The sequence below is a fragment of the Hippocampus guttulatus genome, chromosome 21 (genome assembly GCF_054856545.1).
Source record: "Hippocampus guttulatus isolate MCC_2025c chromosome 21, RoL_Hgut_1.0, whole genome shotgun sequence".
NCBI classification, from domain to species: Eukaryota; Metazoa; Chordata; class Actinopteri; order Syngnathiformes; family Syngnathidae; genus Hippocampus; species Hippocampus guttulatus.
Window position 1 is genome coordinate 9,186,176 of NC_141281.1, and position 244,417 is coordinate 9,430,592.

General features: G+C 46.7%; 19 protein-coding genes and 1 long non-coding RNA gene across 39 annotated transcripts; 6 read left to right on the forward strand and 14 right to left on the reverse strand.

Moving 5' to 3' along the window:
- Positions 1 to 18,871: 18,871 nt before the first annotated feature.
- adgrg2a (adhesion G protein-coupled receptor G2a) lies at positions 18,872 to 31,851 on the reverse strand. Of its 2 annotated transcripts, XM_086101954.1 has the most exons (20): positions 31,063 to 31,851; positions 30,574 to 30,978; positions 29,919 to 29,998; positions 28,884 to 29,209; positions 28,553 to 28,811; positions 26,100 to 27,938; positions 25,754 to 25,863; positions 25,483 to 25,619; positions 25,155 to 25,311; positions 24,935 to 25,087; positions 24,649 to 24,771; positions 24,529 to 24,577; positions 24,355 to 24,458; positions 24,096 to 24,220; positions 23,742 to 24,010; positions 23,568 to 23,667; positions 22,961 to 23,247; positions 22,631 to 22,732; positions 22,428 to 22,547; positions 18,872 to 21,992 (listed from the first exon to the last, which is right to left on the reverse strand). In XM_086101954.1, exons 2-20 carry the CDS (start codon positions 30,591 to 30,593, stop codon positions 21,904 to 21,906), a joined length of 4,449 nt encoding a protein of 1,482 aa, XP_085958080.1. In that variant the 5' UTR covers positions 30,594 to 30,978; positions 31,063 to 31,851; the 3' UTR covers positions 18,872 to 21,903. The 2 variants fall into 2 exon arrangements, with proteins under 2 accessions (XP_085958080.1, XP_085958081.1); XM_086101955.1 differs by having other exon boundaries at positions 24,529 to 24,574; positions 30,574 to 31,851.
- A 133-nt stretch (positions 31,852 to 31,984) lies between these two features.
- ptchd1 (patched domain containing 1) lies at positions 31,985 to 40,301 on the reverse strand. Its single transcript, XM_086101956.1, has 5 exons — positions 39,356 to 40,301; positions 38,742 to 39,286; positions 36,244 to 36,946; positions 34,393 to 35,066; positions 31,985 to 33,958 (listed from the first exon to the last, which is right to left on the reverse strand). Exons 2-5 carry the CDS (start codon positions 39,171 to 39,173, stop codon positions 32,855 to 32,857), a joined length of 2,913 nt encoding a protein of 970 aa, XP_085958082.1. The 5' UTR covers positions 39,174 to 39,286; positions 39,356 to 40,301; the 3' UTR covers positions 31,985 to 32,854.
- A 1,517-nt stretch (positions 40,302 to 41,818) lies between these two features.
- On the reverse strand, positions 41,819 to 53,289 carry phex (phosphate regulating endopeptidase homolog, X-linked). Of its 2 annotated transcripts, XM_086102424.1 has the most exons (23): positions 51,232 to 53,289; positions 51,007 to 51,146; positions 49,156 to 49,212; positions 48,907 to 49,068; positions 48,661 to 48,744; positions 48,301 to 48,527; positions 47,470 to 47,538; positions 47,041 to 47,157; positions 46,874 to 46,957; positions 46,353 to 46,495; positions 46,152 to 46,245; positions 45,946 to 46,074; positions 45,773 to 45,874; positions 45,614 to 45,691; positions 45,421 to 45,524; positions 44,776 to 44,834; positions 44,564 to 44,618; positions 44,350 to 44,417; positions 44,141 to 44,271; positions 43,284 to 43,349; positions 43,116 to 43,220; positions 42,970 to 43,046; positions 41,820 to 42,317 (listed from the first exon to the last, which is right to left on the reverse strand). In XM_086102424.1, exons 2-23 carry the CDS (start codon positions 51,134 to 51,136, stop codon positions 42,215 to 42,217), a joined length of 2,244 nt encoding a protein of 747 aa, XP_085958550.1. In that variant the 5' UTR covers positions 51,137 to 51,146; positions 51,232 to 53,289; the 3' UTR covers positions 41,820 to 42,214. The 2 variants fall into 2 exon arrangements, with proteins under 2 accessions (XP_085958551.1, XP_085958550.1); XM_086102425.1 differs by having other exon boundaries at positions 41,819 to 42,317; positions 48,661 to 48,732; positions 51,007 to 53,289.
- A 375-nt stretch (positions 53,290 to 53,664) lies between these two features.
- mbtps2 (membrane-bound transcription factor peptidase, site 2) lies at positions 53,665 to 59,701 on the reverse strand. Of its 2 annotated transcripts, none has more exons than XM_086102578.1 (11): positions 59,434 to 59,701; positions 58,673 to 58,821; positions 58,380 to 58,518; positions 58,132 to 58,235; positions 57,810 to 57,937; positions 56,912 to 57,030; positions 56,655 to 56,835; positions 56,111 to 56,208; positions 55,831 to 56,026; positions 55,296 to 55,371; positions 53,665 to 55,078 (listed from the first exon to the last, which is right to left on the reverse strand). In XM_086102578.1, the coding sequence occupies exons 1-11, from the start codon at positions 59,506 to 59,508 to the stop codon at positions 54,856 to 54,858; spliced, it is 1,488 nt and encodes a 495-aa protein (XP_085958704.1). In that variant the 5' UTR covers positions 59,509 to 59,701; the 3' UTR covers positions 53,665 to 54,855. The 2 variants fall into 2 exon arrangements, with proteins under 2 accessions (XP_085958704.1, XP_085958703.1); XM_086102577.1 differs by having other exon boundaries at positions 55,831 to 56,029.
- A 482-nt stretch (positions 59,702 to 60,183) lies between these two features.
- smpx (small muscle protein X-linked) lies at positions 60,184 to 65,570 on the forward strand. Its single transcript, XM_086102621.1, has 6 exons — positions 60,184 to 60,276; positions 60,665 to 60,844; positions 62,373 to 62,421; positions 64,213 to 64,299; positions 64,471 to 64,633; positions 65,168 to 65,570. The coding sequence occupies exons 3-5, from the start codon at positions 62,386 to 62,388 to the stop codon at positions 64,624 to 64,626; spliced, it is 279 nt and encodes a 92-aa protein (XP_085958747.1). The 5' UTR covers positions 60,184 to 60,276; positions 60,665 to 60,844; positions 62,373 to 62,385; the 3' UTR covers positions 64,627 to 64,633; positions 65,168 to 65,570.
- Positions 62,962 to 94,124, reverse strand: cnksr2a (connector enhancer of kinase suppressor of Ras 2a). 5 transcript variants are annotated; one of them, XM_086102617.1, is made up of 25 exons: positions 93,753 to 94,124; positions 88,590 to 88,753; positions 88,139 to 88,341; positions 86,181 to 86,268; positions 85,885 to 85,926; positions 85,636 to 85,755; positions 84,670 to 84,729; positions 84,329 to 84,397; positions 83,920 to 84,066; positions 82,986 to 83,098; positions 82,743 to 82,891; positions 82,542 to 82,631; positions 80,899 to 81,122; positions 79,573 to 79,624; positions 78,368 to 78,543; positions 78,218 to 78,291; positions 78,075 to 78,146; positions 77,823 to 77,890; positions 77,144 to 77,241; positions 76,199 to 76,426; positions 75,823 to 75,964; positions 75,463 to 75,690; positions 75,187 to 75,374; positions 64,176 to 64,261; positions 62,962 to 63,235 (listed from the first exon to the last, which is right to left on the reverse strand). In XM_086102617.1, exons 1-24 carry the CDS (start codon positions 93,814 to 93,816, stop codon positions 64,214 to 64,216), a joined length of 2,907 nt encoding a protein of 968 aa, XP_085958743.1. In that variant the 5' UTR covers positions 93,817 to 94,124; the 3' UTR covers positions 62,962 to 63,235; positions 64,176 to 64,213. The 5 variants fall into 5 exon arrangements, with proteins under 5 accessions (XP_085958743.1, XP_085958741.1, XP_085958739.1 ...); XM_086102615.1 differs by having other exon boundaries at positions 62,962 to 64,261; XM_086102613.1 differs by lacking the exons at positions 62,962 to 63,235; positions 64,176 to 64,261 and adding an exon at positions 70,437 to 71,715 and having other exon boundaries at positions 93,753 to 94,116.
- klhl34 (kelch-like family member 34) lies at positions 67,319 to 70,404 on the forward strand. Its single transcript, XM_086102620.1, has one exon. It carries the CDS (start codon positions 67,450 to 67,452, stop codon positions 69,223 to 69,225), a length of 1,776 nt encoding a protein of 591 aa, XP_085958746.1. The 5' UTR covers positions 67,319 to 67,449; the 3' UTR covers positions 69,226 to 70,404.
- A 1,535-nt stretch (positions 94,125 to 95,659) lies between the features above and the next one.
- tlr22 (toll-like receptor 22) lies at positions 95,660 to 99,193 on the forward strand. The gene is made up of 3 exons (XM_086102619.1): positions 95,660 to 98,354; positions 98,430 to 98,547; positions 98,677 to 99,193. The coding sequence occupies exons 1-3, from the start codon at positions 95,864 to 95,866 to the stop codon at positions 98,912 to 98,914; spliced, it is 2,847 nt and encodes a 948-aa protein (XP_085958745.1). The 5' UTR covers positions 95,660 to 95,863; the 3' UTR covers positions 98,915 to 99,193.
- A 1,119-nt stretch (positions 99,194 to 100,312) lies between these two features.
- On the reverse strand, positions 100,313 to 101,347 carry ccl20b (chemokine (C-C motif) ligand 20b). The gene is made up of 4 exons (XM_086102080.1): positions 101,134 to 101,347; positions 100,935 to 101,037; positions 100,745 to 100,819; positions 100,313 to 100,649 (listed from the first exon to the last, which is right to left on the reverse strand). Exons 1-4 carry the CDS (start codon positions 101,204 to 101,206, stop codon positions 100,583 to 100,585), a joined length of 318 nt encoding a protein of 105 aa, XP_085958206.1. The 5' UTR covers positions 101,207 to 101,347; the 3' UTR covers positions 100,313 to 100,582.
- A 2,314-nt stretch (positions 101,348 to 103,661) lies between these two features.
- map3k15 (mitogen-activated protein kinase kinase kinase 15) lies at positions 103,662 to 116,159 on the reverse strand. 2 transcript variants are annotated; one of them, XM_086102143.1, is made up of 30 exons: positions 115,398 to 116,159; positions 114,820 to 114,959; positions 114,673 to 114,696; positions 114,392 to 114,466; positions 113,207 to 113,400; positions 112,909 to 113,077; positions 112,722 to 112,828; positions 112,419 to 112,589; positions 112,130 to 112,242; positions 111,791 to 111,950; positions 111,542 to 111,692; positions 111,361 to 111,468; positions 111,228 to 111,277; positions 110,898 to 110,993; positions 110,746 to 110,833; positions 110,486 to 110,619; positions 109,786 to 109,913; positions 109,586 to 109,716; positions 109,412 to 109,517; positions 108,858 to 109,015; positions 108,588 to 108,771; positions 108,284 to 108,458; positions 107,248 to 107,425; positions 106,981 to 107,166; positions 106,507 to 106,612; positions 106,183 to 106,429; positions 105,048 to 105,160; positions 104,625 to 104,731; positions 104,386 to 104,462; positions 103,662 to 104,300 (listed from the first exon to the last, which is right to left on the reverse strand). In XM_086102143.1, the coding sequence occupies exons 1-30, from the start codon at positions 115,708 to 115,710 to the stop codon at positions 104,207 to 104,209; spliced, it is 4,083 nt and encodes a 1,360-aa protein (XP_085958269.1). In that variant the 5' UTR covers positions 115,711 to 116,159; the 3' UTR covers positions 103,662 to 104,206. The 2 variants fall into 2 exon arrangements, with proteins under 2 accessions (XP_085958269.1, XP_085958268.1); XM_086102142.1 differs by lacking the exon at positions 114,392 to 114,466 and having other exon boundaries at positions 115,398 to 116,151.
- Positions 116,160 to 116,668: 509 nt separating this feature from the next.
- sh3kbp1 (SH3-domain kinase binding protein 1) lies at positions 116,669 to 137,537 on the reverse strand. Of its 3 annotated transcripts, XM_086102149.1 has the most exons (19): positions 137,389 to 137,537; positions 134,287 to 134,416; positions 132,042 to 132,199; positions 127,136 to 127,253; positions 126,564 to 126,670; positions 125,813 to 125,957; positions 125,635 to 125,714; positions 125,387 to 125,476; positions 122,716 to 122,788; positions 122,522 to 122,616; positions 122,344 to 122,439; positions 121,483 to 121,537; positions 121,312 to 121,383; positions 120,892 to 121,018; positions 120,738 to 120,808; positions 120,542 to 120,648; positions 120,350 to 120,469; positions 119,393 to 119,692; positions 116,669 to 118,675 (listed from the first exon to the last, which is right to left on the reverse strand). In XM_086102149.1, the coding sequence occupies exons 2-19, from the start codon at positions 134,288 to 134,290 to the stop codon at positions 118,637 to 118,639; spliced, it is 1,857 nt and encodes a 618-aa protein (XP_085958275.1). In that variant the 5' UTR covers positions 134,291 to 134,416; positions 137,389 to 137,537; the 3' UTR covers positions 116,669 to 118,636. The 3 variants fall into 3 exon arrangements, with proteins under 3 accessions (XP_085958275.1, XP_085958276.1, XP_085958277.1); XM_086102150.1 differs by lacking the exon at positions 121,312 to 121,383; XM_086102151.1 differs by lacking the exons at positions 120,738 to 120,808; positions 120,892 to 121,018; positions 121,312 to 121,383.
- On the forward strand, positions 135,537 to 143,553 carry tfr1b (transferrin receptor 1b). The gene is made up of 19 exons (XM_086102148.1): positions 135,537 to 135,679; positions 136,847 to 136,886; positions 137,360 to 137,564; positions 137,812 to 138,034; positions 138,561 to 138,698; positions 138,777 to 138,861; positions 138,955 to 139,077; positions 139,204 to 139,299; positions 139,376 to 139,515; positions 139,592 to 139,713; positions 139,807 to 139,926; positions 140,045 to 140,130; positions 140,209 to 140,272; positions 140,346 to 140,413; positions 140,507 to 140,574; positions 140,664 to 140,754; positions 140,835 to 141,062; positions 141,160 to 141,309; positions 141,571 to 143,553. Exons 2-19 carry the CDS (start codon positions 136,854 to 136,856, stop codon positions 141,781 to 141,783), a joined length of 2,253 nt encoding a protein of 750 aa, XP_085958274.1. The 5' UTR covers positions 135,537 to 135,679; positions 136,847 to 136,853; the 3' UTR covers positions 141,784 to 143,553.
- Positions 143,554 to 143,799: 246 nt separating this feature from the next.
- On the forward strand, positions 143,800 to 154,231 carry tnk2a (tyrosine kinase, non-receptor, 2a). 3 transcript variants are annotated; one of them, XM_086102147.1, is made up of 20 exons: positions 143,800 to 143,949; positions 145,972 to 146,134; positions 146,212 to 146,282; positions 146,846 to 147,055; positions 147,577 to 147,726; positions 147,865 to 147,960; positions 148,336 to 148,517; positions 148,695 to 148,821; positions 148,930 to 149,076; positions 149,151 to 149,245; positions 149,350 to 149,544; positions 149,987 to 150,078; positions 150,163 to 150,207; positions 150,275 to 150,540; positions 151,562 to 151,768; positions 152,004 to 152,584; positions 153,295 to 153,430; positions 153,504 to 153,599; positions 153,667 to 153,794; positions 154,023 to 154,231. In XM_086102147.1, exons 2-20 carry the CDS (start codon positions 145,972 to 145,974, stop codon positions 154,027 to 154,029), a joined length of 2,994 nt encoding a protein of 997 aa, XP_085958273.1. In that variant the 5' UTR covers positions 143,800 to 143,949; the 3' UTR covers positions 154,030 to 154,231. The 3 variants fall into 3 exon arrangements, with proteins under 3 accessions (XP_085958273.1, XP_085958270.1, XP_085958271.1); XM_086102144.1 differs by lacking the exon at positions 143,800 to 143,949 and adding an exon at positions 145,304 to 145,444; XM_086102145.1 differs by lacking the exon at positions 143,800 to 143,949 and adding an exon at positions 145,304 to 145,444 and having other exon boundaries at positions 150,166 to 150,207.
- Positions 154,232 to 154,804: 573 nt separating this feature from the next.
- Positions 154,805 to 158,460, reverse strand: LOC147187029 (uncharacterized). Of its 2 annotated transcripts, XR_015099030.1 has the most exons (5): positions 158,166 to 158,460; positions 157,163 to 157,303; positions 156,358 to 156,500; positions 155,257 to 155,350; positions 154,805 to 155,163 (listed from the first exon to the last, which is right to left on the reverse strand). It is a non-coding gene; the product is annotated as an uncharacterized LOC147187029 (long non-coding RNA). The 2 variants fall into 2 exon arrangements; XR_015099031.1 differs by lacking the exons at positions 154,805 to 155,163; positions 155,257 to 155,350 and adding an exon at positions 155,612 to 156,150.
- Positions 158,461 to 162,413: 3,953 nt separating this feature from the next.
- Positions 162,414 to 173,279, forward strand: tmtopsb (teleost multiple tissue opsin b). Its single transcript, XM_086101944.1, has 4 exons — positions 162,414 to 162,882; positions 166,249 to 166,577; positions 170,158 to 170,391; positions 172,736 to 173,279. Exons 1-4 carry the CDS (start codon positions 162,489 to 162,491, stop codon positions 173,000 to 173,002), a joined length of 1,224 nt encoding a protein of 407 aa, XP_085958070.1. The 5' UTR covers positions 162,414 to 162,488; the 3' UTR covers positions 173,003 to 173,279.
- Positions 173,280 to 178,721: 5,442 nt separating this feature from the next.
- Positions 178,722 to 184,219, reverse strand: and1 (actinodin1). 3 transcript variants are annotated; one of them, XM_086102273.1, is made up of 7 exons: positions 184,028 to 184,219; positions 183,842 to 183,951; positions 181,816 to 181,860; positions 181,510 to 181,655; positions 180,399 to 180,806; positions 180,072 to 180,314; positions 178,722 to 179,977 (listed from the first exon to the last, which is right to left on the reverse strand). In XM_086102273.1, exons 2-7 carry the CDS (start codon positions 183,924 to 183,926, stop codon positions 179,024 to 179,026), a joined length of 1,881 nt encoding a protein of 626 aa, XP_085958399.1. In that variant the 5' UTR covers positions 183,927 to 183,951; positions 184,028 to 184,219; the 3' UTR covers positions 178,722 to 179,023. The 3 variants fall into 3 exon arrangements, with proteins under 3 accessions (XP_085958399.1, XP_085958397.1, XP_085958398.1); XM_086102271.1 differs by having other exon boundaries at positions 178,722 to 179,992; XM_086102272.1 differs by having other exon boundaries at positions 178,722 to 179,992; positions 183,842 to 184,219.
- Positions 184,220 to 186,422: 2,203 nt separating this feature from the next.
- Positions 186,423 to 188,189, reverse strand: cops9 (COP9 signalosome subunit 9). Its single transcript, XM_086102275.1, has 3 exons — positions 188,006 to 188,189; positions 187,678 to 187,750; positions 186,423 to 186,556 (listed from the first exon to the last, which is right to left on the reverse strand). Exons 1-3 carry the CDS (start codon positions 188,066 to 188,068, stop codon positions 186,519 to 186,521), a joined length of 174 nt encoding a protein of 57 aa, XP_085958401.1. The 5' UTR covers positions 188,069 to 188,189; the 3' UTR covers positions 186,423 to 186,518.
- A 466-nt stretch (positions 188,190 to 188,655) lies between these two features.
- otos (otospiralin) lies at positions 188,656 to 189,899 on the reverse strand. 2 transcript variants are annotated; one of them, XM_086102388.1, is made up of 4 exons: positions 189,758 to 189,899; positions 189,537 to 189,602; positions 189,136 to 189,159; positions 188,656 to 189,025 (listed from the first exon to the last, which is right to left on the reverse strand). In XM_086102388.1, exons 2-4 carry the CDS (start codon positions 189,592 to 189,594, stop codon positions 188,838 to 188,840), a joined length of 270 nt encoding a protein of 89 aa, XP_085958514.1. In that variant the 5' UTR covers positions 189,595 to 189,602; positions 189,758 to 189,899; the 3' UTR covers positions 188,656 to 188,837. The 2 variants fall into 2 exon arrangements, with proteins under 2 accessions (XP_085958514.1, XP_085958515.1); XM_086102389.1 differs by having other exon boundaries at positions 189,537 to 189,598; positions 189,758 to 189,894.
- An 81-nt stretch (positions 189,900 to 189,980) lies between these two features.
- Positions 189,981 to 195,018, reverse strand: apodb (apolipoprotein Db). Its single transcript, XM_086102387.1, has 5 exons — positions 194,930 to 195,018; positions 194,199 to 194,351; positions 194,006 to 194,127; positions 193,693 to 193,778; positions 189,981 to 190,558 (listed from the first exon to the last, which is right to left on the reverse strand). The coding sequence occupies exons 2-5, from the start codon at positions 194,310 to 194,312 to the stop codon at positions 190,326 to 190,328; spliced, it is 555 nt and encodes a 184-aa protein (XP_085958513.1). The 5' UTR covers positions 194,313 to 194,351; positions 194,930 to 195,018; the 3' UTR covers positions 189,981 to 190,325.
- A 379-nt stretch (positions 195,019 to 195,397) lies between these two features.
- Positions 195,398 to 242,003, reverse strand: arhgap21a (Rho GTPase activating protein 21a). 4 transcript variants are annotated; one of them, XM_086101386.1, is made up of 26 exons: positions 241,624 to 242,003; positions 240,714 to 240,891; positions 214,667 to 214,855; positions 212,602 to 212,623; positions 209,668 to 209,760; positions 209,476 to 209,554; positions 209,309 to 209,363; positions 208,426 to 208,449; positions 204,953 to 206,798; positions 204,699 to 204,845; positions 204,464 to 204,566; positions 204,336 to 204,372; positions 204,134 to 204,253; positions 203,246 to 203,545; positions 203,015 to 203,079; positions 202,749 to 202,897; positions 202,101 to 202,243; positions 201,830 to 201,988; positions 201,651 to 201,729; positions 201,481 to 201,554; positions 201,295 to 201,384; positions 201,109 to 201,234; positions 200,978 to 201,019; positions 200,643 to 200,748; positions 198,715 to 198,746; positions 195,398 to 198,258 (listed from the first exon to the last, which is right to left on the reverse strand). In XM_086101386.1, the coding sequence occupies exons 2-26, from the start codon at positions 240,744 to 240,746 to the stop codon at positions 196,822 to 196,824; spliced, it is 5,550 nt and encodes a 1,849-aa protein (XP_085957512.1). In that variant the 5' UTR covers positions 240,747 to 240,891; positions 241,624 to 242,003; the 3' UTR covers positions 195,398 to 196,821. The 4 variants fall into 4 exon arrangements, with proteins under 4 accessions (XP_085957512.1, XP_085957511.1, XP_085957509.1 ...); XM_086101385.1 differs by lacking the exons at positions 240,714 to 240,891; positions 241,624 to 242,003 and adding an exon at positions 219,342 to 220,637; XM_086101383.1 differs by lacking the exons at positions 240,714 to 240,891; positions 241,624 to 242,003 and adding an exon at positions 217,451 to 217,756.
- Between the last annotated feature and the right edge of the window lie 2,414 nt (positions 242,004 to 244,417).

Genomic DNA, 244,417 nt, shown 5'->3' on the forward strand with positions numbered 1-244,417 from the left:
TAACTAATTGTGATAATACGCCAAGTGATGCAGTTAGCTGGCAGGGAGCACACAAGCTAGCTGTAGGTGATCCGAATTTTTAAAGCTTTGATACAGTATACACATATGTATGTATAGGTTTGAATATTTTCCCTTCTTTTGAAATAAACTCCCCAAGAAAGAAAAAATTTTTTTTACCAGCTAACAATTAGCTAACAATTAGCCTGACGAAACAACCACCTCTAGGAATATGACTCACCAGACCGTTACTAAATTATTACCCACAGAAACATCGACGACATGGTATAAATCCTAAAAATATTAACTTTTAAACGTGAAAATAGCCTTTGTCAAAAATATATGCATGGTTAAAATAAAGCAAGCTCGAACCACAAGCTCAAACAATCTTTGGCGATGCTAACAAGCTAACTTGAACAGTTCATTTATCGGTCATAAAATTTGACCCGTCGTGTGTCATCGAAGGATCGGCGAAGGTGACAGGTGTCATCCTCTCGGGAACATCCGCTGCTCTCAAATCTTTCATTTCCATACCGCGCCCGCGTGGAAGCCGATATCTCTTACGCGAACGCACGTTTGGGAAGATTAACTACAGGAATATTCTTTGGCAACTGATAGCGGCGGCGGTGCGGGCCTATCGCGTCACCCAAGGGCCAATAGCGCGGCCATTAATCAGCGGAATCGGAATCGCTGTTCACAGGCAAATCAGCGGCGGGAAAAATTGCAGGAAATCGCCTGAATGCGAAGGAGGATGGCACAACCACAAAATTACTCGATGACAGTCTGAATTTATGTTCCAAGACGTTATTTTTCATGTAACACAATTATTGACATCATTAAATAAATACACACATGCGCCCAGTCTGATGTGAGCCTTATCGAAAATTCCGCCATGGAGGAAAATAAAGCGCAGTTGCATTATCTATGATGGTGGAAAATGGACTCATTATAAAGAAAATAGAAATCTGTACGATGGAGTGGAAGCTGCCAACGATCTTCACTTGGAACGCAGCCCGTTTCTTTTTTTGGGGGGCGGGGGGGGCGCGTGGGAAACATCAATATTTAACAAAAGACACCAATGTCGTTTATGTTCTTGTGGCGTGAACGCATACAGTTGAGAGCGCCGCCATTTGTCAACTCAACATATCGCCCGCCTACAGCTGCCGAGAGCGCACGCACACACACACACACACACACACACACACACACACATTAAGTATGAATGCGTTTGCAATAAATCCAGAAAATTGCCTTCGTCTGTTTGGCGGAAATGGGATCTCCCGTAGTAAGAAGTCAATACAGTGCTACCTTGACTTACAAGTTTAATTTGCTCGCTGTCCAAAATTGTAACTCAATTTACTTACCAAATTTCTCCATTGAAATGAAATAAAATGCAAGGACTCCATTTCATTTTTATTTTTATTTTTTTTTTTGGGACAGCTCTTAAACTTGAAAAACTCATCTGAGTCAAGGCACCACTTTAACTCCAGCAAATGCACATCATGAAGGGGCGCGCACACTACTCAAAAGTCCAAAAGTGCATATTCCTGCACATTATATGAAAATAAATAAAAATACAATCCAGGATCTGATTGTTGGCAAGGATTTTCCTTTGTAATTATCACCACAGGCTACAAGCGCTACTAACAAGACAATAACGCGATAAAACTCCCCCGGTAGGGTGGCTCATATCACCAAAGGATGTATTTATTTTTTTAAATACGTTTCAAGAACAGAAGAAAATAATGAGCAAGATGGGGAGTTATGGCACAGGATACAAAAATTGTGTGGCGGGAAGGGGGGAAAATAAACAAAGCACACAAGCACGGAGTTAATAGCAATCGGCCAGCTAATGTCAATATTAAATGTCATCAAAACAGGCTGAAGGCAAGGAAGAAAGAAGCTGAAATCAGGTCAAATATCAAATATGTATTCGATTAATCTCTGGTCTACTCAGACAAAAATTCAATCCCTGTATATCATTTATGAGCATCGATATGATTTGATCCTGTACTACGGAAACGCGAATGAAGCCTCAGCATCAGATATGGTCGGCTTTGGTATCTCTCAAAAATGTCTTGTATAAAATGTTGAAAAACATCATGGAGGTTTCGTATTTCTCCAGTTTGGAGCCGTCACCTCTCGACGAAAAAAGTCTTCCGTCTTGCCGATTATTAGTCCATGTCAGAACGAGACCCTTATTGATTTTCAGCCACCAAATGCAGACAAATGGCAACATTTGCAGTCATGTCACCCCCCCCCCCCCCCAAAAAACAAAAACAAATTTAGACCTAATAATGATGAATAAGGTGATGCAGGCGGGAATGGAACAGATAGCAGCACACCCCCCCCCCACAAACCTTGATATCTGCTTTAAAAATTTCCTTTTCAGACTCCATAAAAGATGAATAAATTCCGCCTGCGCCGTAAAAACTTTATTTGCACGTCTATTCGTTTACGGGCGCTATAAATATTGCAGATGGAGCTGTTTATCTGCTCGCCGGGGAACGCCGAACAACAAATAACACAACAGGAGCGGTAAACAAGAGGCCAAGGGGGGGGGGGCTATTTCTGAACAGTTCTCTTGATATCCCACCAAGACCACTCAACATGTCCATGAGCACCACCACTGCGTGGGCGACACGGATACGCAATGTACAAATAAGTAAGGACAATGAGAGGTTTTAAAGCTTTCACGACTTGTCTGACAGCCTATTCTCAGGATTGTCCTTTTCGTTCCACAACACCAATACAAAATATGCACGCGAGGTGCAGGTTTTGATGTGAAATCATCCAAAACTTTGGGACATTCTGGCATGAACTTCCTCCCGCTTCGCGCTTATTTACAGTCCACGCGGGGAAAACGACGACTGCAAAATACGACGATATAAAACGAGACATGTCGGATTCCGAAATCTACGACGCCGTAAGTAAACCGGGACTTTGGACCAAAGCTCAGTGCGCTGTTAAGCATTTCCACGAATTCGTTGTCGTCATCACGGCCACAGCATTGGGTACACCTAATCATAATCAGGGCTGATTCTTCCGATAAATCAATACCATTTGAGAAGCCTCGGTTTGCCCAATTTTGTCAAACTTGTGCATCTTGGTGACAGCGTTTGGGGGATTTAGGTGGTCATGAACCAGTGGCGTGCGATGAGGTTCATGGTTGGTGAGGCACTGACTCCTTTAGTGTCACATTTACAAATATATAAAGCACAAAGGGTCGCTTATTCAATTGGCTAAACATTATATTTGCGACATGCAGATATACGGCAAGCAGCACGAGCCAGTTGCATGTATCAACCCAGTTTGTGATGATTGCGCAATGCAATGCAATGCATTCAGAGGTGAGGCTCTGCCTCATCTGCCTCCCCTGTCCCTGTCATGAACATAATGAAACAAAATTTACTCAGTAGCGCCCACTGGATGGATAGAGAAATTAAATCGCCCCTGCCACCAATTTCGCTAACTGACGGACACCATTTTATCCGGCGCTGAGAGGCGAATCGATCGTCATTTCCATAAACTCCTGCGAGGGTGCCGAAGTGATAACCGCGCATGATAAAGTCTCGCAGCGAAATGAGCGCGTCAATCCATACTTGGCGCATTCGGATGGACGGTAATTACCAAAGCACTGCCCTGCACCTGAAGAACTTTCAAGCGGGTGGGGGGGGGGGGGGGGGGGGGAGGCTTTCAAACATCCGTTTGACACTTTCGACCTCCGAAGCAAACATGGAATTACACCTGGATTAAGGTCTGGCATAAAACCAATTATAACATTCAGAATAACACAAGAAATTATTCCAGAAACTTTAGGGCCTGTAATAACACCTGGAATCATTTCAGGAACAATACCTAGAGTTTTAAAAAAAAACGAATAACATTTGACAAAAAAATAATCAGGAAAAAAGTCTGCAATCAATTCAGGAATAATTAGGATATAAATTCAGGACCGGTGCCCAGAAAAAAACACAACATAAGGAATAAAAGACTTGGAATAACACCTGCAATAAAAAAGCAGATTATTTGCAAGCTGCTTTCAAATTGCAAAGACAAACGGATCTTTGATGGACAAAATTATTATTATGCCCTAAAAAGAAGTGATGGGGGCCAAATTGGATTTCGCTGTGATCACATTTGTCGAACTTTGTGGATGAAGGGACCAGTGAAGTTGAAATGGGAGCCATCCTAAAAAGTGAGCGCCAATTAGGATTTTTGCGAGCACGCGGCAGGCCGCAAGGTTGTCAAGGGCTCACGCGGCACAATAAAAGCGAAAAAATAGATATAAGATGGGGAAATATGAAAGAATAAATCAAATAAAAAGACTTTACAAGGACCTCATCTACTGAGAAGTACGTGAAGATAACAGAACAGGGAATACATTACGATGGCAATATTTTTGTGCTACTATTATTTATCTTGCAACAAAATGTGACACTTAATAAACAATGAAATCATATCTGGAAGATCAGGTCCAAAAACTCTCAATTCATGTCGATCACGTTTCATCGTGCCCCACTACTTGTGTAACACTGCCATCTAGTGGCTAACATAAGTCCTGCCACATTATCAGGCCAGCACCTCATCAAAAAAAATATGCCACACATTAAATCGGATGATATAACCAACAAGACTCCATATGCCTACTTTTAATAACACAAATGAAGGCACATACTTCATGATTAAAGAAAATTATTACTATTATTATTTTTTGCATGATGAAATGAAGCCACTAAAGGACCTAAAAAGTTACTGAATAAATTAGGCGCTTGAAAAAGACTCCAGGGTTCAAACGATAATTGTGAGCATGTCGGAGAGCCCCCCCCCCACCACCACCGCCGCCCAAACCTATCATTAAGGTCCTTCAAAGTATTTCCCCAAAATCGATATACCTGAAAATGTAAATTCAATGCGATTGTGATTTGAATCGAATCGGGTGGGGGGGGGGGGGGGTAAATGAATCGTCGCTCTCCTAATGTACACAAAAAAAGGTGGATAAACGTGTCCTCAATTTGGTTGAGGACACGAGTGCAGCTCTGACGTGAGCTGCACTCGTGGCTTTTCTGGCTATCCACCCATATTCTTCAGCTCCCCCCCCCCCCCCCCCCCCCTTGCAGGCTCCCCCTTTTTTCCATCTGCGCTCAAAACAAACACAGCCTCGCGACAGAAAGAGGGGGAAAAAAAAGTTCCCACCTTCCCTGCCTTGGAGCATCTCCGGTAAGCGTTTGTGGCTCCCGCTGTTTGGTTCATGTCGCCAACTTGTCCAAAACACCCGAAACAAGTTCACGAACAAAAGGTGGCAGATGTTCGCCTCCACAAAAGGTCCGCTAGTCTGCAAGTTTTGTTTCGTTTTTTGCTTTTCTTCAGATGAAAACTGGGAATCGGTGTCGGCGTGCGTGGAGCGTCCGAATGAGCCCGCACACGTCGCGCTCGCTCTTCTCGCCGCGAGTGAGCGGTGCGATTGCGCATGCGCAGAGCCTGCCACTGCTGTCAACGCCGGAAAGCCATTTGAGCCGACCTGAGGCTACTAGTTCCTTTAATTGTGCATCTACAAGTGAAGTTTTATCCACTGCTGTCGTGATGTGGGTAAATAAGATGCAGTCGGTTTCAAGCAAGCAATAGTTTATTCTCGACTTGGCTCTAGCAGTCGTCGCACACACGTCTCTCTAGGCTTCCTAAACTAACGACATTACCCCTCGCATCCATACTGCGAGGGCTTTCAAAGTAAAAGCATTCCAGCTATTACCACAACTACTGTTCAACATTTCTCGTCGAATGACTACATCTTACTAGAATAACTCTTAAACCGCCATTCCCCCCCCCCCCCCCCCCCCCCCCCCCCCCCCCCCCCCCCCCCCCCACGAATGAATGACATTTTTGCACACGAGTAGAACGACAAGGGTGGAACCATTTTCAGCTGTATAATCTTTCAGTGCACTAGTAGAACGACTATTTAAAGCTGTCAAGTAATTTTTTTCTTCCACATTTTGTTTGTATAGATTGGGTGCACTGGGAGAATGACTACAGGTTACTCGTGAGGCAAAACTGTGGACTCGTTTACGTTTGTCTCATGCTTGTACTACTAAACGAGCACAAGATGTTACCATCATACAATTTTATCACACTAGGTGTCAAGTGGGACACCGTTTTTTCACCTGATGCAGTTGTCATTGTCATTCTAGAATTGTGTCTACTAGTTACGAGCTCGGTCAGAGAGGCAAATTATTCACACCATCAAAGTCAAGGCAGCACTGATCTGCCGGATCAATAGTTTTCTGACAATGTCAATCTCATGCATAATTTATGATTCGGATCTTCATTTATGCAACGCGTTCTCATAGCTGTGGCGTGCCGGGTGTATTTTTAATACTTGATGCACGACGGAGGTCACATCCAGCGAGCGCCTTCACAAGTAGACCTTGACGGTCGGCGGGTGCCACACCCACACCCGCACATTACTTTTTTTTTAGCTATTTACCAATGTGCACCATTTTCTCACACAGGACGGGATGCCGTTCGAAATAACTCATTAACCCGCTGTGAACGTTTACTTCTGAAAATCAAACTCAAGAAGAAGAAAAAATCGTCTGAGTGATTTTCATCATCTCGGAAAAAGTTGGAAATGTCAAAAGGTAAAATCTATTGGGGGGGCGGGGGGGGCGGGGGGGCAGGCTTCTCATCCTCTGAAGCGTCGACATGACAGAGATTATCTTGATTTTCTAACCTTTTGCTTTACGGCGCCGCGGCACACAGACGCTCGCCGTTGAATGTTAATTTGCTTCTCCCTGCCTGGCTCCGAGCGCATAATAGATTTGTGCATAATAATGCTTGCTGGGGGATAATCTCATTGTGGAGCCCCCCCAGATAGCATCTTCATTTTATCAAAGGAGCCTTCTTTTTTTTTTAACGTATTTATTTTTTATGTATGGGCTTAATAGTGCCTAATAATGCTCGAGATCACAGTGAAGTCATAAATGAAGCCACCCTAAAAATATATTTTATATATACAGTATATTGGGGGGGGGGGGGGATTTTAATCTCGACCTCAAGCAGATAAGGCAAATTTTATACTCCGGTGTATATTTACAAATATTCACTTTTAACTCATTCAGTGCCAGCCAATTCTGGACCAAGTCTACGTTTTTAAACGTCTTTGGGAGTGAATGAGTTCAATGGAGCCAAGTGCAAAGTCAGTCGTCAACCACGGGGACTTTCCAGCCTGTGATTTTGACTTTCAAAAAGCGCACAGATGAGTAAAAGGTCACCTCATAGATTTGGGGATTAGCTGGGCTGCGGGTTGAAATCCCGACCCGCACGTGCTAGCGGCTGCCTTCCCGCCTGGCACGTGCTTCCCGTTATCTTCAATTGTCGTCGCATCAAACAGCTAGCCAACGGCCACGCGGGATTAATGTGCCATCTGCGAAAGGTGTCATTGTTAACCGTATAATGGATGACTCCCGAGAGTTGTAATAATGTCCTGCCAGGAAATCCTCGTTTTTTTTTTTTTAAATGGATCTTTTTCAGCGACGGCTCTGGAAAAGCGAGCTGTATGAAATCCCGCTAAATGAATCTCAGGAAATGCGTTCGTGGGAGTCGAGCGGACGCGGCGGCGATACAGCGCCCCCCGGGCTCGTTTTTATCGTCGTGTATGGAAATGAGACGAATGATTTGAAGATCCTGAGAGGGTGGGGGGGGGGGGGCGACGAGGAAAATGCCATTTGCATGTAACCTCCCGTGTTGGCTGACAGCAGGAGAAACCCCACGCGCTTCCTGCTGCTAGCCGTTGTCACTCACTGCAAAATGATCTATTCATGAAAAATCTTTTACACCATACCACAAGTATATCTTTAAGATATACTTGATGATCAAATAAATATTGCGGGAAAGATCTGGTTGCTTCTAATGAGGCCTCCAACAAAGTAAAACAAACTCGGTCTGGATCCGAACCACATTCAAATTGCACCTACTGCGTATTCTCAAAACTTTTTTGTGACAGTCAATGAATAAAATGAACCATGAAAGTACATTTAAATGAAATACAAGCACCAAAGGGAAAAAAAAAGCTACATTACAAGAACCTACCCTAGCCTCTCTGAATTGAGGAGTTTCATTTTGACAAACGTAGCGCTTTGCCACCTATTTTGTGTCCGCTTGGTGCCAAGGAACTATGTCAAAGTGAGTTCGGGAGCTTCATTTAGGTTCAAGTAGCAGTTCGCCGCCATCTTGTGTCATCTCAGTGGAGGAGTGAATTGAGGAGGTTCTTTTAGACAAAAGTAATAGCCTGCCCTTTTATCGCATCTCAGTGCCAAGGAACTATGTTGAAGTGAGGTGCGGAGCTTCATTTCGACAAACATTGCATTCTGGTGCTATCTTGGGGCATGATGGGATTTTGGAACTCTGTTAAAGTGTGTTGAGGCATTTTATTATTTTGTAGAGTCAAAGTATTTGATTTTGCAGCTGTACCTAATGCTGTGTCCTCCCAGTTTATTGTTCTCCGTCTTCCTTTAATCACCGGGCCCTGTGAGACTTGCCATTTAGTTTGCGCTGAGGTTTAAGCACTCTAAAGCTAATGGTTTGTCATCATGGCAACTGGAAAAACAAGTCCTGGAAATGAAACGCGCTTTTTTGACCCTCGTTGCAAAAAATAAAAAATAAAAAAATAAGACCATCGGAGACAATTTTCTTCCTTCCATGGATTGTTACTTTTCACGAGACAAACAACAACCATATCGGTGTGTATTTCCTCAACGGGTCCGACTTCCAGATGGCCTTCTCGTGATAGTCTTTGCGAGATATTGCCACAAACGAGATGTCAAATTGACGGCCTGACGCCCCTACAAGAGAAAACGTGATGAATCTCTCTGCAGCCTGCCATGCTTTGACGCGTGTCCACAAAGGCAAAGTCTGTCATCTAAGCAATTCAACTGGCGGTTTGCTACTGCTCGTTTTGGGGGCGGCCGGCCTGGTTTTGCGCAGCAAGTGGGAGTTGGGTTCCAGTGGGGGGGGGGTGGAAACACAGCAGGTGGTGGGGAACAATCACATCAAGCGGAATGCAATTAAAGCAGCAAACTATTAATGTGCTATGTACTTTTCATTTCCAATCTCCCCCGAGAAAGTGATATTCTTAGTCTCGGCTCCACTTGAATTTACATACATGTCAGGAAAGGAGGAAAAACAACAAAATTGGCAGAAGGAATGTCAGAAATGGAGGAAGAATTAGAAGTGTTTGCCGGGAAGACAACAGCAGCAATGTGGCTCATTTGCCACAAGATATACATTTTTTGGACATTTATTCGCTAAAAGAATTGACCAAAATACAATTCAGAGTCCACATCTGTCCATGTTATTTTTTTAATCAGAGATAAATAGGCACAGATGTATATTAGATTTTTTTTTTAAATGAGTAATAATTTAATGGAATGCAAATAATTCTTAGCGCGACTATTCAACTCATTGTGTACTTTGGCCACCAGGAGGCAGTACAATACAGTCATGCAGACAAACGGAAGTAAAAGAAGAGTGATTTGCAAAAATGACCAACTTCACTGTTTAAAAACACAAACCAATCAAATTGTTCATGATCTAACAATTGACAACTTGTGAATTACTAAATCATATATTTAATGGCTTTGATCCTAAACTATAAACGTGAAATATATTTTAAACTAAATCCCATATTTATTTTATAAATCCCACTTTTTTTTCCCAAGGCCTAATGTTACATACACAGCATTGTTCATGACGCTGCCAATGAATTTAAGTCCAGCTATCTGCACTATTTGTTATATCGCCAACCAGTGGCCTGGCATGCACAGGACACCCTCAACATTACAGATCCATGTCAACAAAGTCAATTTTTCTCGAGGAAAAAAAAATGTATTCACTCTTCAAGCCACCTTGAACAACCAGAGTGATGACTGAAAAATATTTTATCGAAGAAGGCTGCCACCTTTTGTTTGGAAAGGTCATTGGGACCTTGCAAGAAGAAAAGCATTCAACCAGCTTGCTAACGCAACGCGATGTGTCACAGCGGCAGCTAACGATACGTTCTTTTCCCTCCATTTGATGACAAAGCGCTTCAAAAACACATCCGACATTAATTTTACAGGGCCCTCACAGTGCCCCGAGTGACCTTGCCGGCGTACAGAACGACAAGTAACAAAAGCACCACCTTTCCTCGATCACAGTAGCTTTTTTATCACCCCCCCCAAAAAAAAAAACTTTGGCGGCGCCATCGTCTTTCCTTCTGCATTCACTATGATGTGACAGTGATGAGGGACGCTGTCATCAACAGTAATGGATGACGGTCGCCAACGTACTCCGTTGAATGAGGGGTTAAATTAAAACAGGCACATTTACTGTAGGCGGGGGTCAGCCTCAAGCCATTACCACATAAAAATTTTTAAAAATTAAATTATGGGGTGAATATAATGTACGAAAGAGAAGAGTATCTGATGAGATCTGATCAGAATATTTCGGCTGTATTTAGACCAATTGATTCTTTGATGCTATTTTTGCAGCACCTCAAACGACTTCTTTTTTTTTTTTTTGCTCGCTTTTATTCTGAGTATAGCATTTTTTATTTCAGGGCAAGCCTGTGCCGCATAAGTCGGCAAATGTTCACAGGGGTGTTGATTCTGTAGTTTTGAAAATTCACTTCTAATTGAAATCTACATTAAATTTGGTAGAAGTCACTGCTGTTAGAACCGCAAAAAAAGTGAAAAGAAACTGCAAGTATGCAGTTTTGGTTTCAAGCGGCCGTTGGATTATCAATTTTTGGGCTTTCCTGGGGTCCTTAAAAAGTGAACTTATTCCAGTTCATCTCAGCAACTTGAAATTTGATAGGCGTGTTGATCATGAGTAGACCCACAAAAAGTCAAGAATCCAGGCCCCAAGACTGACAATTTCGACATTTGTAAGTGCTGTTCAAAGACTTGTTTTTACAACTTAATGACACAATTATGGATCGGGCAAAAGGTTTTTTTAGGGCTGGAAGTGCCGTTCGGATTTGGCGGCCAACATTGGTTGGAAAAAAAGAATGAATTAAAAATAAAAATTAAAATTAAAAAAAAGAGGTAATCAACATTCATCAAAATGACTCCAGTGAGCACGCCTTCAAGTGGAAAAATTAATGTCAGGATTTATATGGTGTGAAAATTATCAACAGTATGTATATAGTGTGTGTGTGTGTGTACACTCATGCTGCGGAGCTTCTCCTCAAAGCCACGTGGGGGTTTCTGGTGACCCACTTGGCAGCTCATCTCATCGGACATAGACAAGAATATCAGCGCGGCAAGCCGAGGAAACTCTTCATGTGTGCAAAAACAAGACCGCCGTAATTAATCCGTGTGGCATTTGGTTGATTTGATGATGAGCAAGTGAAGTCAAGCGGTGCAAAGGTGGGACCAAAAAAAAATGAAAATCAAAGCGTCTTCTGTATAAAAAGCTGAGCTGTTTCAGAAATATTCTTGTTCAAGTAACTGCCTGACAACCACATCGGGGAAAAAAAAAAAATAATGCTCTAACTTTGTCCTACTTTCACCCAAAAAAAAGGTCCTTATGAAAAAAGAAGTTCGATAGCACAAATGGCCTTACTCATACCCCCTCCACCGCCAAAACGACTCGCTTTTGTGCTTTTGTGATGCAGTCCCAGGCAAACATGCAAAAAGACAGAGAGGGAAGGAGCAGGGAGGGGGGGTGCAGTTCTGGCAGCCCAGAAAAATGTATCAAATAGAATATATTCATGGGACTGGAAGCCTTCAACAAAGCGGAAAAAACAAAACAAAAAAAAAAAAGAGCACATAAAACCATCTCTTATCTATTAGGACTAAAACAAAACTGCTATCCGCAGAAGTAATGAAGCCAAGTTCAAGAATTCCTCATGAAATCCAAAAAATAATAATAAATAAAGTGTCCAAGTCAAGAAACTTTACTGAAGTAGCACGCGAGATGAATTCAAAGTCGAGCACACCCGCTAATACGCCGCCGCCATCGTTGACATCCTCACCAACAACAACAAGCCACTTCTAATTAGTCCGCTCATCTAATCAGCGGGCTCTCCTAATGAGCCCATCTGGGCTTTGGTGTCGTCTTTCATCGATAATCACCAAGGAAACGCATCTGGATGCCAATTAAGAGCCTGTTGCCAGAACAGAAGCGGGAGCAGCAGCCGTTAGCATCTGTGTTTACTTTTTTTGGTTCATTTGTAAAACGCGCACTTGGTGTCGGGAGGCGACACCTTTTATTGATCGGTGACGGCACAGAGCGCGGGTTTTGTTTCAGTCTATCGGTAAATGGTTTTAAAAAAAAAAATTGGATTCTCACGTAAGGAAACGTTGTTAGGTAGCTAATGTTTGGGTGAAGAGGGGTCTACCGCGTAAAAGGTTGCACGTTTCACGCGGGTTGCCGTTTTCCCCGTTTGACATTTGGCTTTGATGAAGATGACTTTATGAGGAGAATGTCAAGGACCCTCTTCTGGCAGAGTAAGGCTACAAAGACATGTTTCGATCTTTCTGCCATCCAATAAGTCGTTGAGTTGAAAATATCAAGTTTTCTATTTGCATACTTTTGCAAGGATGAATGATAATAAGGATCGGGTGAAAAGGTTTCAATTGGTGCCGTCATGCGGATTCAAATCAACATTTGCTGCCTTCAATTTGAGGGGTCATCGCTGTCCTGCTTGACAAATTTCATATCTCACACAGAAACACACCAAAAAATCCGACAAAAAAAAACGTTTCTCTGCTTTTTCGGTCAGAAACCTGTGTTGTTGGTCAAACAACCCATTCTCTACTGCAGACTACTCAAAAACGGGGGGGGAGGCAGAAGTAAAACGATATTTAGTGACACTTTGGAGATCAGGCCAAAAATATGCGGAACTGAATGTTACTGAAGAAATGAAAAAAAATCTGCAATGCTTCTTTTTACCACAATAGCAAAAGTATTTGGGCAGGAACGGCTTGTTCTTCCACACCAATTTCATCCACGCGAAAGAGAACTTGTTTTCACACAGCTCTTGTTGAGAAATGTGTGACTCTTAACTCAGAGTTTAAAAAAAAAAAAAAAAAAAAAAAAACTATAATGACTGATGCGCAACTTTGACATTGAGACCCGAAAAAAGGGGAAAAAAATAGCATTTCAATGGTCTTTGTGTTCAAGATAATGTAATCGAATCACCGCTTTGTATTAAATATAAAGACGTTTTGGAATCTGGATCTACTGCCTCTAAAGCAGAGGTGGGCAAAGTACGGCCCGCGGGCCGAATCCGGCCCGCCGGTCCTTGTAATCCGGCCCGCCGGTCCTTGTAATCCGGCCCGCCAAAGGTCGGTCCACAATTAAGGTTCGATGTGAATGATTGCATTCATTTCAATTGGACTTGTAATGACAGGCATTTCACCGCCAGGTGGTGCATTGACTTGAAGTTGCAGAACACGGGGGGGGGGGGGGGGGGGATCTTTTCGACCACCTAGGACCTCTGTATCGCTCTACTTCTACTGGTCTGATCACAACCCATCTGCAGAAATGCACAGGCTAAAATAGGTCATCAACAACACTGTCGTCATTTTAAAAAAGTATATTAATACAGTACTTTCATGCTTTTGTTCTGTTGATGTTTGATATGGACTGTCAACAAATGCAGTTTATTTTTTTTTTATGTACCATAGCTCGTGTACCAATGCGGCCCCCGAGCCAAAAAGTTTGCCCACCCCTGCTCTAAAGTCATGCTAATGCTTTTTTTTTTTTTTTTGCTTGGAAGCTGCAGCAGCATTTGAAGACTTCCAACGCATGATTTCAAGCCGTTCGCCCATCAAGAGGACGTTGAAGCTCTTCTTTGCGTCATGCTTCAAATGTGCACTGTTGGGGATGGACTGGCAGAATCTCCCCTCCCCACAAAAAACAACAACAAAAAAAAAAAAGGGCTGCCAGTGGGTGCAGCAGATCCCCATTGAAGTGCAAATGCGTGGCAGGTCAAAGGCGAGAAGAGAAGAAGAGGAGAAGATATTTGCGGATCATATTCTATCTAAGCGACTCAACTTGTATTCTCTTCTATTTTCCTCGGGCTGCAACTGCAGCAGCGATGAGTAAGTCGGTTTCTTGTGAAGGCAAGTTTTTTTTGAAGCTATATAAAGAGCAGTCCGTTATGAGTGGAAGACACAGACAGACACTTTCAATCAAACGTGGCTGATTCGGGGCCCAAATAAAGCACTTCGACCCACTTCCCCTTAATAATAATAATAATAATAGATTTTATTTATAAGCGCCTTTCAAGACACCCAAGGACACTTTACAATAACAAAAAACACAAAACAATACGGGTTGAGCAGCGGCAGCCAAAACGCGCCAGCGTTCACTCAACCCGAAAGTCAGAAAGAAACAAGGGAGGGAGAGGGGGAGAAAAAAAAAACCCACGCTCCCTCAGATTGAAATCTGACATTTATTTGATGCTCTCTTTATTGCAATCTAAAGCAGCCCATCAAAATTTGCTGTCGGGCTGCCGTACAAACTTTTAAATTCTCAATAGGGAGTTCGCGGTATCCATCTGTCTCATGTACGTGATGCTAATCCGTCTTAAAAATGACCCTAAAATTGCCACTGAAATTAAAATGGCAACATTTCCTTGTGCCTGTTCAAACGTGGCTCCTGGAGACTTTTTTTTTTTGTGGGATAATCATGAAAGCCATGCCTACTAAATGGCATGTAGTTGAGTTAAATCTGGTTGCTGGGAGAAGTTTCTTCTAAAGACGCCAGGAAAAATGATGCGAAAATAGACATTCATAGCAATTTGCACCCTCTCTGTGTCCTTTCTGGCATGGATTCTTTAGACTTTTTTTGTGGGTCCATTCATGATCGAATATGCCTACCAAAGTTAATTAAGTTACTTAAGTTACGAGGAGACCTTTCAAGGACCTCTGGGAACGGGCAAAACGAGATTAAATCATGTCTTCAATTTCCGGAGGCTTTTTTTTTTGTGGGTCCTCTCAGGAAAATGATCTCTTTAACTTACGGAGGCTTTTTTTTGTGGGTCTTTTCAGGAAAGACATGCCTACCAAGGTTCATGTTAACTGAAAGCGTCCTCTGAGGCTGGTCTTTGAAGGAGCCCATAAACGCACAAAATAACAGTTAATGTAGACGAGCCAACCAAATTTCAGGTAGCCAAGTTAACTTGGCCTCAGGGGCTGAATTTTCAAAAGACCTAACAAGAGCGCCAAACTCAACGGGTCGATGATTGACAGCTGGAGCCGGTGTTAAAAGCTCACAGTTGGGAATCTATCGCAGGTTCTCTTTGGAGCTTTTGTCCTTTGCCGCGAGCAGCCAAAACGCATCATAGCCTCAAAAAAAAAAAAGAACGCAAAGTTTGACCCACTTTGAGAAGCGCCCATTGTGAGCACCGTCATTTATTTTCCGCCTCGGGGCGAACGCGGCGCGGCGTCCATTTGGCGTCCATGACAAGAGCGCTCCCATGTGAAACCTTAGAGCTCAAAAGGAGATAAGCATGGATTTTGTGAACCCGCTTCATATTCCCGTGCGGGGAAGTGCTCTTCGCTTGCAGCGACAGATTTTTATTTTTATTTTTTTCTTGCTGCCGGTCGGCAGCACCGCATGCTGAGAAGCAAGCAATCGCATCCTCATGTCCAAAAGACATACGAAACCATTTTCACGGCATCCGATCAGATGTGCGCGGACGACATCCGTCGCAGCCTTTCGAGCACCGCTTGATGGCGGCTGTGGCATTAACCGAATATCGCAAAGTAGCGGAATAGCGGGGAGCACCGATGAGAAAATACAATTACTGAGCTTCTATACAACTAAAAATATGTCCAACAGGAAAATAGTTCCGGACTACGAGCTGCTCTGATCATTCAACATGAAGCATCAAAAGCCAAAGAACAAAATTCCTGATCAGCTATTATGAAAGAGTGACGCACAATGAGCAAGATGCTGGCTTATGGGCAAACATTTCAGACAGTACAACTTTATTGTCAAATGCGACAGATGACATTTTTTCCCTCTCAATCAGACAACAGGACTGATCTTTAATCGTCTCATAGAAGAAACCATATTTGGTCAATCGTGTCAAAGCTTACTTCCTGAATGGTGTCATAACAATAACAAGGTCATTTGTTTCGATTGTTTTCCTTCCAGTCTTGCCCTGGGTTATAATATTTGGGGATTCTTTTTTTGCATGAAAGGTAGTTTTTGCTTTTGGTGTTTTAATTTCAATTAATTTTAATTTTTTTTAAGAGCAGGTTTGTTAGTTTTGACTAGTCCCACACCTAAAATGCTTAGCTTTAGTATTAGTTTTTTCATACATTTTATTTCATGGTCGAATACGTGTGTGTGGGGGGGGGGGGGGGGTGTCATTTTGTTAGTTTTTGTGAATGATAATATTGCTCGAGTCTTTGAGGAGTTCAAACAAAAAGACAAACATCTTCCTTAACATTTTGCAGCACATCAAAATCCGAGAGACACAGGCACAACCTTGGAAATTTAAAATTTAGTGAGCGATATCTGCCGGCACGCAGCCCGACCGACTAATCACCCGATTGAGTAATTTCACAGCCCTCACTGCTAAAATTAGAGATGAGCACATCTTATTTTCCAGCATTTTGAAACACAAATCGGGCGCTGACAAAATGGTTTGCTCCTTTCGAAATTGTGTTGTGTTGTGCGCCTTACCTCCATCTCCCGCGGCGCTTGAACGCCACATCTTGCAATGGCGTGTCAATCACACCTGTGTCATTACGTGCGGATGAAGCAGACGCCGGCTGACACTTTTATTGGAGACCAAAAGCCGCAAGGGTAATGGCGATCCACCTTCCCTCCCGCCGGGCATCGCTTGGTGTTGGTAATCCACACCACAGGAGGTGCCAATGTTGTTTCCTGTATGGATCAACGATGGGAAGTCAGCTTGGAAACGTGAGCACCGAAAGCCGCAGTTCCATCAGTTATTATAAAATGAACAGCTATAAAAAATAAAATTTAAAAGTATTTAAGGCGATTGTAACGGTCGACGATTATTTGCAAACTTCCACAATTTCAGCAAGACAAGTTGCTTTGCAAAACCAGTGACATGTAACCAGTGCTCCGACAGTTACCTTGAAAATGTAAATGAGTTACTTTATGGATGACTTGCTTTAACTAGTTATTGTGCCGATTTCTCTAAAGGTAACCAAGTTACATTGAGCTAAGACCAACTGTGCTTAAAAAAAATGACATGCAGTTTTGCCACTTAATGAGATGTGCATTTTTAACAGTGACACTTAAGAATAAAGTGTGTTTTTGTTCAAATTATAATAATGAAGCAGACAACCTTTCTGACTGACCATAATTATTTTTATATTTAGAGAACATGCTAGCTATATCGGCTAATTAAAAATTTGCTCACATCGCCGAATCAGCATTTTACGTGTGCTGGAATCAATTGAGGCCGCATTGATTTTCATCCTCACTAATTCAGTGATGGAGATGGCGATAAATGAGCGAGTGACCCGCCCTGACGGCACTTTATCATCTCAACTCGCCCCAAACAATGTGCTGGCGATCCATATCTGTTTCAACGGGCGTGAAGTCGCAGCTGTTCAGCAATTACTCATCGTCATTTTTCCGCCGCTGATTCGTCACGTCTGGCTTCGGACATATGTTAACGATCCGAAATCCTGCGATCTCAAACATCATTCGAAACATGAAAAGCACCTTCCTCCCATTCCTGAACGCTCACCGCATTTCCCGCCCCCCCCCCCCCACCCCGCTATTGTTGTTGTTTTCTTCTCAGCAAACAGGCAAACAGACAAATGTTTTGTTCTACTTGACAGGAAGCGGGATGGGAAACAAACGCCACACGGGAGCTATTTTTACAAAGTCCAGGTAGTTTGTGGAAGTGCTGTTCTGTTTTGGAGAACAATCGTGTGAAAGAACTGCGGTAAATAAGAGACATTGTTAGGGCCCAAGTATAAAATGTTTTCCTTTGTTGTGAGTAACCCCCAATTTCAATGATTTCCCCAAAAGCACAAACTCGCAAAACTTGGGAGGTGACTTACTTCTGCAACGGTCACAGGCTAGTCCTCACAATCTTGGCTCCACAGCGCCCCCTGGAATTTGGGGGAAAATTAAATTTGGTACTCGTGCACAATGAGTAAATATGTTCCAGCTTTCATTGGCATTGTTTTTTTTTGTTCGCAACTCACCCGAGTGGAGCGGAGCGCCCTCTGGCGGACAATGTGAAGAACTTCCTCCGTCAGTCCGTCAACCGAGCAGACAAAAAGGCTGTAACAGGAATGATGAAATGTTAGCCGGAAACAAAACAGTGTGAAGTGTTCTATTGAAGCGTTGCTTTATTAAAAATATATGCAGTAGCTCTCAAGAATCCCAGTGATACGTGCGACAGGTTGTGTAGCACATCACGATCAATAAAAAAATGTATGTTTGCATTTTTGGTAGGAAACCTATGGACATATGCTGAATAATAGATTATCCGAGTTTCTATAGATTTATCCCTTGGTGTCTGATGCTCAACTTCCTCAATTGCGTAGCGTGAGTATCAAAATATTTTCCTGAATGTGCGGAAGCCTGCACCGAATAGAAAATCAGTTCCCGTTTTTTAATCATAGATCTAGATCGATGGATATGTATGTATAGATATCTACAGATTAGAATTTTAAAATGACAATTTTAATCTTTAATCTATATTGGCAATGTGTTCGTTTCAAATTATGAATATAGAGTGATTCATTGAATTATTTCACACATTTTTGAATAAAATAAATAATGCCATAATCTGGATCTAAATACATTTTACAAATTGACTAGAGATCTACAAAGAAAAAATATTTTAATCCAGATGATTTCATTGTGTGAAGCCACTTGACAAAATACAAATGAGAAAATTGAACACAGTTTTTTTTCAAGGTATAAAAAGTAAATGAGCCCTTTATTTTGAAATTAAAAATAGACATGAAAATATGTAGACTTCTTGAAAAAAAAATCGAAACTTTTAAAAAATGTATCCATCCACAAAGTTATTATTGTACATTACGGTCACACTTTCACACAGTCATTTATATCGAGATTCACTGAGGGCTATTTAAATTTTAAAAAAAAAAACCACAAATGGTTGACTGCAGTCACGTACGCGCCATCAATCTTCCAGCTCACAACGTTTTTGCTCCCCCTTTTCTTTTTTTTTCCTTCCTTCCAGCAACCATCATTTCATTTGCATCTCATTACACTCAAGTGCAAATTGTCGAGGTTACATCGCCGACCTTCGTCTCGCTTTAGTGCAGGCAGTTCTGCAATCGCGCCCGTTTGATCGGCGGCACGCTTGTGATCATCAGCAGAAATCGGGCCGACTCGTGCCACATTTCAAGAATCCTTCACAGGCACTACAATAAATAAAAGGGAAAAAAAATAAAAAGAATAACATTGTGCTCCTTTCCCAACGTTTGCTGACACGCAAAAAGACGACAAATGAAACATGACAACAAGGGACTGAGAGAACTTCAACTCCTAGTACCGCATTTTACTATTTATTCCTTCGCTTTCAGATTTAGCGTAAGGTCCATGTTCCAGTATGCAGACTTTTGAAGAACGCGAGGTGTCAGGAATTCAAAACTTCACTGACCTCTGAGCGACCTTGAGACTTTTGAAGATGTTTCTGTCCAATCAATGGCATTGACTCACCACGACTGGAAAGAAGACTGACCGCAGGACCGTGACCTGTGTCAACTCCACGAACCCACACAGACTGAATGAAGGCAGGGAACTAAAAACACGCAAACTGATGAGACGACGAGGCACACCTGCGCAAGGCATGAGTGACTAGAGGAAGCTGATTGGTTGACACGAGGAGCAGGGCGGGACAAAAACCCTACATGCCATAAAAAAAGGGGATACAGGAAACTAGAACACAACAGTTGCGCATCACCTGCAAACATGCAAATTGGACTTTTTCCTGCTTGCCATCAGATTTTACATCAATCAGCCTGACCCCCGTGTGACCTTGGGCAGGTTAGTGCATCGATTGCCCCAATGGAAAGCTTCGCTTTCATCCGAGCGGGAGACGTCAATAACGTCTCGGACTATTTCTGCACCTTCTGAGTGCTGATTTGCCAGCAACGGGGCCTTGACGAGAGGCCGGGCGGGTGCTTAAAATCCGTCCAAAAATCCAAGCATGAGGATTTCCAATTTGGTGATGATGGGCAACAATACAATGTGCCAAAAAGCATCATGGTGTGTTTGTTTATAGAGCCGCATTGTGCCAAGAGCTCATCAAAACATCCACACATCCCATTTGCATTTCATCTTTTCAAATAGTTCTTTTTTGGATTTTTTTTTTTTTGTTTGTTTTTGGTTTGTTTGTTTTTTTTTGCTTCAATTCAGTGGACATTGTGCTGCTCCTTCTGGTAGGTGTGCCTTGGTCAATTGGGGGCAGTATAATACAGACATAAAAACACATGAAGTGTTTTACAAGTGACTCAGTAAGCCGCAGAAAATAGTAATTTGGCATTCTGTGCAGAGGATAAGGAATATGTGCCTGTGAGTATTGTTGTATTGTTTCTCCATGATTGGCTCGAGAGTTTCGTTCAAAACGTGTCACGGCATTATAACTTCACGTCATTTGCACTCCAAGGTGTAGCTTTTCCAGGATCAAAAAGACAAAGTGAAAGTCACGTCATGTTCCCACACTGCAAAAATCAAGGGCTCACTTTGTCCCTGCTGACTCAGTCAATCAGCGTTTGACTGAGCACTTTGCGTCATTGATCCCATTACTCCCATAGGAGGCTTGACTTTGTATTAACCCTCAAGATTTTTTGAGCTATGAGCCACCATTCAGCCTTTTTTTTTTTTTGCTTTAAATTGCGAGCAAAAACAATTCTGATGCTCGCGTTGGCACTCAGCTGTGTATCCCCAATCCCATTTTAAGTTTACTCTCAAACTACAACATACAGATAATTGCAGATTTATTTTAAACAACCACATAATACGAATTTAAAGCATGCTAGCTTGATGCTAACACATAATGGAAAACACCACAGACGGGCTCGCAAATAGCATTGGTTAGAACCCCTGAAGCAAAGGATATTTAAACACATTGGAGCAACACGTATAACCAGACAGTCTAAAAAGACTCCGAGGCGTGTATTCTTTATCCTCTGTGAAGAATGACTAACAGTCTCCATGTGTGACGGTATTATTGAAATGAAAACAAAAATGAGACAACCCCTTTTTTTTTTTACATTCTATGAATTGTATCATTACTGTATTTTTTTTTTTTAATGAAGTAGAATGTTGTATTGTTTCTGGTAGAAGCTGATGACAAGATTCTTGTTTTACGTGCTGCAGTCAACGAGCCGATCCTCGGAGGTCGTCCAATGAGTTCCAAAAAGAGGACACACAAAGGACAAATGATCCTTTGGAGAAGTCGTGACTCACAAGTCAGATTTCTGACTGTTATTACTGTTACCATGGCAACACCAGATCCTTTGCTGTTGTAATATCTTTTCTTTCTTGTAATCTCGCCGATGGCCTGAAGAGGACCAGTCGTTATTAGCCTCCCGCCGCAGAGTGACAGGCAGGCTACAGTTGTGACACAGCCCTGAGGCGGGCGACGATTGTCCAAAATAATCTCCAATCCTTCACTATTTTCATAAATGCCCCGAACTGAAAATAAATACATTTTAAAAAACGTTTCAATGTAGAGGTTTGAAAACCGTCGTGATGATGACGCTTGAATTCCTGAACTCTCTCGAACCGCTTCGTTGAAAACCGATGAGCGGTCTTACACTGCCACTTAGTGGACATGTCTGGAATGGCAAAAGCGAGGACGCTCAATTACTGCCAGAAGAGAAATACTGACAACTAAATGTACATCGAGACAAGAATCACGAGGAATAAAGTGGAATTTCTTTAAAACGCGACAGTCTGTCTGTGGAGCTCGTTGAGGACCACGTCGCAGCTCGAACCCTCAGACATGCCGCTGTCTGCAAACACTGAACCTGTGGGGACGACAACATGAAAGCCTTTGTGTGAAAATATGTTTCGATTACAGAATAGATTTTTATATTTGTCAATTTACATATATTACAGATTATTGGGAGGAAACCATATTTTGATGAAAAAAAATAAAAACCACACACTTCTTGTGTGTTGAAGTGAGTTAAGCACCTTTATTAAGACAAAAGTAATACTTTGGCATCATCTTGGTGCCAAGTATCTATGTTGAAAGGATTCGAGAGCATCATTTAGATAAAAGTAGTGCTTTAGCACCATTTTCGTGGGATCTTTGTGCTGAAGAGCGACGTGGGAGTGGATTAAGGAACTTTTTGTACACTAAAGTAATGCTTTGCTTTTTTTATTTATTTATTTGCTCCGGCTCTTGTCTTGGATGCCCTACTACACACGTAACAAACGTTTTGCGATTTTCTACGTACTGCCACTGTTGGTGCTGTTGCTGGCGAGCGAGGAGCTCCGAGAGGCCAGCTGGCGAGTCGACACGCCCGACGTCGTCACGGAAAAGTTCCTGTTCTCCCGAGCGGCGGCCCGACCCCATTCTGCAACAATTTTGTGCATTCATTTCCTGTATGTCCATTTGCATTTCTTGATATTTTTCACGTGCTTTCATGCGTCACATCACCTGAGATTTCAGCCAAACGCAGATGCCCGCAACACAGGAATGTTTGCCACTGCCTACGGACGCTCTCCTTGCAGGCACAGTGGAAAATAAAGACAAACAACCCTGGAGAGGAGATTCAAATGGTTTTAAGGACACACTAATAGACAACAGTGGCATGAAGTAACGAGAAACTATGTTGAGCTGGGTGAGGAGCTTCGTTTAGACAAAAGTGGTGCTTTGCACCCATCAGTGTGGCATATTGGTGCCAAGGAACTATGTTAAGGCGGGTGAGGAGCTTCATACGTGTATTTTCACCAGTCTGGGAGTACTTTGAACATTTTCTGTCCTGACCTTGCAGAGAGTTGAAAATGGTGAAGAGGTAGGCAAAGGGCAAGTAGAGCGGCCCCCAGGCAAACAGCGCGAAGCCCCAGGCCAGGCCGAGCAGCGCCACCAGGCCGGCGACGCTGCGCAGGTCGGCCACCACGCCGCGATGAGGCGACTGGTTGTGCGGGTTCTGCTTCTTGATGCGCGACAGCTGCGCCATGACCACGGCGAAGACCAGCAGGCAGGAAGCAAACACCAGCAGGAAGTAGGCCACCACGCCGGCGTAGAAGGCCGCGTCGCTGCGCACCCAGCAGCTGGAAAACACCACGAAAATGAACTCAGAATATCGGAGCGTCTAAAATGTTTCTATTTTGGAATGCTTGTTTGCTTAGGAGGTCGACTACCGTATTGGCCCAAATATAAGACGGTGTTTTTTGCATTGAAATAAGACTGAAAAAGTGCGTCATATGTACTGTAATTATTTTCTGGATAAAAATTAATTTGGTGTTCAAAAAGTCTTTTTTCAAATTTGAGTCTTGAAAAGGAGGGGGTCGTCTTATAATCAGGGCCGTCTTATATTCGGGCCAATACGATACTTTTGGTGTCCAGAATCTTGTCACATCAAGGTACTCACAAGTCCCCGAAGGTGCCGTCCGTGTTCCGTCCATATGTAACCAGACCATAATTGTCTTTGTCTACTGAGATCACCACAACCACGACGACGACTGGAACCCCTGCTGGGCAATGAAAACAAACATGAAAAACATCTTTTGCCCCCCCTCCCGTGAGCCACTCCGAAGTTACCGACCCCAGCCGATGAGCGAGAACTTGAGCATGTATCTGCTGAGGTACGGCGTGAACACCCGCACGATGCTCAGGTACATGTGCAAGGCCTCCAGCCCCGCCCAGGTGAAGGAAGTGAGCAGGAAGTAGTGCAGGAAGAAGGCGGTGCTGATGCAAAGGCCGCGAGCCGGGGACTGCGCCAGCCAGCCGTCCAGCAGGAAGACCAGGTTGAGGAGGAGCAGCGAAAAGCAGAGCTGCACCAGGATCTTGGCCGGAATGTCACGCAGCAATTTCCTGCGCGGTGTGAAGGATAATAAGTACATCGATCTGCGGCCCCCCCCCCCAAAAAAAAGATGGATCCATCATTTCAGAGCCTTACTCAAACGAAAGGTACGTCAACAATGTGGCAGCCAGAAAAATGGCCGAAATGCCGCAGCCAATATAAGTGATGAAGGTGAGGATTTGTGCCTGCTTGCGGTCATTTATCCCGCCTCTGGACAGATCCTGTTTTTAGGACACGTAACACAACCACAACCTTGAAAACGAATTGAAATAATAAATCAACTAACCACTGGAATAATAAAAAGCTGTTTTGTCTGCACCAAAATGACCAACGATGGATCATGTCAAGCACTGACCAGCAGGACGGCAAAGGAAGTGAGGTGGCTGCAGGTGCACGTCGTTCTCCACGACGTGGCGCTCGCCACAGTGCAGCCGGTGGCGCTCCATCCACCTGCGCCGCCTGAAAAGAATCCATACCGTCATTGTGATCAGCGCGCTCGCTAGCGCCCAATCCGTGTCTTGTTGCTCACCGCTCATGGCAAAGTCCCAGAAGGCGCAAACGGCCTCGTAGCTAGCCTGCTAACGACAGATCGGACGAAGTTCAGGAGAAAAGTTCACGTGTTTGGATGGAAACGTTCATGTGCACTCACGTGTATAGGTTGGCTGTTTCGAATGGTGAAACGGATGTTGTCAGTCAGGTTGCTGATTGACATGTTGCTGACGCTCGATGCCAACACTGAAGTGACCACGGTCTGATTGTTCAATGTGTCGTCCTGGAACAAAAAAAATAATAATAATAATAATAATAATACACGCTACTCACAAGAAGGTGAAATTCAAGGATGACCTTGACCTCGTCTAAACCTTTGAATGTTGAAATTCCAAACAGGCGGATTGGATTTCAGTTGACCGTTATGAGCGCAGCGGGGAAAGCACCTGGAACAGGATCGGTTGACTGTAGAACGTGAACTGGACCCTGTCGACTAGCTTCCGCTCGTCACCACTCAAGGCTTCCATGATGGAAGACGGCAGGTACACGGAAGCCATGGCGGAGTCCGGATTCTTGAACCCCCCGCCGCCATCGCTCATCTGTTCAAAAGGCATCATAAAAACCAAGGAAGGTTTTTGGTCTCATCAACGATGACAGTCTCACTACCTGAACGTTCTCGGTGTTGACGATGTTGACAGACATCTCCGGAAAGTCGCTTCCGTTCACTTTCTGGACGGCCAGAACCAGCGAGCCGGACGAGAGGACGGCAGGGGCGTCGCTTAGAAGCAGCTTGAGACCCAAGTCCTCCACCGCTGCAATGATCCTGAAGAGAACACCCGGATGACTTCAACATGAATCTTTGGATTTTATTTGTATTTTTTTTAACCCTTTCAGGCATCCTGTAACCCGATAACATGATAAGCTGTCCACTGTCGTCACCGCTGTCCCTCAAAGTGTTCATTTAAAGGTTTGACTGTAGTCGGGCGGATTGTACCTGTTGGAGGAGGCGTCAAGGGCAAGGGGGTCGCCCTCCATCAGGTTGCTCACAATGCTGACGGCTTTCCTGCCCAAAGCTTGAGACACGACGGGAGCATCCAAAAGCCTCTCTAGCTCCGCCACCAACTCTGCCACCTGCGACAATTAAGAGCGGAGTCATAAGTTTGTTTGACGAGGCGCACATCAAACCCCGTCACGCAGCTCAACTCGACAATAATCCAAACAGGAAGAGGAGTCAGAGTTTTGATTTCATCGGTTTTGAATTTCACCTGGGAGGAGTTGAGCTGAGATGCGTCCCGAGTTTTTTCCAGAAGTTTCTCCGCTTGCTCCTCCAGGTTCTTCTTTGTACCTGAAGACAACGTGGAGGGCGTTCCCAACCCTTGAGGGGAATGATGGTGTTTATTCCATCGGGTTTCTTTGTCCTGTCTCACTGCATGCCAATATTTGTTACGTGAAAATTGAATGTGTTAACTGTTCACCGATATCTGGCAAAAATAATAGCTGAACAAAAGACGAATGATGATTTGAGGAGAGGCAGGAGCAAACGGCGCCCTGCTGACATTCTACCAAAGGCGAGAAGTGTTACGATCCAAGCTATGACGTCGAAATTCTTACCAGGTGAGGAAGACTCCGTCGCGGCGTTCTTACTTTGAAGCGTCTCCGTTGTAGTTGCGGTCATCGTGACAGAGGTTCTTGCGAAACGTTCACGGGAGGCCCCGACTTTTGTACTCGACTCCACTCGGGCTTCAGGACGATCGCGTGTCGAGACTGCGAACGCGTCCTCGTGATTGTTGGTTGTCATGTCATCAATGGCTTCAGCTGCGGCATTTGCGGACGACGGCGTTATGTCATTGGACGTCGTCGGACCGTAAGAGGCGGGATGTTTGTTCATATCGGGAACGGTCGCTTTCGGAGGCGTGTCGGCGATCACGCCGTCCGTTGAATTCGGCGTGGCTGTCTGGACGTTGTGCTTTGCGTAACCGTGGGAAGAGGCGGCGTAACGGTTGCCTGTTACGTCGTCTGGTTGCGCGTCGCCGGGGGTTGTCGCCGTGTACGTCGGGCGACTCGCAGGAGTGCCGTCGTGTAGATCGGCAAGGACGTTGGATGTGTTCCCTGCTGCGCGATTGTCACCCGATGTAAACGCTTTGTCGCGAGTCGTTAAATCGCCGACCGGCCGAGTGGACGATGTCGTTCGGTGGTCTTTTGGCGTGTCTTTGATTAGGGATACCCGCGCATTTATTTGAGTTTCACTGAGGTCAGTTCGGTAAGTCGTTGTCGCGTCGGTTGCCGTGATGTCATCCGCGGCGGTGTCGTCTGGAAACACTTTGTGTGCAGTCACGTCGTCGACTAATGAAGAGAAAGCTGCAGTTAGGTTATATCGCGAGGTGCCTTTGATGAGGGGCGTTATCGCGCTCGCCGTCGTCCCATTGAGCTCCGCCATGCCAGTGGGTGTTGATGCGTCGGCTGCCGTGACATCGTACACCGTGGGGTCTTTCGGAAATGCTTTGTTTGTAGTTGCATCGGCAAGTGATGTCGAGGAAGCTGCAGTTAGGTTGTATCGTGACGTGTCTTTGATGAGAGCCGCTGTTGTACCAACTGGTGGTTCATTGCTCTCGAGTGTAGAGTCGGCAAGCGGTGGTAACAAATCAGGTGTTACGTTGTACTCCGTTTCGGTTGTTTTGTGGTGTGTCGTTACACGATAGCCCGAGGTGGAGACTCGTGCTGTCAGGTTGTGTTGTGACGTGTCGTTGATGAAGGCCGTGATTGCGCCGACTGCGGTTCCATTGTACTCAAGTGTTTTGTTCGCAGAGGGTAGTAAAAAGTTGGATCCCGTTTTGTCATTTGGAAGATGTGTAAAGGTTTTGCGCGCTGTGACGTCAGATGTCGTGGATGGGGTAGTATGGTGGAATCGTGGGGTGTCTTTGATGAGGGGTGTTATTTCACTGACTGCAGTTACATTGTCGTCAAGGGTGTTGCTGGCAGATGGTAGGAATGTGTGAGTTGTTTTGTTGTACATTGTGTCATTTGGAAGACGTGTGAATCCTTTGTAGCGTGCGGTTACATCGTAGTCAGATGTAGAGGGCGCTGTCGTTACGTCGTACCGTGCTGTGTCGTCGATGAGGGGTGCGATTGCGCTTACTGTCGTTACACTGCTCGCAGGTGGAAGTGATGAGTCAGCAATTTTGCGGGCTGATTTTTGGGACCTTTCATGAGGTGTCCGGCTGCTACTCGAGAGGCGACCGGCTAGGATGTGATCAGCGGGCGGGGCTAAATTCAGTGGCAGAGATACGATTTCGTCGTTTGATGTGAAGTCACTGGCGGTGATGGCGGAGGAGACGTTGATGTCCGATGATGTTGTGCTCTCGCTTTTTGAAGATTTTTCCATGCGGTCCCGAGGTGTCACTATGACCGATGCCGGCTGACTTTGACGGGGGCTGTCAGTAAATGCGGAAACTGAAAGCAAAGCAATAGCGAAAATAAATTAATATTTGACATAGCTAACTATTTTGACAGTTTGATCGTGCAACTGTACCAGTGACAGAAAGGGTTATAGCAGGGGTGTCAAACATACGGCCCGCGGGCCAGAACCGGCCCGCAAGGAGGTTCGATCTGGCCCGCAGGATAATTTAAAAGTGAAAAAAATGCATAAAAGACACGGAATGAATATTTTTAATAAGGTGCAATTCGTAGAGTATCCGCTAGATCTGTTTATTAAATTTCAACATTTTCCTAATATTCTTGTGCTTCTTTAGACTAAAACAAAGGAAATACATTATTTTGGTTATTAACAGCAGAGTATGGTATAATTTTAATGGTCTGGCCCACTTTACATTTACCAAGGCCGTATGTGGCCCACAATGTGAAATGAGTTTGACACCCCTGGGTTAGAGGGTTAAGTTAGGTTACAGTTACAGTGCCGGTCATAGACTCGGTGCACTCAGACATTATAAATTACTTCCCAGGTGGAAGGGAGAAAGAGAGTCCAAATTCGGATGTTTGGGCCAAAAACAGCTATGCTTGTCGTTATTGCAGCAGTTGCTCGAAGTAAAAACAAAATTAATATTCACCACAGTGGAGCTGGCGATCCGTCTGTCGAGCCCTGGGGCTGGTCAGGCCCCAGAATCGGGCGTTCCAGCTGATCACGGTGCCATCCTCGCAGGGACCGCGGTGGGCCAGGTCAGCCCACATCCGGAACATGTAGACCTCCACCTGGCCGAGCACTGCGCCGCGCGGCCACTGCCGAGGACGGCAGCCCAGCCACAGGGACCCCGAGGGGGGGATGGCCTGGGCGATGACCGTCCGCTTGGCCACCAGACGTCCATTCAGCTGAAAGCGAAAGATCACCGCATGAACTCGGTGTAACTTTTGCAACCGAGTACAGAATCTCGCACCGATTACCTCCAAGCTGAATGATTTTCCAGGGACATCTCTCCTCAAGCATACAGTGTGCCACCGAGCCAGGGACAGACTAACGGGAAAGTGGTGCCGGACCCCAAGCAGCCACCCGTACACCGCCCCCTCATTCCCTTCCAGGCCCAGATCGGGCATGGGTGCGTGGACCGAGCTGTAGAAGAAGGCCACCCAGGCTCCAGGGGAAAGCACTCGTACGTCCAAGCACACAGTCATCTGGGACAAAAAGGGTGTGAACGTGCTGTCCTGCAGGGTCCAGTGGTCCTTGCAGCCGTTCAGCACCGCCTTGGTGTCCCCCAGGAAGTAACCGAAAGCTTAAGCAGAACATAAAGGGGGTGGGGGGGTGTACAGGTTATTTCACTTCTCTAAAACTAGAGTCCGACCAAAGTGGTTTCGTTGTTTCCTTAGCGCCAGTATGCCACTAGGTGGCACCAAATTACTATTTGTATGTTAGACATGGCTTTGGCCTGAGCACGACAGCAAATAAGCGTATAATAGAGGACAGTTTTTTTTCCTTCAAGCTAAACTTGCCAATTACCAGCGTCATGTTCCGGTATGTTTTTGGTTTCAGTTTTCAACGGGAGCGGTAGGCGTTTCCCTCCAACACCGCACCTGTCATGTGTTATCATCAGTGGACTACATAAGAACTGCTACGCTGACAACCTGCTGTCGGATTATTCACCTTGCTCACGACTCTTGGACAAAGCGTTAATTCTCTCGACATTCGTATCTCGTTTATGCCTTTTTTTTTCCTTTTTTTTTTTATCTGTGCCATGGTTTACTTTGTTTTGCTTCAATAAAGTACCATTTCTCGGAATTGGATTTTATTTGTCTTTTTGTGACAAGCTATTTACTTTATTTCCTTGACTTCTGCAAAGTGCTTTTTGTTCATTCCGTTTTTTCCCCTGGCTCTGTAATTTCATTTGTGGGATCTGCCCATGTTCCGGAACGTAACAATCAGAAATAAAATCTCCAAAAGGTTGGGCACCAGAACCACATTGGCTGGCAATGGGACATTTGTACCTGGGACTGGAGCAGCTCCCAAAAAGGAAAGCCGGAGTACTTGGAGCAAAACATTTGTGCGCCGACCACTCCTCCTCCTCCTGGAAACACATGTGAACAAAAGTAATGGGACACACCTCAAAATCAATTGGTCCCCCCTTGAGCTGAACCGGTTTTCATCTCATAATGTGAGTCGTTGGGGTACATAACCACGCAGTTGGACCTTGGGCGTCACATGACTTACGCATGCCAACTTCCCAGTGGCGGATTGTTGTGTTTCAATCCATTTGTCAATTTGGACTTCCCGTTTTGCGGGCTTCCCCAGAATTCATTTCACACGACGCGAACACTTTGTTCCGCTTCCGCTTGCCGCCTTCGCGGAAGCAGACGTGACGTCGACGTTTTCTCGTCGGGTAAAGTTTTCGGGACCTCGGGGCAGGGTTGCTTCGCGAGCGCATTCAGATTTCCATCACTGGCAGGCTTTTGTTTGGCACGGCATTGTTCTGTTCCGGTTCACACACCGCATATCACATGTCACGCTCTCATAGGCTCGCATTTACAAAATGTCACGTTATGTTTGTTACTAATGAATCGGCCTGATATAAATGTACAACATGATGAGTTTTTACGATCACATTCAAATTATGAGAGATAATTACTGAAAAAAAAAAGTTACCTGCTGCTTTTTGGGTCCATTTTGTACCTTTCCTAGGTCGCCAGACTGGTCTGATCATGCGGCCGTCTGGCCATTGTGCTTCTTCTGTGGTGTGTACTGGGTCGCAACAACAAGCCCGTCTCGCTCGCTCTGCGGCGAGGAGTTTGTGAGCTCGGGGAAAAGACACTCAGCAGGGACACGCCCACGCGGAGGAGGGGTGAGGATGTCTGTGCGTCCGACCCGCCGTGGTCCATCCCTTCATCAGGCTGTGTCATCCGTCCATCTGACTGGCCATTGTGAATCTCGCCACCATTTCCTCCATCCATCCATCCATCCACCCGCATCTTCTGTCTTTGAATCTGTGTTTCAGGTGGTCCCATCTCCCCTTACATGCATCCTTGCTGCATCATTGATTTTTGCTTCCATCTATCGGGACAGCCACCATTCATCACTGAGCGATCGATTCACGCTCATCTTTCCATCGAGCCGGGAAACTTCCACCCGACTGACCTCCCGAGTCCTCTTTAACATGCTCGTCTATCCGTTCATCCAAGCCCTCATCCATCCATCCGTCAATCTGTGCTTGAATCCATCCCTCCCGTTCCTCCGTCTATCTCTCCAGCCATCAATCCGTTCGCCGGGTATGACTGGAGGGCAACAGCTGGTGCTACAGGATGCAGGTCCAGACAGTTCCTGGACAGAGTATTAGCCTTTATTTGATCCGTCTCACTCTGCGCACGTGTGTGTGTGTGTGTGTGTGTGTGTGTGTGTGTGTGTGTGTGTGTGTGCGCCAAAACACAAGAAAGTATGTAGAATATTAGCACTGTCTAAAGTTGTTGACAAAAGAGCAATATTATCCCCGAGGCTCAATAGTGAAATGGATATCGGTGAGAGAAATGTTCCAGAAACACACCAGAACATGAACACACACACACACACACACAGGTGTGTAGCTGCAAATTCAAAGCAGACAAAAACAACCGCACAGGCTCGTTGCAGTGGAGGGAGTGAACAAAAGGAGGCAGCGAAGACCGCCGACTGTTCGGGTGACAGGCGGGCTTTGTTGGGTAGCACTGAGGGAGGAAAGAAAACAAAATCGGATGATTCCACAAGTGCAACAATGTGATCCAACAACACGTGCGCCTGAGTTGGGCTTTTAAAAGGATCTTTTTTTTTTTTTTCATTCGAGTCCGTAAGGTTGTTGTTGTTGTGGTGGCTGTACAGCACAACAACAGCATTCGGAATCAAAACAGAAAAAGAAAAAAAAATCATAAGATGACAACTACGTGAGGATCCTTAAAGTGATTTGTTCACTAATAGGACCTTGATAGAGTAAAGAAAGTGGGGCAAAACATTTTATCTTCTGGAATGAAGCTCCTTTTATTGACCAGGGCATGACGACGGCACGTCAAAACTGCCAAAAACTCGAGCGTGAATTTAATCACCCTGCCTTTATTTCTTCAGCATTTCTGTCCAAATACAGACGATTGCCTCCTTGTGCTGTCACTGCAAAGTACACTAAATGGACAAAAGAATTGGGACAGCGATGGGAAGACTTTGTATCGGGTGGGGTGTGTTTGAATTTTGTGTAAAAATAAAATAAAAATAAAAATATTCAAATGTGGTTTCCGCTAAATGTATTTATTACTTTGTCTCAAATCACATCCGTGCTTTGTGTGCTGGAAACAGAAAAGGAAACCTCAGAAGCAAACAATCATCCAAAACGTCTGGATAAGATGATCAATTAAGAGTCAGTGCTATTATCAATTGGCCGATCGATTAAGAGGGGCGTCCCAGAATTTTTGTCGACTTTGTGTACCGCTCGATTCCATACGGCAAACAGCAGGCAGCAGCCGACTGGACCCAAAAAGCCTGAGCTCGGCTCTTTGCTTGTCTTGGACCAGCCCGTTGCCGTGGAAACGCGACATCCAGCGCTTTGCTTCTTTTCCGCAGTCAAATGTGCATTTGCTTAACCTTTTCCCCTCCGTTTTTTTTTTCACCCCCGCCATTCACGAGCTTCGTCTCTCAGTCAGCGATCCCATTCCCATTCGGCGAGCTCCATGGCAACCCTATGCAGCCCGTTTTGGATGTCGCCCTCCTCCAACACCCCCTTGATTAAAATGATTCGGATCATTATCAGGCTTCTGCAAAGCTCGATAATGATCCGTGACAAGCTTATCACTTGAATCAGGTGAGCTGGAGGAGGGAGGCATCGAAAACAAGCTGGATAGGGACTCTTGAGGGTTGGACGTGAGCACCCCTGCCGTCAAAGTCTCGAAAACGCATTGCCATACCGCCGTGGTCAAACCGTCGTGATTTGGTCGACCACTCGAGTGCTGTCATTCATCTCCACGCACTCCACTTCCTGCCGGGGCCCGTCGCCCGCTTGGGGGCGGTGGGCTCGGCTTTTGGAGGGAGGCAGGAAGGTGAGCAGGGTGGGCAGGAAGGCCAGCGTGTGGAGGGCGGAGCATCCGGCCGTCAGGGCCAGGCAGCGGAAGAGCGTGCGCGTCAGGTTGGAGCGCACCGAGCCCACCGGCGCCAAGGCGGCGCCGTAGCAGAGGAAGGCCTGCAGCGAGGGTACGCCGTGCCTCTCCAGAGCCACCCTCACCCAGCGGGTCCTGCTGTCGCCGCGGCCGGCCGCGAAGCCGCACAGGAGCGGCCCGCTGCAGTCGGCGGCGTGTCCCAACGCCAGGATCAGACACAGCACGGACACGCAGTCCAGCTCCACGCCCCACAGGGTCATGAAGCCCAGGACGCCGAACTGCACCGAGAGCATGGTGAGCCCCAGCCACACGGACACGAGGGGCTCCACCACGGCCAGGGAGGACAGACCCAACAGGAAGAGGACGGCCAGGAGGGAGTGGCGCAAGGGCGAGCTGACGGCGGCGGCGTAGCGATCCAGGTAAACGAAGGACGGGTTGAAGATGAGGAAGCGCACGCGGGAGGTGAGCGACAGGCGGCGTAGCGTGTCCAGCAGCACCGACATCTCCTCGCGTTTGTTCTCCGTGGTCTTGGCCACCAGGAAGATGCGGGACGCCGCCACGTCGGGCTCCTCGCCGGGACCCCGCTCGGCGAAGATGATGTCGTCGGCAAAGTGGGCAAACTGAGGCTCCCGCAGGAATCCGTGGCGGAGGGTGTGGGTGAAATTCTCCCGGGCCGAGCCGGTGGACTGGTTGCGCTCGGACAGGTAGGCCAGGTAGGCCTCCAGCCAACTGATGCGCTGGAAGCCTTTGGCGTACTCCAGCAGGTCGCGTTGCACGGTGGTGTTCCAGTAGGGGGCGCTCTCGTAAATGTAGAAGCCAATAACGGGCGAGTAGGAGCTGAAGAAACGCTGCTGGGCGCGGGTGTACGAAGCCGTGGCCGTGTCCATGGCAACCAGGGAGCTGGGCTCTGAGCCCTGGGCTACCTGTTGACGACACAAAATGAGTTACTGCTGGCTTAGTAACAAACTACGCGTATTTTTCAACTGCATTTCCGTCGATGTCTTTCTTTCCGTCCTTCACGGCGAGCAGAGAGGGGAGGGGTGAGCAGTTACGCATGGAGGAAGAGGGAGGGAGCATGATTGCACTGCAAACATGGATGCATTTTTATTCATTGTCGTGAATTTTTTTTTTAAAAATGATGCCAGGGGGTACAAGTTAGCCCCAAGTACATCAGCTGCCTATTCAAAAAATATCTCAGCAGTTATGAGACAATGTGACTTACCAAGAAGAATTAAAAACAGAAGAATGTATTATATATTCTCTCTCTCTCTCTCTCTCTCACACACACACACACCTGACATCATGGTGAAATGGTCTTCATCAGAAGGAGTAATTTCATGCATACTGGGTGTCTCACCTGCAGGAATCCCATGAGCCCAAAGGAGATGTAGACCAGGTAGAGCAGCACAACAAAGGGCTTGACATAAGTATTGGTGATCCAGTCTCCGTAGCAACGCCTCACACAGCCTAGCAAAAGGTGCGAGTCCTGGGGACAAGGGTCCGAGGTGTGAGGGTGGACGGGAGTGTTCATCAGGTGGTTGTTGGCCGCCCTAGGGTGAATGTAAGTGCGCGTGTGCTCCATGCTGGGCGGGTGGGGGGCGTGTCCGAGGCCATGTGGCGTCCCGGTGGCGGTCTGCGCCTCGTCCTGATAGCGGGTGTACATCAGGCATCTGTACCAGGCCGGCTTAGAGTTCAGCCGGTCCTGTTTGGGCACTCGTCGGCAAAAGCAGCCGTGTCTGTAGCCGGTCTCCAGGTAACCGGTGAAGACCAGGCAGGAGCTGTAGAAGGAGAGCATGTAGGCGTAGCTGACGCTCACAGCTAGCGCGGCGGTGCGGCAAAAGAGGCGCACCGCCTCCATGTTGGTGAGCGGCGAGGCGGCCAAGCCTAAAGTCATCAGGTGGAGCGCGGTGGATCCCGAGAAGCGAAGCATGACGTCCTCGAAGACGCTCGCCACGCGCTCTTTTACGTGCTGGTCCTCGCGCGTGCGTCGCCATGACGACAGCATCTCGAAGGAGCCGAAGAGGCCGTGACCTGGAAAAAAATAAACATTCAAAATGTTACAAAAAATATATAAAAAATGGGCAAAGAGTTCATGATGTGGGAGGGCAGAATGTTTTTTTATTTTTAAATCTGGTCGCTCAACATCACAGGAAATTTCACTGTCAAGGTTTATAAAATTTGGACAATGATACAAGACAATTACAGACCCAAAAATAACAAAGATACTGCACGATCATATTGCAGTAACAGAGCCTGGACGGGTACATCTCTGGTTGCCACGGCGACGGTGATTCAGCAGTGGCACTCACATAAACTCGCACCGCATTTGGGTGACCTCGACATGACAATGCACTTCACACTTTGGATGACAACGAGCAGGCCGACTCTTTGTGGAGGGAATCGTGCAACCGGGAGGAGCTAAGCGGCCTTTGAACATAAAGTTTCTTTCTCGTGTTGTCGCATTTTGCTGTCGTTCCGTCCGGTGAATTGTTTTTACGGTCGGCTGTAAAACGTCAAGTCAGCTGCATAAGCCGAGCAAGTCAAGGTTGCGAGTTGTCACTCATTTCAAATGATGCCCTCCGTACACCGCTGGAGGGAAGCATCAGATGTAGCAGACAGTCAACACGGGCAGTGTGGCAGAAATCAATAAGCGCGCCCACCCCTTGCGGCGGATTTTTTGTTGTTGTCTTTGACAGCATTTTTTGCAGCGTGGAGGTCATGTTTTTTTTTGGGGGGGGGGGGGGGGGGGGTTGTGCTCAGCAATTGGCCGGATGCTGGAAGACTGGAAACAAAGCAATCAGCTTTCGAGTAAATCAACAAAGCGTTGATGAGAGTGCAGAGGGTTGGGTTGCCAGATCTACTGGATATCAACTGAGTTTTACCAAGACTGCACATTTGTTTTTATCATTTTGAATCATTGAAAAAAATAATTCAACTGCGGGGGGTGGAAAGATTTCCATAATCGCAAATCAATTTCCCAATTGAAATGAATGGAGATGCTATTCATCCATTACAGACTTTGCCACCAGGGGCGGTACAATACATACTGCACAAAACAGTCACAGCTCCTCAGTCAACTGCTGTCATAGTCTTCACTGAGGATAAAGAAAATATGCCTGCAAGCATTCTTTTCTTTTCTAGCTACAGACGGTACTGATAATATGCATACATCGGTGAGAATGTCAATGATTAATTATGGTCGACTTACCCAGCATGACGAAAGGAATGCCCAGGTAGGTGGAGTTGTAAGTGGAGCCGCTCAGGTTGAGGATTCCGGCGGCCGTCAGTCCGGCCAGCGTGACGGACAGCAAGGCCAGCATGCCCAACCACGGCTTGGAGCGGACGCAGTCCCGCATGGAGCAGCACAGGACGGCCAGAACTCCGCACAACCCCAAGCTAGCCAACAGGGGGCGCCGCGCCAGCACGGAGGAGAACTGGAAGTCGGTCCTGAGGGACGATGACGTGGCCGGGTAGAGGCCCAGCTGGGGGTGGAGCGCCGCAAACTCCCGCAGCTGGCCGCAGAAGGCCTTTTCCCATTGGCTGGCCACGCCCTCCATGAGCCCGCCGCGCGCCTGCAGGTAGTAGGTGAGCTGGAGCGCCCGAGCCGACCGCACGCCCTCGCCCCGGGGCCCTCGGGCCGCGCCATTGGGGGCCCAGATTTGGACACCGCCCAGCTGATGGCCGATGTAGGCCTGTCGCCCGTCGGCCAGCCGCGTGATGGGATAGCGCAGCACCGGCGCCGAGCGGTTGGCGACCTGGGCCGACTGGATGTCCTCCATGGCGCGGATAATGTCGTCCACGATGCACACGTTCTTGTCATCGGGGAGACACAGGTGCGAGAAGGAGTAGTTGAAGCTGGTGGGGCCGCTCGGGGGCACTGTCACCTGCATGTGGTAGATGAGTCTGTGCAGCTGGCAAGGAAGGAGTGATGCGTTTAGTGGAAATTGGAAACGGCCCTGAGAAAACCCTGCCACCAATCACAGCGCCACGCCCACAAAAAATGTTGACAGGTTGGTGCAGTGACTTTTTATGTAATACAAGTAGGAACTTCACTTGGACAAAACTAGTGCCTTGGCACCATTTTGTGGCCTTTTTGGGGCTGAAGAACTTTGTTAAAGTGAGGTTGAGGAGTTTCCCGTCCATGAAAATAGTAAATGGCTGCCGTCTAGTAGCATCTTCATGACAAGGAACTATGTTGAAATGAGTTGAGGAGCCCCATTTAGACAAAAGTAGTGCTTTGGCACGACCCCGTGGCATCGCGGTGACAAGGAACTAAGCTGAAATTCGTAGAGGAGCTTCACTTTCTACAAAAGCAATAATTTGCTGCCCTATTGTGGTATTTTTGTGAGAAGGAACTGCTTTGAGATGAGTTGATGAGCCTCATGTAGACAAAAGCAGTGCTTTGGCATCATTTCGGTGCCGAGGAAACTATGTTGAAGTGAGTTCTTTCAGGGATTTGCTGGGTATTGGTTCCACAGAAGAAGGAAAAAACTGCAATGAGCATTGGTTGACTTTTTTTTTTTTCCTGAAGTATTCTTTCACACATGTGGGTGCTTGCAAGCATGTTGTCAAGAGGACAACAGTGCCAACATCCACACGGCTACCTAGCAACAAACCAGATGCGAGGCACACTTCACTTTTTTTCTGTTATTCCGCTGTTGCTTTTATAACGACAGTTTTTTTTTTTCATTTCAGGCTTGAAACCTCAAATGCATTTGTTGCCTTTTTACGGTAGGTAAACTGGCTTTTCACACTAGCTTACTTGCCAAACGACACGCGCACCCCAATTAAATAATTGTGGCATATGGCAGTAAATTTGTCCTCCTTTATCGCAGCAAGCGTTTACTTTGGCTGGTTTGGCGTTTTTCCGGCTTTGATTTGTGCTCACCGAGGATCGCAATTTGTCAACACGCAATCACCCGAATGAGAAACGTCCACCGCTGCCAGTGAAATGACAACTACGTTTGTCCCTTTTGTTCCAAAAGTGATTTAAGTTACCGCAGAAGCATCACTTCAATTCAGTCCCGTCTCTGCTCAATTTAAGTAAGTGCTGGCAGGTTTGTTTCGTGCCTCTGATTTAAAAAAAAAAAAAAGTATTGGGATCCAATATAAAGAGCAGAAATGAAAAGAAAAACAGACTGCCTGCACAAGGATGGTAATGCTCTCTTTTTGTCCAACTGTTTTTTGTTTTGTTTTTTAATATCTGCATTCTAATTTCCATTTTGATCTCCATAATTCGATTTAAAACGGAACGGACCATTTCAAAGTTTAAAACGTTTATAGAGTTTATGATGATCATGTAACAGTAATACTCTTTGACCCATTTGCAGGGGTGGGGGGGGGGGGGGTGAAAATTCTTGTACTGGACTTATTTTTGTTATTTCCCTTTTATAATTATGCGTGATAGATTTGATCAATAAATCAAATTTCATGCCGGTGTTACGTTGCGGGTCAAGTGAACCCGATTTAAATCCGCAACCTCATACAGACTTGACAGGTTGAAGTGGATGCTTTTTCAATGTAAAAAATATATATACTGGTATATAAATATAAAAAATTTAAAAAAATTGTTTTGTTCTTTTCACCAAATAATATAAAAATATAAAAGAAAAAATTCAACACATTTTTCACAGAAAAAAAACTTAATGGAGGGTTCGGGAGAGACCTTTGAAATATTGCACCTCGCGCGGTCGCTCCGCTGCTTACCTTGAGCACGGCGTCCAGATTGGGCGGCTCCAGCACGCTGCCCCGCCGGGCGGTGACGATGACGCGGCCGTAGCGGCCGGGCGTCTGCAGGTCCGAATAGAGGGCGTGCTTGGAGTGGTTGATGGGGAAGAGGCTGTCCACCAGGTTGCCCTCGATCTTAGCCAGGCTGTGCTTGGGCGCCAGCAGGCTCTGCACGTCCTCCTCCACGCGGTAGCGGCTGAAGCTGGCGCCCAGCAGCACGGCGAGCAGCACCGGCGTGGAGGCGAAGAACACCGGCTGGCTCGCCACGAAGCGGCCGAGCGCGCGGAAGCCGCCGCTCAGGCCGGCGTGCAACACCTGGCGCAGCATGGCGGCGCGCGGCCGACCAGCCTCCAGCGGCCGCTCCAGCCTCTCCCAACCGGCGGAAAGCCCCGAGGCGGCGCCGAACTGCATCAGGGGCGGCCGGGCGCATCGGTGCACGGCCCGCTTCTCCGCATCTGCGATGAGGGCTGGGGGGTTGTCTCGTGTCGGTTTATTGTCCTCCTCTCATCTGCCATGAAGTCTCTCTTGAAAAATTGGGAGAGTGACAATTAGTGAGACATGTCGCCGTTCAGCCAACCCCCGAGTCGTCCTACCTGATGCTGCAGCGGGCATCCCCGCTCAAAACGCCGCAGACAAGCTGCGTCTTTCGGCGTGTTTGAGCGGATCTTCCCCGCCCCGACGGAACCTGCACCCCCGAAAGCTCAGCCCAGCCCAGCGCGGCTGTTTAGTAGTCTGTGCGTATGCGTGTGCGCGCGCGCGCGCATGGGTTTGTACATGCACCATCCACGCATTACAGGTGTAGAAGGAAAGATTTCAAAATAAGAGCGCCTCGTTGGACGACGGGAAGTGAGACAAAGTGTGAAAAGGAACCAATTAATTTAAAAAAATATATATGAGAACAGGATAAATACAAGCCAACATCACATCATAGTAGAGGAAGTTTCAGTTGCGCCATTTCAAAATAAAAGCCCACAACGAAGCGCTTCAGGCAGACTCAATAAGTGCTGGTAGGTCATTAAAATCAAACATCACAAATTATACACTTTAGTAAAAAAAAACAAAAAAAAAACGCCTGCTTTAAAAAATTATTCTTTTTAAGCGTGAGTGAGGAAAATTCTCAAATTTGTTCTGCTTCAGAAGCATCCAGCAATCTGGCTCTTACTTTGTTCATGAAGGAGTGAGAATTCTCAAATGCGGTGGCCCGATCATCAGTTTGAGTGTTCTGTGCTTTCAAGTAATGACATAAATCGGACTTTTGTTGGTTCGAATCACAATAGCGGAAATTTGAATGATGTAATCAGTCCTGGTAGAAGGCTAAGGGAGGAGTTGGGCGCAAAGTGGACGTCCCTTGTGTTTGTTTACGTTTGAAACCATGATTAAATCAAGGCCCAATTAGCTTTTAATAGGCTTGGGCGAGCCAATGAGTGAGCGAGTGTCTCCCGAGGCAGGAAGTGAGTGCAGAAAAGGAAATGAAAGAGAGTGGGGACATGGCGCCCTCGGGGGATTTTTTTCTGAGAACCAAAGTCATAATTAGTGCGCGGGTCAAAGATTTATAGCAAACGGAATCGTGCGTGCAAGCATTTTTTTTCCTGGGTGACGCGACGTCCATTATTTAGGCCGCACGTCGGTGCTTCCTCATCCCTACGTTTCGGTGCAGCTCGTTCATTAATAAAGAGTCCCCTTTACGCCCCCCCCCCCCACACTCATGTATAATTGATGACATCATCCATCTCTGAACCGCTCCAAACATGCCCGCCATATGTCCACATTCCGACCCAGATATGCAAAAAATGTCCAAACTCATGAAATGAGGAATTTGGCTGAACTGTGACGTGAATGAGGAATGTAAAAAAGAGAAAGCACATCTCGACCGCCATAAAATCCGAAACATTGGAATGATTGTTTTCATATTTTCAGAGGTTGAAGTGGGCCTGAGTATAGATGTGCACATTCATTTTGGTTATGATTGTTTTGAGTTTTGGGACACTAAATGGCGTTCAGCTTTTTTAGAAGACGGTCAATTTTGGTGACGATTAACGACAGTTTGACATTCAGCGACGTTAATTGCGCTTACATTAAGCATTTTAGAGCAGCCCCGTGAACAGTTGCTACATGGCTGCGTATTTGCCAGGTCTCTGTTTACCGAGTGAAGTGACCGTCCATTATTTCTTAACGTCTGAACAAAGAGAGAACGCTCAACTGGCCTGGAAGGAGGCTGCGGAAAGGGCTGGTCGCAGGGAGGATGTGGTCAAAATTTGATTACAGGCCAGAAAAAAAAGCAGACGGGAAAATGTTGCGATTGGAACAGAGAAGACCTAAACGTTGGTGCAGCATAATGTTGCCTTTCCTAACGCTGCAAATCTTATCTTTGAGTTTCGTGAACGCACAGCGGGGAGAGCGCACGTTTACATTTACAAACTTAAACGCTCCCGCTTCACAAATTCAGATAATATGGCGCCCGAGACGGCAACATTTGCTCTCAACACCAATTGCTCAACATCTTATTTACTTCCGCACACCGGGTTCCATGCACCCGCGCCGATTGTTTTTCGAATAAGCGCATATCGCTGTGACGCCCGCCAGGGTTGCCACAGATACAGGTCATTAGCGACGCCACCCCCCTCCCCCCACCCGCCTGCCACTCAAACGATCACATTCAGGATGACCCTGATAAGAGAGACGACACAAGGGAGTTGCCATGGCAACAAGAGTGACATAATGCCTGTGTTTGTGTGTGTAATAAGTGGCCACTAGTTAATAAGTTGATGTCACACACACCCCCCTCCCCCCCGACCCTAATTACTGTAGGGTGAAATAAGCTTCAAAAAGTCCAACATTTGCATGGCAACTGGTCGCTAAGGAGAATTTGTGACTTGGTCGCATCTTGAACGTGAAGACTTCAGGATATTGACGAAATCACTCATGAAACGTGTCTAATCCGCTCATAATCGTCTTCGGTTCGCCATCAAAGGCTGCCGAGCCAGTTGCCATGGCAACATCTGGACGACGGCTTCCGCTGCAACAAAAGTGACTCCCGGCACAACAGTTTTATATATTTAAAAAATAATCATAATAATCACATTTATTTTTGTCATTTCAAAAATAAATAAAAGTAGAATTCATATTTTTAACACTCAATGATTAGTGTCATATATTCTCGGGTAAGTCTCAAGTATAATAAAAGTAAGGCAAGTAAAGATAAGTAAAATATAGGTCGAAAAAAAAAAAACAATCATAATCATAACGGCCGCCAAAATAATAATAAAAATACGTTCAAGTCTGTCGAAGCTTCCGCTTGTACAAACCCAAAGATGTCCGTGAAGAATGCATAAAAGTTGGGGTAGTGGCGGCCACCATCTGGCCCCTCCTCCCCACCAGCTCACCAGGCCTCAGTTGAGGGGGAAGGGGCCGGGGGGGGGGGGGGGGGGGGGAGATCAGGCTGAGGTGAAAGGTCACCACACCCGGCAGGATTGTGCGCCTCTGTTCATCGCCGACGAGTCGGAGCAGCTGAAGGCCTTGCTGAACTCGGGGAAGTTACTCATCGCTCCGATCACCCTGCGGGGGCGGGGGGGAACCCCAAAAATGAAAAATCATTTTCATGTTTGTTGCTTAAAAAATCTCTGCTCTTTTTGTGCTCAGGCCAAAGTAAATAAGGCACAGGAACTACGTTGAAGTGGGTGGAGGAGCTTAATATCGACAAAAGTCATGCTTTGTCAGCATCTTTGAGCAGAGGAACTTGTTGAAGATGGGAGCCTCGTTTGGACCAAAATAGTTGACGTGAGTTCAGGAGTTTCATTTAGACAAACGTTGTACCTGACTGCCATCTTGGTGCAGACGAACTATGTCAAAGTGGGTTAAGGAGCTTCATTTACACAAGAGCACTTCTTTGTCATTGCGGTGGGGAGGCGCAACTATCATGAAATGAGTTGAGGATCTTCATTTCGATAAAAGTAGTGCTTTGCCGTCATCTTGTGCCACCTTTTCTTGCCAAAGAACTTTTGTGCTGTTTCTATAACACTCCAAGATGCCATAGGAGACCCTTAATGTCATATTTGCGTCAATTGCGAAGTGATACATCTCGACGGAGAGACTGACGTCGTCGGACATTTTGCCTGGGTTGTAAATGGACGTTATGGAAAATCTGAGATGGAGTCAACTGGGATAGACTCCGCCTCACTGTAAACCGAGCTCGCGTTCATGTCCTCACCTGTACTTTGGTGGACTGTGCGCACCGCTTTGTACTTGGTCCCTGGCGGCCTCCGTTCTGTACGAGTTGCAGCGGACCTGCGGGCGCACGGAGCGAACGAGTCAGACCCCAAGCGGAGTTTCCAGCTGGAGAGCGCGCGTCCTTACGTGTGAGTAGCTCAGGAAGAAGAGCTGGTTGTTGTCGAGTCCCACGCCGGGTAGAAGAGGCTCCTCCACCCCTCCTCGGCTCTCATCCACCCAGCGCCGGTACGCCTGACGTAGGAAACAACAATCGGACCCGCCTCACCTGTGACGCCGACGCTAACGTGATCATACCTTGAACGCTTGTCTTATTCCACCGTTGTCTGCGATGTTCTCTGCTAGCGTCCTCTTACCACGGACCTGCACAACACACACACACACACACCAGCCATGATCAGCGCAGTTTCTTAGCAATGCTAACGGTTAGCCTGTCTAAGGTATGTTGTATTGTGTGTTAGCATTAAGCTAGCGGACAATTCAAAGGACGCGTCATGTGGTTTGTTTTACCAATGCAACAAGTGTTTCTCATTATTTTCGATTTAGTTTGACAGCAAACTTCAACTGTTATCAGAAATAAAGAGCGTAAATCCTTCTTAAAAAAATAGAAATAGAGCTTGTCTGAGCTTGTTTGATTTAAAAATGTCAATTTTTTTCACTGGTCAAAGGTGCTTTGTCGGCCTTTTGTGGCATAGTGGGGCATGAGAGAAAGTGCACAAAAATATGGAAATAGCTGCAAACTTCGGTTGCACCAAAAATAAAAAATTGTAAATTTGCTAGCCTATGTAATTTATAAAATGACACGAAACAATAGCAACACATTACAGCAAAGATCCTTCCAATGCAGGTGCCAGGTTTGTGCACCTGATTTGTTTTATCCCGTTACAATTCAATTTGATTGTGTTGGGCGTAGTTGCACTTGAAGCCACTAGTCGGCATACTATTGTCTTTCGCACTGTAAAATTGAAAGAAGAATGAAAAAGTCTTTCATGCTCAGTGTCATTTTTGCCAAAGAGATTAGAAAGATGACTGAATTTGTCAAATCTCTTCGATCCTGCATTTTATGCCCACGGAAAGCATTCATTTCATAATACATAACTTTGTGTGTGTTACTTGTGAATTTGTTGACTGCAAAAATTGCAGACGGTTCTTACATTTAATCCCGCCTCCTCCCAGTAGTATTCGTTATACTGCTCCACCATGCACTGAGTCTTGTCTGTGAAAGACGTCACCGACGAGTTGCTCCACCACTGTTCGAGGTTGCCGTCCTTGTCGTACTTCCGCCCTGATCCGGAGACGATGGGAGAGAAGGCGTTAACGACGCCGACACATTGCGGCCATTGGCTCGATTTGCCGCAGGCACCGTTGTTGTCGAAGCCGTGCGTCAGCTCGTGTCCGACGATCACGCCGATGGCGCCGTAGCTCAAAGACCTGCGAGACCACCACAAGAACAAGGTTGGTCACGCTTGCCCCACAGGTGACCTCTAGTGGCCAAGATGTGTTTGGCCAGAGACGAGAAACAAGTTCAATTATTGATACAACGTTAACGCACCCTAAATATGGTCATTTAACCTCACCTTGGATACTCTTTCCCCCAAAAGAAGGGTTTTTGGAGCTCGCCAGCAGGGAACCCTGAGAAGGAAATGGCAATATTTTTCGTCGACTGTCGCCTCTGTCATTACGGAGAGCCAGTTTTGGGTTATGTTAGCATTTCTAGCTCCTGACATAGTTAGCTTCCATCGCTAACAAGCCAGCTTTCCTCTACCATACAAGTTGAAATGAATCTTACTGATCTGGTTGGTGGAGGAGCTGTAGAAGGCGTTGACCGTGGTCGGGTTGGTGAACCACCTGCAGCGTGAAACAAACGCATGAGAACCCCTCGTGTTCCATTTTACTCATCTTTCAGCTTGTACGCGGCCAAAAGGTCTGACCATTATGTTTTGAATGCTCCTTTGCTCATGAGGGAAAAATATCCAATTGTCTCGTGTCCTACATGCTCATTTTTGGATTTATGAAGATCACTTTGTTTCAGATGAAGTTTAAAGGACTCCATCAATCAAAGTGAGTTGAGTTAAATTGCTGTTTTTATTTCAGTGCTATCGATGCCAACTGCAGTTAGCGACTTTTTTTTTTTTTTTAATGGGAACAGGTCGAGAAAAGTATTGGCCAACTCCAGTTTAATTATTAAAATCTAAATTATGTCATTCATTTACACCGTTAAAGTGCACTAAGCCATTAAATGCCCATTTGAGATGAGTACATTAAAAAAAGCTCCCTTGACCGAGTGATAAATGATGTCATCTAGTAAAAACATTAAAAAAATAAAATGAGTCAAGAATGAAGCCCATTTCACCCAAACTGTAAGATTCAATCCAGTAAATGACCAAATCTTGGGAACGTTCATGACAAGCTCCAAAAATGTTTGGCAACTCACTCTGTGCGTGGGACCGTCTTTCGAAGCCAGGCCACGTCAGCCTGAGCGATGAACTTCAGCGTCTGCAGCACATTGCCGTAGTAGTCGTTCTCATTGAAATCCAGCTGAAGGCGGGGAGTCCGGTGATGATTTGTCAATCACGAGAAAAAAAAAAAAAAATAAAAAAGACGGGCTTTTGAGTCGCCCTACCGACCTCCTTCAAGTCGTCGTTGAGGTAGGTGTCGTTGCGAATGAATTCGGGGTAGCCCACTTTGGCCAGGACGGCGTGAGCCTGCGGGGCGGACGGACGTGACTTGAAAACGTTTCAAAGAAAGAATGGAGGAAAATGACGAGAAGGTTTTGGTGTCGGCACCTTTTCGATGGCTCTCGTCTTGGTCGCCTCGTCCATCCAGTCGTTCTCTTTCTGCAACATGTCGATGAAGGCCCGGCGAACGCCGTCAATCAGCTCGTCCATCTAACGGAGAGGACTTTTAAGGTTATACTTTCCAAAAAGTTGCACGCGCGCACACACACACACACACACACCATGTCTTTCTTATCTTCCTGGAAGTAGTTGTCGACAAAGAGGCGGCCCGTGGCGTAGACCAGCGCGTTCTCGATGTAGTTGATGCATTTGTCCCAACGCGGCGTCAGAGAAGTGGTTCCGGTTGTCACCTGCCAAACCGAGGTCAGAATTCTCAGTGTGAGTGTGCCAAGAATGTACGCGTGAGTGCCAGAACAATGCCGCTCACCCTCGCATAGTCAAGGTATCTGTACAGGAAACGGCGGCTGAGGGTGGTGAGCTTGGAAAAAACGGCTCTCCACTGCACGTAGTTAGCCACGGTCCTGCAGGAAGACGGAGATTCATTACGCGGTTACACGTAACCTCATTAGTCACTGTAATTGTTGGTAATGAGGGACAGGAATCCCTGGAGGGGCCTGTGCACGTGTACCTTGGGTCTGTGGCGTTAATGAGCTTAACAAGGTCCCTGAAGTACTGCGGGGCTCGTACGATGACTGGTTCCGAGGACGAGATGATGCGAAATGGGTCGCTGTCGGACTCCACCACCGACTTGACGAAGAACAACCAGTCCAACTGTTGCAGAAAATGTACTTTTTATGAAAAGGTATAAATCATAGGCGTGTCTAGCCCATTTTTGGGGGGCACTCGGGCACCCCTAAAATGGATCCAAGCACCACCAAAATTTGAGAGCTCTTTAGTGAGGTGTTAAACTCTGCAGTGTTTGGTGGTATGTATTATTTAAGAACAAAAACAAAAATTTTGAGCAGAATGACCGTAAATGTCATTTTTAACTTAGTGTCACAATATCGATATCAGTAATATTGGTTTTGCTAATGTCTGTATAGATTCGCTATCCAGGTCATAGTTATCCACAAAGTTAAATTAAGGCGAGTGGAGTGACATTTTTTCTTGTCTCTAGCCAACACAATACAATGAAATAAATGAACATACTTGTGGTAACTGCCGTTGCAGTCGGGACAGCGTGTATCTGTTGTACATGTTCTCGCTCGTGCGGTTCTCGTAGGGAATTATGATCTGCGGGAGCAATAACAAAACATGTCTTTTGTTGTCCCGTGTGGTCCGTGTTTCATGTTTTTGTTTCCAAACGGAGTCTTTACGTGAGCCAGTTTGGTCTCAAAGTCGAGCGCTTTCTCCATCTGGACCCGCGCCGCTTTCTGGGGAGCGCCCAGCATGACGGCCGTGTCCACCATCAAGCTCAGCAAGGCCGCACGGTACTGCGCGCACACGCACAGAAAGCGTCATTACACACATTTTGTTGCAGTGAATTAAAAAACACAAGAGATATTTTTCAAATGCCGCAAACATTTCAAAAAACAAAAGTTTTTGTGAACAGGACAACCCAAGTGAAAAACAAGATGTCGTTGCAAAAGTAGGCACACCCTCTCCTAACCATGTTCGAACCCCTGCTAAATAGGAATCACTGCCACCAATTGAAGTGCTTCTGATTCACCTCAAATAGGAATAATAAAGTTCAGCTGTTCTCGGCAGCCCAAGTAAGACCCTTTTATCTGTGCTGAGATAGTCACCGCCTGTGCAGCAGAGGAGTTGGTGATGTAGTCCTCCCGAGACGGCAGTGACAAGGAGGCCTGATCCAGCTGTGTTAAAAACAACAAAAAAACAAAAACATGAGTTAACGTAAAAAAATAATAATAATAATGCAGCTTGTTTGACAGTGACAGTCCATTCCAATCAGAGATTGCACGCGTGAATACACATGGCTGCTTTTATCATCTGGGGGCAAAGCAACGCTCCCAGACCGCACGTGAGTAACATAAACACAAGTCTAACGTGGTGTGATGAAAATGATTGGAATCATTTTTTCTTGTCAAAAAGCGGCAAAAAAAAAAAAGCAAATATCAAAAGATTTGGTTGTTGACAGCATGTGCATTTTTTTTTTGCATTACTAAAATAAAAATACAGTTGACCCATCCACTACAATAATTTTGGGGGTGTTTGGTGTAAGGAAAATTACTTCAAATTATTTGAAACACTTTTTTTTGTAGGATTTCGGACAATAATTAATCCAAGTAAATGCTTACCACCAAATGTTATGCAATTTTAGTCAAAATATATATATATTTTTTTGTGGCATTTTTGTTAACTTTGTGGCAAAAATAGTTCAGTACTATCTGACTGAGTGACCATGCAATTTCAAAAAAGTGGCACCCAAAAAAATTTTTTTGCACCATAATATGACGATTTTCCACGCCCACCATTTTTGTTTCCTTTTGCCATTTTATTTGTAGCATGGAGCTTGTAAAGACACTTGTGTTGCTGGCAAATAGTCAACTTTTTGTACAGTTGCCAACAAAATGACCGTAAAGTCACACCGGCGCGACACTCAACTGGGCGTCTACCTTGATGCTGTATTTGGAGGAGTTCTTGTCGTCGGGCGAGACGAAGATCCGGATGAGGACGCTCTTGCTGTGCTGGTTCCTCAAGCGGGCCAGCGTCCTCAGGAGGTTCCATTCCTGCTCCGACCAGCGGAAGTCGCCGCCCAGGCCATCGCCCAACACGGGCCAGCGGAAGTCGGGCTGCTGAAGCGTCCTCAGCACGGGCTGCGCGTCCACCTCCTCCAGTAAACCTTTTTTGTGAGTCATGTGACATCAGAAGGAGGTCGAAAATGTGTTGCTGATGCCAATTGGAATAGTTTGGCCTTGGCAGAATTTTTAGGGTCATTGTCGTCATTCAAGTTTCTGCTTTTAAGAGGGACTCACTCTCGTTGATGCAGGAGCGGTAGAGGATCTTGGCCTTGGTCACCGCCTCCAACTCGTCGGGTTCAGCGGGAGCTTCCAGTAAGTCTACGAGACAAAAATTTGGATTTTAACCCTTTCAGGGTCAGCGGTTACTACAGTGGACGGCTTACCGTGTTATCGGGTAACAGGGTGCATGAAAGGGTCAAACATACAGTATTTTTGAGACAGAATTTTTTTTCGTCCCACCGGCGGCTGAACCCTGAGCACCTTTGAGTCGTATGTCCACCTGCTGGCGAAGCCACGGGTAGATCCCGTACGTGGACGAGTCTTCGGGAATGGGATTGTTCTCCAGCCAACCACCGCAGGAGAACGTGTAGAAGTCCTCGCAGGGGTCCACCGATTTGTCCATTTTGCTCAGAATGGCTCCAGCTTGATGGACATTGTAATTCTGTACTTTGAGTTATCTTGCAAGAATAAGGCTGCTCAAAATCTTTTAAATAGTTGTTCTGTTCTCACCTGCCTCAATGCACTCCGGGGTCAGACAGAACTCTTGCTCTTTGCTTCTTTGGGAAACTGAGGGCGAAGAATGCCGGTTAACTCTGCTCTCCAGAAGCTCGAGGACAAGCGCTCCGCAAAATAAAACGGCCCAGAAGACAAGCAGGTGTACTTAATGTCCTGGCCTGTTTTTCTCAAATCCTGCTATCATTTCCTGGCCGAAGGGATTTGACTTCGAGCAGGAAACGCCCCAGCGAAAACCGTCTCTTTGAGCCAGTTTTTCAAGAGAATACGGTTTTGTGTTTCAAAGGCGGTAACCCCCCCCTCCCCCAAAAAAAGAAGATTTGCGTCACAGGATCGCAATGCATCATTTTTGGCCGCTTTCTGACTCCTGCATTTGGCTTCGTTTTGGGATGTTGCAATGTCACGACCTGTGGAATGTCATCCAGCTGTTTTGGAGCTTGCTGGGACTGTACTGCCACCTCCTGGTTAGGAGCAGTAATGCGGAACTTTTCCCAGCATTTCTCGCCCCTAATTGATTGGACTTGACAGTAAGATGCCGCTAATGCAACAACCCGCCAAGTAAGACCGCGGGTGACTTTTTAAAGAGCAAATCCGACAAGCGGAGCGCAGCGTCGTTGACCTTTGACGACCTCGACCGCGAGTGGAGAGGAAGCAGCGAACGCCGGCTCAAAAAACAAGCAAGAAAAAAGAAAAAAAACGTGGAACACTTGGCATTCTTGTGCGCGGTCACACGCATGGCAGGAGACAAGAGGGGTTTGCGATGGCGTGGGCGTCTGATTGCGCCGCATCACCTAATTACACTTCAGCGCCCGCCACAAGAATGCGTGACGGGCAGAGTGCGTGAGCAGAACACCCAAAAGCAAAATGTTGCTAAATATAAGACACAACCGCCAAATTGTTTGAGATGATGTGAATGTTACTCAATCCGCTTGTTGAAAATGTCATCACGGCGGCCCTTGAAGAAAAACTGCAACTTGCCAAGTGGGACTCGCAACAGGATAAACATGAGTTCCATACTTTCTCGGATAAAATTAGACATTTGGTTCCACTCCAGGACTACAAAATATATCATGTTTAGCGGTGGCGTATCGTGACGGAAACCTCGTTTGTCCAAATATGGTCAACAATTTTGCGTTTCCACAATTCGAGCGGTACGAGCGGTCTTGCCCCCACGTCGTCTGTTACTTTGACGCATTGAAAGTGTTGGAAAGCAACTCTAATAACTCTCTTGCACGCTTGAACTGTCGTAATAACATGATGTCGCTTCAAAATTTAAAGTCTGGAGGTTTCTCAGACAGTAATGAGTGTAAACAGTTCGGTTTGGAAGCATGTGAAAAAAAATGGAGGGCCAGAATGATTCCAGTGCAGAAGGAACTAGCCAGCCACCAAGGTACTTCACGGTACAAATTATTACACTACTTTGTCAACTCAATGTTTTATTTGTATTATCCGTCGTGTTTTTTTTTTTTTTTTGAAATAGCCTGGGGTAGATTATGAAACCAGAGGTGCTTGCTTTTGAAACACACTAAAAGCTTTCATCTGTTTGGGGGGGGGGGTCGAGCATGAGCGCAGACTCGAATTCGGATGGTTGGTTCCCCATGTATGTAATGCTTGATTGAGCACATCCAAAAAGCAGTGTTGCATGTTTTTTGGTGTCCCGAAAGGCCTCCCCCTGGGCGAGTAACGCGTCACGCGTTGGCGTTTTGAAACCTTATATCAACCAGAAATAGGCTGATACGAGTGAGGACCTGACTCAGTCTGCATGTACGCTTCTCTGTACAGTTTGGATTCCTCGCAAATTATAATGCAGTATGAAGCCCGGTGTGTGTTGTGTGTGTGTGGACTCACCCACGATGAGTGCAAGCAGCAGAATCCCGCAGAGACACGCACACACAATCAAGGCAGTCCTATAGCGACGGCTGTTGCCCCGCTCGGGTTTGACCCCGGCGCCGCCGCCACCTAAATGCTCCGCTTCCATGATTGACAAGCTCACACATGAATTGGAAAAGAAAGAAAAATATTAGCGAGTGGAAGGGTGAAGTTGGAATGTGACGGTGAGGGGATTGCTCTTACCTTCCAGTTAGGTCAGCTCTACGGTGTCACTCTGCAGCTCCTCCAACTTCTGTCGGCCTTTTCAAGCCGCTCGCTCGCCCCTCCCGGAGTCACTCCTCCCCCCGGTGCGTGTAGTGTGCGTGTGGCAGCTGATGATCACCTCCAGCGGACTCCGACAATAGAAGTAGTTAAACATGGTGGTAGGCAGCAAAGATATCTTTCATTGGATTTTTAAGCATTTTAAATTTTTTCATCTTATAGTATTTGTCCCAATAATTTTTCCAATGTTATTTTTGATATGTTTCCCAGTCACACCTGGACGGGTTTTTTTTATACATTTTTTGCATCTCCTTATTTGTTTCCTTTTTTTGGGGGGTAGTTTTCATTAAAAACGAAAATAAAAATCACCATTTTAAAAATGTTTCATCTTGTATGTTTACATTTTGTCATTTTTGTTTTCCCTTATTTTTCTCTCCAACTTTCCAGTTCTATATTTTTGTATTTTTTCCCCACATTTTATTTTTTCAATATTCCAAATAAAGTATTTTCCTCAATTTTAATTTACTAAATTGTTGGATTTTTTTTTGCTTATATTTTGCCTTTTGTGATTAAATTTCCTACCTAACATTAAATTTTTTTAGATTGCAAATCATTTTAAATTTTCTTCTCCATTTTTCCCATTATTTCCCCGAATGTGTCATTTTTTTAATAAGATATAAAAAAAAAAAATTATTTTTTTGGGGGGAAGGATAGTATTTTCGGGTTTTTTTCCTCATCGCTCAATATTTGGGGTATTTTCTTTCTCAATTATCTGTGTATTTTCTTCAAAATTATCCCGTGACCGCGACCCTTGTGAGGACGAGCGGTTCATTAAATGGATGGATGGTTGGATTATCCCGTGATTGATATTTGCCCTTTCCGTTTTTTTTTTTCCATCCCGCATGACTGGTGGCAATCATCAGATGACACGTTGACTGACTGACAAACGGTAACGCACTGTTTCATTAATCTGATGACGGCGCCTTCGCCGTAACACATTTTACTGCAAGCCAGCGGACCACAAGGCAAAAGGTTCCCATGATTGGTCCACCCGGTACCAGCCCCCCTCCCGCTGCCTCCCCTTCTCCTGAACCCGCCGCTGGGGGAAGAACTGTTTCCACACGTGCTCATTAGGGTTTGGGGCGTCGGCCGCAGTCCTTTTATAGACTTCCTGCTCAGCCAAAAAAGGCCAAGCCGCTGCCGTCGTCATCAAACATGAGCAGGCGCGGCACTCTTGATGTTGTCATCGCTTATCAAGCTCACATGACGGGAGTGAAGGCTTTTTAATGAGTGACTGCTCACAATAGCAGCAAAACACCACCCCTGCCCCCTCAAAAAAAAAGGAAGAGCTCGTGATGGCGAGCAAAATTCCTTCTTAAATCATCAATTACTTTGGATTAGTGGGGGTGTCAAAGTTAAACGTGTATTCAAGTTCATTTGTTGGATTGGCGGTGGGGGTCAGGATAGTATCTTGTTTTGAGAGTTTTAATGTTAAAGTTTTTTTTTTGTAGACTTTTTAAAAATATTTTTCCCTCCATTAAATATAGTTATTCATACTTTTGTTCAACTTTTTTTTCACTTTTGTCAGATTTTGTATGTCCAAACACTAATAATGATTTTTTTAATCACATATTTTTTAATTTTCCATGTAACACTGTAGTATTTCTCATCCATTGTATTATTTTTGCTTTTTTCCCCATTTTGTTTCTTGTCATATTTTCATCTATATAAGCTGATTCATTTCTTTGTATATTATTTCCCATATTTATGTCCAGTAAGATGAATTCGTTTCATTTTTTTTGTTGAGTTGTCTAATACTTTTGACATGATCATGTACAATGTGCGTCATCTTTAGTTAAACGGGTGCTGTCATTGAAGCGCTCTTTTTGTCTAATTTAGTCACATTTTTTTGGTCCACTATTTTTCTATTTTTTTCCCACAGGTGTATTATTCAAATTGGTGTTTTTTTGGGAGACAACCACTCGACCAATTTTAAATTGAATAGATGCAGACGGCAACTCGAAAACAACCAAACGTGTGGTGAAACATTTAGGATGCCAACCTTGAGATTTGGGAAGCTCCATCAACACTTCGTTCGTCTTCTTTGCGCCTTCCTCCTCTTGTACTCGTTTGGCCAAACACTTCGCAGGCGAGAAGAGCAAAAAAACAAAACAAAACAAAAAAAACACACAAGTAAAAAATGCACAAAGATTGGGAGGGAGTCAGCCTTCAAACGTTATTCCAACACAAACACCAGGATCCTTCAGCTGCGGCCCCTCTCACCCCCCCCCTGCTTTTTTTTTTTTAAACCTGTCAACAGGAGGACGCACAAATATTTAGACTTCAATCAATCACACTGAAAGCAGCACCATCAAGTGAAACCCGAGAGCGTCAACGCTGTGCGCACGCATCAACTGGAAAACAATGGCAGCACTTTATTGCAGGTTTTGAACAGCGAAAAACACAGTACACGCAGACTTCAATGAGGGCAGACTTCCGTCAAGGCGTTTTTCAGTTTGTGGAATCAATCCCGGGCCTAAAACTGTTTCCAAATGTGTACTCTGGCAATGACGACCTGAACTGTTGAGATTTTGTGTGTTGGAATGGATTTTTACACGTTTAAAGAAGAGCTGACAATATTTGGTAACACTTGATTCAGTTTGTTGCAATTGACTGTAACTTGACAGATATGTTTATTTTTTGTTGTTTTTGCCCATTAAATCTAATACAGGGGTGGTGTTTGCATTGGCCATCTGGGGCCAGTAGAAGACAGACATATGGATACATTGTCGTGGAGAGTCAGCTCCTCTCTCTGCTTCTCAGTGCGGCATTAATATGAGTTATTCTTCGCAGGAGATAAAGAATATATCCCGCTGAGTGTTGTGACGTTATCTTTCGGTGCGTGTTGCTTAAAAACTAACACCACCGCCACATAGATGCTAACTGTTAGCCCACGTTTCTCGGTCTGGGTTAACATTAAGCTAGCGGAGACGACGTAGTTTGTTTAAAATACGCGACATGGAATGATTTTTCTTTTTTTTTTTGACTGTTGCATTCGGCTGAGAGTGGCAATGAACAACTTTGAGGCCCCCCCCCCACCCACATCCCCAAGAATATTTACAATTCCTATCGATCAAACTGGAGCTTATGGTGAAGTGAATTGAGGCGCCGGCCACCATACAGCACGCGTATGGTGAGCATTCACAAGTCAAATGGGGGGGAGAAAATAATCTTGGCCAATCAGTGGCTTGTGTCTGTGATTTTTCAAGGTGCCATTGCATACCCGAAAGTGTTGACAGGGATTTGTACACAAACAGTCAAATATGATGCAAAACAACCTTCAGTCATAAAGCCAGAATTAACATCCTTGGTGCCGGTTTAAAAAACAAACAAACAAAAAAATACATATATAAATTAGCAGGTCATCCTCATTAAACATGATCGTGAGTTCACATCGTTCAAGCAGATGTAAACAACTTTGAGTGCACTTTTTTTTTGGTCTCAAGTGGATGAGTGACAGCTTAAAAGGCAAACCTGGAGGGCATCCGGGGTAATGCAGTCTCGTCACAGTTTGCCGGTCCAACTGGCACAATTTCAGTTTCTTTGTTACCGCGCCGTCACCATCCACAGACCCAACGCCACGTTGGCAGCCAGCAGGGTGCTGCCGGCCAACAGCAGGAAGAAGCCCAGCAGCTCGCGCTTCTGCCGGTCCGGCACCAGGCCGGTCAGGGTGGCCTCCAGCAAGGCATTGAGCATCCACTGGCCATCCAGAGCGAAGCACGGCACTGAGTTGACCACCGCCAAGGCGCCCGAAAGGGAAAACACGTACCTGGGTGGCAGGGGATGGATAAGGACATACAAGCTCGAAATATTTGAGTTAGAGATTTCGCACTATGGGCTATCGATTTTTATTTTGGGTCAGTAGCTGTCAATCAACTTTCTACCACCCGGGGTATCCTCGTGCCTATTGTTTAAAAAAAAAAAAAAAAAAAAAGAAAAAAAGGTCCAATGGTTTTCGCTCTTGAATGCAACAGAAAAAAGGATACTTGCAGAATGTCTCCAAGAAGACGGGCAGGTCCAAGTGGAGGAAACCAACGCGAGGCACAAAGTTGGTCAGACTCACTGAGGAAGGGAGGGGGGTGGCGGCTGTGGGTTACTTTCTGGTCAGTGTAAAACAAGTCCATTTTGGTGGTTGTTTAAGCTACAGGAGACTTTTCATTTCTCCGTAAATAACACAAGAATATTAATTCATTAAAAAAAAAAGTCGTTACAACAACATGAAGGTTGTTGATGACATTTTTTGTGCAGATCTGGTTGAGCTGGATGATTATTTTCTCACTTTAAAAAAAAAGTGGTATTATGCCAAGTTAGAGCGGTCAAGGTAAAAACGACCTCTTAATTCCGCAGTAAATGAAACAGACATAATAAATCATTATTATTCGTATTTTTTCTTTTTTTAAGAATAGTCGTGAGAACAAGAGCTAGATTATTTATCCGGTTTGCTTGTCATTTACAACATTTGCACAAAAGGCTACTGTGCGGCCAAGGTTAAAAACTGAAATAACACGGGAAACTTCATACCGGCATGCTGGAGATGCGGTGGGTAGCCCACAAACAGCATGTGGGCCTCGGGCGGGTGCGCCACCCGGATGAAGCGGGTCTGGTTCTGCAGGGAGGGAGTCACGCAGACGCCGGGGCCGCCGTCGGCGTCGCAGTCGCGGTCGCTGCGGCACACCTGCGTGCCCGTCACCATTTTGCGCACCGGCATGCAGGCGTACTGCTGACAGAAATGGAGTTCAAAATCCAAACACGACACTGAATTCGAAGGATGTGAATGAAGGGGTGTGAGTGTGCGCGAGACCTCTCTCTCAGAAGTGTGCAGTTTGATGTAAGAGAAGCAAAGGTCCGTCAGGCTATTGTTGCTGCAGCAGTCAATCGTCCCGTCCAGGCGCTTGAATGCTGCAAGAAATCCATTTTGAGGTACAAAAATCATAATTTTTTTAATCTTAAAAACTACAACCTGTGTAAAAATCTAAAAGAATTATGAAATTCAACAAGCCCTGATGATGAAAACAATATGGTTGTTGTTTTGTGTTCGCCTTGGTTGCTCTGAGCCCCACTCTGTCCCACTGTCGCATGGTATTCCCCAGGGTTGAATTTGAGAGCCCCTGCTGTTTTCATTCTATGCTGTCCCTGGGTTCCATTTTAAGAAAGCACAGTATTTCCTCTCACTGTTATGCAGATAGATGACAGTCACATCTATGTCCTGCTAAACAAAAAGGACAAATTCTCCTTTAGGCCACTTTTGTTCTGTCTGGAGGATATAAAAGCCTGGATGGCACCGAAAGTGCTCTTTCAATTAAGTTGAATTGTGTTGAGCAATTTTAGGTGATGAACACACGAACCTCGTCCGTGGGCCCAACTGGGCTGCAGGCTGGCGGCGGGCACGCAGTATCCCGTCTGCGGCACGTAGGCGAGGTGAGACAGGCAGCTGTTCCAGTCCTCCACACCCGAAACGGGACACTCCTCCAGGCCCGTCACAAGATCCCCCACCGAGAGGCCCCTTGGCCCGTCGGCCGCCGAGCCCTGCCGAGCACAAAACGTCCACACTTAAACCCGGTCATGCTAACACTTGGAAAATTGACGGAATTTTTGCACCGACCTGCACCACCTCGGTGACCAGCGCCCCCGCGCCGCTCGAGTAAAACGGGAGCAGGAAAAGCGGCAACAGAAAGAGGAACGCCAACGCCAGCACGCACAACATAAAATTGTGCCACACTCCTGAGGAAAGAAGACAAAAATAACATCTTTTCACTTGTTTATGAGAAGAAAGCAGTAAAACATTTGAGCCCATAAGCCACCTTTGATTTTTTATTTCTGAAAAATAAACAGTTAGGCCAAGTCATTTGTAAATTGCGTAAAATTAAAACAAGAAAACCATTGTCAGCCTTTAAACCATAAAATGCAAACGATTCTTTTGCTCTCGGAAAAAGATGCGTGTTTTGTTTTTAATGTCTCCCCTTTGGGATTCAACACAGCTGCTTACGGGGGAGGGGGTAAAAAAAAAAAAAAAACAGCAAGAGAATTTGGAGCACATGTACAAAGCATTAAAAAGTTGTGGCACTTGACACAACGGGAGTAAATAATAAAGACATCCAGTTGTGACAAGCACGCTGAGTAAACCTCAGCTGAGGCCACAGAGGATAAATAAAAACTCACCCCGGGGAAAAGCTTCACTCGCTGCTCTTTGCTGCCCCCTGGAGGCGTCAATAATAATAAGCCAACAAAGGCCACGTGCAGGATGAATGCTATTTCGATTCATTTCAATTTAAGTGAGTAAATTAAGTTACAGCCGCACATTTTGCAAACCAATTTTAGGGACAACATTTCCAAAACAAGATCAAAAGAGTTTCATTTCGGAGGTTCAGAAATGCTTTTGAGTTGGAGTGGGGAAAGTCGGGTATGATTCACTGCCAACTTTCCTCCATTTCATTTGCTGAATTGAAGGCTGAGGTGATTTGGTGGAAGTGAAATTGAAGCAATCCCGTCCATAAACTCACCGGCACAGAAGATGCGCAACTGCTGGGCGGGCGATACGATGTTGAGGTGCGTGGTGAAGAGGTCCACGAAGGCGCCGGGGTACACCACGAACACGAACATGCCGAAGCCGTTCACACGCACCTGCTCCCTGTGGGCACACGCGCCTCTCTTTCAAATGTGGACGCAAAAATGGAATTGACTTTTTACAAATTTGAGATGCAAAATAAATGGTTGACCCATGAAATGCCAAGAATGTCCTTCAAAGTCCAGTAAATGGTGAATTAGTTGATTACCGGTAGTTGAAGAACTTTAGCTTGTTGGCATGGCAACAGACAAGTGTACCTCAGTGCTGCCACCGCGTGGCCCAGCTCATGTATGACGCCACTGAGCAACAGAGCGAGGAAGAAGTACGCCAGATGACTTGTGGGTAGGTTGACACCAGGGACCTGCAGAATATCATTTTTTTCTTTGAGAGCAAAATTTCAAATGGTAGGGGAAAAGCTTATTTGCAAAGGTCTGTTGAAAGAACCATGTCCTTAATTTATGAATCCCTATTCAAGGATCTATATTCCGGTTCTCAGGATACGTACCACCACCTGCAGGGCCTGCTGGGCTCCGATGCGCGGATTGTCTGTGGTCATCTGAGCAAGGGTCTGCTGAAGCGTCTTCACCAGAAGCACCACCGACGCCAGCATGGCCACTACACCGAACACCAGACCACTGCTGAACCTGGAGGAGATGCGCCCCCCGGTGATGTTTATTTTTATAGCACAAGACCATACAGTTACACACCAGTCCTGTCAGTGGCAGGATTGCACCTCACAAAACGTCTGAGTGCCTCACTTGGCCTCAATGCCTGCTGACTAATCAGCTCGTGACTCACCACAGGTAGAGCGCACGCGGATGAATACGTGCACAGTATGCAAACAGCCGGTTGAAAACGGTCGTCTGCCACCTCACATGGAACGGGGACAGCATCAGACCTCGTCTGGCCAGCCAGGACTCGTAGCCATACCGATGCGTCGGTGACGACTGCAAGACAATTTAACTTTTTAATTGTAACGACATCAGATGAACGAACCCCCTGGGCTCTTCGCTGGCCTCTCGTGTCAACTTTGCGTCCTCTTTTGAACCATTTTTGGCTGTTCATGCAAATATAATGATAATCACACATGCTTGGATTTTTGTCTGATTTTGTCATTTCCAAATTCAGCTGTATACATATATTAATAAATTGTACATTTTGGCTCTGTCTTGGCCACCCTTTTTTATATAATATTGGGATAGTCCAGCCAGAGTGTAACAAATTAAATCACATTTTCAGGTTTCTACACTTAAATCTTGTTCCTTTTTATACCTCTATGATATAAAAATGAGAATCAATTTCGTGTGCAGTTTGAATAAATGAACTTGTATACATGTCAGGGTCTGTTGTTTTTAAGTAAATGAGTTGAATCAGTTCTTCTGCGTTCATGCGAGTACCTATCGACAACTTAATTACCGGCCGTGAGTATTTTTGGTCGAAGCAGCTTGCTTATCCGGTAAGCTCCCGTTGGCGTTTTCTGTTTGAATTTCGAGCTCGTAGTGGCGGCCACGTCGTATTTAAGAGCGCAAATAGAAGTCGTTTTGTTTAGTTTTTTTTACCCGGAGCAGCGTGTCGGCCAGGTAAACGGCGCACCAGCCAGCCAGCACGCACACCAGCAGGGGCACAGGGATCATCGTGCATCGGCAGCTCCGTCCAGACAATTAAACGTACTTCGCCACCTCCATGGCTCTCTCGCCACCCGCCGACCACCGCACTTGCGTCTAACGACAACGAGAAAACCTCCTTAGGTCTCAAAAGTTCTCCATTCTAACCCTGGTGTATTGCTAAGAGTCAGGAGATGAAAACTGAAACACAGTTGGAATACATTTCCGGGTTGCGGCGTTCCTTTTCTTCTTCGGTCAAGATAAGAGTGCAGATGATTAGGTCGCTATTGCCCTCAGGAGTCGAACGGCGGTACTACATACGGAAATGTATTTGATTTTAGCGGAAACAAAATCAATATTTGTTTGTTTTCAATAGTGCACTGTAAATGTTTTCAAAAATAATTAAATGACGATGACATATTTTAATATCCAAGCCGGGGCTGGGGGCATAATATGGCCCATAGATTCAGAAAATGTAATAAATTAATGAATAAAAAATATTAAAAATAAAATGAACCATTACATTATTATTGTAACACATATATTATTATAAAAAATAAAATGTGGCCCTTGAGCACAAAACTTGACCTAGCCCTGATCTCAGGGTGCTTAACAGTATTTTAGTTGCAATATGAATAAATAAACAAATAAAGAAATAAAGTATTCTTTGATGCAAATTCTTCTTGTTTCACACTGGAATTAGAGGAGGAGCTTCGGTGTCTCTCTCAGAGCATGGGAACAGGCAGAAACAGGTCAGGTAGCCGAGGAGGACCTCATAAAGAGCAGAGCAGCAAGGAGGTAAGAGGGCACACACAACATCCACACACCTTCACTTATGCCACCACCGTGGATGACTGCGCCAACGTTATGCATGTGTGTGCGCATGTGAGCCGATACAGAAGTGTGTGTCCATGCAGAACTAGGCCGGTGCCATTTTAAGCTTCAGGGCATCCTAGGTTGTCTTTCAATGGGATCCGAGCTTTAAATCATCATTTTTGTCAATGAAGTCTGGTTTTACCAGAACTGTTTGTACTCTCTGGGGGGGCTCACAAACTTCAATGAAGACATATTCGAATGCAAGCGAGTGGCCCTGTTGGACTATCTGGTCTCCAAGTGTGACCGTGTGTGTGTGTGTGCGTGCAGATGCGAAGCAGGTCCCTTCTGTGTATCACTCTTCTATTTATAGTGAGAACAAATCCCAGATATGAGCGGAATCCTGCCGCCACTTCGAGGCAGGAGGGAAGAGTGAGGAGGTGGAGAGAGAGAGAGAGAAAGTGCGAGAAGGAGGCAGATGGGAAGTGTAAGAGTCCACCCATGTGCGCATAAAGTCAGCCTTCAGTCAATACAACTTTTGTGTCGTCAGCAGGTACGTTGCGTCTAGTTTGTGTTGTCTCGTCTTGGCATCAGTGGCGGTTCTTAGCGGTATTTCTTGGATTGGAAATAAACGTACAAGTCATTTGGGGGACATTAAAAAAAAAAAACATATGAAGGTCATCATGAGGATTATTAAATGTGTACAGTATGTGTGTGTACGTCTGTGTCGTGTCAAGGGCGGCAGAGTGTGCGATGAGTGTGTATTGTTGTGGCACCAAACAGCACCCTGGAAACCCAGCGAGCGAGAGCCTTTCTGCTGCCCCCCCCCCACCCCCAAAAAAGCCACAGCTTGATAAGATAAATAGGGCATGGAAACGTCTACGATTACACGCCAGTTCATGTGTGTGCAGGTGCGGGTTTTACTCTTAAACTAAACACAACAACCCCGTAGCTTTGCCTTAGGCTACTCCAATGTAGCTTAATGCTAACAAACAATGCTAACATCCATAGACCGGCCAACGAAACTATCATATATGTAGCGGTACCCTCAAACCTTGAAACAACTCAAATAGTGGGGCAAAAAAAATAAAAAATTCTCAAAGGCATAGATTCTGTATCCTCTGTGAAGAGCAACTAGCACAATGCACATTGAGCAGAACCAAAAAATGCGGGCAAAACTGATCAATTCAATTCACATTGTATTTGTGTCATGACTAAATGTTTTTACAAAGTCAGCTGAGTAGATCTGAGCTGAGTATTTAACAACTCAAGTTACTCATCTATATTCAATCAAAAGTGGAATGTTCACTTTTGATTGACACATTTGCTTGAGCAGGTGTTCGTACTCTAAAATAGCCTTTTGTATAAACTTCGGGGAAAAAAATACTTTTTAAAATGTGCTGCATGCCTGAGATGAAAAGAACATTTTTAGCAAAACAGTCTATGGACAAAAGTATTTGGACAACTACAGGAAGTTCGCCATTGAGAGTTTGCAGCTGTAACAGCTTCGATTCATCTGGGAAGATTCTCGACCAGATTTTGGAAGCATGTGCGTGTATTCTTCATAACCAAACTCATCCAAGAATTCCTTTTTTTTTTTGGCCCTTTCTTTGTGTACTGGGAACAGAAAAGGAAATTCACAAAAGACTTCCCACATAGCTGAAAACATACAATTGTCCAAAATGTTTTAGTTTTTTTTTTTTTTTTGGTAAGTACACAACTCAGAGCCAAAAAAAGCCTGTGGTGAAATTTCTCATTAGATAATTGTTTGTCTCATTATTTTAGTCCATGTGTTGTATACAGTATGGCCGAATAAATTCAAAGAAAGTGTCCGTAATCCTGACCCGGTGTGCCGAAACTGAGCTCTTTCATTGTGTGGTCTTCCCATCCTCTCATCAATGATGCACACGGCAGTTCCTCTATAGCTGCTGCTGCGTGCGGGGCGGGGTCGCTAGGCAACCGAAATGCTATCCCGGGACGGAGAAAGCTCGCGATAGCAATGCGCAGCCATATCTGCACTGTCACAAAGCCAGAGCTCAATGTATACAGTATATTCTATATTCTCTCTGTGCATCCTACAGGTCAGAGGTGATTATGTCAAAACGTTCGTCCAACGTCAAGGCCCTGCAGGTAAAAAAAAAAAAAAAAGGAGTGTCTGTATGTCCTTTATAATGACAAAAAAAAATATATATATATATATATATATATATATATATCCGGTGCAGTATGTATGTTCTGGAATCACTTGTTGCTAGGCAGATTTCATGCTTCCAAAGTGATTAAAATATTAGACTAATTGAGCACACTCAATCAATCAATCAATTTATCAAATATTTTTTTCGTGGTCACTCCGTTTCATCTCATCACTTGTTGCCAGGCAGATTTCATGTTGGTGTTATATCCTTCTATCAATCTCTGGCTACTCGCATTTGTGATTATTGAAAGCAAATTGGGGCATTGGGCTCCCCTGACCCCCCCCCCCCCACCCCAACACACACACACACCAAATCAAGGACAGGGAGATACGGCAGCAAACAGCAGTATGAAAAAATTAATGAGTTAAGCGTTAAGTAAATCACAAGAAGAAATAAACCAACCCCCCGCACCCCTCAAAAAATTTTAATTAAATACTCAACACAGTGATTGTATTCAAAGAAAACAGTCAGTGTGTTTGCGTTTAAGTCTTTATTGGCGAAGGCAAGAACACATCGACTCGCAAACTGTACATTGAGTTGCAAAGAGGCTTTCAGAGTTTTTAGTGCAACAGCGTTTCTTTGAGGCAGAGCGCGTATGGCAACGTATTATCTCCGAAGAGTTTGGACGGCGCGTGTCGTCACGTCATGTTTGGACGCGTTTGGATGACTGGTGATGGCTTCTCGTCTCGCCTTCCGTCCACTTGTGCTCATTTGCTCGTCTAACCATGAGTGGGCATCTTTTTGCTCTCCTTCCGTTCGTTTTAGTCGTACGGAAAGAACAACGCCACAGTAAATAAACGACACAAATAACGACGACGATGCAAAAGTGTGCGCCGATTATATCAACACTTTTGTCTTGAAGACACAATTTGTGTCCACTGTAGTAACCGCTGTGCCTGAAAGGGTTAAAGGCGACATGATGTAAAATCTCTTCAAAAGTCTCATCTTTTATCAGATGTAGATTTCGAACTGAAGCTCCGCAGTTCACTTCAACAAGACGCCACACACAAAATGGCAGGAAGGCAAAATTTGAATATACGGGGGGGTCGCCCGATCAACTTTTTTAATCGCTTGTAAACAATTATTGGCCGAGTTGACCAAAAAAATGGCATTTGGTGGATTGCTGATGAAGTTCTGCATTCACAAGGGAAATAAAATCAATGCTGTCAGGGCAGCTATTTCGCTAGCTTTTTAAGCTAATTTCAGCAAGACAAGCAACGGGTTGTCAAGTGTATCCTTTTGATCAAATTATTTAGCTAAAAAAAACAACAACACGTGTATGTTTAATTGTACCTCTAAAGGGACATCACAATCGCAAATGAAGTCAAATTCAAGTTATCAAACGTGTTGCCATGAGCAACCCTTAAGGCCCTTCAGCCTTACATTTGACTGCGTTCATCTTTGGTTGCACCCCGGCGGAATGTTAAGCGACGATCGCTAACGACACGTGGAATAAATTGAAGCAAACATGCTGCGGATGGACTTCGGAAGACTTTCTTCCATCCTAACGTGAATCGAGAATAAGAAAAAAAACGTCTGTGAGCCAACCCGCATGTCGCAACACTTTTCACAATGTTACACTGCGCACGCGTTGACGGACGCGCGCAAACGCATCCGAGCCAAATTGGTCCTACTCCTTTTAGGGGTAGGACTGCTGACACACACACGCACACGCACATGCACACACACCTCAGTTTCTTATTGGCTCATTCTTGCTGTCCGTCAGGCTAATCTGAACATCCCGATGGGAGCTCTGCGTCCAGGGGCGGGCCATCCTGTGAGGAGGAGAGAGGAGATGGCAGACACACCTGAGGTCAGGCAATGTATTACATACTCACACACTCATGCACACACACACAAAATATTAGCTCAGTATATTCTGAACTTGGATCTAACTTCCACCGAGGTCAAACAATCCAATTTGGATGCCGCAAACATTCTTCCAGGTGCACAGTAATCTGATTACATTCCTCCGGCACCCCAGGCCCACTCGCCGACGGAACAGCCGAGCGACGCCACGCACACGGCGCAGGAAGAAAAAAAGATTTTGCCCGGCGCCGTCAAATTGCCAGGACCAGCCGTCAACCTGTCGGAGCTCCAGAACGTCAAGAGCGAATTACGATGGGTCACCAAAGAATAACGCAAAGGTCAGCAGCACATTTCTGTAAGAATCAAGTGCAAATGCGAGGGGGGGGGGGGGGGGTACAAAGATAGTTCTCGAGACCATTTCAAATCCACCGTTGAGCAAAACCAATTTCACTGGTGAATCTAAAATCCCAACAGCCTCAGTATGGCATTTTGAAATCTTTTTTGTCAAGTGTCAAAACTGGACAAAAGTGACCGAAAGGGTTTCAATAAAAAGCTAAAAACGGGTTTGTGGTATGCTGTGACGTTCCTTTCCACACGGGAGCAGTGTGGTCTGTTCCACTAGCTTCACGGTGTGCGGCAGGCCAGGCTGAGTCAGGTGCTATTTGTAGCTCAAAAAAAAAAAAAAAAAAGCAAGCATGTCACATGAAAGTGTGTGTTTTGACCCTCTGCTGCAACTAAATAAGGTCAGCCGAGTATTAAGAAAGACTCTGTGACGTAATAAATACGTGAATTGAATTCCACATCAAAAATGAGCATTCATATGTTTGTAAAGGTGTCTTATTATTATTATTATTATTTTTTTTGTCCATTAGAACGAGCTTCCAGGTGGCGAGGAAGGACGACCGACACATCCTGGTTACCGCGGCGGCGGCGCTACAAAACCACAATCGCATCATAACATCAACAAATTTGTTTGACCTGTTGTTGTTGACTTGCTGCTAAACTCGAGCATAATTCATACGCTGCGATCCCAACCGAGAGACCGACGTGATGCGTTACCATCGCGGAGACGGAGCGAGTTAAGCCTAACTCGAGTTTTTGGGTGGGCCTTTTCAGTCTATGAAGATGAACCACAAGAGACACTTTCTTCCTCCGTTCTTAGAAAAATATTCAACGGTCATCAACGTCATATCTTGTAGGTCAGCGTGTTCGACTTTTTTGCATTGTTTTTGTGTTGTTGTCATCCGCGGGGGCAATAAATCATTTTGGTTCAAATGGCAATCTAATTGTATTAATTATCCCAAAGAAGTGGGCGTGGGCCAATCTCAGATTTTGCCGTCGTGCAATTGACTATTTTCCGCGCGATGAGGCGCTTCGGAGTACAAGGCGCACCTTCAATGAATGGCCTATTTTAAAACCGTTTTCATATACAGGACGCACCGCATTATAAGGCGCATAGAATAGAAGCTACCATAGTGGCTGCGGTTGCATTAGGCTTCCACTAGATGGAGCTACACTAAAGGAATACAATACAATACAGCTTTATTTATATAGCGCCTTCACAGCCGCAACAAAGCGCTTGACAGAATATTTCAAATACTACGTCCAAAAAATCTGAATATTCATCCATCAATAAGGCGCATCGGATGATAAGGCGCACGGTCGGCTTTTGAGAAAATCGAATTCTTTTAGGTGCGCCTTATAGTGCGGAAAATACGGTACTTGCTTTGTTGGTTTTCGTTAACGATCATAACCTTGCTCTGAAGCTCGCTCTATCAAATTTTGGATTGAAACACAGTCTTGTTTAATTGATGCCACTTTGAAGGACATCCAATTTTTGGGGGGCTCGAGTTCTTGTTTTCCCACCTCGCTAATGTTATAGCCAGAGTGCGTTACGTATATTTAACTGTGTTCAAAAAGAGTTGGCTTAAGCTCCTCCTTATGCCACAAAATCCACCGTGTTTAAGTACCATCCAAATGTACCTCTCTTATCGGCCCGCTATCCATCATCACTTCACAAGCCACACACACACAAATAGAGAGAGAGGGGGAGCAATGCGGAGCAGCTGTAGCTAAGTTTAGCCTCCATCAGGTCAGGGTGCAATGATAACATCCACATGGGACAATCTGCATTTGTATGGGAACGAAGAAAACGTGACGCTAAGAGGCGCGATGCTTCTTTTCATGTTCCGAGTGGAATGAAAGCACGCACACCCTTGCAGCGTGGGCAGAAGCACGCGGACGCTCATCTCCGAGGGCGGTACGCTAATCGCAGTCAGAGGTAAATGGCAGCGAAGGCTGCGGCGCTTGGACGCGCGCCATGAAACCAAGTCGCTCGCACGCGGGTGACGGCGCCGTGTCTTTCGGCATCAGACGGACGGGAGCGAAAACACACAAACAACTTTCAGAAGCCCGCCCATAAATCAAACGGGCCATAAACACGTTGACACCCGATACAGGGGGATGCAGTCTCCGCACCAAAACAAGCGCACGAGCTTAGCGTCCCTTGTCGTGGCACTCGGGCCATCTTGGCCAACGTTGGCCACCTATGTACAGGTCTTGATGCCTGACTGTTTGGAGCCGAGCAAGAGTCGAAGCGTCAGTTGTTTTCTATTCCTGTCACCATGGCGATGAGAGCTCCTAAGTGCCTCGGCCGCGGCGCCCTTGGACTCAGACGGGCAGCTGTATTTACCAATGAGTTCACCCGTCGGGATTGACACTAAAGCCTGCCAGGCTGCCAATGTGTGTGTGTGTGTGTGTGTGTGGTATTTGGCCGATACTCCCACCCCAGGTGCAGACCAAAGGGCAGCGGACATAAAGTGACGGATCACATTCGGAACATCACAGAGAAACACAGGAGGTTTGGAGGGTCTGTTTTATAGGTGGTACAGCAGGACTGAGTGCGTATGTGTGTGGGTGTGTGGTATTTGGGTCCTACTCCCACCCAAGGCGCAGACTGAAAGGCAGCGAACAAAAAGAGAAGGATCAGATTCAGGACATCACGAATCAGACGGGAGATTGTTGGGAGGGTCCGACTTTGAGGCGGTCATCGGTTGACTTTCTTGTCACTTTTTGGCACGCATGCTGCGGCGACCAGGAAGCCAGAAGAATAACACGGTAGGAATTGACTAGGAATTTACTTTTTTGGGGGAGGATGGATAGCTACTCCATCCTTTACAGCTCGTGCCACAGGACCGAGCTGCTCGCCCGCTTCCAGCGTCTGCGCTCAGCCGGGAGGATGTGCGACGTGGTGCTCGAGACCGAGGGGGTCTCCTTCCCGTGCCACCGGGCCCTCCTGGCCAGTTCCAGCGATTATTTTTGGGCTCTATTCGGGGAAGCTACGACGGAGAGATTAGCGTGCAGCATCAGGCTCCCGGCGCTAACGCCCGTAGGCTTGGATGTCATCTTAGACTTCCTGTACTCCGGTTGGCTCAGGGTATCCGAGAGCACACTTCCTGATGTTTTGGAGGCGGCGAGGTACCTGCAAGTGGACACGGCCGTTGCCATATGCGAACGCTACATCACGGATGAGCTCAGCACGGAGAACTGCTGCTGCTACGCTAACTTAGCAGAGTACCACGCGCTTACTGACGTGTTGGAAGCGGCCAACTACAGTATCGCCGCGGAGATGGCCGCTCTTCTGCAAGAGAGACGGGACGACCTCCTGGGCTTGAACATCCAGTCGCTGATGACGGTGCTGGACGCTGATGAAATTCCAGCGGTAAAGGAGGTGGAGCTCGTCAAGCTGGCACTGGATTGGTTGGGTGAGAACGGGCCTCTCCCGCTGCTGCAATCCAACCAGTTGCTAAGCCGCTTGCGCTTCGGATTGATCGCTCCGGACGATCTTGCGTACCTGAGCCACGCCAGCAAAGCCATGGGCACACCTTTGATCAGGAGCCAGGTGACGAGGGCACTGGAGTACCACAGAACGGGTTCGGCAAGGCCGATCAAGCAGAACAAACAGTCCACGCTCAGGGCGGCCGTTCGTGTAGTACTTGTCGGCGGCAGCTCGAGTCCAGATCATCCGGAGCAGCAGGTGTTGATGTTCAATCCGAAAACCAGGACGTTTGGGTCCCTTACGACCTACCTGCCGCAGAGACTAAGAAACCACTGCGTGTGCTCCTTGGGTGGCTTCCTCTTCGTAGTGGGCGGGGAGGTGGTGAGCAAGGCAGACGGCAAACCGGTCGTCGCGGAAACCTCCAACCAGGTTTGGAGGTACGACCCCCGCTTTGAGTGTTGGCAGCAGGTGGAGTCCATGCTTCAGAAGAGGACCAATTTCACCTGCTGCGCCACCGACGACTCCATCTACGCCATTGGCGGACAACACACAACCGCCGACGGCAACACACCCGCCACGTTGGCTTCCGTGGAGTTTTATGACTTAGAGGCAGGCACTTGGCGGCGGGGACCACCAATGCCCGGACCGCTCCATGGTCACGCGAGCGCCGTGCTCGAACAGAAAATTTACGTGTCAGGTGGTCTCCCGGACAACAGCGTCGTTGACCTGGTCCCGGGCCAGAGCCAAAGCAGAAAGGAAGTTCTGTGCTGGGACGGTGTGAGTAGACTCTGGCAGAAAGTGGCACCCATGTCCATTGGCAGGTTCGGGCATCGCCTGGCAAGTGTCCACGGTTACCTTTACGCTCTACTGGGGATGTACGAGCCCTATTGCGATATCGAGCGCTACGATCCAGGAGCGGACCACTGGACTCGCCTCAGGCCGCTACACCCCGCTTCCTTCAGCTACGGGATGGCGGCGATGCCGAGCGGGAGCATCCTGGTGTTTGGTGGGAGGAAGTGGAGCAACGGGCAGGAGGTGGTCCTGAAGAGCGTGCTGGAGTACGAACCCAAGAAAGACCACTGGAGGGAAATCTGTCAGCTGCCAAGACCCCTGACGGGAACCGAGTGCACGTTACTACCGACGCCTGACTAAAAGACACAACAGTTGGGTCTGTCATGTTTTATGCACATTTTGATGCTAAGATTAGGAGCTAGCTAGCTGAACTAAGCTCCAGTCGGTTTGTCGTCTCAGTCCTGAGTGAAGATACCGTAGCTGGGGATAAACTCTGGAAATTTAGCCTGTTCAGAATTCGACAATGTCGTCCCCATTTGATTAAAAACTCATTCACTCCCAAAGACGTTTTTAAACGTCTCTTCAGACTTGGTCCAGAATTGGCTGGCACTGAATGAGTTAAAGTCAGCAAAGGCCCAACTAAGGAATGTCTAAAAGACTTTCCTGGGCAATTCTCCCCTGACGTGGGGTCTGCTAAAAGAGATTTTTCCTCCCCGAAGTGCTCGGAAGACGTTTATGGTACCTACGATGGTAAATTCTTTCATTCACCACCGAAAAAGACCAGGAAAGAAGTTTTCCATCACAATGTAGGTACCAAGTAAGCTAAAGGCCTCGCTCACTTGGTCTTTTTATCTGTTTTGGTGATCTCTTGAGACGTCATCAGTCTCTTGAGACGTCATCAGTTGCGGCCCAAGTACCGTTCCAAGTCAAAGTACGAATAAACCAAGAACTGGATTACCCAGCTCGAGACGACACAGACGTGTTCAAAAAGTATTTTTGTCTCAGTTGACAAACAGCTAGAAATGTGCACTGCTGCCATCTACAGGACTGGAGAGGAACAGTACAGACCCAAAAGCACAGGCTGACTTTCCATCGCGGGCGGTTTAGTCTTGCAGTGTGAGAGGGTACAACAAATCTAAAAACCGCACAGCGTATCCCCGGCTTAAGATGAGCCGAGGGGAAGCGGGAATGTTTAAGGACGAGGTGAGGACAAGGCGAGGAGATTTAGCAGGGAAACGCCGGCTGAATTTGTAAGCGAAGGTATGGAAGAAAACGAACATGCGATGAGAATTTAGAAGCGATTATTGATTGAACTTCAAGATAGAATTCATATATTTTTTTGACTTTTGGTTTTGATGAAGCTGCAACATGGAGGGGAAAAAAACGCGAAACAACTTTCTGTAATAAATATTCAAATAAACCAGTGCAAATATGAATCGTCCTCTTTCTTTTGCCTTGCAGAAAGGTTTATGCCGTGCTCATTTGACATCAATTTGATGTTGAAGATTCAATTTTTATGATCTTGATATTGACATCAGATGCCCACTGGGCACAACCAAAATAGACGGTCGTCCAAACGACCAAACTTTATTGATCCACCCGCATCGTCCAACAGAACACACACAAATATTTTTTTCTGTCGTCATAATCATATTAATTTCGGCATTAGGTTATCTTGACACTCTTTTAAAAAGAAAAAGACGAAGAAAATCTGGAGCTTTAAAACACAAAACTTTAGAATAAGAATAAATAATCGTGTATGTATTTTCAGCAAGGACATGCTACTACTCACTACGAGCATCGGCGGCATGAAGCGAGAGTCCAAGCTTTTTTTTTTTTTTTTTTGCGGTGCTTCTGTGTGCCATTCAAACCCAAGGCTCGGAACATTCGTAACACCTGAGATTCAATCTCGTCGTCTATCAATATAGAAAGCGTTGGATGGGGCTACAACCACAAATGATAAAAAGAGTGTTCGGGGTGATTATATGACATGAGCATGAGCATCCATGACGGTTCAAATATTACACGTGGTAAGATTGTGTGGGTGTGCCTAATATTCTGGCAGGTGAGATTACAATTTGATTTTTTTTTGGGGGGGGGGGGGGATTACATAACACTGAGGCTATTTATAAATATGCTGTACAAAGAATGTCCAGTAAATACTCCTGCTTTGCATTTTCTTCCCATATTCAACTGGCAAGCAAAAACCAAACAATGAACAAGCATCATTATTTATTTTTTTATCACATAAGATTTTTCATCATTCAATTTTAAGATCTGATCCAAAAATATGACATTGAAAAATGGGCCATAATTTTTTTAATATGAAAGTGATACTTTTTCACGTTTCATTTTTGAGTGCCAATTGAAAACCGACAGAAAAAAAAAAAAAAAGACATCTCAAAGGTGCTCAAAACGAATTCTTCCTGCTCTCCTCTTGCGTCTGAACGACGACATTCAAGTCTGTCAATCACGGGAGGGCCTGCTGCCAGCCTCACGACATCACTTCCTGTGAAGTAAGCACTCCGTGATGGCCACTCCTCTGCTGGATGACCTCACTTCTGTGTGTGTGTGTGTGTGTGTGTGTGTGTGTGTGTGTGTGTGTGTGTGCGTGCATCAGACGTGCGTTTCAATATAGGAGTGTGTGTGGGAGAGCGAGGGGGTCAAGGGCGGCCCCGGGTCGGGCTCGGGCTCGGGCTCGGGTTGGGGCTCGGCCTCGGGCTCGTCGGCCTCGTTTGGCGTCTGCGAGAAGTGCTCCCGATAAGCTCGCTTCCACTCCTGGAACTCTGCGGATGACAGCTGGGGGCGGGCCAAGAGCCTGTCAATCAGCGCTACCTCCCCCTCTCTGTCCTACGCACAAACACAGGCGGGGAGCGGAGAGAACTTTTATTCATGGCTTGGGGGGGGGGGGGGGGGGGGGGCTCCAACGTTGAAAACGCAGACAACACGGAAAGCGAGACAGACAACGTTTGGGGACGTCTGGTTGTGCTGAGTTGCTTCTCCTTACTCCAGTTTTACCGCAGTGCCTTTTTTTTGCAGTTTCCACCGCAACTGAAGCATACTGTGTTAAACGAACAGCTCCCAGCTCTGACCGGATCCACAACAACACGTCGTATTTGGAAGAAGCCCAACACGACGTGGGAAATAACTCACTGGAGCAGACTTCCCCAAACTACAGTGGTGCTTTGACTTACAAGTCCAATGTGTTCCACGAGCATTCTCACACCTCAAATCACTCTCAGTCAAGTTACCACTGTATTCCCTTTTCGCAGGGATGTCAAATAGACTAACATGGAAGCTCAAGCAAAAGCCACAGATTGGGAAGCCACAAGACCGACAAGCAAAGCTCCCGCAAACTGGACAACAACAATCGTCGCTGCCTGGCGACACAAATGCAAATCCGCGAAAGGACAACAGCTCAGCAAGGAGAGGCGGACACACCGAGACGTGAACGTTGCTCACGATAACCTCGACGGACATTTGACGGAGGGTGTTCGTGACACACTGTTCAACGCACGTATGGATTGCGCAATCAGGCTGGTTTCGCCAAAACAGTCTCGTGGAAAAAGGACACGCCGGAACAGCAAATTGAATACGTTGCTTTTAGGGATGCAGTTGAACACTCCCGAAGAGCATATCGATATATTTTAATAAATAAACACGAAAAGAGCGGCTTATCTATTAAATAATAGTGGCGCAGATCTATTTCAATCGTTTTTTCGGGTTCATTGCAAACTGTTGGAAAATGTTCCAGAAATTGTGCAAAGGACTCGTTTGCAATTCTTCATTGTGTATACTCACATTTCGTTTCATTCTAATGAATGAAGCATTTATTTGATGCAAGACATAAAAAAAATGTCCATCCATCCATCCATCCATCCATCTTCTACCGCTTATCCGGGGCCGGGTCGCGGGGGCAACAGCTTTAGCAGGGAAGCCCAGACTTCCCTCTCCCTAGCTACTTCTTCCAGCTCTCCCCGGGGGATCCCGAGGCGTTCCCAGGCCAGCTGGGTGACATAGTCACTCCAGCGTGTCCTGGGTCTTCCTCGGGGTCTCCTCCCGGTGGGACATGCCCGGAACACCTCACCAGGGAGGCGTTCAGGAGGCATCCGAATCAGATGCCCAAGCCACCTCATCTGGCTCCTCTCGATGTGGAGGAGAAGCGGCTCGACTCTGAGCCCCTCCCGGATGACCGAGCTTCTCACCTTATCTCTAAGGGAGAGCCCGGACACCCTGCGGAGAAAACTCATTTCGGCCGCTTGTATCCGGGATCTCGTTCTTTCGGTCACGACCCATAGCTCGTGACCATAGATGAGGGTTGGAACGTAGATCGACCGGTAAATTGAGAGCTTCGCCCTTTGGCTCAGCTCCTTCTTCACCACGACAGACCGATACAACGTCCGCATCACAGCAGACGCTGCACCGATCCGCCTGTCGATCTCTCGCTCCCTCCTGCCCTCACTCGTGAACAAGACCCCAAGATACTTAAACTCCTCCACTTGGGGCAAGATCTCTCCCCCGACCCGGAGGGGGCACTCCACCCTTTTCCGACTGAGGACCATGGTTTCAGATTTGGAGGTGCTGATTTTCATCCCAACCGCTTCACACTCAGCTGCGAAACGCTCCAGTGAGAGTTGGAGAGCCCCGTTTGAAGGAGCCAACAGCACCACATCATCTGCAAAAAGCAGGGATGCAATACTGAGGCCACCAAAACGGACGCCCTCAACGCTTCGGCTGCGCCTAGAAATTCTGTCCATAAAGATTATGAACAGAATCGGCGACAAAGGGCAGCCTTGGCGGAGTCCTACCCTCACTGGAAACGATTCCGACTTACTGCCGGCAATGCGAACCAAACTCTGACATCGGTGGTATAGTGACCGAATAGCCCGTATCAGGGGGTTCGGTACCCCATACCCACGAAGCACCCCCCACAGAACTCCCCGAGGGACACGGTCAAACGCCTTCTCCAAGTCCACAAAACACATGTAGACTGGTTGGGCGAATTCCCACATACCCTCGAGGACCCTGCTAAGGGTGTAGAGCTGGTCCACTGTTCCACGGCCGGGACGAAAACCACACTGCTCCTCCTCAATCTGAGGCTCGACTTCCTGACGGACCCTCCTCTCCAGCACCCCTGAATAGACCTTACCAGGGAGGCTGAGGAGTGTGATCCCTCTGTAGTTGGAACACACCCTCCGGTCCCCCTTTTTAAAAAGAGGGACTACCACCCCGGTCTGCCAATCCAGAGGCACTCTCCCCGTTGACCACGCGATGTTGCAGAGGCGTGTCAACCAGGACAGCCCCACAACATCCAGAGCCTTGAGGAACTCCGGGCGGATCTCATCCACCCCTGGGGCCCTGCCACCGAGGAGCTTTTTAACCACATCGGTGACTTCAACCACAGAGATAGGAGAGCCCACCTCAGGGTCCTCAGACTCTGCTTCCTCCAAGGAAGACGTGTTGGTGGAGTTGAGGAGGTCTTCGAAGTACTCTGCCCACCGGTTCACAACGTCCCGAGTCGAAGTCAGCAGTGCCCCATCCCCACTGTACACAGTGTTAGTGGTGCACTGCTTCCCCCTCCTGAGACGTCGGATGGTGGACCAGAATTTCCTCGAAGCCGTCCGGAAGTCGGCTTCCATGGCCTCACCGAACTCTTCCCACGCTCGGGTTTTTGCCTCGGCGACCACCGAAGCTGCGTTCCGCTTGGCCAGTCGATACCCGTCAGCTGCCTCTGGGGTCCCACAGGCCATAAAGGCTCGATAGGACTCCTTCTTCAGCTTGACGGCATCCCTTACTGCTGGTGTCCACCAGCGAGTACGAGGGTTGCCGCCACGACAGGCACCAACCACCTTACGGCCACAACTCAGATTGGCCGCCTCAACAATAGAGGCACGGAACATGGTCCACTCGGACTCAATGTCCCCCGTCTCCCCCGGAACATGGGAAAATGTGAAAGTGCGCATATAAGCTTTTTTTTTAATATCCACAAAAATGAATTAACTAATTATTTCATGAGAAGTGAATATGAATAAATAGGGAAACCTGAATAAATACATTTCAGCGAACAAATTTAAGGCTAAACCAAAAAAAAAAAAAAAAAAGAACTCTTGATTTTTATTTTTTAATGTCAAAACTTTTTTTTTTTAAATGAAGGACTCTTGAATTTACATTTTAAGTCAAGCGTCCTGTAAAATTTCTTGTACTAAATTAGCCCTTTCGTTTTGATGATTAAAGAAGAGAGCGGGTCATACGCGGGGGCCGATCCTGACCGAAGACATGAGACGCACGTTGTTGCTGATGTGCGGCGCCGCGTGTACCAACCTTCAGCGTGGAGCTCAGGATGCGGAGGCGGTGCAGGCGCTCGTTGAGCTGCGGGTCGGCGGCCCGCCGCAGAAAGGACTGCCTGAACTCGGACTGGCCTTTGGCCTCGCACTCCCGACCGAGGGGAGACACGCCGCCTTGCTCGCACGCGCGGAACAGGTCACCCAGAGACGCCCCCTCGCTGCTACCTTTGGGCATAAACAACATTTATTCAAGAGGTCTGTTTTTTTTTGTTTGTTTTTTTCCACAAGAAGACGCCCCCCCCTTCCTCCTCACTGTTGTGCGTGTGCTGCTCCTCCCTGGCGGGCGGCGCCAGCAGCGTGTGTAGGCTGCTGTCGCGTGGCAGCGTGAAGCTGCGAGGTTTCCCTCCTTGGGTTGCCATAGGAATCAGCCTCTGCATCGTCACGGGCAACGGTACGTTCCTCGACGCCGGAAGCGTGTAGACGGCCCCGGCCGACATGGGCGTCGGGCTGGCCGGGCTCGGGTCGGCGAAGACGGCGTCCTCTGGAAGAAGGAGATCAGACACAAGTTTGAAGGGGGATATTTGATGGGGAAATGCCATAGCTCCGCCCTCTTGAATTATGATAACAATAAACTTCATTTTAAAAAAATAAAATAAAATGGAATGATCGTTACCGAGTGGTCCCGTCTGCAGGTAGTGCAGTCCGGCTTCGGTCAGCGGCGTTTCGATTAAGTCCTGCCAGGAACGTCTCTGAGAGGAGGATGATCGGCCAGGGGAGCCGGTCTCGCTGCTGCCCCCTGCGGGACTGGAGCGGTACTGCGGGAGACAGTATGTGTCAATTTGAATGCGAGTTCAAATTTTGTACCACGACACTTATGAGTGATACGCAGGGTCGAAGATGGATGGATCTTCGTATCTTCAGGCATGGCATTTATGTTATTTTTGACAGCGGCAGAGGAAAAACTGTAAACTTTGACGTAAAGGCGCTGATGCAACCGAGGCTGTTCGCGTCACAGCAGTAAAAATAATGTCAAATGAATGACTTTTTACCCGACGCACCTCCACGGGGTCACATCGGTACGCCACGTCGCTGCTGTTGCTGCCACCCGCCCTCCTGCCGCTGTGCATGGTGCCGCCCCCAAGAGGGCCGGGGTGATACTGCGGCTCGGCGGCCGCAGCGGACGGCTCGCCGCAAAGAAAGTCCTCCTGGGACGAGCGGGAGCGCGACGTCTCGGTGGAGGAGAGTCGCGTCGTTCGGCCTTCCAGGTAAGCGCTCATCTAGAGGAAGGTTGGCAAGATGGCGGCAAAGCACCACTTTTGACTCGCTTTGGGTCAGGGATGGCAATGGCTAGTGATGAAAAAAGCGGAAAGGGGCGTGGCCTGGACGGGGCGACCAATCACAACAAGTAAGACATCATACACGTCCAATCGCAGGGCTGTTTACAATCGGAAGATGGAAAGACTGATCGGGAGAGCTCGTGAAAACTCGACGATAAGGTACCTGACCCCCCCCTAAAATTTTCTCAACGGATTTAGACGATTCACAAAAATGAGCAATTTAAGAAATAAAACGGCGGATTTCCGCGTATTCGCGGAAAATTGCCATCCCTGTTTGGGTGCATAGAACTCGCATCACTTGGATCTCAAATCACCTTTGCCCATTGAAATGGATTGGGATCAAATTAATCCATTTCCACCTCCTAGAAATTAAATCGTATGGCTGTCAATATAGTGTAAACGCTAAGGATAAAGCTACCTGTGACTACTGCGATAGTAAATGTTTATATGCTCATATATGGCTTAAAAAAATATATATTGCGATTCATGCTTGCTCAATGCGGGTCAAGCAGTTCCAACGGGGCAAATTTAGCCCCAAGCTTGTAGCTGAAGGTTAAATGAGCTAACTTTGAAATGTGAACGTGGGTTGCAGAAGAGCAGCCCGGCATATCTTGGCCCACTCGGCCGGTAGCTCGTGTTTGGGCAGTGGTGACTCACCGACGGGGGCCGCGGGTAGGTATCGTACGGAGGAGGGGGGCTGTCCTGTTTGGGGCTGGAGGTGGCGTCATCCTCGTGCTCGCTCTCGCTCCAGTAATCTGCGGGAAAACCTACGCGCATTAGGTTCCGCGGAGCACTGGATCACTTTGCCGCAGGTGGACAACTGCGACTTTAAGGTCACGATTCTTCTGGAATCTTCTTGCAATTGCGCTCTGGTCGAACACTGTTTGACCGTAAGCTATGAGTCCTACGGCATTGAATTAACAATATATTCGGCTTTTTAACCCTTTCAGGGACAGCGGTGACGACAGTGGACAGCTTATCATGCTCTCGGGTGACGGGGGTGCATGAAAGGGTTCATCACACCTGTCAGTCAAATCCCCCAAAAATGAAAAGTGAAGAGATAAGCTTGATGTCTTGTGCTGCCATCTTGTGGCTTCTCTGGTAATTGCAACGATCGCTTTTTGGATGAAAAAAATGATTTCTTGTTGGCATCCGCAATCTTCTTCCCGTGTGCATGTTTTGTCTGCGCTTGGAAGGCATTTTTCTCCTCCCGGTTGCCCTGTTTTACTTTTTTTTTTTTTAATGAATGGAGGGGCCATTCAGAGTCCTCTGCCAGTCATCAGTTGAGCATTCGAGCCTTGGAGGGAACTGCATCGCTTTCTAAATGAAGGCTCACCCTGCTCTTGGCGAATCCTCTCTCGCTCTGCGGAGCCCACGGCAGCCATGTTGAGTCGACTCAGCCACCTGAGGGTCAGAAAGAAAAAAAAAAAAAAGGGGTTCAGGTTGAGCATAGACGTGCACAAACGTCAACAGAGGATGACAAACAGAGACGTGTGATGTTTGAAAACAATGGTTTGGTTTTTCTCAATGGCTCTGCTTTCCCCGCATGATTGACGGGGTACACAATCGACTGGCGTCGGGATTTGACCTGTTCATGTCATCCACGCCATCTGACGCAAAGAAGAAGCTCTTGACCTTGGGGTGGCAAGCTTTGAACGCACTGTGGAGCAGACATAAGCGCAATGAGACACCCGACGCATGCACATTCCTGTCTTTTCATCGCTCACTTACTACTTCTTTCGGCATTCGCTGGCGCGATCGATTTTGAACTCGGGGAGACTGACAAAGCCCTCGGCTTTCTCATCCTGAAACACGAGAGATGACTCCGAATGAGAAGGAGAAGACAGCGAAGCTCAAATGTACCCCGCCGCGCACGGATACCTCTTCGTTGATGTACCAGTACAGGCAGTTGTCCTTCAGAACGAACCAGTACTTCTTCCATTTATGAGAAAAGTAACCTTTGGCATCCCTCTTGCGCCACAGCCAGCCTTCGCAGTCGCCTCGGCCAAGCGCCTTGCAGGAAACGCGGCGGCGGCTCAGGTTGGCTAAACTTCGACCTGGAACAACATGGTGGGGGAAAATGTAGAGATGATCAGTGAAGTTTAAAAAAAAAAAAAAAAAAAATCGACTGAAGTACAGTCACGGAGGACAAATACTGTGTGAGAGTTTGCTGATGGCCTTACTCGTTTTGTTTGTTTTTTTGATTTGTCATAAAACCACCGCACTGCAGTAAGCCAAGGCTCGCAGAAAGGGAAAAAAAAATGTTGCTTTTCTGCCACTGTAAGAGTTGAGAAGCATTTTTCACAGCAGGCTCCTCTTTATGATCTGCAGGGGCCGCAGAGCCAACCTTCCATTTATTTCAAGAGCAGATTGCAATATTTTGTACGGCACAAAGTACACAGGAGGCGCCAAACGCCTTTATGGAGATGATAATGCTCGGTTTTAAGTATTATTTTATGGACGTGTTCGTGATTGTGCTTATGGAAATGCACAAATTAAAAAAAAAAAATTTTTTAAATTTGTGATGCGAACCAGCTTGTAAGCACAGAAAAGAGAGTTTGCAAAACATTTCATTGCCCACTTAGCGGAAGAAGGTTCTGTTGAGTTGACATCATCGTGTTCAGTTGAAAGCTGGACGCGCTACTTTTGGAAACAAACACAGCCTCTGCCGAAATATGCAGATAGAGCTTCGAGCAGATGGCGAAACGAACCAAAACGCTAGCGGGAGCAAAAAAAAAAAAAAAAAAAAAAGCATGTTTAGTGGAAAAAGGGACAGTAATAATGATATTTTATTTCCATGGGGCTTTTCAAAATTACTATACAAGCGATTAAAATCATGAATTAAAACGACGCTTTAAACAGTTCTGAGTAGCTTTGAAGGAAAAAAAAAAATGGAGAAACATGACAAAAATATTTTCGAAACCGTTTACAAAACACAATGTCGTAGTGCAGTTTTGATGGTGTGCCGTGGGGTTTTTGTCGTGTAAAATAAATAAATAAATAAATAAAAATATGTGCCTTGCGCTAATAAATGTGATGTGGAATTTGTTTATGAGGGAACAAGAACAAGCCGCGTCTTGGCTTACCTTTATTCTTCTTCCGGGTCTTTGTCTGCAGCGAGGAGGCCTGTTGATATGTCTGTCAGAGAAAAACAAGAAGAAAAAAAAAAAAGAACAACAGAGACTGAGAGGGCAAAAGAGGCTGTCAGGATGTTGATTATCTCCGTGCCCTTTTTCTTTTTTTTTTTTTGGGGTGACAGGCATCTTGGATCGTGAGCGTGATGGATATCAGACATGCAAAGTTCAGTAACGCGGTTCACGTTTTGCTGTTTCACTGTATCACAAGGAGTGGATCATTTTGGGTTTTTTTTGTGGTGATCATTTTTCCATTTGCAAACCAGGAGGAATTTATTTTCCAGGAAATTGTCTTTAACCCTTTCAGGGGCAGCGACCACTACAGTGGACAGCTTATCAGGTTACAGGGTGCATGAAAGGGTAAAAAAACAAATTTTCATTTGCAACCAATCAAAGAAAGAAAATAGAATGACAATATAATGAAAATATTCACATTGTTTGGAGTCATTCTGGTAGCACGGCCTTGTGATTTTAGCTGAGACGCAAACGTTCCTGAAAAAGTATCCAAAATGTCTTTGAGAGGTGATATGGGTCGGCTAGTGATGGGCAAGTACCGATACTAGGTACCAGTATTGGCTTTATGTCAAGGTATAGAATACTGATGAATGATGCCAATACATGCCACCGATACTTAAGAAAAAAAAAACAAAATCTGACATCGAGTAAGTCTGTCTTGCCACTAAGTTGGTGCTACACCGCAGGCGTTTCACACATCGGTGAATCACCTGCGACATATTTTGCAAAGCCAAATCCGACACCGTTTGACCGCCCCGAGTGCGAGTACGCCCTTAAATCGAAAACAGAACGGCGGGCGACGTCACCGAGCCGCAAATATATCGTTGACTGGAGCTCAGCCATTCGTCGCTCGCCTGGGCTCACGACAAGGGTCCGCCCCCGTCCACTGGCAAGCCATCTGCCATCGCGGCAGCCGCGCATGCAAAAAAAAAAAAAAAAGACTTTTCAAGGAGATGCCGTCAAGACGTATAAGATCACTCTCGGTGACGCGTCAGCGTTTGCAAAGGTCACTTGCTGAAGAGCATGCTTGGGATCGATCCTTTTAAAAAAAAAAAAAAAAAGCCCTGCAAGTGCAAGTACACTGACCCGTAAAAAATACCAACTACTACTTTCCTGTCAGCACTTCATTGCGCTTTTCACTCGAACATTGGCAACAGCCGTTCGTGGCACCTATTATGTGCACATAATTTGCAGATCTCCTTGCTAAGTAAGGATCTGTTTCATTTCACTTGACATCAGGGATTAACGCAGAAAGCCACCTACGTGGTAACTGGAGGCGGAGTCTCTGGGCGGCGACCCTCTCGGATTCGCTTGAAGGATGTAGTGAGAGGGGCTCTGACTGTGGTGGCTCCGCCGTTTGGCGCGCTTGGCCGTGTCGTTGGTCCGCTTGCCCGGACGCGCCGTGTGGGAGGAGTAGTCGTCGGACACGGCCCGCTCCGCCGCGCCGTCGCCGCCAATCAGGCCCACGTACCGCAACAGGGACGCCTCTGTGGAAGCCATACACAGCACACATTGGAGGGCGAAAGTTCTTTTAAAATTTCACGTGGGCCATTTTTATGAGGCTATTCTTGGCCTCAAACATACGATGAGACGTCCGCACCGAAAATGAACGGTCTGCAGGGATAAATGACAGTCCTGTGTGAGATCTTGAAGACTAAATAAACCGATGCCACAGGACTAAATGTGTTTTTTCTTATTTATTTTATTCAAGGTGCCACTGGAGAGGATGTTGGGACTCTCGCTACCTCTCCGATACCTCTCAACCTCCCCCGTGGTGGCCTGGTTGCTAAGCAGCAAGCGGGCGGCCAAGAGAGGCGACGGGAGCTGCTGTCAGCGTTGCCGTGGCAACAGCGTGAGTGATTCACGTGGAGGTCAGAAGGAATAGTCCTTTTTTTTTTTTCAACCCCCCCGCCCCCCGCTCTTTACAGTTCTTCTCATCCCTCTGTCTGCTTGTCCGGATTATATTTTGATCCCATGCAACCAGCCAAGCCTGCCTTTGATTTTCTTTGCCTCTGTGGCAGCCACCTCCTGTCCTCTTTCCCATGTTGTGGCTCACGCTAATCACAGAGCGAATGAGAGAACATCGACCGGGGTGCACTGATCTCCAAAGGCGGGAAGCTTCAAAGTCCTTTGTGACTTCGGTAGAATTTTCGGGTCTTGGAATCTGACGTTTTGGTGACTTTTACTCTCGACAATTGAAATCCGATTTTCTACTCCTTTGTAAAAAAATAATAATACTAATAAGCTTCTTCCTTTTTTTTTTTTGCATGACAAGACCACATAAAAAAAACACACACACACACAAAACGATGTAACTAGAAAAAAATTTATGGAACTTTTTGAAATAGCAGCGACATGGACCAACATATTTTCGCAAAAACCTTTTTAGGCTACTTTATGATTCATACCCAAAGCGTTATCTTGCACCAGTCTACATACCAACAGCATCCGCGTCTTAAAAACAGCAAGAAATCCTGTTGACTTTTGCACACTGCAGAGTCTTCACTTGCAGGAGTTGAATCAATACTTTCACTCAAACCACAGCTTATTATTTTGATGCTACTTTGTATGCAGCGATGGCTGTTTGAAAGTGCTCTATAAATACTGTTGACTTGTTGACTTGACTTAATATTTATAAATATTTTTTCCAAACGACATCGTAACATAGACAACAAGACTAGAATCCAATCGGTGGTAGCATCTACAGGGATAAGCTAGTCATTACAGTGGTTTCAAAACCAGAATTTGACAGACAACATACTTGACGGATATATTCGTCAATGGCAGTCAACTGTTGAATTCCAGTTGCTAAAATGGAAATCCAGATTTCCGAATCTTGTCAGGCCTGTCAGAGGTACGGGAACCTCTGACAGGCCTCCCAAGGAAGCGAGCAAACACTGACTCACCTCTGCGGCTTTCTCGGTGAAGCTTGGCGGGGTCTTCGTAGTCGCCCCCCCAGTTGCACTCCACAGGCATGGAAATGGGCCTGAGCCTGCCTGCAAGCAGCCACACTCCGCAAGTGAGATCGGCGTTGAGCGTTCGCAGCCTTGCGATGGTTTTTGTCCAGTGGCACTGCAATAATCCAAAACTATTCATAAGCCCTTTACCGTATGTCGGCGTGGTGCAGTAAACCGGCTCGTCCTGTTCTCGCCTCTGCGATTCTTGATCCAAGAAAGAGTTGGGCGACTCGGCTCGCTTGGCCACGCCGCCGTGGCCGCGAGACGCCTCCTCTCTTGACAAGGTGACCATCTCGTCTCTGCCGCCGCAGCACCAGAACAAGGTTACAGGAAGGAAAATTGGCTTTTTCATTAAATAATTGCAGTTGGTCTTCAAAGTCACCCTTGACAGACCTTGGTGTGTACGGCTCCATGGGGGGAGGCGGAATGTAAAGGTCCTGGAGGGCGGAGGTCTTGGTGGGGGTGCCCGATGGCGTGGCCGAGCCGCTGGCCGGGCTTCTGGTTGGCTGGGAAATGGGAAAGAAGTCATCGGAAACAGATCGCAAAGGAATGAAAAAGGAATGTTTGGCGGGCCGCTGAGGCACGATGACCAATTTTCATGGACATTTCCAAAAGGGTCAAGGAAAACAGCCTCAAAATTTTGCTCTCCGTTCAGACGTCATACACTTCGGCCTACAGGACTGAAATGGCGCAACGGCTGCCTGCTGATGAACTCATTCAGTACCAGCCAATTCTGGACCAAGTCTGAAAAGACGTTTCGTCTTTGGGAGTGAATGAGTTTTAAACTGTTCATTTTGGGCGCACAAATTCCTTGACTTTAATACACGAACAAAAGCCCCAGTTCAGCTCATCTTTACTGTCTTCTTTTAATGGCTCGTGCCATCGACAGCTTCATGGGTTGGATTTACTGATGCCGTAAAAGCCACGTAAACCACTCTCGGCATGGTGCATATAAGCCCACGAGCAATCAAAGACAAAATAATGAATTTATAACATAAAAGATCTTCTTTTTCAATAGAGCGAACCCTCCTTTGGCGGCGAGTTGTACGTCACGGGCCATATTTCCGAAAAGCAACCGTCTGACAGAGTGCACCGTTGTGTTTGCGAGTTAATTAGGAATTTACATGCATTAATTCATGACAATAGCGGAAATGTCAACGGACGGTGGCTTATCTCTGTAGCCCATTCGGCAAACCAAACCAGCGCTCTGACCTAATTACACACTTTCGCCGAGGCTCATACAGACCCGCGGAGGGGGGGGCCAAAGTGGGGCAACACCTCATTTGGATAAAGTCTATAAAAGGTAGCGAGTGCGTGCGCGTCCTACCTGCAGGGCCAGGGGCTTCCAGCGCATGTTTTTGAGCAGGGCCGGCGCCGAGCTGAGCGTGCTCTGCGGTCGCTTCTTCAGGGTGAGCGATACCACGCCCTTGTCGGCCCGCAGGGAGCCCACCAGGTTGCGGAGCTGCCAGCCCACCTGCGGAAGGCGCGGGGGAGAAACAAGGGGCGGCTTGGCATGAGGCAGAAATTGCGAGTCGTGATGATTGGAGGTGGTGAGACTATCTATAGAACTTCCGTTACGTAACCTGCCCTCAATTTGACGATACACTCGCTGGCTACACCCGCACAAGCTAATGACATTCAATACCAATGTACTGTCCATCTCTGCACAAAATATTTTTTTCCCCACATTCGCTCTCCACTACACACAAGCATAGACGTGCACGGCAGCAACCCACCACAGTCTGGTGATTGACTTGAATGACTTCATCCCCGGCGTGGATCTTCTTGCAGCGGTCGGCCGGTGACTGCGAGCGCCCACCGAGGAGACGCAGAAATACGAAACGTTGTGAGTCGGACAGCGAGCGCATCGATCGCTGCTTGGCGCGAGCGAGAACGTTAACGAACGACCGTGCGCTCTAATGTCATCGCCATGCAACCGAATATGATGTCAGATATTCTTGGAAACAGGTTTACAAACATTCTTCAACGTCTGGCGGGCGGCCAGAGACGCACTTTGGTCTATTCTTTTCTCGGCTGTTCTGTATTTGTTTCATTGATTCATCCAAGAGCTTCTCACCCCTTCCGTCGTCCCCGTGATCACGTGGAGGCCGTCGTAGGTTGACTTGATGTACATTCCCTAGTCATAGGAACACAGCAAATGGACACCAAATGATCCTTTGGTACATCACCCATCCAATTTAACCCTTTCGGGTACGGCGGATACTACAGCTGATCATGTTATCAGGTTTAAGAGGCTGCATGAAAGCGTTAATGAGCTCCAATGCAAGAAGTGTTTCACAAAATTTAACCCTTAGGGCACTGGTGTCAAACTCACGGCCCGGGGGCCAGATCTGGCAAGCCACATCATTTTATGTGGCCCATGAAAGCAAACCAAACATGTCAACTTCCATGATGCTTTTCTAAAATCTCGACCGAAATTTAAAATTCTCATATGTAATTAATTAAATATTATCAACATGTTCTCGTAACCGAACCCCTTAGTACAGTAACTGAAACAATAGTTGAAGAAACAGTTATTATTGGCATATGGTTTCAGTGACCAACGGCCCTCCAAGGGAAACAGCAACTGAAATGTGGCCCACGACAAAAATGAGTTTGACACCCCTTGGCATAGAGCATGTGTCAAACTCAAGGCCCGGGGGCCAGATCTGGCCCACCAGGTCATTTTATGTGTTCCGCAAAAGCAAATCACGTGTGTCAACTAGCTAAGGTCTGTACCAAATTGTCATTTGTAATAAATAACGTTGAGATTTTGTAATCATTTTGTTACCCTGTTTACCCTCACGTGAATAATAATTAAACTATTTTAATCGACTTGACTGATTTCAAAACTAGTAACCTATTCATTTGTTGTGCACACGTAATGTTGTGGTTTCACTGTCACGACGGCCCTCCATGGGAAGACGTAACTCCAATTTGGCCCGCGACTAGAATGAGTTTGACACCCCTGCCTCAGGGCGATAATAAGCCGTCGGAGTGACTGATTGACTCTTGTATTCGATTGATTGTCATTTCTGCTTACCAGGCCTTCGGAGGCTTTGACGTTGGTGAGGTGGACCAGCTCCAGGTGGGCCGACTGAGACACCAGCGGGTCCGACGACACGCACACGATGTGCTCACACACCTCGGATAGAGTCTTGCACTGGAGCAGAGAAGTTAGAGAGAGGTTTGGCACTCGAGCAACAGATGTGGAGTTCATGTTTTCAGCATTTACTCAAATGCGACGCCGGTGCGAACAAGGCGCGGCCCGGGCCGAGACGCGCCGACTCACCACGTGCAGGATTTTATTCTCCGTCTCAAACACCGTACAGTCCTGAGGGGGCACACAAACACAATGTCAGTGACATTACACCTCCATATGCTATCTGCACCTTGATAATATGCGATTTCCACGCCGGGGTCAAAGGTCATCCTAAAAAGAACCTGAGCCCACTACCGCCCATCCGATATTACTCAGGTGGGAATATCTGAGTCCGCCTTTTACCCCGGGAGGGAGAAAAGACCGCAACAAGCTTGAAGTCAGAAAACCAGATGGCGCAAAATATCCACAGTAACAATGACACCAACCTGCTGCACGATGGTGGTGAGCTCCAGGCAGAGCTGGATGACATTATTTCGGGTCACCGAGTAGTCCGCCACCGCGGCGAAAGGAGACCTGCCGAGAAGCAGACGAGGCGCTTCAAAAATGCTTTAATCATGTGCAACGAGGGACGTAAAAGGGAGTTAGCAAAACGCTCCAGGGACAACTGATTAGGTACAGAAAGCAGCATCGTCGCAGTGCGTGATCCACTTGAAATTTTGAGCATTCAACAAGTGAAAGTAAGTGCGGGAGATGGTCAAGTCAATACAAAACAATACCACAGTAGCAAAAAACCTGTGAAACACTCAAATGAGGACAAAGGCACACTTGGCTGCTCTGAAGACCCAGTTTTTCCTCATTGGACCGCAGTCCCACGCACCCCGTCAAGTCTGCGGTGCGCGTGTGCCATGTGGGTCATCGCGATTGAGGTTGTGCGCTAAATATACATGCAGGGCCGACGGCTACGCAGCCTGTTGGAGAAAGCATGGCGCCGCCAAAACTCGGGTTTTTCAAGCAACGGGCCAACACAAGCGGCGCTGAGCGTACATGTCGAAGTTGGAATGGTTTGAATCAGTCCAAAAATTTTGAAACGCAGCGGGAAAAAAAAAGGATCATTTTTGGTTTTATTTTGAAATTTTGACCAAAAATGCAGTGAGAGAAGATGAACAGGTTAAAGTTGGAACAGTTTAAATCAACCAAAAAGCCAACAAAAACATTTTAATTTTTGGCTTTTATTTTGAAATTTTGACCCCAAAAAATAAATAAATAACTGTGTTTTGAAATTTGACCAAATTTTGCATTAGGGATAAACTGAACAGTTTAAAGCTGTCTCCGCCTTCACACCAGAATACACAACACTCGCTTCTCCTTGGATTTCATTCGATTAATTCCCGCTCAGGGTATTTTACGTGAATGGATTAAGTGTCTTCCGTTGCCTTGTTGCTACGGCAACAGTCCTCATTCTCACTCCCTTTATTTAAAAACCCGAAGCACCCAACTTCATTCACTTTGAGCGGATGAGCTATTTCCCCCATTAAACTTGCATTACCATTGACAATTGTCAGCCAGTCGCTCCGTAACACATACGGCCGCAAATCTCTCCCACGCGCTGCGGCGTCACGTTAATAATTCAGAGGCAGGTGCTTGCAAATGCGCACATAAAAAGGAAATCGATGAGGTGTGATATTGCTCACTCCGGCAGATGCGAAAAATGATTTTTTTTGGGTTGTTGTTGTTTTTTGTTTTTTTGGGGGGGAGGGCCAGGTGAACGACGGCAATGACGGCAACACTAGCCCTGGAAATAACGATTGCCCGAATCCGCCTCTTTGGTTGCCTTCAGCCGACGCCTGACTGACCGAGACTTCCAACCCGACATCGGACCAAAGAGTCTGCCGCGCTCCGACTTTAAGGTCGCCTTGGTAATGAAGAGCGGCGAGCTCCGCTGTCGCTTTACGGTTGCATCACTTTTACGTGGGCGGCCGCCTGCGCGTTTGCCTCACTGGGTCGGTGCATGCAGATGTGTGTGTGTAGGACGGGAGGACACGAGTGGGCGTCTGGCATTTGGAGACCTCCGCCCTGTGTGTCTGTTGTTGTGTGGAGGCCTGATGAAATTGAACGACAGTACGAACCGGGAGGAGACGGCAGGGGGCATTAAATCGATTTGAACCTGATGTTGCTGAGCGAGACTGCGATCGGCGGCGACGGAAACAGGGCGACGCTGATTGGACGCACGCGCGTGAAAGGCGAAAAGTCCCCCTCCCTCGCTGTCCGCTACGTCGTGCGCGACGCTATCAAGTTGAAGGCTGTAAGTTTAAAGTGAAAGGCGTGCCGGGGGTAATGGCCTGCACAAGATGGCGTCAAAGCACCTTTCTTTTTCTCCTCTCTATTTGACAACGCCATGACCTGACAAAATGGAATCCCCCTTGGGTTGTGAGGTTGCTCTCACCTGTCCAGCCACGCGAGCAGACTCTTGGCGGCGGTGATGAGGTCAACCACGGAGGTGAGCAGGTCGTTGGGGAGCCGCCGCGACGTCCTGCTCTCCGATTGGCTGCTGCGGCGGCGGCCCGAGATGAAATTCTGCAGGTTTTTGGCCGAGGCGCCCAGCTTGTGGGCCAGCGTTCTCACGCTCTCTGTCTCCAGGCCGGAGTTCTGCGCCCGTGCAGTCCATTTTCACAACATCAAAACCTAAAATATTTTCGTAGGACTGCAAAACTTCATATCGTATCCAAGTATTGAAATTTTGAGTCCCCCAAACACCGTTTTTCTGCAACCCTCATTCCTCCCCATACTGCTAAACGAACGCTGAGCCCATTTTTTTGTTACCGTGACAACTCCTAAAACTGTTTAAAAACCAAATGCCGTCAAGTTTGCCCCCCTGCCCACATTGGACACCTTACCAGTGCACAGAGCAGGTCGACGGCCTCCAGTATGAGCTCCTGATGTCCGATGCGGGACACGCCAAGGTCCTCCAGCTCGGCGTGGCTGATCCTCAGCAGCCTCTCGCCGCACACGCCGCCGCGCTCAAACACACACACGTACTGCTGCAGGCAGTCATCCAAACCTGCAACACACACATTGCGAGGCAATTTAAAAAAATAAATAAATCAAATAACCTTATTTTGTTTTTTGTGCTGCTCTTTCCAATGTGTACAGTAAAAGACAGACGGACGGATGTACCATTAAAACATCCCAAATCCTCCCAGCTCATCAGTACGGCATTAATATCGGTTGCTGAACACAGAGGATAAAGAATATATGACTATTGTTCTACTGTCTTCAGACGTGTTCCAGCTCAGTTTTCTGTTTGTGCCCAGACTGTGCCTTTCTCGATTTATAACAGCGCAATATAAATACTAATCAGCGTTGGAAGGAAGCCAGGGGACTGAAAGACGACGCTGTGGTTGGTCGTATCTAAGGTCAAGCAGCCGTTGTAGCGCTCGAGCGGGGTACGACTTGGTCTCTTGCCAACGCAACATTTTTTCTTGCGTGCGTATGTGCGGTTGCGGCGGGAAATTTTGCTCACAGAGCTGCAGCGCGACACCGCCCGACGGCCGAAACAAACTCCGAGCAAATCATGCCCGGTGGAGGGTAAACACACAGAAACACACGCCTCTGAAGAGGCAAGCACTTGATTTCCCCTGCCGCTGGAAGCCCGAGCTCCACAACAAACTCATCGGTCAGAACGGCTCCAAGCCAGATGCAAACACAAGGAAGCAAAGAGTCAGGAGGAAATTTCCGAAAGCAGCTGTTATATTGCAAACACACACATACACACACACACACACACACACACACCATTGTGGACTAGTACGTCGCCCTCTACAACTACATCTTAAATGAAAGTACAAATACAGTGTTCGCCATTCATCAAATTCCAGACTTAAACGCAATACAGACAGTCCATGTATAAAAAAAAAAAAAAGATTACAGTATTTTTTCAATTTGACTCTTCACTCCTGTTCTGTTCTGACATTTTAGCGCAATCAACAAAACCCTAAATGGAAATCTGACATCTGGTTTAGATTTTTTTTTTCATTGTTTTGAGATTTTCCCAGCAGCCTCCAGAGACCAACAGTTTCATGTTTCTGAGGCAGCCTACTCTTATAAAGCCTGTACAATTTCAAGACAGCCACCATTTTCCTGAATCTAACACAGACGGACAAAACTATTTTTGAAGAAATTATTTGGTTTTTTTGGGGGGGGGGGGCACTGTTATCTATCAAGTGTTTTTTGTCCATCTTTTTGGGTGTCTGTAGCAGATTAATCATATTCCCATTAACTCTTATTAGAATTATAGCTTTGGTTTTCATATGGTTTGTTTTGTGCCAAATTAATCACAAAAACCCAGGTTCCACTATAGTTTTAAAGTCAAAACGGGTCAAATTCAACCTGAGCACGATGAAAGGCTCATGCAAAGTAGCTCGTGCCCCCCCCCCCGACCCCTTCCCCACTCCTCAGCTATTTTTAATGCACTCCCAGCGAGTGTTTTATTGAGTGTTAATAGCACCTCCCAGTAGACGTGAAGCCGATTAAAACAATGTCGTCTCTCACGGGCAGAGTGTTACTCTGCTGCCGAGGGAGGCTCACGAGCAGAAGGAGTAGAAGGGGTGGGGGGCAATATGCACTTTGCGGCCAAGTTTGGCCTCGTAATTACCCTCCGTTATCGCTGGCGGAACGCAGAGGCGCCAACGCCGGCCAATACGGATGAAGGCAATTGTGGGCGGCGTCGCCGAGTGCACGCACGCGCATTTAATATACACTAGCTGCGGGGCAATCACGCTCAAGGTCCGAGGAGAGATTTACTTCTGTGCGTCAGAGCCAGAATGGTGTTCATTCAAAGGCTACAATGAATTCTTATGAGGGCGGGAAATCCAGCCGAAATGCAAGTGCACGTCACATGTCAGTCGCGGCCTTACCTCCTCCTAGCTGGTCTTCATCATTCGAGAAGACTGTGACCACCTTTATGTAATACCACATCTTGCCACACAAAATGCCGGGGCAGCACTGAGCTCCGCTGGAAGAAATGCTGCATAATTAAAACTCATTCGCTCCCAAAGACGTTTTTAAACGTCTTTTCATATTTGGTCCAGAATTGGCTGTGGTACTGAATGAGTTAAGAACGACGCACGGAGCAGGGAGAACGTGTGGCGTTGCCTGCTCTGTTTGTATGGGTTGCTGCCCCGTGTGTGCGTCGCCAGAGATTCGGCGAAATTAAAACGAAGGTGGAATATTTGCGAACGGACCAACAAGAAGCATGCGTGCGTGTGCTGGGGTGCGACTGAAAAATGCATGATTCATTGCTGACTCACGCGCTTGACTCCCACAGATGCACACTTTTCACAAGAGCAGGCCAGCAAAACTCCCACACACGCACATGTAGTCCTCCAGTTCCTACAGTGGACATCTTATCATCTTATCAGGTTGTTGGGTGCATGAATGGGTTAAATCCCTGCTGTCGTTTGAAAAAGATTTTGGATTATTTGGATAAAACTAATCACTGTCCTCTTTGTTCATATGATAATAGAATGAGGAAGAAATAAGCATTCAAAACTGCCTATATTAATAATTTAATGTGCCAAAGACTGTCGGTAAATTCCAGTAACGACCTAGACTAAACTTAGCTCCGCCCCTCACATCAACAAGCCGTGGTTTCTTGACGTACGACGGTTCCAATTTACGGGAAAAAAGGGAGAGCCGCTGTCGTCGACTGAACAGGCCAAACAGTCAACATACAAAATGAAAACACTCGCAAGGAGCATGGAGCCGACGTGAACTGAGCAGCCAACAGGACTGAATCCATCTCCTGACATCACTCACTAGGCCACGCCCCTAAAAAAAAAAAGCACACCGACACATTTGTGCGTTTGGTTTCGACTTCGGCAAACAAGGCTCCGCTTCTGACAAAGTGAAGTTCCGCCCCCTCACTTCAACACAGTTCCTTGGCCACAAAATGGCGCCCGAGCAACATATTTATATTAGAGACTGAAGCGCTAATGTGGACGCTGTTGCCTAATCAACAATAGCTGGACGTTGGCATATGCTCCGGACACACACACACACACACACACACACACACACACACACACACACATATATAGTGTATCATGTTTCCCAGCGTTGCCAGACACAACCGAGAGGCCCAACATGGATTGCGCGCCGATGCCCTTCTGCCGCGTTGTGTTTTGTTGCGTTCGGGGCAGGTGGGCCGCCGTTGCTCTCGTCAGCTGTTGAGCACAGACGCTCTGAGACCAAACAACTCGCCATCCGCCCGCATGCCAAGCGCGAGCGCGCAAACACACACATGCGCAAAGAAGCACACGCCATATGCACATGACCACCCTCGCGGAGAAAGTGACAATGCCGGACACGATTGCTGCCTGCGCGTCACCGAATGAGACATCCTCGACCTGATTTTTATGCAACAAGCCATCAATATTCAATGCGATTGGTCATTTTTATTTATTTATTTTTCATTTTATGTAGGTCAGCGCTTCTGAAAGTGGGATGCCTCCGGGATCCACGAGCCATCACTTGGGGGTTCGTAAAATAATTTGCAACGACTGTAGGATTGATGGATATATTATGTTAAATAGTGCAATACTACAGTACACACATTTTAAAAAATGTAAAATTAAAAAGAAAATGTTAAAAACATTTAGTACTGCCTCTTTTAGCTTCCTCTGACATCCCTGCATGATTTTTTTTTTTAAAGACATTTTTGTGGGTCTAAAGTTGGAATCTGACTTTTTTGCCCTCATTAATCCTTTCAGGGACAGCAGATACGACAGTGGCCAGTTTATCATGTTGTCAGGTGACAGGGTGCCTGAAAGCAAACTTTGACATAATATAATGACTTTAACGTGGAAAATGTTACTTTACTGGGGTAACATTTCAGCTTTTTTTTCTGGAAAAATACAAACTTGTCATTGCCACTTCACAACTTTTTTTTTTTGCTGTTCATGAGATTGAATCATGACTGCATTCTCAACTTAACGATTGAAAATGTTTTGACTTTTGGGAAGCTTCAAATAAAAAATGTTGTTTCTCCCTTTTTGACATAGGGAGCGATTTTGTGGACTATTCTTTGTTTCGTGGCTTATTGCGCTTCAATGACGCGATTTTTGTTGAAAATGTTATTGAGTAAAAAAAAAAAGCAAAAAATGTTTCAAACAAACAAAAAAAAGCTACACTACAAAGCATGTCTGCAACATTGGCCAAAGGCAACTAAAACCAAAGCACGACGAATTCAACTTTGCCTTTCCACTCTCATTGACATTCGTTTCTCTCCTGTCAGCGGCAACAGGTACACATGAGGAGAGTTTCGCAGCGTTCACACGCCTGCGGCTGCGCGCGGCTGACTTATGCACGGCTGCGCGAGCTGTCAAGTGCTGCGAAATGTGACTGAAGCAAGCTTTGTTCTCTCAGGATAGCTGCTACGAAAAAAAAAAAAGTGAAGTCAAGTGTTTTCCTGCCGATCGCTGCTGTCATCGTGACATCATCAATGTAGATGTTGAGAATAACGAGTTTAATTATGCGACCAGCGCTAAGTGGTAACGAATGTTACTGACAGTGATATACAAAGAAAAACGGATTCATTATTAACTCATTCAGTAACAGCCAATTCTAGACCAAGTCTGAAAAGACGTTTAAAAACGTCTTTGGGAGTGAATGAGTTAAGAGACACACCACAGATGAAATATCGTTTAATTTGCGTCGTGAAAGTATCGCATTTACGAGTTCAATGAAACACCGAAACTCGACGATGCACGATCGCTGAGAGTGCGATCTCGATCGATGTGGATTGACAGCGCCGCAAAATGATCCGTTTCTCCGATTTTGCTCCTCATGCGTTTGAATAGAACGACCGGGCTCATTTTAAACTATCGACTCGTGACGACGTCGCCTCCAAATTGCAAAGACAAATATTGTCCGTTTTGTTTGCAGGAGAAAAAAAAAATACCGTGTCACCATCCTCTGTACAGTAAACGAATCGTGACTTGTCTGAAAGATGACGTCAAAGGTGATTTATGCTCCTCCATCGCTCCTGGCCTGTCACGCACCTTTCATCCAGTCCACCACCTGGCTCGCAGTCCACTTGCTGACCGGCTCCATCACCAGCGCCATTGGGTAAACTTTGCGCCTCCTCCGGGGTAACTCCCCTCCCACCTCCTCCGGTCCCGTTAGCGCAGCGGGGTGGCGTTCAGCTGCGGACGTCCGGTGATGCTCCGGTACATTCCTGAGCTGGCTCGCCTGTCACAAGAGTCTCCGCGCAGGCATCGTGGGCTGGTCCTGCTCGGCTCCTGGCAACGGGAGACAGTGAGATGAGGCGCGAGTGTGCGCGTCCTTGCCTCGGCGTGCAAGAGTGGGAGATATAAGTCGAGCACGGGCGCTCGTTCTCTCTCGACTCTCTCTCCTTCTCTCTTTTGAAGCGGCGCACGCGCCCGCGTGGGTTGTTCGGCGCGCACGTCCGTGCATGACTACGAGGCTACGTACCGCGGTGCAGATGGGATGGAGGGAAGATGTCATCCTCCAGAGGTTCTCGGCGTGTGTGGATGAGAGGCAGGGAATCACCACTTTGGTTTCCTTCAGCTAGCTTGCGCGGGGGTTGGGGGTCGACCGTAATGAATCCTCAGCTGACCTCCTCCTCTTTCTTCCCTCATTGCTCGATTTCCTCCCTCCAGGCTGCAGAAGAGAGTTGCTTCGGTGGCTCAACTCCCACCTCCTCCTCCGTCGGGAACTCCCATCACGGTATTTTCAAAGTCCCCTTTAATGCCGGCGTGCGCCACATAATGAGTGATAATCCTAATAAAGATTGACTGCAAATATAATTTGCAACCCCCCCCCCTCGCCTGATTCCCCGTGCCCCACCACCAAAAATGTTTATAAAAATTATGCCATGAGGAGGTGCCAAAGCACTACTTTTGTCCAAATGAAGCTCCTTGCCTGTCTCGCGCAGTTGCTTGGCACCAAGATGTGGTGTGCAAATGTGCAATAAACATATGAATAGGTGTGGAGTCCCACCTGGATTTATACCCCGCCCGTTAATGTTTTGCTCAAAGTCACCGACTGCTCCAAAAGGAAAGTCACTTGCCTTGTTTAGGAAGACATTTGGAGATCAAAAGTATTGGAACATGTTTACATGAACTTTAAGTGAATGTGGGGGATGGGCGGTGGGGGGACAAAAATAATAATAATAAAACAGTCGATTTTAACTTCGGTGTGGTGTGTGGTGTCAGTCGCCGGGGTGATTTGCGAGGGGATTGCGGCTTACTTCACGTGACTTCCTGTTTATTCTTGCTTCTCTTTTCTCCTTAAAACAATCCTTGTTCTCCTGCCACATAAAAAAAGAAAAAAAAAACACGATCCTTTGACGGTTAAAGTGAAGTGGAAGTGGCTGATGAACTTGAAAAGCCTTTTCCCCACACTTAGATTCAAACCAACGCAACAGCGGGACCTGAGTAAATAGTTCAAGGTTCCTGTTTTATTCCCAGTTACTATGGAAACTAAAATTACGTACAACTTCCTCTGTTTATTTTCAGGAATGACTGGCAAGAAAAAATTACAAGATTGCAATACTGTACATTTCCTGTGACTGTTCATTTATTGTACGTATTTTTTTTTACACCCCGAGCTCAGAATAATGGCAAAAAAAGTTGAATATATATAATATATAAATTTGCTCTGTGCTCATGTTCGCAACCATTCAGGCATTTTATGATCAGTCTTCAAAACCAATTTTAAACCAAAACAAATTTTATTCACTCTTCTTGTTATTAAAAGAAAACGCACAAATTTCCATTTTTGGATTTCCTTTCGCTGTTGAAATTGACATTCCGCGGACGGCTGGGTTCAGACCGTCTCCTGTCATGAAAAGTGAAAGTAAACTTGACCGTTCTCGCTTCTCTGCCCATGTGATCCGCTTCCAAGTGAAGAAACGACCCAGTTGCGCGCTCTCACTTCCTCACTCGCACTGCAGCGAGCAGGAATCTCACACGGGCAAACAAAATCTCGCAGCGGATCATTGGTATCAGTCGCAGATAATACTCGCCGGCCTTGTGGTAAGTCTGAAGACCCTCCACGTCTTCCTTCTGAAACTAATCTCAAAATGTCATTGCCTGAGTGAACTTCATTCATACTTTTGGCACAAAGCTCAAGACTGGATTTTTCCGCGATGGATAACGATGGGCTCGGAAATGGACGATTGTGGCGGTTGATCTTTGGTTTTGTTTTTTCTCTGAGCGTGAACTGTTGCGTCGGATACATTCTGAAGGACTGTCGAATCAGCAACGGCAACGCCATTTGCTCGGCCAACAAACTGCGAGCCGTCCCTTGGGGCATCCCGGCATCGGTCAAAACCATTGACTTGGCGGTGAACAAAATAGCCGCCATCCGGGTGGGCGATTTCGTGAATCACGCGGTCCTGGTGCAGCTGGACCTGAAGCGCAACAACATTTCACAGATCGAAAAGGGTGCCTTTGCCGCCCTGCGCTCACTCCAAAAGTTAAATCTGAATAATAACCGTCTGACGCAACTGGGAGATTTTTTTGAAGGTTTGAGCAACCTGACCGAGCTACGACTAACGAGCAATTCCATCACAACTGTGAACCCTTCCTCCTTGAAACCACTGACGAATGTGACCGTCTTGGACTTGTCGTTCAACAAACTGCGGCACCTGACAAAGGTTCACTACGCGATCCAACATCTACCAAATCTGCAGTATCTATTCATCAAAAAAATCGACATCAGCATTTTTCGGTCCTGGGAACTCACCAACATCACGGTGGGCCCGGCGTACCTCGATCTGTCTCAAAACAACATCGACGTCTTTGCTATTAGCGCGGACGTTTTCCAGAACCTCACTTGGCTGAACATCGGTGGCGCGCCGAGAAAGCGAAAGTTGTCCTGTGAGATTGGCGAAGAGGTGGGGCTAAGACGGCTGACCACGCTCGATATCGGCGGGCTTCACTTGGAGCACAGAGACGCCGCGGCGCTTTTTCGTAGCGTCAACTTTTCGCTTAGCACGCTCCGGATGAACGCGATGAAACGCAACCTCCGAGAACTGCTCAACATGTCCTGCACCATCCCGACACTGACTCAGCTGCAACTCAGAGGCAACAGACTTCAGCTGCTCGATTGCACTTTGCTTCGGTTGTGCTCCTCCGTCACAGAGTTGGATTTGGCCAACAATCGCATGCAAAGCATTTTCAGCGACGCCTTCCGAGCCCTACACGGTCTGAAAAGCTTGACTCTCAGCCAGAACAGACTATCGTCGGTCCCGCCCGCCGTTAGGAATCTGACGAGACTTCTCGAACTGGACCTGAGCTTCAACAACATCAGCTCACTCGGTTGCGAAGACTTTGCAGAGCTGCGCAAACTCAGGGTGCTCGGCCTTTATCGGAACTACATATCGACCATCAATTTGTGCGTCTTCAAAGATCTGACCAACCTTCAGGTCCTCAAATTGCAGACCAACCGGATCACGAAACTGAACAGCGTTTTCACGAGATACTTGCCAAATCTCAGGCAGCTGAAACTGGATGAGAATCGAATTACCACCATCGAGAAGGGAGCGTTTGAGGGCTTGCGGTCTCTCCAGAATTTATCAATGCAGAGGAATGAACTCCAAAAGCTTGAAAGCGGTTCTTTCGTCGGCCTGACGATGCTCACCGACATTCTGCTGCCATCCAACCAGATCGAAGAGACCGAGCTCACCGCGGGCGTGTTCAATGATCTTATTAATTTAAGAAGGTTGAATTTATTGGACAATCGCATCAAGTACAGGAGCAGTTCAGCATTGCCCGAGGCGCCGTTCTCCCGCCTTTCTCAACTGGAGACTTTGGCCATGGCGGGGCAACACGGCAGAGGCAGGTCCCAGCTACCTCGCAACTTTCTTCAGGGTTTGAGCAACCTTCTCATTTTTGACATGAGGAACGCCCAAATTGTCTCCTTGCACCAAGATACGTTCAAGCACACGCCTTCCCTTCAGAAGCTTGACATCAGTACAAATGAGCTCACGGATATCTCTCCCAGGATGTTTGATCCCATCCACAACCTCCAAAGCCTCTACATTTCAAGAACCTCTCTCCGGTCGCTAGATTTCCTCAAGGAGGCCAACCTGACCAAATTAGAGTTCCTACAAGCCCGGAGGAACCAGTATTCAGTCATCACCAAGGAACAAATGTCCTCCCTTCCTTCTCTGATGTATTTGGATCTTCAAGGGAACGGTTTCTTATGCGACTGCGACAACTCCTGGTTCCTCCGGTGGATGAACAAAACGCCAACCCAAGTATATGACGCTTATAACTTTGTCTGCAACTACCCCCTGAACCTTAAAGGGATGAAGCTGCTGGACCTTGACATCCAATCCTGCTCTGTAGACGTGGGGTTCATCTACTACATCTCCACCACGTGCGCCATCCTCCTGTTTCAGCTGGCGGCGTTCACCTATCACTTCCTGCGATGGCAGCTGGCTTACGCCTATCACCTCTTGCTGGCTCGACTGTATGAGAGGAAATACAGGAACAGGCAACCAAAGTGTCTATATGACGCCTTTGTCTCTTTCAACACCCACGACGAGGACTGGGTCTACAGGGAGCTGCTGCCCAAACTTGAGGAAGAGCAGGGCTGGAGGTTGTGCCTGCACCACCGAGACTTTGAGCCAGGTGGGGAACGCGTTGTAGTATCACCTTTGCTCCATAGGGTGTCGCTGTTGCGCTAATTTTTAATTCACCCGACAGGGAAACCCATCATGGACAACATCACAGAGGCCATCTATGCCAGCAGAAAAACCATTTGCGTCATCAGTCGCAAATACCTGGAGAGTGAGTGGTGTTCAAGAGAGATTCAGGTGGCCGGGTAAGAACTATGCATTTTTGGGGTTTTTTCCACAAGTACTTCTACTTATGGGCAGAGCGTGAGTACTTTTGCCATCTCTGCTAATAACCGTGACACAGGAAAGATTTTCACATTTCTCTGTCCTGACAGCTTCCGTCTGTTTGATGAGCACAAGGACGTTCTCATCCTGGTCTTCCTGGAGGACATTCCCATCTGGGAGCTGTCTCCTTACTACCGCATGAGGAAGATGGTGAACAAGCGGACCTTCTTGAGCTGGCCCCGGGCGGCCCAGTGCACCGAACTTTTCTGGGAGAAGCTGCGGCAGGCTCTGCAGACCACAGACAACGCAGACGGGGAACTATTACTCCTCACCGTGGAGGACAAATGATGATGATGAACATGATAAGAAGAAGGTAAAGAAGGCGGATGGAGCCCTGGCTTTTCTATTCCCTTAGTCTGGAGTGACATGGCAAGTTCACAAGGCTAATTTTGATATAATACCTAGAAAGAGAGTCTTCATGTCCCTCGACTAAGAAAACGTTTATTAGTATATGGTTTGGTGGAACATTTTGGTGTTCAAACCTACAATGTGCAATTGTTTTTTGTGTTTTGTCAGTTTCACAGTAAACTTGGACCTGGTGTGGAAAAATAAAAAGCTTGATGCAAACAGGCTGTCCCTCTTATTTGGTGAACGATGCGATTGAGAGAGTGAAGACAAAAGAATACTTAAAAAAAATACTACTGTTGTAATTCCAGAGCTCAACAATTGATTACTTGTGCCCAAAATACACAATAATGAAAATATCAAATTAGTTTGTTATAAAATTTACGATTGAGAGAAAAGAAAAAATACAATTAAGTCACCTTATAAAACGGGGGGGGGGGGGGTAACAGACATTCAAATTGGAGTAAAAACATTCTCAGTTCCTCAGATAACTTCTTAGAGAACCACTGTAATTTGTCTTACCAATTATACCAAAGCACAACCAATATTTTACGATCTATGCCGACAATTTCTGAACGAAAACCCAAACCCAAAAGACACGTTGCAGGCCTGTTCTCACGACGTCCAGTAGGTGGCGTCCTCGTCAAAGGAAATGTGTACTCACTACTCACGTTTGAGAAGACACTCACGTTCCGGAATGATGCTGTATTCCAACACGAACGCTCCACATTTTTGAAGTGCAGTCATTTATAATCCAACTTCCTTGGCTATCCAAAGTCCTTGTTCACTCCTCTGACGTAACTCCCAATATGAGCTACTCCAGCTAACAAGCCAGGAACGTGGCGAGCTGTGGCTAAATAGCCGGATATGCTAACCACGTTAGCTAACTAGCCGTTAGCAGCCAATGCGAACGACTACGATCACGCCGACAGATAGAAACACTCCGCAGTCGTTCTTATAGTGTCCCCTTCTTAGCGATATGCCTTCACTTGTGTATTATAAGGCTGTCCTGAACAAACATTCGTCACGTTTTTTGATCATCGCTTTTCAACCTAACACACGTTACCACACGTGCTCTCCCTCTCCAACTGTTTTCCATTCACTCTCGTTGACTCTCTTCTTCGACGGTGAGCCAGGTGCAATGAAAATACATGACTGATGCAAATTTTTCTTTCAAATACAATGAATGTTTTTTTAATACAACACAATCACCTCTATATTTATCCTACCAATATTAATAACTTGGTGAATTTGTTTTTAAACATTAGTCATACCTTCTTCATTTTTTAAACACAGAATAAACTAAATGAATTGTCAACCCAAAATAATCACGACGTTACATGATATTAAAAAGCAAACTCTTTAATAAATAAAACAGGCAACCAAAGCTGCCCAACATGCGATACATTTGAGAACTCAATGGGTCGTGCTTTCACCATCAACCATAAAAAATGAAAATGCGAGAACTTCCCAAAGCGTGTACTGTACATACGTATTTACAATACTACTCTTGGCTGTTTATAAAACAGAGCTTACATTTGTGTTCAAATCAAATCAAAAGTATCGAAGCACAATTGAATGGAGAACAAAACAAAATGCAGTTGTTTGAGTTTATGCTGCTGCTGTGCTGTTAACAGATTGCTGGATGAGGGCCTTTTCGCTCTTCCTCTTGCGCTCGCTACACACACACATACACGTACAAAATAACATTGATTAGACACAGATATGACTTCGAGAAAGACACAAAACCGTCTCATATCGAGTCACACTCACTCGATACACCGCATCACTCGCTGGGTCCAGCTCGCAATGGGGTTGGCGCACAAAAACCTTCCAGGGAGGTGAAAGCTGAAAAAAAAACAGGAGCCAGCATGAGAATGAGCATCCTGGAGGAACTCCGGCTTGTCGGTGAACCCGTCGGCGCGTGTGTGTGTGACTGTTTTGTGCCATGAAATAAACTCACATGACAGCGTTGATGTCACAGAACTTGCCAATGGACTGCAAGCTGTAGTCCAACACCTTTTGGCATGGCAACTTCCGCTTCATGTACCTCAAACAGCAGCTGGCTGCAAAAAACACACACATCGCAACAGGTACGTTGTTGGTAGCTGCTCGAAAAGTCATTTGTGATTTTACAAAAAAAACAACAACAACAACCTCACCTGAATGCGTGCTGGTGGTGAAGGTGGTGAGGATGAGGAGTGCAGTGAGGAGATAAACGGTGCGGCATTCCATGTTTCTTTCTCTGGCAGGTGTCGTCGTTTTTTGTTGCCTTGAGGGATGTTTGGTGGAAATGTGTCAGAGAGCGGCCACCTCGCACCTTTAAATAGGATCGCTCACTTTGCCGGGCTTTCCCACTCCATGGGGAGGAGTGCCGGCGCTTGTGCAATGGCATTTGCAGCCAAGCGGAAACAATGATCATCTTCAGTGAGGTGGGCGGGTGTCAGGACTGTACTTTCTCCTGCGGGGCGGGGGGATGCATGCCAAGATAAACAATGTCTTGATCACCTGACACCTCAATTGGAATCTATTTTTAAACTGCAGACGTCAGAGGCCTAAAACAAAGCGGAAAAAAAACGAAGAAGGCGTAGTCGTGAATCGTAAGTCATACACACATCGGATCAGCATTTGCATTGCTGACAGCGGCATAGCGTTTCCTTGTTGAGGGAGATAAAGCAAAAAAAAAAAAAAAGGAGCGGATTGGATCAGTGTGGCAGAGAATTACATTTTTAGCTTCACCTTTTCTAGTTTAACACGTTTTCATCCAGTTTCGAGATTTGTAAACCGCTCCAGCTCTGTTTTTTTTCTCACTGAATTACTGACGTCCATTGTTTGAAAAGAAAAAAAATCAAATGAAACATTGACGATGTACGTAAATATCGCATTCGACTGTATAACCGAGGCTGCGTTTTGTGGTTCAAAAAATAGTTTTCAAATGAGCAAATCTGAATTTGTTCAACTGTGACGTCTTTACTTCGGGAAAAAAAATACAAGGAGTAACGATTTAATTCAGATTCGGAAGTTGTATTTAATGAAGAAAAAAAAACAGATTATGTTGCTGAGTAACAGGTGAGCAACTTTGAAATATTTTTTTAGGAATGAGAGAATTCAGACGTTGCCCAAAAATATCACCCAAAAAAATGCTCATTGTCAACTTTTTTTTGGCAGTGATTCATGACAGCTGTAGCTCTTGATTGCTCTGGACTCAGTCCAGTAGAAGTGACGCGTGATGACGTAATGAGGAGAGTGGGGCGTCCTGCGCGGGCCCTGCCTCAACTTGTCAACACGATGACGTCTCATGACTCTCACAACTATGTCTTGGTTAATGTTTGAGATTGAATTGAGATGAGAAATGCAGAGGATGGGTCGCTTTAATAGCCGTTTGTAGTCACTCATTCACTCGTGAACCATTTTCAAAATGATGGCAAAATGTAGAATTTCTGTACCTAGTGGTTTGCCATATCTGCCTCACAGTACAGAGTGAGTGGGTTCAAATCCGGGATCGGGCCTTCTTGGGTACTTTGGCTTCCTCACACATTCCACAAATGTGCATGTTAGCTCTGTTAGATTCAAGTACAGTCCTACCAAAAAAAATAAAAAATAAAAATGGCCGAGCATTCACATCTGTGCAATGTGGGTCAGATCTGGATTGAAACTAGGTTTGGGATGACAGCATTTGACTCCATGTAGGCGTTGCACATTCTGCTCAACTCTAACAAAAAATGGAACTGGCTCACCTCTAGAGGATGTAAAAAGTCTACACACCCCCACTTCAAATAATCTTTTTTTTGTGGTACGCCCCAAAAATGTGACCAAAATCATTCAGTGGCAGTATTAGCCAATCACATTCAAACTGATGTTAGATGAGTGTCAGGACACAACAACCTCCGATTAGGCTCAAATCAAGTTCAGCTGTTCTACCAGACAAGTTGACTGGATAAAATCCGGTTTTCCAAAGGACGTCCACCGTGCAAACTGTATACATTAACTCCACGCACGTCAGGGAAATTTGCTCCTTTCATCACCCGCTTGATTTATCAGAGGGAAAGTTTGACGTCTCGTGACGTGAGCCGGAAGCACTTGAGATTGTAAACCCTGCCACCTCGTTTATCTAAATCACTCACTCTAAATCCGCCGTCTGAAGCGTTCTGATAATGCGCACGTGATGGGAAATGGACCAGTTTGAGCAATATCGCGCACGTCATCGGGATTAATGACGACAAAATCCGGTGGTGGGAGGTAACAAGTGTAAATATTTGCGACTCGCAAGGACTTTTTTTTTTTCAACAACTTCAGTCTTTTTCCAATTCTTTTTTTTTGCAAACATTTAAGAACTACTTTTGAAAGAAGATATCCCGGCCTCCGTCATTCACTGAATAATTCCTCTTTTTGCAATTTTGGTGTTCTGGTCAAAGCGAAAATATTTGGATTAGTCTCAAATATTGCTTTGGAATTATGTCGAAGTGAGGGGAGGAGCTTGATTTTGTCAGGCCATAGCCTCGTCTAATTGAAAGAAGTGCTTTGCGCCATCTCTTGCGCCTTTATTTTTTTTAAATCCTAGTAAAAGTTGAATGAGTACTTCTAGTTTTACCAGTCTTTGTTTTTAATCTGTATTTCTACTTTAGTAGAGTGTTCATACTTTTGGTACCTCTGATAAAGATTCACAAAAAGCCCGAAAAGGGAAACCAGGTGCACGCGTCTTTTCCAGGTTTATTGCAAAGCATACAAATAACAACAGAGGCACACAAAAAGAGAACATGGGGGGGGGTTATTGTAGAAGCTGATGGATGACATCGTCTATACGTAAAGAGAAACTCGCAGCAAGTTTGGTCTTGGGTTGAAAACTTTTCATGAATAAAACAGCAGTGGCGTGCTTTAATGGGCGATACATTTTGCAGAAAAGGAAAGTTTCGGTTTTTAAAAAGGTAAGACAAAAGGCGACACGATGTTAGTGCTCAACAATGAAATTCTTTACTAGCTTGACGGTGACTGCGACAAACATCGACGTGAGATGGATAAGCGATTTATTTTGACGACTTTCGATAGATTTGAGCTCAATTGTCGGGTTTCCTTTTTTTCTGTAACAGTGCAGCAAAGCTCATTTTCTTCCGATATATCAATTATTGCATCAACGCAGAGCGGCGTGCCTGCGCCAAAGCGCTTTGGTCAAATTGAGCAGCGAAAAAAAAACTAAAGGGCACAAAGGCACTTTGGGCAATTTTAAGTTGGCGAGCGTCACGCTTCGTCCTCCGAGCGCTCGTCTCCCCTCAGCCTCGCTCGCTCCCGGTGCCTCTGGGTGGCCCGCCAGATTCGGCAGAGGACGCCGCCCCTGAGGATGCAGGAAGAAAGAAGGCGGGGCTTTGGCGAGGAGTTCAATTTTTAATTTTTTTAATGGCCGTGCAAATTCGTTTTACCTGAGTCGGAGACAGCGTAAATCATCTTTGGTGACGTCGTTCAGGACGTCGGTCAGTGTGTATTCTTCAAGCGCAAACTACATGGACAGACAGCATTGTTTAAACGCGTGAACTATGTCGAAGTGATTTGAGGAGTTTCATATTTTTGCGATATCAAAACGTAACCTTTTACCGGGGTGTGAGTTAATCCCATATTGTTACTATTCGCGACAGGGCTCGGTCCCTAACGCTGTTGTCACCTTATCGATAGTGTCTGGGTCCGCCCCCTGTTCCTTCAGCCAATCGGTGAGCTGCTTGTCCGGCTCCTGGTCCGCCGGAATGTGGAAGATGGACGGAGGTGAAATGTCTGCAGAAAACAATCAAATGTCAGTTCAGAGGAGCTTTGTGGATTTTAAAAAACAGAAACGACAGCCCTGCTAATAATTCTAGCCAGTCAATTGGGTTCTTCATTATGTGTTAGCATTAAGCTAGTGGGGGCATCACTCGCAAGAAGTCATTTGCTTGTTTTAAATGCATATAATGTGACTGTGTTTTGTCCCTATCCCCACTAGATTATTCTTGTGTCTTAAATAACAACCTGTCGGGGGTTTTTTTTCTGTATGTGGCCCTTCAAAAAACAAGTTTGGACCATCCTAAGCTAAAGCGAAATGTCGGGCTTTCACCTGGCGGTCTGTGACGGACTCGAACCAGGTCCAGGTCTTGCGTGCGCTGCTGCAGCGTGGCCTTCAGGACCTGTTGGTATTCTCGCTCCTTGTGGAGTAGTTCCTCCAGAAGCCTGTCGGGGGGATGGGGGGGGGGGGGGCAGGAGAGCGCAAAGTCAATCATTGAGGCAGCGACACGACACCAGACTTTGTACAGTGATGACATCTTTTGTCCCACAGCAATGCGTGCGGGTGTGCTCGTGCGGGGGCAGAAGTGGAAAAAGCTTCTGTTCTTATTCAACCAAATTTTACTGAAAGCGCCACCCCCCCCCCCCCCCAAAAAAAAGTAGTATGAAAGTAAAAATGAATTTTAACTCTTCTTTCCAGTACCCGTGTTGATGACTTAGCGCAACAAAAACGACACGTTACGAGCTGTTGGAAGCTCTCAAAACAGACTCGTCATCTCGTGTGTGGGCGCATTCTGACTTTGCACACACACACTCGAGGTGGAATGTTGATGGTGTGTGTCTTACGCAACCTCAAGTGGCAAACGCTCCACCAAGTGACACTCCCTCGGCCTGCGTCACATCAACAAACAAAAGTCGCACTTGCAGGTCTGGAAAGCAATTTCCTACGGGTGCATTTCCACACTAAACTTGTCAAAAAAAAAAAATGTGCATGGAAAACTAAAGCAAAAATCGACATCAAATTTATCATAATTTATATTGTCATGAAATGACGATTAATTTTTTTTTTGCGGGGAATGATATGAAAAGAACTGAGTTATGTTTTTCAAAGCTAGTTGTAAACCATTTTGTTAATTAAAAAAAAAAAAAAGACAATTGCTGTGAGCCTGGAAAAGATGCCTTTATTCTCTAACAACAAAAAATAGGACGATGTTCTGAAGAAATATGACTTTAATACAGAAATAATGTGCCTTTTATTTTCGGGGAAATATATCTTTATTCATGAAAAACTCTTTTTGGTCTTGAAAAAAAAAATAGGAGTCAATTCCTGTAATAATACGACTTCATTCTGAAAAAGAAGCATTTCTTTTATTTTCAGATTAATTGTCAGGAGGAAAAAAAAAGTTTATACCTTTATCCAAAAAATATACTGTATATCATATTCCAAACATGAAAAATACTCCTCGTACCTGCTGGTCTCCTGCTTGAGGCGGCCCAAGTGCGCCCCCATCTGGTGGTGATGCAAGCGTTGGTGCTCGTGGGCGTGGGTCGGGTGCAGCGCGGCCACAGTCGAATGCAGCGCCGGGTCGGCGGGGTTCCCCGGCTCGGTGGCGGCCGGCGCCAAGACGGGACCGAAGTCGGCCTCCTCCTCGTCCACCTCGTCCTCCTTCTCGGCGCCCTCGCACTCCGACGCCGGGCCGAAGTGCGTCTGCAGCTCTGCGGAACGGGAGGAATCAGATCACCTTTCCGAACCGCTCGAATGAAACCGTCCAACGGTCGAAAACTGATCCCACCTGGGATGAGGATGGTGATGGCGGCCTGCACGGCCCTGCGGATGATGTTGTCCATGGCGAACATCCAGTGAGGTTTGATGTGATGATTCCTCAGCACCTTGTTCACCTGACACAAGCAAAAGATATTTTCAGAAAACCGATGGTTGGATTGGCGAGTACTGATGTCAAGACGCGGCCTGGTTTTAATTCACTGCCATTGACTGCTATAGACGTCAAATATCCCTTCCTTGGCGCCAAAGCACCGCTTGTGTGTAATTCACCGCCATTGACTGCTATAGACGTCAAATATCCCTTCCTTGGCGCCAAAGCACAGCTTGTGTGTAATTCACTGCCATTGACTGCTATAGACGTCAAATATCATTTTCTTGGCACAAAAGCACCGCTTGTGCGTAAATTAAGCTCGCGACTCAGTCACGCATTTTCTGTTCGATTCAAGTCAATGGAAGTCACGGCGGCAGACGACGCCGGACTCACCGAGTCTTGGAAGCCGAAGAGCACCAGCTGGATTTGGTTGATGGAGGTGGAGTCAAAGTCCAGGTCCAGCTTGAGTTTGGAGATGGTGGCGGCCATGACGCGCCTCTCCGGGGAATGGATGAAGTCTCGCAGGATGCAGATGATCTGCTTGATGTGCTCCACCGACAGCTGCAGCTCTTCGCTGCCCTGAAGTGAGGACGGACAGAGAGCGACCGTAAAAAAAAAAACTCACGTTGGCGTTTCAGGAAGACGTTTGCGCGCGCGCACCTGGATGTAGTTCTCTTTCAGATTGGAGATGACCTTCTCCTGGTCCTCGTTGAGGACCTTGAACAAAATGGCTCTCCTCTCGCTGTCCTTTTTGAGCAGGAAGAGGCCGCCGTCCCGGTCCTCGGGCGATGGGGGGGCCCCGCTACGGTCCTCCGACACCGAACCCTCGTCTGGAACGCTGCCGCGCACACACACACACACACACACACACACACAAATGAACACCGTTGGCTCGATACAGTTTTTGATTTTTTATTTATTTTTATTTTTTACGTTTGCAGATGCAAGCCTCTCCTGGCTACGGTGTGTGCGCAGCGGAGTCAACACGCACAGACACACACACGTATATGCGAGTATGTGTGTGCGTGTGTGCTAAGCCATCAGCAGCAGCTTGTAAAGTAATCAAGCTTCATTATATCAGGGCTGTAAAAGGTAGCGGTGCATGCTGGGATCACAATAAGGCCACCTGCCACCCAAACACACACACACACACATTCATTCATTCACATTGTTTTGACGTCAGGAACAGGCGCAATGTTATCGCCTCCAAGCTAGGAAGGTTCCGCTGAGTGACATTTATCTCGCTCCGCGTTTCGACCAAACTTGGCGTCGAGGGAACCGCGTCAAAACGAGTTGAGGAGCTTTGTTTAGACAAAAGTAGTGCTTTGGCACCACCGTGCTGCCGAGGGCGCTATGTTGAACCGAGGGGGACAAAGTCATCGTGCAGGATCTTGGTGCCCAGGAACTACGTCGGAGTGAGTTGAGTCATTTCATTTCGACAAAGGTAGTGCTTTGCCGCCACCCGGTGGCATCTATTGGCAGTCGCAAACCCTTTTGCACCTGTTGCATGAATGTCAACAGGTAGATAAACAAAATTGTACCTGCTGCCATCTAGTGGAAGTATCTTAAATTGTTCTACCTTTCACTATATGTCACTAGGATAGATAGAGAGTCTAAAAGTGGATGGCAGAGTGGACGGGAATGTCTGCTTGAGTTCGGAATGGTACTCGCGTGTGCGAATGGAAGCGTAGCACACCTCAGGTAGTTGGAGTTGGGCGGCTTGAGCAGATTCTCCGAGCCGGAGCTTTTCTTTTTCTGGAAAAAGACATCGTGTTTGGAGTCGCAGTCGGGACTCATGGAGCCGTGTTCGCTGCTGCTGCTCCCCGTGGCCTCGCACTGCAGCTGCACCGGCAGCGAAACGTGGATGTAGTCTGGCAAAATGCGGGGGGGGATGGACATTTGAGTAAATGAAAATGCATTGGTGTCCAAAGTGAAATACAACTGAACTGTAAGAATACATTTTTGGATTTATTTAAGCGTGCGCGAAAACGGTGCCGCACCTGACGGCTTGAAAGCGATCTTGCTCTTCTTGCCCTTGGCGTTGTGTCGCACAAACGTGTCCCTCAGCAGGTCGGAGGCCAAGGCCCGCTTGTGAGGATCGGGCTCGAAGCAGCGCAGGATGAACGACTTGGCCTCCAGCGACAAAGACTCCGGGATCTCCGGGTGGATCTTAAACATGCCCACCTGTGTATGTTTCGTGTGGGAGAACGTACGTCAAATCTTTTACGGTCTTCCTTAGAACCCAGAAGGAAGTCAAAGCGGTCGCCGACCTTAAACATGGCGGCTTGCGGCTCGCCCAGCTCGTGGAAGGGAGGTTTCCCGGTGGCCATTTCGATGATGGTACATCCCAGGGACCAGATGTCGGCCGGGGCTCCGTACCCCCGGGGACCCTTATCGATGATCTCAGGGGCCATGTACTGCAAAGTGCCTGCTCGTAGAGACATACAGTTTATCCTCAGGGGGGGGATGCTTTGTCTTCGGCAGATGAGGAATTTCCCAGACAGAGTGACTTTAACATTTGAGAGACGACAGGGGGACAATAAAAGCGAGATGGAGGCGATAAGGACGCGCACGGATACGCCTACTAATGAAAGATCAACACAGTTCTGCCTCTGCTTGATTAGCTAATCTAATTGCACACGCCTCCGACCGACGGAAGATGCCAGATGGTCGCCGAATGTCACCGCGTGAGCGCGCATACTCCAGCACGCCACCTCCAAGCGGTTCCCATAGCTAGCGAGTCACGGAAAATGCTCCGAAACGATGTTCGGCTTTAACCGTCAATCAAATTCCATTCGACTTGCACGCAATTTCCCAAATTTACCCGTGAAGGTCTCGGTGCAAGGGTTGACTCCCGCCAGCCGCTTGGAAGTCCCAAAGTCGGAAATTTTCAGAACGCCGCTATAGGTGTTGACCAGCACGTTGTCACCCTGGCAAAAAAAGCAAAACATGAGTCATGAGTTTAAAAAAAAAAAAAAAAGACTTCTCATCGTCGGACCTTGATGTCCCTGTGGACGATCTGGTTCTCGTGCAGGTAGCGAAGGCCCTCCAGGATCTGCCGGGTGTAGAAGATGATGGTGGCCTCCTTCAGGGGACCCCATTTGGAACGCAGCAATGCTGACAAGCTCCCTGGAGGAGGAACCAGAGGGGGACTTTGATTTTTTGTCTTTTTTTTTTTCTCTTGTGAGACTCACACACCTCCAGGGACTTGCTCCATGAAGATCTTGATGTATCCGTTCTCTGAAACAGAGCCCAAATACTGGACGATGTTCCTGTGCTTGAGGTACTTGTGCAGGGCGATCTCTTCGTGAAGAGGCTGCGAGTACCTGATTGAAAAAAAAGTGCGTTTCTTCATGTTTACTGTTTATCAGCAAATATTTATTTTTTTCCTCAAGAAAAGATCGTAGCTACTTCGAAAGGGACAGAGTGGGAACCAAACCGCCCATCATCGGGTTTGTGGATTGTCTTCGGACAATTTAGCTAAACCGAATAACTAGCCCGCTAGCTAACATCAGCTATGGCGACGTGCTATGCATTTCAAGCGTCAAAAAAATACTACATCTGTGCTAACCCCGTAACAGGTAAAGTATCAAACTCAAAAATGGTCATCGTCAAAGACACAAACCGCGTCGACCGCGAACGGTTCTTCTGCTGACCCAGAAATTGCTGATGCTACATGCTAACGGGAGCATTTCAGCTTCTCCTTTACAAAGATAACAATCGTCAATTTGGATTTTGTGCGGTCTTTTGCCACCGTGGTTAGCGCTAAATTCCAGTTTTGAGGATTTTTGTCCATTAAAAAAAGTCAACTTGAGTCTGCGGTGTTTGTTTCGTAAATCTTTGTTGAAGCTAACTTGTTTGCCGTGACTTGTGAATTGCCGCTTGGCGCATCACCCACCTGCTGTCTCTCTCAGGGATCTCCTTGATGGCAATTCGGACCTGGTTGCTGACGTCCCTCCCGGCGTACACCACCCCGTAGGTGCCTCGACCCAGCACTACCCGGTCGCCCGTCTCGTCGGTGTCGTACTCGTACTGCAGCGGTGCAAACAGCGGAAGACTCAAGTATGCTCCGACTTTGACTTACAAGTATAAATCTAAAAAAATTCAGAAGTCGAGGTACCACCGGACAGTCCAGTCAGTGGAAATCTTCGCACTCACCTCCAGGGTGTCTCCATCTCCTTCGCCCTCCAATTCCACGGCGTTGCCGGTGCCGTCCGATATCATTTCCTTCACCATGGAGCAAAACCTGAGCGGATGTGCATTCGCACGTTAATGCGCAATCTCGCCGAAACACAAAATGGCTACCTTACCTTGCACACTGCTCCTCAGTGGAGAAATAAATCTGGAAGTCGTCTGAGTTGTCGTGGACATAGAGGAAGCAGCAACGTTCGTCAAACTTGCTAATGCTATAGGGAAAAAAGCATAATCAACTCCCACCACGTCGCGGTTGATCATGCTGTCCAATAGAACGTCAAGAAGGAAGTTTTGAGCTGCTCAATGAAGATTTGAACATTTTTGTCACGACTGCAACATCAAAGCTAATTTCTACTCGCCCATCTATGGCATTTCGCATGATCCGTTAGCATGAAAGCTATTACAAATTAGGTTCAAATGTCTTAAGTCTGCGCTTTCATTCATACCTGATGCCTTTGATGGACATGGCGGTGAAATTCCACTCGTGGATGCCTTTCTGCAACACACCAACACAACGGAAGGTCACCGAGGAGAACGAGGAAGCTTTCGCTTTCACTTGGGGGGAAAGACACCACGGACCGTTTCGGCGGGCGACACGTGCCAGATGGAGACGTTCTTCTCTTCCGCTTCGTTGTTGATGGACACGTAGGAGGGCTGGTACACTTTCGTGGGCTCCAGAATCAGGACCTGGAACAGGAAGACGTCGGTGAACAGTTTTGGGATGTCGGATGCAGCAGGATGCGTGTTTTCACGTCCGTACGGGAAAACGTAGCCGGTTGGTGGTTCCCTGCGTGGCCTCCACAATGATGTCCATCCAGAAGTTGAGTCTGTCGCGCTGGGGGGAATGTTCCACCAACTGCTTTTTAAAGCGTTGAATCAGCTGCAGGTTCTGCACCACCGAGCGCAGGTACCTGCCAAGAGGGAAAGCATAAACCGTTGACAAACTAAACCAGGGACAGGTGTTACCATCCAATCCTGGATCGGTTCTTAGAAGGACATCGGATCTTACCAGAGAGGCGGCTTCAGTTTGAAGAGTTTCTCGGCAGCTTGGGTGGCTTTGGGGATGTCGCTAGCTAGCATGCTAACGGTGAAGAACTGACCCACATCCCAGTAGTTGTTCATTTTCTCCAGGGACCCTTTCCGTCCTAACAGACTGTTCAACCTAACACCTGAAAACGACAGCAATACATTTTATTTTAAAAAAAAAAAGGTCTTTTTGAAGACTGATTCGAAGTTGTTACAAGTCCTGGGAATCGTTTGCTTACACCCCAATCAGCGGAGAAAAAAACTGTGTAAAAACTTGAACCTGGTGGCTGGTGATCGGATGTCAAGTCCGAAATCCTCTTACCGATTTTCCTTAGTTCCATGGAGCTCTCGAACTGTTGGCCGGCGACGATGAGGAGAACGGCCAGATTAATACCCGAGTAGAGGGTCGGCTGCAGCTCAAACCCCTTTCTGTACCTGCAACATTTATTTTTAAGGCGGGGGGTGGGGTCTCAACATCAACAGACGTCTCTCGTGGATTCACATTCCTGTTAAAACTCATTCAGTACCAGACAATTCTAGACCAAGTCCGAAAAGACGTTTAAAAACGTCTTTGGGAGTGAATGAGTTAAGGGCTGGAAGTATATTCTCACCACTGTATAGCGTTGTCTCTGTTTTTGGTGTCCTTGCAATCAGAGTCCAGGAAAATGTCCTTGTAGATCCGCCCGCACAGGCAGAACATGTCGGGAGCCGGGTGTTCGCATGACTGCAGGACGTGCAGCATCACGCGCAAAGCCTGCTCCCTGTCACCGGGACTGTTCCTCCTGCAAACATGGCCACATTTGAGACAACCTGGAAAAAAAAGTAATCGGCGGAACGCTTTCGGGGACGGCGGCTACTACAGTGGACGGCTTATCGGGTGACGGGGTGCGCGAAAGGGCGTTCCTCCGCGTCACCTGTTTAATGCGAAGGCGTAGTGGAACTGGATCATGGGCTGTGTTGCCAGGTCGCAAGTCGGCAGCATTTCCAACGTTTGCACCAGTTTGACCATGGCGTCGTAGTCCTGATGAACCAAAGAAACGTGATGCGTCACTCGCGTCTAATTGGTTAGGAATGGTTTCGGTAACACGCGCGCGAGCAGACCTGGATGTCCCTGTAAGAGAAGAGCAAATTCATGACGATGTCCTGCGTGAGGACTTCGGTGTTGTCGATGCGGAGCTTGATGCGGGAGAGCTCCTTGGCCAGCTCCTCGCCTTGGTACTTCTCCCTGGCCTTGCGGATGTCGTTGAGCAAGGTGTCCTTAAAGGAGGCACTGGAAATAGACACGGTGGACACTAAGAACCATCGGCATTGAACGTGCACCGAATAATTGACCATCAATGATTTGAGGACTATTTATCCATTGAGACGTGACATTTTTTTTTTTCTGTTTGAGTCTAACCAGGATGTGACGTGGATATCCTTCAGCAGGCTGGTGAAGCGGTCCATGAGGGGGACGCAGAGGGGCCCCAGGAGGTTGTCCCAACTGGGCTGCATGTACTCGCTGGCCCTCCGCTGGGCGTCGCTCTCGCAGCAGGTGTACTCATGGTTGGGGGTCACGATGTAAGGGATGAAGTAGTAGTTGCCGCTGGATGCCTGGAGGTCGACAGAGACGGTACTTTAACGCGGATAACAATCTACAGCAGGATTTTTTGGGGGGAATATTTTTGTAATAGCCTAAAAAAAATAAATAATGGCAGTGGATGGCAACAATGCACAACGGTGACATTAAAAATAAGAGAAAACAACACGTGAAAAGCCGTCCGCTCTAGTCACCGCTGTCCCTTAAAGGGTTAAAAGGAGACTTGTCCCTTTGTGTTTGTCACCAAACCTTTCCACAGGAAAAAAAAAAAAAAAAAAAAAGGTGAATGCCAGGCAGCTTTGGAGTTTGTAAGCCGCGGCAGAATCAGATGAAGCTCCCCAGCAGGGTCTGGATCCGGATGCCCATGAGTTGTCTCTCAAATGTTAATTTCCTCATCCATCTTTTGTACCAAAACATGCAACAAAATCCATTATACACATACAGACTGCACTCTGTATGTGTGGGCGGGCATGTACAGTGGACCCCCCGCCCAAAAAAAAAAATAGACCCACAAAATCAGAAGACAGACCAGAGTCCCAAACATTTTAGCACCATTCAAGTTCTGAGGGTCTATTGTATAGTAATTAGCATGGCAGGGTGCATGTAGGCGAAGGGGGGTGGGGGTGGGGGGGGGGTAAGGAATAGAATAAGAGTCATGAGTGTGACAGTTGGTCAGCGTCATGCCAACAACACCAAGTGTGAGCATAAACGCTCAAGAAAGAACCAAGTCAAACGTAAGGCAATGCCGTATTCTTGACTGACCGGAACAGGAGCGGACCCGACTATGTTAGAACAAGATCAGGCGACGAGGTTTCTGTGGTTTGTCAGCACACTGGACAGTTAAATATCGCAAGCTCACATTTGGCCTCTCAGCATTTTGCGAGTTGCGCATTTTTTTATTTATTTTTTTGCGCCAAAGAGGCCAATGCAACTTCCTGTTCCTCCTCCGTCACTGTTCCAGAGCACAATCTCCCCGCATGCTTTTGCTGCTCGATTATAACTTACTTTATTGCCAGAGCCTCTGTACTCAGGAGGCAGCTGGACCCAGGGGAAACCCAACCCTGGAAGATGAACTGCCTTCTCCACAAAAAAAACAACAAACACTATTCAGACATGAAAATGGTTTGCTTGAAAGAACAGCCGCGAATATTTCGTGGGATTCTATTTCAAGGAGAGCGCGTGGGTGGTGATTGGGACGGAGCGAAAGCCGCGCACAAAAATAGCCCAAGACGTTGTATGCGCGTGCACGCGAGTGTTGTGTACTGTCAAGTTGCGCGGACACTTACTGTGTTCTTTTGAGCAACCATGTCCTGAAAGCACAACGCAAACATGAGTTTTCAAGGCTTATTCAAAAAGCAAAATAACAGAAAAAAAATGCACAGTTTTGTGTCGAGAGAGAAAAAAAAAAAAGGGGGGGACGCCCGTGGGTTGACCTTGAGCGACTGGGCCGTGTCGGGGTCGGTGTCGTGGTACAAGATGACGTTGTTGGCCATGTCGAAGCTCTCCCTCACGCCCAGGTGGTAGAACAAAGACGGCTGGCGGAAGACATCGCTCATGTCCACCACGGCGATGTCTGCACGGACAAGAAGACATTTTGCAACGCTCCCTAAAAGGACCACGTTTTATTTTATTTTTTACATGAGTTATATTCTTGGAAAGTAACAAAACCTGTTTGTTTGTTTTTTATTTTGTTTTGCTCTGCCCTAGTATTAAGTTATCAAAACAGGTCTTGCATGTATACTTTTGTACTTTGGAGCCTCTACTTGTTTACTTTCACTTCAGTTAGGTCTGCAATCCAATAATTTTCTCCACGCGAGTATCTGGAGGCTGTTTCGTGTGCAGTGTGGGAACTTTTTGCACCTTTGAACACACCTGCGAAAGCCTCATTCAATGTAGAAAGTCAAGAAAAACATTCGCTTGCAACACGTTGCGACTAATAGCCGAACGTCAAACAACAACAACAACAACAACGGGTGAACACATGTCAAGATTCACAAAGCAGATTTGGTACCTGCGTCGTAGAAGCTGTCCAGTACGGATGTCTCCCCAAAATCGAGCCTCCCGAAGGTGACGGTGGTGAGCAGGGCGCTCTCGGCGTCGCACGCCCGCTGCAGACACTGCAGCGCGCCGGATTCCGGGCTGCTGGCCATCACCGCTTTCAGCCCATCGTTCAGTACGTACACCACCCGCAGGGAGCGCTGCTTGGCCGGCGGGCTGGGACTGGACAGCTCGGCCCTCTCCCGGTCCCGTTCCAGCACGCACATGCCGGCCGAGTGCTCGCCCGCCATGCAGTCCGCCGCCTGCGCGTTCTGGCCGGCTTCCATGTCGCCGGGCCGCCTCCTCCTCCTCCTCCTACTCCCCCTTGGCTTCCAGTCAAGAGCGCTTCTTCCCCTCTGGGGCTCCTCCTGCTCCTCACCTGACGAGCACCTGAAATCTCGGGGAGGAGAGGAGCGCGTCTGAGGTTGTCCCTGCGCATCTCCGCCTCATTAAGTCGCATCAGCGGCCCATTATCTCGCACCAAGGGGCCCCAGTTTGCTCCCGGACCGGTTCCGACTAGATCTCCCCTATGAGAAGGAGGTTGCGTGGAAGTGACATGACGACTGAAACGCGCAATTCGGTAGCTTATGAGCACACACTGAGCGCTTTCACTTCTGTTTGGGGAGTAGTGGGAAAGTTCATCACGAATTATGAGCCGGTCATAATGTGAGTCCACATCGCTCGTGCACGCACACTAATAAAAAATTGTCCACACAATTTTTGTCATCGCCACCGATAGAGATGCATAATATTTGGTTCTCGTTATTCGTTTGATGTTCCGTTTTTTGGGTGCGTAGTCCTGCAATTTGGCGTTGGCGCCATCGAGTGGCACTTTGGTGCCAAGCAACTAAGTTGAAGTGAGTTGCAGTTTACCATAAAGACAAAAGTAGTGCTTTGCCGCCGTCTCGGGGCGCGTTAATGCCAAGGAGCTATCTTGAAATGTGGTGAGGAGCTTCAGTGAGACAAAAGTAGGGCTTTGGTGTTGAAAAGCTTCATTTTAGACTCAATGACTTGCCGCCATCTTATGGTATCTTGGCAACTATGTTGATATGAATTGAGAAATGTTTAGCGCTGGCATCATCTTAATACTGCGAACAGCCACTGGGCAACTGTCACCTGTTGCGATGTAGTCGGAAGCATTTTGGTCTTTTGGTTCATTCCTGACATTTTGCAGACAATTTCTCAACTTTGCAGACAAATTTTGTTGTTTCCCCGCATCCAAAATAATTAATGAAACGCATACAGTACATAATAGCATCTTTATTCCACTGAAATATAAAAGAATATATTTATTTATAGATTTTTTTTTTTTATGATCGCTATCTTGGAGAAAGAGAAGACCAAGTCAAGAAAACAATTTGCAGCCACAGTTTTTTTTGGTGTTGTTTTCTTGTAGTTTTGTGTGACAAAAAAAAAAAAAAAAGAAAGTGAAAGAGGAAGGCCACAGTGATGTGTTGCCATAGATTCTGTGCACATACATCGTAAGAGGAGGAAGCAAACAGCCGTGCATGTTAGCACACACAGACACACACCTTCACTGCCTACATTCCCTCTACCCTGTCGCGAACGTTGATTACTGGCTTAAAAAAAAAATAAAAATAAAAAGCGCCAATGTTAACTCGATGCGACCGTACATCTCATCATTTTCAAATACACGTTTTTTTTTTTAATGTGTGCGTCAAGGCGAACTAGATGACATCGTCGTCAAATACACAAATGTGCTCATGCATTAGCGCGCGCACTGGGAGGCAAATTCGATTTAAAGCTACCATTTGTGGCTTTATGTAGGATGGCCTGTACTGTCGCTCGTGTGACATTCGGGCCTCTTTGGCACATCGCTAAATCGGTGACTTGAGCTCGGCCATTGTGTCGCTGTGACCTTTGCGCCTGGCTTCGGCAACTTCTCATCCTTTTGCACCCTTGCCAGTTGAAACTAGTTCAGATCGTGTGTGTGTGTGTGTGTGTGGGGGGGGGGGGGTTCACACACAAATTCATATAGTGCTGCTCACCTGTGTGGGGAGGCAGGCAGCCAAGACAGGGTAAGAGAACGGAGGAACCATTTTGGACCGCCTTCCGCATCTGGCAGAATTGGCTCTGTCGTGATCTTTCTGGCATCCATTAAATACTTGAACTGAGAATATGCAGTCCTCTGGTACTTACTGTTAGTATAATACTGGGAGCATTAAAGATAAAAGGATCAGTGAAAGCCCCCCCCCCCCCCACCCCCTCGGACTTTTCAATTGGTGCCATGACCCGGATTGCAACAACGCAGAATAATAACCACTATATCATCATAGCTGTGGAGTATTATTTTGTCATCCATCTAATGATGTGCAAAAGAGGCTGAATCTAATTGTGCCGGGGGGGGGGGGGGGGCGCCCTCACTCACTATTTCGATGGTCATTACTTTTGTCAATGGAATGTACAGTCCAGTGAACCCCGTTTTTTGTCGTGAGCGCTAAGCTAACCATCAGATCACGGAAACAAACTCGGGCAAGGCTTGTCAAGTCGCATCCAAGTCAAAAATCAAGAATAGGTTTTAGTTTAGCTTCTGTCACAACTTGAGTTCACCAGTCAAGGTTTTTCTATCATTCATTTTAGATTCATCCAAAAAAATGTCACCCAAAATATTGCCCAATTTTTGTGCATAGTGTATCATGTGGACAATAGCCAATTGAAATCTCAGAATTAAAAGTTGGCAAATTAGCATCGGCAACATATAAATGCGAAATAACGATACAAACATCAGTCCTGATTTTAACCGTGTGCTACCAAGTTTGGAGCTAAAATGTGCCGCTTGTAAAACTGTCACGCGCACACGCGCACGCACGCAGAGCTAAGAGGCGGGAAGGCCGCAGCGTGGACGAGCGACGGCGCCACAGCGGTCCGAACCGACCGACCTGCGGGGTTCCAATGTGCCTTCGCCATTCATTTATCGCGAGTACCTCTTGAGTGATGCGTCGCCACGGCAACACAGCAGCCACCCGCCAGTACCGGTGAGCCCGGCAGGCGCCAGGAGAGAAAATAGCAGAGGTGGGGGGGGGGGGGGGCTGTGGTTAGAAATGAACAGAACGGAGTGAAATAAACACAAGGGAAGGCGACGATGCAGGAGAAAAGGGGTGGGGGGGGGGGTCACATTGTTTGAGTCCACGATGCTCGCTGCTGATGGCGATCTTCATGATCATTTGGCACAAACGTTGTTTTGGCCTGGGCTCATTTGGACAAGATCTTCTTGATGTGCTCCACTTCCATCTGTCACGGCAAACACAAATGACATGAGTTCATCTATTATTGACGACACGTATGATGTGAAAGGGTTCCGACATGTTCCTCAAGGCACTATTTTAAACTTTTCGAAGTGTAGTTTATTTACTACCCACCGAAAGGCATGTAGCAGAACGTTTTGTTTCTTTAAATATGTTGATCGCCTCAGACGCCACAAGATGGTGCTAACGCAGTTCCAGTGAACCCCCTTGTTTGCTGTTCAGCACTTTTGAGAAACTCGCCTCCATTTTTCAATACAAATATTACTTTGGCACCCCCTGGTGGAATTTGTTTTTTCTTTTTTTGTCATCAGCATTTCTGATTTGTCCTGGACTGCGCCTCGTGGCACCATCAAAAGCGAATTAGGATAATATTCAGTGACTATGTGAAGTGTTGAAAAATACCTGTTCTGTAAAATTGTTTGTGCAACATGAGTTCATAGTGGTGTCCATGCAAAGCTGCATGGTGTTGGTGTTTTATGATCCTGTCATGTAAGTGCCATTGTACACCACTCAAAACAATTACAAATCTTATTTTGGAAGGGGGTGGGGGGGGGGGGGGGGTTACTGTATTTATTGTAAACCAGCGTAGTTGCCTACTGTTATACTGCAGTTTTATGGTTTGTCTAAATGTGACGTGATCATGGTGCAACTATTAAGAGTCCCCACTGAAAGGCACAGGTACCAAACGAACACCTCATCTCACTTGTAAACTGAGTCGTATCCTCTTCTCCTCATCCAGCGTGCCGGCCAGCTGCTTCATCTCCTGCCTGTGCTGACACTTCAGCAGCTCCACCGTGCTCCGTAGCTCCCGCATCTGCCTCCTCAAGTCCTCAAGCGTGGGCGCCGCCGCGGGTGCCGAGAGCTGCGCCTCCGGAGGGGGGCCGGGACTCACGGGGGGGCACGACGAGGAGGAAGACGGCGAGGCGGGACGATGGCTGGGGCCAGTGGGCGGGTTCAAAGACGAGGACGACTTGGCGGCCGGCTGGGGTTTACTCTCGGGTACCTGGCGTCACAGTTATGTACAGTTTGGCGACCTCCACTGGTTATGAATGGAAGTACCGATTCAAATATTTCAGGGAGCCACTTTTCGATTGCCAATTAACTCATTCGATCCCAGCCATTTTCACTGAAGCAACCCCCTCAATCCCAGCGTTTTACTGGATTTTGACTGATCTTGCAAGGCCCACAGAATATTTGGTTCTAATGCTACATAAACATGGAGCCTACCAAAATAAAGTTCGGACCCTCTTCTTTCAGCAGAAAAAAAATCGTTTCTATCTTTTTCCATTCTTCAGCAATCAGCATTACAAAATGGCTAAGTTTCATGAAAATGGCGATTCCTGGGCAAAAAAAGAGAAAAATAGCTTTTTGTAAAAGCATGCATTTCAAGCATGTGAGGCACCACTGCCACCTACTGGTCACTTTTTTACATGATTTACAATGCAAACGGCTTATTCTCATTCACAGATTGCATCAGACCCTCCTCCTCTCTATGACGCAAAAAAAAAAAAAGACTTAGACGTAAAAGACTTAGACGTACAAGTACGTCCTTGGTAGGAGGGACCTAATTTTGAAAAGACAGACAAGTACGTCTTGTGGAATGAAAGAGTTAAAAATGGGAAGAAGGAATGACACAAGGATTGTGTAGTTTAGTGCTTACTGAAACGACAGGAGCTGCCTTCCTTGCGGAAACCTCCACAGGTCTGGACTGGACCGGTTCTGGGCTCTCCTTGGCTCGCTCTGGTACCGGGTGGTCCACATCGCTGCTGGTCAGTGAGGACTGTGAAGTCAGGAAATCAATCAGTAAATGGTGACATGTACATAAAATCATGAAGAATCATGATGTTCTCACCGATGTGATAATTTGCGAGCGAGGCCGGCGGTCCGTGACTCTTGGCCGCGACGCCGTCGGGTGGCTCAGCTTCTCCGCCGACGGCACCACCGAATCCAGGTCCAGGTCTACACACACACACACACACACACACAGACAAACACACACATCAAAAAGACGCAACAACAGCATGCCGATTGTCCCGCTCCATCCTCACCGGCGTTGTGGGACCTGTCAGGAGCGGATTCAGGTGTCGAAGCCCCCCCATCCGATTTGGGGCTTTCACACCTGAACAGCCAAACCACACATAATATAAACGTTAGGATGGGCTGGGAGGGACACACGAGATGTTCTGAAGAGTGCGTACTGACGCCAGAGCGGGCGGTCTCTCAGGGCGCCTTGGGGGTTGTTGGGAAGTGGAGGAGGAAGTCGACGTCTTTGGAGGGAAAAGTTTCTTGGGGAGGACAGTCGGGAGGGAGGGCTTGAGGATCTCGTCACCTACACGCACACACAAACATGACTCTATTTGTGTTCCACTGGGGGGGGGGGGGGGGGGGGCAGTCCAATTCAGAACAAACGGAAACAGGAAGTTCAGGTAGAAGCACAGGAAGAGAATGAATTCAAGTGAAGCTATAGGAAGAAAAGCTCGTGACTGTTCATATAAATCAGGTATTGTCATTCGGGCAGTAGGCAGGGTGGGGGTGCACCCCGAACTAATTCAGAAAAAAAAGGTGGACAGTTCAGATAGTTAGCAGTTGAAGCGAGAGCAGGCAGGACCAACATGGGGGTACCTCGATCCTGGTCTCGGTGCGGCAGGTGCTCGGGCCGCTCTGGAGGAACTTTCTTGCCGTCTGACTTTTTCTCTAAAGGTCACAGTTTTGTCTCGCCGTCATTTTCTCACGCTCCCACACTCCCTCAGAACCATCAGCATGTAAACCACAGGAGGAAGGACATTTTCTCACCTGCTGTCGTGTGCTTGGCCGACGGTGCGCTGGGAGGCGGGGGCTTCTTTGGTCTCTGCAAAAAAAAAAGATTTAGACTATGTGGACAAAAGTATTGGGACCGCCATCCAAATCATTCAATGGATCAATCAAGGGGTGGGTTGAAAAGTTTATTGTTAATCACTGCAGTGAAACTCCTCTTCAACGAAATCATGTTTGTTGTTGTGAATCTCGTTGCGAGGCAAGAGCAGAGAAAAAGGTTTCGTATAATGGAACAAAGGCGGCCCGGTAGTCCAGTGGTTAGCACGTCGACTTCACAGTGCAGAGGTACCGGGTTCAATTCCAGCTCCGGCCTCCCTGTGTGGAGTTTGCATGTTCTCCCCGGGCCTGCGTGGGTTTTCTCCGGGTACTCCGGTTTCCTCCCACATTCCAAAAACATGCATGGCAGGCTGATTGAACGCTCTAAATTGTCCCTAGGTGTGAATGTGAGCGTGGATGGTTGTTCGTCTCTGTGTGCCCTGCGATTGGCTGGCAACCGATTCAGGGTGTCCCCCGCCTACTGCCCGAAGACAGCTGGGATAGGCTCCAGCACCCCCGCGACCCTAGTGAGGATCAAGCGGTTCGGAAAATGGATGGATGGATAATGGAACAAGGGAGTTTTTCATCGTAGGGGGAGCAGAAAAGTGGAAATGGCTTTAATGCATGACAATTTTTTCACACTAGGTATTTTCGCCCATGTAGGTTTCGTTGTAGAGGAGTTTCACTGTATCAGGGCATTTGGAGCTTATTTGTACGACAGCACCCACTAGTGGTACGCAAAAGAATCACTGCCTATGTACTTGCATACTGTCAGTACATTTCCATTCAACTTTTTGTGATTACCTCTTTCTCGGCTTCCAGCAGTTTGACAAAATTATCTGGGAAGACGCCTTGGCGACCGCCGACCTCGCCCATCCACCAGCCTGTGTCGGCGCATTCCTGCACACAAACACGCTTGGTGAGGTCCAATCGAAAAACTGCCAATATGAACGTATATACACACACACACACACACACACACCTTGGTGATTATGGCGATGATTTCGCCCTCTTTTATCGTCAGCTCGTCTTCGTTCTGCGCCTCGTACGGAAAGAGGACTTTGCACAGCTCTCGGCCTGGAAGCAGATTTCAAAAAACGCGGCGTCAGATTAAAATCTTCGCGGGGGATGAGCGCTTGACGGAAAAAACGGCCGGGTGGATGAGCTCAGGTTGACCTTTTCCTCTGCTGTCAGGGTCACTCTTCATGTTGTCGGGGGCCGGCGAGCTCGCCGTCTTACACTCAGCGACCTGGAAGACAAACGGTCACGTTGCTTGAACTGGGGCGGCACCCTGCTTCGATTATTCACTCGGCATCACCAGGAAGGCCTTAGGGCAGCTCTCCCAGGGCTAAGTTTTGAGAAGATGAGTTTGGCAAAACCATGAGCTGATTGAATGAGTGGATCCCCTCCGCAGTATTTGCGGAAGCAGGGAGGAGGCATCTTCCACATGGAAAACACTCACAGGGCCGCTTCTGTCCCTAACACACACGCGCTGCTCTGTTCGATGCCAGATCTGTGTCTACCCGCCACTGCTCCTCCCTCCAAAGTGTCACCCCACCCTCAGTGTCAAGTCATCTGATTGCTAAGAAGAGCCCAGTGGGTGCAGGAGACTCATTGAGTTTATTCATTCATTCATTCATTCATTACGTCGCCATTTGCTGAAAAACTCACTTCGTCACGCTTTTGTGGTTTTTCTGCAATGCCCTCAGAGATTCCATCAAAGCCCGGTCTGATTCGGAAAGTAGGACAGTAATTGGTGTTAAAGATCTAAAAGTGAACGTGCTCATGTTTTGATCATCTGAACACAGACTGACACTGACTCAGTGACAACCTCACCGCTGACCGTCATGTGCAAATGTTTGTGTGCTGAGTCGTACAGAGAGAGATTGAGTAAAAAGGTGCACACACATCACATTTATCCACACAAACTACAGGCAGCATGAAAAACACTCGCTCTACGTACAAATGCTGATGTAAAAGGAAAAGAAACGGATTTGCGAGGTATACAATCACAAAGTATTTGTACGCGGTTACTTCCCACCACTGGCATTTAGCATCTTCTCTCCAACAGAAGTTGCATTTTGCAGAGGGCTGACGTGGCTTTGGGTGACTCAGCAGAAGCACCAGCGCCACCCCCCCCAGCCCCCGCTAAATCCCTCTGCCTTCAAAGGACCCAACCCCCCACCCCACTCACCGCACCCTTGCAAGCAGTACCGAGATGTCGGCTGGGTCTGTTGCCTCACGAGACAAGCTCATAAAACCACACACGGCGGGAGGGAGGCTTCTCAACATCCTCTGCTTCAAAGTCTCATGTTCCGCGTGTGAATCTGTAAACTGAGTTTGTTAGGTTTGATTAGATGGGCTTACTCCTCTGATAGGCTAAGTAGCTGAATGGACAAGATAGATGGGCTAACTAGCTCGCAAGCGATCACTCCAATTGATGGACAAATAGACATTTTGGTGATTAGCTTGCTAAGCTAACACGTTTTAGCAATATTGTACATAGGTTGCTAGCTTGAGCTAAGTAGCTTACATATATTCTCCTGGATAGACAAGATACCTGAGCGACATTTTGCCATTCGAATTGGGCTCACTGACTTCTCTCAAAAAAATACAGAAATGGCCAAGATTTTGTAAATGAGCTAACTACCTTGAAATTAACTACGGTTGATGGACAGACATTTTAATTAGCTTGCTGAGCTAACTAGCGATAAAGTAAATAAATACATCAATCGACATATGGTCTTGGTCAAAGCAGCAATTTTTACACATATACACTTGTATCAATAATATAGAATCACCCAAAACGTAAAAAACAAATGCATTAGTAAGAAATACCAGCGCCCCCTACTGAGGTTAAGTGGTATAGAATGTGGATGGAAACGATGTACATTGTGTAAAACTGTCGATATGCATAATATGTATTGGATGCATAAAATTGCAGATTGAAAGACGTTTTCAGAAAAACGACAAATTGAAAAGTCTAATTTGATTAATGCCAACATCAGGAAAATGAATTTATGACTAACCCCTGTTCTATTTTCTGAAACAAAGTTAAGAAGAATACAGCACCTCCATCTTTTAAGTTGTTAAAAGCTTGTGTTGGACAGGTTTTAAGCAGCACAGAAGCTTTTTTGGGAGGGAGGAATTCAGAATGTCAAACTGTCAAAACTTCACGTCGGCATCCTTGAAACCACGACGCTCATTTTAGTCACCTCGCATAAAAAAAAAAACAAAAAAAAAAACAGGACAAGAATTAAGAACAGTGAAGGGTGGAGAAAAGGATTCATCATTGATCCTACCTTCCTGTCGGCTCGCAGACAAAGGCAGGCACTTTGCTACACCCGCGCCAGCAGCAGGAGAGTGTGTGACTGTGAGCGGCTGTGAAAAAGAGTTTTGCTTTTTTTTTCCCCCCTCACCTTCCTCTCGCGGCTCTCTCTCCCTCGTCATATCCCTTCAGAGAGTGTGTGTGTGTGTGTGTGTGTATGTGTGGGTGTGAGAGCATAAATACACTTCCTGTGCTGTAAAAGTGATACACAGGAAGAGGAGGAGCCAACACCAGACTTCCTTCACCCAAAACAAAAACAACAAAAGAATCAATTTGACGGTGCACCTTCTTTTGATGGATATTTTAAGAGTTGTATGTTGTGGCAATTTTGGGGCCAAGGCACTTTTTGTTGAAGTGAGTTGAGGAGCTTGGCTTTCTGCTATCTACAAGCAACCGTGAACCCCCCCCCCCCCCCCCTCTACGGGGTCACAGTCACTCTTTAAGTCGGCACTCAACGTCTGGAAATGCGGGTGTACAAGAAGGGGCAGCTCGACAAATACAGTCTGGGAGTTGATTCACCTTGTCGCCCTCAGCGTCGACGTCCATGGAGCGAGGGCGGAGCTTGATGGGCTGGTCTTTGAAGATGTCGCCAAAGCCGAAGCCCCTCACCTACATTGGAGACACAGAAAGCGTCACACCTTCAGCTTTTGCAATGCAGCTACTGGGGGTGTCTTTCAAAAATGTGCTGCATTTTTGAGCCTGTCACTTTTTGGGATCTGTGAATCTATGAGTGGCGAACTACGTGTACACATGGGAACACGGATGACCTTTTTGGGCTGGATTTCAACAGAGCCCCCTTCGGATCGAGTGTCGGCTCCATCGCTCTCACTCCCTGGACTGTTCTTACCTGCACACATACACACACACACAAAAAAAAACAAAAAACTATATCATAAACTATCAAATGGGTTGCCATCCGCGCTGTCTTGATTGGCTGAGTCTCACTGTTGCGGGCGCTGTGCGGCTCCTCCTGCGAGGCGGGAGTGTCGGAGGAGTTCCCGTCGGCCTCAAGCAGGATCTCTTTGGTGAAATTGGAGGGGAACATCCCACTTTTGCCATTCAAGACACCCTCCCACCAGCCCTCCTCCACCTGCACACAGCACAAATACCAAGCGCAGACTTTAAAATACTCTTATGAGGCAATTGGTGCCCTCTAGTGGACATATTTCATCAAAACATTTTTCTGAGGTGAAACTTCAGAGGTTCTCAAATGTTTGGTTTCTTACAGTGACAATTTTTTTTCCAAGGGTCCATTTTAACCTTAACGCCAGTTAAAAATAACTACAGAGTATTCTGTTAAATGTCTGGGAGTTAAATTGTTGCTTATTTTCAGCACAAAAAGTTTTAATGTTACATTAACAAATTCCCTTTTTTTGAGAGAGAAAATGTGTAATGTTAAAAGAATAATGTTTGTTTTCCCCACAAGAACAAAGACCACAAAAATAAAAGAACATTTGGCATTTTCAAATATTTTTTTTATCCGCTCCTTTTTTATTGGCTGGGAGAAAAAAAACAACAAAATACTGAAATGAATTGAGGATCTTAATTTGGATTAAAGTAATGCTTTGCCGCCATCTTGTGGCATACGTGGCCAATTATAAACCGTTTTAAGACTTACATATTTTCGCAAGCGGGGTCAGTGTAATCAGCTTGATTAGAACGCACCACTCGTTCTCCACGACGACTTTTCTCTTACCTCGGCTACAATTTCGATGATGTCGCCTATTTTCAGCTCCAGCTCGTCTTCGTGCTGAGGCGCATAGCTGAAGGCCGCTTTGCACCGCCGCTTACGAATCTGCTCCGCTGCAATGGACATTGCGACACACGTTAAGAACGCGATCCCACTTTGGCTCAGGACGCCCCGTAGACCATTTGCGGTTTAGCCCGATGACATCGACTCCAAAGCGGTGTGCTCATAAAGCTTGGAGACATGTCAGTGCAAGAGGTGGCAAACGTGCTCACACTCGGTACTAGCAGTCGTGCAAAGGAGACTTTGGTCCAGAAGTAAAAATAAAGTACAGACTCAACATTAGGTACATTAGGAACCCCCGCCCCCCGATGTTTACAGTAACTAAATAATTATTTTAAATAAGGCCACGGAACTTTGGAAGCAGACAATTGGCCACCATATCTTTGGTTAACAAACATTTTTCGCTATGGCCTGCTGTTCTCTTTTCGTCCACAAGGTGACATCCTTCTAATGACAAAAGCGATAAGCGTCATATGGATTTGACATCTTTTCACAAGCGGGGTTTATTATGGTCGTACCCTTCTTGGCCGGTCTGGTGCTGGGCTCGGACACGGGACTCGTCCGGCCGTTGGACAGGTCCACTTTAACCGCCGCGCTGGCCTGTCCTCCATCTCGCTTGCCCTCCTTCTTGATCTCCTGAAAGGAAGAAGCGGAGAGACAATCGTGCTTTCGTTAGATAATGATGCAATACTGTCGGCGGTATTCTGGCGCATCACATCCTCAATATCGAGACTTTGAAGTGATTGTTGGCCTGATGATTAAAAAGGCGTTTTAGTCAGATTCGATTTTGACATTCACTTGCTATATGACCGATTGACTTTTTTTTCTCTACACTGTTCAATTTCGATTGAGAAGATGACTAATCTTGCAAATGTACACCTTAATTCTGAAAAATTTGCAACTCTATATTTTTTTGGGACTATAATGTCTTCAATCTGGAAAATATGCTCATTCCCCCCCCCCCCCAGAAAAGAAATCTACTTTTTTCTAAAAAACAAAACAAAAAACATTTCAACAGATTTTTTCCCCTGAGATTGTGATTTTAAGCCAGAAAATATGCAACTTTTTTCTCATAATAATACAACTTAAATAAAAAAAGATATGTTTCAAAACAAAAAACACACACAAAAAAGTTCCCTTGTATTTTCTTGTTGTAACAAAATACATACTGTACATTTTTTTCCTCACATATATACTTTTCTGAATTAATATGGCTCATTGTCATCACATTTCAACAAAAAATATATATCACTTTAATTTCAAAATAGTTGACTTCTCCCAAAATGTAAGACATTTTCTTAAAAACAAAAATAAACACCCCTTTCTCTTTTTTCAGAAAAATTTTGCTTTCACTTTGCAGGTCTTTTTTTTTTCCCCCCATGTGGCCATAAAACACGCCTTACTGCAAAACGGCCTTTAAAGACTAAAATACCACAGTAAAAACCCAAGTACACCGTCATATTCAAACAATATTTTCTAGCATTAAAATTCACACGTTTGCCTGTGCACAGATGCAAACGGAGAACGAACGTGTTGCCTTGCTATCCGCCGCAAAGCCAAAGAAAGGAGCCCGGGATAACAAATATGGCGCAAAGGGAGCGCGGGAAGCGGGACAAGCAGAGAAAGTGAACATGACGGCTCACATGTCCGCTGCCACAACCATGGCGACGCTGTTTCATAAGCAACTAGGCCTGTGGCCAAGACGGCCTAGTCAAGCAGACAAGCCGGTTGAACTGACACACACACACACACACACACACACACACACACACACACACACACACACACACACACACACACACACACACACACACACACACACACACACACACACACACACGGCATAGAAGCCTTAATGAGCCACAAGGTCCAAAAATACCAGTTTCCAAGACAACAGTGACCCCGCTTCATCTTGGTCAAAGGAACACAAACATGGACAAAATGTCAGCACCCGCACTAAAGATTCAAAAAATGGGGAGGAAAAAAATGAATAGTCATCTACGTGATAGGAAACATCAGTTGAATCTCTTATCTAATTCCCCATTGAAATGAATGAAAATGACGTTAATCCATTCCAGTCCTCCATTTTTTGGTCAAGTTTGTTCATAAGAAAGGAAAATAGCATTGTATAGCTTGCACTGTATTTATTTAAAAAAGAAAAAAAGACTATGACGCCATTGAACAAAAAAAAACAAAAAAACAACAACAGTCCCTGAATTGCGACATATTTCTTTCATTTCACTTGCAATAAATTTAATCTTTCACACTTCATAAAAGGAACGTCCAATGTGACTAACGCAAATGACAACCGTCTTCAATGACAAACCCCGAGTTCGAACAAATTGTAATCAGGTGGTTGAACAACGGTAATAAACTATAGCTCACGTGTGCCCCTTCTTACACGACCCGCAGATGGCCTCAACTGACGCCTTCACTGAACGCGCATCATGGCTAACAGTTCGGCCATTTAACGACTGACTCGACACTCTCGTTCGCTGACATCACTCAACAGGGCGGGCCCACTTTTTAAAAGGCACGCGCTGTCAAGTGTGCGTGATGGTCGTGGGTCCCAAAAAAAAAAAAAGCAGGGAGGCGGGAGAACTAGGGAGTCCTGAACAAAATGTATTAACACACACACACACACACACACACAAAAAAACAAAACAAAAAAAAACACTTGCAGGGGTATAATGGAAAAATAAACTAAACCCAAAACACAAACAAAATCCTGAAAAAACAAACAAAGTAAAAAATAAATCAAAACATAAACAGTAACAAAACAACGTCACATCAACACAACAATCTGACAAAGACTAACAGAACCCAGGGAACGAAAAACAAGCAAACTGACGAGACGACAAGGAATACCTGGACATGACCCAAAGGGTTGAGAGAGCCGATTGGTTGACACAAGGGACCCGGATGACAAGAACAGGTGAATTTTTTTTTTTTTTAAACGAGGAAGACAAAAGCACATGAGGGAAACAAAACGCGCACATTCAACATCACAGATACTACAGTGTTCAACGTGAGGATGGTGACCCCAAAATAATACCTGTACCTCACTTGCATATATTTTGGTGTGAACTGAATGATTGGTTAATATATAAATATATTTTTTTTTAATTAAAAATTGGTTGTGACTGTGGATTTCGTCTATGCCGGGGCAATTACTGTAACACCACCGCTATTTGAATAAATTCATGCTTCTGATGATTGATTTCTTGCAAATACAAAAAAGAGTTAAATCATTAAATCATTTAGATGCAAAAGCACTCAAAACAAATCAATAATAGAATACCAGAACATAAGGACACTCTCGTACTCTGAGCTGAGTTCCGTGTTCGCCGCGTTTCGACAAAGTCAACACAAGCGGCAGCCGAGCGGGAAAGTCAACCATCGATTGACTCCGCATGCCTGCACATTCATACAAACACACAGACCACATGCGGGCCCACGCAAAATCCGCAGCGGCCATTTACGGGCCTCCAGCTTCCTCTTCCTTTACGAGGGCTGAGGGACACGTGGTATTTACGTTCAAGTGGAATGGGAAGGTACACGATACATGTGTTCGACATTAGAACTTCCAAAAGATCCCACTTTTTTTTTTTAACTCTTGTCTGTGGGTTCAACGGACCCCTGGGGGAGAAATCGTGAGGCCGTGGCGACTTAAAGGAAAGTCAGATGAAATGAGGAAGAAAGCATGATTCGTCATATCTGAACAGGAAACATCTGCGTGTATTGTGTTGTGTTGCGTTTGCCCCCCCCCCTTTTTTTTTAAACTGACGAAGAACTGAAAAAAAGTTGATCTATTCCAGCCCCCCCCCCCAAAAACCCCCCCAAAGAAAACTAGCGCCTGAATTGATTTATGTGATTGCTTGATGAGTGGGTGTTAGCATGCTAATATTTAAAGTGGCTCTCGCATTCTTCCTTTTTTGTGTGTGTGCGCAGCCCTCGGGAGAAAAAGGTTCGGCACAGCCCTGGTTTAAGTAAAGCGCTCACACTGAGTCGCATCATGTGAGTTTGATTTGCCGGCACATGATCAGTCAGCACATGCTAGCATCCGCAAACTTGTTGCCTCGCGAACTAGCCTTGACTGCATTAAATGGAACCGAAATCTGCAATCTTTCACTCATTCGTGAACTAAATTTGTTGCCAGTTTACAATACAATACAATACATGCAGATTTATATAGTTTAGGGGTTAATGGAGACACTAAACTTCCAAAAATGGACACTGACGATTGTACATTGTAGCATAGTCTAATCTCTTCACTGTTGTGCCGTGAAACGACATGGTAAAAGATTTACAATAAAATGAGGCATGTACGCACTTCTGTGGGATCTTGAAAAATGAAAACTACAGTACTATGAACTGTATACATGGACGCACTGGCTCAGGTCCATGAACAAGTAGACATTGGTAGCGAGTTTGCTTATAAGCTAACGACTTTGAGCTAACTATAACAGATTACGGCGATGAAACATGAAGAACTGACAACTAGCTTGTTAGCTATTCAAGCTAGACCTAGCTCAAGTACTCGAGGTGATAGATGGGATAATTGCTCAGACTGGGTATGGTTAATGGACAAATAGACCCATTGCTAACCTATCACTTAAGCGGAAGAACTGATGACTTGCTAGCTAGCTTACTGAGCTAGAGCCACAGCTTAGCTAACAAACTTGATAAGCTAAGTCTCTTTAGGGGAGGAAATAAAAAACAGCAAAATCAATGTCACATTAAAGGACTCTTAGTAATCTAAATGCTGGGTGATGCAGATTCAAGAACGGGGGAGGCTGTATGTGGCAGGTATGCGGCTTTTCTCTAACATATCAAATATTGGACGATTATCAACATCACTCTCATAACATATTGAATCATATCCTGTTGTTATTGTGTTGCATGCCTTCCTGTGTCTTTTGCAATCCCACTGTGGACATTCTCCCTTTCTCCCGAAGCGCACACATTCAACGGCCGAATGCCACACATTCCCATTAAGTGCAGTCTTGTGACACACCAGTGTGGTATTACCGAGTCCCCACATGCGCACATAGACGCACACACACACGGCCATTGTCCTGCTGGATGACAGTGAATGAGTGCTGTGAGAGCGGCTCAGCACTAATAAAGCACAAAACAAGGCCTAAACGCTGTCGAAATGCATTATTGTGTCATTTTTCACTTCCTGCCAAATCACGCACACGCACAGTCAGATCACCATAATGGTCAAGTGAAGTTGACAAAAGTACCGGAACTTAAATATGAAAGTCAAAATGGATTTTTGCTACCAATTATATATGCTATGCTTTTTGTTATCCAAACAGGTAAAAAAACAAACAAAAAAAAAAACGGTACCTAAAAAAGTATTTGTATTTGTTTACCGGTACTTCCCATTTGGGTGCTACCATCAGCTAGCTTACTCACCCGCACAAAGTTGTCGGGGAACAAGCCCCGGCGCCCCGCCAGCTCACCCTCCCACCATCCTCCGTCGTCTCGCCGTATGTTCACGATGACGTCGCCCACGCTCAGGCTCAACTCGTCGTCCTGCTGGGCCTCATAGTCGAACTCCACCACGGCCTCCACTAAAGGCGGAAAAGAAAGCCGGTGCGAGTCAAGAGTGTGAGCGTGTTGGCGTGTCGAAGTAAAAGGTCAAACATTTGCAGAGAGATGCATCACATTCTTCGGCTTTTGACTCTGCGCTGCTGTTTGGGAGATGTAAAGTGAACCATAATCATCAACATAAAACTTCAAGGCTTTTTTTTTTTTTAAATGCGCCCGCAGCACTGCCACTAAATGAGCCCAGTTTAAAAGTCGCGTCAATAAAAACGAGAGCAGAAGGAGAGTTTCTGTTTTATATGAAAGGACTGGTTATTGACGGGACGTCTCACGTTGGTCGTTGATTGGATTTTTGATGACCTTTGACCCCAGGTCTAGTTTGTATCGCAATGATGGCGGCGGCGATATCGTATGAGATGAGTATTATTCACATTGACAGGGTTCTTTGCTGCAATGTGCCAAGGCCCTTTGATACCAATGACTCGGCGCCTGGTGAGAACTGATGCTAATGTAGCTAACGTTTAAAAGGCGCGATAAAGAGACAAAGAGGCGGTGATAACAAGCGCCTGCAGACCAAACAAAACTCCCACTCGGGCTGCGAAGCGTCACACTTTACACTCGGCAAGGGGGGGGGGGGGGGGGAGAAGCACCGCAGTGTCCCGCGAACAGCTGCGCCCTACCCGGGTTCTAACTCACTCAGACAAGACATGCTGACGTGTGCGCTTGGCGACAGCGCTTGCGTGTTCCCGCCGTTCTGCGGAAGTGGCTCGCGAAAGCCGCGGGAGGGTGGGGGGGGGGGCGTCAAACCCACTCAAAAGCGTGGATCCGACTTCCACAATATTCTCCCACGTAAAGAAGGAACGTATCCGCGCACTCGAAGCTCATCACTCTGCTGTTCATCTCCCGCCGTCTACGTGTGAAAGCGAGCTCTTGCACGACATGAAATGCTTTTCGCACGCTCCCACGCAACTAACATTTTACGTAGGCACAGTCAAGACATGCAAGTCATACCCTTTCACACGTTAACACTTTGGGTCTTACACTCATGGCGCTGTCGAGTGATACCACCGACAAGGGTTCCAAAAGAACCTGTCATAACCCAGCGTCGTGTCAGTTACATTATATCCAATAGTTCAGCGGTAATACTTTTCGAGATCAAAATGGTGTCCGTTTTTTCCCCCTCTAATTTTCAAGGACATCCTCCAACCAACAGTTTAAAATCAACTTGTAATATGTTGACCGTTTTGTCGCTGCGTTTTATATGCCAAACGGAAGTTAGCATGCCACCTGACATCTGACGCAAAAGTGCAGTGTGCGCAGTCCGTTCACAACACAGCCTAAAAAAAGTTTGTAATTGCCTATGGATACACAAGATGGTGACAAAGCAGTTTTCTTGATTAGACATGGCTTTGGACTAAGCCACGAAAACAGAATAACGGAGGATAGGTGAATTTGCAAATCCCCAATAAGTGATGGTTGCCTGTACACACTTTTATCTGTTTTTCAGCTCAGTGTTCAGCCGCGAAGCTAACCACCTAGCTCGGCTTTGTTTGTTTGTTTAAACACATCACAAGGAGCAACATGTTGTCTCTTTCATGTTTTGAAATAAACAAAAAAAGGAAACTGAAAATATCAGAGGCCTCTGCTGCCAGTCCATACGTGTCCTATCGATTGAATAATTGGCGATTTAACGATTGATGACCCGGCCATCAGCCCCTCTATGCACCCTGGGGGACGCACCTAATGTGGAATGTCACAGTCAGCACACACACACACACAAACGAAAGAAGGGATAGTGAGAGTGAATGCAAACGTGTCAACATCTGCAACTCATCATCTCATGAAACCCCTCACGCACATCCACGATCGAGCATGGCGAGATAGGACAAGATAGTACACACACATGCACACATTTGGGCACCCATGACAGAGAGAAGGGGGGGGGGGGGGATTGGGAGCACCCAGCCCATGGACCTGGGCTTTCCGCTCCTGCTCATCCAGATGCACTGGGGGGATATTCTAGAAGACAGCGGGCGAGGAGGAAGGAAGGAAGGAGGGAGGACACAGGAGAGAGGGGAGGACTCCCAAAATGGGGGGGAATGGTGCACCTCACCCATTTATGTCTCCTCGGTGCTCCTCGGGCTTGGTTCGGTACCGTACCAGGCGGTCGTTTCAGGTATCCAACGGCTTTGTAGAGCGCCGAGCCACGCAGCCTCCTCCTCCTCCGCGCTACCAGAGATCCGCTAGAGCGGGTGGAGCGTCACATGAAACCATATTCCTTCCTCTTTTTTTTCCTTCTCCCCCCCACCCCACCCCCGAACACCGACGCACCACAGAAGAGTCAGAGAGCGTGTGGCCGTTTAAAAACGGGAAGCAAGCTGGCTCTTCTGGTGCCTTCGTGTACCCTCGGAAAAAAAACAACCCCCTGTCCCAAAATTGCGCTCTGTGACGCAAGAGGCTGTAAAATGACTTTGGATCACAGCAAGCGTTTCACGCAACTTTTAACGTGATGTGTGAGTTGATATTTTTCAAGATTTTGTTTATTTATCATGTAGCCAAATAAGCTAAATAAGGTAACCGAAATATTCGGAACAGCTCCCATTATGATGTAGTACTTCACTCCAAACTACTGTACAGTCTTGCTCAATATTACAAAGCTTTATTGTTGAATGAATATCTCTCTGACGGTGTCAATCCAACGAGTGACTTTATATGGATCTCATTAAATTGTGCAGGTGTTTCTAAGGCGGTGGAAATCAAGATATTGGTATGAGCTACGATCCACACGTCGCTGTGAGGCAATTGTCGGACTCACTTGGGCTCATTAAGGATTGCGGCATCTCCGATTCCCATGGAAAGCAGCAGCGGAGTGACGACCAAACCTCGCAACTATCCTTAATTCTCGCGATGAATACATTTTGTCAGTTTGAAGGACTCACACTGCTGCACAGTACTGTATATTCATTGTGACATGAAGATAACATTTTTGTTCATTCATTATTCATTTTCCACTCCTTATGTAACGTGCCTTGAAACAACTTGAGTTGGGCATCCGCATATTATAACTGGACAGCCTTTTGTGGCTGTTTGGCTTGTGATTAAACGAAATAATAATACTGTAATAATAATAATATTTATTTATTTTATGTTAACAGTTTTGTAAAGCGCTTTGTTACAGATGCAGCAGTTGTGAAAGCGCTATATAAATCAGGATGTATTGTATGATGATGATGACGATAAGAAAATTAAATTAAAGAAATTTATACAACTTCACAAAGTCCTTAAGTACCAATCAGGATATAGCATAAACCAAGTTAAATTATATTGTAAAGTTTGCAATAATTATATGTTTTCACAGCTTTTCGTTTCGGGCCGAACGAGGTCGTCAGAATATAATCATGACGTACACGGAAGTACTGGTACGGCTTCTGTAAGTAAGGGCAGGACAAGAGGACATATTTCGACAAGGGTTCCTTGGTGACGGTAGAGCGAAAGCTTTGCTCAAGGTGAGAGAAAACGAATTGAGATATGCATATTTTTAATCTATTAATGTATTTTAATACCTTATACGGTAGTGCAGCCTTTGGCGTTCGCATCATTTTCCCTGGGCCGACGGAAAAATGGCAATGTCACGTACATCCGCTCGCAGGCCATGTGCGTGCATGAATACGATTGAAACAAAAACCACATTTATGTTCGATAATTACCGACTTTGACCATTATGCGCAAGCTCCAATTTCATTTTAATTAATTCATTTTTGTTGCTTGGGAACATTTTTTTGTACTAACGCCACACGACATCCCTTCCCTTAATAATTAAAAATGCGAGTAAAAAACGTTTACACCTTTTCGAAACGTGCGTGTTGTGTATGAATATAAAGTTCATGTTTTAGACATAAAGAGGATTTGGTGTTGGCGCGAATGTCACTTCCGTGAAGCGTGGCCGTGTGCGAGGCCAGGGTGATGAAACCATTTCCTTTGCGTTATTTAACGCTCACCTAATGTTGTAAGCGCGTCCTCCTCTTAGTCAAATGCCATCAATTAGAATGCCTCGATCTTTGCGCGTAGATGTACGAATCGTGCTCGCGTCCCAAAAGATGAGCTGGAGTTCAACGGGTGCAATGGTTTTGCAAATGCAGCACTAGCATTTAACGTGTGACACTTTACATATTAGTGTCTGACGAAAAACCAACTGTGTGGCTGCAACGATTGCCTGACTGATTGAGAAATTTCATCCGCACACCAAACGTTTAGAATGGCTAATATGTCTTTGAAGCCATGGCACATCCTTGTGTGCCTTTCTTTATGGCGTATTGAACGGTTTGGAAAAGGCGAAGCACTTCCAAAAACGAATTATGACGGCAAAGTTACAAGCCCGCCCCCCTGCGTGTGGCGCGATACGGGAAACCGGTTTCAATTTTTTTTTGCACCGGCTTTTGCTTTACTACTGAGAGTAAGGAAGTGCAGCGCAAAAGGAGGCGTTAGGTCGTTAATTGTTTAGAATGCAAACACTGCTGCCAAGACTACGTCTGCAAGGAAGCAACTGAAGGTTTAATCTTCGCGTTGACGTCAAAATAAGTGGCTGAGAGGGAGCAGGGGAGGCTCGAAAGTGTGTATTTGTAAGATTAAGTGTCAAATGATTTTCACAAGTGGTTTGTGGTTGTCCGTTTCAGAATCAAAATGGATCGAGTGAAGTCTACGTTTAATAACATGGTAAGTGTTTTTGTCACTTCAACATTTTCTTGACTTGTGGCCATTATTGCAAACCTTGCTGTCGTAGGGAAGAGACGTTCAAACGGGCAGTATTTTTTTCTGCTGAATGAATTGTTTGAATAGAAAATATAGTCTGTTTTGCCCCATAAACCACTTGTTCCGTCTGTTATGTTTTAAAACTGGAAATGTGACTCTTGAACACAGACGTTTACCAACCCCCAAACTACATTGTTGCCCAGAAGCATTTTTTTCCTCCCATGACCAGAAAGGAACATTGATGTAAAGTAACCGGTAGCGTCAGTCACCAAAGTTTCCGGATCACATTGTCGCCGATGTTTTTTTTTTGTTTTCTCGTCAGCGATGATATTACTTCATTTTTGCCCCTAAGGCTAAATCTAAAATGGCTGCCGTTTAAAAAAGAAAAAACACACTTAATTGCCGCCTAACTTGATTATAATTCCTTGTTCCCTCAGATTAAAAGCGTTCAGTACAGCCGGTTCACCTTGCAGCGTGACGAGGAGGCCGACCGGCATGTTGAGATCAAGCTTTCGGACGACGCCTGCGAGCACGCGCAGGCCGACGGCTCCCCCAGCTTCCGCCCGGCCCCTCGCGGCGGCTCCGGCAGCAAGCGCCTCCTCGCCATCCTGGCGCTAGGATTCCTGCTCGCCTTCATCGTGGGTAAGAATACACTTGGGCATTTTTGCGAGCGTCGTGGCATTTGACCTTAAAATTAAATTGCAGATTTTTTTTTTTTCATCCAACATAAGCTGCTATTCATTTTTCAAAGAGATTTTCTTTACAGTGTGAAAATAAAAGTACATACTTACTTTGTAGTGTTTTGACATGTTCTGTTTCATGTTCCGATGTCACACGCGACACGTTGCTGACGAGAGGGTGGGCTTTTTTTTTTTGGTTTTTTTTGCAGGCTACTTTGTTGGGAACCTCACCTCGAAGAAGCCCGACATGGAGCCTGCCAGCTGTTCGACTCAGTCGGCACTGACTGAGGGTGCAGCAGAGCAAGGGAAGCATGAACAGGAACAGGATGACAACGAGATGATAGCGCATGATGAAACCCCAAGCAGCTGGAACGCCATCAGCCAGCTCCTCGACGACAAACTCACCGACCTCGCTTTCGACGAGCGTCTCAAGTAAACCTTTCGCCTGCCTGCCTTACAAAGCACAGTCGCTACTGTAGTTGGGTGGCTTTAGCATTCAGTCACAACTAAAACCAAAATGAACTGCATTTTAAAAAAAAAAAAGTCAAGACTTTCAGTGATGTCTGGCTTTTTTTTTTTTTTACGTTTTCAAAAGACTTTCATATGCCAAGAAATGTGATGTGATCGGAAAACACCACCTCCAAATGGCGAAAAAAAAAATTGTAATAACTCCATGCAAGAAAACGCTTAACCATTTATTTTTTTCCCCCCGCCCTACGAAACGGCGTGTTACGAGCTTCCGCACAACAATTTGATACTTGGAAACACGCGTTCACAGAATGTCAGCAGACAGTCAAGATGACGGATGAAACGAGCAGTGTAAAGAGCAACTGTTGAGTACGACATTCTGTCTGGCCAAACTTGATAGTCTGAATCCTCTTTCCACTTTCCTATCGAACCGAATGAGATCATGTTTGAATGAAGGAGGGGAAATGGCTAAAATGAAATCTCGCCTCAGGACCTTCGATGTGCCGTCACGCTCGGCGGGTAGCGAGGGCGATGTCCAACTGGCGAACATGATCTCCGACGAATTCAAGGCTCTCAACCTGGAGAGCTGGGTGGACGCGCACTACGTTCAGCTGCAGAAACCCGACAGGTTGCTATTTTTAATGCTGCCGTTTTCACCTCCCTGTATATCATTTTGAAGCTCACGATCTTACTTTGTCACGGGCAGCAAGCGTCCCAACGTGGTCACTTTCGGCGCCGACGTCTTCAAGCCGACTGGTTATCTCGCCTACAGCGCCACCGGGAAGGTCGAGGTGAGCGGCGGGCGGGCGGGCAGGCCATTCGCCAAGATTTACGCGAGGATTGTAAATGCCTAAACACGAGTACGTATACTGTCTGTTTGTCAGGGCAAGCTGGTGTACGCCGCCTATGGCCGCCGTGAGGATTTTGACGCGGTGAAGAAGGAAAACGTGGACGTGAAAGGCAGCGTGGTGCTGCTCAAAGCGGGACAACACAGCTTTGCCGAGCAGGTGAAGGGCAACCTTCATATGTTCAATGAATCGATTCTCAAGTTTGGCTTTCGCAATTGAGCTACTGAGATGATTTTTTTTTTTCCCACCATACTAATTTATTGAGATGCACATTCATGTCTTCAGGTGGCTAATGCCGAGGCCCAAGGAGCCGTCGCCGTCCTCATTTACCCCGACGCGAAAGATTTCAGCTACCGCGCCGACACGCCACTTTACGGCCACGTGGGTGCCACTGGCGAGCTATCCGGTTTCACGTTGGGTGTCGCGACTCACTTTGCGTCTGCATCCCTTCGTTCAGGTCCATCTTGGCTCAGGCGACCCCTACACACCGGGGTTCCCCTCCTTGAACCACACCCAGTTCCCGCCCACCCGCTCGTCGGCCCTCCCCAGCATCCCGGCTCAGACCATCACGCTCAACATGGCGAAAACCCTCCAAGAGTAAGCCCAGCAAGTCACTTTGTTGCTTTAGATCAAAGGCGCAAGCCGTATATTGAAACGGTACCTCTTTGTGCAGGCGAATCGGCGGCCCAAAGCAGATGGGCGGTGTGGAGAAGATCAGCGTGGAGGTCAATAACGTGCTGGTCAACACGGAGATCCACAATGTGTTTGGTGTCATCGAAGGATTCATCGATTCCGGTATGCGCACACACCTGTGGTGACCCCCAAAAAAAAAAAAAAAAAAGTTTGGGGTCACATGGAAGTCATGAATTGTGCGTTTGTGTGCGGCAGACGAGTATGTGGTCCTGGGAGCGCAGAGGGACGCGTGGGGTAAAGGCTACGCCCGCGCCGCTGTCGGCTCCTCCGTTCTCATGGAACTGGCCAAGGCCTTTAAAAACTTGGTGGAGAGAGGTAAAGACATTTTTCCTGTTACACGTAACCGTTTTTTTTTTAAAATGGCTGCCAACCGTGGAATTATACCATAGGGACAAATTAGTTTTCTGATTTATGTGGAATGTTCGCATTCCAGATGGTGTCCGGCCCAGGAGAAGCCTGGTGTTTGCGAGCTGGAGTGCCGGAGAATACGGAAGCGTTGGGGCCACGGAATTTTTGGAGGTGAGCGCCAATGGAAAATGCTTTTTGAGAAAATGTTTTCGAACAAACAAAAAAAAAAAAGAATCTGTGTGTTTTCAGGGTTATCTGTCATCCATCGACAGAAAGCTTGTCACTTACATAAGCCTGGATGGGGTGGTCATGGGTACGTATGAAGTGAAAGCGCGCAGAATTAGCGCCGAGGGGTTGGCTGTTAACCGCGCGTGTCGTCTCTCAAGGTCGCGGTGGCTTTGTTGCCTCAGCCAGCCCGCTGCTGTACAACCTGCTGGAAGACACCATGAAACAGGTAACGGCACCACTTCACTCGTCACTAAATGAGACGATATGCACCTCCACGCACGCCATTTAAAAAAAAAAAAAAAAACCATTTCACTCCCAGGTGAAGAGTCCGCTCAATACCGGCACCGTATACGATATGGCAGGAAAGACAAAATGGGAGGCCAACGTGTAAGTTCACACAGCCCCGATGTCCGAAGGTGGGCCGACGATATGAGGGATTGTGCCGTAAGAAACGTTTTTTTTTTTTTTTTTTGTAGCCTGAGGCCCATGTCCATAGACGACCCGGCGTATCCCTTCTTGACCGCTGCTGGCATCCCCTCCATCTCCTTCCATTTCATCACCCCCAAGGTGAGTCGGCAAGACCACGTTTCCATTTTTTTTTTTTTTTTGGACACGATCACATTTTTTTTTTTTTTTCGTGTCCGAAGGCGGAGACTTACATTTACTACGGCACCTCAATGGACAACATGGACCACCTCAACTACAACACGGGCCATCAGACCGGCGAAATGACTGCACGGGCTGCGCAGTTGGCCGGCCGCATGGCCCTCCGCCTGACCCACAACCACCTGCTCAGTTTGGACGTGAGCAGGTACCGCAAGGAACTCTCCAAAGCTGTCAACCTGCTCTACGTTCACGTCCGAGATCTCGTCCAGGTGAGGCCATTTATGTGGTTCTGAATGTGCGCGACCGTTGTCATGGAAACGGCAAGCTGCTTAGAAATGACCTTATCTTTACTTTTGCGTGGTGCAGAGCGGTGAGCTGGCGGGCGTGGACCCCGATTGGCTGAGCAGCGCATTGGGTTCCTTCACGCGAGCGATGGCCAACTTGAACACATTTATCCAGAACACCGACATGACCGAAGAGCGCGGCTGTCGCCGTGCCAACGAGAAGCTCATGAGCGTAAGATGGACCGCCCCCTTTATTTCTTTGAATTGCATTTCGATGCTACAAGATGGCCGTCCGTCAATCGGACACGGCTTGTTGCCCGATTAAATGAATCTCCTTCCCTCACTTCAAAATTGTTCACAAACTACCAGGCGGCGCCAAAGCAAAATTTAAATTAGACTTGGTGTTTGTAACCCCAAAATTCTGTAAGGAAAAAAAAAAAAATCTATCCTCACCTATGGCCATCTTAGGGTGCTCTTTCCCATTCTTTGCCAGGTGGAACGCAACCTCCTCTCGCCGTACGTGTCCCCCGTGGAGACCCCCTTCCGCCACCTCCTGCTTGGCCGGGGCAAGCACACGCTGAGGGCGCTGACTCAGACCACGGACCCCCGGGAGCTCCACACCCAGCTGGCCTTGGCCACCTGGAACCTGAAGATGTGCGCCAACGCCGTGGTCAATGACATCTGGAGAAACGACAATCTAGTTTAGAGCGTGTGCGAGCGGAAAGAGCAGTAAGGGAAAAGCAATTTCAGGGGGGTGGGGGGGGGGGGAATGCACTTCAAAGGCTGTCAATTACAGTTCTCAGTCCTGCCCTTTTCTTTTATCAAGGTATAAGTTCAATTTGACACTCCTAATCAAATGGTCAGAATGAAGGAAACGCTGTTTTGGTGATTAAGTCTACCCCTTAGCAGGCCTTTTTTATGGGGGGGGGGGGGGGGGTCCATATCCCATCCTGATACTTGAAAACCTTGAATGCTACTGACAAACCCCCCACTTTTTTGCCATCCAAACACTGAGAACCTTATTTAACTTTTTTTTTTTTTTATGACATTATCGGAAGCAGTGCCTTCCATAATTATGACGGTTATACTGTCTCATCTGATAGCAGTATCTGCTTGGTGAACTCGAAACTCAACTGTTGGCGCCGAATTGGAGGCAGCCAAGAAGCTTTCAAAAAGTCTGAATTAACTAAAGCGGATACAATTCGAAGAAGAAAAAAAAACATTGAAAAAAAAAGGGGGGGGAATCGAATAGAGCCGCAAACGAATTAAAAAGCAGGAAAAACTCAAATTAATTCAAGTGGACAAAACGCTCTTGCAGATCAAATTTATAAACAAAATAAGGCTTGGTTAAATAAAAAAAAATTAAGATGATCACAGCAAGAAAACCCCTCAAAAAGGTAACATAGGAAGTAAAGCAGACAAAAGTGCTCACTGAGGGGGAAATTGATGAGCAATTTGGGGCTTTTTTGTCCATTTTTGGAGCAGTTGGCGAGTTATCGGGGGCAGTGTCTCCCATAAGCAAATCTATTATCGGGGGCAGTGTCTCCCATAATAACAAGTGACGGTAGTTTTTATCTACCAGTGCATGTGCGTATGTTTGTGTGTGTGCGTGCGCAGTTTGTCTTTTTTTTTTTTACATGTGTATTTATCGGGAGCAGCGCCTCTCATATTTCACTCGAAAGGTGGAACGACTTATCGGGGACAGTGTTTCCCAGAGTTTTATACGTATTTATGACGGTTTTGCTTTGTGGTAGTTATTTCTTTCTCACTGAATTTCCTCTTAGCAAGGAGCAAAATGTCTACTATCTTTCACGCCTGGTGCAAAAATGTTTTTTCTTCTGTATTAGAATTATTGGCTTTTCGCCCATTCTGATTGAGGTGTTGTGCAACAACAATCTTTAAGATGACAAATTAATGTCCAAGTAAGGTTTCCGTCTGGTTCTTTTCTATTACGTGGCAATTTTTGGCCTCTAGATTAACATTGCTGTGTCAACAAATGGATCTGTCCTTTGTGCAGCTCTGGGGGAAATTTGAGACCCTTCCAAAAAATAAAAAAACATGAGTTTTTTTTATTTTTATTTGCAACTCATGTTTAAATGACAACAGTTGACCACGAATGTTACACAAAATAAAATCAGGGGAGCCTTGCAGTGATCGTTTCCCCCTATTGCTATTTAGCAACAGTGCCAGCGATAATGCATAAATGTAAACATATCTCCAGAAAAGAGTATTGTTACACAAGTTCACTTGTTTCATCGGGTCATCAATGTTGTTACACTTGAGAGAGAAAAAATCCAATCATCTTACATCAATTTCTTAGATTTGGGAGGGGGGATTTCTGGCACTTGATTGTGGAAAAAAAGTTTTTCATGGTTTGTCAAAAAGAAAAAATTATCTTGCCTCAACTGAATTAATGTTGGATTCGGGTTTTCTGTCCTCTGATTAATTGCAATTAAAATCCTGAGCTTTGCATCAAGTTGATATTTGTCGTCTTTATTATTAATCAATACGTGTTTTACATGAAAGTATGTTCTTGTTTGTTTCTTTTGTTTGTTAGCATTTTGACATTCCCGGGTGGTTTTGCGCCGCGGATGAATCTTGAGTGTGGTGCTGAGGCTCACCGGGTTTTGCAGCGAGCGACGACTCGCGGTGCCGGCGGAGGAGGGTGGCGACAGTCCCGTTCAATTTCCTCTCATTTGCTGATAAACCACCGCGTCCTGCTTGAGAGATGCCGCAGGGAAAGACAAACGACCCCGTCAAGTGGTCTTGAAGCCCACCCACACTGGTCGGTTGATGCCGTTTCCGACCACGGATTACTAAAACAGTAGAAATAAAGACAAAATGATGACAACAACGTGACCGGTGCGATGTGGTAAGTTCCCATGTGATATTTTCATTAAACCACATGAAAATAAAATAAATGTGTTACGTGCACATTTATATGTGTTCGTTTGTTATTATTCGTAGTATTTTTACTGCCGTTGCTCTTGTAGCTGGCGGTGGATGTGGGGTCCCGCCTCCAGCCATACTGACCTCTTGTGACTCTTAATCGAGTTGCGATACAGTTTTAATACAAGAGCGCTTGTGCAAGGTAAAACCAGACTAATCGTGTTTTTCCTTTCTGGGGACGCAGAAGCATATTGGTGCGTCCCGAGTTAAAACGCATGGACGCTTCAGACACTGGCGGCTCGGGAGTAGATTTAAAGATTAAACAATTAGCGTTAGTCGCCTTGGAGAACAGACGTGTTACAACATGCGGTACTGCACTAACCTGCAATACAGTGGAAATAAGATCGTATCAAAAAATAATTTCCCACATTGAAATGAAGTGGAAAGATTTCATTCGGCCGTTGTAGCCCCACCCCCAAAATAAATTTTTGTGACGTTTCTATTAAAATATAATTACTAAAAACATTGAGAACGCGGACACTGTTATATTGTCACGTATGAAAAGCGCTCGATCAATAAAAACAGTTTGACTGATTGATATATTAAAGAATCTTGAAGAAGCCTAACTTGAAAATCACACAGTAGCTTGTGTTTGGCAGCGAGGAGGCGTGGCTTCTGAAATGACGTCGAAAACTCGACAAATGTATAAGAATTACAGAATAGTTTTTAATCATTTTAGTATTTATTCATGAACGCAATGCTAGTGAAGGGTACTATTTGCATCTGAGTTAATTCATTTCTACACACTTAAACAGTTATATACTGTATATATATACCTGTATATAATAAATCGATGAGCAACATATGGCCAATTTATCCAGGGCTGCTATATTTAGAGCTTTGGCCTATTTCAAACCTCATTTGAGGGTGCAGATGCGTTCATGCACGAGGGAGCCTCCAGCCAGTGGTCGCCATGGTAACTGTGGGGGTGGGGGAGTGGTGTTCTGTATGCATCGAGAGAGAAATACTACATTCCAGTACTGTATCACACATTTCATAACACCGTTGTGTGTGTAACATTCACCTGGATGTGCTGCACTTGCTGCTTGTCGCTCGCCGCGTCTCTTAAGTGCATCCTGGGAAGTGTCCTTCTCTCCATCCATCCGTTTGCATCCTCATTTGCCTCCTCCTCCTCCTCAATAGCTCTCCTGAATTATTTAGCGAGGCGGCCAAGGGGGAAGCAATGGAGGTGGCAGTGGGACGTCGTGACTCAGCAACGGCCAGCGTTTTGATGAGAGGGCGCGGCGAGAGAGGGGGGACGCAAATTTGTCTTTAGGTGGATGAGATTAGAAGTCGAGCGGCAGATGGGGGACAGCTACGTGTATCGGAGACTCCCCTACGCCAGGGGAGGAGAGGAGGCCGACGAGGAGGACGCGGAGGGGAGAGCGAGGATGCCTGAGAATGCCGGGAGACAAATGGTAAACGTGGTGGCGGATGCACACAATGTGTGTGTGTGTGTGTGTGTGTCTTTCCAGTAGTTACCTCCACCAAGGAGGTTTTTATCAGCAGGGCTTTGTCCATTTGCTCTCGATGTCATTTTATCGATTTGAGTGACGTCCACTTTTCTTCCTCTTCTGGTCGCGCCTTCTGGAATATGAAGCAGTGATATTACACCGAGTTTTATTGGGATCTGATCCAAATTGGGCGGCAATCTAAATGCAACTTAGAAGCGCTGATGTCAAATCCAATTGGATCAGGATCTGAGCGAGATTGTACGGCAGTGTAAATGTCACTCAGACACTCCAATGTAAAATGAAGTTTGGTTGGGGTCTGTAGCATAGAAATTCAGAAGTCAAATCACGTTGGACCACCATTGGATTCAGAATGCAAAACAATGTAAATGCAACAGAACATCTAATATAAAATCAAACTGAATCAGGATGAGATCCAGATTGTACAGCAATGTAAATGTAACATTTACTACAACGTGTGCGATTGTGTGTAGATGCAGGGCGAGGAAGGCACGGAATGGCTTCTGGAGCTGCTGACGGATGTTCAGCTGCAACAGTACTTCTTGCGCATCCGCGACGAACTCAACGTCACGCGGCTATCGCACTTCGACTATGTCAAGAACGAAGACCTGGAGAAAATTGGCATGGGGCGCCCAGGTCAGGCCGCAGACACCCACCCGCCGCGTACCCCCGGCCGTGTATTTTTCACGGTGGTATGCTTCGTCTGTTTTCAGGTCAGAGGAGGCTGTGGGAAGCCGTCAAGAGGAGGCGAGCGCTTTACAAACGCAAATCCTGGATGAGCAAGGTTCAGTACAACGCACAAACACAGTACCTAAGGAGCTCAGTCCAGATCACATTGCCCCACCTCTTCCAAGTTTGGCAAGAAGGGGAAGGATACTGAACTGGAGTACATATTGAAACACTAACTGGAATCAGGTTTGATCGGGATCTGATCCAAATAGCGCTGCAAAGTAGATGTTATGTTCAAGCGCTAATGCCAAATCAAATTTCATTAGGATTTGATTGGGATCGTGTACCGAGGTAGATGTCACGTAGAATCTGGAATGTCCGGTCAAATTTTAATCGGGATCTGATCCGCAATGCACAGTAAGGTAAATGTAACATACTAGAAGTTCTAATCTCAAGTTTTATCAGGACTGGATACAGATTGTGTCGGGATGTAAATGTAACATAACATAGAAGCTCGAATGACAAGTAAATTTGTTAATGTAAAATACGAGCGCTACTGTCATACTGACTTTGATCGGGATCAGATTCAGATTGTACCGCAATGGGAATGTAACGCAGAAGCTGTTTCGAATCAAGCGGAATCAGGTTGAGATTCTGATTGGCCAACCGACTCGACAGGTGTTTCCTGTGAAGCGTCCCGACACTGACCCCCAGCCGACCCTCACGCTCGGGGCGACGGCGTCCGGCGGGTCTTCGTCCGCAGGGGAATCGGCGGCCTCGCTCACCTGCCTTATACGAGAGGCTGAGCTGCAGCTGTTTGAGCGTCTCGGCGATGGTACCTTCGGGGTGGTGCGCCGCGGCGAGTGGAGCGCCCCCAGCAGTCAAGTGGTGAGACACAAACTTACAATCAGTGGTGGAAGGGAACAACTGCCAAGACTTCATTAGTGGATTTAAATAGAAAATTTTAGGTGCAATGGGAACAGAGCCCCCGAGGCAAAGTGCAAAAATTTGTAATTGAAAGCCCTTGTAAAAAGATTGTTTTCGATAGATACAACAAGATGGCATCAAAGTACTGCTTTTATCGAAATGAAGCTTTTCCTACTCCAGTACTTTAGCACATTGCGACGCCAAAGCACTACTTTCATCTAATTGAAGCTATCCAACCAACTTCAACACAGTTCCTTGGTACTAAGATGCTACAAGATGGATGAACTGAAGTTCACACAATTCAATTCAACATAGCTCCTCCGCATGAAGATGCCAGAAAATGGTGCTGAAGCATTACTTTTATCTAAAGCTCAACTCACTCAGGCACCTTTTGTCCTGAAGTACATTTCAGTGTGTCTCCTCTGCTCATAATGGACTATGAAAAACAGCAACCAACCCACATTCGTTCATTGATCTGGCAGCTGTCTGTGGCGGTGAAGTGTCTGAAGGCCGGCGTGCTGGAGTCGGACGGCCTGGATGACTTCATCAGGGAGGTGAACGCCATGCACTCCCTCAGCCACCAGAACCTCATCCGCCTCTACGGGATCGTCCTGACGCAGCCCATGAAGATGGTGAGCGCTGCACAACGGGATTCAGCAACCAAGGGAGAATGCGTATCCCTGCAAAGTCAACAAATAGGCACATTGTTTGTTTTTAGTTCAAATGTTCCTGTTGTTTTCGAACCGAAACTGCGGTTCTGCTGTGCCCAGGTGACGGAGCTGGCTCCTCTGGGCTCCTTGTTGGACCGGCTGAGGAAGCGTCAGGGTCACATCCTGATCTCTTCGCTCTGCAACTACGCCGTGCAGGTTTGGTGATGAACTCACTCATTTACCTTCATTCTGCTGCTTTACTTTTTAAACACTTGGGAGTATTTCATTCTTTCCATCACAGGACGATGGGCACGCTATCTTTACCCGGGGTGTCGTTAAAGAGATAAACAAATATGTATTTCTTATTTTAGCACAACAGAGAGTATTTTAAGGTTCATGGTCCAAAACTTTCATCCTTCCATGACAAATTGACTTTAGTCTGCCGAATGTTTAGATTTCGAATGAATGCGACTGTCAGCGATTATTTAGTTGCGGGAGGTACATACTCCTCCTAGTGGCCATATCTAGTACTGCAGCACAACATGATTAAAAGACTTAGTGAAGGCAAAACTAAAGGGTCCTGCTGTGCAGGTGGCGTGCGGCATGGCCTACCTGGAGCAACGGCGCTTCCTCCACCGCGACCTGGCAGCCCGCAACGTGCTGCTCTCCACCAACGAGACGGTCAAGATCGGCGACTTTGGCCTGATGAGGGCGCTGCCGTCTCACGCCGACCATTACGTCATGGAGGAGGGCCACAAAGTCCCTTTCCCTTGGTGAGATTGGCCACCCTTTTTTACCGTCACGTACTTGTGGAGAGCACACCTGGCACCGCTCAAAGGGCCTCTGCTCAACTTCAAATAAAGTTCAGTTGTTCTAGTACATCTGTATGGGTCAGACCATCCTCACCTGAAGAAAACCGTGCAGGGGTTTCTTCTTCGATTTCCCTGCAGGTGCGCTCCAGAGTCCTTGAAGACTCGCACTTTCTCGCATGCGTCCGACACCTGGATGTTCGGGGTCACTCTGTGGGAGATGTTCACCCACGGGCAGGAGCCATGGCTTGGCCTGAATGGGAGTCAGGTATCGGGAATAATCAAATGAACACATCAAGTGGGAAGACATCCTGCTGAAAACTCAACCGAACGCTTCCTACGAGGCGACGACTTGAACTTTTCTGACCTCTGGCAGATCCTCCACAAGGTGGACGTGGAAGCGGAGAGGCTCTGCAAGCCGGATGACTGTCCTCAGGACATCTACAACGTCATGCTGCAGTGCTGGAGCCCCAAACCCGAGGACAGGCCCACCTTCGTGGCCCTCAGGGACTTCCTGATGGAGGTGCGGCGACAAGGTTTGGGTGTCCTTGGATTCTTTTTGTCTGCAGTGCTAACGGGAACGTTGTGGCCGTTCAGAGTACGCCTGCCGAAATGAGGGCCCTGCAGGACTCTGCGGAGGACAACAAGCTCCTCATTCAGATGAATGATGTCATCACCATCATTGAGGGAAGGTCAGTTCACAGTTATTTCTTTTTTTTAATTGTTCTTTTTAGATGCCAATTCTTTTCTGCTCATTGAATCAAGTTTTGCGGACGCACTGTGTCTGTGTTTCCAGGGCTGAGCATTACTGGTGGCGAGGCCAGAACCGGCGAACACTGCGCGTGGGCCAATTCCCTCGCCATGTGGTGACGGCGGTGACCGGCTTGTCGGCGGACGACATCAGCAAACCGTTAAAGCACTCGTTCATCCACACGGGCCACGGCGACACCAATCCGCACAGGAGCTGGGGCCACGCAGACCGCATCGACAGGTCGGGATTATTCGTCAAATTCTTTGATGGGATGAATCGAAATTACAATGGGGCGGCACATCTGATTGACAAGGGGGTGGGATCTGAATCCTTCCCCAGGTACTCCGGTTTGGTCTCAAAATCGTAACTTTGTTGAAGCCCCTAAAATTGTCCCTATGCACTCTTTCTGTGGAGAATTTTGTTGTTTTTGTTTGTGTTGACTGGATAACCTTCCTTATATTGCCACGATGGGAAAATTTGCAATAGCTATGTTGATGTATTCTGTATATTTATGTATTAAATGCGCCGTCTTGTTCCTATGCAGTTACATTGAACATCCACTAGAGTGCAGTGTTTCACCATAGACAACAATATACCGTTGATCACATTATTAGGTGCACATTTGGAGGTTTGTTGTCAAGAACGGCAGTTTTGTGATCATGTGAATCCTTTCCTTATTCAGTCTCTATTTGGGGAACCCCATGAAGCCTCCTGATGTCCTCGGAATGGATCCTTGCACCTCGAGGCCGACCAAGCTCCCCAACCGGGCCAAGAGTAACTAAACCACCATTTTTTGGCAGCATTTATGTTTTTTTTTGGTTAGCCAATTGTCAGACACCAACGAATTTACTTTGACAGAAGAACCCCCGCCTCGTCCTCCTCAGCCCGCGGTCCTTCTCAAGAGTAAGTGTCCCCTCGCCCCACATGTGAGGATGGCCGCCATGTCGTGACGCTCAGCGTGTTTGCTCAGAGCCCTTCTACGACTCGGTGATGGAGGACTACGACGACAACGAGGAAGACGCCATCGCCGCCGCCCCGGTATCCTGCACTCGGACCGGCGCCAAGCGGCTGGGCGTGTCGCTGGGCCTGAAGCTGCGCCCGTGGGAGAGCTGCGGCACCGGCCGGACGGACGCCAGCGAGGTGTCGCTCATCGACTTCACGGACGACAGCTTCAGCTCCACCACTACGCCCTCACCGCTCACTGAGACCTTGCCACTCGACCAGGATACGCTCAAGGTGCGCTTAAGACAAGTTGCCGCACCTTCTTGAGTCCTTGAGTGGACTTTTCGGCTCTTCTCCAACTCTATATTTATTCTTATTTGAAATCAAATGCTTTTTTATGATTATAGCACCTCACCCCCACCCCAACCACCACCACCACCACCTGAGTATCCGATTCTCAAAATCTGGCACGTGTACTCGTCATGACAGAAAATTAAATAAAGAAACAATAAGGTGCTTCACACTTCTGCACTTTTATGGTATGGTCATACCTGAATGTACTGTATATTTCAGACACCAAAGTCATTGTTACCCCTCACTAAAGCCTTCCCCTGAAAACATCTTCATGTTGAGCTGAAAGACAAAAAAACAAACAAAAGAAGGTTAAATCTGAGCAAAAACATATTCCGGGATCCCGCTGGGGTCTGTGTTCGCCCCCCTGCCCCACACACATACACACACCTTGCCACCCCCACTGTTTGGCCTGGAAATGTCGTAAGGCGCCTTCTTCTACTCGGATGAACACGATGTGACAAGATGGCGCTCATTGATTGGCGTGGCGCTCCTTCACGCTTCGATGCTTCACTTTGTCTCGCGCTATTTGCAAAGGTCTTACATCAGCAGCAAAAAAAAAAAAACAGTAAACCTTGGATGTGCTTTTCAGGGTGCACTGTCTTGTTGCTTGGGGTGCTTAAATACTCTTGACACTTGACAGGGGACCATTTGGGGCCCCGGAGGCCCTGCAGAAAGTGCAAACAGTCGCCCTGTAGATTGGACATGAAGGGGAACTAATGGATTTCTAGTGTATTCTATTTCTGACAGCGAAGACGTTATCCTTGGTTTTTTTGCGCAATCACCTCGAATGAAATACAGCTAACCCTCGCTGTTCACATTGCCAAGAGCAAATGTGCTTGAATAACAGACTCACCCTCATTTTTTAAAATGATTTCTCTATATTGCAGATTTTCTGTCATTCTAGATCAATCTGGAATATTCTGAGTCCTTATGATGTAATTACGTGTACATCATAATTTAGGACACGCCTTCCATCCTGGACTGGCCCCTCCCGCAGCCGGCCTACGACGAAGTGGCGGCAGAGCTGCAGGACCAATCCGAGGACCAGGAGGTGCGCTCCATCAACAAGGGGCTGGCTGAAGAGCTCCTGGCCACTCCCGCCCCCGGCGCCACGTTGGCTCGGAACGAGTCGCAGTCGGCCGACCTCTTCCAAGAACTCCAGCGAGAGGTGCCAAATGCATTTATTGGACGCTGAACCAGGTTGACTCCATGCTGGCCATCTGTGTCCACTTTCCTTCCTCTTAATTATTACCCCCCTCCCCCCCAAGCATTTTAGCTGTTTTCATGTACAAGTTACAAATCTTCTTCGTCTGACTCGAAAGGTAGCAAACTCCAACAAGGCCTGAGGGTTAAGACTCAAGGCGTCATGCTGTGCTCCTATTTGTTTTTTGTGTCTGACAAAGGTGATGGTGAAGCTCCAGGTTCCCATGGCGACAGGCCGCTCGCTGCCCTCTTCCCCGCTACCCCTGCCGCTGGCCCCCCTGACACCTCACCGGCAGATCTGCCTGCCGCCGCCGCCCTCCTCCAGCTCGGAGGACCGGCCTATTCTCCCACCCCGCAGCCCGGCACCGCCGTTGCGCCACGTCAAACACGGCCCCGCAGCGGGCACCACCCACCCGCGGCACAGCTCCATCTCCCTGGAGCTGGAAGACGCGCCCCCTCAGCTGCCGCCACGGGACCGAGCCCTCTCCCAACCGGGCTCCCGCTCATCTTCGCCGCTCACTCTGGCACCGCCGCTGCCATCCTCGCCACCCGTGGTGCTCCCTCCGCCACCACTCTCAGTATCCCCTCGTCGGGCCTCAGGCCTCCTGGGTCCTCTACTGTCCTCCTCGGCCTCGCCTCCCAAAGTGGTGCCATCGTACTTGCCCGGCTCCTCTTTGGACCCTCTGGCCATGCACGAGGCTCATGGACCTTCCTCGGCGATTGATAGCTCACAGAGCTCCGCCCGCACCCCGTTGCCAGAGCGACCGGCACTACTGGATAGGTATTTATCCGAAACCCTTTGCACCGACTCATAGGAGAGGTGGCAAACTAAGCAAATGTGTATACTGTACATTGAAGTGAAAATGATTATTGATTTATCATTTTAATTTTGACCACAACTGGGAGAAACATGCCAGTAAATGCCGGCTCAACCTAAAAAAAACCCGTATACGACCAGTGTAAAAGACGGCTTGTGTCACACAGTGCAGTAGTAGAGTGTGAAACGGGCAAATTCAGATTTGTGCCGTTATAGCGCACACAGGTGATATTTTGAACCGCAGCTCGTGTACAAAACAAAACATCAACTCTGCCAGCGCAAGATTCACTCGATCCGAGCGTTGCTTGACTGACCGGCTGGGATATTCCAATTTTTAGATGAACCGAAAAATATAATCGCACCTTAACAGGTGAACATGTGCACCTGTTAACATTCAGTACCAGCCAACTCTAGACCAAGTCTGAAAAGACGTTTAAAAACGTCTTTGGGGGTGAATGAGTTAAGGTGACAGTGCATTTAAATTTGAGGCTCATCCCAAAACCAAATAAGCCAAAACATTTTGTGAGTAGCGTCGGTCAGCCTGCAGGCATAATAACAAAAAAAATGATTTACTCACCAGCTAACTGAAAGATTGAATTTTCAATAGATAAGCAGAATCTGCTAAATGTCCGCTGCAATAGCGTCTATTTAATCTAATTGTTTTTGTTGATCAGATACGGAGCTGCCAATATGGCAACGGTCAAACCCATGATTCAGCATCCCGCCAGAGCCAAGCCCAACTCCTCCTCCAACAACAACACCGGGCGCGCTGCGACCGCCCCCGCCCAGCAGGAGCTGAGTGTCGCACAGGTAAGAAACCGAGCGCCGTGATTGTCCTGACTTGCTGAATGATATGATTGATTGATGATTGGACCTTCATCAGATCCGAGAAGCCGTCCACGGTGTCACGCTGGACGAGTGTCAGGCCGCCTTGCAAGCTCATCACGGGGAAGTGCAGCAGGCCATCAACCACTTGAAGGTACTGCCTCGCACATGGTCGCTTTACAGATGCCATGTGATGATTTTATTTTTGTCTGACGACAAAGGTGGAGCAGTTGTTCCGCGTGGGCCTGCGCTCTCGACGCTCCTGCGAGGCACTACTGCGGCGCTGCCAGTGGAACCTGGAAGACGCCAGCTCGCTCATGCTGGACACATACGGACCACACTGCAACAGGTATCACCGATTTTTTTTTTCTTTCCACACCAGGCTCTCGGAATGTAGCTTGTTTTAAGGGGATGGTCCCGACTTGTGAAAATTAGCAACAGCTCGCCTAGAGGAGGGATGTTGGTGTTTCAGACAGTAAGATTGAGTACCTCATGGATCTGTCGTAGGACCCCCTCAGTTTTGTCTCAAATCCTTTGCGTCCTTGCTTAGACCTGAACCATTTTGTTTTCCTGGCAGGAAATGACAGCAGCACATGGCGAGGATGACTCATCCACCGAAGGACCAGAGAATGTTCATCTCTTGCATATCTGTACTGTGACGTGCTGCTCGCGCCTCCTTGTTGGTGCATTATTCCACAATGGAACTGCTTATTTATTTTCATTCATTTCAGACAACACTGTAAAGCGCCATTCAACAAAGGTGGAAATAAAAGTGATGTGAGAGAATGATGTGCGTCACTTCATGCAAGAACTCTGCGGTGAGGGGGTGGGGGGGAGTCTTGTCTGAAGCACCCCCCTGGGGTAAAAGCTGTGACCTTTCCATGACAGGACAACAATCTCGGCCTGGCTCACATTGATCGCAGTGCATGGTTGCGGCGTTGGATCAGTGTGATCCCTGGAAAGCCTTTCTGATCCGCAACAGCACTAAGCACTCCGCAGCGCTCACTGGTACTGTGACACACATCCTCAAACACACAGTGATTTACAGAAAATAAATAAATAACAGTATTAAAAAAAATAGAAATTGTTTGTGCAACACTACTTCGACGCAGATGGAAACGAGCGAGACGGTTCATATGAACCTCACTTGACTGATTCGATAAAGTGAATTTCTCAAATCGCATGCTTGTGATTAGCAAAGGGGAGGAAACGAAATGCTGAGTCATGGCCAACCGGCCGCGTCCTCAACTTGTGGACTCCTCAAACTTCCAGGGTCATGTCATGTATGTTGCGTGCACATGTGACGCTACTTAGCCCCCCCGCCCCCTACCGATTATCTCGCGTAGTTTTGTTCATTTCTACTTTGCAAGTTGGCAAGAACGGCGACCGCAATGAACATGTGCAGGTATCCCGATGATTATTTTGTTTCAGACATCTACTCGTAATCTGTCTGGACTTGACATAGCCATCACACAAAAGCTGGGAAGGAGCAATAAAAAAATAAAAATAAAAGAATGCGTGTTTGGAGGCCTATTGATTTAATGGGGGAAAAAAATACATAAAGGGTGAGCCTTGAATGTGAGGCAGGAGCAGCGGAGGCTTTTGAATTTTTTTTTCTTTTCTTAAAAGTGACCTTGGTGAGCGTGCGTTTGTGCAGACATCGCAGCTTCCGCCGCCTGTGTCGCACGATGGGAGAATTGGCACAGGACTGTTTGACCCTGACGATAATGACAAAAGAAAGCGTTAGTGTCTTTTCAGAGCCGCTTGTTGAGCATATCTGCTTTGTGAATGCTCTATTTTTCCGCACTCACTTTTCAGCCACATGCGACCTCGCCTGATGCAAACGTCATCTGTAAAGATATTCTCATTTTCTCCCAGCCAGTCGATTCCATTTAACCTCAATGGCTTTTGAAAGAAGAGCCAAACATTCAAATACGATTCGTGTGTGAGTGAAAGATCCTCCTCCACTGCTTCTTGACTGCAGGCTGAATAGAAACTTTGAAATTGATTTCCAATTGGCCTTGCTGGAATCAATTGCGTGTAAATTAAGTGTGTCCGTCGCTGTAATACATTGGGGCAAAGTCAGAGGTTAAGAGGGTACACTTGATCACATGTGCAAAAAAATTTAAAGATTGAGTGGACCTGTGTGTTAAATTGCATTGGTGGGACAAAAACAGTGATGTTATGTATCAGTATCTCGGACAATATAATGGAATCCATAATGGCCAAAAGGACCCTAACATGACAATGCTTGAATGTAAAAAAAAAAAATACTAATAATAAAATAAAGCATTTTTTTTTGTGTGTGTCTACTCTTGGAATATATGCCTACCAAATTTTGTGCTTAGCGAAACTGCCCTTGGGGCTGATTTTTCTCAAAAATATTTGAAGCAATCTTGGAAAATGAGCCTTAAAAAGGCCATTTTAAGCCAAAACGACAGGCTTGCTGCGCCGTTTCAGACACGGTGTCAAGAGATTGTATTTATTTTTTTTTGGTGGGGGTGTACTAATGCTAGACATCTCTACCCAATTTCATGTTGATGATGAACTGCCCGTAGCTGAATTTTCAAAACACATTTGAAGGACTTATTTACCTGGCTGCTTCAAAGCAAAATGACAGACTTGCTTTTTGTCTTTTTGGTCCTAGACTTTTTTTTTGTGGGTTGAACTTAGCCACTCTTGTGCACAACTTTTCAATTCCTTTTCTTCTTGTTGCCAGCGAGAAGGCCATCCAACATGCATATACACACACACATCAATATGGTAGACTTACACATTCATTTATCTTTCAAATTTTTGATTTTGTAGGAATGTGCATGTCTAAAAAAAAAAATCTAATTTCAGGTTGAATATTTGAGGTGGAGATGTGAAGCACACATGACAGATGAACATCAGTAAGAGAGGGTCTGTACCTGGATTTGTTGAACTTCTTTTGTTGCTCCGGACATAGCGGCGCTGCAGAGTCCTCCAAGCACTCTTGAACGAATTCCCCCTCCGGAAAATGGCTTTGTGTTCTTCGCGATGTTGTGGGCTGTCACAAAGCTGGTCTTGGTTGCTGCTTGGTAAAATAGCCTTGTTGTTTATTGAGCTTCGTGAGCAAATCTTCGGATATCTGCACTCTCAACCTCAGTCAAATGTCTGTAATTTTTTCGCACGCTTCCTTTCGTAATGCCGACTCACGTTATACGCCTTCAAGATGGCGCCCGGCTCAACACACACTAAACACACGGGTTTACGCCTGATGTCGGTCAATAAATATTAACAGTCCGTATTTTCTTGAAACCACGGGATTCAGCGTCCACTTAAAATTTTTTTTTAAATGCCCAGGTATGCTCTTAACTCTTTCAGTACCAGCCAATTCTAGACCAAGTCTGAAAAGACGTTTAAAAACGTCTTTGGGAGTGAATGAGTTAATTGATTCATTCTCCTTAATCATTTTCATTCCCACCGAGATTGACATCCTTCTTGACATTGATCGGGTGTTTCGAAGTAATAAGACAAGCATCTGAATATTTACACTAAGCGAGAGCGTGGGAGAAAAAGGCGGCGGCCGAGACCAAGTGACTCATCTGTGAACTGTAGAGCGATCGATAGTGTCAAGTGAGAGAAGAGAAATGTTCGTTCCCCCCCCAGGGGGCTCAGTAAAAGCACCACAGGAAGACAAGGAGCAAGAGCTCCTCCTCAAAAACAAAAAGAGGATGGGCTGCGATTCTTCACCTTTATGGATGCGTTGAAGGCCGAGCCACTTTTTCAAGTCCAACTCTTTGTTGACTTTCTGGAGCTCCATCAGTTGTCCCTCGACGATGTCAACGTTCCTCAGACTCACACCTCGAAGTTCCTCAGGAAATCCTGACCCAACTTTTCCATTGTCCAAAAAGATCGAGACAAGTATCAGACATATACAATTTACTTGAGTAATAATCTTTTTACGCGGACACACTACGATGTCAAACTACAACATCCCACTCTGACTTCACGCTATGACATCACAGTACCAAGCGACATCACTGATGTCATGCTACGATGTCATGCATTTCAAAATACGATGCGAAGGGCGAAGCTACGTTGTCAAAAAACAATGACCCACTACGATGTGATGCCCCGACGTCACAATAAACGTCACGTTTTAATGTCACGCTAGCGTCACACGACAACGTCAAGCTCCCCACGGCATGTCAAACAACGTCATACTATTTACACCACAGTGCACTCTAACGCTACGACGTCATGCTAACGCGGCCTTCCAATGTAACGTTAATGTCATGCTAGGACGTCAAGCTAAGCTTCAACGTCACGCTAGGACTTCACACTACCCTGTTAAGCTACTATGTACTGATACATAGTCAAATGTTATGCTATTAGGTGGTGCTACGGCGTCACGCTAGCATGTCCGGTAAGGATGTCAAACTACAAAGTCACATTAAGTTGTGAAACTACGATGTCCCGCGACGTCGTCACAGTGCCATGTCGTGCCACGACATCACACGACGACGATACGCGATGTACATGACGACGATACGCGATGTCACACTTTGATGTCCTGCCACGACACCCCATGACAATGTCACGCTAATGCTATTTACGTAGCTAAATTTTGTCCTTCAGCCACGTTTCCCTGCACTTGGTAGCCCCCCCCCCCCCCAAGCTTCTCATGTCCTTTTTTGCACTTTTGTGTTTACAGTGTGCCGTTGCACTTTCTGCAAAGAAAAAAAAAACCTACCAGGTGTCTTCCAAACAACACAGCGTGCAACGCCTGTCTCGTCCGGTCGAGGCCCGGGTGGCTAATGGGGCGGACAAAGCGAGACAAATAAATTGCCTCCTGTCAGGTCAGCGTCCCTTCGTCATTCCGAGTGCGTGTGTGCAAGCGCCGGGTTGTTGACTTTTCACGGGTGCCAAAACCATGTGCCAACTCAGCGACCTGGTGGGGATGGTCTTTTCTTCATCCCATCTTTTTCTGTCAGCGGATGAACAATTGCGCTCATTAGGACTTAAGCAGGACGGATGATACAGTTAGTTTCGTGGGACACTCACTGATTTTTAAGTGATTTTTTTCCCCTTCCATGTTTGTTTGTTTTTTACAGTGTACAGCCAAGTCCCAATTTAGAGTTGAATACATGAATAAATACATTTGAAAAAAAAATGCAGCTAAATGTATACACCAAAAATTATCAACGTTTTGATCGTTTGTACTGACTTTGCAAACCGGCAGATCTTCATGTTTTGCAAAAGTTACAAATGTTCTGCTGATTTTCAATGACGTCGCCATCCAAGGTGCTTTGTGATAGTCGTTATCCAGTATTGATATACTGGATCCAGTATTGCTATCGTTATCGTTATACCTGATTGCATTCACAACGAGTGCTTTTTGGGACTTGATTTTATAAAGAAAAAAAAAGGAAGCTCATTTTTGAAAGAGTGATGCTCAAAAAAGATTCCTGAAGTGACCACCCTCATCACAAAATATCGGGCTGGAGGGGGAGGGGGGGAAAAAGGCCAATTTGGAGGAATTCTGGGATTTGAAAAGCAGGTCGTAAAAGCACTTGACAATCAGGCGGAAAGGGGACGATCTCCTGTATCTATTATTAACGACATAGCCAGTAGGGTCGACAATTTTTTATTTATTTTTTTAAAGTCTGTGAGGCTTGTGATTAATTCATAAGGTGGCATTAAGGCAACCAAAAGTTTAGTTGTGAGAGAGATGGAGTCTGCTGAAAAGAAAATAGCTTCAGGGTACTTCTCACAAAACTTGCAAGACTCAATTCAACACCCAGCCAACAACAAGGAAAGTACAAAGGTGCGAAACAACGGCTTTGTCACCCCCCCGGACTTGAACTATAAGTCATGTAACAGCCGACGTCACGGAGCAAGAAGTGACGCCGACGCGCATCCCCTGTCTATTTACATGCTAAAAACACACTTGAACCATGCGGCGGTGGTTATTTTGGGACCTGTGGCGCGGCGGAACCATCAAAGGAACCCAACAAGTGAGCGAGAACAAAGCAACACAGGTGGGTGGCATGTAAAAAATGACACGGGGTGAGATTAAAAGCACGACGTTTCGTCATGACTCGCGCTGACGTCTGATGAAATTCGTCTCGTTATCTCCCGCCTGGTGTCGAAGAATCAAGCCTTCCTAGCCTCGACTTTTAACACCCCGTGTCGAGCCACAAACGACATTTTCACAACTCGGTTCCCCTTCTTCCTCGCACCTTTATCGGAACTAGCGATTCTTTAGCTAGCATCTCTTTGCCTTTCTCGTTACCCGCCCGTGTCTCATCATTCCACGTGCTTCCTAGCCTCGATTTTTAACACCAGCGTCGAACCAGAAATCACATTTAGCGGCATAAGGGTTTACCGAGCCTTGTGTCAGACACCCGTGTCAAAACCATCGATTCCTCATCCGCTTTCTTGTCTCCCTTGCGTACATGCCCCGTGTCGAAACGGGACGGATTTTTGAGTATGGCACCCGTGTCTAAAAAAATAACAATAAAAATTCCTTCCTTGCCCTTGTTTGTCAAAATTGTGGCCAAACCGGTGCATACTTGCCTTCTCATACGTCACGTCTGTGTCTCACTTGTATCAAATCATTGTGCGCCGCAACTGCCGAACCAAAATACCAGAGCGTCAATTCCTTATCTCTCACGTCGAACCGATCAGCACCTTTGGCCTCGTCTTCTTTTCTCCATCCTCCTTCTCCGCTGCCGTCTTTTCACCTGTGTCTGCCCCCCTCCGCTGGATTTTGAAATGCAATTTGTTCCAGTCTGTACAACTCAATGAAAAGAATCAATGGCAGGTCAAGAGGTCATCAGTATGTGTTCTTTTTTGTTATCCGTGAATATGCAATTAGTCTGGATTCACGAAGTCCAGAGTGTGTTTTCGATAAGCGAGGAGGAGGCGGCTCACGTGTCCTCTTGTTTCGCGCCTATTCCCCCCCTCCCCCCAGCTTGACCCTCTTGAGGGGTTTTGGTAAATAGCCGAGGTTGATGCGTTTGCGTCACTTCACGACGCCAACGATTTTGAATGGATAAGCAGGCGGCAAGGACGTTAATTAACACCGGGTTTGGCGGATGAATGATGGCGCCGTCCCTCCCTCGCCTTTTCACACTTCGACTCCTAATGGCTGAAGCACTTTGGAGGCCAATTGTGAGAAATTGAATTGAGATGATGTCCAAGTTTTTTTTTCACCCCCCCATTTTGAACTCATTCACTCCCAAAGATGTTTTCAAACATCTTTTCAGACTTGGCTGGTACTGAATGAGTTAAAAGTCTCAAGTTTGTTGGGCCTTGTGTGAGTCGTCTTAAGCAGCATTAGCAAGGAGGACAGCATGTGCTTTGGTTGCCAGGGACCACATATTTCAAACTTTTGAGTTTGACTGAAAGACAGCTCAGGTCTGGCAGTGCAGTGAGCTAGTGATTAGCCCATCTGCCTCGCAGCGGAGAGGTTCTGGGTTTGACATTGACAGGCGACCAGTTAATTCTTTGTCTCTCCCGACGCTAAGATTGACAGGCGGGCAATCCTCCCATGAAGTAATTCTTTTGAATATCTATGCAATGTCCTTCAGTGGCACATGTGAAAATTAAATATGACCTTAAGCTGCTGCAAACTACAGCACACAATGTAGCAATTTTGTGATTGATGACGTTGATTTCCACAAGGCGTGCGGAAATAAACTCCAACTGTTTTATTTGTTTTCCATTTTAATGACATTGTGCTGCGCCGTGTTGGAAGGAATGCATTCGGGTTACGTCTGATATTAAAGGCAAAACAAAACAAATGTAAATTTGCCTCTCAGCGAATCGCATGGCCGCTAATTGAATCTGTGAATGTTGAGCACACGTGTCTTTCGCTGCAATGGAAAAGAACATTTGCATTAAAGATGATTCTCCATTTGAGAGATATTCAATGAATAATGATTAGTGCCTCTTTGACTCGTCCTGTTTTTTTTTTCCTCTACATATTAATTGCTGATTTTGGGGACCTGACGATTGCTGGAAATTAATTAGATTTCCACGTGAGCGCATCCCAGTAACGTTTGGGCTAGCAAGTACACTTAGAACTGGCTTGTGGAAACTTATTATTAAAAAAAATAATACAGTGATCCCTCGCCATTTCGCTTTTCGTTTATCGCGGCTTCAGTGCATTGTAAGTTCGCAAACGGTCCGTGAGAAGCAGCGAAAGTCAGCAAAACAGCAGCGAGTCATATAGAGCAACATATACAGTACAACATGTATTTTAATGTATTTTGTTATTCATACACTAACCTAACTTACACGTTTAAATCTATTAGTATACAGCATTAAGTGATGTTAATTACGACAAATTTTACTTCTACATGCATGTATACCATTAAATTTTGCCTTATAAATATTTTTTTATACTCATACACATGTATATGTACCTTCGGGGGGGGGGGGTCGCGAGTTCGCGCGTTTTCGTTTATCGCGGGTGGTTTTGGGTCCCATTAACTGCGATAAACGAGGGATTACTGTAATTTAAAAAAAAAAACTGACCAGATTGAAAAATCATAATAGAAGCGGAGTACCATGCCAGTGAATGTAAATTCGTTGCCGAGAAATTTTGAGTCCACTCAACTTTTTTTTTTTATGTAGTGAGGACAAAGACCGTACTATATATATACCTTACTGGATTTGAAGGATATGGAATAAACGTTGAACGGCTTCCCGACAAATGTGACTGTGATTGGTTGCGCTGGCGACTGACTGGGGCGGGCGGGGGAGGGAGAGGTGTCGATTGTTCGCGGCTCAGCGGGCGATAAAAAGCGCAGTCAAGCGAGGAAGGAGCGAGCGCTCAGCAGGCGGAGTAGCCACCGCTGTCACACCTGCGCCGACACTCGAGTCGCTCAGCAGCCAAACGACCCCGAACGCCCCCCCCCCCCCCCCTATGCCGAGTCCGTGCGTAAAAGGAGTCGCATAGGACGCAGCCCGACGCGCGACCGTCCGCCTTCTCCTGCTCTTCCAGATGGCTTGATTGACCGAGCGAACCGGATGCTTGCCTACTCGGCTCGGATCCGAACCGGGCGACATGATCGACTCCAACGTGAGCATTACCTGCGCGCACTGCCCGACGGTGGGAGGCGCCGCCGCCGCCGCCGCCGTCGTCAACACTGCCAAGTACGAGGAGGTGTCCGGCTCCCCGCCGCCTCCGACGCTGAGCCCGACGGGTCACTTGCTGGTGGCGGTGTGCCTGGGCTTGATCGGCACGCTGGGCTTCCTGTGCAACTTGGTGGTGCTGGCCATGTTCTTGCGCTACCGGGCCCTGCGCACGCCCATGAACTTGATGCTGGTAAGCATCTCGCTCAGCGACCTGCTGGTCAGCGTGCTGGGGACGCCCTTCAGCTTCGCGGCCAGCATCCACGGACGATGGCTGATCGGACGGGCGGGCTGCGTGTGGTACGGCTTCGTTAACGCCTGCTTGGGTGAGAACAGCTTCACTTTTAAGTCTTTCCTTTTCTTTTTCTTTTTTTAAATCCACGAAGAAAACATGGCAGTGGAGAATTTCCTGCACAGGTGTTCGCTGCAAAAAAAATGGAGAAAAGTAAGCTTTTTTTTTTTAATCCACGAAGAAAACATGGCAGTGGGGAATTTCCTGCACAGGTGTTCACTGCAAAAAAAAAAAAAGAATGGAGAAAAGTAAACTTTTTTTTAAAAATCAATTTCTCAGTGAACACAAGGACGAGACTCACCTGTGCTCGGGTTCTGTAGTTTAAAATGCAGTTTGGTGTGAAGTCCTTTTGCCCTCAAATAATGGTAAAAAATTGAGAAATTAGTGTTTTTCATTCATCACGCGAAATTCACATTGTATAATAACACGTACCTGTACAGGCCAAATACAATAGTGTGGGAAAGTCGTTCCATGAACAATGCTAATGCCAAAGGACACTTTTTTGCCATTTGACAAGTTTACAGTGGAAGCCATAGTTTGGTTGAGGACTTGTTGCAGCATTTAAAATTTTTTTTTTTTTTTTTTTTAGAAAAAGCACATTTTTGTGTTTGTACGCAAACAGCAAATCTCATTCATCATTGATGCACATTTGTTCGAGACATGCAGTGTATTCTGAGAGGGCGTCATCAATCTAGTTTTGTCAACCAAAAACTGCTGCAGCGTTGACTTCATTTGCACTTATTTGAGTCGTGTTGTACACTTTTTCGTGGAATATAAGCAGAAAAAAAAAGCACGATGACATGCTGGACTGGCATTCAGCATGGCCATACACTAATTTGCTACACGGAGAAGCCTCTTTTATTTGCAAAGAATAATAGACTGCTAGTTTTCTTGGAAAAAAAAGATCAATTCTAACCCCACCCCAAGAAAAACAATGTCCCAACTGATCATGCAGTCATTGCACTTGAATGCTAACAAACCCCAAAACGATATATTCGCAACACAAATAATTAGAATCCATTACATTCAATTGTAATAAAAAGTGTAAAAACCAATGCATTTGTCAAATAATGTAATATGTAAGCAGGTAAGAACATGCGCTGTGACTTTTTTTGAGCCGAAAACCTTATGAAGTAATAAAGTATACCATTAAAATAAAAATAAAAAAGTCCATGTGCTTTAAATCAAAGCGTGACGTTTTTGGAACATTGCTGTCACCACACGCGTCTGTTTGCCGTTTTCTTGCACTTGTTCCTTTTGGATACACAAAAAAAAAAGTTTGGGAAACTGCTCACCTCCTAATTGCAGGAAGCAAGGCTCTTGTTTGTGCGTTTTCCAAATGAGAACCAAGTGACCGTTAATTGAGTGACGCCGCCAACTTGTGGCTCGTGTGTAAGATGTGCAACAAGACGGCAAAAAGAAGAAGCAGCAGCAGCAGTGGGTGGTGGTGCAGGAAAACCTGTGATTCATTAAGAGAACTGTCCACACATTGGACGCCGAGCCGTGATGAGGCCTTCTGTTGACTCAGCAGAGGGATGCTGGCCCCCCGGGCTGCTTCATTTAGCCCCTCCGGAAAGTGAGGCGAGGGCAGATGGGTTCTGAAAGAATTGAGATTCAGATGCAAAGCCCATTAAGCACTTTCATACACCAAGAATGATAACCTGTAACCTGATCACATGATAAGCTGTCCACTGTAGTGACCGCCGTTCCCTGAAAGGGTTAAAATTGACCCCAGCGAGGGATCAAAATGTGACGCGTTTCGAGTCGCTGCCAGCACCTGTGATGTAATCCCATTAGACACACCGGGAGGAGAAAGAATGAAGGACGTTCGTATGCGTCGGCTCAACTTGGGAGACTTTTTAGCTTTCAAATGTTGAGATGGGGCGTCGTGGTGCTGCGGCGCTCTTCATGCAGAAACAAATCGAAAGGTTGCCAACCAATTGCAGGGTGGGTGTGTATGTATGGGAGCTGTTTGGTGGGTTATTTGGCCTAACCTTTTGGGTTTCACGAATAACCTCAAAAGGTTGAGTTGGCCCCTCTTTGACCCAGTTTGGGTTATTTTTTACCCAAATAAATTGTACTGGATTGCTTCACTCTAAATGAGGGGTGTCAAACTCATTTTTTTGTTGTGGGCCACATTTTAGTTACCGTTTCACTTGGAGGGCCATTATGACTGAAACCATATCAAGAAGTCAAGAATAACTGTCGATTCTACTATCGTTTAAGGTCAAGGTCATGTTTATTGTCAAATATGCTTTATGTACGACATGCCGCATAGATGAAATTTCTTTCTCTCAGTCCTCAATGCAAACATGCTGTGCATTAAACACACACAGCTAAGACAAGATAGCAGCTAATGTAATGTGAACAGTATAGACAATATAAACAACATAAACAATGGCACTTTAAGTTACGATCATGAGGGGTTTGGGAACAATAAAATGCATAGGATATATCTTTTATGCATAACACACAAGAATTTAACATTTTGGTAGACATTTTAGAGAGGATCATGGAAGTTGACATGTTTGAGCTGCTTTCACGGGCCACATAAAATGAGGTGGTGGGCCAGATCTGGCCCTCGGGCCTTGAGTTTGATACAGTGCTTTAAATAAAAGCAATTAAAAATAAAATAAAAAAGGCTAAATTCGGTCAAAACGAAGCCGACCGTCAAATAAATAACTTCTTGAATTCAGCTGTTTCCTTTTAAAAAAAAAGTTGCTTTTGGGTTGTTTCGTGGGTTATTTGACCCACATTTGGGGGTTTAATGAAAACTGCAAAATGTTTGCCCAAATGTATTTTACAGTCTTGTTTCGCTCTACCAGTGAACAGTCGAGGCAAAAATAAACCAAAAAGGGCTTTTTGGATTCTAGCGTAGGGTCTAGTGTCTAGCATACAAAATCCGGTACGGAACCAAGGAAATACAAAAGAGCTCTGACCAGGAGGGCTGATATCCCACCGATTCTATGGAAGGGCTGGATCAGAAAGTCTGCGTCCTCAACCAATCAGGAGGCTGTGTTGACCTCTAATCAGAACGTTTGCATCCGAGTGTGGTCAAGGGGATTCTGGACAAACTCTTGAGCTCATTAGTGCTGATTGATTCCAATTTCTTTTTTGTCACTTCGGGCAATTTTCCCCACATGGGGATTTGACAATTGAATAATTGGCAGCGGAACAAAAGTAATCACCACGTTTGGTCATTTTGTCGTACACCGAGAACAGCAGCACAATCACTTCATCAGTCAGAGGTTGAATCAGACGTCAATTAGTTCTCCCTGAGTCTGTACCAAGTACCACTACAATTGCTTTTAATGGATGGAAAAGTATACGTGGGAAGGGGGTCCGAAGCATCATCTCCGGAGCGTGGTATGCCGAAGGTGATGACCTTTCTCCTTCTCAGGCATCGTGTCGCTCATCTCTCTGTCCGTGCTGTCGTACGAGCGCTACTGCACCATAATGGTACCCAACATGGCAGACGGCCGCAACTTCCGTCCGGCGCTGGGCGGCATCTGCTTCTCCTGGTTCTACTCCATGGCTTGGACGGTACCCCCCTTGCTGGGCTGGAGCCGCTACGGGCCCGAGGGTCCCGGCACCACGTGCTCGGTGGACTGGCGCTCGCAAACGGCCAATAACGTCTCGTACGTGGTGTGCCTGTTTGCCTTCTGCCTGGTGCTGCCCTTCGGCGTCATCGTGTTCTCCTACGGAAAGCTGCTGCACGCCATGAGACAGGTGAGGGCCAAACGGCTTGTCGTAAACCGGCGGAACATGCGACCTTGGTTTCAATGTGTCATTGAATCTCTTCGAAGAAACCGCCTATTTGGATTTCTATATGACATTTCGCCATTGTGTACAGGAAGTCTCATATTCATTGTACAGGAATGCATCTGTGAGTGGCTGGAGCCTTCCTCTCTTCAACCAGAGTATGAATGAACAAATGTGTCGTTAAAAAGATGATGCTCTGTGTGTTCGGAGCAACAAAAGTGAGTTCATCCCAAAGTGAAACTGTCCAAATCGTAACCGTCAGCACCATCTTAATCAAGTACGTTTAGTTCGGGTCTCATCGGACCATCGTCTGCTTGTCTTCAGTCAAATGTTTGTGGGTTTCTTGTGCCTCGTTTTTAGAAGAAAAAACTGAATGTAGCGCTAGTAGTAATATTACAGATTAATGATCATTTGGATTACCATTTGGCTTTTAGAAAATTATTTCCCCCCCCCCATGTTATTAGTTTTTGGGATGCAGTTTGGAAGAATTCAAACTTCAAAAGAGGAAGATGCTTGCTTGCTGAATGATCTCACGTTGGCCACCTTGAACTTGATCTTACATTCTGGCTAGTGAGACAACGCTAATCCCTGCCGGTTAAGCTTTTGTTGGTCTGACAAAGATTCCAATGTGAGGAATGTGTCTTTTTACTTGGAAGCGGATTACAGAGTTGACTTTGATGCGTTTGCAGTCTACGACCCATGGAAATTGTCCAAATATGCTTTCATTCATTTTTGCTCTCTTTGTATAACTAGCGAGTTCCGCGCCGAATGAATTTAACATGTTTGAAAAGGAAGTCTGGGTCATACAATTCTTATTGATGTCCGACCCTAACTTCAACTCAAGGGGTCTTAGATACTGTTGTTATTTAGTTCCCCACACAAAGATCAAAAACTGTCTCCTTATCTTAAGGCAACAGTCTTGAACTTGGGTCTTAAAACCGGACAATGATTTTAAATTGGATCGGCAGATTGCTGCTGTTGTTAAATCCAGCGTCTTTCATCTTGGGCAGCTGGAGAAAGTAAAGGCTGCCTTTGTCACATCTCGGCTGGATTAGCGTAAGGCACTTTACTTTGGAGTCAGCCAATCCTCCATTAAGCATCTCCAGTTGGTCCAGAATGCTGCTGCTCGCCTCTTGACTGGTACTCGTAAGAGGGAGCACATTACTCCTACTCTGGCATCCCTTCACTGGCTCCCTATAGATTTTTGAGTTCTTTTTACGATACTATTATTTGTTTTCAAAGCTTTAAATGGCCTCCCTCAGGACTGCGGCGCGGACACTATTAAAAGTACAGAGAACTAAGCGGAGACTGAGAGGGGATCGAGCCTTTTTTGTCGCAGGTCCCTTGCTTTGAAATGAGCTTCCACTGAATGTTCGGCAAGCCCGCTCGGTGCCCATATTTAAAACTCGCCTTTTATGATTTGTTCAGCACTTTGTATACAGCGGTGGTTGTTTTAAAGCGCTCTATAAATACAGTTGAGTTGAGAAAAACCAACAAAACACCCTATGAGAGTTTATCTACGGGATTTTAAAAAAATAAGTAAAAAACCATGGCATCTTCAGTGATTTTTCATGTACATTTTTTGTCCTTCAGTAAAACGTAAGCAAACTGTATTGACAACATTACTTGGTACATTTGACAAATGTGTGCAGATGGGGCATAATTGAGCCAAATATGAAAGTAGCTTCACATAAACTAATATTCTAATTAAGTGCTTGATGAGCTGTGAATATCGTTTGGGGGCCATACGGAATGTAATTATTTGTTCATGAATCGTCTCTGGCACCTATGTGGGCCACATGAAGTCAATTATTTCCTCCGAGGAAAATGTGACGCAACGCTTATATATTCTGAGCGATTGCGGATTACTGCCGAATGTTTTGGGGGCTTTATTTTAATTTGCGTTAAATGGATAAAATGCCTTTGCTGTTTTATGTCCCGAAAGCTATTGGCTGCACACCATGTGGTGTACTGCATGTAAACAAGAAGCAGATTTCAACTTCATCAGATAAGCGCCTGCCTGTGGACAAAATATGAGCAGATTAGAGGGCTGTACTGTCGATATACACTTTTCTAGGTCGATTCTTGCAAGAACAGACTTAGATTTGTCGTCTTCAGTGGACCTTTCTCGTCAGGGCGTCAGATGACATATTGACATGGTCAAATGTTGCTAAAATGGCGGTGGAGGTCTAAATTGCCTCGTTTGTCTGAACACATCCAGACCGAAGGGAGAGCGGAATAACAATACCAAGCCGCTGATTTGTTGATGGAAACTTGCGGGCTTTGAGGCTCATTTGAAGCCACGGTGTTGAACGGCCGAATTAACTTCTTTTTTTTTTTTTTTTGATAAAGCAATTAAAAATATGGCTTCAGGTCATGTTTGAGGCTTTTATTCATCAAACATCATAACCACACAGTAGTCAGTCTTAAGCCACCAAAAGGCATCGGACTGCCACCAAAATTAGTTAGTTTGAGAGCTTGTTCAGTAGTTTGTGAGTTAGTTCGTGGTTTCGTTCGTCTGAGTTGAAATTATTACAGAAGAAGACATACCATTTGATTTGAATACTGTCACAGAAAGCCCTTTCAACACAAATATGGCTGCTAGCTTAGCCAGCCACCCAAGATACGGATATTTCTTGTCGTCTTATTTTTTTTTCTCCTATGCACGTTTATATCCGTTATCTGTTTGAAGTATGAGCTATTTTTCATTTCAGTTCATATCTTAATTTTTTGTGTTCTTTGTCTCCATTGTCCACTGCTTGAGCGCGATAAGACCGCGCAGACAAAAAACACCTTGCCTATTTTAACATTTTTTTGGTTCTGTACTCTTTGTTCATGAACTTGCTGTGAGGGATTTTCTGCTCTTCGGCACCATTGAAAACAAAATGACAACAATCTCAGTTGGATTTGTTTGCAAAAGTAATTCACAGAGGGTTTGTGGTGAATGGGAACAAAGGTGCTGGGCTTGAATTGTTCAAGGATGTGTTGTTGACAGTTGATAACTTCATTTTGCATAAAAACGTGGTTCACTTAAATTATTACCGTCTGTAACCACTGTGATGAATTCATGAAGCACTTACAGGGTTTGTCCAATTTAAACACACAACCATCTGTTGATATTTTGTTGTTGTTTGGACTGAAACTCGGAATGTTTCTGCTTCTGGACTGTTTGCTTTTCTTTGTTGTGCAGCAATTATTTGTCCATCAATCAATCGGTGGCGCGATCCTCTGCCCTGACTCGGATCGATTGTGGCCACTTTTTAATCGCAGCGAGCAGCATATTGGCTCCACTTGTACCGGGCAATTTCCTGGGAACACTAGTCAACAAATTAACCGGAGATAAATCAATTCAATGCACAGAAAAGGACGACGAAATGCCAATTACACTGGCAGGCTATCCTGAGGCGTCCTAAACAGTCAACCACGGTGCTGACCTATTATTTATCTTTTTTTTTTGGGGGGGGGGATAATTATATCGCTATACGGTCCACTTTTTCTGACAGTCTTTACGAAGAAAATGATTTGGTTCCGTTTGCCCTCCTTCCAGGTGCGCAGCGCTAGTTCAGTGGTGACGCGGCGGCGAGAGCAGCGAGTGCTGCTCATGGTGGTGACCATGGTGGTCTGCTACCTGGTTTGCTGGCTGCCCTACGGCGTGGTGGCCCTGATGGCCACCTTCGGCTCCGAAGAGCCCCTCAGCCCGGAGGCCAGTATTATGCCCTCGCTGCTGGCCAAGTCGTCCACCGTGGTCAACCCCTTCATCTACATCTTCATGAACAAGCAGGTGGGCTCGTCGGTAACCTCCTTCACCTATAAGTACTGTTTTGGGTCAAATCTGAGCAACACCAATGACTGAAATGAATTTCCCTCACCTGGAAATGTTGATGACCAAAAATTCACAACATTTTAACCCTTTCAGGGGGAGCGGTTACTACAGTGGACAGGTTAGCATGTTATCAGGTTACAGGGTGCATGAAAGGGTTAATTAGCTAAGAAATAGCACCGGTATTCATCCCACCGAACAATATAAGCACATGGCAGAAGCTAAGCTCGGCTAAGGTTCAGCTAGCCATTTGCAGGCCACATGGTACCCCGTTCAATGCCAAGGACGATTTTTGGAAATGTTTTTTTTTTAAGAATCCAGGCATTCAAACCCAACAACGGCCTTATGTAATTTTGAATAAAAATTCACGTGGTAGGGTGAAGAAAGGTCTGAAAATGGCACACGCCATACCGTAGCAAGCCAAGCTAATTGCTACGCTAAAAGCTAAAGCTAGAGTATCATGAAACAAACACCTCAACATTTTTTTTTAAATCACAGGAGTTTAACATGTTAGCATTAGCATATTGGCTAGAAATACAAATATATTGCAAGCGATTACAAGAAATAAAAATAGATGCGGCAATCAACAGTTCGTGTCATGGTTGTCATAACTGAATTGATTGCTTTGAGCTATACTGTATGTGTTGTTTTTCTTCTCTTTGTGTGACATAATTGTGTGTCGTGTCCATTCATTGTGCTGGTCAATCTTTCCGTAATCTTCGCACTGGCCCAAATTCCTGTTTTCATATTCCACGAGAGACCTTAAACTGCGTGTATCCACCCAGCAATGGATTTGTCTTGCGAAAGCCGGCCTGGCTCTGCTGCATTATTTTTAACTGCCGTGACATTTCGACAATTTTCATACATTCGCATTTCAATACATCTCTTTGTCCAGATTGTACTTTTAGTGGAGGGGGGTGGGTGGAAATCCCAACAACAAAAAGTCTGCTACCAGTGGCGTTAAAGGCGCTTTACAGAACATTTAAAATACTACGTCCAAGAAATCAGAATACTGAACCATAGCTTTTGTGCGCTTGCTGTTAAAGTATCATTCCGACCCTGGCTTAAAAGAACTCCATCCTTTTTCGATCTTTTCTTAATGAAGCAAGATGCAATATTCGCTATTTTATTGGGAGTTCTGGGAATATTTCATCAACCTCAACGTCACTCGGCGGGCGGCCGCTATTTTACCGATTTTTTTTTTTTTTTGCACTGCGCGCGGCGTGAGTCGGCAGATCAATGGGAGGCATTTGCTGGCTTCTGGGGTGGAATTAACAGGCATTGCTATTTATTGCTGGACTTTGGACTGCTGTATGTCTGGCGGATTTGACGTCGGCGATCTTAATGAGAAAGCAGACTTATTTATAGACAGGGGTGCAGTTCGGCGCGCCAACAAAAAAAAGCAAAGTACAAGACCCATAAACGGAACAATATATAATTTTTTTCCTCCACATTTCATTCTCGATTTTCGATTGATGGATGTGACCCGGACTCGAAAGGAAAAACGAGGCGTGAGCCAAAGAAAAGAGCAGATGGAAGGGAACAGACGTACAACAGATGAAAGGAATATCCGCAGATAAAAGTGCATCGGTAACTTTTCTTATCATCTCCGGAAAGAGAGCAGATTTCTGACCTTTTCTCGCGCCGCAATTTCATCTCTTTGTGTCTTCCATCACCTCACTTGATCTCCCGGCTTCTCTCCCGCCTCTGGGGGCGTGGGGTTTTTTTTACTTTTGATGAAAAGCCGACCGGCCGACATTCGGGGGTCGGCGCTGCGTGTCGGTTTCAGTCTTCAGTTCCTCCCAGCCCATCAATATGGCCGCCATGCGTTGAGGCGAGTTGAAGACTTCAATCGCCACACAGCACGTCGACGTCCGGAACCGCCGTTGAAAGTGCTCGACCAACGAATCAATTTGGAAGAAGCTTTGGCATTCCCAATCAAAGTCACGCCTCGCCCGGGGGAAACAGAACACACGACCCCCGCCATCCAGAACAACAGAAATGAAATCCTAGTACTTACGCGGCCCCCTGGGGAAATGTAGTAGACTTCAAGTATACGTGTGGAACAGGAGAGTATACTAAGTACACTACATTTATCCATGGGGACTGCCGAGACAACTTGAACGCATCTTTTGAAGCCTTCCGATGCGAATTTCGTATCTGATGAGGATTTCTGTATCGCTGCCTGCTGTCGTCAATTTCGAGAGGTTGAGTTTGGCTGATATGAGCCAGGCACTGTTTTCTCGTCGGTGTCAGAGATTCAATAAACTGTGTACCAATCGCGCGCATGTGTGTGTGTGTGTAGTTCTACCGCTGTTTCAGAGCCTTCTTCCGATGCTCTGCGGTAGAACGAGGCTCCACCCTCAAGACCTTCTCCAGGGTGACTAAGATGCTGCGCAGCGTGCAGCCAGAGCTCGGCGATCGCCACGTGTCCGCCGCCGCCGCCGCGTCCTCCGCTCACGTCACGCCGCAGTCCGTCCACCGGTCCTCCGAGCTGGACAGTCGACCACCCGGCCTGACAAACGGTCCGAAGCCCAAACTGACTCTGGTGGCTCATTACAGAGAGTCTTGACTGGAGATGGTTTTAGACTGTGTGACTCGATTTGGTCTTCTCCAAACGTTTCCACGTCCAATTATAAATCCCATCATATCTCAAACTTTTTTTTTGTGGATGTTCGATGAGTAGCCAGAAAAACTGGACTTGAACCCAGTGTGACTTGAACACAAACTACCATTGGCAATTCGTATCCACATAAGAATACAAGTGTTTCCCAGAAGATCTTCTCCGATGAACATTCCGATGAAGGATACGACTCGGATGTAATAAAACTTTTGTTGGTTGGTGTACACTTTGTGGACAAATGATTGAAATCTACACGGCTGGTACGCTAAAAGGTGGCAAAGTGATGAATCGTACATTGTTACTCACGACAAAAGCCTCCCGTTTGCCAAGTTGTGTAGCAGAGACGCGGCTGCGAGCCAAAAGGAAGCCGTAATCCTTCTATTGACGTGTTAGCATCATGCGTGAAAGCACCTTGAAGACACATGTTACCAAGTTGCTCAATTCGTAAAAAGCTAAACTTGTGCAGACATGTCAGATGTTTTCGAACAAGTGTGAAAGAAAGCTACAATCCTTTTCATTTTCATATTAGCAATGTACAGTCACGACGCTAAAACCTCTCCTTGTGCCTTTTTTTATTTTTATTTTTTGCAGTTACATGGGTCTGATATTTTTTTTAACGTTTGCTCATGACCCTTCGTTTACAAAAAGAAAGCCACTTTCCTTCAACTAGCACACCTGTTAGCACAGACGGAAGCCAATGAAGCTACGAAGCCACAACGCTCGATTAGCATGTTAGCTAATATGACAACGCCCCCCCACCCCCCCGACTGACAAACAAGCAAGCCCGTTTGTTTCCAAAAACCTTTCGAGCCATGTAGAGAAGCAGGGCAGAAAAAAAGTGAGCTAAATGAGTTAAGCGAATGTCTCTGAAAATACGGTTGCGCCAAACACGGCACATGATAAAACGTGATGGTGGCTGAGAATTTCTCACCGTTTTTCCTCACTCGCCCTCCGTGGCGCAACTTATTATCCGAGGCGTTATCCAACAGGAGCCGAAGATTAGCGTTGTGAACGCCGCCAAACAAGTCACGCTTGTCGAGATGGAAAGGGAATATTAACGTGGCGCGGACGAACAATGAGCTGAGGAGCCCCTCAGCTCAATAAATCGATAAAAGCAGCGATCGCTTCTTACATCGCAAAAGTCATACTCGCATGAGCCGCATGACAATGGCCAAACCTCCAGAGAAATTACAGTCAAAGTAAAATTTTTAATTTGGATGGCCTAACTGAAAAATATATATATAAAAAATAACATGTTGCAACTCTTCACCGCACACCAAGCACCTGAGCACCGCTCCGCACATCCACCAGAGCGAAAACCGAACCCTGTATTGCATTTCAGGCTCCGCAAAAAATATGCTGTACTATTTTTTTTTGTTGTTGTTGACCCACAAAATTAAAATCTTGAAAAATATCTGAAGAAACCATGTGTGAAAAGACAGGAAATGTGAAGCACAATTTGGAGGGTAATATTTGGCATTTTCCAAAAGTCCTTCAAAAACATTCAGCCCTCAAATCCATTTTCACGTCGCAGACCCGCAAAAAAAAAAAAAAAAAAAAAGTGTCGAGAACGTGAGAGCTCGCCTGGTCAATGTGTTGAGAGGCTTTTGCGTGACGCCACCTCAGACACCGATAACGCGGGCACAAACACACGCACTTACCGGTAATTGGTTTACATCACAAAATAGCGCCATTGAATTCGTTTGGGTCATTAACAGTGTGAAAAGGATTTCTCTCGTCCCCGAGCACACAGAAAAATGAGGAAAGATTAATAATGAGGCTGAAAGTGTCCCATATCTAAACCATTATGTGTTATTTGTAGCAGGTTATGAAAACCTCCAAATACGAGAGAGGAACTGGGTGCGAGTGCGGCTTCTGAAATAAAAAAATATATTATAATTATTCCAAAGTGTTCCATTATTTTGTTTTTAATTCAATTGTAGGGCATAAATAGGGGGCCGTGGGGCCCCCGATGCGCTGCCCTTAAATTTGGCTAAGAGACACGACACAAATTAAGAGAGAGCGAGATGGCTGGCAGGGATTTCAAAGAAGATTAATATTTAATCAGATGCACAGTAAGTGAGGAACGTGGCCCCTCGGAGCGGCGGGCTGCGGCGGCTTGACGGATGAGGGAGGGTGGCAAGATAAACACAGTTTACCGCCAAGACACCACAAGGGTGCGGGGGGTGAGGGTATCTTATCACTGCGAGTTTTCCACGACAACTCAGGGCAGTTGTTTTCACATCGCCTGGCTGAGCTTCGTTCCCGGGTTGTCACAAGTGACTGAATGTGGACACAAAGAGACGCCCCGCAGCCGCCACCTCAAGGCTCTTTCGCATCCAAGTCGACACGTTGGACGACATGCCAAATAGCTTCCAATTCTAATTAAATAGCAGCCATTTCCACGTCAATTTCGAGCTTTATTTCATTTTGAAGGGCAAAACAGAGTGCATTTGCATCTCGCGTCTATTTAATTTGCGCCGTTCCGTCAGGAGGAAGTCATGTCAGATGTTTTCAAAATGAGCAGGACAACATCAAATTTGCACTCAACCCCCCCGGGCTGCCATTTTGCGGGGGAAAAACATCCAAGAGAAAGTGACATTGCAGAGTTGTGGTTGTCCTGCATGCGTTCGGAAGACTTTAATGCAAGTGAGTCCAAAAATTCACTTGAATAGTGAAGGTGTGAAGAGCGCCTGAAAGTCACGCCGCTTATAAGCCACGACAAGGGGATGCAAAGAGCGGCTCGCCGGCTAGTTTCCTTGACATTATGGAGTACCATCCGTCCTTCTAATCCAGCCAAGTTGCTCTCCCGGAAGGAAAACTGCTGACTCCGGTCCTACTGACCTCCTCCTCGAGTTGAAGAACAACATGTGACGCTCAGAATGGAATTATAGTGCAGCTCTGCATGCTCCGTTCCCAAATGAGTGTTCCAGTTTTATCTATTGCCAAGGATGTGATTAGGCTTTAGAGGTTTGGCAGTACCCCAAAAAAAATTTACGGTATTTTCCACACTAGTAGGCACTTCAGAGTGTAATGCGCACCTTCAATGAACGATCTATTTTAAAACTTCTTTTTTTTTGGACGTACCGCATGATAAGGTGCATAGTAGAGAAGCTACAAAAGTGATCAGGAGTTGGCAATTATTTTTTCCCCGGGGAGCCAAATGCAAAGCAGAAAATCTTGTGGAGGGCCAGGCCAAAAGTTTGAAATCTACTCCGGTTATCGTTTTTATTTCTACATTGAAATAAGTCAGTGACATTGTTTACAGAAGCTGATGAGTATGATTGTTAGATCATAAGAGAGCGATTGTTTTTCCAAAAACCTATTCAGTGAAATTCTGCAAGACAAATGAAATTGTGCAATATTTGTAACTCTTTTTCAGGAACATGAACACGACAACGCTTTCTGATTTTTTTTTCCATGAAGATACCACAATGTTTTTGTATGTCAATAATAACGTAACATTTTTTGTCCCAACTGCCAAAAATGCAGATTAAAAAAAAATCTCAGTTTTCAGTGAGCTAAATCTCGCCTCTGTTGAGTCGCCTCTGTTGAGCTTCGACAAGTGCATCAAAACAGATTGAATATTTGAGGTGGAGATGTGAAGCACACATGACAGATGAACATCAGTAAGAGAGAGTCTGTACCTGGATTTGGTGAACTTCTTTTGTTGCTCCGGACATATCGGCGCTGCAGAGTCCTCCAAGCACTCTTGAACGAATTCCCCCTCCGGAAAATGGCTTCGTGTTCTTCGCGATGTTGTGGGCTGTCACAAAGCTGGTCTTTGTTGCTGCTTCCCGGGCTCGGTGTAGCTTGTTATTGATTATCGAGTTTCGCGAGAAAATCTTCGATTATCTGCGCTCTCTCAGCCTCAGCCAAATGTCTTAATTTTTTCGAATGTTTCGTCTCGTCATGCCGACTCACGTTATACTCTTTCAAGATGGCGCCCGGCTCACCACAACCTTAACACACGAGTTTACGCCTGACTTCGGTCAATAAATATTAACAGTCGGTATTTTCTTGAAACCACGGCATTCAGCGTCCACTTTCAGGTTTTATGGGGGGTGGGGGGCATGGGCGAACATTTTGAAGGGTTACCATACCGTGACTTGTTGCTAATCACGCTGATTAGTCCAGAGTACCTGTACGTAAACGACGCACGCACCCGTAAGAACGTTTCAAAGTAAAAGTTCTACTGTTTTAGTCCAAGCACGATACAAAATTTTGAAAATAGTTATTATTCTTTTAATTCCAACCAACTTTTCATAGGCCAGTAAGAGCCGGGCCACGGCCCAACACGCATCATCAAACATTTTGAAAGTACTTTAGCTTTTATTTTATTAAAACCCAGCAACCTCTACAGCCCAATAAGAGCCGGGCCGCGGGCCGTATAAAATGCCCGGGTCTGCACTCGATAGAGCCACGCAAAGGGGAATACAACACAATACAATACAGCTTCATTTATATATTCTTCATAAGCGCTGCAGCTGTAACAAAGTGCTTTACAGAACATTTCAAATACTACGTCCAAAAAATGAGAATATTGATCCATGTATACTGTACTACAATTTATGAGATACCATTCTTGGAAGTTATGGTAGGGTGAGGGTTGAATTAGCGTAAACTCAAATATCAGTCTTGTATGTGACTTCAACTTCCAATTCCAATGACTGGGATTGTGTTGATACCAGTGTGGTGCTCCACAAAGAATCACGCAATGTCGTACGGATGTCAACAACAGCTGTGATGAGCCCAATTGTGTATTTTGGGATACAAACTGGTCTTACTCACTTCTTCCTGGGAGATGAAGTCACACGTACGCACGGCACCGCGTCTCATCAACGCCGCAGGAAGTCGTTTTTCCGCCTCCAGCTCCTTGTGCTGCATGAACCCACCAATTAGATGTTGGCAGGAAGTCAGAAGCTTTGTGACTCACTTGTTCAACCCTGGGAATCAATAAATATTACAGGAAGACAATCGCTAATGGCATCACTACACCATGCGGTGATGTTATGCCCTCTACCGTCATTCACTTTTGCTTTGAAGCTAAATTTTGTGGGTCACAGGTTATATGTATCTTTTAAAATTTGCTTCCCTATAAATTAGGAAATTCATTGTATTTTAAATGTAATTTTAAATTAATAATCACTAATGTAACACAAAAGTGAGTGTGTGGGGGTTGGGGGGTGAAGTGACTCTAAAAGTTACTATATTTGGAAGGCACTGTGTAAAAATACATACCGAATTAACAAGGAAACCGATTTCATAACGTTGGAGAGCGCCTGCTAAGTGTATAATGCCGTCATGTTTTCATGCTGTTGTGCTGCTATGGCAACGTCATTCCGTTACCCAACTTGACTCAAATTAGACAGGAAGTTTATCCTTCCAGGCTGAAGATAAAGTGCAGGCATTTTGCAACCATTTTGTAGACGCCATAATTAACTCAATGCGATGCAATGACGATAGTCAGGACACAAGTTGCTTGAGCACACACACACACACACACACACGAGGAAGCACGACCCATTTGGAAAAATCCAATTCTCAAAATTGACTAAAATTATTTTGAAATGTCCAACATCACCATTTTGGCTTTGCAAAGTGCGCATAATATGTGTATGACTAAATGACTAAATGTTACTGAGGAATGAAAAATGGCTATAAAAGACAGCTTTCAAGAGCTTTTTATTCGAACATTCCAAAGAGGGGAGAAAAAAAAACTTTACAGAAGTTGTCAGTGGCGAGATGGCGAAGCCAAGCAGAGCATTGGCAAGTCACAATGTATTGCAGTGCTTGGAGGCGGCCTGAGGTCTTGCGAGTGATACCCGAGCGCCCCAAATCAAAAGCGCCGAACGACCTTAGGACGCTTTCGTGTTCATTGGGTCCATGGACTGGCATCGCGTGGGGGTCTCGTGGGACGGAAAGCTTTGAGGGCATTTGTGCACCAACAAGCTGGCATGTGTCTGGACTTTACTTCTTGCGGTAGTCTTCCTGCTCGGAGAAGTGGTCGCCATAGCTCCTCAGTATGTCCTGTAGGCTGGGCATTCCCTGAGGGGGCGTCGGCACGTTGGACACGTGAGGCTCCTCCTGGCCGCTTTGGTAGGGCTCGGCCTCGTAAGGGTCCTGCTCCGGCACCTCCGGTTGGGCCTTGGGGCGCTGGGGTTGGTCCTCGTGGCGGGGCTGCTCGGGTTCGCGGCGGCGCAGGCGGCAGTCGCGGTCAAACTCTGGATCGCAGTGCGGGTTGGGCGGCTCCAGGACGCCGTCGCGGGTGCCGTCGGCTTTCAGGTGGGGCTCGTAGGCCTCGGCGGGATGAGGGATGCGGCGGTGGGCGCTGGATCGGGGCTCGGCCGGCTGCAGCGGGAAGCAATCGCGGTCATACCCGATGAAGCAGTCGTAGCCCTCTTTGGTTTTTCCTGGTGGGCCCAGAGGGTGGCGCTCCTCCCTGGTAGGCTCCTCGTAAGTTGGGGGTGAGAACAGGTATTGTTGGCGGGCACTGTGGCGGTGCATGGTCGCGGAGGCGGTGTCTCTCATGGCAGAGAAGGGATCATTGGGGTTGGACTCGGGCATCGACTCCATGCGGGGCGCATATGGGTCGCTACCCTGCGCCTGTGCCATGAAGCGCCGCAGCACTGCGTACTGATCATTGGCGGGCGGCGCGGCCGGGGCACTAGCCTGGCGGTACGTGGCGTAAGGGTCAGTCACCCTGTTAGCATTAGCGTTAGCATCTCTATACATGCCATAGGGGTCGCTGTAGTGGTCGGCGGCGGGAGGGGGAACCCGGATGGCGGCCGCCTCCTCGCTCGGCTCCGTTTTGTATGCCTCTTGAGGTGTGACGAATTTGGTGGCGGTGAGGGGGTTGCAACCGTCCTCAAAGATGGGGTTGCAGGATCCCGAGCCAGAAGGGGGGTTGGTCACTCGGGGAGCCTGGAAGGAAAAATGCTGATTACATGGGAATTTTGCCAACTAAGTACAAATACTTGGTTACTTGCCAGGACATTTCAAGTACATTAAAACTCACCATCGGGGAGGCAACGTAGGCGCAGTATGGGTCCCTGAGCGGGTCACAGTTGGGGTACTGATAGAGCCCAGACGAGGCCTTCTGAGGCTTGCAGGTGGGGTCCACTGTCGGGTCACAGCCGAGGTGGGCGTAAGCCGGTGAGCTCCCGGCGGTGGGCGGGTAGCCGTAGGCGGCCCTCAGGTGGTACTGCAAACACTCAACGTCCTCGGCCCCGCAGACGCGCAGCAGCTCCGCCTTCTGCTCCTGAAAACAAGAAACACTTGGACTCCACTGGGCCTTCGCTCCACGGCGGTTGGAAAACACTGTAAAGGCGGTGTGATGTCATACCTTGGAGAGGAAAGAAACTGACGACGGTGCATAGTAGTAGTAACCCGACTGAGGTTCTTTGGCTGCGGCGGCGGGTCGTACAAAAAGAGGGGCGGGGGACTTCACCGGAGCCGGGGCCGGGGCTGCGGCAGGCAGCACCAGTGGCATGTAGGGACTCTTCCGAGCCACCAAGGCGGCGTACAGGCAGTAGGCGTCCTTGGTGGGGTCGCAGGTTTTGACCGGCGCCGGCTTGGGGGGCTCAGGCTTGGCCCTACTGGTGTAGGATGCCACGCAGTTGGGGTCGTCCGAGTCGGCGCAGGACTTGTAGATCTCACCCAGGTGGCGCAGGTAGGCTTTGTAAGAGCGACGGCCTTCTGCGCGGTTCTTGTTCTGGAGGTAGGTTAGGTAGATGCGGTCCAGCTCCTGAACCTGAAGGGGGGCGAGTTTCCATTTACCGTATTGGGCCGAATATAAGGCGGCCCTGATTATAAGACGACCCCCTCTTTTTCAAGACTCAAGTTTGAAAAAAGACTTTTTGAACACCAAATTAATTTTTATACAGAAAATAATTACAGTACATCTGAAACAAATGATTCTAACAATATATTTGAGAGAAAAAGCATGTTATTTTGCCTCATTAAAATCTTAATATCTGAACATTTAAATATGTAAACTCAAATGCAATCCCATTCGCAAATGAATGGCTTCTGGTTTTTGAAATGTAAATGACATCATAACTTCTCCTCAGCTGCCGGTTAACCTGGCGATCTTCGACCCACTTTTCTCCAGATTGTCGCTACGTTTCTCCATTTTCTGTTATCTCTTCTATTATTTTCTTCTCTTTTCTTTCTTACCGCTATTTTTTTATTTTTCTTCTTCGTGCTACCGCTATTTTTATTTTTATTCTTCGTGACACTTAGGCCTGGGGAGTCAAGTTCAGCATTCGCTTCAATGATATCTGGCGCCATCTAGCGTCGTGAATGGGCATAATGTCTAGACCCCGAATATAAGACGCCACATTTCAATGCAAAAAACACCATCTTATATTCGGGCCAATACGGTAGTTGCAATGTCACTTTACTTTGGATCATTTCGGGGGGAAGGATGGGAGGATGGGGTGGCAACGACTCACCGCTTCCTGGTTGCCGTTGTCGGTGAAGTACTTGTACCAGCTCCAGAAATCCGAGTGCTGCTTGTACCAGCTGATGTTCCTGCGGTTGCGGCTCAGCCTTCTGTGGGCCGCCACCGCCTCCGCCCTCGCCCGGATGCTCTCCCCGGCTGAAGGGAAGGCAAAAGACGCCGTTAATTCCACCGGCTTTTGCTAAATCGCTCGCACGGCTCAGGTCAAGAGACTTGAAAGTCAAACTCTTTGATGTCAATCAGTAAGGGAAATGCAGGACACTCAAACTACTACGACTAGTAAGAGTCCAACTTTTACCGTCCGGTGTGGCCTTGCCGGCGAGGGGTCCTGCTGAGACGTCGGCTGCAACACACACAAGAGAGGAAAAACGACACCCGTCAGGAAAAAATAAAAATAAAAATCACGAGCCCTTTGCAACCTGGATGGTGCTTCTGCGCCACGCTTCCCCACGATGCCGCTCGAACGCTTACGGCCGCACATTCTTGTCAACGGTTGCTCGCCTCGGCCCCTGCGGGGCTTTTTCTGACTGCGGCTCTTTGCACATTTTTATAGGCGGGCCCGGGACACTGGACCGCACGCTGTGCCTCAAAAGCTGCGTGTGCGTGCATGAAGGAACAGTGAATTCAGCTTTTCTTTCATCTCCACGGGGAAAAGGTGTTAATGCCTTCCAGAAGGAGAGGAGGAGGAGGAGGAGGACGAAGACGACCAGGAGGGCGATGGGAGGCTGAGGCAAAACATCACTCGGGTGAATTCAAAGGAAGCGCGAATGGGTTTTACGGCGGGAAGTTGTTAAGCGAAAAATATACTACTCGGGGGGGGGGGGGGGGGGTGGTGAACAGACCACTGTAAAATTGTCAGCCCTCCGATTTTGCTGATTCCAGAGAGAATTTGGAGTAAAATTTTTGATTCTTCTTGAGCAGAGACTCGTAAAAGTGTGGCAGGAATCAATTTCGCGCACACAATTCGGGTGCAACTTTTCACTTCAAGTTTCTGTTTTGAAACTTTGATTGCAGTTCTGTATGTTTCCATTTGAATTGAATCATTGTTTATTTTTTCTTAACCCTTTCATGCACCCTGTAACCTGATAACATGATAAACTGTCCACTGTAGTAACCTCTGCCCTTGATGAATGACACTTGGAGAGCTAACCATTTTTTTTTTTAAACGTAAAAAGTAAAATGCTTCAGAACAAGTGATTACAGTATATGCAAAAAAGTATTTTTTAAGACGCATTTTTTCCAAGCCTGTATACATTATATTTAATGGGAATAAATGATTCCTTCGTGTAATTTATTATTTATTTATTTTTTTTTACAAGCCAATTAAAAAAAAAAAAAACGTGTTCATCACATCTGATAGCAGAGCGTCACTTTGAAGACGTGATGCTGACAGGTAGTTATTTTTACACAGGAGCCAAACGGCACCGAGCGAGAAAATGGAAAAGAAGGGGGGGGGGGGGCTGGGGGCGGAGGCAGGGCTTGTAAAGCTGCCAATCACCTCCTACCTTTGCGGGATGAGAAGCAGGTGTGTGGAGGCACAGGGAACTCGAGCACATTTTATGGACGGGAGGATGATTATTATGATTAAGACGCAACTTGAGAGCCACTCGCCGTCGCGGCGTGAGCAGAATAAAAGTCCTTTTCATCACCTCGAGCGATTCATGGCTGTGTTGCGTAATCATTTTTTGACAATGAGACACATCAGAAGAAATGTTAATACATATCCATTCCAACTCGAAATGTCCTCGATCGATAGATGAGATAGACTAGATAGATAGATAGAGCGATCCATCGATAGATAATTCATCCAGTGAGGGAAGCTGAATTATGTTGCTATATATTTTTGATTGACTGTATTAAATATGTTTGTACAGATATTTTTATGACATTAATATAAAAGAAATACAGCATGTGAATGTATATATTTTGGTTATAAACATTTTTATCCCTTTCAGGACAATGGACCCTTAAGCCTGTTGCCGTCCACTGCCACTATTGTTTTTTTTTTCACGCCTAAAGACGATCACACTTGAGGAAAAAAAAATCCAGATGTAGGTTATTATTATTTGTGCATGAAAGTAAAAAAGGATATTTTTTTACTTTGGTTGGATGAGTTTAATCAGTACCTCTACTTTTACTTCAAGATATGTTTTTTTTCCCACACAAGTATCTGTTCTTCTCGCGAAGCACGGAGCGTGAGTACCTTTGCCGCCTCCTGTGAAGGATGTTTACAGTTTGACTTTTCAAAAGCTTCTCGGCGAGTCTCGTCAGCACTTTTGCCAGCAATGACTTTGATGATCCTCGCTGCGTTGTTGACAACTCACCGGGCAGCAGCAGCAGCACGATGACCGCGGCCAGCGTGGCGGCGACAAGCACGCCGGAGAGGCCGGTCCTCCTGTGGGCAGCCATTACTCAGCTCGTCTTGTCTGGTCTCCTACCAGGATGGAAAAAAAAGAGTCACAAAAAGTCGTTTTTGAACCACTGCACAGGGCAAAACGTTTTCTTCTTACCTGAGGTTCTCCTTGGCGACAACACTGGGGGTCCGAGATAGACTCTTGCGGAACACCGAGTGTGTGAATATGACTGTGAAGCAGACCTCCCTGAGACAGACTGCCTCGCACAAAAACTTGGGGCAGATTTTAAACCAGGCCCGTCATCACAAATGCACAACAGGTATTCATTGACACACACACACACAGAGTGGAGGGCCACTTCAACAGAGGCTCCGATTGGCCAAGGGCTTCCAAAAGTCGAACCAATGAGAGGAAGTGTAATTAAAAGCAGGATGTAAAAAGGTGGGAGGGCTTTTTTTTCTCTTTTTCAGGGGAATGCTGAGAGATGAGCGCTCACTCTAATAATGTGCGTGGACATTTTTATTTCAAGCATGCGGTACAAAAAAAGCTGGTCAAAAATGAATGGGGACAGAAGTCCTTGTAAATGCAGCGAGCCAAACAATTCACACAGTTGTTTGATGATGGGAGATCACGCGGATGCTGAGAGACACGCATTCTCACTCATGCGCTCGCTTGTGCCAGTGAACGCATTTATCTTCTCGACACGTGAATGACGAGCATTCGCATCCGAGTCATTAGGCATGGTCATGCAAACAGGTCGGTTACTGATTAACTGTTACTTCTTGTGCTAATACCTCTCCCTCTGCATTCACGAAAATTCGTTGTCATCTTAAAATCTCTATTTTGGTGATTACTAGATGAATGCAGAGGCACGCATTAAAATGAATGCAGTTTCACAACAAAAAACGCGTACCTATAAAATTAGGACAGTCATCTGAAGGGGGGGATGCATATATTTTGCTTCTGATGGTATGAATGCTGAAAGATGAGCATTCACACAAATGATGGTTTTGTATTGAATGCCGAAAGATCAACTTTCACACTCGGGCTGTATGACACAAGAAAATATACCGACTTGCGCGGCTGCTGAGAGACGAGCATTCGCACAAGTCATTCCTTCATCGTGCCAGCATTTGAAAATCCATTTAGGTTCTTTCTTTTTGTGGCAATGCTGAGAAATGAGCATTCACACTTTTGCCCCAAAAAAAATTCTGAATATAGTTAAAAGCTTTCAAGAAAGTATTCAATCAAGAGTTGTTGCGATTACAGCCACGCCGGGCCATCTGGGGATTGCCGCTAACCTCGAACGCAGAGTCCTTGCTTTACTTCTTGTTAATGTCATCTCTAAGCATTCACACAACCTATTTCAGCCTTCCGTGATACTCGGGATGCATTCGGGTGCCGCAACGTCGACGAGGCGCCAGAAGACACGAGACACTAATGAGGCTGCCACATAAGCACTTCTCGGAGGCTGCTGCCTAAAGCCCGCAAACACAAAAGCAGCGCTCGGAAGCTCAGCGTGAGCAAAAACGCGCACTCGCGATTGCGCAGAGTGACAGCTGTTCGGCACATGAGGAATCTGCTAATCTTCGGTTTCCTGCACACCGGTGCCGTGTTGAGGCACGTTGGCCTTTTTAGAGACAAACTCAGAGTTTTTTGGGACCGAATGCGAAAAACTGCGATGATAACGTCTCATGCATCCTGTAACCTGATTAGCTGTCCACTGTAGTAACCGCTGTCCCTGAAGGGGTTAAAGACGACTAAAAACGTGTTTTTTTAGGCTACTTTTGTTGGGCATGAAGTGTTATGTTTGCCAAAAAAAAATCAAAATGTTCAAAAAGCCATCTATGCTTTTTCCGTTTGGTCCCATCAGCGCATGGTAGCCTGATCCCTCCCCTCCCTTGGAGAGCCCTGGCCGCTTGAGGATTGCCGCCGCTCAAGCGCAAATCCGCAGCTGCCAACCTTTCTTGCCGGAGAAACAATTGTTTGTTCGAGCGTCTTTCATTGGAGACATGATCAATGGCTGACTGCCTATCTCTCAGCATTGAGGCGGACGGTGCTCCTCGGGGAGTGGAAACCGGCATCTGGTGAATCCCAGTTATGGTGCGGCGGAAATTGTGTGGGAATGCGGGAGAGAGGCTGAAATTCTAATTGGACATGGAGGGAAGGTTGAATGTTTTGTTTCCAAAGACGCAGGGACGCTCAAGGTTTCAATCTTGTTTTGTTTGGACTGACTTTTGTTTCCATGGTAACAATGTGACCTTCACAGCCACTGTGATGCTAATTTGTGCTAATGTGTCGCGTGGGCATTCCACCCCCCTACGTGCCAACCAGCAGCCGCATTGGACCTGCCGGCGTTTCTCGACGTCTCCCGTCCTGCCGGCTGTTTTGACGCTCGGCTCGCATCTCGTGTGTAATTACGTTTGGCTAACAGGTGTTCGTGGCTGCCCGCAAATCTCCAGAAAAACACATACGCGTAATTTTCTCCACGCTGGAATGTCAGTCATTCTCAGGATTGAGGATGGGGCGTTGGGGGGGCTGGTTCTTCGGCTGCTTTTGAAACAGAGTTTTATTTGAGAGGGACACGTTTCATTCATATGGACATGTTCATGAAGGTGAGTGCGTGAGGGGGTGCGGGGGTGTGGAGTCACTGCAGGTCATCGTCATCAAAAAGGTCCTCAAAGTCTAGAGGCGGAAACAAGAAAGACAAAGTGGGAAGACAATGAGTTGAATGAATTTGGTGTTATAATATGCCAGTCAACCTTTGCGCACCCCCCTATCAAAAAAAAAGAATCTTTCCTCACCCTAAAATTTTATTTTATGTGCTCTCTTCACAAAAACAAGCTGCAATAAGGGAATTTAAAGGCACAAATTAGATTGAGTAAATGCTGTTATTGCAAGGAGGAGACGAGGGTGAGGACGAGGTCAGATGAGGCCTCCACAGGTTAAAAAAAACCCAACAGATTAGACGGCAAGAAAGAGGAGTTGAAGCGCCAAGGGGGCCAGCGTGATTCGCAGGGTCAATCTTACAAGCGTACATTTTCGCAATTTATTGTCAAATGTATTTGTTTGTATTTATTCTCCCTTTTTGTACGATTCTATTCATTTCTGCTAAAATCTAGTCAAGTAGAGGCTGCATTTCCACGCCACTTCCTATGAGCCACGGCGCCAGTTCTCATCTCCCGAGCTAGTCGCGACTTAGCGTGTACAAGCGCCGTTTAACAAGCGCCATATGCGCTCGCTGGCGTGCACGCTAAATGCAGCTGAGTGGGGAGGCGCCGTGCTGCGTTTCCGCCATAAAGCATCTTTCCCGCGCCGGGCGCTTTGTTTTAACAATCAGCGCTTTTCGCCCTGCTCCTGTGCTGCGCAGCCTTGTTTTGAGCCGGTGGCCAAGCACCGCGGGAAACAAAACACATTAACTGAGTTTGTTACTTTTTGGGTTTTTAAATGTCTTGTATGAGTGTGCCAATGGTATGGAAATTTAACTTTTCAATCAACAGGATGACATTAAGTTGAACAGCTGGATGTATTTAGCTTTTTTTTTTAATTTAGTTCTAATTTTACTACTCTGAACATGAATAAATACATTTTTAAAAAAGCTAGAGGAAAAAAATTTGTATATTCCAATAAGGTTTTATTGAGGGAAATGCTAAATGGAGGCAACAAACATTCTTGATATACAAAACAGTGACAAATTACTTATTAAAGAACAGATCGAGCCAGACTTTGCCGAATCCTGCCGTATATTATATATCTTACACAAAATTGACTTTTTTTAAATGCATGCCACGTGTTGGAACGTTTACCATTGAAGAAGTCCAAGTGAACTGCCTTCTCATTGGCTGCCAGGTCCATCAGAAGGCCGCTGCTGCCCCCTGCCTGCAGGCATACGACAGTGCAGCGCATTAAAATCTTTTCCAGTTTCACTATTCGAACACTTAAATCGAGCAATTTGTGACTTTAAAAAAACTATATTGTTGTTAGTGTCACAAAGATATATAGTGCGTTCATTCGTAGTAAGTACTAGATAACCGAGCGAAACGATTACAACGCCTGCAGCGGCAGGTATCCTTTGGCTAGCAAGCTAACCAGCTTTAGCCGTGTTTATTTCAAAACAAAAACGGGCGAACAAACCTCATCCAGATCCACATACGGTCCTGCTCCTTCCGGAAACATCTCGTCCACGGCAGGCTTCATTCTTTCAACAGCAGTCTTTTTGACTAATTTGAGTTGACTGACTCTATCAGGTTGTGCTGGCTGCTAGGAGCAAAACAAAGCACGTCCGACGCTGAAATGTCCTCGGCTTCAAACTCGATCCTCTGTCGACGACCTTTCCGAAATGGACTTTCGCCATTTTGTATTTTAATGCTACTGTTACTACGTACTGCATTTTTTAACATACTGTACCAAAAATATATGCCTGGTTCTTTTGACTTGAATAACACAGTGTTCAACAAATGTTGCTGGAGCAAAATAAAGCGCGTGTGACGTGAAAATGTGCTCGGCTTCAAACCAGTTTCCGTCAAAAAAAAAAAAAATCCGAAGCGAACCGTTGCCATCATTAATATTTTAAAAAATAAAACATGGAATTTTGTTCTTATTGAAGGTATTTCTACTCACAAATAACATGTTTTTAAAATATATTCATTGAAATTGTCCAAATTACACGTTTCTGGTTAACCTCCCGCCCCCTTCATAACTTCCCAAATAATTGTTTCATTTCAATCATGAATAACTCACATTAAATTTAATCCGGAACAGAATAATCAAAAAAGTCAACAGAATTGAAACACCGTGGATTTATTTTAAATTAATTACATGAAAGCGTCATGCAAAAAAAAAAATGCTACTATAACTACAGTAAAACCTACATCTCTCTATACAAGTATGGCTGTGCTACAATTACTTTAGTAATTTCTTTGCCTTTTTCTAAAACTTCTCGGGTTTCCCAGTCCATCTTGGCCCCTCAGTGCTCATGTCCGGCGATGCTGTCGTAGCCCAGGGTGTCCCCCAGTTGCTGGTGGGCAAAGAACGCCCGCGCCATCTCGTTGATGTGGTTGTAGGCCCCAATGGACCTGAAGTACTCCACATAGTTCCAGAAGTCCGAGGTGGAGTATGGCCAGTACGGGACAGCTGGGGGTTCATCGTACGGCACTGAAGACGAAGAAGGCCACATGATTAATGTTTATTTTTTTTCTTCATTCTTATCAAGCTGCAAATAATATTAAGACCTATATCATAGAATAGTTATATTTGTGCTTTACCCCCCTCTGGAATGACTCTGGCCTCTGTGGAGCAGGAGAGAGAGAGAGAGAGAGAGAGAGGAGAAAGATAAACATTTAGCAAGCATTCCAAGTATTGCCACACACAAAGACAGTATTCAGCCGGGACAGACTTTTAGGGGACCTGCGAGCTTCTCCAAATAATATTGCTGACCACTGACAAGACACACACACACACACACACACTCAAGGTGGAGGAATTCAACACACTGCAGACAGAAGTGTCTTTGTGCCCTCTCCCACCCCCCCCAAAAAAAACATTAAACATCATTATTGATGCATTGATTGGTGCATATCAAACTTACTATATCATTGCACTTTTGTACAAACTTCATATCAATTTTGACAATAAAAAGCCAAGTGAGTCTGACATAAATACTTACCGCTGACGTGGAAGACAAAGACACAAAGTAGAACAGTGACGCAAAGCAAACTCTTCATCTCGCTGCCTTGAAATAAACACAAACACAATTAAAGTCAGACTGGAATGTTTGTTCGACGTCAGAACGCATTTCAGCACCCAACGCACATTACGAGTTTTCAAATAATTTCAAATCCTTCAATAAAAGTACGAATGGTTTTTTTTTTTTTTTTTGTAATGTACCTGTTAAGGAGTGTTGCTGTTGATCTGCTGTTTGGCGTTGGTCTTCTGCTGCACGGCTAGTGACTGAGGGGAGTAAGAAGACCACCACCTCCCATGCAAACACGCACACACACGCCTCCAAATGCCCACTTGTGGAATTGGATGTACTGCATGCACATTAAACTCAGTTTGTGCACATACATACAGTACATACATATACTCATACAGTGAGGACACCAACATATAACATATTTTTTCAAACTCACATAGTATTTATTTTAATCATAGGTAGGCTACTCTCTGGTACAAAATGTAGCATAAATACTATTATACACCATATTATTATTCAATTATTGGTTGATTTTCCCCTTTTAATAACGAGCAGCTCAATGAATTTGAAATCAATCACAAAAGAGGGGTGATGTATATAAAAGCTAGCTTAGCGTTAGCATGTCACATGTACATGCCTGTATTGTCGTATGCTGCTCTGTGTGCGTTAAGTGTTGGAAGGACATGTGACGCCATGGTGAAAAGGCCTATTAAGCCAAATGATTAAGATATTCAGTCGTTAGCATGTAGCGGTGATGCGCTAGTCGTCCTTGCAACCCGTCTGGTCAGTGGCGGTCATCCGAAAGAGGTCCACGCCCTCAGTCAATAACAGGTCCTGAGCATAGCGCACAGTCTCGGGCGGCAGGAAGCGCGAGCGGCCCAGGATCCAAGCGTACTCGACGTGGAATATGCGCAGGATGTCGGTGCATGAGTAGACCACGGCTACGCTGGTGTAGTCCGTGCTCAGGATCCAATAGGGACTGTAGGGCGTGACTGCGGACAGACGCAGACACAAATTATTATTATGAATCAGTAACCTTTCGCAGGGCAGTGAATCGCAGCTGGGCTGCGAAAGGTTGACTTAGAAGATGTTTAATCTAAGAAGACTTCATCAGGTCATGCAACGAAGCTTTATTAGGACCGACCAGAAACCAGAGCATTCCAGTTCCAAGTGATTCAATGCCCTGAGAAATAAATGATCTGGACGACTGAGAAAATCCACAAGCAAAATCCGGTCACCTTTATGCTTCACATTAGCCGGTAGCTAGCTTAGCCGCTTAGTTGGAAAAGCTCTGATTTGGAGCCACCAAACAAGGAACCAATGGTGACCTGATGAGTTGGAAAGTATTTTTTAAGACAGGGCAGCCTGTGCAAGCATGCTAATTTTGGTGAAACGCACATATTTGTCTTTCTATTTTATTAACTAGGTGGCCTGGTAGCGTTAACCATGATAGCCAGCTAGCTAGCTAGACAGATAGATAGATAGAAAAGCTTCATGCATCAGTTTCTGTGAGGACATATGTGTACCAACGAAGTCCTTCCGTTCCTTCAACAATAACAAGCCATGGTTTACTCCCAAACTCAGGCAACTCAGGAAATAGAAAGAGGCCGCATTTAGAAGTGGAGATGGGGCACTGTACAAACACGCCCCGAAACCAATTGACAAAGGAAATTAACATCGCTAAGAGAACCTATGCAGAGAGGCTGAAAAACCAGTTCTCTGCTAACGACTCTGCATCTGTATGGAATGGCCTGAAAGCAATCAATAACTATAGAATGCCATCCCCCGCAAACAGTGAACAATAAGGATCTTGCTGATGAACTAAACATGTTTTTCTGCCGATTTGAAAAGGACACCCCCATTTCCCACACACACCTACCTCTACCAGAAACTACTCTATCTACCCCCCCCCCCCCCCGCCCTCTTTTTCTCCACTACAGATCCACGAACAGGACGTGAGACGGCTCTTCAAGCAGCAGAAGATCAAGAAAGCTGCGGGGCCCGACAAAGTGTCCCCCTCCTGCCTGAAAGTCTGCGCTGACCAGCCGGTCTTCACACAAATCTTCAACAGATCCCTGGAGCTGTGTGAGGTCCCATCCTGCTTCAAACAGTCTACCATCATCCCAGTTCCCAAGAAATCGGCAACATCGGAACTGAACGACTATAGGTCTGTCGCCCTGACGTCTGTGGTCATGAAGTCCTTTGAACGCCTTGTCCGTCACCGGACCCCTGCTGGACTCTCTTCAGTTTGCCTACCGGGCAAACAGGTCTGTGGAAGACGCAGTCAACATAGGTCTGCACTACATCCTCAAGCACCTCGACAGCACAGGGACCTACGCAAGGATCCTGTTTGTGGATTTCAGCTCTGCGTTCAACACCATCATCCCGGAACTCCTCACCCCCAAATTTCTCCACCTCGGTGTGTCCCCTACGATCTGCCAGTGGATCCTCAGCTTCCTGACGGGACGGACACAACAGGTGAGACTGGGAGCAACAACATCATCAACACGCACCACCAGCACTGGAGCCCCACAGGGATGTGTCCTCTCTCCACTGCTCTTCTCCCTCTACACAAACGATTGCACCTCAACAAGTCCAGCTGTCAAACTCATAAAGTTCGCAGACGACACCACGGTCATGGGTCTCATCAAAGACGGCGACGAGTCTGCGTACCGCCAACAAGTGGAGCAGCTGGAGCTCTGGTGCAGCCAACACAACCTCGGGCTGAACACGCTCAAGACTGTAGAGATGATCGTGGACTTCAGGAAACATCCTTCTCCACAGTTGCCCCTCACACTATCCAACTGCCCCGTGTCAACCGTGGAGACCTTCAAGTTCCTGGGAATCACAGTCTCCCAGGACATGAAGTGGGAAGTCAACACCATCTCCATCCTGAAAAGGGCCCAGCAGATGATGTACTTCCTGAGGCTGCTGAGGAAGCATGGCCTGCCACAGGAGGTGCTACGTCAGTTCTACACGGCAGTCTTCGAATCAATCCTGTGTTCTTCCATCACGGTTTGGTTTGGGGCCGCCACAAAAAAGGACAAAATCCGACTTCAACGGACAGTTAGGACGGCGGAAAAAATCATTGGCACCGCCCTACCCACTCTTGAGGACTTGCACACTGCAAGAATCAAGACAAGGGCACGGAAAATCCTCCGGGATCCCCCGCACCCTGCCCACCACCTTTTCCAGCTACTCCCCTCAGGCAGGCGCTACAGATCCATGCGCACCAAATCCAGCAGACACTTAAACAGCTTCTTCCCTCTAGCCATTAACTCCCTAAACAGTCACTGACGTAGTCACTCTTCTTGTACAACAAATACTGCAACTGGTCACTCTAAAATGGTTCAATGATTTTCTGCACCAACTGTACAAACTGTCATAGTATTGTATTTTACCACTGATCCCTTTAGCTCTGCTTGATGCTTTGCACATTGTCTCACAGTTGTCACTGGGTGGTACCACCGCACAACGGTTCACTTACATTACGAAATGTCCCTCCATACCTATTTGTCATGTCCTTGTTTACGATGATACTAATGCAGCGTGTTATACCGGAGACTTGTGTGTTCTACATACTTGGCCAATAAAGATGATTCTGATTCTGATTATTTGCAGAACTTAGGCAGCAAATGACGACATAAACAAAAAGTAGCATTTTATATTTTGGCAGGTTTTCTTCAACTGCTATGATGCTAGCATGTGAGCTAAGCCGGTGACTAGTTAGGGACAAGCTAACTCATACGGAGATGAAATGAAGCACAGTAAGTGGTTCCAGTGGCCATACAAGTCAATCACAAACCACTGAAATTCCAAGGTATAGTTTAAAAAAAATAAAAAATAAAGTGTCTCTATCACAAGGCCATTCTCCGCGAAAATCAGAAGCATGTGATGATGTCCTCACAGGATCTATTTAAGCAGGACAGAGATGACCACTGAGAGACTACGAGACCAGACTGCACATTACCAAACAGGCCTCCATTGTCAACTCTAACAAGAAAAACCCCAAAAAGCGGATTGTGCGTTTTTGTTATTGCGTGTCTTTTGTCATCACACACGAGGTCCACCATGATTGAATTTAGACAGCAACAGTGCTCTTCTGTATTATTTAGAAATGACTTACAGTAGGAGAAGCTGACTCCAATTTGGGCCTGGTTTCTCAGGTCCGGGAGCACTGCTGTGCCCTCTGCTGTCCGTACTTTGTCTTTACTACAAACACACATGAAAGCAAAATTGCTCAGTGGACGATCACAAAATTGTCTGAATGAATTTTGTCACGAAGAACGGTGGAAAACTGAAGAAGTTAAGGAAATTTCGGAACAAATTTAGTTCTGAGGTATTTTATCTTTGCCACTAGAAGACTTTGCTTCGTGGGATAGTACTTTTAATATGGTTCCTTGGATCTACGGATGAAAGAAAGACAAGTCTGGACTCACTAGAACTGAGAGTTAAACACTCGGATGGTTCCATCCGGTCGTATGGCGTAGTTGGCCTCGATGCACTTCCCCCTCGCGAAGCTGGCGGGCAGTTTGGCGATCTCGTACCACCTCCCCAAATACTGACATCCACAATGACAGGAGGAGGCGGTGTTAGTGACGGCCAGGTGAGCGGTGACGCCATCCTTGTTACCTTTTGGAGCTGGAAGTTAGGCTGCACCTTGGGGATGGGGCAGGCCCCCCAGCGGTACGTCTGTGCCGAGGTCAGAGGAGACAATAACGCCAGGAGGACGCACAACACCAACATGCTTCTTTCCCAAGGATAGAAACCGAGATGGATAAGAAGCTGTGAAAAAAAAAAGAAATTGGACACCTGCAATTGTTTTCCTGCACACCTGCAGTGCCACCTCTGATGCTACCTTCTAAAGATGGAGAAGTGACGGTAACGTGCACATAAAACCTACTTGGGAAAATTCTCCTGTGTGGTCTCTTGAACTCGGACTAAACTTGCACAACATCGGCATTCCGCATTTCTCTTCCACACAAACACATCGATGTATCTGCGATGCCACATTGTACTACACATATACATTGTTTGCTTATCAACAACCAACTGGTTACGCAGGTTGAACAAGTTGTGTAACGTGAGCGTGACCTTCCTTACATGATTAAATAATGACAATTGTTATCTGCAAATCTGCACATTTTCATTCATACATCATATTTACAATTTCTTTTTACAATACAATACTTCGACTTAACTTTACTGCTTATTGTCTTCAATATTACTGTTTAAACACGCGCATAGAGGCGCACATAAGCACGTACTTTAAATACAATGATTTTCAAAGAAAGCAAGAATAATTTTAAAAACATTTGAAATAACATTTAATTATTATCGTGGGCGGGGTGCGAGCCGCTTACCTTGATGACATCAAATCCGGACCCTCCGGGCTGACTTCTCCTCTTCGTCTGAATGGTAACTTGGCTGTGCGGTCGCGCTGATTACGTCAGTAGTCGACGCTGATTGGACATCTCCAGGATCGTCTTCATTGCTTTCCCGGCGCCCACTTTGTTGTTTGTATCAAATTCAAGTTATTGAATTATTAAGTTATTATTATTATTAGTTGAACCTACTTAACAGTCAAAAATATTTTCGCGTCACCAATGGCAACTGCAACGCTACCGTAAAATGTATTTGCGTCGTAAAAAAATGTGCTTCGAAACGAAATCGACGAGGATTTACTCACGTTGATGACGTCAGAATAAATTCCTGTGTTTTATATTTAAATGTTTTCGATTTTAATCGAGGAAACGTATTTAATGGTCAATGTAGGTTTTTTTTAAGCAGTGCACTCGCCAGCCGTGTAATAAAGAGAGACACACGACTCATAGTATTTAAGATCATTTATTTCCAGTGTTCTTCGAGGGGGGACATTGCACTGACGTCAGTGCCAACACATGCAACCGCTTCATGTCTCCGGAGAAACTTGACGAGTGAAGAAATAAACTGGAGTTTAACCTGTTGGAATGCTCACCTTCAAATTTCTTCTTAAAAACAACTGCTCGTAGAAAGAGTTACAAAATCGGGGAAAAAAGAGGCACTTTTTTCCATTTTGGGGTGAAAAACAGATTGATATAAAATGTCCATTTGGGACAATAACTAGACAGAGATTGGAAATAGAAAAAAAAAATGACCATACACAAAAGTATTACATACTCGTACGTCATCATCATTACATTTCATTTTATTTGATAAAATTACAATATATTTGTCAAGCTAATCTCTGGCTGTTGCGTCTGTGCGGCAAAAACAAACCCAACAAATGAGGCATTCCCACAGCACGCTCCCCGCGTGTACCATGTGAGCAAGGTACAGTTTTTTGTGTGTTTCTGATGTGGGATTAAGGCTCCAGTTTTAGCCACTGATGGACCAACAAGTGCGTCCCAATAGTTATGTCTACACATTATGTCTTCAAGTACATTGAATCCCCGATTATTCGCGGTTTAAAAATTGCAAATATGATTTTTTCCCCAGCAACAAATATGGCCAAAGCAACAAAAAAAAAACATTACTTAGGCGCCGTCTAGTGGCATGGACGTATATTGCGTTCGTTGAGACAAACATTCATTTAGATAATAGTGCTTTGTCGACATCTTGTGGGAACTATAGGCAATTACAATTATTATTATTATTATTTTTTTTTTACAAATTACCTGCAGATTTTGTGCTATCTGTGGAACTGTTCGGTCTCCCCGCCCCCCAATGGTTTAGCAATCACAAATTCCCCCGTTTGGAGATTTTTGGGTGAGAACCTGTCCATCTGCCATGTTTACCATGACAATTTTGTTGTGGCATCTTATTCCCAGAGAACTTTGTAGAAGTGAAGGGGCGGGGCGATGTATTCAGACAGACAATTGCCCCGCCCCAGCAGAAAAGTAGTGCTTTGCTGCCATCTTGTGGCATCTATAGGCAATTACAAATCTTTTTGGGTAGTACCTATCCGCCTGCAAATATTGGAGGAACACCGTACACTGCGACTTGAGTTATTCCAAGTATGAAAGTTGTACATTCTTCTAAAGAAAAAAATAATAATGGAAGGAAGAGTGCAGGGGAGGCTGAGTTCCAGTCTGGCCAGCGATGCGCATCATCCATTGTGCCAGTCACAAAGATGGCAGCTATACATGTTATTTACACATAAACTTTGTAAAAAAACAAAACAAAACAAAAAAATTACTGTGCAGCTCAGAGTGCATGTTCGTACGATAACAACACATTCATCCTGGCGTTGGGTTGGGGGCGGGGAGGCGAGGGGTCAGAGGTACTGGTAGAAGCGTGAGCGCACCACATGCGCCCCCGACAGTTTGTGAGGGTGCGCGTCGTCTCCGAGCGGCGACTTGCTTTTGCCGTTTGGGGCTACGGCATCCTGGGGGTCGACGTTCTCTGGGACGGCCATGGGCGCCGCCTCGATGTTCGGCGGCGACGGCGGCATAGCTTGGCCGCCTCCTACTGGGCCGCATTCTCCCGGGGTGCCGTCGCCACCGCCCCGTCGGCTGCGCTCTCCGCCGAGCCAGTCACGGATGCCAAAGTCCTGTGAGGCCCGTCGAGGTTTCAACCGGTCCAGCAGCGATAGCTCGGCTGTCCGGTCGGCGCCGCCTTGCTCCCGCCAGTCGTGGATGGCGGCCAGCTCGGGAAAATCCCTCTGGCCGCCCATGGTGTGGCGCCGCCGAATGTTATTCTTGCGTCGGCCGTCGGAGGCGCGGCTCTTTGGAAGGATCATGTCGTCGGAGGAGGCGCGCAGCCGGACCATGAGGCGCTCGGTGATCTTGAGGTGCCAGGCTGGCGGCTCCGGGCGCTCCGACTCGCTGCGAGACGACGAGCTGAGGCTGCCGGTGGACCGGCCCTTCTTCATCACCTCCAGGACCCGCGCCAGCCGGGTGCTGGCTTCCGCGCGGCCCTCGCCACCCGCCGCCTCTGCCGACGACTCGCTGTCCGTCTTGTTCCGCAGCGAACGACGGCGAGAAAGCGTGTCGCATTCCATCATCTTCTGTGTGGGGAAGAGACGCCGCCCCTCCATCTTGTTTCTGCCGCCCTCGCCGTCCTTCTCGAGGCAAGGTGTCGACTGGCTACCGGCGCCTGGCGCAAAGACCGGGAAGTCGCTCTCGCTGTCCGTTTCCATGGGCCGGCCCTCGCTGACCAGCTCGCTGCGCTCGTCGTCCGCCTCCTCGCCGCCCTGCAGCTCGGGGCTCAGCGCCAGGGACTCGGCGCCGGTCAGGAAGGTGATGGACGATGTGGTGGAGTAGTCCGAGGTGATGGAGCTCACGTCCACCTCGGCGGAGGCTCCCGCGCTCGACGCTTTCGGCTTCACCGACGCTCCAGAGTCAAGGGTACCGAGGTCCGATGACGGCGGGTCGGAGGAGGAGGCTTTTCCCCGAGGGACACTTCGGCAGCTGGTGTCCGGGGAGGGGTGCCTCGAATCCCTCTTAGCTTTGGGTGTCGACTCAACGCTTCTGCCGTTCTCCTGATCTTTCTTGGTGCCCGCTTTGGCCTTGACGCCGCTTCGGACGTCCCCTTCAGGGTCCCCCTTCTGCCCGGGAAGTTCCTTCTTGGGGAAAACCGCATCCAGGTCATCATCCGAGCTGCTGGGTTGCATTTTCTCCTTGGATTTCTTTCTTTTGCGACTGGCTGCAGCAAAGATGGAGGAGACCAGGAGCTCTCGGCTGCATTGGTCCTTCCCTGAGCCCCAGGAACCCTGCGCACACGACATATCTGATCAACACGCATGCAATCGGCACTCTTTTCAGGCCTGCAAACAGCCATCTGTACTGCACCTACCTTTTACGCTGACTTCGCAGCACTAAGCCTACTTGTCACTCTCCTGGCTTTGCACTCCCTTGCCTACCTTGTGCTGCTCTGAATTTGCACCTCCTCTTACTTCTCATTCTCCGTAACGTCTCACTTACATTTAAAAAAAACAACAACAAAAACGCTTGAGTGACACAAAATTAGCGATGAGTCATTTGTGTAATGTTTTGACGCGCTTGAAAAAGAAAAATAGTACAAACAGCTCTTCTATGATGCAGTATGCCATAAACGTTGTCTTTTTAGATGACGTTGGCTGTTCTTAATGAAGTGTCCCGTGGTGCCAATGTCCTCATCTTGACTACCCTCCTGTCATCATATACTTGCGCAGGAAGTCACCACTCACCTTTGACTTGGCCGAGTCACTGGTGGGAGAATCTGCGGGAGAAAACAGGACAAACAACAACAACAAAAAAAACATTAGGAGGGCACACTGGAATATAATTGTGGTAGTGGTCGAGGAAGAGAAGAAGCACGTTGATGGGAGTGATGGGAGCGCGCACGATGGCGTGAGACACAAGCGTGAGCACGCACACGCACACGCACACACACGCAGCTCATGCCGGAGACTCCAAAAAAGTGTGACAGGGAGAGAGAGAGAGCGCCCCCTGGTGTGAGACAACTCGAAGCACGTGAAGACAAAATAAAGCGCCGAGAGTGAAAAGTGTACGAAGTGCGGAATGGACAAAAAGTACGAAAACGACATGTTGCGCTAACTTTTCTCTACCCCCCCCCATTTGCGTTTGTGCAGACTTTCTCGTGTTTGGACAGCAACAATAACCCCTCCCCAAAAATAAAAACACCTAAAGCTATATCTAGCTCTCTATCTAGCTATCTTGCTAGCTAGGGCGTTAGCTAGCTATATAAACTACTGACATTACCCTCAAATGACCCTTGTCATTTAGGGTAGGAACAGAAAAATGGTCAAAATTCTATCTATCTATCTATCTATCTATCTATATCTATCCATCCATCCATCCATCCATCCATCCATCCATCTGGCTAGCTAGCGAGCTAACGAGTTAGCGAGCTATATAAACATTACCCTCAAATATAAATATTGACATTTAGGGCAGGAACTGAAAAATGGTCAAAATACAGTCCAGTGTTTATTGTTGTGGTCTCTTCATTTTTTTCCCTCCAGAGCTACATATATCTACCTCTACAGATGATGCGGCCAATACACAAATCCCTCCCTGGAAAGCTCACACACAACAATGTAAACAAGTGGTTGCCATGATAACAGTGATGTGATGTGCGGCGATAAGGTGGGGGTCACAGAGGGGCCCATCCCTATGAGAAGAGAGGACACCACACGGGACAGGAAGTGTCGGAGGGTGTAGGGTATGGGGGCATCCGGGGAGGGGGGCGGGGGGAGCCTCGAATGGGTCCTGGTGTCCAGCTCACGTGGTCGTGGGTTTATGTATTGAAACGTGCGCATAATGTGCCCCTCTGCACCCCCTGCAGTATAAGATGAAGGTAAGACGGGCGGGTGCACACGGAGACCATACCGTGCCATCTCCCCTGCGGGCCAGCTATGAAACAGTGAGGAGAGACAGCGGAGAGCCGTTTTCAGACAGTCGCAGCGGGTAAATGCTGACAGAATACCCACCACGGGGGATGCTGTACTGTACCGTGTAGCTGCTTTCTTTTGCGGGGGTTTTCGCCCCTCTCGCTTTTTTTTTCTGTTACCCTTTTTTTTGTCGTGCCGTCTTAAAAGAACTGCGGGTTCCGGCAGACTAGACAGCTACACCGCGGGCAACAATCCTCCTTCTTCCTACAGTTCCAGCTGTCCATCACGGACATTATAGAGTCCATCAGTGACATCACGGCGTGATAGACTCCGCCCACTTGGCCTGTGTCAAGATCAGTATGTGTGAATGGTGGGAAAGCCTTTAGGACACCCGACAGAGCTTCACTAGTAGAGACAGAGGGATCGAGAGGTGGCCTTTTGACTGGGAACACTGCAAACAACATTAGTCACAACAGCAGCAGCAGCAGCAGCAGCAGCACGACAGAAGCAAACCTCCCAAAACAAATCAAGAAGCCGCAATTTATCGCATCTCGCCACTGTCAGATGCAAATAAATTGAACACCACACAGGCCCACCCACGCTGTAAACGCAGGGGTTCCCAACTTTCAGTGAACCAAGGCACAGTTTGCACGTGCTACCAAACAAAAATGTCTTCAAAAGTATATATTGCGGTGTCAGCGGACCCATCAGAGGGAAAAGGTTCATTAGTTGGCGCCATGGCGACGGGGCGGCGCCCTTACCTGATACTTCGCCCTGCGACGTGCCCGTGCGACCGATGTTGGTGAGCAGGTGGTCGATGTTGGGGACCGGCTGCGACTCCACGGCGCTCTCCTCGTGCGAAACCGTCTATGGCGAAAGAAGAGTCAACAAAACCGACACGCGATTTCACCAGGTTTGTACACGAAAGGCGCCCGGGTGACTTCGGGCAGCAGGAAAATAATCGACTATTGCTAAACTGAAACGATATGGTGGGTTTCGAACCCGGAATCTCTTGGCTATGAGGCAGACAATGCAACCACTGCAGCACTGTGCTGCCCAGATTTTCATGATCTAGCTAAGAATGAATAATGCTCACCACGGGATCTCCATTGCCTTCTTCAGTGAAGAACCAATGGTACTGCACAGTAACGAAAGCAGAATTTTTGAATGAATAAAATAATAATTTAAAAAATAAAAGTTTTAGGGGCTGGGAGGCAGTTTACTCACATTCTGAATGAGGGTCTCAACGATTTTATACTGGTCGGGCATGTGCGTCACCATGTGGGTCATGTTGTCCTCTGTGGTACGCACCAGGGTGGGACCAAACACGATGGCCAGGTTCCTCGGTTCCATCTAGAAAAACGAGCGTGTTATTATTTATTTATCCGGAAGAAGAAGAAAAAAAAAACATGCTTTGTTCTTCTCCGAGTTCTCCGCGACGGTTTTCAGATGAGCTGAGAGAAACTTGAGGGTTTCGTAGTGATGATCGGGCAGCTCGTGAAGCTGAAATAAGACACAAGACAGACAAATGATCGCTTCAGAATCCGGTGAAGCGAGATCTCGCCGGGGCGTTCGTTAGAAGTGAGCAAAAGAACCCACCAGCCTCTTGAGAACTTTGAGCCTCTCCACGGGGTCTTCTATTCTGTTGGCCTCGATAAAGTCAGCGTACCGATCTGCAGGTCCACATAAAAAAAAAATAATAATAATAATAAAGCTACTTCCAAATGTGTCCACTAGAGGCCAGTGAAAGCATGCGAAAAGCGTCACACCGTTGGTGAAGAGAGGCTCAGGCAGCTTTCGAAAGAACGATTTGAGCAAACTGCTGATCACATTGAGATCTCGCCATTTCTGAAAACAAAAACACCACAGGGACAAATGAGCGATGGGAAAATAGAGCTAAAAATTGGTCAGCTCGCTAGGTAAGAAGTAATCATTCAAGGCGACGTACATCGTCCTGGACATCGATGTCGTTCATGCCCTTGTTGTTGAGCTCCTCCTGCATGTTGGAGATGGCGGCGTTGTTCCCCGGCACCCTGTAGATGCCCGTGTACTCCAGGCCTCGCTCCTCCACCAACTTGCAGCACACCTCCACGATCAGCGGCACAAACTACAGCGGGCCAAATGAAACAAACCGTCTTTAAAACAACAACAACTTTTTCAGGGAATACCAGGAAGGAAAATCAATGATGTGTGGAATAACGGAGGGATGATTCTGAGACCTTATTGTTCTGCGCCGGAGGACAGTCGTCCAGTCTCACTCCGAAGGTGACTCCAGGCGACGGTTTCCTCTCGAAAGGTTTCCTCATCAGGCCCGGGATGCCCTTCCTCCACGTGCCTTTGTCCTTGGGGGGGCTCGTGTCATCTGTCAGATTTTTGAATATTCAAAAGGATTTATGAAACGGTCTTAGGGAGTGTGTTGAAAGTTTCCTTCAAGAGGATATGCGCTTTTATTTTGTCATTATCGCTTATGAAAATTCTATTCTTGAAATGGAAGAATAGTCAATCAGGAGGGGAAAAAAAAAATCAAACTTCATTTGAATATTGGCATTAGCCTTGTCTTTTGAAGGGGAAAAAGAATTGACCAAAATCAGATCTTGGATTATCGTTGAGGGGACATTTTATTTTAAACCCTTGTCGCGCAGCCCTAAAATAACCTCATAAATATGTAACATAATAGTCAAATGCCATTTTTTCACCCCAATCGTTCTCTGTTCCCTTCATTCAGCATGACTACGTTCACCAAAAATATCCAGCACAGTACAAATAACCACAGAGGGGGTATATCAATATCCCCTGATGCACAAAAAAAACCCTGTTTGTTAAAAAGGACAGGTCAAAAAAATACTCCCATCTCCCACACGGCTGACCTTTGTACGCATTCTTCTTCTCCTGCTCCGGCTTAGGCGAGTGCGGACTGGGAGTTTTGGCGTCTCCTTTGCCCCCCAGCAGGGTCTGGCGGATGCTCAGCGACTGGCGAGACGACCGGGGCGACGGCTCCGTCTTGCCGCCCGTCGGACTGTGGAAGAAACCACACGTCCTCGGTCGGACCCATCAGGAGAACATCTGAGGAGAGCTCGTTCCTCTCCGATTGCTCAAATCCCCCCCCCCCTCCCCGCCCCCCACCGTCTCTTACCTCATCAAGGTGTTGTATTCCCGGATCTTCCGGCTGATGAGGTCATGGCTGGTAAAGGCCGCGTTCTAAAAGAAGAAAAGAACCAAGGATGAAGGTGCAAGCAGACGGAAACCGCCAAGCCCCGCTGTTCGCTAATATACAGCTATGCTAACGTCCGTATTTTGGGAGGGCGTTAGATGTCAGTCTTTGTTGCAATTTCAACAGCAGACCGCGCGGAGTTCTCATTCTCACCTCCTCGTCCAGGTCGCTGCTCTCCTGGATGACTCGGATCCAGGCCAGCATGTCCTCGCGGTCTTCGGCCTGAAACAGGTACTCGCAGTCGGACGTGGTGAGGCGCAGCACGTTCTTGCGCTTCGTGTCGCTGTAGGAGATGTCGATGAGGCAGGCCCGCACGCTGATGGGCAGCGGCTCGTCCGACGTCTGGCAGGTGGCGTGCGCCTGCCCCTCCTTCTTGTCCTTGTACAGGCACAGGTAGTGACCTCTCAGCACGGCGTACATCTGCTTCCAGGCGCGCATGCCGCCGCCCACGCGCTGCCAAAAGAGTTGGACACAACAATGTGAGAGGCTAAACTGTCGCTACAGATGGTTCATCATGTGTTTGCTGCTCCACGTGCGGCAAAGTAGCGGTCGGATGACTGTCACATCCATGCTAATTTCCGTTAGCCCATCAATGGTGTTACACATTATATGTTAGCATTAAGCTAGGGGACTTTTTTTTTGGGGGGGGGGGTGAAATGCTGTAGTTTTGTTGAACATTTTGGCGTATAAGTAGACGTTTCATTCGATTTGGTTTTATGTGTCAGTGTTAGAGTCAACTTTAACTGGGAGTGACAAAAAGAGCTTCAACACACACACTGGGCCTCTTCAGAGAACTGTCTGAGCGAGTTTTGTATTCATGTGATAGCGTACAGGTACCATTTATTCAGGAATACTTTAAACAGAGTTTGTCTCAATACATTTTTAAAACTTATTGACACCGAGTGAGACAATTTTTGGTTACTATACTGGTGACATTAAAACTGTCACACTATTTCAACTGTCACACGAGTCATGCAACCTGCCATGTTGCACAATACATGAATGCCGGTTTGCAACTTTTGGTCACGTTTCACGACATACCTTTCCCTTGTCAGTATTCAGCTGCTTGAAATGCAGCAGACCCTCCCGAGTGGCGTCGCAAAAAATGTCCGAAGAGGAATCCCTCCTGGATCCGGAATCCTCAGATGACCTGTCCATCGCCTGCAAGGAACAGAATTTCTCTTTTAGAGTCTGCAGGTATTGATTCCATCTTTGTTTGTGCTGATGGACAATCTGGCCTCACCTTCCTGAGGCCTTTAAGCCCGGCTATCAAGGATCTCCTACATGACGACAAAATGTCCAACCGTGAGCCTGAAATGTGTATTTTTTTTCTTTTTTTAATTCAGAATTTTCATCAGCGCTCACACTCACCCTCCGCCATCTTCCCGGTAGTTATCCAAGCCTTCGTCGTATGACAACGAACGCTCCGTTTTGCCCCCGGAGTCCGACTCGATGATGGTGAGCCTCAGGGAATCTGTTCGGAGCGTGACATCATTAACATTCAACAGTCCGACTGGATATGTGTTGCACATATCAGTCATTCAGATTTGCCTCGTGAAAAAAACCAAAAACCTTTGTGGGTAAACTTAATTGTCTGAATCAATACCGTGGTCGTGCGACATGTGGCGGCGCATAAGGGGTGACGTGGCGGTTGGGCTGGGTGGTATGGTGGTGATGACGGGCGTTGCGGAGATGACAGCCGAGGCCGGAATGTTGACCGTGTCCAGATCCATGCTCGGACTGGAGGGTTCATCTGAGGGCACACGCGTACAGTACAGCCCTTCAAATCTGGAGTCGGAGTCATCAAACTCGACCAGCGTTAGCATGCTCACACAGGGAATGAATGTGACTAAGGATCACCTATAAAGGGGATGGAGTCCAAGGAGTCATCCAGGTTTTCGGATGCACTCTTTTGCCGAGTGCCTCCCAGCCTCCTGAGATGCATCTCCCTGCAGCTATTAGTCCAACACGCCACCGCGTCCGCGGAACCGGCCTTGATCAAGGACGGCGACTTATAGCCCACGCCGCCTTGCTCGTCACAAACGGCAAAGACGTAGGACGGTGGACGCGCACGAGCAGCTGATGAGTTTTTGTCCTTTCTCAGGACGACGACCGTCGCGTCCAGTCCCTCGACACCTTCTGTCAGACCGCCGTTGGTCCGCACGGAGGGCTCGGGCTTGAGGTTCGCAGCTCCATTCGGGTTGGAAGACGAGACAGTGCCACTTTGTATCGGTCTCTGCGTGGGTGTTTTACACGAGGGACCTGAGCAAGACGAAGACCTGGCCACCAAACTGGCTTCGGACCTGCTCTCCATCTTCAGACTGTCAGCCCGAGTCCTGAGCTCCAAGTGCGGAGGTGACGGGTAGCCTACGTGGTTTCCAGTGATGTGAGTTCTTTGGTCTTTCAGCGAGTCTGTGGTTTTAGTGGCAGATGATGCATCTGGGATGGGATTTTTAACAGGTAGCCGAGAGGGCCTCATCATGTTGCCGTCTGTCCTTAATGGAGGTTTGCTACACATTCGATCCGCCAAAGAGGAGTTTGATAATCCACTTCCTGTTCCATCGGCGTCCTGTCCGGCGACACCGCGATTGAGATGAGGTAAAGCTCTTGAGGCTGCCCCCTGCCTGCTGGCTCTGGCTTCCTCCCCTTGGCAAAGCAGAAGACGGTCCTCCAAACCTGTCCGGTCTGCAGCGCCGAGACCTCGAGGCTCTCCGGGCTTCTGGCCCAGGAAGTCAAAAGAGCACGCTCGAGATTTGGCCACGCCCACGGGGCTGGAGAACGGCAGCGCGTCTTGGGAAGCGCTCCGCGGCCAATTCCTGCTCCGCTCCGACCCTCCGAGCCTCTCCTGGGAGGCGCTTCGTAACGGAGTGCCGTGGTTCCCGCCGTTCACCCCCCGGTCCGTCGACGTGCTCCTCCATCTGACCTGAGAGGCACTCAGTCCTCTCTGAACACTACACGGAGAGTACGAGCGCTGCTGACCGTAGGCGGAGCTGGAGTTGGCGGCTGCGCGCAAACTATCCAAGCGCTCTTGGATTGTGCGGCAGCCGTACGTGTGGAGCCTCTTGGCGTCGATGTAGTCCTTGTAGGTGGTGTAGTTCCTCCAGTCGATGTTCTGGTGTGGGGACGGCGAGGCTGTCGGCGAGGGCGAGTGGTGGCTGGCTTTGGGTGACAACGTGTCCGGTAAAGCGGTAGTGAGGGACGCTCGTACCGCGGAGTTGTCGAGATGGCTTGGGCGAGGTTGTGTGCTCGGGGGCGGGCAGTGCACGGGGGTCGCTGCGGGACGAGAAGAAGGATGCTGCGACGGCGCACCTCCTAGAGGTGAAGAAACCAGAGGTATGGCTATAGGAGAACCTGAAGGACAGCATCGGTTCTCCTCAGTCCTCTGACCCGCCCGGGTCAACCGCGCAGGGGTTTTGGCCGCTGTCCTCGAGTTATCCTTACAGGCGCAGACCGCCGTCTGCGGCGGTTGGGGTGAAGGGGGAACGGGAATTTCCACTCGGTAGCTCTTCTCTGTTGGCCCTCCTTGTCTTCCTGCACCCTGAGCTGCCTCTCGGGGGGCGTTGGTACCTTCGTCGCTTGCCTCCGTCACCTTGCTAGCAGCCTTAATCTCTATCCGAGGGTAGCATATGGGCGGCGGCTCGGGGATGTTTTGGGCATTTCCGCTGTATGCCGCGTTCCCTTTAAGGTACGCGTCCTGAGAATACGCCTGCAAGAGAATATACGGGGCAGGATGTCACCGAACACCAGAGACAAGACGCTGTTGATGCCTTTCAAACGGTCTGGAGGAGAATGACCTTTCCAGACAGACGGTTGTTATAGCGGCTTTTTACGCATTTCAATAATTCGTGGGCAGTGAGTTTCAGGCGTGCACCGTTACACCTGACTTAAACGCGTCTCCTTTAAGGCTCTGATAGGTGGCGCTTGCCAGTTGACTTACAACGCCGCAATCCCACAAAGCTCACGTCTCATCGTGTGCCTCATGGTTGCAAACATTTTGCGGTCAACCGGTGAAAAGAGTTACATGGATGGACGTTTGCTCTGAGCATAAACAGCAGGCTAGCTGCAGTTTTAAAACGACCAAAAATCAGACGAAGCAACTCTCACATTTGTCAATTTTTCGGCGCGGAACTGCACTAAAAGGAATCAAGTCATCTAGCAAGGAGTGAAAGGTTGAGGATGAGGAAGGTAAGGCGTTACCCACCTTTTTGGATGCAAAATATGCCCCGAGGCGTGAGGAGAATTCAAAAAGAGGACGCCTGTTTTTGCCGCTGGCTACTAACGCCGCGTCTGCCAACATGATTGTCCATGCAACTAAAGATTCGATCCAAAACACTTGAAATCACCACTTCATCTCGTGCTATTCGATTCAAGCGAACGGCTTCAGCTAAAACTCAATATTGGACTCTACCTCGGGTTGCTCTTGAGAAAATGAAAGGGAAAGACTTGCGGGGTTGGACTCTCATTGATGGCATTCTTCCCAAGTGCTCTCGGGTTACTGTTGTGTGAGGCAGACGGCAGCGTGAGGTCTGATGCTTGCTGCTTTCCCTTTTCATTTCAATGTTATTAGAGGGCCACACAATTTAAATTTGCGAGCAGTGTTCAAACTGGGACAAGAAAGAATTGTGAAGAGTTTTTGCATTGTACGGCAACTCAAATTTGGTAGCCATTGGATTAAAAAAAAAAAAAAGTTGAGTTCCTCCTTGAAGGACACCTTGGCACTGCTCGAAAGGATTCTAAAATGGTCACTTCAAAGCAAAATGGCATTTTGTCTTTGCAGACACGCCTTCTGGAGACTTTTTTTTGTGGGTCTGCTCATGATAGACATGCTTATCAAATTTCATGTTCCTAAATTAGACAAGCTTTTAGAGATTTTTTAAAAAGGTTTCTGAACAACTCCTGGGAATTGTTAAAATGACCCTGAAATGGCAAATTCACACCAAAACGGCAGACTTCCTGTGTCTTATTGCGCAGTTGCGATCATCATCGACACATCTACCAAATTGCTTCAGGGGCTGAATTTTCATAAAGCCTTTAAAAGACACCTGAAAAATTGCCAAAATTCTCCTAAAAGGGCAACTTGGAACCAAAATGGCAAACTTACTTCATCATTTTGGGGATGGGTTTTTGAGAAGATTTTGTGGGTCTACCCATGATTAGATCTGCTGACAAAATTTCACGCGGCTTAGTGTAGCTGGCAAAGCTAGATTATTATTATTTTTTAATTGCAAGATGAACAACCACAGCTCCTGGCTGGAGTCCCAACAACCCAAACGAGGAAGGAGGAAAAATAAGCAAAGAGGTTAGTTAGTTAGTTAGCATAGTTCCCGTCTTACCAGAGCGGTGATGTCCCTGGAAAACTGCAGTCGGCAGGCAAAAGAAGGACAAGGAGTAAAAGGAGTGAAAACAAGTTGACAGGTAAGCACAAAGACATGGAAAAAAAAAAACGCCACCCAATTTGTGAGGCAGGATAAAAATAAACCGCAGTGCGGTGAGACGAAGGAAGAGGCTTTCAAATTTCCGTCGATTGGGAGGACGACTGATCACTGCTGTGAATAGCATAAAAGTCACTGCCTCCCAATTTTTGGTGAATTAACGAGTAGCGAATACGCTTCACTGGATGATCACATTTGAAGTGAGACTGATGTACATGACGTGAGCCAAGCAGACAGCAGACGTGGCGTAGCACATCCGAACCGCATCTCACAACTACCGACAACTGACAATTTGATCTGGAAGAAGGGCCACAGGCGACTTTGTGTGGTCTTGTGCAGCAACGCGACGAGGCACACTGAAGTGCAGACGGAGGAGCTTCACATCCAAGCTCTGATAACGGCGCCTTTTTGACAGACAGCTCAAGAGTTGACTTATTTGGCATCACTGCGGAAGATCTGACTCGATTGTCAGAAGAACGCCAACGGCATCGTCGAGGCGAGAGGCGCCTCGGATCGAGGATTCGACGGAAATAACCTGACACCTGCCTTTTAGCTGAATGTCACTCGTGACTCAGATCGCTTTTTCTATGAGTGGCGCTGAAACAAATTAGCAAGCCACAAGAAAAGAAGGGAATAGGTGCTGACATTCTAACTTTGTCATTCATGGTTTATTTTATCCCAATAATACCCCGAACAATTCATCAAACCAGTCAAATTAATTAATCAAGTCGAGTAGTATAAAATCAAAGCCAAACAGAATTAGGATGGGGAAAACGATTGTTACCAGCTGCAGAATGTCCTCATCCTTTGGCATCACGCAGAGTTCCAGCGAGGCATCGCTGCATCGCCATGACGACGGCGGGAGGCGACGTGGAAGCAAACGGGAGGAAAGCGTGAGGAGAGAAACGGGGCGCGGCAACGTCGACGGCGCCGCCGGGGCGAGCGGCTCACCTGTTCTGGATCAAGGCGATGACCTGCGAGTACGTCTTCCCGATGATGCTCTCGCCGTTCACCTTCACGATGCGATCGCCTGCGCACGCGAATGGAATAAAAGCGCCATTATTAAATAAATGGCGTAAAAGTGCTTAAATGGCACAAACGTTAAGAAACAGACTAATGTAATCTGTGTGTGTGTGTGTGTACCTGTACAGAGTCCAGCTCCGTGTGCGGGGCCGCCGTCCTTCACTTGCTTGACAAAAATGGTGTCCATGGGCTCGAGGCGGCCTCGCTGTCTCCCTGCCGACCACACAGCACACCGACGACGATGAACACGTTTGAACTCAACGACAAGCCTTTTTATTTACAGCGTTTACAAATATTTGACTTTTACATTCAAGCCCACCCCCCGCGCGCTACTTTTGAAAATCCCTGCGTGTTCTATTGTCCACTCAAAACTGGAAGAGACGAACGAACGAAATGAAAATAAAAAGCTCAATCACGGCGTTTGCGTTCCCATGAAGACAGAGCGGGAGGTTCACACGCGCAGCGGTCCAAGCACAACTTTACTTTGGGAAGCGGGACGCGATAGAAACACCTGCATGAGTTGGACCTCCTGAAGAGACCATGTCCATTTTTTGCGCTAGCCCATGAAAAAAAATCACCGACATGCTTGATTTTCACCACATAAATGACAAGTGGCAGAATATGTGTGGGGGGGGGGGGGGGGGTACATGACATGTATTCTTTAGTAATTTGCATCTATGTCGCAAAGCTTTATTTGCAAACCTCTTTGAAGGTGATGCCACATAATGATTGACCTCAGCGGCCCTTTGAAACTTTGGAAAGATGATCATGAGGTTGCCGGCCGATATGTAAGCTTTAAGCTAGCATACTTGAACGGGACAAAATGGCGTGGTTTGGTTGACCATTTTAAATACATTCTTTTGTTGCACGCGCCGTACGTTGTACGCGTCAAAGTAGCAGCGGTGGTTTAGAATTAAGCTAACATTTACGCTAACGTTCACACTGACATGTATGCAAATGTGTGCTCACCCGTTGTGATAGCCTGTAACGTTAGCATTAAGCTAGCTGAGTGTCGTTAGATGAAATGATATGGATTGGTGTTCAAATACAATGTGGAAATCTCTTTCATGTGTCTGTTTTACAGTAAACTTCAACTGAGAGTGACAAATGTGTGTGTGTATGTTTTAAATAAGGTCTCTATATATTGCAGGTTCAGAGTGCTCACTGTAGCAGTAAAAGGCATTCATACAGCCTGGTCAGTTTAGCAGAACAACAAAATAGAAAAAGACACACACACACACACACCAACTCTTGTAATATATATATTTTTTCATAATATTTGTGTAATTCTTTTAGATGTGTTTAATAAAAACAGATAATCCTCATGATTGGAGAAAATCATGTTTGTGTATTCTTTTTCTAAATTAATGTGCATTTTTTCAAATAAGAATATTTGTGTCTTTTTTTTTTGGTCTCGGTCTCTTTTTTTTTTTTTTTGAGTACTTCTTGAGGTATTCCGAGCCTTATTGCTTTGTGGTTGCCTTTTATTTCCTGTCATCAGCTGTCAAGGCTTGGCCCGAGGTTCCGTGAAGAATGAGGGCTTCAATGAAAAACACATTCCTTCCTCCCGATTCAAGAAAATGTGTCCAGATGTACGTCTCCATTTTATGATGACACGAGCAGATTCCTTGTCACAATGGCACGTTGTAAGCGGCACAGTGAGCGACATATCGTGCGCTTTCTTCCTATTTTCCAAGACGACATTAGAATATGGCTCTTGACATGTCGGACGGTCAAATGTTTTTCCTTCATTTAGTTTCGGGGGCTGGCGAAGCAGTCGAGATGTATTCAAGTGTGGCATTCTATCCGCATACTTGCAACAGTTATTCGACCGCAGATCTTGACACACTCCCAACTTTGAACAAGAATGCTGTCACCAAGATCTGAACAGAGCAGTGGGAACAACTGATGGTGATGTCATACTTTTAAAAGCTTTTCATTGCCGTCAGTCCCAACATGTCACCCTCTCACGAGAAGGATTTACGACCTGCCTGGAAGCACGCCAAGCGCACCGATCATTCTCGCGACGTCATGACATCATCGTGCGTTGCGGCTGCCAAAAGGCACCTTAATTTCCTATGAGGAGGCGGTTCAAAAAGAAACTTGCGCTGAAACTTAGCGCACATGCTAGTTCCGGCAAACCGCTATGTAGGGGAAAAAAATGGCGCAATTAAGGGACTGTAATGCCCTCACATGTGGGCAAGGAGATCTGCCTATTTTTCATAAAAGTCTGCTTATGACAAAAGGAAATGTTAATTTTTATGATTGCATATATTCCCAGTCAGTTCCCACGAAATCAGAAATGGCGACGTTGAGGATGTGACAGGCCCGTCCGTCTGACTCGCTTTGAATGATGGACGCGTCTGTTGACAGTCTGCAAAGCGGCGCGTCCTGAGGGAAATCAGCCAACGTATGAGACAGGGCGCGAATGCGAATCTATTGGACGGCGGGCCTGGCAGAAGCGACAAGCAACTAAGAGATTTAATTGGATGCATCTTGCGGCCGTAACGAAGAAGGGGGCGTGAGAATGCCGTGCAGCTAATCGACTGTCACTCCTCGTTTAATACTGCTCACATAAAAAAAATTATACACACACACACACAGGAGGAATATCTATCTATTTAGCTAGTTAGAGCTATCTAGCTAGCTGGCTAGCTATTTATCAATCAATTATTTTTCGATAATTGCATATTTTTGACATATTATTGCTTTTTTTTTTTACTTGTTTGCTTATTTATGGATTGCAATATATTATTTATTGTTTGTCTGTTTTCAGGTAATATTTTTGTCGTTCCAATTTCTCTCTTTTTTGTGTCTAAAATCTAACATTTGTCTTTTGCCCTATTTTCTGTTTTCGTGTAATCCCTGCACCCCCGCAATATTTTCAATTTTTTTTTTATGTGCCACATTTGTACATTTTTCATGTGGAACTCATTGTGGGAAAAATCCTAAATTTTGTTTTATATATTTTATTATTGCTCGTGTTTGTCCTCCCCCCCGGAATATTTGTGTTTCCGTCTTTCTTTTCCTTAAAAACAGTTTTTTCACACTCACCTCGGCTACCATTCTCTTCATCCTAGAGAAGAAAACAGAGAGAGGGGAAAAAAATGAGTGTTTTTTTTTTCATCTCCATTTCGTGTTATTACCTCTCAAAAAAACACGGTAAAGTTCAACAACATCGTAAAACTCGAGCCAGAGCAACACAGCCATTCCTTTCATTGGACGAATGCGACCATTTCCCCTCACTCAGCAGAAGGGCAGTGCCACTAAACTCCCGAAACAGGCCTCCGCTCCACACAAACACAAAGCGCTACCTGCGTCCCTTGAGGAAGACAGCCCATTTGTCAAAGTGTGTGGCGACACAAGTGCTGCCAATGCAACAATAAAAACATCACCACCCTAAGCCAATGTTGAGAAAAAGCCCGCAGTCACTTGCACATCCCTGGATTTTCTTTTTGATTGCCTTTGAGATGAGCCCCAAATCCACGGCTCCCATCTCCCATCCTTAAAAAAGTCGCTCGGAGTGGACGCATTTTAACTCGCCCTCGCCTGCTGCAGGTAATAAAGTTCATTTCATTTCATCAAGCTCGGACTTGGCGTGAGTTTGGACTTGGCATGTGGCCACTAAAAGACCCCTCAGAGGCCAGTGACGTGTTCCCATTGAAACTTTGGCCTATTTATGACCTTAAAGCCTTTGCGCATCAGTGGAGCCAAACGCTGCCTGGCACATCAGGATAAGTACCTCAAAAAAAAAGGAAAATAAAAGCAGATTGGCAACGGGCGATCAAGAGGATGACTGGCAGTTGTCCCGGGTGGGATCAAGCGGAGACCTCTGCATGCCCTCCTTAGTACTCGATGAAGTCACTGCTTAAATTAATTTTGGGGTTTTTTTGCTAACATTTCTGTATCTTTCAATGCAAGGGTAAATATTAGTTCTATACTTCTGTATTTATATTTATTATTTTCTAATATTTCAGTTATATTGTGCATCTTTCTTTGTGTATTTTTCACCCACTATTTTTATATTTAATTTAGGATATTTCTGTATTTTTCTTCTAGGACTGCAGGTATGATGTGTCAAGATTTTAAATCGTCTTATTTGTGTATTTCTGTAGATTCTGCGTGGAGTTTCTTGAACGGCACTGCATTCCCCACAATGGTTTTAGAAAAGACCCAACCAAATACGGAATATAACATTCGATTTGAATAATTTAATTTCAGTGGGGAAATGGAGTCATCTGAAAACTTTGCTCAAAACATGACGGAGGCAATTATTTTCGGAGGGTGTCGAAAAGCCTGCGAGTGTTGTCGTTTTGATCTGTTTGTAAGTCTTATGGGAAGATTTCGTAATAGTCGCACCATATATCCTCCAAGCCGCTCTGGAGAACTGTTTTAAATTGTGAAAAGAAAAAAAAAAAAAAAAAAAAAGAGCACAATATGCCTGATTTCAATTGGACACACGACAGACTGGCAGCCGTTGAAAAGATCAAGTGATGCGTGTGTTGTTCTGGGAGCATTCCTTCCTTGTTTGTCAGCGGGACTTCCTGTCTGTCCGTGTCATTAGTTCCACCTGCTCCCGTCAGCCAATCGGCTCTCCGCCCCGTCTGCTGTTCCGCCCATCTGCATGCCATTACTTAAGTCTAGCGATTTCCGTCACATAGCCTTGTTGTTGTTCCCGTTCCGCATCCTGTCAACGGGAATTCCTTTTTAAACTCCCATTCGGGGAAAATGAAATAAGATGGCCACCTTAACTTGCGAGTGACCCATGTGAGTTCTCGCCAACCCATTTTGAAAGTAGACCAACTCCAACTTCCAACTCGTGTCATGACAAAAATCGGGATATTGGGCTTTGGGCTCACATTTTAGAATGAATCTAAAGTTGCGGTATAACTTGGACAGGTGAACTTAATTCAACCGTCTCTAAACTTTTGAATTGTTGAACGTTTCACGACTTTTGGCACAAGGTGATGAATGGTAAAAAAAATCATGGGCGGATTAAATGATGTTTGATCCGCCCACTTCTATGCCTTTCTGTGACTCTTCCAGTCTATGTGTTGCAACTTGCTGATGACACAGCGACACACTAAGCTCAGCGGTCACAGCGAAAGCTCCCCGTTACCTTGAGAGAGTTGTGCACGGCAGACTCGGGCGGGTAGACGATGAAGTGGCGCAGAGTGAAGCCGAAGCCTTGAGAGGTCCGGCGCAGGCAAAGCGTCTTGGGACCGGGCCAGGAGAACGGCTCCTCCTCCGGCCCGGGGGAGGCCACGGCCGACTTATCGCTGTGGTCGGGCCCATCCTTCTGCTTGGCCTGGATAAAATACAAAAGTCAGTGGTCAATTCTCAAAAACAAATAATAAATTAAATAAAAAAAAGAGAGAAAAAAAAGAAATGAATAAATTTTTGGAGCAAAGCATATTCGTCCCAACCTGCAATGTCCAAAACCTGCCCAAGTTGCCGATTCGTTTCCGAAAACAAATACCTGCAATATAATTGTGAGTTTGGGAATAGCAAACTTCAAAAGGAGGAGAGCTACATCTTGACGTCAAGTAGACTATTGGGCATCCCGCAAAAAAAAAAAAAAACAAAGACTTTATTGCGCCGCTACGCTAGCAACTGTCATTCAGACACAATGCTCGATACTTCTAGTGGACTTAAACGACTCTTGAGATTGACATGGAGACAAGAGGCGCTCAACATCCGTCATTGCGCTTGGTGAGGAATGTCTGGCATTCCGGGGATGAGGCCAAACACACACACACACGCACACACACACACATTTGTATTTCTTAACCGTGATTGGACTTGGAGAAAACTATCGGTCAAAATAATAAGCCTCGCCATTAAGACCTTGTTTGTTTGTTTTTTGTTCGCTTTTTTTGCCTCGGGCTTCACACATGTGGCTCTTGTTATTGCACATTCAGGGGCTTTGTGGGGCTCTGCGGCGCGTTTGGCTGATGAGAGACTTATCTCACGCATTCCTACAGCGACTCGGGCGGGGCGACAACAACGCTTGAACGCGAACGCGTGAGCGATGCACGTGTGCGTGCCCGACGTCAGACCGAATTGCAACTATATGATGAAATATGGACTTTTTAATGGCTTGTATACAAACAGTCGCGCGTCTGCACCGCCTGTCCGCCCCAAGAGAGAAATGACACGACTAAGTCAATCTTTTTGGGAGTCTGCTTACTTCTGGGAACGTGGCCAGGAGCCCGAATGATGACGTCGCGAGTGATCTCATTTACATAATGCTTAAATACCAATCCCGAGAGTGACATTTACGTCACATCCATCAACAAAATAACGATGGAGGAGGACATATGCGCCGCAGTTAGCTGTTGCGGCTAAAGCTAACATCATGACGATCAGCCGAGAGTCTCGCATCTACAAAAATACAAGCCTCAGTCTGACTCCAAAACAATGACATCCTCTCCAACGCCCGGCTTTTCGATCCACAGTTCCCGCTCGGGCTGTCTGGGAGGAGCAGATGTCGGAGGTCCTCTGGGAGACGGATGGGTGTGGGCTTCACGCTCTGACGGCTGAAATCTTCAGCAATAGTCAGCTAACGTCGTCTCGCTCTGCCGTTTGTTTGGTTTCAGGCTTAAAAAAAAAAAAAATGAACGCAGTATTATGTAAGAGATGAGCTATTTGGCCCGGTGAGGCTTAGGGGGTCTCTCCATATAGCAAATGTGATGAATTATGAAAGAAGAGCCACTGAGTGCCACTGGGAGAGAAGCAGCGTCATTAAGAGCAAGAAGAGGCAGCGAAAAAGCTGCGGTGGTGTGTTGTTTTTCTCGCAGAACGGAGAATAAATGCCTGTGAGTGTTGGTGCGTGTTCGCTTCTGTTGATGGTAAAGAGGCAGTCGTTTCAAACTTTCTTTTAGCCCGTCTATGACAATTCACATGACATGTTAGCATTAAGCTAGGTGACTTTGGTTGGATGAAACGATGTGGTTTGGGGTTGAACATTTCGCTGTTTGAAGATATGATGTCGATTATCTTTTGCCTCTCGAAATCTACAGTACAGTTCAACTGGGAGTGACCAATCAACATCTTGAAGCAAGCACGCAGGGTTTCTTATTTGGAGAACTGCGCAAGCCAGAGAATCGTCTTTGTTTTCCGCTAAAGTGATGTGATAAGATTTCTTGATAGTGAGAGAGAGAACAGGTGATTTGGAAGCGTGTAGGTAGGGTAAAATCATTTTTAAAAAAAATATAGATGACGCCTACATCACAGGTGAGTTCAGGAACCCCAATAAGGTTCACGATGGACGCTTTGGGTTGGCTCTGGGATGTTAGCATGGACCCGACAGATTTGCACACTCATCTATATGAGGGCAGCGTCGTGACTTGAGTGTGAATGTCAGCGCTGGTCCACTTTCACCCCAAAAGTATGTTTTTCAGCCCCGAAGCGGCTGACGTCATCCATCTACCTCTCGCGACTCCCTCGCACTTTTCCTTTCCAAAGCTCTCCGACCGCAGACATTTTAACATTAGTCACCGGCATTCACTTTATCGCAGGAAAATATGCACTTGAAATACAGCTTGAACAATGACTGACTCGCTTCCAGCCCCAGCGGAATATAAAGCACGGTCATTTTAGATCGAAGAAGATGCATTGTTGAGCTTTTCCGGTGTCATTTAGTGCAACCAAATGGACCCACAATTAAAGATATCGGTCAATAAAGTGGGACCGCGGTGCCACAAGAGACCGGAATGACGCACAGAAAATTCCTCAGACAGCACAACAAAGTCTCCTCCCCTCTGAATGCCTCCTATGTAAACCTATACGCCGGAGTGTTCCTCAAAGCCTCAAGTAAGCACACATCCAGGAATTTCTGCCTCGCGCCTCCTTCGCAATGCCAAATCGCAGAGGGATGCTTTCAGATTCCCGCGCGGCTTACCCGCGATCGCACGCAGTTCTTCCTCGAGGCTTCCCGCAGCCGAGCCCAGGAGATGCCACGGGTGGAACTCTTGAGACCCAATTCTAATTCGCCCCAGTAGGCTCTGGCCAAAAGCTGGAACCAGAGGCAGTACGGCTCCGACAAGCAGCAGTCCAAGCCGGCTAGCCGAGCCCAGGGACACCTTCCGGAGGAGGGTGACGCCGAGAGGGAGCAGCAGCCCTCGGAGTCCACCTCCCTCAAGTCGGCGAGATCCCGGAGAGGAACTGTCTTGCAGCCCGCGGGAAGCCCGTTCCTCTGGGCCAGCATGGCATAGCCAAGTCGGCGTGGTAGGATTAAATGTATCCAAAAATACGATCCCGGTCGTCCTTAGCTAGTCCATCCTTCCTCAAGCTCCTTCCTCTGGACATCCCACAGACACATGCTGATGCTTCCACTCAGCAGCCGAGTGTGCTGCGCAGAGCCGGGACGGACCGACTGAACGGCTGACTGACGCACCCACCCACTGGCCACACACAACTCTTGAGGTATGCACACACAAACATACACTCGCATACACCCAGGCTGCCTCTTTCCTTTTCCTGTCTCCTCCATCTCCACATCGCTCACTCCCGGTCCTGACGCTACAGGCAGACCGACACAGGTGGAATTAGTAACGGCACAATACAATAAAAAGATTCGACCCGATCAAGATTATTTCGTACGTTTTTTTTTTCGTACAGACACAACTAAACACATCTGTAATTGGTAGAAGACTTTTGCTAACTCGGAAATGCTTCTTTACCTTTGCCAAATAGATGCTTTTATCACTCTTCAGTGGGAATCAATTAATACCATAAAGTTCAAATTTGTATTCAAGGATGACGTTGCAATAAAATTGTGAAACAGCAAATTGGCAACAACTCAACTCATAGGTAAGAGACAGCTATGACATCGAGCTAACACAGACAGGTAAGCGACGTGAATGACCCAATTTCGGTCGTTTAGCTAGGCTAATGTGAGCTAAGCTTCACGTCGGTTCTGCGTTTGATTGAGAAATTCAGTCATGAACAACAGGCCAAAAAAAATGCTGTGGTTGAGAATGTGTTCGTAGGGATGTAATGATCCACAAATGTTACGATGCTTTTCAACGAAGCCGTGACAAACGAGTTTTGTTGATCAACAGTACGATGGGTTAGCTTTGAAGTTGAAGCTTGCTACTGGACCGATAGTACTGGAGCAGATGGGTCTTCCCCTCTCCGGTGGCCCAAAGGATCCGACGTGACGCTTCATCACACTTTCCCCCGTGGCCCCGCTGTAATTAACAGCCGCGGTGGGGACAGGCTCGCGATTCAACTGCGGCCAACGCGCGTCCATCAACAAGCCCTGCGGTTTGGCGGCTTGCTTAGCCTAGCGCTAGCATATGTGGTGCGAATGTAAAAAGCGTTTGTGTTTCGATTGGAGGGGAATATTTGAGACGGCGGCGTGACCGTGAACAACAACAACAGGAACCCCAGTGGTGGAATGTTCCCGTCGCAGAGCTTGGTTTAGCGGAATCTGGTTCCCGCATTGGGCCCGAAATAGCACGTGATATTCTTTATGGAAAAGACGGTCGAAATAGAAAAAGGCCCATCTGTCATCTTAGCGGGATTTAGACCCAAAAGAATGTTGTTGTTTTTTTTCTTTTGGAACTGCTGCATTCAGAAAGGAATTTGGAAAAACACCACAGGCTGTTTCCATTTTTTTTAAATGCAAATTTCACAATGAGCACTTCCAATCAGAAGCCACCATGCTACCTTGTCAGTTCATGGGGATCCTGTCGAATCCGAAACACATGATCAGCAGGAGTCTTGTGGCAGAAAATTCCCCTAGTGTCGCTTTTAGCTATGCTGACGCTAAGAAATATGACACCCACCGTTGTCACAGCAACAAACTCGATCACAACAATTATCAGCCACTGGACCGCTGACTTCCATGTGATTCCATAGCGGTTCGTGGACATGGTAGCATTTCCGCTTCCACTGAATGGGCACCACACACTCGGAGGTGAGAATGGACTGCAATTGGTCCCGAGTTCAAATGCACAGCAGAAAGTGAAGTGTGTGTGTGTGTGTGTGCGTGTGTGTGTGTTTGTTTTGGATGTGGCCACTGTCTGTTTACGCTACAAGTGGGAAAAGTAGGTCATGTTTTAATGCCCTGGCAAAAGGGTTGCTAAAGCTTTTCGGATCATTGGGGTCATCTTAGCTATTCTAGTTAACACTGTCGGCTAAGTGCTAGCAAAACAAGTACTTCACGCGTACAGATACTTGTGTAAAAATACCACACGAGACAAGTGTAAAAGTTAGCATGTACAGAATCTGAAATGTACGTAAAGGTACAAAAGCAAAACTTTATTTGTACTGTCCGCAATGTACAAAACCAGTTTTTACAACATACGTTTCTCTTCTACTAGCTAGCGTTGACTCAATTTTTATGTTATACTGTAAACATGTTCCCGTAGCTCGGTGAACACTGAACTAGCTAAGAGTAAATGCTAAATTAGCTTTTTTGGTGCTCTTTTCTTTCCAGATAGCAGTGTAAGAAATTAGCTGTTTATTTTTGTTTTTGTTTTAGTCTAAGACCCAAAGACCATAATCACCCTCTCTATGTACGCCTTTTTGATGTTGCTCTCAGTCAAGGATTAAAAAAATAAAAAAAAAACCACTCCTGTTTTGACAAATAGTTAAAAGGACAGACATCTGTTTTCAAACGTAAGGTATTGAAGTAGGAAGAAAAATACTCAAGTAATGTACAGGAAACCTGCTCATGTACAATATTTGTTACTTCTCATCACTGTCCAAGCGCAAGAGTTGAGTTGGACTATTTTAATTGAATCGCTCTTCAGACTCGGCCTGTTTGGCGACCTGTCTTGGCAACGAGCGCTCCAAGATAATGCAGCCCGAAAGAGTCTGGAATATGTTGAAAGACAATTAAAACCCACCGATGTGTACTTTGATTTGTCACGAGCACGGCGACGGGTTAAAAAGGATGACGGAAGGACGCGTTTCAACGCACAGTAAAAATGTCTGCGGCTCTTTAACACCAGCTGTTCAAATTCTTTGTAAAACTTTATGGGATGCCGTTTAGGTGTAAAAGCGCGGGCCAAGAAAAGCTCGATCGTGCAGAATAAATAACGCGAGAGTGCAGCGCTACAACTTGCGACCCACCCCCAGGTGAGCGGGGCTGTTGCCTCAGAATAACAGAAACAACACATTCAATTTGGTGTTGCAACTTTTTGGGAGGTCTCGTCAGACTCCCTCGTTGTTATCTCGCACGGCACGGGGTCCGGCTTGCGGTCAGACCCAAAACAGTGCAGTTTGGATCCTGGAATCCCTGCCTGATCTTTCTGTAAATGACCGCAACACGAGCGGCAGGGACAAAGACAACATGCAGACTGCAGCTGTGTCAAAATTAAGACAACACAGGGGAAATACACAAGCTTTTTTTTGTTGGGTTGTTTTTTTTTTTTTTTTGCTTGTTTGTTTGTTTTTTGTGGAAGAAGCCTATTAAACACCACGGGGATGAACTACAAAAAAATAAAAAAATAAATTGAGCCATATTTTGCCCTAAACAAAAACACTCTTCTGGTTGAATGGAGAAAAAAATTCCCCGCAGACACACTCCAAAATTTTAGAGCAAGTCTCCCAAGGACACGTTCGGAATACTTTTTCCCAGTTTAACAAGCTTGGAACGGTCTTTCAAACTAACACGAAATGGAGTTATCAGAGTAGCGGAACTCATCTCGAAGAGGAAAACCAGATTGAACATTATTAAATGATTATTTGCGACTCTGCTTTGTGTAATAATACAAACCACCCCCCACACAAATCTGTAAATATCTGACTGAATGTCTGGATTAGGTTCAGACTGTTGTGAGTCTTCTCTGCCGGCCTAAATACTATCAGAAGCACAACTTCAAATCTAATATGTGTTTCTTACAATTGTAAATTGTCAAAGTTACTCCCAACAGTCTATTCTCTTTAGTTCCGAGACTTTCTCTTGGCTGGAAAGCTTCCAGGACATGTTACATTTTTTTTGTCCAATCAGATTTCAGCATCTATGTGTCGCCATGCCAATGTAATCTGCCCAGGGCTTTCAGAACCAGTCATGGTGGCCCATGGGACTTCGACTATATCATAACTTGGGACTGTTTATTTAACCTACTAAATTTCAAATTGGTTCTCCCTTTTTCACTTTTCCGTCTTCTGATTGGCTGACCTGAGCAAAACTTGCTACGGCCAAATTCGAGGAGCAAAACCAATCTCTCGCGATCTGCACACATTATATTTCCTAATCAGCTTCTCAGGTGAGTCGGGATCAATGTTTTCCAAAATAAAAGTCTCAATTGATGGCCCTGCTACCGATGCATGACCTGCCTCTGGGGTTTCGAGCCCTCAAAGCTAAAATGACCAATTCCTCGGCTTGTCTGTGACTAACATATGCATCTGCAGCTGTGCGCCGCAGAGAGAAAAAGCAGATGAAGACAAGAGAAAGTCTTGCTGCGGGGATTAGGCTTGATTCAGGGGTGGCTTTTCAAGACTCCTAGCGGGTGTGGGATCTAATCTGGACACGCTGCATCTGGCCTCCGCGAGGTGAGGCTTACTGTAACAAAAGGGACGGCTAATGAGGGCCGGCCAACAGACTGTTCCCGCTATGTGCCCAGCGTCAGTGCACACCCATAAAAGCCTGTCTTCACACAGAAGGGTACGATCAATGGACGCAAATCCCACGGTCAACGGGAGAGGTGCGGCGAGCTTATTATGGAGTACAGCGGCGCCTTGGTTTACGAATTTCATTCAGTCGGTGACTCAACTGGAGTTGAGATGACTCAAAACGGTATCTCAAATCAACTTTCTGCATTGAAATGAATGAATAAAATCCACTGAGTTCAGGTTGACCTTTCTAACCTTCTCTTTGGATTTTTTAACTCATTCAGTATCAGTCAATTCTAAACCAAGTCTGAAAAGACATATAAAAACGTCTTTGGGAGTGAATGAGTTAATTAGCAGTATATCATCATGCATACGTCCTTATGTCTGTTAGTGGCCGAGGCGCACGGGAAGGAGCAACACAATGTCTAGTGAGTTGCCGTGAATACGCCTGCAGTGGGTACTTCTTGACTTCCCCCCTCCACGACTGAATCCTTTGCAGAAACACAATGGGACCGCCTCGTCCTGGCGTCGGGAGGAGGAACATGTCACCAGCTGTGTTTTCATTCTGACAAGCGTCCTACTCAAACATGAGTCACCATCCAACAACTCGAAATGTTATCGCTGTAACTCCCCGTGCCTCCTGTCCACGGCGCTTTAACGAGCCCGTGCGTCACATCGATTCCATTGGCAAAAACAAGACTGGATGGATCACATTTTGCTGTGGAGACCAGATGAGCTGCACGCAGAAAGAAACATACCATCCAATATCGTGGTGGGGGGGAAGAAAGGGGATTTCCTTCACCGCGGTTGCAGAGAATTTGGGTTGGACGCTCACCCAAAAACAGAGCGGAGGAAAAGGGTACGTGTTTCTGTGTGTGTGTGGGTGTCTGCATGAACCTTGCACACATGAGCGAGATCCACAGTTACGGATCTCTGCCCGGTATGGACAATTGTACGCGAATGACCTCTGACTCCAGCCACACAAATGCTTCTGCCAATCAAGCATTCAGTCGCGGGCTCATTCACTCGTGCGCAGCTGCTCTCAAACAAACAACAAAAGAAAAACGTCTTTGTGGTGTTGTGAAGTTCCCAACTCAAGACACCTCAAATCGGTGCAGTGGTACCTCAACTTCACGCGTGCCCCACGTAGCTCGGTTGACTTTTAACTCATTCAGTACTAGCCAATTCTAGACCAAGTCTGAAAAGACGTTTTAAAACGTCTTTGGGAGTGAGAGGTCATACTTTCAGCTTTGATTACTTTCAGACGTTTTATTGAGCAGGACAAGCGGCCAAAAACACACAACTGAAAAATGAAAACACTCGCAAGGAACGTGGTGCAGATGTTACCAGGTGGAAAATTGCCAATCGGTGCTGGAATCAATGCTACCGATGTCACTCGCTAAGGCCACGCCTCATGAAAAGAAAAACATTAATACACGACTGCACAACAGCGCGTGTTCTCACAGCGGTCCAAAACGATTGAGAGGTCCAGACCAACACCGAATCACTAAAATAAATCGATAAGGGAGGTTCTCACACAACTTGTCCAGATGGTGGTTTTCGGTATGAGACACACACATTGAAACTCCGACGCAACAAAAGCCAAAAATAACATTTTGGGGAAAGCAAACCAAGTTGGGATTTGATGGGTCTGCGGTGCCACCTCCCAAAAAAACAAAACAAACAAAGGTAGGATTCAAGCTCCGTTAGACGCCGCCCACGTCTGGAGACTTCGGCAATTCGAAGTATGCAGACAAACACCTGATTCAAGACGCAGAGCCGTTATAGACTGTCATGCAGTCCGTCTTGAATGTAAACGTTGAAATTCTGAAAGACTCCTTTTGGGCCAACACGGGTTTCATAAAAGAGCCTATATAGAGCGAGTGTAAGACGATCTCGGAAATCAACGGCTGAGGTTTGAGGTGGGACCACCGTACACTCAAAAGGATGAGGGGAACACACATTCTTGCTGCATACCTGCCGGATGTAAGTGAGGAAAACGGCGCCTAGCCGGAGATGCAAACTCGACGAAGCTGTCACAATGCCTGACAAAAGGAGCCGTTTATCAGCCAATCAATTATGATGGGCGTGCTTATGGTAAGAAGTCAACTCGGTTGAACAGGTGAAATGCGGTACGAACAATATGAGAATGGTGGCATCTGTTTTCCATAAAAAATAATACCGCAAAATGACAGCTTACTCGCGCAATCAAAGAACCAAAACAGCAATCTCATTTCGCAGCTTTCAGCTCCGCTCTGTGAAATATTCACAGTAGCCATTTGGAAAAATTCAGACAGGACGGGAGAGATGAACACCCCCCGCCCCAAAATACACTTTCGCAACGTGACGGAACTTGAAACATTCATCCGAGAGCGAGCGGGCTTTGGCCACGTCTGGCATTCCCATAGTTCACATCCCTCATGTGTGCCGGCTGACAAGAACGCGTGCAGCCCAACAAGGCGAGCAAGCAGCTGCCATTCTCATGACAGCTTTTTACGAAGAGTCACACCGTCCGCACCCTGAGGATAGGATTTGCATCTCAGTTTCACTGGTGCGAACTGGTCTGGAGTTGGTTAGGAGAAATTCTCTGCTGTGGGACACACCCTTCGTCCAACACAAACATTATTTCCACGAAGCACGGCAATCCAGCAGAGATTTATTTTTGAACTTTTTTTTTTTGCATTCCTACTGTTACCGTTGTCCTGCGATTGGCCGGTGACCAGTCCAGGGTGTACTCCGCCTTTCATCTATGATCAGCTAGGATAGGCTCCGGCTCATTTGTGTATACCGTTATTGTGATTGAATTGGACTGCTTGATGGAACGTAAGCGATGGGCGCACGTGGAAATGATGCCACTTTTACAAAGCAGAGTGTTGAGTGGCAGGAATGGGAGACTGGAGAACGGTAGAAGCGCCGTATCCAATCAATCCAAGGGTGAGCCTTGACTCCCCTCCCTTTTTCCAGGGCGCCCTTTACTGTGCGCCTCGTGACTCAGTGGCAAAATCTTGCAAATCATTTCAACGTTCGATCCCTGCAAACCTGACATTGGTGACTGTAGGACGGCGAGGACGAGCCACGGTATCCGTCTTGATGGAGCCAGTCATAAATTAAAAGTCACGGCCCATGTAAATAAAAAAACAAAAAAATCCAAAAGGTTTCCAGGGATCACAAAGTTTTGGAGAATATTCCTGACACGCTGAAGGGAACGACAGTCCATATTTTCCCTTCAATTGGCGCCGCAGAGGTAGCAAGACAGAATTTTGGGGGCCAAGGTGCTTTTGTTGGTGAGCAAAGACTTAAATTGCCGCATTCCACAACAACGCTGTCGGAAACGTGGCCCCGCCCCCACACAGCTGGATGCCGTTGTATCAAATCACCGTCCGTCGAGTCGACGCTCGGGAAAGCGCGGACAGCTGCGACGACGAAGCCATTGATTGTCGGATCCCCGCGCCGATGATGTCACAGTTCTGTTATGGAACGTCGGGATTCAATCTAAACATCGCAGCGCTACGGCAGGGTCGGTCGGGCTTTGGTGGAAATGGGAACATAATGATGGTGTTTAAGAAGCGGTTGTTGAGCGTTGGAGAAGATGACTTCAGATTCTTGGAAATAGAAAGTGGAGAACCAATTGTCACCGTCCTCTGGGGGATTCGGCGATGTCCTGAAGTGGATGAGGAGAAAAGAATGTCGCCTTTGAGCTGGGCGGTTACGTTCAGCGAGGCGGCCAGGCTCAAACGCTTTCAAAAAGTCGGACGTGAGACATCTTCCGTTACATTCTGAGAGCGCGCTTCGTGGAGGAATCTGGCTGGATCAAAGCATTCATTGAGTCGCCCGTCTTAACGGCTGACTTGAGGCGCTCGTTACAAGAACAACAATCGTTGCTTTTTTTTTTTCTTCCCCTTTTTTTCGGCCCTGTGCTCTCTGCTTGCCATGTGTCTCCCAGCAGAACACGGTTATGCAACCGAGGACCTGCGGCAGACGAGCTGAAGACAAGACATCTTTGCGATGAGCACGCAACAGCTCGGTGGTTCTCTGAAATGTTTTTTTTTTCTCCAGGAGTTAGTCCGGGAGACCGCCAAGACCCAGCAGGGTTCAAGTTTACGGTAGACGGGTTGGGAAACTCTTCGGTCGAAAATGTCCTGCTGCAAAACATGTCCAAATATTGACAATTTCAAGGACCGCCTTTTATGACACACATGACAAGAGATGATTATGTAACTTTAGCTTTCCAAATAACTCGACAGGGGGTCTTGGTTTATTGCAGGCCCGACATACGACATTTAAAACCCGTGTCATGTTCCCTTGTTTTTTATTGGTTTAGTTACAAATCAACCCTCTGTCGCCTCTTTGTTCTGAAGACTACTACAGATAATGAATTAAACAGACAACAAGAGGAGCCGCTGCGGGTGCCCGCACCGCCATCTTGTCTGACGTTGTCATACTCTGATTGAATCAAACAGAAACTACCTCCCCAACCAAAAACATCGCCGGCGTAATTCAGTCGGTCCCTAGTCAGTATTATGTGAGTGAAATAGTGTGACAGACACAGCCAATAATGTTTACGATGGATGGTGTTCAAAAATCTTACTCCAAAGCCCGTTTTCTTTGGGTGAACAAATAAATGAGACGAACCAGGTTTTGACTGCAAACCGTCGGGCCTGCGCTGTAACGGGTTACTGTAAAGCACGACACCGAAAGCTCCGGCCGGGGGTTGCCGTCGGAGCATCCAGATTGAGCGCCAGATGGCTTCACGTCGCCGCCGACGGCCGCTCGCCGGTCTGAAAGGGAGGGGGGCGTGGGCGGCGATTGCTAGGCATCGACGTCAGAGGTTGTCGGTGGGCCTGACCGAGCAAGAGCCACCAATTAAGCATTAAAATCTGTTTCTGATCTGTTGGCGGGTGGGTGGATGCTATCAACCAGCTACGTTGCCCCCACGTTTGATAAACCAGCGGCGACAAACACGTCGGTGAGCATGAGGAAGTGTCGCATGTGCGTCGCATCAAAACAAGACACTTTTGAACAGAGACCAAAGGGCCAAGCAGGTGGACGCCGACCATTTATCTCCACTTGGGCACCTGCAGTAGGCTACATGTGTTTTAAAAATCATACCTAGACCGTCTCTGGAAGCCGGTTGAGAACATTTTCCTTTGCTGGCGATAAAACGTTCCGCCCAATTGAATACACGCATCGCATGGTAGTAAAACGGCTTCCTGCCCTGAAGCTGTCAGACGATCGAACCGAGAGGCATTTCATATCATGAGAAGAATAGCGCTGCGATCAAAAGTACGGAGGCCGTGAACCTGCCAGTTTCTTACATAAGCAGCACGGGGGGCAAAGGGTCATGATTTTAACCCTTGCTTGTCGCTTCTCAGGACATTCAAGTTCAGCCACCTTCATCGTGCATCATTTAACAAAGTCACCGTCGGAATACGGCTTTGATGCTAATGCTATTTCGCTAGCAATTAGGACTGCTTTGACTGCTGTGGTGGGTCCATCTCTGTGACAGACTGTGAGACTGCTGTTGTCTTCTTCTCTGATCAAAACAATGTTGTCTTCTACTCTGATCAAAACAGTGTTCCCCCTAGCGGATGATCCACGAATTGCAGCTTATTAAAATATTCATTCCGTGTCTTTGATGTATTTTTTTCACTTTTAAAATATCCTGTGGGCCTAATTGAACCTCCTTGGGAGCTGGTTCCGGCCCGCGGGCCTTATGTTTAACACCTCTGGGTTAAACAATTCGAAAAGGGTCGAATGACACACTGACAAATCAGGATAAATATACACCTCATTAGTTCAGCAAACCGACGAGGTTAAATCGGTAAGAGGACAAAGTGAGAGTGGACAAGGGCGGGCTAGCCCGGTAGGTCCACACCAATCACCAAAGGGGTGGAGGTACTAGCAGCCACTCTAATCCTGTTAGCGGAGCAGAGATCAGTGGCTAAACTAAGCAAACCACACTCAGTCAATCCCTTTGACCGGATTGTTTTGCCACGGCGTCAGGGGGGGAGGCTCAAAAGACACTCTTTGCTGCCCTTAAAGCAGGGTACAGTAAAAACATTGTGACAAATCTAGGATCCCCGCGGATTAAAGTCAACCAGATTGTCGGGGGGGAACTCTACCAGATTAGCCTGATTGATTAACCTCTGGTGTGAGGTTCCATCTTTCAAAAATGAATGACACGAGCTCAAATCGTTGAATCGTTCGGCCAACCTGACTCGACCATCCTGCCCAACGTTTTAGGTGCCAAGATGAGCTTCGAGGACTGACTCGCGCTTTGCGCTCAAGTCCAAGCAATTTTTCAACCGAGGTCTAGCGGCCAATACTCCAGGACTAAGCGAGCGGGTCTCCGCTCCGAGAATGAGACCACGTAATGCGAGACCGCCGCGACAGAGAGTAGGGGGACGATGACGACAGGGAGGAAAGGGGAGATTCTTTTTTTTTTTAACCGTCGCCAGGTAACGCTCGCAAACAAAGTCAAAGCAAAAGGGAACGTGGAGCAAATTAAGAATCGAAGGCTATGTCCTAACCAGCTGACAAAAGAGTGGATTTCCGGCTATGAAAAGAACCAGAGTAACAAAATTACTCCAGAAATGCTCATTCTGCTGTGTGGAATTTTGGCCTCGATGAGAGGTGGTGAGCAGCGCCAACTGATTCCTCTCGCTAACAGTCTCGTGGACTGATTGCGTTAGCACATTAGGAGTCAATATCTCCTTGTTCTCCCTCCTCTTTTCGCAGTCATGACCGGATAGGACATGTCGACTGCCGAGCACGACGACGATGACATACTCCACTTCACGACTCCAAAAAGATGCATATTTTTATTTACGGTCCGCGTGTCAAGTACTCAGCAGCCCAAGTGAAAACAGATGACCCTCGGCTTTTGCTAAATTGCAAACGCTGGCCTAATTTTTTTTTTCTTCGTCAGGCTTTAAAAAAAAAAAAGCACGTCCTGTTATGCGGATGTCCAAAAAGCACACAGTGGTCTTTTCAAAACACAAGCACCGGTGGAAAATGTCAGCTAGTAAAAAAAATAATAAAAATAATAATTGGACCAGTGTGAGGCTCAGAAATAAATACATGCGCGGTGGCCAGACGTCCAGCACCGGTCTCCGAGGAAGAAGGTGACGCAATTCAAGCTGAATGGGCTGGGCTGAGAATGGAGAAGAGGGGCACAAGTATGTTGACTAGTGGAGCCCCCATCAACACCCCCCCCCCTCAAACCCCCTTCCAACTCGACTCCTTCTACCACGTTCCGTGGTAGTCCCGCCCAAAGCTGAGGCCCATCTGGAGAGCCTCGTGACCCGACTGATTGAAAGCAGTTGGGGCTCACGGTGAGATACGGACGCTGGAATGTTGGGAGTGTGGAAAGGCCCGGAATAAAGTGCGTCGAGGAGGTATGCGGCGTTGCACGTTGCCTCCGAATCTGTGCATGTGTGCGGCCGCATGGCTCGTTTAGCTCCACCCCCGGTCATCAATCACCTAAGAATAAAAGTCTTGATACCGGTTGATGAATAGGGACTCCTAATCTTCTTTGACTCCATTACGTACACGGGGTGGGTGTATTTTTACACCGGAATTCTCCATCTCCGTCCATGTAAAGAGACATTTCACAAGCTGTCGTGTGCATGCCAGAGCAACAGATGGCGCTGTAACCTCAGACTGGTAGGCCATTTCATTTCGTTGGAGAATAACGACAATAGACGCCAACATTAAACAAGTCAAGCATTTACGTTGGTGAAATGTTTTCCGTACGGCACCATCCTGTGTTTTCCACACGTGGGAATCCCAAGATTTCCTACATTCCACCAAACCTGAAGGCTTCGCTGGAGAATCCCGTCGAGTGGCATCATCGTCTAAATGGAAACCAGGCCGGGGATCCTAATGGCTGTTGACGGAGCATCCCGCAGATGATCTTCACTGCTGTCCAGCCCAACAGGGGATGCACCGTGCGGTTCACGTCAAGCTTGTGTTTTACTGCCTAATTCAATAATGAGCTGAGTGGGAGAAAGCTGCCCCCCCCAAAATAAATAAATAATAAAGGACAGTGCGGTTAAGAGTTAAGTGGTTTGGTTTTTATTCTAGGCCGTGTGGCCTCGGGTCTGTCAGTGACACTTTTATTATCTTTTTTAGAAGTGCCAACTGGGAGTACCTCAAGGCACTGTCATCTGAATAACTGCATTTGAGTGTGCACACAACATACTTTGTAATATGTTTTTTTCTCTTAAATGATAAAATATTTATTTTCTAAATGCTTCATTAAAAAAAAAGAGATGGTTTTGCAACTTGGACTCAATTGGGGTACGGTAAAAGCCGGTAACAAGTCTGTTTCTGGAATACGGGAGTACCGTCCATCCAGAAAGGCCTGAGTTGAGATTCGAACGCCAAACCTCAGAACTCAAGTGCGAGGCAGACGTGCCAACCGCTAGTCCACTGGGCCACGGCAGCCAAATCCCAGTAATTTGAGCGAATATGAGTTTGGCTGGCCTGTTTCCTTCCTTTAGCTGTTTGCGAGGTTGGACAAGGCTTTGACAAAAATGCTCGTCCGGTGCGACCATAAAGTCATCGCGACACTTTAAGCACCAACGTTAGCAGAAGCTGCCAACCATTTCGGAAAATATATTAGATCACCATTATTTGGGATATTTTCATGACCCGATGAAAAAAAAAAAACTACATTTGGCTGACAGGTCAGAGACTAGAAGACTCTACAGCAGCCACACCCGGAACCAGCTGGAAACAATAAGAAGTCCTCATCTTTTCCTTCTCTGCTGCATCTCTTCTCCCCTTCTGTTTGCACCTCCTGAACATATGGACCTCCTTCTGGTCCACACCCTCCTCCTTTTGTTTTCAAGGGGTGGCCCCCTCGAAGTAACATGGCGAAGGGAGTGACCGGTGCATTCTCACTCACCGCAATCAACACTCAACCACTGGTGAGGCATTCGTTGACACAATAACGCGGGGGCTTTTCTTTTTTCGGAAAACACAACTGGGAAGCCGGGAAGAAACAGATGGATGTGATTCTCAATTACTCACCCGAAAACATTTGGCACCATTTTGTCCCGGCAACCTCCACTTCTGAGGCTGCCAGATTGCTTTTGGGCTCAATTCATCACCGTTGGCGAGGTGTGGAGACACCGTGGTGACAAAAGCGAGTGGAGGGATGCAATTTAGCAGCGTCCATTCACGTGCTCTGGTGCTCAGGCGTCCAATCACCACCCCTCTTACCGGAATGGAGGAGGGGGGTGGGCGGCGTGTAGGAGGAAGGACAGCAGAAGGGCACCAAACAACGGTGACGTCAGCCCCAGGCCTCATCAAATGACGGAAGATTATGAGCGCGGAAGGTGAATGATGCGCCACCAAGGGAGGAGATTCAAAAAATGAAGAATAAAAGTCATAATTCCACTGTTGCCTGCAAATGCATGATTGATATATTTAATATATTCTAAACAGCAGAAATCAGTGGCACCTTTAGATGATTGAAAATTATTTTAAGGTGGTCCATGACTCCAGCTCAACCCCCCCGCCCCCTCCCCACATCACTTGAGCAGCTGCATATGTGAAGCTAGCCAAATTTTTGCGAGGGAAAAAAAATGTGTATGTCAGGGCATTCAAAAATCAAGCCGCCATCTGATAATTGCATGACGAACAAGTGTGCACGAGAGGGGGGGGGGGGTGGGCAGAGGAGGACCACCGCGCTTTCAGACGACAACGTAACACGTCGAGCCAGTCGAAGCTCCTCCCCGACACGTCTGCATTGCACCAAAGGGATGCACGGTGCCGCGTTTTCTCCCAAGATTCTTTCCTGCCGCTAAATGACGGAAGAAGCGCCAGTCTGTGTCATTCCCAAGGCGACGCGCTTCGAGGACACAAGGCGGCAGCGGTGGCGCGACGGCGCATATTTGTTTTTTTTTTACAAATAAGCAAGCGCCTTCTGTTTGCGGCAACCCCCACTCATGCACATATGTCAGAGGGATTACATGCGGGGAAAAACGAGGGGGGAAGGGGGTTACGGTGACAGTACGAGGTGAATCAGCATTCTGCTCACGAGCCGAACTGCTGAGCTCAAATTCATGCAGAGCCCCCCCCCCCCCCCCGCCCTCCCAACTCCCAAAAAGGAGGATTTCTTTCAGTTCCTCCAGCGGGGGTATCACATGTGACCTGCTTGTGTCTAATCCACAGCCAGGTTAAACGCGCTTGCTGGCTATGTGTCAACATTATCGCAGGAGGGCGTGCTGAGCTACACTTGGGAGGCTAATGCTAATGCTACATGCTACAGTCACGGCATATGATTCACACTGTACCCGAGATTATGATGATTTTCTTTTTTTACAGTATACACGCAAAGTATACAATGGCGTGAAGCAAGTATTCGTTGGAAAGCTTCCTTTTTCCTCAAAGCGATGTTATCTGACATTTCAAAAGAGGCGAAAAGGTGCAAAGAAAGACTTTGGGGAAAGTGCGTTTCAGCAAGTGATGGCTTGGACTTGAAAAACTCGTCAAGTCAAGTGGGAACACTGCTCCACGATCCGGTTTACAAATTGTGCGATCACACCGCAACGCGATTCAACATTGAGCAATTTCAGAAAAGAAGACAAGACGCCAAGAACGACAGCGCTTTTTGGATCACGGTGAAAAGGGAAATATCCGCCACATGTGCTACGATGAGGCTCGCGAACATTCTTCCTGCGAGTGCGTTGGAAGTTTTATGACACTTCTTCCCTCCCTTTCTTTCTTCTTTTTTTTTTCCTCTACTGCGGTATTCACCGCCATTGGGCCGCTTTCATATGCAAATGGTCGGCGCGATTGTGCGGGCCAACAGACTGGAATGCTTCTCCAACAAAGGAGAAATGAAATGGAAGGAGGCACGAAATAGACAACGCCGGTGTGATGCGCACCCGAAGCCGAGTCTCTGCCCGTGAGCGGGTTCGGAAGGACAAAATCCTTCACATTTTCATTCCTAACTTGCCCCCCAAAGATGACCACAAGAACACAGGACAGGAATGGACATTAAAATCACTTTCATTCATTTGAATCTGGCATTCAGAGCATTGAGGGGCCCACAGAGGAGGGGGCAAGGGGGTGCTTGGAGGGGTTTCCCACCGAGATGGGCGGGGTCCTCGTCGGGATGATGAGGTGACGCGCCGAGCACCATCGAGTCGTCCCGCTGGCATTCTGAGTTTCGAGGTCGGCAGACAAAGAAAAGAGGACTCACTTACACCCGTACGACCATCCCGACCCTTCGGGGACCTGGAGCAGGTGCGCCAATTAGGGTCCCGCGGGGTTCGCCCCCCCCCCCCACCCCCAGCCCCCCTCCTGGATGCTTCACATAATTGGTCTCTTCATCTATGAATTATTAATCCTTGTCACTCTTTTGAGTTTTTTTGACGGAAGTGAATTGATGTCAAACACCCATGTGGCACGGCAGCCCCCCCGGTGTCATGTTTCAACTCATCACCACAAAACGGGGTGGGGGGGGACCTCTCTCTAGCCCTGTGTAACTACACTTTAGGTGTGAACGGGCAGTTCTTTCAGACTCTGATCATGAGAAAACCTTTTTTCACTGATCATGAGAATACTTTTTTTCAGTCTTTCAGTACAACTGCAAAAGAATCAGGCCCGAACTCTCACCTGATAACACGATAAGCCGTCCACTGGAGTAACCGCTGTCCCTGAAACGTTTCAATGAGTGCTATTCTCGCAGATGACAATGCGAGCACCGGCACCTTTGAGCCAACGTGAGCCCGTCTGTATACATGCGACAGGTGCCACCGTCGTTGGCCTGCCTCGCCCTCTCCCGCCGGGTGTTTCCTCATAAGTATTTCACAAGACATCCTCCACACAAAACGCTGTCTTCAGCACCTCAGACAGCAGTTGGCCGGCCACAACACAAGAGGCCTATCAGTTCCACGCAAACAATTTTGCCGAAATTGAATCGGGGCCGGCCGGAGAACGGCGCGGCCGACGAGCCTTTCTTTGCGGCTCGCATCAAGCATTCGTGGTCTGGAAAAAAAGAAAGGAAGGCTACAATGAGTTGCCTTGTATGAATGTCGAGTCAAAGGACCAAAACAGCACAGAGGAAAGGACTTCGGAGCATGTACACACAGATGAGGCATACACTAGAGCACAAAGAGCACTGTATGAGACATCCTCATTCATGGCTTACAGTATCCATCCAATGTGGAAACTGGAAAGATTTCAACCTTTTCACCCTTGGACAGTAAAACCGCCCCATATTCAATATTACTTTTTTTTTCCAACACTGAGATGAAACTCAGGGACACTCTTTGGCATTCCGAATGGAGTCAAGCCAAAGATATTTCAGGAAATAACTTAACAAGGCACATTTTGTCAAATCCAATTGTGTCCAAAGCCTCCCCCCCAACCCCGTGCCCCGGAGACAGCGGCAGGCACGCAAGGAGGCTGCGAGCTAAGGGACACTCGGAGGTCAGCATGCCAGGCGCGCCGCAGTTTCCACTTCCACGCCGTGCGGCTCAATGAATGCCGTCTATTAATACCGCAGATATCAGAGGATGGCATTCCTGGAAACCCCCCGGGACAGTGAGGCGAGCAAAAGCTACACATGGCTTGTTATACACGGATGCTACAGACCTGACTGTTCCAGGCACAGTAGAGATCACAGACCAGGTTCCAGTTGTTGTTAAGCATACAGTCCAGAATTTTCATATGAGACATCTTGCGTTCCTCTGAAGGAGCGGACCCCCTACCCCACAACACTGGTCTTCAGCTTTGACTCACAAACAATGCCGTGACGGCGCCACTCCAGGCCACGCCGACAGACGGGAGGGTGCCGTTGGGGGCATCTCCAGACCCATCTGTGAGCCCGGCGGGCACCCTGCCAGCTTCGGCTGTTTCACCGAGATGCACGTCAATTAGCGTATGTTAATGATTTGATCGCATATTCCAAAGCAACTTTTGTGGAAGGAAAAGTATTGTCCATTTGAATGCGGGAGAGGCATCGCCATGGTTACAGAGAGCCCTGCACCGCGAGTCTGCATCTGCGGTCCGAGGGATGTACCTCCCAGGGGCTCGTCTCTGCAGTTGTGTCGCAGCGGCTCGCTCTGAAATGAGCGCGGCCGCAATGCAGGACTTCATCTGGGGTGGACTTTTAACCTCCTCTCTCCCAGAATCTCACACGTTTAGCTTGTCCTCATCCGCGCCTCGTGCAGTAAAGCCGTGGCGCAGTATTTCGATTGAATATACTACGTTGAAGCAGAAAGACTCGAGAACACGCACTCAGACGCTTACTCACAGGCCAGCCGAATTCCTGACATCACTCACTTGGCCACGCCCCTTAAAGGGTACACATACAATGCAGGTGTCGTGATTTTTAGCTTGTTCAAACGTTCGCTCCTATCCGCCCCCCCCTGCGAGACTCTTCTAAGAATGAAACAAGAATCTTTGACTGCCTAGAAGAGGCATGCCACAGCCCCCACCACTGGGGAAGTCACCTCCAGAACGTAAACCAAACATCAAGTGGCTTCCTCACTGCGGGATGTCGGAAGAAGATCCCGGAAACTCATTTCAGAACTACCGGGGGCCAGTAAACAGTTGTCCGGGATTGTTTACGTTCCTGTTGCCTCCCTTTGAGGCACTACAACACCCAGATGGTTGCGATTGAGGCATCGTCAGAAACGCTGATGTGAAGTGCTGCCACCAATTAGCAGCGCGGAGCCAGCCCGGGGGCAGAGTTTAAGACGTTCATTCAATTGAATAGACATTCAGGGGTTTTTTTCTTAATCGCTGATATCAAAGGATTCCCTTACGAGTGGTGCCGTCAGATCTTTTGCAACGCGTACATGTGATGTCATGGAGAAAAGATCGAGAACCCGAGACTTGGGTCTTTCTTCCGATTCCCAAGATAGCACCGTAGGGATAGCGAGAGTAGCACTGGCGGTCTTTTGTGAGCGCTACATCTCGCAGCGGTGAAAACAGGATGAGCGATCACACGGAATCTCGTTTGAGGTTTAAGAGGCTACACAGTTAAAAGACCAGACACGGGCAGCCTCAGGCTCCGCAACCCTTTAAACGAACCCTCTTCGGGTCGGCCAACAAGCGGCTCCACGTAACTCTTATTTGAGGACTTTCAGTTAGTAACGTCGGTCAGATCCAGCCGGCTGTTTTGAGATTGCCCGCGTTGGCTAAACAGTTTCAGGGGCAATCGGAAGAGCTTATCTCGGAATGACAGTCAAAACCACAGTTTCCGTTTGCTAGCGCAGGCTCGGCAATCTCCAAATGGAAAATGACAAAAAGGGCCGCGATGTCGATTGAGCGCATTTATGAGTGTTGCACGCAGCATGATTTGTAAAATGTACTTTACGGTACACTTATGAAGAATTTTAAATGTGGCCAACACAAAATTTGCCTGATCCTAAACTCAAACTAAATCCAACCCTTAGGACCAACTAACAATAACCCAAAACCCAAATTAAGTCTAACCCCTTTACTTCTCACTGCTGCACATAAATGATGTGCCCTCGGGGCCAGCTCAACTGACTCAGCTCAACTCCCATGTCTGCACCAATCAGCATTAAGCCCTTGAGAGATCCATGAAAACGCACAATGCCCAACACCACCCCCCTACCCCCCGAGCACACACTCAATATAATCCAATCAAATGTGAATCATGGATCTCGTGTCTTTCTGTGCACAGGCACGGCACTCCGTCCCAAAACAACACGTGCACTCTGGCTTCAAATGGCGGAGGTGGTTGCTGGAAAGTTGCAACAAGTGTTGAGTTTATTGTATGGTGTTTTATTTTTATTTATTTATTTGGCAGATAAGCACATAATGCCACAACTTCGCAAATCATCAATGAAATCATCCCTTCATCATCACGGTGCCCCCACTGCTAACTTAGAGCGGTGACAGATTCCGGAAATTACGTGGTTTCCTGCCAGGACCTCCAAAGCTCACACGTTAGCAGTTTAGGCTCAGTGCCGATAGCGGCTGGTGGCATAAAGCTGCACCTAAACGACAAACTCACACACGTGGTTAAATGTCACACTCGGAGCAAAAAGATCATGCTGCCTGCCGGGTGGGGATGGGGGGAAGCTAAAGGGTGAAATATATGAATGGATTGGAGGCAGGATGAGCATAACTCGCTGCATGCTGCCAAAGATTGGAGGCAGCCCGTGTTGCCAAAGATGCCTTGGGCGTGTGGAAGAGATAGAACCTCAGCCTCACTAAACATTAGACTGCATCTCTTCTGCCTGTCTACCCAACATCTTGCAGCACCGCACAACTTCGTGAAGGACCCCTGGAAATGTCCAAAAGGACCCTAAAATGGCCCCCTGTGTCTTTTCTGGCATGGCATCTTGAGATTTTATTTATTTATTGCGGGTCAACTTATGATACACATGTCCAGCAAATTTCAAGTTGTTAAATAAAAGAGGCTTCTGGGACTGGGACGGGTTTGTCATTTGAGGACACCCGGAAATGGCCAAAATGAGCTCAAAGTGTCCGCTTCCCTGGGGGTCTTTTCGGTGCATGTTTTTTTTTTGAAGGTTTTTTTTGGTGGGTCTCCTCATGATAGATATGGTTACCACATTTTACATTCCTGGGTAAAACTGGCTGCTCGAGGTGGGGCAAGTCAGGCTTTCACCCCCAGTGGAAATGCCAAAAGATTACAATGAAGTGACTACGAAATGGTAGATTTCTTTTTTGTGGGTCTCCTCATGATCGACACATCAACCAAATTTATTATACTACCAAGTCCTACCAGTGAAAGCCCTTCTAATGGCTCTTTATTTGGGCTCTTTTGGGCCCTTGCGCCACATCCAAGTACCACCGTCGCTCCTCCACACGAGCACCAGATTTACAGTTGTCACAAATTGGATGACCTTTCGTGCGGCCAGGCGGATTTCCCCCTTTCTCCTTTCAGGAGAAAAAGGCAACAATAGTTTGAAGATGCCAGATTCTGACCGTGCACGCCTTCTGCCAAGCTTCCATCTTTATGCAGGCTAAATATAGCACCATCAAAAGACTAGGCAGGAATAAAAGGAACAGAGAATGAGGTTATCAGGCTAGCTGAGCTAAAGTTAGACCAAAACACCAGAGCATAAACGCGATACATGATGGGAGTCGAGGCGAATCTCAATGTGACGCCCTTTGGTTGCCCGGCAACCATTTTGTGTGCACTACACTGGAGTTTGAGGGCAAAGTGGGACACTGGAGGAGGTCTTGTCATGGGTTATATCGTTGATGTGAATAATCAAATGTGTTGGACCAAGTATAGAACCCTGCGGGACAACGTTGAAAAGTGGTAAGGGAGGTGGAAGGGGTCAAACTATTTTAAAATGTTTTTTTTACATGCTCTACCACATTTTTATTTTCACCTATTGCGAGTGGCTTTGGAACCTGCCCCCCTGCGACCAACAGGGGTTGACTGTATCAATGTAGGTGACCTTCATTAAAACAACAACCCTTGCTTTCTTCCATCCAACCGACACGAAATGTAAATAATAATCCGCTGACGAGGGTCAAGCGAGCAGCGGGTAAGAGAGTCCAAAACAGACGTGGCACACGCGGGGTGTTTTTCTCAGCATGACGGGGGGCAGCTGTATTTTCACGGCTTGGTCGGCGGTCTCTGTGTGTATAAATGCAAAAGTAGGGAGGCTGGGGGTGGGTGTGCGGGGGGGCGGGGGGGGGGCTTAGAGATGACGCCCCTTCCTCATTAATGAGGCGAGATGGGAAGCGGAGGGAGGGGCGCCTTATCCCGCTTGGGATGTGTCATTAAGGAAGGGGTGGGGGTCACTCAGTGAACCTTGAAAGTTTGAGCGTGTCGGCGTAAACAACCAGATGATGTCACGCCATTGCCGGTAGATCGCCGCACTTGGCTGGTGACATCCCCAGTAAAAAATACGACATTATATTTTGGACATACAAACACTTCTGTTTTTGTATGTCCAAAAACAGAAGTGTTTTTGGACATACAAAACACCCCCCCCCCCCACTTAAAATGTGTGTGTGGGGGGGGTTAGCAGCACCAAGCTCTCCTGGAAGAGATGCAGCGTTATAGAGGAAGAGGCAGAGAATGTTCCCAATAAAAATTGTGTAACAGCGGTAGTCGATTTCACTCACATTTAAGCAACACAATCTCCTGCCCTGGCATGAATACCGAGAGCGCTGTCAGTATTTTAACAAAGCTGAATGATGATCCTGAATGAAGGTTCCAGCTTGTCGCCAGGCAGAAGTGCCACCAAAGGAGATATTTATTAGATTCGTGTCTGTGGTGCACTTAAGAGAAAGAAAGCTCATATTCTGACTCTCGTTTGCTGTCCACGCTGAACGTTATTGATGTAAAACGGCTCCCTCGCTGCTTATTAAGCTCCATTTTATTGACATTCATCAACCAAACCCATGTGAGGCACCAAATGCATACATGAGTTTCTCCGGCTAAAAATGACACCCAGTCACTCACCATTCATTAGCGACATCATCGCGGTTATCCGGTTAACAGCCAGCTAACTCCACTGTGACTTGCCGACTCCCATGTCACTCACCAGACCAGGCTTTTGAACCCACATCCACACCACACACTCAGACACACAGATACTACAGTGTAGAAAATGATATATGTATGGCGACCTCAAGTGAACAAAAAACAACAACTGCACAGCACATGAATATTAGTTATTGTTTTATGTCGTCGCTGTCCTGTGAAAAATGGGGAAAAATGTCCGAAATGGGGACACCACATTCATGTAAAAATGTTAAAAATGACCAAATCACTGTATTGTTGCTTCATAATTTAAACTCAATTTGCCGGTAAATACTTAGCAGTTATAAAAATATTTGATAAATTCAACCGGGCTGCAAACTACCCACAGGAAGGCCGGAATCTGGATTCAAACCCCCCAACACAAAACTGTGAGGCAGATACGCGTTCGATTCGATCGAAAACTTGATTGAAACAATGTCACTTGCTTCTTTTTTATTGACGTGGACTGAGATTTTGTTCTAAAACCATATCGCCCAGTCCTACTAAGAGGATTACGGCGCACACACACACACACACACACACACACACACACACACACTTGATTCCATTTTCTGATGATAATCCAAAACATGGCAGCACCACTGGTCTGTCATGACATGCACTGGGTCCAAGCTGCAGCGTGATGATGATTGCAGTGATGTAAGCACTCGGGTCGGCGCAGAAACTTTTCCAAAAAAAGAAAGATTAGGCGCGGGAGCATAAACGTCTCTTTGTGCGGCTCTTTTTTTGCTCTTAAACAGTTGTCATGGAGGGGAAGGGCTGAACCCGGTCAACCCGGACACACAAGCCGCATCACACGCTGGTGAGCTCTGTGCGTGGACATTTCCCCTGGAATGAGAATGCTGGGATTGTGTGTGTGTGTGTGTGTGTGTGTGTGTGTGTGTGTGTGTGTGTGTGTGTGTGTGTGTGTGTGTGTGCGCCCGCGCGCATATTTGGAGAGGCAGGAGGGAAAAATGTGAGCGCAGTGTGATTAGGCCCACATGGATGACACTTAAGCAACGAGAAATCAACAACTTGCGCCACATTCCAAAAAAAATAACTCTCAGTCTCTCTCACTACTTGAGTGACCTACCTCACGCGGTGCATCTCGGAGTCGATGCATCATGATCACGTCAAAACACTCAAGTCCATGGGGGGCTGCATGGAGCTCAGGTGGGTGATGGCAGGGGAAAAAAAAAAAACGGAAAAAGGAAAAAAAAAAGTTCTAATCCACACCCGCCTCCTTCCTCATGTCCAGTCGAGGTGGGAATCTGAACAGGAATAATGCACATTTGATGACATTTTAATGGGATTCCATACAAAAATATGAAGGTATTGCACCACTGATTAACCCTGTCATAGAGATATCAGTTTAGCATTACGTCCGTTATGGTTGTCAATGTAAAAGCGCACTGCATCGGCCTGAGAGCCGTTTTGCTCAGGTGATGGTGACCTCACTTGAACATTTAAAAGGAGCAAAATATTCGGAACAGCTGCCGGTGGGATCCAGGGCAACGTGAAACCACAAATTCTGTGATGCACTCTTGTATAGGTCGCAGGTGTACCGAGTGTTATAAACAATGTGAATCATTGAGTGATGAGATAGTTTTGATGTACAAATATTTGCAGACCGCATTAGCATGAAAGTCATCTGTTTTGATGTGACCTGTCATTGAGTTTGAAATGCGTGAGTGAGTATATAAACACAGCAGACACACACACACATATACACCGAGGAGTGACATTTACGTCACAGTTAACCTTGCACAGTGTTGCTTTGTAGTGATGCTGATATGTTTGACATTTTTTTCAAAGGGTAAAAACGGATGACATTTCTCCTCGATATTAGGTGCACGTGAAGTCGACGACTCGTCGTGTTGATGTGCTCGTGCCACAAGCCGAATAAAAACATTGTCTTGCCATTTTCAAATATTCAAAGAGTAGCGTTTTAAGAATTAAAAGACACACATGACGACAAGTTGTGCGGGTGTTCGCGAGCCTACCTGTTATTAATCCAGAGAACAACGGCCAGGCGACGGGCAGAGCCTTTGGTCCATGTTAGGTCGATGTGGGCTCCGGAGAGGAGAGCGGGAGGCTGGGAGGCGCTCAGCCCGCCAGTGGAGCTCCTCTGGCGACCGCGGCCCGCTGGAGCCGCTCGGTACCTGCTCGGCTGGAGAAAAAGCGGCGGGAAGAGCAGCGAGAGACGCCCCTCGGCGGGCACTCATTCCTCACGGCGACGGGGCGACAATGTAACCTCCAGTGTTCATTCATCTCCACCGCGACCGAACATTAAAACCAGAAAAAGCCAAAAAATATGGAGAGAAGTGTGTACTCCTGCGAGTTTCCAGTTGGCGGCGCGACCATCTGTGCGGAGACGGACAACTGGCTTGATGAAGCCCCACCTTTTCGCCCGCCCCTCACTTGACGGCGGCCAATCGGATGGCCAGTTTAAATTTGGAATTTTTTTTTTCTGACAAACCAATCGGACGGAGTGTTACATAACAGTTGCTGTAAAGCGCAGAAGACACCACATTAACCCATGGCAACATGGTCATCTACGGACAATTTAACTTTGATACCATTTTGTGGAATCTGTAGTCAAGTTAAATTTATATACAGTATTCCTTCATCACAAAAAGTCTCAAAGGGCTTTCCATGCCCACAGTTGACAAATATTAACAACGTCCCTTGATCTGACCGAGGAGAGGGGGAAACAAGATGAGGTATGCATGAGGGGAAATAAAGCAAAAAAAAAAATCTTCCATTTACAAAACTGCCCGCTATCTACAAGCTGCAAATTCAGGGGACCAAAAAAAAAAAAAGCCGTTGGCAATAGTGAGCATCACATCTAACCCCCCCCCCCCCCCCCGCCTCCATGTTGTCCATCAAACACTGGGACATGTTTGCCCAGCCATTAGCAAGTGCAATAGCAGAGTTTTAAACTTTATTATGATGACATGTAGGGCACAGCGGCCGCATGGGAATCCGGGGAGCCTAAAAGAAAAAATCGTAGTGGTGGAGGTGGGTGTGGTGATGGTGATAGAAGGGGTGCTGCACACAGCTGATGCAGACAAAAACAAAGGCTGACAGTGTTCTGTTTGCAGGCTCCTCAGCTAGCACAATAGACGGCGGGACAATAGGACCTCCTTTGACCCACACTACTCCAGGATACCCCCCCCCCCCCCACCCAGTTTCAGGGGGGCTAGATCGCTATTGTCTAAAAAAAAAAGACCCCATTTTCGACAACGGACAACTTAAAGCCATGTGAGCAACAAGTGATGCTTAAACATAGCAAGAGTGCGCAAAATAGCTTGGCCGGCATATCAATCATTAGCCCATGCTATGAGAGATCATAATGTATGTTTTGGAAAAATATCCACTTTCATTTAATTGGGCGGTAAATGATCATTATTCATTTTTAAGGTGAACAGATGGGCCAGGTTATTCATAGCATTGTGTTACTAGATTTCATCCTATGTAAATATATTCCTACTTAAGTACTACTTTCCTTTTTAGAGGAGACTTACAATGAATTTTGTGAACCACTGCACTAGACAGATGAAAGATGGCGTAAGAAGACGAGGGTCACAGCCCACTCCAAGTTGCTGTGTTGCCTGAGTGCATGTGCAGTCCAGTTTGCTGACTGGAACCGACCCAACAGCACCAGCGGTAGCAGCGGTGGCTGTCTGATCCATCGAGTCCATCGCTGGAACGCAGTCAACGCTGGAGGGGATGTACTTTCTATTTGTGTCACATCACACTCGAACCAAACTGTATTTAGAGCGAAGAAGAGCGCATGTGGCCGTTGGCTCGCTCTGGGGCGTAGTACACTTGAAAATGACAGATGTGATCAGAGTACTGAGGGATAAAAGTTTGCATATGTTTCATTGGTCGCCAACTGAAAGAAATGTTGTTTATTTGAAGAAACACATTTTTGAACGTATTAAAACACACTTTTTAATGTATTCTCAGCATCTGGTCTATTTTATCTTTAAGTCTTTTGCTTGCACTATTGTCCAAATAACAGACAATATTTTCTTATTAGAGTCCTGGAATTCATCCTAAAATGGCTGCTCCAAAGCAAAATGGCTGACTTGCTGTTCAAATTCAGGGAGTGGTCCTCGAAACTTTTTGGTGCACTTTGTCATGAGCGACATGTCCACCAAAATTGGCGTTGACCGGTAAAACTGTCATGACGGGCAGAATTTTTTTTTAAATAGTTTGAGTCTTTGAATTTTTCCAAAATGGCTGTTTCAAACTAAAATGGCTGACTGCCTGTTGAATTTAATGATTGGGTCTTTGAGAGTTTTTTTGTGCTTTCTGTTATGATAGGCTATCCCCACAATTTTGTTTTGATCGATGTTCTGAACCCCCCAAAACCATCCAAATACACAAAGTTGGTGCGCTTACAAGAACGATGAAGGTAACTCCAAGAAGGACTTTGAACCGCCTCCAAATGCCTCCTTTGGCGGAGGGTGAGAGTGCAGTGAATAGCAGCTAAAACGTGCGTCAGGAAATTAAATCCTCCGGCAAACGGTCGGCTTCGGATGACAAACTCTTCATTCAAATGTACAATTGCTGTTTTGTTCCCTTTGTGCGATGGGGGCAGGAGTTTACCTGCGGCCTTCTTCCTATTCTCTCGCCTACAAAGCCTCCGTGGCTGATTGTGAATGTCGCGCCACTTTGCGCGTCGGATCTCTTTCACCTCACTCGGCCGACACAATGGTACCTGCAGGTTCCCATGGCTGTGCGGCGAGCATTAGCGCTGCGCTAGGCTAAAGGAGGCACACTGGGGTG

Excerpts from the sequence above, each read along its gene's own strand:
- adgrg2a (XM_086101954.1), bottom strand. The coding sequence starts at position 30,593 with ATGGACCCAAAAAGCAGCAG. Across the intron at positions 25,088-25,154 it reads TCAACACCGAGAACGTTCAG|ATGAGCGATGGCGGCGGGGG; the intron begins GTAGTGAGACTG and ends CCTTTTGAACAG. Across the intron at positions 24,459-24,528 it reads CTGGGACTTTGCCATGAGCG|GCGGCGCAGGTGGATGGAGC; the intron begins GTGAGCAACAAG and ends GATTCTTTTCAG.
- ptchd1 (XM_086101956.1), bottom strand. The coding sequence starts at position 39,173 with ATGCAGTTCGGCGCCGCCTCGGGGCTTTCCGCCGGTTGGGAGAGGCTG. Across the intron at positions 35,067-36,243 it reads CATTCCTTTCGTCATGCTGG|GTCACGGCCTCTTCGGCTCC; the intron begins GTAAGTCGACCA and ends ATTTTTTTCCAG. Across the intron at positions 33,959-34,392 it reads GGCTCATGGGATTCCTGCAG|GTAGCCCAGGGCTCAGAGCC; the intron begins GTGAGACACCCA and ends TGTCGTCAACAG.
- phex (XM_086102424.1), bottom strand. The coding sequence starts at position 51,136 with ATGGAAGCGGAGCATTTAGGTGGCGGCGGCGCCGGGGTCAAACCCGAG. Across the intron at positions 47,158-47,469 it reads ACTCCTCTGCTGCACAGGCG|TACCGTGCGGCCTTGCTGAG; the intron begins GTGACTATCTCA and ends GTGTGCGCGCAG. Across the intron at positions 42,318-42,969 it reads CACAGTCCACCAAAGTACAG|GGTGATCGGAGCGATGAGTA; the intron begins GTGAGGACATGA and ends CCGCCCCCGCAG.
- mbtps2 (XM_086102577.1), bottom strand. The coding sequence starts at position 59,508 with ATGATCCCTGTGCCCCTGCTGGTGTGCGTGCTGGCTGGCTGGTGCGCC. Across the intron at positions 58,519-58,672 it reads CCGCGTGCGCTCTACCTGTG|GTTCAGCAGTGGTCTGGTGT; the intron begins GTGAGTCACGAG and ends CATCTCCTCCAG. Across the intron at positions 56,030-56,110 it reads TGCACACTTCTGAGAGAGAG|CAGTACGCCTGCATGCCGGT; the intron begins GTCTCGCGCACA and ends CATTTCTGTCAG.
- smpx (XM_086102621.1), top strand. The coding sequence starts at position 62,386 with ATGTCAAAACGTTCGTCCAACGTCAAGGCCCTGCAG. Across the intron at positions 62,422-64,212 it reads CCAACGTCAAGGCCCTGCAG|GCTAATCTGAACATCCCGAT; the intron begins GTAAAAAAAAAA and ends GCTGTCCGTCAG. Across the intron at positions 64,300-64,470 it reads AGATGGCAGACACACCTGAG|GCCCACTCGCCGACGGAACA; the intron begins GTCAGGCAATGT and ends CCGGCACCCCAG.
- klhl34 (XM_086102620.1), top strand. The coding sequence starts at position 67,450 with ATGGATAGCTACTCCATCCTTTACAGCTCGTGCCACAGGACCGAGCTG.
- cnksr2a (XM_086102613.1), bottom strand. The coding sequence starts at position 93,816 with ATGGCGCTGGTGATGGAGCCGGTCAGCAAGTGGACTGCGAGCCAGGTG. Across the intron at positions 84,067-84,328 it reads AAGTCAATCACCAGACTGTG|GTGGGCTGGCAGCTCCGCAA; the intron begins GTGGGTTGCTGC and ends CGCCTTCCGCAG. Across the intron at positions 78,147-78,217 it reads AGCGAATGCCGAAAGAAGTA|TGCGTTCAAAGCTTGCCACC; the intron begins GTAAGTGAGCGA and ends TCTGCTCCACAG.
- tlr22 (XM_086102619.1), top strand. The coding sequence starts at position 95,864 with ATGGATAACGATGGGCTCGGAAATGGACGATTGTGGCGGTTGATCTTT. Across the intron at positions 98,355-98,429 it reads CCACCGAGACTTTGAGCCAG|GGAAACCCATCATGGACAAC; the intron begins GTGGGGAACGCG and ends TTCACCCGACAG. Across the intron at positions 98,548-98,676 it reads AGAGAGATTCAGGTGGCCGG|CTTCCGTCTGTTTGATGAGC; the intron begins GTAAGAACTATG and ends CTGTCCTGACAG.
- ccl20b (XM_086102080.1), bottom strand. The coding sequence starts at position 101,206 with ATGGAATGCCGCACCGTTTATCTCCTCACTGCACTCCTCATCCTCACC. Across the intron at positions 101,038-101,133 it reads CACCACCAGCACGCATTCAG|CCAGCTGCTGTTTGAGGTAC; the intron begins GTGAGGTTGTTG and ends TGTTTTTTGCAG. Across the intron at positions 100,820-100,934 it reads TGTGACATCAACGCTGTCAT|CTTTCACCTCCCTGGAAGGT; the intron begins GTGAGTTTATTT and ends TTTTTTTTTCAG.
- map3k15 (XM_086102143.1), bottom strand. The coding sequence starts at position 115,710 with ATGGAAGCCGGCCAGAACGCGCAGGCGGCGGACTGCATGGCGGGCGAG. Across the intron at positions 110,620-110,745 it reads GAGATGGAGACACCCTGGAG|TACGAGTACGACACCGACGA; the intron begins GTGAGTGCGAAG and ends GCACCGCTGCAG. Across the intron at positions 106,430-106,506 it reads CATCACCATCCTCATCCCAG|AGCTGCAGACGCACTTCGGC; the intron begins GTGGGATCAGTT and ends CCCGTTCCGCAG.
- sh3kbp1 (XM_086102149.1), bottom strand. Across the intron at positions 125,477-125,634 it reads TTGAAATCCAGCCCAAAAAG|GTGAGGGGCTTCGGCTTTGG; the intron begins GTCATCCGTGTT and ends TCTCCAATGTAG. Across the intron at positions 121,384-121,482 it reads GGCCAAGCACACGACAGCAG|AGAAAAAGTCAGACGGCAAG; the intron begins GTGAGAAAATGT and ends TGTGACCTTTAG.
- tfr1b (XM_086102148.1), top strand. The coding sequence starts at position 136,854 with ATGGATCGAGTGAAGTCTACGTTTAATAACATG. Across the intron at positions 136,887-137,359 it reads AGTCTACGTTTAATAACATG|ATTAAAAGCGTTCAGTACAG; the intron begins GTAAGTGTTTTT and ends TTGTTCCCTCAG. Across the intron at positions 140,755-140,834 it reads TCCATTTCATCACCCCCAAG|GCGGAGACTTACATTTACTA; the intron begins GTGAGTCGGCAA and ends TCGTGTCCGAAG.
- tnk2a (XM_086102144.1), top strand. The coding sequence starts at position 145,307 with ATGAGATTAGAAGTCGAGCGGCAGATGGGGGACAGCTACGTGTATCGG. Across the intron at positions 146,283-146,845 it reads GCAAATCCTGGATGAGCAAG|GTGTTTCCTGTGAAGCGTCC; the intron begins GTTCAGTACAAC and ends CCGACTCGACAG. Across the intron at positions 153,431-153,503 it reads AGGAGCTGAGTGTCGCACAG|ATCCGAGAAGCCGTCCACGG; the intron begins GTAAGAAACCGA and ends GACCTTCATCAG.
- tmtopsb (XM_086101944.1), top strand. The coding sequence starts at position 162,489 with ATGATCGACTCCAACGTGAGCATTACCTGCGCGCACTGCCCGACGGTG. Across the intron at positions 162,883-166,248 it reads CTTCGTTAACGCCTGCTTGG|GCATCGTGTCGCTCATCTCT; the intron begins GTGAGAACAGCT and ends TCTCCTTCTCAG. Across the intron at positions 166,578-170,157 it reads TGCTGCACGCCATGAGACAG|GTGCGCAGCGCTAGTTCAGT; the intron begins GTGAGGGCCAAA and ends CCCTCCTTCCAG.
- and1 (XM_086102271.1), bottom strand. The coding sequence starts at position 183,926 with ATGGCTGCCCACAGGAGGACCGGCCTCTCCGGCGTGCTTGTCGCCGCC. Across the intron at positions 181,861-183,841 it reads CGTGCTGCTGCTGCTGCCCG|CCGACGTCTCAGCAGGACCC; the intron begins GTGAGTTGTCAA and ends TGTGTGTTGCAG. Across the intron at positions 180,315-180,398 it reads CAGTTTCTTTCCTCTCCAAG|GAGCAGAAGGCGGAGCTGCT; the intron begins GTATGACATCAC and ends TCTTGTTTTCAG.
- cops9 (XM_086102275.1), bottom strand. The coding sequence starts at position 188,068 with ATGAAGCCTGCCGTGGACGAGATGTTTCCGGAAGGAGCAGGACCGTAT. Across the intron at positions 187,751-188,005 it reads CGTATGTGGATCTGGATGAG|GCAGGGGGCAGCAGCGGCCT; the intron begins GTTTGTTCGCCC and ends GTATGCCTGCAG. Across the intron at positions 186,557-187,677 it reads TCACTTGGACTTCTTCAATG|ACTTTGAGGACCTTTTTGAT; the intron begins GTAAACGTTCCA and ends TTCCGCCTCTAG.
- otos (XM_086102388.1), bottom strand. The coding sequence starts at position 189,594 with ATGAAGAGTTTGCTTTGCGTCACTGTTCTACTTTGTGTCTTTGTCTTC. Across the intron at positions 189,160-189,536 it reads CTTTGTCTTCCACGTCAGCG|AGGCCAGAGTCATTCCAGAG; the intron begins GTAAGTATTTAT and ends CCTGCTCCACAG. Across the intron at positions 189,026-189,135 it reads CAGAGTCATTCCAGAGGGGG|TGCCGTACGATGAACCCCCA; the intron begins GTAAAGCACAAA and ends CTTCGTCTTCAG.
- apodb (XM_086102387.1), bottom strand. The coding sequence starts at position 194,312 with ATGTTGGTGTTGTGCGTCCTCCTGGCGTTATTGTCTCCTCTGACCTCG. Across the intron at positions 194,128-194,198 it reads CTAACTTCCAGCTCCAAAAG|TATTTGGGGAGGTGGTACGA; the intron begins GTAACAAGGATG and ends TGTGGATGTCAG. Across the intron at positions 190,559-193,692 it reads TGGAGTCAGCTTCTCCTACT|TCACGCCCTACAGTCCCTAT; the intron begins GTAAGTCATTTC and ends GTCTGTCCGCAG.
- arhgap21a (XM_086101383.1), bottom strand. The coding sequence starts at position 217,756 with ATGCTGGCCCAGAGGAACGGGCTTCCCGCGGGCTGCAAGACAGTTCCT. Across the intron at positions 209,555-209,667 it reads CGGAGCTGGACTCTGTACAG|GCGATCGCATCGTGAAGGTG; the intron begins GTACACACACAC and ends TCGCGTGCGCAG. Across the intron at positions 204,567-204,698 it reads CCACATGTCGCACGACCACG|ATTCCCTGAGGCTCACCATC; the intron begins GTATTGATTCAG and ends CGCTCCGAACAG.